The sequence below is a fragment of the Phyllobates terribilis genome, unplaced genomic scaffold (assembly GCF_046119375.1).
Source record: "Phyllobates terribilis strain yellow unplaced genomic scaffold, ASM4611937v1 Scaffold_283__1_contigs__length_2490627, whole genome shotgun sequence".
NCBI lineage: Eukaryota > Metazoa > Chordata > Amphibia > Anura > Dendrobatidae > Phyllobates > Phyllobates terribilis.
The window spans coordinates 2,169,444-2,457,801 of NW_027363043.1; the positions used below are offsets into that span (position 1 = coordinate 2,169,444).

General features: G+C 52.0%; 1 protein-coding gene across 1 annotated transcript; it reads right to left on the minus strand.

Annotated features, from left to right (window-relative positions):
- Positions 1-40,539: 40,539 nt before the first annotated feature.
- Positions 40,540-181,161, minus strand: LOC141220356 (uncharacterized). The gene is made up of 4 exons (XM_073666283.1): positions 181,057-181,161; positions 41,770-41,911; positions 41,525-41,672; positions 40,540-41,444 (listed from the first exon to the last, which is right to left on the minus strand). The coding sequence occupies exons 1-4, from the start codon at positions 181,159-181,161 to the stop codon at positions 40,676-40,678; spliced, it is 1,164 nt and encodes a 387-aa protein (XP_073522384.1). The 3' UTR covers positions 40,540-40,675.
- Between the last annotated feature and the right edge of the window lie 107,197 nt (positions 181,162-288,358).

Consider the following 288,358-nt stretch of genomic DNA (forward strand, 5'->3'; position numbering starts at 1 on the left):
TACACTGCAGCAATTACCCAATACAGGGTCCTGACAGATCCATAATGCTATGAGCAGCACTGATCAGCAGCCATGTCTACACTGCAGCAATTACTCATTACAGGGTCCTGACAGATCCATAGTGCTATGAGCAGCACTGATCAGCCAGCATGTGTACACTGCAGCAATTACCCATTACAGGTTCCTGACAGATCCATAGTGCTATGAGCAGCACTGATCAGCCGCCATGTCTACACTGCAGCAATTACCCATTACAGGGTCCTGACATCCATAGTGCTGTGAGCAGCACTGATCAGCCGCCATGTCTACACTGCAGCAATTACCCATTACAGGTTCCTGACAGATCCATAGTGCTATGAGCAGCACTGATCAGGAGCCATGTCTACACTGCAGCAATTACCCATTACAGGGTCCTGACATCCATAGAGCTATGAGCAGCACTGATCAGCAGCCATGTCTACACTGCAGCAATTACCCATCACAGGGACCTGACAGATCCATAGTGCTATGAGCAGCACTGATCAGCAGCCATGTCTACACTGCAGCAATTACTCATTACAGGGTCCTGACAGATCCATAGTGCTATGAGCAGCACTGATCAGCAGGCATGTCTACACTGCAGCAATTACCCATTACAGGGTCCTGACTGATCCATAGTGTTATGAGCAGCACTAATTTGCAGCCATGTCTACACTGCAGCAATTACCCATTACAGGGTCCTGACATCCATAGTGCTATGAGCAGCACTGATCAGCAGCCATGTCTACACTGCAGCAATTACCCATTACAGGGTCCTGACATCCATAGTGCTATGAGCAGCACTGATCAGCAGCCATGTCTACACTGCAGCAATTACCAATTACAGGGTCCTGACAGATCCATAGTGCTATGAGCAGCAGTCATCAGCAGCCATGTCTACACTGCAGCAATTACCCATTACAGAGTCCTGACATCCATAGTGCTATGAGCAGCACTGATCAGCCGCCATGTCTACACTGCAGCAATTACCCATTACAGGGTCCTGACATCCATAGTGCTATGAGCAGCACTGATCAGCAGCCATGTCTACACTGCAGCAATTACCCATTACAGGGACCCAACAGATCCATAGTGCTATGAGTAGCACTGATCAGCCGCCATGTCTACACTGCAATTACCCATTACAGGGTCCTGACAGATCCATAGAGCAATGAGCAGCACTGATCAGCAGCCATGTCTACACTGCAGCAATTACCCATTACAGGGTCCTGACAGATCCATAGTGCTATGAACAGCACTGATCAGCCAGCATGTGTACACTGCAGCAATTACCCATTACAGGGTCCTGACAGATCCATAGTGCTATGAGCTGCACTGATCAGCCGCCATGTCTACACTGCAGCAATTACCCATTACAGGGTCCTGACATCCATAGAGCTATGAGCAGCACTGATCAGCCGCCATGTCTACACTGCAGAAATTACCCATTACACGGACCTGACAGATCCATAGTGCTATGAGCAGCACTGATCAGCAGCCATGTCTACACTGCAGCAATTACCCATTACAGGGTCCTGACAGATCCATAGTGCTATGAGCAGCAATGATCAGCAGCCATGTCTACACTGCAGCAATTACCCAATACTGGGTCCTGACAGATCCATAATGCTATGAGCAGCACTGATCAGCAGCCATGTCTACACTGCAGCAATTACTCATTACAGGGTCCTGACAGATCCATAGTGCTATGAGCAGCAATAATCAGCCAGCATGTGTACACTGCAGCAATTACCCATTACAGGTTCCTGACAGATCCATAGTGCTATGAGCAGCACTGATCAGCCGCCATGTCTACACTGCAGCAATTACCCATTACAGGGTCCTGACAGATCCATAGTGCTATGAGCAGCACTGATCAGGAGCCATGTCTACACTGCAGCAATTACCCATTACAGGGTCCTGACATCCATAGAGCTATGAGCAGCACTGACCAGCCGCCATGTCTACACTGCAGCAATTACCCATTACAGGGACCTGACAGATCCATAGTGCTATGAGCAGCACTGATCAGCAGCCATGTCTACACTGCAGCAATTACCCATTACAGGGTCCTGACAGATCCATAGAGCAATGAGCAGCACTGATCAGCAGCCATGTCTACACTGCAGCAATTACCCATTACAGGGTCCTGACAGATCCATAGTGCTATGAACAGCACTGATCAGCCGCCATGTATACACTGCAGCAATTACCCATTACAGGGACCTGACAGATCCATAGTGCTATGAGCAGCACTGATCAGCAGCCATGTCTACACTGCAGCAATTACCGATTACAGGGTCCTGACAGATCCATAGTGCTATGAGCAGCACTGATCAGCAGCCATGTCTACACTGCAGCAATTACCCATTACAGGGTCCTGACAGATCCATAGTGCTATGAGCAGCACTGATCAGCACCCATGTCTACAATGTAGCAATTACCCATTACAGGGTCCTGACAGATCCATAACGCTATGAGCAGCACTGATCAGCAGCCATGTCTACACTGCAGCAATAAAACATTACAGAGACCTGACAGATCAATAGTACTGAGCAGCACTGATCAGCAGCCATGTCTACACTGCAGCAATTACCCATTACAGGGCCCTGACAGATCCATAGTGCTATGAGCAGCACTGATCAGCCGCCATGTCTACACTGCAGCAATTACCCATTACAGGAACCTGACAGATCGAAAGTGCTATGAGCAGTATTGATCAGCAGCCACGTCTACACTGTAGCAATTACTCATTACAGGAACCTGACAGATCCATAGTGCTATGAGCAGCACTGATCAGCAGCTATGTCTACACTGCAGCAAATACCCATTACAGGGTCCTGACAGATCCATAGTGCTATGAGCAGCACTGACCAGCTGCCATGTCTACACTGTAGCAATTACCCAATACAGGGTCCTGACAGTTCCATAGTGCTAAAAGCAGCACTGATCAGCAGCCATGTCTACACTGCAGCAATTACCCAATACAGGGTCCTGACAGATCCATAGTGCTATAAGCAGCACTGATGAGCAGCCATGTCTACACTGCAGCAATTACCCAATATAGGGTCCTGACAGATCCATAGTCCTATGAGCAGCACTGATCAGCAGCCATGTCTACACTGCAGCAATTACTCATTACAGGGTCCTGACAAATCCATAGTGCTATGAGCAGCACTGATCAGCCAGCATGTGTACACTGCAGCAATTAACCATTACAGGGTCCTGACAGATCCATAGTGCTATGAGCAGCACTGATCAGCAGCCATGTCTACACTGCAGCAGTTACCCATTACAGGGTCCTGACAGATCCATAGTGCTATGAGTAGCACTGATCAGCCGCCATGTCTACACTGCAGCAATTACCCATTACAGGGTCCTGACAGATACATAGTTCTATGAGCAGCACTGATCAGCCGCCATGTCTACACTGCAGCAATTACCCAATACAGGCTCCTGACAGATCCATAGTGCTATGAGCAGCACTGATCAGCAGCCATGTCTACACAGCACCAATTACCCATTACAGGGTCCTGACAGATCCATAGTGCTATGAGCAGCACAGATCAGCCGCCATGTCTACACTGTAGCAATTACCCAATACAGGGTCCTGACAGATCCATAGTGCTATGAGCAGAACTTATCAGCAGCCATGTCTACAATGCAGCAATTACCCATTACAGCGTCCTGACATCCATAGTGCTATGAGCAGCACTGATCAGCCGCCATGTCTACACTGTAGCAATTACCCAATACAGGGTCCTGACAGATCCATAGTGCTATGAGCAGCACTGATCAGCAGCCATGTCTACACTGCAGCAATTACCCATTACAGGGTCCTGACATCCATAGTGCTATGAGCAGCACTGATCAGCCGCCATGTCTACACTGCAGCAATTACTCATTACAGGGTCCTGACAGATCTATAGTGCTATGAGCAGCACTGATCAGCAGACAGGTGTACACTGCAGCAATTACCCATTACAGGGACCTGACAGATCCATAGTGCTATGAGCAGCACTGATCAGCAGCCATGTCTACACTGCAGCAATTACCCATTACAGGGACCTGACAGATCCATAGTGCTATGAGCAGCACTGATCAGCAGCCATGTCTACACTGCAGCAATTACCCATTACAGGGACCTGACAGATCCACAGTGCTATGAGCAGCACTGATCAGCAGCCATGTCTACACTGCAGCAATTACCCATTACAGGGACCTGACAGATCCATAGTGCTATGAGCAGCACTGATCAGTAGATAGGTCTACACTGCAGCAATTACCCATTACAGGGTCCTGACAGATCCATAGTGTTATGAGCAGCATTGATCAGCAGCCATATCTACACTGTAGCAATTACTCATTACAGGAACCTGACAGATCCATAGTGCTATGAGCAGCACTGATCAGCAGCCATGTCTACACTGCAGCAATTACACATTACAGGGTCCTGACAGATCCATAGTGCTATGAGCAACACTGATCAGCAGCTATGTCTACACTGCAGAAATTACCCATTACAGGGTCCTGACAGATCCATAGTGCTATGAGCAGCACTGATCAGCCGCCATGTCTACACTGCAGCAATTACCCATTACAGGATCCTGACAGATCCATAGTGCTATGAGCAGCACTGATCAGCCGCCATGTCTACACTGTAGCAATTACCCATTACAGGGTCCTGACAGATCCATAGTGCTATGAGCAGCACTGATCAGCAGCCATGTCTACACTGCAGCAAATACCCATTACAGGGTCCTGACAGATCCATAGTGCTATGAGCAGCACTGATCAGCCGCCATGTCTACACTGCAGCAATTACCCATTACAGGATCCTGACAGATCCATAGTGCTATGAGCAGCACTGATCAGCCGCCATGTCTACACTGCAGCAATTACCCAATACAGGGTCCTGACAGATCCATAGTGCTATGAGCAGCACTGATCAGCAGCCATGTCTACACAGCACCAATTACCCATTACAGGGTCCTGACAGATCCATAGTGCTATGAGGAGCACTGATCAGCCGCCATGTCTACACTGCAGCAATTACCCATTACAGGGTCCTGACATCCATAGTGCTGTGAGCAGCACTGATCAGCCGCCATGTCTACACTGCAGCAATTACCCATTACAGGGACCTGACAGATCCATAGTGCTATGAGCAGCACTGATCAGCAGCCATGTCTACACTGCAGCAATTACCCATTACAGGGACCTGACAGATCCACAGTGCTATGAGCAGCACTGATCAGCAGCCATGTCTACACTGCAGCAATTACCCATTACAGGGACCTGACAGATCCATAGTGCTATGAGCAGCACTGATCAGTAGATAGGTCTACACTGCAGCAATTACCCATTACAGGGTCCTGACAGATCCATAGTGTTATGAGCAGCATTGATCAGCAGCCATATCTACACTGTAGCAATTACTCATTACAGGAACCTGACAGATCCATAGTGCTATGAGCAGCACTGATCAGCAGCCATGTCTACACTGCAGCAATTACACATTACAGGGTCCTGACAGATCCATAGTGCTATGAGCAACACTGATCAGCAGCTATGTCTACACTGCAGAAATTACCCATTACAGGGTCCTGACAGATCCATAGTGCTATGAGCAGCACTGATCAGCCGCCATGTCTACACTGCAGCAATTACCCATTACAGGATCCTGACAGATCCATAGTGCTATGAGCAGCACTGATCAGCCGCCATGTCTACACTGTAGCAATTACCCATTACAGGGTCCTGACAGATCCATAGTGCTATGAGCAGCACTGATCAGCAGCCATGTCTACACTGCAGCAAATACCCATTACAGGGTCCTGACAGATCCATAGTGCTATGAGCAGCACTGATCAGCCGCCATGTCTACACTGCAGCAATTACCCATTACAGGATCCTGACAGATCCATAGTGCTATGAGCAGCACTGATCAGCCGCCATGTCTACACTGCAGCAATTACCCAATACAGGGTCCTGACAGATCCATAGTGCTATGAGCAGCACTGATCAGCAGCCATGTCTACACAGCACCAATTACCCATTACAGGGTCCTGACAGATCCATAGTGCTATGAGGAGCACTGATCAGCCGCCATGTCTACACTGCAGCAATTACCCATTACAGGGTCCTGACATCCATAGTGCTGTGAGCAGCACTGATCAGCCGCCATGTCTACACTGCAGCAATTACCCATTACAGGGTCCTGACAGATCCATAGTGCTATGAGCAGCACTGATCAGCCGCCATGTCTACACTGCAGCAGTTACCCATTACAGGGTCCTGACAGATCCATAGTGCTATTAGCAGCACTGATCAGCAGCCACGTCTACACTGCAGCAATTACCCATTACAGGGACCTGACAGATCCATAGTGCTGTGAGCAGCACTGATCAGCAGCCATGTCTACACTGCAGCAATTACCCATTACAGGGTCCTGACAGATCCATAGTGCTATGAGCAGCACTGATCAGCAGCCTTGTCTACACTGCAGCAATTACCCATTACAGGGTCCTGACAGATCCATAGTGCTATGAGCAGCACTGATCAGCAGCCATGTCTACACTGCAGCAATTACCCATTACAGGGTCCTGACATCCATAGTGCTGTGAGCAGCACTGATCAGCCGCCATGTCTACACTGCAGCAATTACCCATTACAGGGTCCTGACAGATCCATAGTGCTATGAGCAGCACTGATCAGCCGCCATGTCTACACTGCAGCAATTACCCATTACAGGGTCCTGACAGATCCATAGTGCTATTAGCAGCACTGATCAGCAGCCATGTCTACACTGCAGCAATTACTCATTACAGGAACCTGACAGATCCATAGTGCTATGAGCAGCACTCATCAGCCGCCATGTCTACACTGCAGAAATTACCCTATACAGGGTCCTGACAGATCCATAGTGCTATGAGCAGCACTGATCAGCAGCCATGTCTACACAGCACCAATTACCCATTACAGGGTCCTGACAGATCCATAGTGCTATGAGGAGCACTGATCAGCCGCCATGTCTACACTGCAGCAGTTACCCATTACAGGGTCCTGACATCCATAGTGCTGTGAGCAGCACTGATCAGCCGCCATGTCTACACTGCAGCAATTACCCATTACAGGGTCCTGACAGATCCATAGTGCTATGAGCAGCACTGATCAGCCACCATGTCTACACTGCAGCAATTACCCATTACTGGGTCCTGACAGATCCATAGTGCTATTAGCAGCAGTGATCAGCAGCCACGTCTACACTGCAGCAATTACCCATTACAGGGACCTGACAGATTCATAGTGCTATGAGCAGCACTGATCAGCAGCCATGTCTACACTGCAGAAATTACCCATTACAGGGTCCTGACAGATCCATAGTGCTATGAGCAGCACTGATCAGCAGCCATGTCTACACTGCAGCAATTACCCATTACAGGGTCCTGACATCCATAGTGCTGTGAGCAGCACTGATCAGCCGCCATGTCTACACTGCAGCAATTACCCATTACAGGGTCCTGACAGATCCATAGTGCTATGAGCAGCACTGATCAGCCGCCATGTCTACACTGCAGCAATTACCCATTACAGGGTCCTGACAGATCCATAGTGCTATTAGCAGCACTGATCAGCAGCCATGTTTACACTGCAGCAATTACCCATTACAGGGACCTGACAGATCCATAGTGCTATGAGCAGCACTGATCAGCAGCCATGTCTACACTGCAGCAATTACCCATTACAGGGTCCTGACAGATCCATAGTGCTATGAGCAGCACTGATCAGCAGCCATGTCTACACTGCAGCAATTACCCATTACAGGATCCTGACAGATCCATAGTGCTATGAGCAGCACTGATCAGCAGCCATGTCTACACTGCAGCAATTACCCATTACAGGGTCCTGACATCCATAGTGCTGTGAGCAGCACTGATCAGCCGCCATGTCTACACTGCAGCAATTACCCATTACAGGGTCCTGACAGATCCATAGTGCTATGAGCAGCACTGATCAGCCGCCATGTCTACACTGCAGCAATTACCCATTACAGGGTCCTGACAGATCCATAGTGCTATTAGCAGCACTGATCAGCAGCCATGTCTACACTGCAGCAATTACCCATTACAGGGTCCTGACAGATCCATTGTGCTATGAGCAGCACTGATCAGCCGCCATGTCTACACTGCAGCAATTACCCATTACAGGATCCTGACAGATCCATAGTGCTATGAGCAGCACTGATCAGCCGCCATATCTACACTGTAGCAATTACCCATTACAGGGTCCTGACAGATCCATAGTGCTATGAGCAGCACTGATCAGCAGCCATGTCTACACTGCAGCAAATACCCATTACAGGGTCCTGACAGATCCATAGTGCTATGAGCAGCACTGATCAGCCGCCATGTCTACACTGCAGAAATTACCCAATACAGGGTCCTGACAGATCCATAGTGCTATGAGCAGCACTGATCAGCAGCCATGTCTACACAGCACCAATTACCCATTACAGGGTCCTGACAGATCCATAGTGCTATGAGGAGCACTGATCAGCCGCCATGTCTACACTGCAGCAGTTATCCATTACAGGGTCCTGACATCCATAGTGCTGTGAGCAGCACTGATCAGCCGCCATGTCTACACTGCAGGAATTACCCATTACAGGGTCCTGACAGATCCATAGTGCTATGAGCAGCACTGATCAGTCACCATGTCTACACTGCAGCAATTACCCATTACTGGGTCCTGACAGATCCATAGTGCTATTAGCAGCACTGATCAGCAGCCACGTCTACACTGCAGCAATTACCCATTACAGGGACCTGACAGATTCATAGTGCTATGAGCAGCACTGATCAGCAGCCATGTCTACACTGCAGCAATTACCAATTACAGGGTCCTGACAGATCCATAGTGCTATGAGCAGCACTGATCAGCAGCCATGTCTACACTGCAGCAATTACCCATTACAGGGTCCTGACAGATCCATAGTGCTATGAGGAGCACTGATCAGCAGCCATGTCTACACTGCAGAAATTACCCATTACAGGGTCCTGACAGATCCATAGTGCTATGAGCAGCACTGATCAGCAGCCATGTCTACACTGCAGCAATTACCCATTACAGGGTCCTGACATCCATAGTGCTGTGAGCAGCACTGATCAGCCGCCATGTCTACACTGCAGCAATTACCCATTACAGGGTCCTGACAGATCCATAGTGCTATGAGCAGCACTGATCAGCCGCCATGGCTACACTGCAGCAATTACCCATTACAGGGTCCTGACAGATCCATAGTGCTATTAGCAGCACTGATCAGCAGCCATGTCTACACTGCAGCAATTACCCATTACAGGGTCCTGACAGATCCATAGTGCTATGAGCAGCACTGATCAGCCGCCATGTCTACACTGCAGCAATTACCCATTACAGGGTCCTGACAGATCCATAGTGCTATTAGCAGCACTGATCAGCAGCCATGTCTACACTGCAGCAATTACCCATTACAGCGTCCTGACAGATCCATAGTGCTATGAGCAGCATTGATCAGCCGCCATGTCTACACTGCAGCAGCTCAAAACCATTTGACAAGGAGCAAGGTGGTGGATGTGACTGGTCTGACACCGGGGCCTACTTCTAGTGACCATGTGATTGGTCTGTAGATCAGGAGAGACCTGCCACATCTGTCATGGGACCAGTCAGGTCTCTTTCTATAGTCCATAAACTACATTTTCTCTGAAGTGTCAGGATAAAACACATCTGGCTCCATTTCATGCTGTCTGTGGTTTGGGCAACATGAACCTAGTGACAGGTTCCCTCTAAATGCCGTAGACATTGTTTGACAGTAGCTTTATCATGATCCGGATGGCAACAGTTTAGAGCACCCATCGGTTCCCCCTGAAATGCAATGTAGGGTACTAACGGGTAGGCATGGGGGAACCATCACAGGCTCTGGCACAGCCATAAAAGACCAATTAAAATGTGTCCCTTCTGGGTAGAAAGTAGAAACCAGCTCTGATTGTTCAGGTCAGTTTTAGTGATGCCAATCAGTGCCAAAAATAGAAAGAAAAAAACAAAAAAAAAACCACAAACCTGGATTAAATTGTGTGCATGGGGGAGGGTGTTTCTTGCCTTTTCACTGCACCTGGAGATTCCCGATTTATGGGGTAAAATGAATGGTGTCATTCAAAATTACTACCCAACTCATGAGAACAAGCCCTTACATGGCTGTGTGCACAGAAAACTAAAGCACAAAGTGGAACAGTTCATGAACACGGTGCGGCCAGAAATGCCACAATAAGTGATCCCCGGATCAGCTTCCCATAGACCAGGAGCAGTGCGTGGCCTCAGCTCCTCCGCCAGGCAGCACAGGGCTGCAGCACAGCTCAGGATAGGAGGCGCCGCAGCAGTGTAAGAAGTTATTGCCCTAGGAAGGCAACAACCAGCACAGGTGAGGCGCACAGAGACTGCAGAGTCCTGGTGTCTGCGCAGCGCAGGGAATGGGTTTAGGATACAGCAGCAAACACCATCACAGCACAAGAGCGACAAATCAGAGCTTTTACTCCAGAAGAGGCATAAGACAGGAATAAGACAAGAAGTCTTTTTTACATAATGCAAATTTGCACAGTGTGACGGCAGCAAGACACAGAAGAAGCTTCATTCAGCGACGTGCGCCTCTTAATGATCATCCTCCAGTAAGATCGGCTCATGCACAACTCCAGTCTTATCAGCCCAAATGATTGCTGTGTGGATACTCCCAATCCAAGTCACTGTCTAGGGGAAGTCCTGCCAAACACATCACCAGACCACTGTACCGGATACAAGAGTCTTCAGTCACCAGACTCCTCAATGGCCCCACATTCATTACTGCAATGAAGTAAAGGAATCTGTCACCAGGCTTTAACCACCTAATCTAAGAGCAGCATATTGTACAAACAGAGCAGGATTCCAGCAATGTGTCACTTACTGGGCTGCTTGCTGTAGTTATAAAGTCAGTTTTATCAGCAGGAGATTATCTAGATATATAAATCTGCACCAGGTAGTGCAACCCCACCACCGATTATAAGATTTCTGTGTACACTGCATACTCTGAAATCTGCCAACCAGCGGTGTTATACAGAGCTCAACAGTCAGAGAAATGCCGCAGGTAGAATTTTTAAATCAAAATCTCAGCAAGTGACATCACTGGAATCAGGGTCTCTGCACCTACATTATGTCACTCTCCGATGGGGTAGCAAAAACCTGCTGAGATTCCCTTTAAGGGTGCAGTTATCAAGGAGGGCTTTAAAGAGAACCTGTCACCAGATTGAGCCCATGAACAAATGCCACCACTTTTACTGCATCCCACAAACGTGTCCATCAGCTCCTGACACCCCCTGTGTACCCCAAATAATACCATTTGATCTGCTCCCACACTATGTAAATGAGAGTGGTCCAGTCTTATGATCGTCCTCGCTGCGGCCTCTGTCCCTCTCTGCTCCTAATCAGCAGTGCACCTAGCAGCATCGGAATTAGCTACTGCACAGGCCAGCGATATCAGCTCGCTGCTCACATGAAACAAAGCTATGCGCGGTGCTGTTGTATGCGCTGCTCACAGTAGGGCAGAGCAGAGTGCGCCAGTGCGGTGCCGTGAAGCTACTGCGCAGGCGCGAGCTCTCGGTTCACTATGTGGATGACACGTCACATCTATCATAGGAGGAGGATGCGTTTAGGAGCGGAGAGAGGGACAGACACCGCAGCGAGGACACCCATCAGACCGGACCACCCTCATTTACATACAGAGCTGATCAAGTGGTATTATTTGGGGTATATAGGGGGAGTCAGGAGCTGACATGTTTGTGAGATGCAGCACAGGAGCAGTAAAGGTGGTGGCATTTGTTCATAGACTCACACTGGTGACAGGTTCCCTTTAACAGCTGGAATCCCACAGATGTAAATGGTATGGGCTGATGCAGCAAAGCTTTCACCAGAAATCTGACAAAAGCTGCAAAGTTTAAGCCCAACTCAGTTGAGCCATCATGTCAGTTTCTCCCAGGGTCAACAAAATGGGCAGAGGTGGCGCAGGGGCATGGTGGCCGCTGCTCATCGTACAGACAAGCAGAGACGTTCACTACAAGTATTACGCCAACATGGGGTGGATTAGAATTATGGGCACAGGTGTACAACATCATCTGACACTCCTGACTCATGAAGAGGTTTGCCTGACGAGCTAGGACTCCAGGACAGCCGCTCATCAAGACCAGCACCAACAACACTGGTCTTCATTAGTGATGGGCGAGCACTAAAATGCTCGGGTCGAGCACATTGGAATACTCGGGTGCTCGACCCGAGCAACAAGCCCAAAGTAAGTCTATGGGAAACTTGAGGATTTTTCAGGCGGCTCCCCCTGGCGGTCTGCAGAGGGCCTAAAAATTGCCCAACTCAATGGGAAATGTGCTCAAATGACATGGGAACAACATGGGGAAGACCCATGGAAGCATCTCTGACTCCCAGGTCACTGCTGTCAACAATGTTGTCAGAGGTATTACGCCACTTTTACGGACTCACAATAAAACATACAAAAACGAAACCATAATGGATTTTCCTGGGAAATATGTTAAGGAACATCCTTTCCAGGGTAATGACTTGTATATAAGGCAAAATAAATAACCAAAAACAAAAATACTCCTCCACACCTTGGGCTATGTTCAAACTTAGCGTTTTTGCATTGCTTTCACCCGTGACAAATGCATTCACCGGGAAATGTCATTTTAACATTTTACAACCTTATCTGGCCATGTGGTGTAGGACACATCAGACACATCCTGTTTTATTTATGATGGAGGGACTCTGAAAGCCGCAAACCTATTTTTAGGGCCATCATGCGGCCTTTACTATTCTTAGAGAGCCATCAGCTGGCTAGGCTTTGTTGTTCCCATTACTAAAGAGTGGGTCTCCTATACTGTTATTGCGTATGCAGTGAGTGGCTGGGCTGCCAAAAATTGGGAGGCACTCCAATGCACCTTGGAAGAGACGTGGAGGAGGGCCTCATAAAAAAAAAAAAAAAGGTTCCCATTAGAAAGGAGCGGGTCTCCTATACTTGTAATGCCCCAGTGTATAGGCTGACAAACATTTACCCCTGGGGGGTATACATGAACATACGGCATAAAAAAAAAATTTTTTAAGGGCATCATAAACACCCTTTAAAAAAATTATGTGGGTGTTGCATCACAGAGCACAGTCACGCTGGTGATATGGTGGTGGAGGATGAGGAGAAGGAGGAGGACAAGAGCAAATAGCCAAAATCAGGAAGCATATACCCATGTGTGGGTGTGAAAAGGTGCATGGGAATACACCTCCCAAGAAAAGACACTGGCTTTGAGTTTATGTTACACTGCTATCATTCGGTGGTGTTGAGAAGTCTGGCCCAATCCAGTCCTTGTTCATTTTTACAAGAGTCAGCCTGTCAGCATTTTCAGTTGACAGGCGGATGCGCTTATCAGTTATAATTCCACCAGCGACACTAAAAACCCGCTCTGACAAAATGCTAGCAGCAGGGCAGGTCAGGACCTCCGAGGCGTAGAGAGCCAGTTCACTCCACGTATCCAGCTTGGATACCCAATAATTATAAGGCACACAGGAATTACAGAGGATGTTGGTACGGTCGGCAAGGTACTCCCTCAGCATCTTCCCAAACTTTGCAGTCCTTTTGAGATTACCCCGAGCCTCAGGACCTGTGCGATGGGAGGGGCTGAGAAAATTCTCCCAGAACCAGAAATTTTGAGAACGCGAGGGTCATGGGAAAGGCAGCGTAACAAACTCAGCCATGCGTTCCAGACTGCTAACAGGCAAGACTTCCGTGTCCTCACCAAGAGGAGTGACCATGCTCTCCGCCTTCTCCTCTCTGTCCTCAGGTCATCCACGCTGAACAGACGGTATGACAGTAGTGCAGGTAGTACCATCTATAGCGCATGAAACTAGCTCCTGTCATTCCTCCTCCTCATTGTCACCCAATCCAAGTTGGGATGAGATGAGGCTGGGCTGTGTGTAATCACCCTGTATGGTTCCTTGCTCCATCTCATCGTGCTCCGCCTGCAATGCACCCTCTTTTATTGTGAGCAGAGAGCGTTTCAGAAGACAGAGAAGCGGGATGGTGACGCTAATTATGGCATCATCGCCACTCACCATCTTGGTTGAGTCCTCAAAGTTTTGGAGGATATGTCTGACATCCATGTCCACTCCTGAGGTCTTATGTGTGGAGTCTGAACTGAATACCGACGGCTTTGTTGATGCTGGTAGTCAACAACTGCTCTCTTCTGCTCACAAATCCTTCCCAACATCTGCAGTGTAGAGTTCCAACACATGGGGACATCACATACCAGTCTGAGCCGGAAGCTGCAAATGCTGCTGAAACACAAGGGTGGCGGAAGCTGTAGGCGATTTTCTAAAATGGGCACACAGGCGGCATACTTTAACAAGCAGATCCGGCAGCTCCGGGTAGGATTTGAGAAACCGCTGAACCACGAGGTTAAGCACAGGGGCCAGGAATGGTACATATGTGAGCTCGCCTCGCCTCAGAGCCGCCACCATGTTCCGGCCATTGTCACACACGACCATGCCTGGCTTTAGGTTCGGCGGTGTGAGCCACAGATCTGCCTGCTCTTTCAGAGCTGTTCACAACTCTTCAGCATTGTGCGCTTTGTCACATAAGCATATTAGCTTCAGCACAGCCTGTTGCCGCTTGGCCGAGGCAGTGCTTTCAGCTTGTGACTGATGTGGTCATTTCGGAGATGGAGGAGGCTGAGGTGCAGGAGCTGTAGACTGTGGGGGCAACCCTGATTGACCTAGGGTCCGCAATCCTTAACCCAGTGTGCCGTGATTGAGATGTACCGTCCCTGCCCACAAGCACTTGTCCACGTGTCCGTAGTTAGGTGGACTTTTCCAGTAACTGCGTTGTTGAAGGCAAGGCTAATGTTTTGGGACACGTGCTTGTGTAATGCGGCACACGGGGAGAAATAGTGGGTGCAGGGGACCGAGTACCGAGGGACGGCGGCCGCCGCCATCAGGTTGCGGAATGCTTCCACCTCCATGAGCCTAAAAGGCAACATTTCAAGTGTAAGCAGTCGTGAAATGTGGGAATTTAGTAGTGTGGCCTGTGGGGCGTTGGCTGCGTATTTGCGCTTGAATTCCAAGGTCTGGGGTATGGACAACTGGACGTTGCGCTGGGACAAGGACGTGCTTCCTGATGCTGCTACTTGATAGAGTGTGCAACGACTGGTGCAGGGAAGGAGGCATCTTCGCATGCATTATGGACAGGGGATTGGCTTGCATGCACAACAGCGGAAGAAGCAGTGGTGCCACCTGCAGACACTGTTCCTGGACCCTGGGGTTTGGCCCACAAAGTCGGGTGCTTTGCTGCCAAGTGCCTGATCATGCTGGTGGTGGTCAGGCTGCTAGTTTTGTCACCACTGCTGATGCTGGCCTGGCAGGTGGTGCAAATGGCCTTTTTGGGGTTATCAGCAGAGTCTTTAAAAAACAACCAGACTCGGTAAGACCTAACAGTTGCACTGGCAACTTCCTTTGTGTTGGTGTTACGAGGAACTGTTGCTTGCCTTCTGTCTGCGGCCACCACACTGCTTTTTCTTGCCTGTTGGGGTGTTCTGCCTCCCTCCCCGTGTGCTGCTCTCTTCTCTCTGCATCTCCTCCTGCCAGGTTGGGTCAGGTACTATATCATCCACCACCTCGTCTTCCACTTCTGCACCCTGGTCCTCCTGACTTTCTGGCAATTGTGTCTCATCATCGTCCACCTCTTGTGACAGTTTCCCACCATTGCCTTCGTGTGACCGTGGCTGCTCAAATATTTGGGCATCGCTACATGCGATCTCCTCTTGCCCCGCTTCAAGTGGACCGGGCGAGAGGCCCGAATCTATAAACTGAAAAGTGAACAACTCTTCAGAGTGTCCAAGTGTGGGATCAGTTGTCTCCGGGCACGCGGCATGGTGGGAGGAAGGAGGTTCAGGGTGAGAAATATGCGGTCCAGACTCACTGGCCACTGAGACTTGACCGTTTGGAAGACAGGGTGGTGGTGGCTAAGTGACTGGAAGCATTATCTGCTATCCAACCAATGACCTTTTCACACTGCTCTGCGTTCAATAATGGTGTTCTGCAGTCCCCTATTAATTGGGAGAGGAAGGTGGAGCGAGAAGATGTGGGTGTTTGTTGCGGCACAATTTCAGCTTGCCCACGGCCTTGGCCTCTGCATGCACCATCACCATCACATCTAGTTGCCCCTTCCCTTGCCCATTTTAGCAAACTGGTGTCAATTGCAACAAAATTTTAATGGAGGCCAGAAATAGCAATATTTTCAGAGCAATTATATGTGATCCGTGTGACGGACAAACAGTTTTAAATAGCTGGATTTTTAGGGCTGTAATATGAAAAGGACCTGGCTGTATTCTGCAGTGCCAACAAGCAAATGGCGCAGATAAATGGTGTTCTCTGACTTGCTTTTTAAGCAAATAATGAGGATTAAGATCCAAAAAAAAATTATTCCTGGCTCCTGAGACCTGGGGCTATGTCTAGAATTGTCTAACAGCAGCAGACAGAACTGGAATGGAGCCTCTTGTGCTATTTGCACTGCAGTCTGCTATATACCCTGCCTGACTGATATCTCTGCAGATGGATTAGTCCTCAGAAGGACTGTTTGTTGAGATGGATATGTGTAACATACTTCTGTTCTCCCTACACTACCTAATAAACAAGCAAATCTCTCCCTAGCTCAGCAGCACCTCTCCCTACACTGTCTGATTCCGGAGTGACTGACGAGCGCAGCGGCCCCAGGTCTGATATAGACCTGATGACTCTGTGCGGCCAGCCAATCACTGTAATGCCACAACCAACATGGCTGCGGCATTACAATGAGTGGCAGGCAATCCCTGCATGTTCATTAGCTTGGTAAAGAGCAACAAACATGCAGGGAGGGGACTCGAGCTCCCGCCGAGCAACCCCGGAAATACTCAGCGAGCACCACCGAGCATGCTCGCTCATCACTAGTCTTCATGCATCAGGTCCATGTATTTAGCAGTACATAATTCATCTGCACTACCACAGACTGTAGAGACAAGGAGAAGAGGAAACCCCAGAGAATTAGTAGGGAGGTTTCTCTCTAACTACAGAAGCCGGGCGAAGAGCAGCTCATCATTCAGCTCCATGCTATACCTGCATCCACCACCAGGGGGAGCCTAGGGAACAGACTTGTGTTATAGAGCCCATATATGAAATCCTATGCACAGGGCTCCCCCTACTGGTGTCTAGCAGCAGCGCAAGACTAGAGTAAGCCACAGGAGCGCCAACATCGCGACATTACAGCTCCCAGCACGACAGCACCATCAGGACATAGGCGGGCATGCTGGGAGTTGTAGTTTCACGGCAGCCGACAAGCCAGCGCTTGTCATGTAACGGAGGTAATAAGACGCCATACGACAAACCGCCCTCCACCAGCAGCGTAACAGCCAGGGAAGCCGGGAACGTATTCACAGACGGTTACTAGACACAGCCTGACAGCCGCTCCTGAGAGCGGACCGGGCACCGATAAAGAGCATGGCCGGGAAGCCGGAACCGCCGATACAGAACGCGGCTGTCATCAGCGCGTCCTGATTGGTCGCTGCCCCGGCACCTCTGTAATCTGATTGGATAATGGACGGGCCATTCTTATTGGCTGGAGACACGTTACCTACTCGCCTGTAATAGCGCTATAATAGTCCTGTTATCACTGTACAGGGGAGGAGCTTGGCTGCGCTTTATAGGGGGTCGGGGGGTTATAGGATTTCATCCCTGGTGGGTCTCATCTGTTTTATCTTATGTAACGTAAATCTGTAGGCTCCAAGATACATAAAAGCACGGGGTTTCCTGTGTCCCTGCTGGGCTCTTGTGGTTATTCTCAGCTGGGGATACCCGTGTTACATTGTGGGGTCCAGCACAGAGTCTCGCAGTGTCTGCCAGTAAGGCTGTGTTCACACTGCGCCTCTCACAGGCGGATTCCGCCACAGAAAGCCCCTGAGGAAGCCGGAGGCCACTGCCAGGAATAGACGGAGTCTCTGTACTCCCTCGCGGGGCCCATGGCGGCTCAGACACGTCTCTTATCAAACCGCAGAGAAGTCTCCGCTCCGTCCTCCGCTCCGTCCTCCCCTCCGCTCCGTCCTCCCCTCTGCTCCGTCCTCAGCTCCGTCCTCTGTTTCGTCCTCCCCTCCGCTCCGTCCTCAGCTCTGTCCTCCGTTTCGTCCTCCCCTCCGCTCCGTCCTCAGCTCCTCTATCCTCCGCTCCGTCCTCCCCTCCGCTCCTCTGTCCACCGCTCCGTCCTCCGCTCCGTCCTCTGCTCGTCCTCAGCTCCGCTCCGTCCTCCGCTCCGTCCTCTGCTCGTCCTCAGCTCCGCTCCGTCCTCCGCTCGTCCTCCGCTTTGTGCTCCGTCCTCCGCTCGTCCTCCGCTCTGTGCTCCGTCCTCCGCTCGTCCTCCGCTCTGTGCTCCGCTCCTCTGTCCTCCGCTCCTCTGTCCTCCGCTCCGTCCTCAGCTCCGTCCTCCGTTTCGTCCTCCGCTCCGTCCTCAGCTCCTCTATCCTCCGCTCCGTCCTCCCCTCCGCTCCGTCCTCCTTTCCTCTGTCCTCTGCTCCAGCCTCCCCTCCGTCCTCTGCTCCGTCCTCTGCTCGTCCTCCGCTCTGTCCTCTGCTCCGTCCTCCGCTCTGTCCTCCGCTCCTCTGCCCTCCGCTCCTCTGTCCTCCGCTCTGTCCTCTGCTCCGTCCTCGGCTCTGTCCTCCGCTCCTCTGTCCTCCGCTCCTCTGTCCTCTGCTCCGTCCTCCGCTCCGTCCTCCGCTCCTCTGTCCTCCGCTCCGTCCTCCGCTCCGTCCTCCGCTCCTCTGTCCTCCGCTCCAGCCTCCCCTCCGTCCTCTGCTCCGTCCTCTGCTCGTCCTCCGCTCTGTCCTCTGCTCCGTCCTCCGCTCTGTCCTCCGCTCCTCTGTCCTCCGCTCCTCTGTCCTCCGCTCCTCTGTCCTCCGCTCCTTTGTCCTCCGCTCCTCTGTCCTCCGCTCTGTCCTCTGCTCCGTCCTCCGCTCTGTCCTCCGCTCCTTCCTCTGCTCCTCTGTCCTCCGCTCCTTCCTCTGCTCCTCTGTCCTCCGCTCCATCCTCCGCTCCGTCCTCTGCTCCGTCCTCTGCTCGTCCTCGGCTCTCTCCTCCGTCCTCCGCTCTGTCCTCCGCTCCGTCCTCTGCTCCTCTGTCCTCCGCTCCGTCCTCTGCTCCTCTGTCCTCCGCTCCGTCCTCTGCTCCGTCCTCCGCTCTGTCCTCCGCTCCTCCGTCCTCCGCTCTGTCCTCCGCTCCTCTGTCCTCCGCTCTGTCCTCTGCTCCTCTGTCCTCCGCTCCGTCCTCCGCTCCGTCCTCTGCTCGTCCTCGGCTCTGTCCTCCGCTCCTCCGTCCTCCGCTCTGTCCTCCGCTCTGTCCTCTGCTCCGTCCTCCGCTCCGTCCTCCGCTCCGTCCTCCGCTCCGTCCTCCGCTCCTCTGTCCTCCGCTCCGTCCTCCGCTCCGTCCTCCGCTCCGTCCTCTGCTCCGTCCTCTGCTCGTCCTCCGCTCTGTCCTCTGCTCCTCCGTCCTCCGCTCTGTCCTCTGCTCCTCTGTCCTCCGCTCCGTCCTCTGCTCTGTCCTCCGCTCCTCCGTCCTCCGCTCCTCTGTCCTCCGCTCCGGCCTATACGGGACAAGGCAGGAGAAGGAGCAGAAGATGTCTGGGGGGTCTGGGCTTTTCCCATTGTTAATAAACCACAAGTGTCTCTTCATTATTTAGTGGAACGAGACCGAAAAACCACAATAAAGAAAACGCCACAAAAACCGTGAGAAAGGCTGTGTGACCACTATGCGTTTTTTAAGCATTTCCACAGCAGCAATTCCGCTGCAGAAACGCTTAAAAAAAACGCTTGGTAGAAGGTCTGCCATGTTCCCCAATGATGATCCGCATGTGCTGTGCACATGTTGTGGAAATTTCCGCTGTGGATTATCATTGCGGAAAAATCCGCAGCACAACCAATTATTTTGCGGAATCGAGGCGTTTTCGCCGCCATTGACTTGCATGGAATCCGCATCACTGCATCTGCACATGCGGATATCATGCGGTTCAATGCGCGGATGGTACCAGGGTTTGGAGAAGAGGAGACTCTCCTCCGGAATCGGCTACCATAGTACCTGTAAAAAAAAAGAATAAAATCAAAAATATACATTATACTTACCTTCTGATGGCCCCCCGGTGTCCTTGTCCTGGCTTGCCGGCAGCTTGTGGTGGACTAAAAGGACCTGCGGTGACATCATTTAGTCATGTGACGGGTCACTCAACCTCTGACGTCGGCGGTCGTGTGACCTGTCACATGAGTAAATGACGTCATGGCAGGTCCTTTTAGTCCATCACAAGCTGCCGGCAAGCCAGGACTAGGACACCGGGGGCCATCAGAAGGTAAGTATAATATTTATTTTTTACCATTCTTTAGGGTCACACTATATAAATCCATGCCGGTTGCATGGATTTATATAGTGTGACCAAGTTGTCAAGCACTTTCTAAGTGATGCTAAAATCTCTTGGAAAGCGCTTGTCAACCCGCATGCGGAAATGCATGTGAAGAACGTTTCACATCCGCATCTCCCTGGCAGGAAAATGCATGTACAATCCGCATGTACAATCCGCATGTACAATCCGCATGTACAATCCGCATGCGGTTTTTCTGCCAAGGAGATGCAGAAACGCTCAGGAAAAAATCCGGAGCATTTCTGCATCGTGGGCACATAGCCAAAAACTATAAAAAAAAGTGCTGGAAAAGCACTAAAGGGAAAATGCTCAGGAGACGACCGAAAAACACCCAAAAGAAGATTCAGGTAACATGTCAGAGAGTCTAAGGAACGTGGTGTGAACATAGACCTGAGGCCGGAGACACTGAGGATTATACTGGGCTCTTCCAGCTAAACTCACTGCAGCAAAATCCACATAAACCTGCACTTCAGCTCTGCTTGTATACAGCTTATATATATCCTGTATACAGCTTGTGTGTATCCTGTATACAGCTTGTGTGTATCCTCTATACAGCTTGTATGTATCCTGTATACAGCTTGTGTGTATCCTGTATACAGCTTGTGTATATCCTGTATACAGCTTGTATGTATCCTGTATACAGCTTGTATGTATCCTATATACAGCTTGTATGTATCCTGTATACAGCTTATATGTGTATTGTATGTATCCTGTATACAGCTTGTGTATATCCTGTATACAGCATGTATGTATCCTGTATACAGCTTGTGTGTATCCTGTATACAGCTTGTATGTATCCTGTATACAGCTTGTGTGTATCCTGTATACAGCTTGTGTATATCCTGTATACAGCTTGTATGTATCCTGTATACAGCTTGTATGTATCCTGTATACAGCTTGTATGTGTCTTTTATGTATCCTGTATACAGCTTGTATGTGTCTTGTATGTATCCTGTATACAGCTTGTGTATATCCTGTATACAGCTTGTGTGTATCCTGTATACAGCTTGTATGTATCCTGTATACAGCTTGTATGTATCCTGTATGCAGCTTGTGTGTATCCTGTATACAGCTTGTATGTATCCTGTATACAGCTTGTGTGTATCCTGTGTACAGCTTGTATGTATCCTGTATACAGCTTGTGTGTATCCTGTGTACAGCTTGTATGTATCCTGTATACAGCTTGTATGTATCCTGTGTACAGCTTGTATGTATCCTGTATACAGCTTGTGTGTATCCTGTATACAGCTTGTATGTATCCTGTATACAGCTTGTATGTATCCTGTATGCAGCTTGTGTGTATCCTGTATACAGCTTGTATGTGTCTTGTATATATCCTGCATACAGCTTGTGTGTATCCTGTATACAGCTTGTGTGTATCCTGTATACAGCTTGTATGTGTCTTGTATGTATCCTGTATACAGCTTGTGTGTATCCTGTATACAGCTTGTGTGTATCCTGTGTACAGCTTGTATATATCCTGTATACAGCTTGTGTGTATCCTGTATATAGCTTGTGTGTATCCTGTATATAGCTTATGTGTATCCTGTATACAGCTTGTGTGTATCCTGTATACAGCTTGTATGTATCCTGTATGCAGCTTGTGTGTATCCTGTATACAGCTTGTATGTGTCTTGTATGTATCCTGTATACAGCTTGTGTGTATCCTGTATACAGCTTGTGTGTATCCTGTGTACAGCTTGTATATATCCTGTATACAGCTTGTGTGTATCCTGTATATAGCTTGTGTGTATCCTGTATATAGCTTATGTGTATCCTGTATACAGCTTGTGTTTATCCTGTATACAGCTTGTATATATCCTGTATACAGCTTGTGTGTATCCTGTATATAGCTTCGGTGTGTCCTGTATACAGCTTGTGTGTATCCTGTATACAGCTTGTATGTATCCTGTATACAGCTTGTATGTGTCTTGTATGTATCCTGTATACAGCTTGTGTGTATCCTGTATACAGCTTGTGTGTATCCTGTATACAGCTTGTATGTATCCTGTATACAGCTTGTATGTGTCTTGTATGTATCCTGTATACAGCTTGTGTGTATCCTGTATACAGCTTGTGTGTATCCTGTATACAGCTTGTATATATCCTGTATACAGCTTGTGTGTATCCTGTATACAGCTTGTGTGTATCCTGTATACAGCTTGTATGTATCCTGTATACAGCTTGTGTATATCCTGTATAAAGCATGTATGTATCCTGTATACAGCTCTTGTGTATCCTGTATACAGCTTGCGTGTATCCTGTATACAGCTCTTGTGTATCCTGTATACAGCTTGTGTGTATCCTGTATACAGCTTGTATGTGTCTTGTGTGTATCCTGTATACAGCTCTTGTGTATCCTGTATACAGCTTGTATGCAGCTTATATGTGAATTGTAGGCAGATTCTGTGCCTCTTATATGTATCTTGTGTGCATCTTGTATGCTGCTTGTATGTAATGTCGTGGGAGCCCTTCCAAGAAGAGCTAATTTGGATTGAGATAACAAATTCTCTCTAAATCTGTCTGCCATTTTTGGTTCAAATTAGAGAAATAGAATCAATACGAAGCATCGGAGATAAGAGAATAACTCACAGCCAGTGTCTGAGTGCACAATTCTTGTCTGAGTCTCAGAAGCCCAGTCACATATATTTATTACAACAACAGAGATATGAAAAGGGGAATGTCTTTACAGGCTTTACATCACCTAATGCTGCAGATATTTTAATTGGGGAAAGAAAGCATTTTAATTGGAAATAACAAAATCGTAAATTATGGAAACATCTGCAGTTGTCCTTGAAACTAAAATTAGCTCTATCCAATTAAATATACTTAAAAAAAAACAGAGCAAAGTGTAACAGAAACACAGCTCTACTGTTATGATCTGCAACATGAGCTAAGGAAAGATAGGGGAAAGCTGTCCCTACAGTAAGACTAAGCTGAATCCCTACGATGTAGCGGGCTGCCTGTTCCTAGCGAACAGACCCGCCTTAGTCCTCGGCTAGTCTGATCGAAGACCTATAGCATTAGGGGAGGGGTCCCTAAAAGAACTAAGTACTGGGACAAAAATTGGACACCTCCTAAACAGAGAAGTTGTTGCAGAACACAAAAGACAAACTGACAAAAAGGTACTAAAGGTCCCAGAAGGACCAAGCGAACTGACAGAGAAAGGCACCGAAGTACCTGGCTAGAGAAACAGTCAAACACTGAAGTCCAGCACAGCCAAAAGGGCGGAGCTGGAATATAAAGGCAGATGGTCATGTCACCGCAAAACACAAGATGGAAAAAACAAACAGGAGGGTTCTAACAGTACCCCCTATTTTATGAGAATCCTCCGGATCCTCCAGGTCCAGGCCTATCCGGAAACCTCCTGTGGAAAGCTCTGACTAGCCTAGGGGCAGAGACATCATCTGCCCTTACCCAGAAGTTATCCTCGGGACCGAAACCTTTCCATGAAACAAGATACTGCAATCTCCCTCTATGCCATCTAGAATTCAAGATATGAGAAATTTCATATTCACCGTCTTCCACCACAGGTGGAACTGTGACAGTGGCATCCCTATCTGATACATCAGCCTTTTTCAACAAGGAAACATGAAACACAGGATTAATCTTCCAGGAAGTAGGGCTATCCAACCTAACAGCAGACGGGTTAACAACCTGAAGCACTTTAAATGGCCCCTCAAACTTAGGACCCAATTTTTTAGAGGGAATCCTCAACCGCAGGTTCTTTGAGGACAACCAAACCATGTCACCCACAGTAAACAAAACCTCCTTACGTTTCCTGTCAAAATACTTCTTGGACTTCTTGTTAGCCTCTTGAAGGTTGCAACGTACATTAGTCCAAACTCTCTCCAAATCACCAGAAAAATTCTCCTCCTCCGGCACCGCCGACCCCAATTTGGAGAACGAACCAAAAGACGGATGTCTCCCAGTACAACAAAAAAAAGGAGAACACCCAGCAGAGGAGGATGTATGATTGTTAAGAGCAAATTCTGCGAGAGGCAGAAACTCAGACCACGCCTATTGATTGTCCACCACAAAACCGCAAAAACTGTTCAACATTCTGGTTCTTTCTTTCAGTCTGTCCATTAGACTCAGGATGATACCCAGATGAAAATGACAAATGGACTCCCAACCTGTCACAAAAAGCACGCCAAAAGCGAGCCACAAACAGAGGCCCTCTATCAGAAACAATATCCGTGGGAACGCCATGGAGCTTGACAATCTTCTTAACAAACGCCTTAGCGAGTGTCTTGGCGCAGGGCAACTTAATGAATGGAACCAAATGACACATCTTGCTAAAATGGTCCACGACAACCCAGATGACAGTAAAACCCTCAGACACAGGAAGGTCAGTAATGAAATCGATTGTGAGATGCGTCCAAGGCGCACTAGGAATCTCCAGAGGGCAAAGCAACCCCGCAGCAGGGGTATGTGAAGCCTTTGACCTAGCACACACAGTTCATTGACGCACCCACTTGATGACTTCCTTCTGCCATCCAGGCCACCAAAAACTGTGACTGATAAGTCTCTTAGTCTCCGAAATTCCTGGATGACCTGCCAACCGAGACTCATGACACTCCACAAACAAATCTCTCCTAAAGGCTTTAGGCACGAACAATCTCCCATGGGGAGTGTTAGATGGAGCATCATCTTGAGCTTTCAGAATCCCATTCTCCAAAACGGAATCCAATGCCGCCACCACAACTCCTTTCTGTAAAATGCTCTCCTGCTCCTCGGCACCAACCATAGGAGAAAAACTGTGAGATAAAGCATCGGCTTTAACATTCTTAGTACCAGGGATATAGGAAACAGAAAAAGAAAAATGAAACAGAGAAAAAAAAAAGCCTACCTAGCTTGACGGGCATTCAAGCGCTTGGCAGCATCCAGATAGATCAAATTCTTATGAACTGTGAAAACCTGAATAGCGCCTTCCAAAAAATGACGCCAATGTTCAAACGCAAGTTTAATAGCCAGCAACTCATAATTCAGTTCAGTTTCCGAAATTTTTTTTGAAAAGAAGGCACATGGATGTACTCCATCCTTGTTCTCCTGAGACAAAACTGCTCCGACCCCCACCGATGAAGCATCGAGCTCGACCAAAAAAGGCTTGGTCTCATCAGGCTGCATAATGATAGGGGCAGAACTGAACCTCTCTTTGAGATACTCAAACACTTCAATGGCCTCAGTAGTCCACTGGACTGTATTCGCACCTTTCCTGGTGAGATCGGTCAGAGGCTTAACAATTATAGAAAAATTCTTAATGAATTTCCTGTAATAATTGGCAAAACCCAAAAATCTCTGTATAGATTTCAAACCAATAGGCCTAGGCCATTCCTGCACAGGCTGAACCTTCACCGGGTCCATCTCAAAGCCCTCGCTGGAGACAATGTAGCCCAAAAAACTAATTCTCTGCACAGCGAACTCACATTTCTCCAGCTTAGCAAAGAGTGAATTATCACTCAACAACTGCAAAACTTCACGTACACTCTGCCAATGGGACTCTAGATCTGGTGAATAAATCAAAATGTCATCCAAATACACAACCACATTCTTACCAATCAAAGGTCTCAGGATGTCATTAATAAGGTTCTGAAAAAATGAAGGTGCATTGGTAAGATCAAAAGGCATCACCAGATTCTCAAAATGACCTACCGGAGTGTTAAAAGCAGTTTTCCATTCATCACCCTCCTTCACTCGTAACAAATTGGATGCCCCCCGGAGATCAATTTTAGAGAACCACTTGGCCCCCACCAACTGGTTAAACAAGTCAGGAATTAACGACAATGGGTAGGAATTGCGTACGGTAATCTTATTAATTTCACGAAAATCCAGACATGGATGTAAACTCCCGTCCTTTTTTTTAACAAAGAAAAATCCAACTGCCAGAGGCGACTTAGAAGGTCTAATGTGACCAGCAGCCAGGCTAGTCTATGTACTCCTCCAAGGCCTTTCTTTCAGGAATAGTCAGATTAAATAAGCGACTCTTGGGAAGAGTAGCTCCAGGAACAAACTCAATGGCGCAATCATAATCCCTATGGGGAGGTAAAACTTGCAACTCCTCCTCTGAAAACACCCTCCAAAAATCCTGAATAGGTACAGGTAATTCCCCTTTTTCCACAGCTGCAATGCGACCATTACAACATCTATTATAGTACTTCGGACTCCCAAGACTTAATAACATTAGTAGACCAGTCCAATAAAGGATTGTGTAGTTTTAACCAAGGCAAAGCTAAAACGACCGGAGAGGGTAAATTATCTAATACAACCAAGTCCAAATTTTCTTGGTGAACTCCATTGATAGTGAGGGGAAATGCAGCAACCTTGTGAGTAATACATTTCAAGGGAGTGTTATCAATTGCAATCACAGAAATAGGTGATGACAAAGGTTTGGATTCCAATTTAAGGTTTTCCAAAAACCCTTTATCAATCACATTAAGTGTTGAACCACAATCCACAAATACCTGAAATTCAATCAAATTTTCCTGCAAAGTAGTACTCCCTGAAAGAAATACTCCTGCGGAGCGTAAACAAGCAATACGGGTGTAACTGACCTTTTTTTTTCTTTACTTAAACAAAGCTTATAATCCTTAATCAAATGGTCAGCTTTATCACAATAAAGACACAATCCCTCCGCGAACCTCCGGTCTCTTTCCTGAGAGTGGAGTGACATCGCCCCAACCTCCATCGGTTCTCCGCCGTCAGAGCAGATTTTCTGGGGACTAGGACCTGACGTTAAAGGAGTTTTTACCTCATTAACCCTGGACCTCAGTCTCCTGTCCACACGAACAGCTAATTGCATGGCATCCTGCAGAGTCTCAGGTGCAGGGAATGCAATTAGCAGATCCTTAACCCTTTCACTCAGACCAGCAAGAAATAAACATTTCAGCGCAGGATCGTTCCATCTGACTTCCAAAGCCCATCTCCTGAAGTGTGTGCAATAATTTTCAACATCACCTGACCCCTGATTCAAACGCCTGAGTTCTGCTTCAGCAGATGAGATTCTATCAGGATCGTCATATAAAAGACCCATAGCAGAAAAAACATTTTCAACAGACCTTAAACATGGATCATTAGGTTGGAGAGAAAAGGCCCACCCCCCCAAGTGACATAATAAAACCAATGCGCTGTGATTCATTCCCAGAGGACCTTGGTCTCAAACAAAAAGATAACAAGCATTTTTAAAGGAAAAAAAAAATCTTGCTGTTTACCATAAAAAAACATCAGGCAGGCCTACCTTCGGTTCCACAAAATGCGCTCCAGGACAGCTACTCACGTGTTGCTGTAGCTCGGTCACCTCCAGAGACAATCCCTGCAAGCGTTGAGCCAAATCCTGGACGGAAACCATACTGATCCCCAAATTTCTTTCCTTTTAGTTTTTTGGGCTGGACTTACTGTTATGATCTGCAACATGAACTAAGGAAAGATAGGGGAAAGCTGTCCCTACAGTAAGACTAAGCTGAATGCCTACGATGTAGCGGGCTGCCTGTTCTTAGCGAACAGACCCGCCTTAGTCCTCGGCTAGTCTGATCGAAGACCTATAGCATTAGGGGAGGGGTCCCTTAAAGAACTAAGTACTGGGACAAAAATGGGACACCTCCTAAACAGAGAAGTTGTCGCAGAACACAAAAGACAAACTGACAAAAAGGTACTAAAGGTCCCAGAAGGACCAAGCGAACTGACAGAGAAAGGCACCGGAAACAGTCAAACACTGAAGTCCAGCACAGCAAAAAGGGTGAAGCTGGAATATAAAGGCAGATGGTCACGTGACTGCAAAACACAAGATGGAAAAAACAAACAGGAGGGTTCTAACATCTACACCCTGTGTTATCGCTTTTATGAGTAAAACTTATAAAGCTAATATTAAGAATATTAAGTTATTTAGATATATAGGTAGATTTAATTGTCTAAAATAATAATCAACGCAAAGTATAAATATTTACCACAATTCCTCCCTTTTTATGATTTACAGACAATTTATCCGTCAGCTACTTCCCCATGCTATGGGAGCATGGAGGGGACAAATCCCATTCACTGACAGATACCTTGTCCGCAAATCTCATCATAACAAATACACCAGTTCTAGCAGTTACATACACTAGTAATACCAACATTCATGTAAAGAAAGGGTAAATGAATATACTTTTATTCCCTATCCCCATTTCCACTATATGAGGTCTACCATTCGGTTGAATTGTCTGCAGCTCATGTATATAGGGAATGTTTGTGGACAGCATTTATACCTAGGTCACCATGCAGAAGTCTGAAGATTGCAGGCGTAAGGCGTGCTAAGGTGCAGGTTCCTTCTGCACCTGGGAGAAGCCATTTAGAGGCTTGGTGACCACATACTAGATATAAATCCTTGGCAATATGCAGGGTATGATGTCAGTGAGTCTCCCAAGACAACGTATATAAGTCAAAAGTCCTTGCATCAGAGGTTTCCTCCGTTGTAACGGGCAGTATCAAATGTCTCTTTGTAGAAACAGCTATAGTTGAAAGCCTCATATGGGGTTAGGGGCACTGCGAGATATGGCATAGTATCAGCGGATATTGGGCTGTGGGTGCATATCCAGCAGTTCTTAGGACAGTCTTTAGAAACTATGTCTCGCAGCAGGACTTGGTGATACTTATCAGTTTGTTGTCCCAGTCCTCTCCTAGTACGTCATTGAGAGTTAGGGTTAGGGATGCAATTGCCATCAGAATGCCCAAAGGGGCAGGGTCAGCTCTGCGGCCGGGAATCAGGACCTTTTCCAGTTGCTGGTGTTGATCTTTGCCTTGGAGCTTGACAGAAATAGCAGTGGTCAGTACTTAAAACGACTCACTGTATCTGGGTCCACTGGTCTCTTCATATGTCTCTTGACCACGACCCAGTCTCCTGGTACCAATGTGTGTGTGCCGCTTATACAGTTGGGGTCTGGAGGAAAGAACACGGTTAAAAGTAACAGTCAGATATTTGTGCAACTCCAAGACATATTCAGTGAGGGAACCATAGGAGGCTGCAGTTGCTGCGGGAAATACAACCGTCTTAGGGACGCCACCAAACAGTATTTCATCGGAGACAGCTTCTGTCTATACCTTGGGGCGGTCCTCATTGAATATAATGCAATGGGCAAGCAATCTACCCAGGACAAGTGTGTTTCCTGCATGCAATTCTGGATTTTTATCTTCAGGGCACTATTAAGGTGTTCCACATTCCCACTACTTTGTGAGTGATAGGGAACATGGAAAACCTGTTCGATCCCCAGAGTCGCCATGATCTGTTCCATCAGTTCTCTAGTGAAGTGTGTCTCTGTCAATCTCTCTATAGTTTGGCCACCCCATATCTGCAAACCACCTCATTTATCAATTTTCCTTTTTTCTTTTTTGTGTTAACTTTGGTCACGGCCCAAGCTTCAGGCAACCAAGGGAAGAGATTGGTGCATACCAGGACTTATTCATAAGTACCCACCTTAGGTAGCTGTATGTAGTCCTCCTGTAGTCTCTGAAACGGGTAATCTGGTTTTGGCGTGCATTTTGTGGGACCTTCGAATAGATCTACCGGGGTTATATTTTGCACAAACGAGACACACTTTGTAGCCGCATTCGGAAACCTTGGGGCGCACCGGTTTTGTAGCACCACTGCACACATAACACCATTTGAGTTGTTCACCGGAGGAATGTGCTAGGGCAGCCATCATGGGGAACACGCAGCGTGGGAGGCAAATCCTGGTGTTTACCTGCCATACCACTGACTCTGACCGTACAGCACCCGCTTTGGCCCATGCGTTCTGTTCGTGTGGGGGAGCCTGGGTCTGGAGACCTGCAGCAGTTCACGATCAACGGCCACTGAGGCTGGTGCGGTGACAGTCTCCTCTGTGAAAAGGTAGCTTCCCGCACTCTCGGTCACTGAGTCCCCTAGCGGGGCCGTGTCTGCTATGGCCAGTATTTCAGTCAGAGGTAGTTGTGCTGCTTCCTTAGCCGCCTGGTCGGCCAAGGCATTCCCTACAGCAAGGGGCGTTTGTTCCCGTGTGTGCGCCGGTAGCTGCCCTTCGGGTAAGGGTGAGTGCTGTGAGTAGCTGCTCTACTGCCTCATAGGATTGCTAGCAGAGGTCAGAAAATTACGACTCCGCCAAATGGCGCCAAAATCGTGTGCAACCCTTTAAAACATATCTGAAGTCTGAAAATACATAAATCTCTTTACCTTTTCCCAGATTACACGTTGCAGCGAGCGCCTTCAGCTCAGCCTCTGGCGCAGAGCAGCTGGAGAAGAGTGGTTCATGCATTACTGCCTTACCATTGTGGACTACTGCATGCCCGGTGATGAACCGGCCTTGTTCACTGTCCCGAGCTCTGGAACCATCTACAAAATACTCAGCAGAGGGGTTAGTGAGGGATACTAACAAGCCCTATGTCTCTGTGTTACACACACGCCGTTAGGTTCAGATAGGGCGAGACGGGTTTCAAAGCCCTATGTCTCTGTGTTACACACACGCCGTTAGGTTCAGATAGGGCGAAACTGGTTTCGTGAATTTGTTGGAATCCTGGGGAGATCGTTACTTTGGGCGACCAGAGGCTGCAGCTTCTCTCAGACACACGATAGATTCAGTTGCTGACCAGACACATCTGACAAGAGTCTTTTTCAACAGTTTAACAGTGGAATTTAATCTGAAGCACGGCCAGTACAATTCAGGAATATTACAACAACAATCTTCATTACATTACAATTTAATAAAGCAGGCACAGTATCATCAGTCTCTTCAGTAGCATAATTCAGCACAGATTAGATCTCTTAGCAGCACACTTCTGTGCATATGACGCGCCCCCTGGGCCTGTGCTGTGAGGGGGATACCCGGAGCCGGATCGCTGGGATGCTGGGGGTTGTAGTCTCCGTGTGACGGTGACCCGGTCCGTGCCCAGGGTGGTCAAACTAGTGGCAGTCTATTTGTATTGTAATAAGTGTCCGACTACACCACCCGTGGATTGCGGTCAGTGGGGACCACCGCTGCGCTGCAGACCGCTGAGGCTGATGTTGTTTGCGCAGCTGAGTATGGGATGACTCCCCACGGGAGAAGTATTGCCTCAGGGCAGCTAATGTGGATGATGATGGGAGTGATGGTGTGAGGGTCCCAGTGCTAATGGTGCTGGAGCGGCAAGGAATCACAGAGACGTGAGGTGCAGTTCAGGGTCTTTACTGATGGTACAAGGCAGACCCTCCCGGGAGTACTGGCTAGTATAAGGGGCCTGGTCAGTCTGCGAGCAAGCAGGAGTTCCCCTGGCCAGGTGGAGTTGTAGGCCTCCCCGTTTATCTGCACTCTTCCTGGCTACCTTGCTGTCAGCGGTTACAAGTAGCCCACGTCCCTGAGTATACCGTGTGGTGCTCACCCGTATGGCTGGTGACTTGGGGCCTTCTGTTAGCCTCCGCTCCTGGATGGCGGCGCTGGTCCCTTCTTTGTGACTGAGCCTCCGGGCTTCTATGGCCAGAGGACCTGGAATCCCCTGCCGGCTGGTTTCTGCTGCTGGGTATATATCGTCCCCACAGCCTCGGACTCCTGTGTCCAGTTTTAGTAACTTCAGCCAGGGCGAGCTATATCTCTGCTCACAGCCCCTGGCCTTCAGCTGCTGCTCCTACAGAGCTCCTGTTCTTGCTTTCCCTGTGTCTGGAACTTCACTCCAGGCTCTGACTGCTCTGCTTGTTCTGCAGGTTCTGTCTCTGTCTGCAGCTTCACTCCCTAATCCCGCCCCAGACCCAGTTTATAAGGGCAGATTCCTCCCCTCCCAGGTCTGGGCGGACCGTGTTGCATGCTTAGGGCTCCTGACCAGAGAAACCTCCCACTTGCTCTCAGACATAATATCTCTATTACTGTGGCAACCAGACCCCTGGGGTGTCACATTCCCCCCTAGTAAATTTTAGTACTCCGGGACTAAACACATTTTTAAAACATAATAACAGGGTATAACAATAACACAATAACATATTTACAAGAAGCTTTAGTTCTTTAAAGGTCACGGCATGTCCGCAACCGGGTGTCCATATCACCCAAGGTATAACTTTAAGCGAAGTAGGGGACCTGTCCAAAGCAAGCCCCTTGCGTTGGCCTTGGGCGGGGCTGCAAGGGTAGACTAACTACTTTGGGCCGCAAGGAGGCCACGCCAGACAGGTTTTCTCTTCCGCGGCCGTCTTCGCAAGAGGCACCAAGGTGCAACTATCTACAAAACTGTTCCGGTTATCCAGCGTCCATAACCTGTTAGTCCATAAAAATCTGCAGGGTAACTGAGAAACATAATTAATAACAGGCAACAAACATAAACAGTTAACAGATAAATTCACAGTGCATTAGTTTAGATTCTCCAGCGAGCGGGCATCTGACCTCTAGTGACTCTAGTGGACCTACGGAGCTCACTAACTGGTTCTGCACTACAGGGTGTACGAGGTGTTATGGGCAAACTGGGCAGCTGTCTGCGCACTCTTTGGCTCACTAGGGGCACGGCAGGCTCACTACTAGCAGAGGGTTGATTCTCCTGTACTGCTGGTGTGGACTCTTCTGCCTCTTGGGCCGGCTGCTCTTCCAGCTCTACCGGTTCCTCTGTAGGCACTTGCGGGGCTGGCTGGAGAAAGGTGAGGACGGGTACCACGACAGCGCCGTTTACTTGTGTCCAAGACCGGGGGAAGTCTCCGAGTACGGTACTGATCATTTCTTCCCTTTCCTCTGCGGGTTGAGGGTTTCCTTGATCTTCTTCAGGGCTTTGCAGCTGCTCGGGACACTTCTTCAGGTGGTCTCTGGAGACAATGGCTGTGGTTTCTCCTCCATCCTTACTGATTACACAGATTTTTGGGTTCTCATGGCTTGATGGCAGTACGGTGTACGGGTCCTTCTCCCACTGGTCGTCCAACTTGTGGAGCCGCCTCTTCCTCTTCAAGACCTGCTCTCCAGGTACCAGGGGAACAGCGGGAGCATACTGGTTATAAGCCTTCTCTTGCCTTTCTCTAGCTTGAGACAGACTTCGCTCGACGCTCTCCTGTACTTTCCGATACTGCTGCTGCCGTTCTGTATCCCAGTCTGCCTCTGGCGAGGTGTCCTCAGGCGTCAGGACTCCCATATCCAGGTCAATAGGCAGCTTACCAGGTCTTGCTCTCATTAGGTAAGCCGGGGTACAGTTGGTGGAACCTACAGGGATGTGGTTATACAGGTCCACCAGATCGGGCAGTTTCTCAGGCCACAGACTGCGTTCTTTCAGGGGCAACGTTTTTAGCAGATCTATCACCACCTGGTTCATCTTCTCGCAGAGTCCATTGGTTTGAGGGTGATAGGGCGTTGTTCTTATCTTCTTGCAGCCATACAGGTTGCAGAACTCCTGGAAGACCTCCGCTTCGAAGGCTGGTCCTTGGTCTGTCAACACTTGGTCCGGGTACCCGTGTGGACGGCAGAAGTGCTGCTGGAAGGCTCTAGCTGCTGTTTGTTAAGTCCTTGACCGGGACCACCACCAGGAACCGGGAGTAATGATCTACGATTGTGAGGGCGTAGACATACCCAGATCTGCTTGAAGCCAGTTTCACATGGTCCAGGGCTACCAGTTCCAGTGGCTGTCTGGTGATGATGGGCTGCAGGGGAGTCTTCTGGCTGGCTCGGTCTTTTCTTCTCAGGTGGCACGGGCCACAGTCTCTGCACCACCTCTCGATGGCTCCTCTCATGCCTACCCAGTAGAACCGTTCACGCAACAAGAACTCCAGCTTCTTCCATCCGAAATGCCCTGCTCCGTTGTGGTATGCCTCCAGAACCATAGCCGCGTCTCGTCTTGGGACCACTACCTGCCAGGTCAACTCATGTGTTCGAGAGTTAACCATTCTCCGGCACAGCTTCTCCCTGTAGAGGAACAGCTTACTTTTCTCCTTCCACAGTTGCTTGGTCTCCTCCGGAGCATCTGGGTCAAGACGGGCATCGGCCTGGGTCAGCATTTCCTTCACCAAATGGACTGCGGGATCACTGTCTTGCGTCTCCGCCCAGTTGTAGTGGGGCAAGGGATTGAACGTCACGGAGCGCCTGTCCTTCACACGGTGGGAGTACAGGGTAATCCCATGATGGTGGAACGCAGGGAGCTCAACTTCTTCCAGATCTTCTGGATCTTCCCCTACGTCCGGTAAGTTCGGCATTCTAGACAGGGCATCCGCGTTGGCATTTGAGCGTCCTGCCCGGTATTTGATGGTGAATTCAAAGTTGGACAGGCGGGCCATCCATCTCTGCTCCAGGGCACCGAGCCTTGCAGTGTCCAGGTGTGTCAACGGGTTGTTATCCGTGTACACGGTGAATTTGGAGGAGGCAAGGTAATGCTCGAAACGTTCGGTCACTGCCCACACTACTGCCAGGAACTCCAGCTTGAATGAGCTATAATTCTCAGGGTTCCTCTCCGTGGGCCGTAGCTTTCGGCTGGCGTAAGCGATTACCCATTCTTTCCCTTGCTGGATCTGGGACAGTACGGCTCCTAGCCCGATGTTGCTTGCGTCCGTGTGGAGGATAAAGGGCTGGCTGTAGTCTGGATATGCCAGGATTTCATCCCCCGTCAGAGCCATCTTCAGCTGGCAGAAGGACTCCTCTTCCAGCTTTTCCCACCTAAAGGGCGGCTTCTGGTTTTTGGCTTTCCGAGATTGACCTATCAGGAGGTCCTGCATAGGGGCTGCCATTTTGGTGAAACCGGGAATGAATCTTCGGTAGTAGCCTACCAACCCGAGGAACTGCCGCACTTCCTTTATGCTGGAGGGTCTTGGCCAGTCCTTAATCACGGTGATCTTATCAGGGTCAGGAGCCACTCCGTCAGCACTCACCACGTGTCCCAGGTATTGCACCTTTGGTATCAGAAGGTGACACTTGGAGGGTTTCACCTTTAGGCCGTAGTTTCCAGAGCTTCGAACACTTCTGCCAGGTGTTTCAGGTGGTCCTCGTAGGTCTTGGAATAGACGATGACATCGTCCAGGTATAACAGGACCGTCTCGAAGTTCCAGTGTCCCAGACAGCATTCCATCAACCGTTGGAAGGTTCCTGGTGCGTTGCAGAGCCCGAACGGCATACAGTTAAATTCGCTGAGACCCATCGGGGTGGTGAATGCGGTCTTCTCCCGGTCCGCCTCTGCTACAGGAACCTGCCAGTACCCGCTAGTGAGATCCAAAGTAGAGAAGAAGTTAGCAGATTTTAATGCAGCTAAGGACTCTTCTATCCTTGGTAACGGGTACGCATCTTTGTGTGTGATACGGTTGACCTTCCTGTAATCTACACACATTCTCATGGTGTTGTCTTTCTTTTTCACTAAGTCTAGTGGAGCTGCCCAGGGGCTACAGCTGTCCCTGATTACCCCAGCCTCCTTCATGTCTCTAAGCATCCCCTTGGCGTGTTGGTAGTGTGCCGGGGGTACGGGTCGGTATCTCTCCTTTATGGGAGGATGGTCTCCCGTGGGGATGTGGTGTTCTACCCCCTTTACTCGCCCGAAGTCTAGCGGGTGTTTACTAAACACTCTCTCGTACTCTCGAACCACCCGATAGACTCCCTGTTTCTGGTGTGAGGGAGTGGAGTCAGTACCCAAATGCAGTTGCTGACACCAGTCCTCCATTGGTTTCTTAGAGCCGTTACCTTCCTCTGGTTGAGATGGAGGCAAGGGTTCCACGGCCTGTACAGAATTCTGGTTTATGGTGAACAATTTGGCTAGCGTGGCATACCGGGGCAGGTATACTTCTCTCTCCCCGATATTTATGATGCGAACGGGCACCCTCCCATGGCGTACATCGACCACCCCCCGTGCTGTCAAAATGGTGGGCCTACTGTCTGAGTAGACGGGTTCTACCATTGCTTGGTAGTCTCTACCTCTTAGACCAATAGCTGCCCGGCACCAAATCATCATCTCACTTTTTGGGGGCATGGCAATAGGGAACGGGTCACACATTCTCACGCTACCTATCTCACCACCAGATAGTTCCACTTGTTGCCGCTTCATCAGTGCCCGGATCTCTTTTTGGAGCACACGCTGCTGGCCGGAACTGGCGTTCTTGGCAACCTGCTGTAAAATGAGAATCACCCCTGCAAGACAATTTTCAATCACATTAGTTCCCAAGGTTATTCTAGGGTGACTCTCATGACGGTCTATGTCCACTATAATCAGTCCTTGTGCCGCCAGTTCGACTTTACCGATCTTAATGGTCACCTCTTTGAATCCCACCTGTGGCACGGGCTGACCATTGCTGGCGATGATACTCAGGTCGTCATCTGGGTAACGGGTTATGTCCGAGTCATTCCAGTACTGTTTAAAGAGCACGTACGGGATGGTGGTCACCTGTGACCCAGTGTCTAGTAGGGCACTCATAGGAATGCCATCCAGTACCACAGGCAAGATTGGACGTCCCCCTATGTATTTATCATGCCAGTTTGATGGGCCTGATGGTCTTATGCCTGGGGGTTGGCCCTCTACCCCAGGTTGTGCCCGTTTAAATGACAGTACCTTGCCACATGTCCGGGTTGATTGCAGCGGCGGCAGATGGGTCGTCCGTCCTCGTTGTATCTGTCGCTGGGTCTTCCTCTGGCCGGTGGGGTCCTCCTCAGTCGGCGCCACGGGACGTCCTCCAGTCCGGATGCCAGCTGGATCTTTCCTGGAGAAGAGACCTGTAAAGACTGCACAGTTCTGGTTAGCGCGGCAACGCTCTTAGTCAGCTCTTGGACCTGATGGTGCAGGTCTGTAGCCGGGTCACTGTTTAAAGCCTGCGCATCAGCTCCCACAGGCCCTGCAGACAAGGACGCCGTCTCCTGGTGGTAAGTGATAGCAGGAGGCCTGTGGGTCACAGCGCCACCTGGTGCCGGTTCTCAGAGCACCCGGATGGCTCTGTCCTTGAACTGTGCAAAGTCCAGGTCAGGGTCCTGTAAGGCCATTGCCCGCAACTGGGTTCGGTGGGCATTGCACAGTAGACCCTCAATAAATTGTTCAGTCAACAGCTTGTCTTCATTTCCCACGCTGTCAGGGTCTGCCTGTTTAATGGCTCTCAGGGCCTCTTGTAGGTTTAGAGCATAGTCTCTCAGGCTATGTGCCCACGTTGCATTTATGAAGCAGAAAATTTCTGCAACATTTCTGCATGTCCCTTGCCAGAAAATCGCGTGCGTTTTTTGGTCGCGTTTTTGACGCGTTTTTGACGCGTTTTTGTATGCGGATTTTACATGCGTTTTTGTAAGCTTATTTCATGCGTTTTTGAGCACAAATAAAGTTATTGAAAAAAAAAAAAAAAAAGATGGAAATCCTGATGTCATTTCCTAGTTCAACCCCTCTTCACCATTTTGTTTTTTGCAAAAGACAGTATGCCACAGGAATTGCAGCCCCTGCGGGTCAGCAGACCATGCCTAAACCTTCTGCTAATGACTTGCTTAAATCTCCTGCACTACAACGTTGAGCAGGTTATATAAACTAAGTTTTTTTGGGGTACATTATTTTTATGTAGTGTGTGTACTAACCTATTATTGTTCTATAGGAGCGTTTAAGGAGGAGAAGACGACCAAAAAAAATTTGGGTGCACCCTATCTTGCAGGAGCGGACGGACAAGGGCCACTTTAATGTTCTCTACCAGGATTTAAGGAGGTAAGATATATGTGAAGAAAGTATAATGTCATCCGTCTATGCTGTTTTTTTAAGGTTTTGTTTGTATACTATGTTACAAAATTATCTTTTAATATTTTTTTTTTCTCTGTTTACTATAGTTTTCCTGAAAAATTTAAACAGTTCTGCCGTCTGAACATTATTGCATTTGATCGGCTGCTAAGCCTTATGTCTCCTGACCTGGACTTCCAAGACACTGTAATGCGAAGGGCCATCTCTGCTGAGGAAAGGCTGCTCATCACCTTGCGGTAAGTTGAATGTTGATTTATATGTACCTGGTTTTGTTCGCCACCCTGCGGTGATGGCTGGTGTACCTGGTTTTGTTACCCTGTGGTGATGGCTCCACTGTGTCTGTCTTTGTGTACATATTTTTGGCTTGACCATGAGATCACCATGCACAGAGATCAGATTGAAAAGGTCACTGATGTGTAAACTCTAGAGCAAACATCGTAGGCAAACACAGACACAAAGTCAAAACACATTATAAATTGATATGTGTGAACTCAAGAGAAAACAAAAGATGACCAAAAAAGATTGAAAATGTGGAGCCCCCCCCCCCAAAAAAAAAAAACGAGCCCATTGTTGGAATAGTTTTTTGTAATAAAGACCTTAATTTTTTAAAAGATGAATTAATAATGGATAATTACTGTTGGCTTGTATTTCTTTTTATGGCTTTTCTAATTATCTATTTTTCCTTTTCAGATTTTTGGCCACAGGAGAGAGCTATACATCACTGCACCTCCAATTTAGGGTTGGTAAATCCACCATTTCCAGAATTGTGAGGTGCACATGTACCGTCATCTGGCAGAAGTTGCAGCCCATCGTGATGCCTTCTCCAACCGAGGAGACTTGGCTGCAGGTCGCAGCAGGCTTTCAAACTGTGGCCAATTTCCCAAACTGCATTGGTGCTGTCGATGGCAAACATGTGAGAGTTCAGCAGCCACCACGATCAGGATCACGCTTCTTTAATTATAAGAAATTTTTTTCTGTGGTCCTGATGGCGGTTGCTGATGCACATTTCAAATTTGTTGCCATTGACGTTGGTGCTTATGGCAGTACTGGGGACTCTCGGGTGTTTAGATCATCACAGATTGGGCTGCAAATTCTTCAAGATGGCGTAACGCTCCCAGCCCCAAGACCTTTGCCGGGTTCCACACATCCAGTTCCTTTTGTGATGGTATCGGATGAGGCATTTCCCTTACAGACCAACCTGCTGCGCCCATACCCACGAAGGGCACTGAATGCCCGGCGGAGGATTTTCAATTATCGGCTGAGTCGTGCACGCAGATATGTGGAATGCACCTTCGGAATCATGTGTAGTCAGTGGAGGATCTTTCACACTGCCATCCAGTTGGATACGGAGACCGTTGACACTGTAATTAAGGCATGCTGTGTACTCCACAACTATGCTCGTGAGTACAGCACCGAGCAAGATGAGGAGTCACAGCTATCTGAATTAATTCCAGTTGTCAACTCCGGTCAGGGAAGGCCATCCAACTCTGGTGCCAGGGTGCGAGAAACCTTCGCTGACTACTTCATGAGTCCTGAAGGTGCCGTGCACTGGCAATACTCCTGTGCTGGTGTTGAGCAGCCTGACCAGCAGAGAAGATCTGATGAACAATAAAAGAAGAACTTCCTCCTTTTTTTTTAAAATAAAAATGTAAAAAAAAATGTTTTTAAAAAAAATAAATTTTGGTTAAACTTAAATTTGTCTAAAATATTTCTTGAATTGCAACCTTCTACATTTTGTTTTTCGACAATACGTCAACGCAAAAGTGAACAACCCACAAAGACCAGAGCCTGTAAATTGGCATTACTACCTAGAGCGCTATTCCCAAGTACTGTCTGCTAAAGTCAACCCTCACCATTGTTATTTGCTTGCGCTAAGAACAGAACTAGCAAATAACAGTGTTGAGAGTAGTATTCATCCAAAAAATAGTTGTGGTCCAAAATATCAAAGTATATTTCTAATTTAAAAACCACTGTATACAGCCGACCACATACGTAGATTAGTTTGAACAAATTTCAAAAATGTAGAGTTCCTCTGACCTGCGCTATGGTGAGCGCAGATCAGGGGAACACTTTTTCATTACAACCCAATCCAACCACATATACACTTGAAAAGAAAAATTAACAGATAGTTTAAATAATTTTTTTAATACGTAATATAGAATAACTGTAAAAAACTTTTTAAAAACACAAAACAACAAACTTCTAGAAAATTTAATCGGACAAACATTGCCCATAACTTGGGAAAAAATTACACACTGTGTACAGCACACCTGTCCTCTAATCAGTTTTGGGCCCTAAAATACGGGCAGCACCTGTAGGTTGTTTAATTATATAAAAAGAAAGACCTTTTCTTACAGTCCCCTACGCCTGATGCCTGGTATAGGTGACCATAAGAAAAGGTCTTTGTTAATTGTCTGATTCTCTAAAACATTGTGTATCTATCGACCTACAGGTGCTGTCTGTATTTGCTAGGGTCCAAAAATGCTGACAGGGAGGGGTAAAATTTTTTAACTACAAGTTTTGAAGGTCTTCTTCAAAGCTGTACCCAGGAAACATTTCTTGAGAAAAAGTAGAGTTGGGGGATGGTCCTCTGATAAATGATGATGCACCATGAGCCATTTGCCGACCATAACTTGGTTGCATATCTTCTGGACGGTATGCTGCAGCAACCTGCCCAAAACGCTGGGTTGCAGCTGCTGGTCGTGGTGGAGGCACACTGGGTTTGAAACAATTAAATATTCCGCATACTACGGCTGGGGGCGAGGGCATAACTGCTGCCTCTTCAATTGCCATGACCATAGCGCCTGCTGCAGTCATGTACATGTTCTGCCTATCTCGTGGCAGAGATCTGATGCGGGCAGCTTGGGCTGAGCAAAATTTATCGATGGCATCTTCCTGGGATGCCCTTTCCACAAGGCTGAGGGTTCGATTTGTGAGTGCTTCAAGCACAATAGTCCCACCCCCGTGGCTTTTGGCCTTTTTTTTGCCCGCCCTTCTCGATGCCACGAGATGAGCAGAACCAGACCCCCTCCCAGTGGGCCTCAACACATCACCAGCAGAGCTTCCAGCGTCACTTGGAGCAGGAGCAGGAGAATCAGTCACCAAACCCGTCCCGATGTCCGCTGGATTGGACAAAGAATGTGAGGGACAACCAGATGCTGAAGATGCCGAAGCAGATGGATCCGGTGAGGAAAGCTGGAAAAAGTCCTCGGATTCCTCCTCTGCTTGCTCTGTGTTTGTGTCCTCTTCTGCTGTTGGGGCCATGATGTTTCCTTCAGTTCTGTATATAATAAAAGGTAAATCCCAATGTAAATACAACATTTTTGGAAACATTTCAATTAATATGTTTTGGGAATTTACCTCCGCAAACTCCTACTGGTTAGTATGAAGGCCAGCTCGTCCGCAAAAGGAAATTTTCTTTTTTTGGGTGATGAGCCACTTTGCACCGACTGGTGATACTTCACCAGCCGGTCGGTGACCGATCTCCACCGATTTTTAATATCATACACTGCAATGACACAACCAAAACAATTTATGAACTGCTTTCACACCAAAAAGTGCAATTATAAATAGATATAAAAATAAGTGTAAAAATCAAAACTTACTAATTTCCTCTTGGGCATCACGTTCAGCATTCACCCACTGGGGATACATTTGGCTCAACACAGAGGCCCAGGCGTCTTTTTTCTTCTGCTTGTCTTTGTAGTCAGGACTAGCTCGGTCCCATATTTCGGGATATTTTTCAATCTACAGTGAATAATAACGTGTGTGAATATTATTTTAAAAACAAAATGGAGCAATAAAAGATTAACCCCAAAAAAAAAATTAAATAAACATATGGAGATATGTACGCACACACACCAACACTAACCCCTCACCTATATTGTACGGTTCTTTCACACGTCAATCTCCGGGACGAGTGTTGATGCCATTTTCCACACACAGCGGAGACCCACACACAGACCCATTGCAAAGCATGCTCGGTCACACTTATCTGTACTAACGTGGATATGTGGACGTGAGAAATCAACCTTACAGCGTATGCAGGAGCTTTCAGTGAATGAACCTACATACACTGTACAATAATCTTTCACTTTAATAAAATCTTTTAACCAAAAAAAATAAGTGGGCTCACGCATAGCTTTAATAAATAGCAAAGGGAAAGCAGACGGTTGTTGGCTGATGTTATAGTCTGTGAAGTAGCCAATAACCATGGACCCTTCCTTTGCTATTAATACCAGGCCGCAGCAGTTAGCTTAGCCTTTACTGGCTACTATATAGGAAGCCCCCCCCCCAAAAAAAAGTGACATGGGGTCCCCCTATAAATTGTAGCCAGCAAAGCCTAGCCACTTTGCCTTTTCTGGCTACTATTTATGAAGACCCCCCCCAAAAAAAAGTGACATGGGGTCCCCCTATAAATTGTAGCCAGCAAAGGCTAGCCGCTTTGCCTTTTCTGGCCACTATATAAGAAGACCCCCCCAAAAAAAGTGACATGGGGTCCCCCTATAAATTGTAGCCAGCAAAGGCTAGCCGCTTTGCCTTTTCTGGCCACTATATAAGAAGACCCCCCCAAAAAAAGTGACATGGGGTCCCCCTATAAATTGTAGCCAGCAAAGGCTAGCCGCTTTGCCTTTTCTGGCCACTATATAAGAAGACCCCCCCCAAAAAAATGACATGGGGTCCCCCTATAAATTGTAGCCAGCAAAGGCTAGCCACTTTGCCTTTTCTGGCTACTATTTATGAAGACCCCCCCCAAAAAAATGACATGGGGTCCCCCTATAAATTGTAGCCAGCAAAGGCTAGCCGCTTTGCCTTTTCTGGCCACTATATAAGAAGACCCCCCCAAAAAAAATTACATGGGGTCCCCCTATAAATTGTAGCCAGCAAAGGCTAGCCGCTTTGCCTTTTCTGGCCACTATATAAGAAGACCCCCCCCCAAAAAATGACATGGGGTCCCCCTATAAATTGTAGCCAGCAAAGGCTAGCCACTTTGCCTTTTCTGGCTACTATTTATGAAGACCCCCCCAAAAAAAATGACATGGGGTCCCCCTATAAATTGTAGCCAGCAAAGGCTAGCCGCTTTGCCTTTTCTGGCCACTATATAAGAAGACCCCCCCCAAAAAATGACATGGGGTCCCCCTATAAATTGTAGCCAGCAAAGGCTAGCCACTTTGCCTTTTCTGGCTACTATTTATGAAGACCCCCCCCAAAAAAAATGACATGGGGTCCCCCTATAAATTGTAGCCAGCAAAGGCTAGCCGCTTTGCCTTTTCTGGCCACTATATAAGAAGACCCCCCCAAAAAAAATTACATGGGGTCCCCCTATAAATTGTAGCCAGCAAAGGCTAGCCACTTTGCCTTTTCTGGCTACTATTTATGAAGACCCCCCCAAAAAAAATGACATGGGGTCCCCCTATAAATTGTAGCCAGCAAAGGCTAGGCGGACAGCTGCGACCTGATATTAATAGCCTAGAAAGGGGCCATGGTTATAGGCCCCCTCCCAGGCTATAATATCAGCCCTCAGCTGCCCCAGATTTGGCGCATCATATTTGTGCGCCAAATCTGGCACTTAGCCTCGCTCTTCCACGCTGCCCTGGTGCGGTGGCAGGGGGTAATAGTGGTGGGGTTCATGTCAGCGCCAGCTGACATGAAGCCCAGGTTAGTAATGATGGGCGTCAATAAGACACCCCCATTACTAACCTACAAAGTGTTAAAAAGAAAAAAGACAAACACCCAGAAAAAAATAATTTATTTGAAATAAAACACAATTTTATTTAATTCTAATTTTACTAAAAAAAAAAAAAATAGTTACCTGTCCACGTTCCTGCGCTGATCTCCCATGCACAGCTGTCACATCTGGAGATGTGACAGCTGTCATGGCTGCTGTAAGCTCACACTGCCGGGAACACGTCCGCTCCCAGCAGCATGAGCCCCTGACTGAGGTCACCGGAGTGCATTCAGTCAGCGCTGCTCCGGTGACCTCCTTTACAGCCCTGTTGTACCGTGGGAATTTCTCACGATACAGCGGGGCCGTAAAGCAGATCACCGGAGCAGCGCTGCCTGAACTCCGGCGAACCCGTTCATTCTAGCGGCGGCAGCGGTTCAGAGCGGTCACATTCTATGTGGCTGCTCTGAACTGGAGATCTTCGTGGGACACTCGTGGACTGCTATGGAGGGGTAAGGATAAGGTTGTGGTTTATTATTTTATATTTTATTACAGGAGATCGATGGCTTCGGGGAATTAGGTGTCTAGGTGAGTATAGGTGTATTTTTTTATTTTTTACTTTATTTTAGGGGCGATCGGCGGGGACAGGTAATGTATGAACTAATTTATTTTAGGTAACCACTGGCCACCAATGAAAAAAAAGGGGGCAGTAGATTACATATTATTGGGGCCAATAAAAAAAAAACTTTAATAATGATAGCACCCCCCCCCAAAAAAAAAAAAATAGGGGGGGGGGGATAGGGTCAATAATATATGGAGGCACATATGGGGGCTATTAAATTTAATTTTGGGGCACATTTTACAGCAGGATCAGTCTGATGGGAACTACTGCTCCCATCGAGCTGATCCTGCTGGCAGGAGTGGACGGGGGACAGACATAGGCCGATGGGAGTAGTAGTGTCACATCGGCCTATGTCTGCCTGCTGACACCCGCGCACACAGACCCCACACAGACCCCACACAGACACATACAGACCCCACACAGACACATACAGACCACATACACACCACACAGACACATACAGACACTTACCACACTAATCATGAATCCCACGTTGACATTCATCCGCTTGTACCATCCCACGTTAGCAGCCATGATCCTGAGAGACGGGAATATTATGGGATTCTCGTCTTCCTGGATTATGGGATGCTCATGGGATGGATGGATGGAACGCCCAATTGTGACGTCACTTCCTATTTGCTGCGGTTTTGAGGTACAAGACCGCAGCAAATGCGCTTCACTTCCGCAATTATTTTTACATATTTGCGGATTTGAAGCGGCCCAATGCAAGTCAATGGCGGCGATTACGCCGCGCTTCCGCAAAATTAAATGACATGCTGCGGATTTTTCCGCGGAGCATAAACGCAGCGGAAAAAACCGCAGCGTGGGCATTGACAGTGCGGCTTCTCATTGAGGACCATGGGGGGCGGATTACCAAGCATTTTTTGAGCGTTTATGCTGCGGAAATTCCGCAGCATATACGCTTGAAAAATGCTACGTGGGCACACAGCCTCATACTCTCATGTGCCCGCTGTTTACACCCGTAAAATCTGAGCTTTATTTCGGCTGAGGTGCGGGTATCAAATGTGTCTTTCAGCCGGGCTAGTATTTCTCTGACAGTCCTCTTCCTCCCAGGTGGCCAGGACTTTACCTCCCTTTGGGCTGCCCCGATTAATTGGGCCACCAGGATGCTCACTTTTTGCTCTTCTGTGAGGGGGTACACCTGGAAGAGGCTATCCAGTCTTTCTCTAAAGTCATTTAGAGTATGTGACTCCCCTGAGTACTGGGGTAGCCAGGTTGCCCCCGGGATATAGGGCATGGTGAATGGCATGACTGCTGCAGCGGTTGCGCTGGCGGTGGCTGTGGCAGTGGAGCTCCCCTCGGTATCCGGCATCCTCCTCCCCCCTAGTGGACCGTGGCCTACCTTGCGATGCTCTTCTTCCGTAGGCCGCGGCTCCGCAGTCGATCGTCGGGGTTGAGGACCTGGCGTCGCGCTCCGATGACGTCAGCGTCGCTCTTCCTCCCTTCCAGGACCTTGCGCAGCTCAGAGCGTGGGGCGGAGCTTCGGATCTCGCGCGCTTTCGGCGTCCACGCCCTTCTTCTTCCCCTGCGGCATCCCGAAGATGGCGTCCGAAGGCGGGAAGCAGCTGCGGATGGCGGGAAGAAGGCAGAAGACGGCGGGAAATGGTCCAAGATGGCGTCTGATGGCGGGAATCGGCTCCGGATGGCGGGAAACGACTCCGGACGGCGGGAAACTTCACCACAGGTAAGTATAAAAGTCTCTTTTTCAGGCACGCAGTAGCCGGTGGTTGCGGGCACGAAATCCTGCCGACTACGCCAAAGTTGACGCGCCCTCTGGGCCTGTGCTGTGAGGGGGATACCCGGAGCCGGATCGCTGGGATGCTGGGGGTTGTAGTCTCCGTGTGGCGGTGACCCGGTCCGTGCCCAGGGTGGTCAAACCAGTGGCAGTCTATTTGTATTGTAATAAGTGTCCGACTACGCCACCCGTGGATTGCGGTCAGTGGGGACCGCCGCTGCGCTGCAGACCGCTGAGGCTGATGTTGTTTGCGCAGCTGAGTATGGGATGACTCCCCACGGGAGAAGTATTGCCTCAGGGCAGCTAATGTGGATGATGATGGGAGTGATGGTGTGAGGGTCCCAGTGCTAATGGTGCTGGAGCGGCAAGGAATCACAGAGACGTGAGGTGAGGTTCAGGGTCTTTACTGATGGTACAAGGCAGACCCTCCCGGGAGTACTGGTTAGTATAAGGGGCCTGGTCAGTCTGCGAGCAAGCAGGAGTTCCCCTGGCCAGGTGGAGTTGTAGGCCTCCCCGTTTATCTGCACTCTTCCTGGCTACCTTGCTGTCAGCGGTTACAAGTAGCCCACGTCCCTGAGTATACCGTGTGGTGCTCACCCGTATGGCTGGTGACTTGGGGCCTTCTGTTAGCCTCCGCTCCTGGATGGCGGCGCTGGTCCCTTCTTTGTGACTGAGCCTCCGGGCTTCTATGGCCAGAGGACCTGGAATCCCCTGCCGGCTGGTTTCTGCTGCTGGGTATATTTCAGTCCCCACAGCCTCGGACTCCTGTGTCCAGTTTTAGTAACTTCAGCCAGGGCGAGCTATATCTCTGCTCACAGCCCCTGGCCTTCAGCTGCTGCTCCTACAGAGCTCCTGTTCTTGCTTTCCCTGTGTATGGAACTTCACTCCAGGCTCTGACTGCTCTGCTTGTTCTGCAGGCTCTGTCTCTGTCTGCAGCTTCACTCCCTAATCCCGCCCCAGACCCAGTTTATAAGGGCAGATTCCTCCCCTCCCAGGTCTGGGCGGACCGTGTTGCATGCTTAGGGCTCCTGACCAGAGAAACCTCCCACTTGCTCTCAGACATAATATCTCTATTACTGTGGCAACCAGACCCCTGGGATGTCACACATACATAACCACAGTCTTTTCCTTCACAAGGACTCAAAAGTACACAGCATCCTTTATCCTGCATGGAGATGGAGGGGGGGAGGGTTTGATGAGGGACATTATCCTTGTGACATGATTCCTTTCAGTCTTATCTTTCTGCCCGATAATACTCTGCACTGTTAGTTCATGGCGTCTATCTGACTTGTGTTTAGCTTCCCTCCTGACCTGAATTCTATTTACTTGCCTTCTGTGAGATACAGATTTCACACCACCTTTCTCTTCCACTCCAGCCAGAAAGTAAACAACTTCCCCACAATCCCCCTGGGGCACTGCTAAACACTCCCTGTCTCTTATGACTCTGTTAACCCCTATAGTTGCTGAATGCTTCTGGAGCACAACACTTACTGTCTCCTGTGCTTGTGTTACTTCTAATAGTTGCTGGATGCTTTTGAAGCAACAGCACTACTTCTGCATGTCACACTCTTCCCTCCTTTTTGAATGTCGTCCTCGACATTAGTCTTAATTGGTCAATCTGACCAATTCTGAGACAGTGGTGAAAGTTGAATAACTTTATATACAAATTGGCATTGTCCAATTGGTATAACATTCATAAACATTGATAACAACCTATTCTTACGACCTTTTTCTTGTAGGATGCCTGTAAGAAATAAACAATTAATACAATTAAAACAATCAGCATCTCTTCAGCTGGAGCTTTTCAAACGTCATCAACCAGCTCTCTCTAACTAGGCTTTAACAGTTCTTTATTTCTACTAAGTCTTTTAAGGAAAATCAAAGCATGAAAACAAGTCTTTCCACTACTACAGTATCTTCCATACTGCTTCTCGGTGGTGAATACCACTCAAGTGGGCTTACCTGGTCCGCAGCCAGAGATACTTGTTTCTAGTTGACAGTCCTTGGCACTTGACTTGGTTCACCAAGTGTCTCATACGTCAGCATCACGGGCCTCCTCACTTCTCGAGTCGACATCCTCCTTGTGAGTTGTTCCTCAGACACCCGGGGTTCTTAGGTCACAGGAATTTCTTCCTCCGCACTCCTTTCCCATGCTTCCTCAGATGCTCTTGGACCTGCCTATGTAAGTTCCTGTACTTCTCCTAAATCGCTTGTTTCCGCACGATCTGGTAATTCCACTCCTCATGAGTGTCGATCGTTCTCTTCAGGGGCCGGTGTTCGATCATCAGATCTGAATTGGACTTCATCTGTACTCCTTGGAACGAACTCTGGAACCTCAGGACTTAATTCACTTTCCTGAGGACGGTACATCCCTCTCCTTGCCGGTCCGAGAAATACAACGGTGTGTTCTTCTCCATCGAAACTTTCAAGGTCACTATCCACCTCCGGAGCTTCAGTCTGTGGTGGTCCCTTAGTTGATCGCGGACCATGTCAGTCTACTTCTGGGAAGTCTTGTTGTGGTGGGAGATAATCACAGGGTAATAGTAAATTCCAGTGGACTATTCTGTTTTTCTTTTCTCCCGTTTCCAATCGGATTTCATACACTGAGCTGTCATCAGCTTTCCTCCTTACGACCACATACACCTTGTCTTCCCAGTACGAACTAAGTTTTTCTGGACCACCTTTCTCACGTACGTTCTTGACCAGCACCCGGCTTCCCGGTGCCAATTCTGCTCCATAACATTTTTGATCATAGTACTCCTTACAAAAGGCTCTGTCCTTGCGTAACCACTTTGGACGCTATGTTGTATGCCTCTGCCATCCGTTCCTTCCATTTCCGAACGTACTCCGGATATGTTCTGTAAGTCTCTTACACCGGAGTTTCGAACATGATGTCGATTGGCAGTCTTGGCGATCGTCCATACAATATGAAAAAGGGTGAGTAACCCGTTGCATCGCTCTTTGTACAGTTATAGGCATGTACCACTTTTGACAGAGAACTCTTCCAGTTTTTCTTCTCATCAGCTGCTAAAGTGCGCAACATCGACAATAATGTCCGGTTAAAACATTCCACTTGTCCATTACCCTCTGGGTGATAGGGCGTTGTGTGGGATCTCTGAATTCTACAGTACTTTCCTAGCTTGTCAAAGAGCTGGTTCTCAAATTCTCTTCCTTGGTCGTGGTATAACCTCGTAAGGAACCCAAACCTCAAAACAAAATCATTGAAGATCTTCTCTGCCGCTGTTCGACCCGATTTATTGGTGGTGGCATATGCTTGAGCAAATCGAGTGAAATGGTCCATCACCACCAAGATGTATTCGTAACCACCCTTGCACATCTCGAGATGTAGAAAGTCTATTGAGACCATCTCAAACAGGTATGTAGTTTGGATGTTGCCATTAGGTGCCCGGGTTGATGTGTTGGGACGTTTATCTTCCAGACACCAACACTCCCTGGTCACGTACGTCTCAATATCTCTCTGCATGTACGGCGAGAAGAAATGTTCACGGATCAAATTTGTTGTCCTTTCCACTCCCAGGTGTCCCATGTTTTCATGGAGCTCTTTGAAGACCAACCTACGGAATACTCTGGGTAGTACCAACTGCCGGTTTTGTCCTCCTTTACGATACAGGATACCATCTTCACTGAGGTAGAGCTTCGTCCATTCTGTAATTAAAACAGATACTGCTGGTGACTCATTGTCGCTTTCCTGTTTACTTGCAAATCGATTTTGATCCACATAAAGTAGTATTCTACCAATTATCTGATCTTCCCGTTGTGCTCTACGGATTTTCCCTTTTGGTAGTTGTTGAATAGACAAGGGGTGATCTTGTTCTCTCGCTTTTATGGTGGTCAACGGACACCACAATGGTGTATCTTCCTCCTGATAAGCTTGTATAGTAGTGCTCTGAATTGCTTCTGTCATGGTTCCACTCCTCACTGTGTGTGGGACGCAGCTGCTCACAGCTCAGCCGTCCAATCTTGTACAGGGGCGTGCTGGAGCTGTCAGTACTGTGATTGACAGCTCGACCGTCAAATGTGGTACAGGGGCATGCAATAGCTCAGTGTGGTGATTGACAGCTCGGCTGTCCAATCTTAGAGTGGGAAGCACTGGCCATCTTCAGGTGTTCATTATCCCAGGTTAATGTCTAGCTACTTAACTGAGCTGTTTGTCACAGATCTCTGCCAGACGTACATTCAGCTAGTGTGTGGTTTGTTCTCTGTGCCTTCTTCTGTTTATTGATCTTCTACTGCCTGACCTTGGACCTTGTTCTGACCATCTGTCTGTTTAACCCCTTCTGCTCTGATCTGCTGTCCTCGTGGAATTCTGACCAATGGTATGTTACCTGACTAAGCCTTTGCCTCTTCCCTCTGTTTATGACGTACTGTCCTGGCTTTGACTCCAGTCTCCTTGACTATCCCGTCTCACGGCCTGGCCGTGAAAAGTGACTCAGCGTCACATTATGTCTGGCCCATACGTTTTTCTTTTTCGCCAGTATGGAGACTGTCCACACTTTCTGTGATCAGGTGGCGAATCTGAAGCAGATGACTCAGGATCTGGCTAAGGAATGCCACAGTCTGGAGTTATCACAATGTCAGTTGCAGGGTCAGATAACTAATTTAATGAAGACCTCCCATAGCCCTCCACTGCCGGCAGTGGCTGTGACGTCAGTATCCTCTGATGTACAGTTGGTCTCTCCCGAACCTGTAATAGCCCTCCCTGATAAATTTTCTGGAGAGAAAGGCCAGTTTAGACTTTTTAGAGAGAGCTGTAGGTTATTTTTTACCCTGCTCCCCCGATCATCAGGGGAGGAGTTCCAGCGGTTGGGAATAATCATGTCCGTACTGTGAGGGGGCCCTCAGACCTGGGCATTTTCCTTGTCCCCACAAGCCCAGAACGGTTTTCTGTTGACGCCTTCTTTGACATTTTAGGACTAATATATGACGAACCCAACAGGATCCAGGTCGCTGAGGCTAAGATCACGAACCTGTCACAAGGGGGTCGCACAGCTGAGGACTACTGTACTGAGTTACGGCAGTGGTCCACTGCAGTTCTGTGGAATGATGCAGCTCTCAGGTGCCTGTTCCACAAAGGCCTTTCCGAAACCCTTAAGGACGGCCTGGTCCTGCATGATGCCCCTTGTTCTCTGGCGGAGGCCATGACCCAGGCCATACTAATGGACCATAGAATCCGTGAGAGACGGGATGAAGAGCAGGCTGCCCATTATTTTTCCCCGGAGCAGGTCCATTTACCGGAGGTGGAGCCATCAGAGATTAGAGTCGCCACTCTTCGTGTGGTAGAGAAAAAACATGGACAAGATCTTGGACGCTGTACTCTGTACTGTGGTCTCTCTGGACATTTTGTCAAGAATTGCCCTACTCCTCCTCAGGCTGGCAAACCAGCAGGAGAACGTTTGAGTCTGGGTGATGGAAAAGGAGGTCACCCAGACTCCCAGGTACCTTTTTCTTTCTCTACTAAAGTACTGATAAGTACTGTGTTATCCTTCGAGAACCAGGTGTTATCAACATTGGCGTTCATTGACTATGGGTCTGCTGCTAACTTTATTGATTCGGGACTGGTTCGGAAGTTAGGGTTAGGGACAGTTAGTTTAGAAAGACCCATGCAAATCTTCGCCCTTGACAAGACACCATTATCCCGGAATTTGGTCAAGAAGGCAACGGTGGATTTCACGCTTCAAGTAGGCGCTCTCCACTCTGAATGCATCTCATGTTTTGTATTGGATAATTTGCCTGCTGGGTTGGTACTGGGGCTTCCATGGCTGCAGATTCACAATCCTGTGATTGATTGGTGTCAGAGGGAGATTGTTAAATGGAGCTCCAATTGTTGCAAGAAATGTCTAAAAACTGTACAAATATGTTCCGCCAGTCTGAAGGGTCTGCCGGGGTACCTGAAGGACTTCGGAGATGTGTTCTCGGAGAAAGAGGCGGAGATACTACCTCCCCATCGTCCTTATGATTGTGCTATTGATCTTATGCCTTGTGCCAAATTGCCTAAAGCTCGCCTTTACAATTTGTCTGGGCCTGAACGGACCGCCATGAAAGAATATTATATTGAAAGATTACGGAAGGGTCATATCTGTCCTTCCTCCTCTCTGGTAGCTGCCGGATTTTTCTTCGTAAAATAGAAAGGTGGGGTCTCCGTCCTTGCCTCGATTTCCGAGAACTAAAGAAAATCACGGTTAAAAATACTTACCCACTTACACTCATTCTCGACCTATATAATCATCTTCTAGGGGCCAGGGTGTTTTCTAAACTTGATCTTAGAGGGGCTTACAATTCAATACGCGTCCGGGAGGGTGATGAGTGGAAAACGGCTGTTACGGATCCGGGTGGTGGAACCTCTGTGCTTTGATGCAAGGAGGGACCAGAGGGGCGTAACTAAGTGCCTACTCGAACCGACCCAGGTCACATGGCGGCTTAGTCAACTCCGTGAACCAAGGAGAGACTGGGCAGGTGAACCAGGTGACACTCTGGGACCGACCTTGTGTGAGAGCAGGTGACTCCCACGGGTCAGATGACAGGAGCTGACCGGTACAGCGGATGAGCACGGCAGGTAGCAGGCGGGTACGGCGGATAGCTAGTCAGGTACTCTGGGCAAATGAGCAGGTGGGTAAGGCAGATAGCCAGACAGGTACTCCGGGTAAACGAGCAGGCGGGTACAGCAGGTAACTTGGCAGGTGCTCCGGGTAGTCAGGCGGGCATGGCAGGTAATCTGGCAGGTGCTCCGGGTAGGCAGGCTGGCGGGCATGGCAGGTAACTGGCAGACTAGCGGGCACGGCTGATAGACAGACTGGCGGGCAGGACTGTAGACAGACTGGCGGGCAGGACTGTTAGACAGACTGGCTGGCAGGACTGTTAGACAGGCTGGCGGGCAGGGAACCTGAGGGCCGAGGAGAGTGTTAGCACACAATCAACAACCTTGCACAGGCACCTCCATTTTGGAGGAGGTGCTTAATATAGGGGCAGTCCTCCGGCCATTGGCCAGGGACTCTTTAGGATGCCGCACGGCCCCTTTAAAAGGGAGCGCGCGTGCGCACCCTAAGCACACGGCCTGGGAAGCTGCGTGCAGTGCGCGCCTTAGCAGTGGGAGAGCAGGAAGACACTGGGATCGCGACGGCGAGGGGAACGGCGTCTCTGCCCGGCAGGAGGCAGATACGCCGGTGCTACGACAGCGTTTCTAACGTCGTAGGGTCTGTTTGAAAACCTTGTCATACCATTTGGGTTGTCCAATGCATCTGCTATGTTTAAAAATCTTATGAATGATATTTTCTCTGTTTGCATTGGAAGATATGTTATGATTTACCTGGATGATGTTCTAATTTTCTGTCCAGACTTGGATTCTCATCAGGAACATGTCCGGGTTGTGTTACAAAGGTTAAGGGACAACTCCTTGTTTGCTAAATCAGAGAAATATGTTTTTTCTGTTCAGGAAATTTCATTCTTGGGGTTCATCTTGTCAACAGAAAGGTTTAAGATTGACCCTGGGGAGGTACAGGCCATAATTGACTGGGTTCAGCCTCGTGATCTTAAGGCTTTGCAACGAGTTCTGGGATTCGCCAACTATTATAGGAAATTTATCAAGGGTTTCTCTCAGATTGCTAAACCTCTTACTGACCTGACATGTAAGGGGACTAATCTCAAGGTATGCTCACTGAGTGCTATCAGGGGTTTTGAAAATTTACAAGAGTGTTTCATGTCTGCCCCCATTCTGATCCAACCAGATCTCCAAGAACCATTCATTGTAGAGGTGGATGCTTCGGAGGTCGGAGTACTGGTGGTTTTGTCGCAGGGGCCTAAAACTCTGACTAACTTGCGTCCATGTGCTTTTTTGTCTAAGAAATTTTCGCCGGCGGAAAGAAATTATGATGTTGGGAATCGTGAGTTACTTGCTATAAAATTAGCCTTTGAGGAATGGAGGCATTTTTTTGAGGTAGCGGTTCATCCAGTTACTGTGGTCACTGATCACAAGAATCTAGCCTATATTGAGTCAGCTAAAAGGTTAACTCCCAGACAGGCCAGATGGTCCTTGTTTTTCTCAACGTTTAATTTTTCGATTACATTCAGACCGGGGTCTAAGAATGTGAAAGCTGACATATTGTCTCGTAGCTTCGATCCAGTTTCTCCTCCAGAACCTCCATCCTCCATTAATTATTCCTCAGGGTATTGTGGTTTCTATGGTAACCTCAAAATTGGAGGAGGAGATCCGTAATGCCCAGTCATTAGCTCCCCCTGCTACTCCAGGGTCTAAATTATTTGTGCCTTTGTATCTAAAATTACATGTGTTACAGGAATTTTATGATTCCGTTTTCAGTGGTCATCCTGGGGTTACTGCTACACGGAAAGCCATTGCCAGACTTTTTGGTGGCTGTCCATGCATAATGATATCAAAGTTTTGTATCTGCTTGTGAGGTCTGTGCACACTCTAAAGTCAGTCAAAGCCGGCCGGGGAATTGGCTCAATTGCCAATTCCAGAAAGACCATGGACTCATTTGTCCATGGATTTCATCACAGATTTGCCTCTGTCTGATGGGAAAACTGCTATCTGGGCGGTAGTGTAGCATCGGCGTCTCTGCCTCCTGCCCGGCAGAGACGCCGTCACCTTTGCCGCCGCGGTCCTGCTCCGGTGTCTTCTGGCCTCCCTGCAGCTGCTGCTGGTGCACGCAGCCTCCCTGGCTCTGTGCTTAGGTCGTGCGTGCGCGCTCCCTCCCTCTTAAAGGGGCCGCGCGCGCTTTCCTAAAAAGTCCCCGGCCAATGGCCGGAGGACTTCCCCTATATAAGGCACCTCCTCCAATTTGGAGGTGCCCGTGCAAGGTTGTAGCTTTGTGTTTGATACTCTGCTTCAGCCCTCAGGTCCCGCTGCTAGCCTGACTACAAGTCCAGCCCGACAGCCAGACTACAAGTCCAGCCCGCCAGCCTGACTACAAGTCCAGCCCGCCAGCCTGACTACAAGTCCAGTCCGCCAACCTGACTTTAAGTCCAGTCCGTCTGCTTGTCTACTCTCCAGCCCGACAGTCTGTCTACAGTCCCGTCCGCCAGTCTGTCTATGGGCTCTGTCCGCCTGCTTACCTGGAAGCACCTGCCCGTTACCTGCCGTGCCTACCAGCCAGCCTACCTGGAGGCTCCTGCCTGTTACCTGCCGTGCCTGCCAGCTCGCTTACCTAGAAGCACCTGCCTGTTACCTGCCGTGCCTACCAGCCCGCTTACCTAGAAGCACCTACCTGTTATCAGCCGAGCCTACCGTCCCGCCTACCTGGAGGCTCCTGCTTGTTACCTGCCGTGCCTGCCCGTCCGTTTGCCCGGGTCACCCGTAAGCCTGCCTGCCGTGCTCATCTGCTGTACCGATCAGTCCCTGCCTTCTGACCCGTGAGAGTCACCTGCTCTCATTCAAGGTCAGTCCCCAGAGTAGCACCTGGTCCCTCTGCTCGGTCCTTCCCTGGTCACGGAGTCAATTGAGCCGCCGTACGGCCTTGGTCGGTCCGAGTTGATACCTAGTTACGCCTCTCTGGTCCCTCCTTGCACTGCAGCACAGAGGTGCCACCACCCGGATCCGTAACAGTTTGCACGGGCCATGGAACCCGGTGGCCCCCAGGCCCCTTCGCTTGCTGACCTGTACCAGGAGGTTTCTCGTCAGAGATCCCAACAGGAAACCATCCTGACCTACCTGCGGTCTGTCAACACTCGCCTGGACACGCTGCCTGTCCCACCTGTGTCCGCCTCAAGTCGAGCGTCACCCACTCTGGCAGCGCCGCAACCTACCAATACCACGGCATCCAGCTTAGGACCCCGGCTTTCTGCGCCTCCTCATTTTGGAGGTGACCCCGTCCTATGTCGGGGCTTTCTGAACCAGTGCACACTGCACTTTGAACTTCTGCCACATCAGTTTCCCTCCGACCGGGCCAAGGTGGCGTTCATCATGTCTCACCTCACCAGGGAAGCATTGGCATGGCTAAACCCTCTATGGGAGAGAGGGGATTCCCTGGTGTCCGATCTTCCGGCCTTCCTAACTGCCTTCCAGAAGGTCTTCGATGAACCCGGACGAAGGATCTCTACTGCCTCCTCATTGCTACCTCTCCGCCAAGGGAGTCTCACCGTGGCCCAGTATGCCATACGGTTCCATACCCTCACTTCTGAGCTTGCCTGGGACAACGAGGCCCTGGTGTCCACCTTCTGGGAGGGCTTTTCCGGTCGGATTAAGGACGAGTTAGCCGGCCGGGACGTTCCTACCACCCTGGATGACCTGGTGTCGCTAGAAACCCGAATTGATCGCCGTTTCCTAGAACATGCTAAGGAGACTACCCGGGAGAGAAGATTTCCTTGTCTTGCTCCTGCTTTCCAGAAACCGGTCTCTCAATCAACAGCTCCCCGGGCACGCTCGCCCAAACCTATGCAGATCGACCAGACCAAGGTGGTCAAATCTCGCCAAGAGACACGCCGAGCCGAGGGGAGCTGTTTCTACTGTGGTAGTAAGGAGCACCTGATCCGTTCCTGCCCGGTGAAGCCGGGAAACTCCAGTGTCTAGGACCACTCGAAGAGGTCGTCCTAGGCAAAAGTAAATCCTCTCCGTTCTTGACTTTATCCGTCTCTATCTCCTGTGGAGAGAACCGCTTCTTCGAAACCGCACATCTGGATTCCGGAGCCGCTGGGAATCTCGTATCCCAGTCCCTTGTAGAGAAGTATCAGATTCCTACCAAACCTCTGGCCGAACCATTGGCAGTCACTTCCGTGGATGGAAGACTCCTTCCGGTGACCATCTTGCTCATCACTGAGCCTGTAACCCTGCAGGTGGGAATGCTGCACTCAGAGAGGATTTCCTTCCATGTGCTTTCCGGACTCTCTCACCCCCTTTTGCTAGGTCTACCCTGGCTACAGAAACATGAACCCGTTCTGAATTGGCAATCCGGTGAGGTGCTCCAATGGGGGCAGGATTGCCATGAGATCTGTCTGATTCCGGTTTGGCCGGCTCGACCCCAATTGACTCCGATTAATTTACCCGGTCTTCCGGCACCCTACTGGTCCTATGCTGATGTCTTCGACAAGAAGGAGGTAGAGACTCTGCCACCCCATAGGCCATATGATTGCCCTATCGACCTGATACCCGGTGCCACTCCACCCCGTGGGCGTATCTACCTGTTGTCGTTGGCCGAAACTCGGGCCATGTCGGAGTACATCGAAGAAAATCTGGCTAGGGGTTTCATCCGGAAATCTTCCTCCCCGGCTGGAGCCGGATTCTTCTTCGTTAAAAAGAAAGACGGTTCGCTACGTCCATTTATCGATTATAGAGGACTCAACCAAATCACTGTCAAAAACAAATACCCCCTGCCGCTCATCTTTGAGCTGTTCGACCGCCTTAAAGGCGCGAAGATCTTCACCAAGCTCGATCTTCATGGGGCGTATAACCTGGTCCGGATCCACCAAGGAGACGAGTGGAAGATGGAAGTCAATACCCAGGACGGTCACTATGAATTCGGTGTGATGCCCTTCGGTCTCTGTAATGCTCCCGCCGTCTTCCAAGAATTAGTTAATGACATCTTCCGTGACCTCTTATATTCTTGCGTGGTGGTGTACCTGGACGACATCTTGGTCTTCTCTCCGGATCTTCCCTCACATCGTCAGGTCCTGCTTAGGCTCAGGCAGAATCACCTATATGCAAAATTTGAGAAGTGCCTCTTCGAGCAGTCCTCTCTTCCGTTCCTGGGCTATATTATCTCTAAGACAGGTCTACGGATGGACCCCGAGGAGGTCTCTGCCATCTTAAAGTGGCCCCGTCCGGAGGGGTTGAAGGCGATTCAATGATTCCTAGGCTTCTCCAACTACTACCATCACTTCATCCCACATTTCTCTTCCCTGACTGCTCCCATCTCTGTGCTCACCCGAAAGGTAGCAAATCCTAAGGAATGGCCGTCCGAAGCGGAGGAGGCCTTCCTCTCCTTAAAACAAGCCTTCTCTTCTGCCCCTGTGCTGCACCGTCCGGATAGCAACTCCGGATAGCAACAAACAGTTCTTTCTGGAGGTTGATGCTTCCTCTTCCGGAGTCAGAGCGGTGCTCACCCAGAAATCTCCATCCGGGAGAATGGTAACCTGCGGCTTCTTCTCCAAGCTCTTCTCCTCGTTTGAGCGCAACTACTCCATAGGAGACCGAGAACTGCTAGCCATCAAATTGGCGCTGGAGGAGTGGCGTTACCTGCTCGAGGGGACTCTGCACCCGGTGGTCATCTATACTGACCACAAAAACTTGGCTTATCTTCAGAATGCCCAAAGACTCAATCCTCGTCAGGCCCAGTGGTCTTTGTTCTTCGCCCGCTTTAACTTTACCCTACATTACCGCCCGGCGGACAAGAACGTTAAAGCAGATGCCTTGTCCCGATCCTGTCTGTCTTCTGATCAAGAGGAGGAGCCTATGCATATCATCGATCCCTCCAAAGTGATGAATGTGGCCCCCTTGGATCTGTCTCGCCTCCCACCCGGTAAGACGTTTGTAGCGGTCCCGGATCGTAAGAAGGTTCTTCACTGGGGTCATTCATCCAAATTAGCCGGCCATGCTGGCCAGAAGAAGACCTTCCTGCTTATTACCCGGCATTACTGGTGGCCTACCCTGCGCCAGGATGTGGTAGACTTTGTCACGGCCTGTTCGTCCTGTGCCCGCAACAAGGTTCCCAGACATCTTCCTGCCGGCCGTCTCCTGCCTCTTCCCATACCTGCTGCCCCGTGGCAACACATTGCTATGGACTTTATTACGGATCTCCCTGTTTCTGCCGGTTGTAAAGACATTTGGGTGGTCGCTGACCTCTTTTATAAAATGGCCCACTTCATCCCTCTGCCTGGTCTCCCGTCTGCATCTGTGCTGGCTAAGGACTTCATCCATCACATCTTTCGTCTCCACGGCCTACCCCTCCACATTGTGTCTGATCGAGGGTTCCAGTTCACTTCGTGCTTCTGGAGAGCTACGTGTAAGCTGCTGGATGTCACCCTGGATTTCTCCTCCGCTTATCATCCACAGTCCATTGGCCAAGTGGAGCATATCAACCAGATCCTTACCAGCTACCTCCGGCACTTTGTCAACGCTCACCATACCGATTGGGTGGAGCTCCTACCATGGGCCGAGTTCTCCTACAACAACCATGAGAGCGAATCTTCTTCCAAGTCCCCGTTCTTTGTGGTCTACGGTCAACATCCCCGGATTCCGTTTCCCGTCTCCGCTTCAGTGGACAACCCGGCAGCGGAGTGTCTGGTGAGCGAATTTTCCACTATTTGGGAGGACACTAGATCCACACTTCTTCAATCCTCCGAGCGGATGAAGAAGCATGCTGATAAGAGATGTCTGGATCCACCTCAATTCCATCCGGGTCTCCTCCAAACATGTTCGTCTCAAAATACCCTCCTATAAGTTGGGTCCACGGTTCATCGGTCCGTTTGAAGTCCTCAAGCAAATCAACCCAGTAGCCTACAAGTTAAAACTCCCGGCCACCTTACGGATTCCCAACTCCTTCCACGTATCTCTCCTCAAACCAGTTTTGCTTAATTCTTTTTCCGACAATCCTGGTACCTCCCCAGCTTCGGTCTCCGCTGAGGACGTCTATGAGGTAGAGAACATTCTGGCCACCAAGAGGGTAAGAGGAAAAACCTTTTTTCTGGTGGATTGGAAGGGGTTTGGCCCAGAGGAGAGAACTTGGGAACCCAGTGAGAACATCCACGCCCCGCTTCTCCTTAAAAAATTTCTTGCTGGCCTGAAAAAGAGGGGGCGTAAAGGGGGGGTACTGTAGCATCGGCGTCTCTGCCTCCTACCCGGCAGAGACGCCGTCCCCCTTACCGCCGCGGTCCTGCTCCGCCATATTCTGGCCTCCCTGCAGCTGCTGCTGGTGCACGCAGCCTCCCTCGCTCTGTGAAGTGAAAACCATTTCCGGTGACTACTTCTTGAAGCTCATCAAGAGAATGCCAAGAGTGTGCAAAGCAGTCATCAAAGCAAAAGGTGGCTACTTTGAAGAACCTAAAATATAAGACATATTTTCAGTTGTTTCACACTTTTTTGTTAAGTATTTAATTCCACATGTGTTAATTCATAGTTTTGATGCCTTCAGTGTGAATGTACAATTTTCATAGTCATGAAAATACAGAAAAATCTTTAAATGAAAAGGTGTGTCCAAACTTTTGGTCTGTACTGTACATTCAGCTAGTGTGTGGTTTGTTCTCTGTGCCTTGTTCTGTTTATTGATCTTCTGCTGCCTGACCTTGGACCTTATTCTGACCATCCCCTTCTTCTCTGATCTGCTGTCCTCGTAGAATTCTGACCAATGGTATGTTAGCTTGTATGTATCCTGTATACAGCTTGTGTGTATCCTATATACAGCTTGTATATATCCTGTATACAGCTTGTGTGTATCCTGTATACAGCTTGTATGTGTCTTGTATACAGCTTGTATGTAACCTGTATACAGCTTGTTATGTCTTGTATGCATCCTGTATACAGCTTGTGTGTATCCTGTATACAGCTTGTGTGCATCCTGTATACTGCTTGTATATATCGTGTATATGTAAGGTGCCCCAGCGAGGTAGTCGTGGGCGAGCTGTAGCCCCCTCTCGCTATGGCACCCTACAGACAATACGTGTCCTCCCTCTGAAGTGTGGCTGTGTATATAGTGCTCTACACTTACTTCAAGCCATCCGATCGCGGCTGTGTCCAGGCATTTCTCTACTGGGACCAGGGCAGCAATAAATTCAGAGGACACGAGGTTCTTAACCAGAACTTGGACTTTACTTGGGTAAGAGGAATATATACAATATTTACAGGCAGATATAATGGATAAGGCCCGACAGGTTATCATCTCTCTCACAGGCGCTGGTAACTCCTTCAGCCCCAGTGGTTCCCTCTTTAAGTGAAGCATCTCTGTGACTCTAATCTCTGGCCCAAGAGACTCTTCTGTAATACTGACAGTGACCTGGATCCGATATCTCTCCCCCACGTCTTAGCCTGAAGTCCTATTTATCTTCCTCTGCTTCCTGCACACTAGAAGTGCCCCGGGTCCTCACTACCTTTGATGAGTTTCCCCGGCCGGCTGACAGGACTCATGCTCTTGTGTGGGGAGACTTGCACAATGGTGATCCCACTGTCTGAGGGTATGGAGCTCCCGTCTACCCTAGCAGCCACTATAGTCAGGCTGCCTGAACGATTTGCTGTCCAATCTCTTACTGAAGAATCACTTCCTGATTCTGGAAACTAAACAGAGATTTTCCTAATGTGCCCACCCTCAGTGAGCTGTCATCACACAGCATTAACTCATCCTTGTCTGTAACACTGCTAGCAGACTCAACCTGACATCTGCACCCAGGACAGTGGCATCTTGTGGCTTTTTACAGGTACTGCAGCCCACAATGAATTATGCCAGGAACAAGCTCTATATCACTCAAGGCTTGATCCGGGCACTAAGTTCCCCCTCTACTCTACTGACTGGACCACTGAAGCTAACCCCTTAGCTTGGCCTACCACAGTTCAGAGAGGATTAACTAAGGGACCATTTTCCTTAACTACTTCAGCGCCTAGGGAAGGCTACATCCTTCCCCACTATTACATATACAGCTTGTGTGTATCCTGTATACAGCTTGTGTGTATCCTGTATACAGCTTGTGTGTATCCTGTATACAGCTTGTATGTATCCTGTATACAGCTTGTATGTATCCTGTATACAGCTTGTGTGTATCCTGTATACTGCTTGTATGTATCCTGTATACAGCTTGTATGTATCCTGTATACAGCTTGTGTGTATCCTGTATACAGCTTGTATATATCGTGTATACAACTTGTATGTATCCTGCATACAGCGTGTATGTATCCTGTATACAGCTTGTATGTGCCTTGTATGTATCCTGTATACAGTGTGTATGTATCCTGTATACAACTTGTATGTATCCTGTATACAGCTTGTGTGTGTCCTGTATACAGCTTGTGTATATCCTGTATACAGCTTGTGTGTATCCTGTATACAGCTTGTGTATATCCTGTATACAGCTTGTATGTATCCTATATACAGCTTGTATGTATCCTGTATACAGCTTGTATATATCGTGTATACAACTTGTATGTATCCTGCATACAGTGTGTATGTATCCTGTATACAGCTTGTATGTGCCTTGTATGTATCATGTATACAGCGTGTATGTATCCTGTATACAGCTTGTATGTGCCTTGCATGTATCCTGCTGTAAGGTGGCTGCCGGACAGGTCGTGGACGGGAGGTATGTGTCCCCGAAGTGCCAAGCTTCGGTGATGTAGGACCCGGAGAAGCAGGCTCCAGCACACATAGTGCTGAGAGGAGTTTAATGGGCCCGGATTACAGGGCTGGGTTTTACGAGCAGCTGAAAGAGCTGGGGGGGGGGGACAGCTGCTCACTTACCTCCAGTCCAGGTCTTGGAAGGCTGATTTAAGACAGCTGCGCCTGTCTCAGTCTGTCTGTGTGTGTTGGGCAAGGTGAGTAGACCTTGCATGTGCTGCTTAGACTCTGCAGGAGGCAGAGGAAGGCACTTTGTTTAAACGGCTGAGGCCGTGCTGCATGGACTTGTTATTTTGAGCTTTGTTCTGTTATTCCTTTTTTGTGCCAGGAAAAGGCTGTTACTTTGGTTTCCGCATTGGTGTATGGACACTAAATAAACCAGTAGCGGTAGAAGCACGGGCACAGATCCCAGGTGGCAGTGTGACTGCTACAAGCAGACGTATATGTCCTGGGTGAAGTCGGCAATAAGCCAGCAAGTGTCGCCGGACAAAATGGAGGAACTGCTTAAACATCTGTTACAGGCACAGCAGGCGCAACAAGTACAGCACCAGCAGCAAATTCAGCAACAGCAGGCGCAGTTCCAGCAGCAGTACCTGCAGAGCAGGCAGCAGCAACGGGAGGAGCAGCAGGAAACAAATAAACTTCTGATGCAGCAGATCCAACATTAGCAAAGACAAATGGAAATCTTGGCAGAGCAGATCCGTGGCAGGACGACCGCCACATCATCAGATCCAGGTGATGACTCACACGTCAGGAAGACGGTAAGAAGAGCATAACTAAAGATGACCCTGGGTGATGACGTTGAGGCGTTCTTGATGATCTTTGAGAGGGTGGCAGAGCGGGAGAAATTGCCTCCAGAGCAGTGGATGGAGGTGCTGGCGCCCATATTTGATAGGCGATCCGCAGAAGGCCTATTATGACTTGGCCTTTCAGGACGCGAAAGAGTACGCTAAGTTGAAAACTGAGATTTTGGCATGCTTGGGAGTGAATCTTACTGTCAGGGCGCAACGGGTGCACCACTGGGCCTATTGCAGTGACAAACATGCCCGGTCCCAGATGTTCGACCTCCTACACCTGGTCCAAAAGTGGTTGCAACCTGAATCTTCCTCCCCAGCACAGATGGTGGAGAAGGTCATTATACACAGGTTTATACACTCTCTCCCGAAGTCGGTGAAATCCTGGGTTGCCCAGGGAGATCCCCCATAATGCCGATGACTTGGTGGGGTTGGTGGAAAGATATCAGGCGGTTGAGAGTTCGTTGGGAAAACAAGGGGTCATAGCCTCCCAATACTGGGGTTCCCAAAAGGTTCCCAAAAGGAGGCGGACACCCAAAAGAATGGAGCTAGCGCCACACCTGAGGGGCGTCCTAGAGTTCAGGAGGGGTCTGAGTTGCTGCCCAAGGTCACACCCCATAATATAGTGTGTTGGAGATGTCATACCCCTGGCCATATTGCCGCCCGGTGTCCCATAAACTCTGAGCCAATGGACTGCAACATGGGCCGGCGTTGCTCCTATTTTGCTTATTTTCGCCTGCAGCACGGTTCCTCAACATGGCGAGCGCCCTCAGGCATGCTCAGTGTCAGTAAACGGGGTACAAGTCTCTGGACTATTGGACTCAGGAAGTTTGGTGACCCTGATAAGGGCCACACTCCCTCATCGACTGGTTCCTGGGAAGGTGGTGGGTGTCTGGTGTATCCATGGGGATGCTAAAACTATCCTGTGGCCCAGGTGGATGTAAACACAGACTGTGGCACATCTCATGAATGGCGGTCGTTAAGGACCTATTGCATCCCATAATAATTGGACGTGACTTTACATTATTCTGGGGAATGTGGGGGAAAGCGGGGACACCTGGTTGCTCGGTCAACAGCCAGATCGCCCCTAAGGAAATTTACCCGCAGAACATGGTAGATGAGTTTCCCATGTGTGTGTTTGTGGGCGATGAGGATGAGGCAACACCCCCTGAGGCCAATATCCCTGAGCTGGAGGTGTCCGAGGGAAACTTTGGAACTGCCCAACTCAGGGATTTAACTCTGAAAGAGGCCTTTGAAAATGTTACTGTGTTAAATGGGGTGCCTCAGGAACCGGGGGCTGACACTCGGTTCCCTCATTTTGCTGTGAATGCGGATTTGCTGTACAGAGTAACCAAGCCCAGGGGTGAGGTAATAGAACAGTTGCTGGTGCCAGAGCCCTATAGACTCAGGGTGTTAGACATGGCTCATTCTCATGTGTTGAGTGGTCACCAGGGTGCAGACAAGACTCAGGAACGGATCCTCCAGAGATTCTACTGGCCAGGTTGCTATGGAGAAATAAAGAGTTATTGTCATTCCTGCCCCACATGCCAGATAACCTCCCCAGTGGCAAACTTCCGCAGTCCCCTAGTGCCCCTACCCATCATCGAGGTTCCATTCGAATGCATAGCAATGGATCTAGTGGGGCCTCTGGTCAAGTCCGCCTGAGGACATCAGTATATCCTGATGGTGTTAGATTATGCTACACGGTATCCAGAGGCCGTACCACTACGAAACTCCTCCGCCAGGTGTACCGCCCGGGAGTTAGTCCTCATGTTTTCAAGAATGGGGTTGCCTAAGGAGATCCTAACAGACCAAGGAACTCCATTTATGTCGAAGGTCATGAGGGAATTGTGAAAGACATTGCAGATAGCACAACTGAGAACCTCCGTGTACCATCCCCAGACAGACGGACTGGTCGAGAGGTTTTACAAAACCTTGAAAGCAATGTTGAGGAAAGCAGTGGAAAAGGATGGCCGAGACTGGGACTGTCTGCTTCCCTATCTGTTGTTCGCCATCAGGGAAGTTCCCCAAGCTTCTACAGGTTTCTCCCCGTTTGAACTACTCTATGGACGACACCCTCGAGGACTCCTGGATGTGGCGAAAGAGTCCTGGGGAGCTGAAACCACGCCCTATAGGAGCGTGGTGGAGCACGTTGCCCAGATGCAAGAGAGGATTGCCCACGTGTTGCCCATCGTGATGGAGCACCTCCTCAAGGCATAAGAGACACAGTCCAGGGTGTACAATAGGTCAGTCAGGGTGAGATCGTTCAACCCAGGAGATCGAGTGCTTTTGCTAGTGCCGACAGTGGAGAGCAAGTTCATGGCCAAGTGGCAGGGCCCCTATGAGGTGGTAAAGAAAGTGGGGGAAGTCAACTATAAAATCCACCAACCGGGGAAGAGGAAGCCCTACCAAATTTACCATGTTAACTTGATTAAGCCATGGCAAGATAGAGGGCCAATGGAAACTCCCTGTTTAGTGGCTGAGGCCGATGTGAAAGAGGTCAAGGTGGCAGAGTCACTGTCACGTGCCCAAAAGTAACAGTGCAAAAAGTTGCTACAGCGAAATAAAGGCCTGTTTTCGGAGTTGCCAGGACTCACTCAGGTCATAGAGCATGAGGTTCTCACAGAGCCTCATGTTCGCATCAATCTAAAACCATACCAGATCCCCGAGGCCCGCAGAGAGGTGACCTCAAAAGAAGTGAGGCGGATGCTTAACCTGGGAGTCATTGAAGAGTCCAAAAGTGGATGATCCAGTCCTATAGTCTTAGTGCCGAAAGCAGATGGGGAATGGTGGTTTTGCAATGACTATAGGAAGCTGAACAAGATCTCGAAGTTCGACAAATACCCAATGCCTAGAGTAGATGAGCTTATCGAAAGGCTAGGACTTGCTAGGTACATCACCACTCTGGACCTCACCGAAGGATATTGGCAAATTACCCTGTCCAAAGAGGCCAAGGAGAAGAGAGCCTTCTCGATGCCAGACGGATGTTATCAATACGTCAGGATGCCGTTTGGGTTGCAGGGAGCTCCAGCCACCTTCCAGGGAGCCATGGCCCGGATCTTAGCACCCCACAAAAAGTATGCAGCGGCCTACCTAGATGACATCGTCATATTCACCCAGGACTGGGAAAGTCATCTGGACAAAGTTCAAGCCATACTTGATGCCCTAAGGAAGGCGGGCTTTACTATCAACCCAAAGAAATGTGCCATGGAGATGGAGGAAGCCAAGTACCTAGGGTACGTGGTTGGTAGAGGGGAAATAAAATCACAAATAAATAAGGTCGAGGCGATCTTGAACTGTCCACAGCCCCTCTCGAAGAAGTAGGTCAGGGCGTTTCTAGGCATTGTGGGCTACTATCGAAGATTTGTCCCTAACTTTGCCCTGATAGCAGCCCCGCTGACGGATCTTCTGAAAGGGACGAAGTCATCTATGGCCAAGTGGTCCCCGGAAGCAGAAGCGGCCTTCCAGGAATTGAAACTGGTCCTCTGTAAACAGCCAGTCTTGGTGGCGCCCAACTTCTCCAAGGAGTTTGTGGTCCAGACGGATGCATCGGATGTTGGGCTGGGAGCAGTCTTGTCCCAGGAGATTAACGGAGAAGAACACCCTGAAATATACCTCAGTCAGAAGCTCTCCACTTGTGAGAAGAACTACTCCATTGTAGAAAAAGAATGTTTGGCCATTAAGTGGGCGTTAGACAGTCTGAGGTATTACCTGTTAGGTAGAAGGTTCAGGCTAGTGTCAGACCATGCCCCACTGAGGTTGATGCGTATAAAAGAAGGGGAACAATGCCAGAGTGACTAGGTGGTTCCTGGCTCTACAAGATTTTTGTTTCCGGGTAGAACATAGGCCTGGGAAATAACATGGGTATGCTGATGCCTTGTCAAGGGTTTATTGTATGGTGACGGAAGGTGCCAAGCCCCCCGGCTTTGGGCAGAGGGGGGGGGGGATATATAAGGTGGCTGCTGGACAGGTCGTGGACGGGAGGTATGTGTCCCTGAAGTGCCAAGCTTCGGTGATGTAGGACCCGGAGAAGCAGGCTCCAGCACACATAGTGCTGAGAGGAGTTTAATGGGCCCAGATTACAGAGCCGGGTTTTGAGCAGCTGAAAGAGCTGAGGGGGAACAGCTGCTCACTTACAGTACCTCCAGTCCAGGTCTTGGAAGGCTGATTTAAGACAGCTGCGCCTGTCTCACAGTCTGTCTGTGTTGGATAAGGTGAGCAGACCTTGCATGTGCTGCTTAGACTCTGCAGGAGGCAGAGGAAGGCACTTTGTTTAAATGGCTGAGGCCGTGCTGCATGGACTTGTTATTTTGAGCTTTGTTCTGTTATTCCTTTTTTGTGCCAGGAAAAGGCTGTTACTTTTGTTTCCTCACTGGTGTATGGGCACTAAATAAACCACCAGTTTGTTTGAACCCGCGGACTGCATCACTATGTGAACCTGTGCCTACCTACAACGCGGCTCAGTGAGTACAAATCCCTACGCTGTATACAGCTTGTATGTGCCATGTATGTATCCTGTATACAGCTTGTATGTGCCGTGTTTGTATCCTGTATGCAACGTATATGCGGCTTGTATGCAGCTTGTATGTGCCTTTTATGTATCCTGCATGCAACATGGATGTATCCTTTATACAGCTGCTTGTATGTGTCTTATATGTGCGGTTTTTATGCAGGTTGTATGTATCCTGTATACAGTTTGTAGGTGCCTTGTATGCAACTTTTATGTATCCTGTATACATCTTATATGTGGCTTGAATGCATCTTGTATGTACCATTGTATGCTGCTTGTATGCAGATTGTATGCTGCTTCTATGCAGATTGTATGTGCCTTGTATGCTGCTTGTGTGCAGCTTATATGCATCATGTATGTTGCTTGTGTGCAGATGGTATGCGGCTTGTATGCAGATTGTATGTGCCTTGTTTGCAGCTTGTATGCGGATTGTATGTGCCTTGAATGCAGCTTGAATGATGCTTGTATGCAGATTGTATGTGTCTTGTATGGAGCTTGTATGCAACTTGTGTGCTACCTGTATGCAATTTATATGCTGCTTGTATGCATCCTGTATGCTGCTTATGTGCAGATTGTATGTGCTTTGTGTGCAGCTTGTATGCATCCTGTATGCTGCTTGTGTGCAGATTGTATGTGCCTTGTGTGCATCTTGTATGCTGCTTGTATGCAGCTTGTGTACATCTTGTATGCGGCTTTGTTTGCTGCTTGTATGCAGCTTATATTCAACTTGTATGCGGCTTTTATGCATCTTGGATACAGATTGTGTGTAGCTTGAATGCATCTTGTATACAGCTTGTATGCTGCTTTTATGGAGTTTGTATGTGGCTTGTATGCAGCTTGTATGTTTTCGATGTGCAGCTTGTGTGCTGCTTGTATGCATCTTCAACATTATACTCATAAGGTAACAATGTCATGTTTTTTAAACTGCAAAACAACACATAATTAACATGAAGAGTGGGCCTAAAAAAGAAAGTCCAGATGACCAGAGTTCTTTTTAAACCAAAAAAATATCTTTATTAAACACATCTAACAAATTTAAAATAACACAGTGCTACACAGAGGAGACACAGATCATTTCATAACTCCTTTTGTCCTTATAAGGTGCTAACTCAACCTCTCAAAAACTGAACTTCTTCTGTTCCCGCCGTCCACTCACCTCTCTAAATCTGACATCTCTCTCTCAGTGTGTGGCACCACAATAAGGCCGAGCAAGCAGGCGCGTTGCTTGGGCGTTGTGTTTGACACCAATCTCTCCTTCACCCTCCACATACAATCTCTTGCCCGCTCTTGTCACTTGCACCTGAAGAACATCTCTAGAATCCGCCCCTTTCTCACCTTGGAAACAACAAAAACCCTCACTGTTGCCCTGATCCACTCCCGCCTTGACTACTGTAACTCTCTCTTAATTGGCCTCCCCCTCACTCGACTTTCCCCCCTCCAGTCCATCCTTAATGCTGCAGCCAGGGTCATCTATCTGGCTAATCGTTACTCAGACGCTTCCGCTCTGTGCCAGTCATTGCACTGGCTGCCCATGAATTATAGGATCCGATTTAAATTGCTTGTTCTCACCCACAAAGCTCTCCACAGTGTGGCACCCCCCTACATCTCTTCCCTCATCTCTGTCTATCGGCCTACCCGTTTTCTACGCTCTGCAAGCGACTTTCGACTAACATCTTCACTAATCCGTACCTCCCACTCCCGGCTTCAAGACTTCTCCCGAGCTGCACCTATTCTTTGGAATGCTCTACCCCAAGAAATTAGGATGAACCACAATTTACACAGTTTTAGGCGCTCCCTAAAAACACATCTGTTTAGGGTGGCCTATCACTTTCCCTAATCAAAGTCCTTTTATACTCTTATAGCCCATTCCTTATTTCTCCAAACATAAGTCTCCACCCAACCAAAAAGCACTAGATACTGGCTGGTGATAAGCTCATGCAGCCTCTATCTATCCCTCATCCCCTCAAGATGGCTGGACCATCCTTGTAAATAAGCCATTGTACTTTGTGTCACCCCCACCTCATTGTAGATTGTAAGCTCTTAGGAGCAGGGTCGTCATTATTTTTGCTGTAATTATTGTATTATCTTTAGCTATGTTACTTATGACTGTTGTACATGAACCTGTGAATTGTTAAGCGCTGCGGAATATGTTGGCGCTATATAAATAAAGATTATTATTATTATTATTAATAGGGTACTGTGAAGAAACAGCAGCAGAGGGACACTGCAGAATCCCACCGCTGCCACCACTTGTGATGAATGGCACTAAATGACCGCGCAGAATCCCACCGCTGCCACCAATGTGAAGAAATGGCACCAGAGGGACCCCGCAGAATCCCACCACTGCCACCACTTGTGATAGATCCACACCTCGTCACCCACCTGACGTCACAATTACGTCCGACAGATCACGTGATAAGGATCTGCCCCTTGCACCAACCCCTAAACCCCCTCGAGGATGCGTAAGTTCAGATTGGTACAGTTCTACACAGACACCCCCTGTCCACACGGGTACAAGAAGGCACCGGGAGTGAGAAGAGGTGGCCCACTCAGTCACTGACATGGCATCACACTCGCTCACACCCGTGACAGGCTGAGAGGCCCATTCACTAGCCCCAGTGAAGCAGAACCTTGTTGGCCTGGTAGAGCTGCCACAGTTTCTATTAGATATAAATCCCCGGTCCGTTAACGGGAATTATATGGGGCCAGAAACCTGCCCCGGTAGCATGAGGATTAAGCCAAACAACGGACATATGAGTTCATGGATCAAGATAACAGAGCAGCCCAAGGTTAAATCATATATTTAATCGCCGTAAGGGCACACTAGACATTACTCTATATACATAAGGGTTACATTTACATAATGGTCAGAGAAACAAACATAATAGTAGGAGTACAAAAGATATAAAGCAGTTATTAAGAATCAGTCACCAGTCAATTGGAAGAGCTGGCTTGTGAGGGAGGGGCTGCCACATGGGAGGCTTGTGGTCCCCTTTGTTGCAGGACTTCTCCCACACATGATGTGTCATCATGACCTCCCAGGGAAAAAGACAATGGATCTAGGGCTGCTGGAGCTCTTAACCCCTCTTGGTCACTCCCCCTTCTGCCCCCTGGCTGGACCTGAATCTCCACCCCTGGCCTCTCTCAGCTAAAAACTCTAAAACTAAAACAGCTATACTTCCTTAATGGACGGACCTAGGGAGCCGGTTCTGGTGTCATCGGATCCGGTCGGGCTCCTGCTATGCGTGGAAACCAAGCACCGGGGCCCTAGGGGCTCTCGCAAGGCTGTGTCGTGTATCTCCCTTTCCCTACACGCTGGACTGTGCTGAAAGGAAGGGTGAGATTCATCCAATTTGTGCTTTTCCAAAAATCTATTTGGTGTATCACTGGGATGTATTGTATTCCCATAAATCGGTGTTGAATTATAATGGTCAGACATAAAAGACCGCATGGCTGGGGTCCACAGGAGGTCTTTCTATGGCAGCTTCTGGGCTGAGAGCTGCTGTGAGACATTTGTCACTCCCTGCCTCTCGGCCCCCTCCCTTGCAGAAGTGTTGGATTACACTGTACATTAGAAGAGCTCTATAAGCCCGCCAACAGGGCACAATGATTGATAAGGGATCATCTTGAATATTTTTTACAGTTACAAATCAAGTAAAAAAGTTTTTATCAAACCACAATTAAATATCCCCAATACCTTTATAAAGTGACATGTGCTTTGTGCAAAACTGGATCAAAATGTTTTAATTAGTCCTAATAGTAATACACCTAAAAGGGCTAAATGGGGAATGTATATGGTCCTACATACCAATAGATATGCCTGAATCCTAAATAGGATGACCCTAGAGATAAATGTAAGCAAAAATTGCGCACCTCACCACTGACTTAATATATTCATGTATAAGATATCATCCTAATATACTTATAGTGAAGGGTGAATATGAGCTGTGTGTCCTCGCGCCCCTACGTGCGTTTCACCCACATAAACCCTGCTGTTCTGGAAAGTCAATTTATATTAGACAGTGTATGACTTTCCCGAACGGGTTCACCTTGTCGCAGTGGGAAATCTTTTATACTATTTTTGATCAAAAACAGTGTTACTAAGAACCCTATTTTATTTAAATGCACTTGCTTTTTATTTATTTACAGCAGGGTTTATGTTCATTTTGCATCTTGTAGGTTTTTCTCATTGTGTTTGCAGTGTGGTGTTAATACCTCCCCTGGCTCCAGAGGTAAGGCTAAGTACGGCATAGTCTTTGCAGATACTGGGCTGTGTGTGCAAATCCAACAGTCCTTCGGCTTTTCTCCTTCCATATCTTTTATAAGAAAAGCTTGATGTTGAATAAATTTGTTGTCCTAGTCCATACAACCCCTGGCAAAAATTATGGAATCACCGGGCTCGGAGGATTTTCATTCAGTTGTTTAATGTTGTTGAAAAAAAGCAGATCACAGACATGGCACAAAACTAAAGTCATTTCAAATGGCAACTTTAGGGCTTTAAGAAACACTAAAAGAAATCAAGATAAAAAATATGGTACTCAGTAAGGATAATTTTTTTCAGACCAAGCAGAGGGAAAAAATTATGGAATCACTCAATTCTGAGGAAAAAAATATGGAATCACCCTGTAAATTTTCATTTCCAAAACTAACACCTGCATCAAATTAGATCTGCTCATTAGTCTGCATCTAAAAAGGAGTGATCACACCTTGGAGAGCTGTTGCACCAAGTGGACTGACATGAATCATGGCTCCAACACGAGAGATGTCAGTTGAAACAAAGGAGAGGATTATCAAACTCTTAACAGAAGGTAAATCATCACGCAATTTTGCAAAATATGTTGGTTGTTCACAGTCAGCTGTGTCTAAACTCTGGACCAAATACAAACAACATGGGAAGTGTAACATCCCTGGCGGCGTGCTTGCATAGTGAACCACCTCCCACTATGCAAGACCGCAATCTTACCAGTCAGTCCAGCCTGCAAATCTTGCTCCAGTTCATGCTGTGTATGCGCATGTCTCTTGACTGACTGCTTAGGGCGGCGGCCCGGTTACTTCCTGATTCTTATAGCTGCTGTGGGTGCACCCCTAATGCGTCTCCAGCCTATTGCTGTGAGTCACTGGATATTTAAACCCCCTCCACACAGTAGGAGGTGCCTGAGCAACACTAACATTCAGTGTGCTCCTTGACTCTGAAGTTGCCAGGTCCAGTTCTGCTTCTTGTCTGTTCCCGCCATCTCTGGGGGCTAGTTGCATATCCAGACCTGTTATCTGTCATAGGAAGTACCTTGTGTGTATCTGGTTCTGCTTGTCCCTTTTCCCTTCCTCCGTATCTTCCTGTATTTTCCAGTCTGTTCCATGTGAACAGAGCCCTGTCCTCTCTGCCTTGTCCACCGCACCTGCGGTTTCGCTCTGCTCTGTCTTGCCCACCGCTCCGGCGGATTCTCTCTGCTCTGCCTTGCCCACCGCACCAGCGGTTTCTCTTTGCTCTTACTTACCCACCGCTTCGGTGGTTTCTCTCTGCTCTGACTTGCCCACCGCTCCGGCGTTTTCCCTCTTCTCTGCCTTACCCACCGGTCCGGCGGTTTCTCTCTGCTCTGACTTGCCCACCGCTCCGGCGGCTTCTCTCTGCTCTGCCTTGCTCACCGCTCCGGCGGCTTCTCTCTGCTCTGCCTTGCTCACCTCACCAGCAGTTCCTCTCTGCTCTGCCTTGTCTTCCGCTCTGGCGGTTTCGCTTTACTCTGCTTTTCTACCGCATCTGCGGCTCCGTAGCTGTCTCACAGTCTGTACTGGACCCTATCCAGCCTGCGCTCCAACCTGCTAGTACCTCCCGGTCTGCACTCCAGCCGTGCTTGCCAGTATCTCCCTATCTGCATACCAGCCGTGCTTGCCAGTGCCCACCTGTCTGCATACCAGCCGTGCTTGCCAGTGCCCACCTGTCTGCATACCAGCCGTGTTTGCCCGTACCCACCTGTCTGCATACCAGCCGTACTTGCCAATACCCACCTGTCTGCATACCAGCCGTGCTTGCCAGTGCCCACCTGTCTGCATACCAGCCGTACTTGCCAGTACCCACCTGTCTGCATACCAGCCGTACTTGCCAATACCCACCTGCCTGTATGCCAATCTAACCTGCCTGTTCCTGCATTGCCCAGTGTGGGTCAACAACTGTGACCGGGGTCTGACCTGGAGTCGCATCTGGTCCCTCTGCCCGGTTCCTCCTTGGTCCACGGAGTCGACTAGCTGCCATGCGACCTTGGTTGGATCGGGTTGATACTTAGTTACGCCCCTCCAGGCACTCCTCGGTTCATGGTACAGTGGGATCACTAATCACGCTCACGCTAGTCAGTCCGGGCGCGAGCGTAACAGGAAGGTTGTTAAAGGCAAACATATTGGTAGACCAATGAAGACATCAAAGCGTCAAGACCGGAAACTTAAAGCAATATGTCTCCAAAACAGGAAATGCACAACAAAACAAATGAGGAATGAATGGGAGGAAGCTGGAGTCAATGCCTGTGACCGAGCTGTAAGAAACCGCCTAAAGGAAATGGGATTTACATACAGAAAAGCTAAACATAAGCCATCATTAACACCTAAACAGAAAAAAACAAGGTTGCAATGGGCTAAGGAAATCAATCGTGGACTGTGGATGTCTGGATGAAAGTCATATTCAGTGATGAATCGCAAATCTGCACTGGGCAAGGTGATGATGCTGGAACTTTTGTTTGGTGCCGTTCCAATGAGAATTATAAAGATGACTGCATGAAGAGAACATGCAAATTTCCACAGTCATTGATGATATGGGGCTGCATGACAGGTAAAGGCACTGGGGAGATGGCTGTCATTAAATCTTCAATAAATGCCCAAGTTTACATTGATATTTTGGACAGTTTTCTTATCCCATCAATTGAATGGATGTGATGATGACATCATTTTTCAAGATGGTAATGCATCCTGCCATAGAGCAAAAACTGTGAAAACATTCCTTGAAAGAAGACACATAAGGTCAATGTCATGGCCTGCAAATAGTCCGGATCTCAATCCAACTGAAAATCTTTGGTGGAAGTTGAAGAAAATGGTCCATGACAAGGCTCCAACCTGCAAAGCTGATCTGGCAACAGCAATCAGAGAAAGTTGGAGCCAGATTGATGAAGAGTACTGTTTGTCACTCATTAAGTCCATGCCTCAGAGACTGCAAGCTGTTATTAAAGACAGAGGTGGTGCAACAAAATACTAGTGATGTATTAGAGTGTGTTTGTTTTTCTCTGCAGTCTCTGAAGTGGGTAGAGAGGCCTTGGTGTCGTTTTCTAAGGGACTTTTACTGTCTTACCTGGGTTGTGCTGTGCGCAGATGAGGCAGGACTGCACGTCTCGCAGCTGTAACTGAAACCAGGAGCGATACAGATGGCATTTACGATGGTACACATGTGACTTTTGAGGCGTGAGTGGGGCCATGTGATCGCATAAGTTCGCAAGTGATACCATATTTTTTATTATCAATTTAACTTTCTTTAGAGAGTAGACATGACATATCTGCGGTTGGTTATTCCTGCCCTTTCCCTGGGGGATAACCACCTTTTCCTAGTGGTCTGACGAGATATGGACCCAGCTCGCCCACCACCCTGACCGACTGGGGATACAGCCTTCCGATCACCCTGAGCGGTTCGGGGTATCTTTCTCCCATTTCAAACACACTCACAATAACCAGGACAATTCCTAGCTGCAAACTGCAGGATTTTCGTCACCGACACAAAATATGGAATAACTGAAGTGCTATACTTCTGATAATAATGGGATCCATATTTTTAGTTGCAGGGTCAGCTAAGGAGTGATATGGATATTTTTCCATAGCTGTAAGCCCCTCCGGGAAGCTGTGATGGAAAAGTAACAAAATAACAGACCGCAACTAAGTCATCTGTGGTCTCTAAAGAGAGTTAAATTCATAATGGAAAATATGGTATCACTTTGGGCCTTCTGCGATCAACCAGCGATAAGTTATGCCAGAAATGAGAGATTCTAATAAAAATATGAAGGCTGGAGCCCAGCATACGTGAGGTCATCACGTGGGGTGTGTGGGCCGGTCTCCACCTTCGGCATAAAAGACACAGTCAAAGGGGGGTCAGTATTCATTGCCGGGGGATATAGGTTCTATAAGCAACGGATCCTGTTCGAGAACGGTCAAATCAATAATTGGGGCACCTCCCCTCCACCTATACCGAATCATCTCAGCGATCTTTATAGTAAGTCTTCTGTAATCCTGTTTATTTTGTGTAACTGTTGTGGTAAGACGACTCACTTGTCCGCTTTCGGAAGTAAACTCAGGAACCGGGTTTTCTCTGCAGGCTTTATTATATGGCATAAAGCCCCGCAGCTCCATTAAAAATAAACAAGACATTACTGGCAAAATGACAAACCAAAAGATAAACGACAGCACAGTGTGTGGTTTGCCCACACAGGTTGTAGCACAGCCTTCAGCTCCTTCCTGAGCTATGGCTTCTCAGTCTGGAGAACTTGCCTCTCCAAACACAACAACAGAAAAAAAAACAGTGACTGTGTATTTAAGCTTGCTCAGCCACACCCTGAGGCGAGGTAGTGTGAATGGCGTCCCACCCTCTTTGCCATTCACAAAAAACACACCCTTTAGTGAGTTAGCCCCCAGCATATAATATGCTGGCAGAAAGTATGTAGGTTTCCGTTCACACAGGCTAGCAACCTAAGTGACACATACATCCCCTCATATATAACACCAGTGACGCTGTATATTCTGTACTGTAAATGTCCCCTTTTATAAAACCTTTTGTATATTTTTCATAAGCACTGCCTCTCTTTTGGATTAAATATAAAATGTAATAGTCCTGTTTCTTTTGCTCTGTAATCGTTCCCTCCCCTGAAGCCATATACGCTACCAGAAAGCAGTCGTCCGACCAGGCAGGGTATTTGTGTATTGTGTTTCTATATTTGTTTTTTTCCGTTTAGTGACCATGTGTGAACATCCTCTTACTTGTAGCATGCACACCAATTTACATTCCAGTTCAGTCCTTCAGCTTTTTTCAGTCTAATGTGCACAAGTGCATATAAGGGTGTGGCCACCTTTTGCCTGAGCTGGAAAGTCTATTTCATCTTGCTTCCCATGTTTCTGTGTCTTGACAAACAGTAAGGTTTTTGTCCGGTGGGTAGAAGGGCCTCGATCTGATAACCTGTTGTCCGGTGGGCAAACGGTCCTGGATCCGATGACCTGTTGTCCTGTGGGCAGATGCGCCCCGATCAGATGACCTGTTGTCCTGTGGACAGACGGGCCCCAATCCGATGACCTGTTGTCCGGTGGGTGGCCACCTTTTGCCTGAGCTGGAAAGTCTATTTCATCTTGCTTCCCATGTTTCTGTGTCTATTAGTGGTTCAGTCTCTCACCCCTTATCCACATGTATGTCATTGACAAACAGTTAGGTTTTTGTCCGGTGGGTATAAGGGCCTCGATCCGATGACCTGTTGTCCGGTGGGCAGATGGGCCCTGATCCGATAACCTGTTGTCCGGTGGGCATAAGGGCCCCGATCCGATGACGTGTTGTCCGGTGGGCATAAGGGCCCGGATCCGATGACTTGTTGTCCGGTGGGCATAAGGGCCCCGATCCGATGAGCTATTGTCCGGTGGACAAACAGGCCTGGATCCGATGACCAGTTGTCCGGTGGGCAGATGGGCCTGGATCCGATGACCTGTTGCCCGGTGGGCAGACGGGCCTGGATCCGATGACCTGTTGTCCGGTGGGCAGATGGGCCTGGATCCGATGACCTGTTGTCCGGTGGGCAGACGGGCTCTGATCCGATGACCTGTTGTCTGGTGGGCAGATGGGCATCGATCCAATGACCTATTGTCCGGTGGGCAGACGGGCCCCGATCCGATGACCTGTTGTCCGGTGGGCAGACGAGCAACGATCCAATGACCTGTTGTCCGGTGGGCAGACGGGCCCCGATCCAATGACCTGTTATCCGGTTGGCAGACCGGCCCCGATCCAATGACCTGTTGTCCGGAGGGCATAAGGGCCCCGATCCGATGAGCTATTGTCCGGTGGGTATAAGGGCCTTGATCTAATGAGCTGTTGTCCGTTGGGAAAATGGGCCTGGATCCGATGACCTGTTGTCTGGTGGGCAAATGGGCCTGGATCCGATGACCTGTTGTCCGGTGGGCAAATGGGCCTGGATCCGATGACCTCTTGTCCGGACAACAGGTCATGGGATCAGGGCCCGTCTGCCCACCGGACAACAGGTCATCGGACCTGCCCGTCTGCCCACTGGACAACAGGTCATCGGATCGGGGCCCGTTTGCCCACTGGACAACAGGTCATCGGATCGGGGCCCATCTGCCCACCGGACAACAGGTCATCAGATCCGGCCCATCTGCCCATCGGACAACAGGTCATCGGATCCAGGCCCGTTTGCCCACCGAAGAACAGGTCTTTGGATCGGGGCCCATCTGCCCACCGGATAACAGGTCATCGGATCCAAGCCCATTTGTCCACCAGACAACAGGTCATCGGATCGGGGCTCATCTGTCCACTGGACAACAGGTCATCGAATCCAGGTCTGATTGCCCACCGGATAACAGGTCATCGGATCCAGGCCCCTTTGACCTGTTGTCCGGTGGGCAGATGGGCCCCGATCCGTTGACCAGTTGTCCAGTGGGCAAACAGGCCTGCATCCGATGGACTGTTCTCCGGTGGACAGATTTACCCCGATCCGATGACCTGTTGTCCGGTAGGAAAACTGGTTTGGATCCGATGACCTATTGTCCGGTGGGCAGACGGGCCCTGATCCGATGACCTGTTGTCTGGTGGGCAGACGGGCCTCGATCTGATGACCTATTGTCCGGTGGGCAAACGGGCCTGGATTCGATGACCTGTTGTCTATGGGGCATATTGGCCCCGATCCAAAGACCTGTTCTCCGGTGGGCAAACGGGCCTGGATCCGATGACCAGTTGTCCGGTGGGAAGATGGGCCCCGATCCAATGACCTGTTGTCCGGTGGGCAAACGGGCCTGGATCTGATGTGTTGTCTAAGGGGCAGATGGGATCCGATCCAAAGACCCGTTCTCCGGTGGGTAAACGGGCCTGGATCCGATGACCAACATGTTGTCCAGTGGGCAGATGGGCCCCGATCCGATGACCTGTTGTCTGGTGGGCAAACGGGCCTGGATCAGATGACCTGTTGTCCGGTGGGCAGATGGGCCCGGATCCGATGACCTCTTGTCCGGTGGGCAGATAGGCCCGGATCCGATGACCTGTTGTCCGGTGGGCAGATGGGCCCCGATCCGATGACCTGTTGTCCGGTGGGCAGGTGGGCCCCGATCCGATGACCTGTTGTCCAGTGGGCAAACATGCCTGGATCCGATGACCTGTTGTCCGGTGGGTAGACGGGCCCCGATCTGATGACCAACAGTGTTGTCCAGTGGGCAAACAGACCTGGATCCGATGACCTGTTGTCTGGTGGGCAGGTGGGCCCCGATCCAAAGACCTGTTCTCAGGTGGGCAAACGGGCCTGGATCCGATGACCTGTTGTCCGGTGGGCATCTAGATGGGCCCCGATCCAATGACCTGTTGTCCGGTGGGAAAACGGGCCTAGATCTGGACAACAGGTCATCGGATCCAGGCCCGTTTGCCCACCGGACAACAGGTCATCGGATCCAGGCCCATTTTCCCACTGGACAACAGGTCATTGGATCCAGGCCCGTCTGTCCACCGGACAACATATCATCGGATCGAGGCCTCTATACACACCGGACAATAGCTCATCGGATCGGGGCCCTTATGCCCACCGGACAATAGCTCAACGGATCAGGGACCGTCTGCCCACCGGACAACAGGCCATCGGTTCGTGGTCGGTCTGTCCACCGGACACCAGGTCATGGGATCAGGGACCGTCTGCCCACCGGACAACAGGTCATTGGACCCGCCCGTCTGCCCACTGGACAACAGGTCATCGGATCGGGGCCCGTTTGCCCACTGGACAACAGGTCATCGGATCGGGGCCCATCTGCCCACCGGACAACAGGTCATCAGATCCGGCCCATCGGACAAGAGGTCATCGGATCCAGGCCCGTTTGCCCACCGGAGAACAGGTCTTTGGATCGGGGCCCATCTGCCCACCGGATAACAGGTCATCGGATCCAAGCCCATTTGTCCACCGGACAACAGGTCATCGGATCGGGGCTCATCTGTCCACTGGACAACAGGTCATCGAATCCAGGTCCGATTGCCCACCGGATAACAGGTCATCGGATCCAGGCCCCTTTGACCTGTTGTCCGGTGGGCAGATGGGCCCCTATCCTTTGACCTGTTGTCCAGTGGGCAAACAGGCCTGCATCCGATGGACTGTTGTCCGGTGGACAGATGGACCCCGATCCGATGACCTGTTGTCCGGTAGGAAAACTGGTTTGGATCCAATGACCTATTGTCTGTTGGGGCAGACGGGCCCCGATCGGATGATCTGTTGTCCGGTGGGCAGACAGACCCCGATCCGATGACCTGCTGTCCGGTGGGCAGACGGGCCCCGATCCGATGACCTGTTGTCCGGTGGGCAGACGGGTCCCGATCCGATGACCTGTTGTCTGGTGGGCAGACCGGCCCCGATCCGACGACCTGTTGTCTGGTGAGCATAAGGGCCCCGATCCGATGAGCTGTTGTCCGGTGGGCAGATGGGCCCCGATCCGATGAGCTGTTGTCCGGAGGGCATAAGGGCCCCGATCCGATGACGTGTTGTCCGGTGGGCATAAGGGCCCGGATCCGATGACTTGTTGTCCGGTGGGCATAAGGGCCCCGATCCGATGAGCTATTGTCCGGTGGGCAAACAGGCCTGGATCCGATGACCTGTTGTCCGGTGGGCAGATGGGCCTGGATCCGATGACCTGTTGCCCGGTGGGCAGACGGGCCCGGATCCGATGACCTGTTGTCCGGTGGGCAGATGGGCCTGGATCCGATGACCTGTTGTCCGGTGGGCAGACGGGCTCCGATCCGATGACCTGTTGTCTGGTGGGCAGATGGGCATCGATCCAATGACCTATTGTCCGGTGGGCAGACCGGCCCCGATCCAATGACCTGTTGTCCGGAGGGCATAAGGGCCCCGATCCGATGACGTGTTGTCCGGTGGGCATAAGGGCCCGGATCCGATGACTTGTTGTCCGGTGGGCATAAGGGCCCCGATCCGATGAGCTATTGTCCGGTGGACAAACAGGCCTGGATCCGATGACCTGTTGTCCGGTGGGCAGATGGGCCTGGATCCGATGACCTGTTGCCCGGTGGGCAGACGGGCCCGGATCCGATGACCTGTTGTCCGGTGGGCAGATGGGCCTGGATCCGATGACCTGTTGTCCGGTGGGCAGACGGGCTCTGATCCGATGACCTGTTGTCTGGTGGGCAGATGGGCATCGATCCAATGACCTATTGTCCGGTGGGCAGACGGGCCCCGATCCAATGACCTGTTGTCCGGTGGGCAGTCGAGCAACGATCCAATGACCTGTTGTCCGGTGGGCAGACGGGCCCCGATCCAATGACCTGTTATCCGGTTGGCAGACCGGCCCCGATCCAATGACCTGTTGTCCGGAGGGCATAAGGGCCCCGATCCGATGAGCTATTGTCCGGTGGGTATAAGGGCCTTGATCTAATGAGCTGTTGTCCGTTGGGAAAATGGGCCTGGATCCGATGACCTGTTGTCTGGTGGGCAAATGGGTCTGGATCCGATGACCTGTTGTCCGGTGGGCAAATGGGCCTGGATCCGATGACCTCTTGTCTGGACAACAGGTCATGGGATCAGGGCCCGTCTGCCCACCGGACAACAGGTCATCGGACCTGCCCGTCTGCCCACTGGACAACAGGTCATCGGATCGGGGCCCGTTTGCCCACTGGACAACAGGTCATCGGATCGGGGCCCATCTGCCCACCGGACAACAGGTCATCAGATCCGGCCCATCTGCCCATCGGACAACAGGTCATCGGATCCAGGCCCGTTTGCCCACCGGAGAACAGGTCTTTGGATCGGGGCCCATCTGCCCACCGGATAACAGGTCATCGGATCCAAGCCCATTTGTCCACCAGACAACAGGTCATCGGATCGGGGCTCATCTGTCCACTGGACAACAGGTCATCGAATCCAGGTCTGATTGCCCACCTTTTGCCCGGTGGACAGATGGGCCCTGATCCGATGACCTGTTGTCTGTTGGGCAGACGGGCCTGGATCCGATGACCTGTTGTCCAGTGGGAAGATGGGCCCCGATCCGATGACCTGTTCTCAGGTGGGCAAACGGGCCTGGATCCGATGACCTGTTGTCCGGTGGGCATCTAGATGGGCCCCGATCCAATGACCTGTTGTCCGGTGGGAAAACGGGCCTAGATCCGGACAACAGGTCATCGGATCCAGGCCCTTTTGCCCACCGGACAACAGGTCATCGGATCCAGGCCCATTTTCCCACTGGACAACAGGTCATCGGATCCAGGCCCGTCTGTCCACCGGACAACATATCATCGGATCGAGGCCTCTATACACACCGGACAATAGCTCATCGGATCGGGGCCCTTATGCCCACCGGACAATAGCTCAACGGATCAGGGACCGTCTGCCCATCGGACAACAGGCCATCGGTTCGTGGTCGGTCTCTCCACCGGACAACAGGTCATGGGATCAGGGCCCGTCTGCCCACCTTACAACAGGTCATCGGACCCGCCCGTCTGCCCACTGGACAACAGGTCATTGGATCGGGGCCCTTATGCCCACCGGACAACAGGTTATCGGATCCGGGTCTTTATGCCCACTGGACAACACGTCATCAGATCCGGCCCATCTGCCCATCGGACAACAGGTCATCGGATCCAGGCCCGTTTGCCCACCGGAGAACAGGTCTTTGGATCGGGGCCCATCTGCCCACCGGATAACAGGTCATCGGATCCAAGCCCATTTATCCACCAGACAACAGGTCATCGGATCGGGGCTCATCTGTCCACTGGACAACAGGTCATCGAATCCAGGTCTGATTGCCCACCTTTTGCCCGGTGGACAGATGGGCCCTGATCCGATGACCTGTTGTCTGTTGGGCAGACGGGCCTGGATCCGATGACCTGTTGTCCAGTGGGAAGATGGGCCCCGATCCGATGACCTGTTGTCCGGTGGGGAAACGGGCCTGGATCAGATGACCTGCTGTCGAGTGGGCTAACGGGCCTGGATCTGATGACCTGTTGTCCGGTGGGAAGACGGACCCCGATCCGATGACCTGTTGTCCGGTTGGCAAACGGGCCCAGATCCGATGATCTGTTGTCCGGTGGGCAGACAGGCGCCGATCATCGCGATGACCTGTTGTCCGGTGGGCAAATGGGCCCCAATCCAATGACCTGTTGTCCGGTGGGCAGATGGGCCCCAATCCAATGACCTGTTGTCTGGTGGGCAGATGGGCCCCAATCCAATGACCTGTTGTCTGGTGGGCTGATGGGCCCCGATCCCATGACCTGTTGTCCGGAGGTCAGGCGGGCCCGGATCCGATGACCTGTTGTCCGGAGGTCAGACAGTCCCTGATCCGATGACCTGTTTGTTGTCCAGTGGGCATGAGGACCCCGATCCGATGAGCTATTGTCCGGTGGGTATAAGGGCCTCGATCCGATGACCTGCTGTTCGGTTGGCAAACGGGCCTGAATCCGATGACCTTTTGTCCGGTCGGCAGATGGGCCCCCATCCGATGACCTGTTTTCCGGTGGGCAAACGGACCTGGATCCGATGACCAGTTGTCCGGTTTACAGATGGGCCCCGATCCATTGACAAACTGTTGTCCGGTGGGCAAACTGGCCTGGATCCGATGACCTGTTGTCCGGTGGACAATCGGGCCTGGATCCGATGACCAACATGTTGTCCGGTGGGCAGATGGGCCCCGATCCGATGACCTGTTGTCCGGTGGGAAAACCGGACTGGATCCGATGACCTATTGTCTGGTGAGCAAACGAGCCTGGATCCCATGACCTGTGTGACATCACTGTGCTCATTCCTCCTGTACTGACATCGCTGTGTTCATTACTCCTGTACTGTGACATCACTGTGCTCATTACTCCTGTACTGTGACATCACTGTGCTCATTACTCCTGTACTCACATCATTGTGCTCATTACTCCTGTACTGTGACATGACTGTGCTCATTATTCTGTGACATCACTGTGCTCATTATGTTGTCTGGTAGGCAGATGGGCCCCGGGATCTGATGACCTGTTTTCCGGTGGGCAAACGGGCCTGGATCCGATGACCTATTGTCCGGTGGGCAGACGGGCTTTAATCCGATGGCCTGTTGTAAGGTGGGCAGACGGGCCTTGATCCGATGACCTTTTGTCCGGACAGTGGGCAAACGGGTCTGGATCCGATGACCTGTCCTCCAGAGAGAGACTCTTTTTATAGCTCCCCTGCCAGCCAATAGATGATGGGACCTGAATGGGGAGACCCCTCTATTAACTCAGAATTGCCCAAGAGGGTATTTGAAAACATTTTTTCCAAACCAGACAAGAAATTGTACTAGAGGAACTTGGGGTAAAAATCTGTCACTTTGGTATTTGTAGATCATGTATGAGACCAAATGATTTATTTTCACTGGAAAATATAATCTTCAGGGTCATGTTCTAAAGATGACCTCCTAATTGTACTTTTGTACTTTTTTTCAAATGTTGTTGTAGCTATCCATGTAATGAATGACATGAAAGGACTGCAATGGCTTTACGAGCCATTCTATAAAAGCCCCCTGCCCATTTTCCCACTAGACAACAGGTCATCGGATCCAGGCCCGTCTGTCCACCGGACAACAGATCATCGGATCGAGGCCTCTATACACACCGGACAATAGCTCATCGGATCGGGGCCCTTATGCCCACCGGACAATAATTGCTCATCGGATCAGGGACCATCTGCCCACCGGACAACAGGCCATCGGATCGTGGTCGGTCTGTCCACTGGACAACAGGTCATCGGATCAGGGCCCGTCTGCCCACCGGACAACAGGTCATCGGACCCGCCCGTCTGCCCACTGGACAACAGGTCATCGGATCAGGGCCCGTTTGCCCACAGTGGGACAACAGGTCATCAGATCGGGGCCCGTCAGCCCACCGGACAACAGGTCATCAGATCGGGGCCCATCTGCCCACCGGACTACAGGTCATCGGATCCAGGCCCGTTTGCCCACCAGATATCAGGTCATCGGATCGGGACCCATCTGCCCACCGGACAACAGGTCATCGGATCCAGGCCCCTTTGACCTGTTGTCCGGTGGGCAGATGGGCCCATTGTCCAGTGGGCAAACAGGCCTGCATCGATGGCCTGTTGTCTGGTGGACAGATGGACCCCGATCCGATGACCTGTTGTCCGGTAGGAAAACTGGTTTGGATCCGATAACCTATTGTCTGTTGGGGCAGACAGGCCCCGATCGGATGATCTGTTGTCCGGTGGGCAGACAGACCCCAATCCGATGACCTGCTGTCCGGTGGGCAGACGGGCCCTGATCCGATGACCTGTTGTCCGGTGGGCAGACGGGCCCCGATCCGATGACCTGTTTGTTGTCTGGTGGGCAGACCGGCCCCGATCCGACGACCTGTTGTCCGGTGGGCATAAGGGCCCCGATCCGATCAGCTGTTGTCCGGAGGGCATAAGGGCCCGGATCCGATGAACTGTTGTCTGGTGGGCATAAGGGCCCCAATCCGATGAGCTATTGTCTGGTGGGTATCAGCATGACTATTCCGGTGATTTACATGCTGGAGCACATGTTAAACAGAATTCGGAGTCAGGTGGTGGCACAAGAGGAGGTGGAGGAAGTAGAGGAGGAGGAGTTGTATGCGGAAGGGCTAACATCTGCAAGGTCCAGACGATCAGCAGCACCAAGGCGGCAGGCATGTGAGGGTGGGGGAGATGGTTTTACCAGGGCGCATGGTAGCAGCCAAACTGTTGAGGAAGGTGCAGGAGCCCAGGAAGAAGTGGATATAAGGGCCTTGATCCGATGAGCATGTTGTCCGGTGGGCAAATGGGCCTGGATCTGATTACCTCTTGTCCGGTGGGCAAATGGGCCTGGATCCGAAGACCTGTTCTCCGGTGGGTAGATAGGCCCTGATCCAATGACTTGTCCAGTGGGCAAACAGGCCTGGATCGGATGACCTGTTGTCCGTGGGCTGACGGGCCCCGATCCTTTGACCTGTTGTCCGGTTGGCAAATGGGCCTGTATCCGAAGACCTGCTGTCCGGGGGACAGACGGGCCCCGATCCGATGAACTGTTGTCCGGTGGGCAAATAGGCCTGGATCTAATGACCTGTTCTCCAGTGGGCAAACGGGCCTGGATCCGATGACCTATTGTCCAGTAGGCAGATGGGGCCCCATCCGATGACCTGTTGTCCGGTTTGCAAACAGGCCTGGATCCAATGACCTGTTGTCCGGTGGGAAGATGGGCCCCGATCCAATGACCTGTTCTCTGGTGGGTAAACGGGCCTGGTTCCGATGGCCAACATGTTGTCCAGTGGGCAGATGGGCCCGATCAGATGACCTGTTGTACGGTGGGCAAACGGGCCTGGATCAGATGACCTGCTGTCGAGTGGGCTAACTAACGGGCTTCGATCCGATGACCTGTTGTCCGGTGGGAAGACGGACCCCGATCCGATGACCTGTTGTCTTGTGGGCAGACGGGCCTGGATCCGATGACCTGTTGTCCAGAGGGCAGATGGGCCCCGATCCGATGACCTGTTGTCCGGGGGGCAGATGGGCCCGATACGATGACCTGTTGTCTGTCCGGAGGGCAGACAGGCCCGGATCCGATTTTTTGTTGTCTGTCCGGTGCACAGATGGGCCCCGGGATCCAATGACCTGTTGTTTGGTGGGCAGACAGGCCCCGATCTGTTTGGTGGGCAGACGGGCCCCGATCCGCAGACCTGTTGTCCGGTGGGCAGACGGGCCCCGATCCGATGACCTGTTGTCCGGTGGGTAGACCGGCCCCGATCCGATGACGTGTTTTCCGGTGGACAGACCGGCCTCACTGTATGTAGTGCTCATCAGTCACTGTATATAGTGCTCTGCACTCACTGTATATAGTGCTCATCTGGTATATAGTGCTCTGCACTCACTGTATATAGTTAGTGCTCAATCTGTCACTGTATATAGAGAGTGCTCAGCAGTCACTAGCTCATCAGTCACTATGTACAGCACGATCCGATGACCGACTAGTCGTCCGGTGGACAGACCGGCCATGATCCGAACAACAGCATCGGATCGGGGCCCATCTGCCCACCGGACAACAGGTCATCGGATCGGGGCCCATCTGCCCACCGGACAACAGGTCATCGGATCGGGGCCCATCTGCCCACCGGCAACAGTTCATCGGATCCAGGCCCATCTGCCCACCGGACAACAGGTCATCGGATCCAGAACCGTTTGCCCACCGGACAACATTTGGTCATCGGATCCAGGCCCGTTAGTTAGCCCACTCAACAGCAGTGCATCTGATCCAGGCCCGTTTGCCCACCCTTGACCACAAAACAGCTAAAGACGGCCTACACATACTGTGTAAAAGTGATAATTTCACACTGACAATCCCTAGTGCAGGTTGTAAAGCTGGGGCTGTCAATACTTATGAGGGGGCTGCTGTAAGGGGCCCATCTGTCCACCGGACAACAGGTCATCGGATCCGGGCCCGTCTGCCCACCGGACAACAGGTCATCGGATCGGGGCCCATCAGACCACCGGACAACAGGTCATCGGACCGGGGCCCGTCTGCCCACCGGACTATAGGCCATCGGATCCAGTCCCGTTTTCCCATAGGAAAACAGGTCATCGGATCGGGGTCCATCTGTCCACCAGATAACAGGTTGTCGGATTGAAGCCCATCTGCCCACCACCCAGTATACTGGACAGGAGAAGTGGTACTGTGTAGTGTATATCTACAGAATAATACAAATACTGAGAATCACACCCAGTATACAGGACAGGAGAAGTGGTACTGTGCAGTGTATATACAGAATAATACAGGTACTGAGGATTACACCCAGTATACTGGACAGGAGAAGTGGTACTGTGCAATGTATATACAGAATAATACAGATACTGAGAATCACATCCAGTATACAGGACAAGAGAAGTGGTACTGTGCAGTGTGTATATACAGAATAATACAGATACTGAGAATTACACCCAGTGTACAGGACAGGAGAAGTGGTACTGTGCAGTGTATATATACAGAATAATATAGGTACTGAGAATTACACCCAGTATACAGGACAGGCAGGAGAAGTGGTGCTGTGCAGTGTATATATACAGAATAATACAGGTACTGAGAATTACACCCAGTATACAGGGGGGCCCAATATATAGTGTATGCAGCATAATATCAGGCCCATTATAGACTGCATAGAGAATTATATATGGCCACTATATACTGTATACAGCATTATATATAGCCATTATATACTATATACAGCATTAAATGGGGGCTGGGGCACATTATACACTGTATACAACATTATATATGGCCATTATACACTGTATGCAGCACAATATGGGGCCCATTATATACTGTATACAGCATTATATTGGGCCCATTATACACTGTATACAGCATTATATGGGCCCATTATACACTGTATACACATTATATGGGGCCCATTATTCATTGTATGCAGCATTATATGGGGCCCATTATATACTGAATACAGCACTATATGTGGCCTATCATATACTATATGCAGCATTATATTGGGCCCATTATATACTGAATACCGCACTATATGGGGCCCTTTATAAACTGTATACAGCATTATATGGGGCCCATTATTCACTGTATACAACATTATATCACCGGATAACAGGTCATCGGATCAGGGCTCATCTGCTCACCGGACAACAGGTCATCGGATCGGGGCCCGTCTGCCCACCGGACAATAGGTCATCGGATACAGTCCCGTTTTCCCATCTGAAAACAGGTCATCAGATCGGGGCCCATCTGTCCACCGGACAACAGGTCATCGGATCGGGGCCCGTCTGCCCACCGGACAATAGGTCATCGGATCCAGTCCCGTTTTCCCACCGGAAAACAGGTCATCGGATCGGTGCCCATATGTCCACCGGACGGACAACAGGTCATCGAATCCGGGCTCGTTTGCCCACCTGACAATAGGTCATCGGATCGGGGCTCATACGCCCACTGGACAACAGGTCATCGGATCCAGTCCCGTTTTCCCACCTGAAAACAGGTCATCGGATCGGGGCCCATCTGTCCACCGGACAACAGGTCATCGGATCGGGGCCCATCTGCCCACCGGACAACAGGTCATCGGACCGGGGCCCGTCTGCCCACCGGACAATAGGCCATCGGATCCAGTCCCATTTTCCCATAGGAAAACAGGTCATCGGATCGGGGCCCATCTGTCCACGGGACAACAGGTCATCGGATCCAGTCCCGTTTTCCCACTGGAAAACAGGTCATCGGATCGGGGCCCATCTGTCCACCGGACAACAGGTTGTTGGATTGAAGCCCATCTGCCCACCGGACAATAGGTCATCGGATCCAGTCCCGTTTTCCAACCGGACAACAGGTCATCGGATCGGGGCCCATCTGTCCACCAGACAACAATCGGATCCGGGCCCGTCTGCCCACCGGACAACAGGTCATCGGATCAGGGCCCATCTGCTCACCGAACAACAGGTCATCGGATCGGGGCCCGTCTGCCCACCGGACAATAGAACATCGGATCCAGTCCCGTTTTCCCACCTGAAAACAGGTCATCGGATCGGGGCCCATCTGTCCACCGGACAACAGGTCATCGGATCCGATCCCGTCTGCCCACTGGACAACAGGTCATCGGATCGGGGCCCGTCTGCCCACTGGACAACAGGTCATCGGATCGGGGCCCGTCTGCCCACCGGACAATAGGCCATCCGGATCCAGTCCCGTTTTCCCACCGGACAACAGGTCATCGGATCCGTGCCCGTTTTCCCACCTGACAATAGGTCATCGGATCGGGGTGCATATGCCCACTGGACAACAGGTCATCGGATCCAGTCCCGTTTTCCCACCTGAAAACAGGTCATCAGATCGAGGCCCATCTGTCCACCGCCAGACAACAGGTCATCGGAACCGGGCCCGTCTGCCCACCGGACAACAGGTCATCGGATCGGGGCCCATCTGCCCACCGGACAACAGGTCATCGGATCGGGGCCCTTCTGCCCACCGGACGGACAATAGGCCATCGGAACCAGTCCCGTTTACCCACCGGAAAACAGGTCATCGGATCGGGGCCCGCCCATCTGTCCACGGGACAACAGGTTATCGGATCTGGGCCCGTTTGCCCCCCTGACAATAGGTCATCGGATCGGATCGCATATGCCCACTGAACAACAGGTCATCGGATCCAGTCCCGTTTTCCCACCTGAAAACAGGTCATCGGATCGGGGCCCATCTGTCCACCGGACAACAGGTCATCGGATCCGGGCCCGTCTGCCCACCGGACAACAGGTCATCGGATCGGGGCCCATCTGCCCACCGGACAACAGGTCATCGGACCGGGGCCCGTCTGCCCACCGGACAATAGGCCATCGGATCCAGTCCCGTTTTCCCATAGGAAAACAGGTCATCGGATCGGGGCCCATCTGTCCACGGGACAACAGGTCATCGGATCCAGTCCCGTTTTCCCACCGGAAAATAGGTCATCGGATCGGGGCCCATCTGTCCACCGGACAACAGGTTGTTGGATTGAAGCCCATCTGCCCACCAGACAATAGGTCATCGGATCCAGTCCCGTTTTCCAACCGGACAACAGGTCATCGGATCGGGGCCCATCTGACCACCAGACAACAATCGGATCCGGGCCCGTCTGCCCACCAGACAACAGGTCATCGGATCAGGGCCCATCTGCTCACCGGACAACAGGTCATCGGATCGGGGCCCGTCTGCCCACCGGACAATAGAACATCGGATCCAGTCCCGTTTTCCCACCTGAAAACAGGTCATCGGATCGGGGCCCATCTGTCCACCGGACAACAGGTCATCGGATCCGATCCCGTCTGCCCACTGGACAACAGGTCATCGGATCCAGAACCGTTTGCCCACCGGACAACATTTGGTCATCGGATCCAGGCCCGTTAGTTAGCCCACTCAACAGCAGTGCATCTGATCCAGGCCCGTTTGCCCACCCTTGACCACAAAACAGCTAAAGACGGCCTACACATACTGTGTAAAAGTGATAATTTCACACTGACAATCCCTAGTGCAGGTTGTAAAGCTGGGGCTGTCAATACTTATGAGGGGGCTGCTGTAAGGGGCCCATCTGTCCACCGGACAACAGGTCATCGGATCCGGGCCCGTCTGCCCACCGGACAACAGGTCATCGGATCGGGGCCCATCAGACCACCGGACAACAGGTCATCGGACCGGGGCCCGTCTGCCCACCGGACTATAGGCCATCGGATCCAGTCCCGTTTTCCCATAGGAAAACAGGTCATCGGATCGGGGTCCATCTGTCCACCAGATAACAGGTTGTCAGATTGAAGCCCATCTGCCCACCACCCAGTATACTGGACAGGAGAAGTGGTACTGTGTAGTGTATATCTACAGAATAATACAAATACTGAGAATCACACCCAGTATACAGGACAGGAGAAGTGGTACTGTGCAGTGTATATACAGAATAATACAGGTACTGAGGATTACACCCAGTATACTGGACAGGAGAAGTGGTACTGTGCAATGTATATACAGAATAATACAGATACTGAGAATCACACCCAGTATACAGGACAAGAGAAGTGGTACTGTGCAGTGTGTATATACAGAATAATACAGATACTGAGAATTACACCCAGTGTACAGGACAGGAGAAGTGGTACTGTGCAGTGTATATATACAGAATAATATAGGTACTGAGAATTACACCCAGTATACAGGACAGGCAGGAGAAGTGGTGCTGTGCAGTGTATATATACAGAATAATACAGGTACTGAGAATTACACCCAGTATACAGGGGGGCCCAATATATAGTGTATGCAGCATAATATCAGGCCCATTATAGACTGCATAGAGAATTATATATGGCCACTATATACTGTATACAGCATTATATATAGCCATTATATACTATATACAGCATTAAATGGGGGCTGGGGCACATTATACACTGTATACAACATTATATATGGCCATTATACACTGTATGCAGCACAATATGGGGCCCATTATATACTGTATACAGCATTATATTGGGCCCATTATACACTGTATACAGCATTATATGGGCCCATTATACACTGTATACACATTATATGGGGCCCATTATTCATTGTATGCAGCATTATATGGGGCCCATTATATACTGAATACAGCACTATATGGGGCCTATCATATACTATATGCAGCATTATATTGGGCCCATTATATACTGAATACCGCACTATATGGGGCCCTTTATAAACTGTATACAGCATTATATGGGGCCCATTATTCACTGTATACAACATTATATCACCGGATAACAGGTCATCGGATCAGGGCCCATCTGCTCACCGGACAACAGGTCATCGGATCGGGGCCCGTCTGCCCACCGGACAATAGGTCATCGGATACAGTCCCGTTTTCCCATCTGAAAACAGGTCATCAGATCGGGGCCCATCTGTCCACCGGACAACAGGTCATCGGATCTGGGCTCGTCTGCCCACTGGACAACAGGTCATTGGATTGGGACCCATCTGCCCACCGGACAATAATCGGATCCAGTCCCGTTTTCCCACCGGAAAACAGGTCATCGGATCGGTGCCCATATGTCCACCGGACGGACAACAGGTCATCGAATCCGGGCTCGTTTGCCCACCTGACAATAGGTCATCGGATCGGGGCTTATACGCCCACTGGACAACAGGTCATCGGATCCAGTCCCGTTTTCCCACCTGAAAACAGGTCATCGGATCGGGGCCCATCTGTCCACCGGACAACAGGTCATCGGATCGGGGCCCATGTGCCCACCGGACAACAGGTCATCGTACCGGGGCCCGTCTGCCCACCGGACAATAGGCCATCGGATCCAGTCCCGTTTTCCCATAGGAAAACAGGTCATCGGATCGGGGCCCATCTGTCCACGGGACAACAGGTCATCGGATCCAGTCCCGTTTTCCCACTGGAAAACAGGTCATCGGATCGGGGCCCATCTGTCCACCGGACAACAGGTTGTTGGATTGAAGCCCATCTGCCCACCGGACAATAGGTCATCGGATCCAGTCCCGTTTTCCAACCGGACAACAGGTCATCGGATCGGGGCCCATCTGTCCACCAGACAACAATCGGATCCGGGCCCGTCTGCCCACCGGACAACAGGTCATCGGATCAGGGCCCATCTGCTCACCGGACAACAGGTCATCGGATCGGGGCCCGTCTGCCCACCGGACAATAGAACATCGGATCCAGTCCCGTTTTCCCACCTGAAAACAGGTCATCGGATCGGGGCCCATCTGTCCACCGGACAACAGGTCATCGGATCCGATCCCGTCTGCCCACTGGACAACAGGTCATCGGATCGGGGCCCGTCTGCCCACTGGACAACAGGTCATCGGATCGGGGCCCGTCTGCCCACCGGACAATAGGCCATCCGGATCCAGTCCCGTTTTCCCACCGGAAAACAGTTCATCGGATCGGGGCCCATCTGTCCACCGGACAACAGGTCATCGGATCCGTGCCCGTTTTCCCACCTGACAATAGGTCATCGGATCGGGGTGCATATGCCCACTGGACAACAGGTCATCGGATCCAGTCCCGTTTTCCCACCTGAAAACAGGTCATCAGATCGAGGCCCATCTGTCCACCGCCAGACAACAGGTCATCGGAACCGGGCCCGTCTGCCCACCGGACAACAGGTCATCGGATCGGGGCCCATCTGCCCACCGGACAACAGGTCATCGGATCGGGGCCCTTCTGCCCACCGGACGGACAATAGGCCATCGGAACCAGTCCCGTTTACCCACCGGAAAACAGGTCATCGGATCGGGGCCCGCCCATCTGTCCACGGGACAACAGGTTATCGGATCTGGGCCCGTTTGCCCCCCTGACAATAGGTCATCGGATCGGATCGCATATGCCCACTGAACAACAGGTCATCGGATCCAGTCCCGTTTTCCCACCTGAAAACAGGTCATCGGATCGGGGCCCATCTGTCCACCGGACAACAGGTCATCGGATCCGGGCCCGTCTGCCCACCGGACAACAGGTCATCGGATCGGGGCCCATCTGCCCACCGGACAACAGGTCATCGGACCGGGGCCCGTCTGCCCACCGGACAATAGGCCATCGGATCCAGTCCCGTTTTCCCATAGGAAAACAGGTCATCGGATCGGGGCCCATCTGTCCACGGGACAACAGGTCATCGGATCCAGTCCCGTTTTCCCACCGGAAAATAGGTCATCGGATCGGGGCCCATCTGTCCACCGGACAACAGGTTGTTGGATTGAAGCCCATCTGCCCACCGGACAATAGGTCATCGGATCCAGTCCCGTTTTCCAACCGGACAACAGGTCATCGGATCGGGGCCCATCTGTCCACCAGACAACAATCGGATCCGGGCCCGTCTGCCCACCAGACAACAGGTCATCGGATCAGGGCCCATCTGCTCACCGGACAACAGGTCATCGGATCGGGGCCCGTCTGCCCACCGGACAATAGAACATCGGATCCAGTCCCGTTTTCCCACCTGAAAACAGGTCATCGGATCGGGGCCCATCTGTCCACCGGACAACAGGTCATCGGATCCGATCCCGTCTGCCCACTGGACAACAGGTCATCGGATCGGGGCCCGTCTGCCCACTGGACAACAGGTCATCGGATCGGGGCCCGTCTGCCCACCGGACAATAGGCCATCCGGTTCCAGTCCCGTTTTCCCACCTGAAAACAGGTCATCGGATCGGGGCCCGTCTGCCCACCGGACAATAGAACATCGGATCCTGTCCCATTTTCCCACCTGAAAACAGGTCATCGGATCGGGGCCCATCTGTCCACCGGACAACAGGTCATCGGATCCGATCCCGTCTGCCCACTGGACAACAGGTCATCGGATCGGGGCCCGTCTGCCCACTGGACAACAGGTCATCGGATCGGGGCCCATCTGTCCACCGGACAACAGGTCATCGGATCCGTGCCCGTTTGCCCACCTGACAATAGGTCATCGGATCGGGGTGCATATGCCCACTGGACAACAGGTCATCGGATCCAGTCCCGTTTTCCCACCTGAAAACAGGTCATCGGATCGGGGCCCATCTGTCCTCCGCCAGACAACAGGTCATCGGAACCGGGCCCGTCTGCCCACCGGACAACAGGTCATCGGATCGGGGCCCATCTGCCCACCGGACAACAGGTCATCGGATCGGGGCCCTTCTGCCCACCGGACGGACAATAGGCCATCGGAACCAGTCCCGTTTACCCACCGGAAAACAGGTCATCGGATCGGGGCCCGCCCATCTGTCCACGGGACAACAGGTTATCGGATCTGGGCCCGTTTGCCCCCCTGACAATAGGTCATCGGATCGGATCGCATATGCCCACTGAACAACAGGTCATCGGATTCAGTCCGGCTTTCCCACCGGAAAACAGGTCATCGGATTGGGGCCCATCTGCCCACCAGACAACAGGTCATCGGATCGTGGCCCGTCTGCCCACCGGACAATAGGCCATCGGATCCAGTCCCGTTTTCCCACCGGAAAAGAGGTCATCGGATAGGGGCCCATCTGTCCACTGGACAACAGGTCATCGGATCCGGGCCCGTTTGCCCACCTGACAATACATCGAATCTGGGCGCATATGCCCACTGGAAACAGGTCATCGTATCCAGTCCCGTTTTCCCACCTGAAAACAGGTCATCGGATCGGGGCCCACCTCTCCATCGGACAACAGGTCATTGGATCCAGTCCCGTTTTCCCACCGGACAACAGGTCATCGGATCGAGACCCATCTGCCCACCGGACAACAGGTCTTTGGATCGCGGCCCGTCTGACCGCGAGACTATAGGCCATCGGATCCAGTCCCTTTTTCCCATCGGAAAACAGGTCATCGGATTGGGGCCCATCTGTCCACGGGACAACAGGTCATCTGATCCGGGCCCGTTTGCCCACCTGACAATAGGTCATCGGATCGGGGCGCATATGCCCACTGGACAACAGTTCATCGGATCCAGTCCCGTTTTTCCCCCGGAAAACAGGTCATCGGATCGGGGCCCATCTCTCCACCGGATAACAGGTTATCGGATCAGGGCCCGTCTGCCCACCGGACAACAGGTCATTGAATCAGGGCCCATCTGCTCACCGGACAACAGGTAATCGGATTAGGGCCCGTCTGCCCACCCACCGGACAATAGGTCATCGGATCCAGTCCCGTTTTCCCATCTGAAAACACAGGTCATCGGATCGGGGCCCATCTATCCACCGGAAAACAGGTCATCGGATCGGGGCCCATATGTCCACCGGACAACAGGTCATCGGACCCGGGCCCGTTTGCCCACCTGACAATAGGTCATCGGATCGGGGCTCATATGCCCACTGGACAACAGGTCTTCAGATCCAGTCCCGTTTTCCCACCTGAAAACAGGTCATCGGATCGGGGCCCATCTGTCCACCCGGCCAGGTCATCGGAACCGGGCCCATCTGCCCACCGGACAACAGGTCATCGGATCGGGACCCATCTGCCCACCGGACAACAGGTTATCGGATCGGGGCCCGTCTGCCCACCGGACAATAGGCCATCGGATCCAGTCCCGTTTACTCACCGGAAAACAGGTCATCGGATCGGGGCCCATCTGTCCACGTGACAACAGGTCATCGGATCCAGGCCCGTAGGTCATCGGATCGGGGCGCATATGCCCACTGGACAACAGGTCATCGGATCTGAGCCCGTCTGCCCACAGGACAACAGGTCATCGGATCGGGGCCCATCTGTCCACCGGACAACAGGTCATCGGATCCAGGCCCGTTTGACCACCGGACAAAAGGTCATTGGATCCGGGCCCATTTGCCCACCGGACAACAGGTAATCGGATCGGGGGCCATCTGCCAATCAGACAACAGGTCATCGGATCCAGGCTCGTTTGCACACCGGAAAACAGGTCATCAGATCAGGGCGCATCTGCCCACCGGACATCAGGTCATCGGATCCAGGCACGTTTGCCCACTGGAGAACAGGTCTTTGGATCGGGGGCCCATTTGCCCACCGAACAACAGGTCATCGGATCCAGGCCGGTTTGCCCACCGGACAACAAACAGGTCATCGGATCGGGGCCCATCTGCCCACCGGACAACAGGTCATCGGATCCAGGCTCGTTTGCCCACCGGACAACAGGTCATTGTCTGTGCATCGGATAACAGGTCATCGGAACGGGGCAGTTTGCTCACCGGAAAACAGGTCATTTGATCTGTGCCCATTTGCCCACCGGACAACAAATCATCGAATCCAGGCTTGTTTGCCCACCTGACAATCGGATCGGGGCCCATCTGCCCACCGGACAACAGCTCATCGGAACCGAGGCCCTTATAGCCACCGGACAATAGCTCATCGGATCGGGGCCCTTATGCCCACAGGACAACAGGTCATCGGATCGGGGCCGGACTGCCCACCAGACAAACAGGTCATCGGATCGGGGCCCATCTGCCCACCTGACAATAGCTCATCGGATCGAGGCCCTTATACCCACCGGACAATAGCTCATCGGATCGGGGCCCCTATGCCCACTGGACAACAGGTGCCAATGTGCCCATCGGACAATAGGTCATCGGATCCGGGCCCGTCTCCTCACCGGACAACAGGTCATCGGATCGGGGCCATCTGCCCACCGGACAACAGGTCATCGAATCCGGGCGCGTCTCCTCACCGGACAACAGGTCATTGGATCGGGGCCCGTCTGCTCACCGGACAACAGGTCATTGGTTCGGGGCCCGGCCCACCGGACAACAGGCCATCGAATCGGGGCTCGTCTGCCCACCGTCCGGGGCCCGTCTGCTCCCTGAAAGCATGTCATCTGATTTGATCGGGGCCTTTCTGCCCACCGGACAAGAGGTCATCAGATCCAGGCTCGTTTGCCCATCGGACAAAAGGTCACCGGATCGGGCCATCTGCCCACCGGACAACAGGTCATCGGATCCAGAACCTTATGCCCACTTGACAACAGGTCATCGGATACGGGCCTATCTGTTAACCGGACAACAGGTCATGGGATCGGGGCCGGTCTGCCCACCGGACAACAGGTCATCGGATCTGAGCCCGTCTGCACACTGGACAACAGGTCATCGGATCGGGGCCCGTCTGCCCCAACAGACATTAGGTCATCAGATCCAGTCCAGTGTTTCCACCGGACAACAGGTCATCGGATCCAGGCCTGTTTGACCACCAGACAAAAGGTCATCGGATCCGGGCCCATTTGCCCACCGGACAACAGGTCATCGGATCGGGGCCCATCTATCTGCCCATCAGACGACAAACAGGTCATCGGATCCAGGCTCGTTTGCACACCGGAAAACAGGTCATGGGATCAGGGCGCATCTGCCCACCGTCCGGACATCAGGTCATCGGATCCAGGCACGTTTGCCCACTGGAGAACAGGTCTTTGGATCGGGGCCCATTTGCCCACCGAACGAACAACAGGTCATCGTATCCAGGCCCGTTTGCCCACCGGACAACAAACAGGTCATCGGATCGGGGCCCATCTGCCCACCGGACAACAGGTCATCGGATCCAGGCATTTTTGCCCACCGGATAACAGGTCATCGGATCCAGGCCCGTTTGCCCACCGGATAACAGGTCATCCGATCCAGGCCCGTTTGCCCACTGGACAAAAGATGTGATCTGGGCCCATTTGCCCACCGGACAACAGGTCATCGGATCTCGGGGCCCATCTGCCCACCAGACTGTTCCGATGACCTGTTTTCCGGTGTGCAAACGAGCCTGGATCCGATGACCTGTTGTCTGATGGGCAGCTTATCAAGACGCTTTTAATGCCCCTCGGAAAAGTGGTGGAGGTCGCAGTAGCTTAACAAGACGCATCTGGGCCTGGATCCGATGACCTGTTGTCCGGTGGACAGATGGGCCCCGATCCGATGACCTGTTGTCCGGTGGAAAAACTGGACTGGATCCGATGACCTATATACAATCTCCGCATTGCAAGGTGCAATTCTGAATTTTTTTGCTTTTTCATGCTCCTCTTAGCATGCTAAAGAAGATTCAGAGAGAGTGAGATGCCAGCTCCTTTCATTCAGTCAGTAGCTTCAAACATTTCTGGACGTTTTTCAATGGCAAAAATCAATGAATAATGTGAATGCACAAACATTGATTTCTCCGCATTGCAAGGTGCAATTCTGAAATTTTTTGCTTTTTCCTGCTCCTCTTAGCATGATAAAGAAGATTCAAAGAGAGTGAGATGCCAGCTCCTTTCTTTCAGCCATTACCTTCAAACATTTGTTATATGAATAACATGATGTTTTTCAATGGCAAAAATCAATGAATAGTGTCAATGTACAAACAGTAATTTCTCCGCATTGCAAGGTGCAATTCTGAAATTTTTTTCCTTTTTCATGCTCCTCTTAGCATGTATAGTCTGTTGGGGCAGACGGGCCCCGATCCGATGATCTGTTGTCCGGTGGGCAGACGGGCTCAGATCCGATGACCTGTTGTCCGGTGGGCGGACCGGCCCCGATCCCATGACCTGTTGTCCGGTTGACAGACGGGCCCGGATCCGATGACCTGTTGTCAGGAGGGCATAAGGTCCTGGATCCGATGACCTGTTGTTGTTCGTTGGGCAGATGGCCCGATCTGGTGACCTTTTGTCCGATGGGCAAACGAGCCTGGATCTGATGACCTCTTGTCCGGTGGGCAGAAAGGCCACGATCAGATCAGATGACCAGTTGTCCAGGGAGCAGACGGGCCCCAATCCGATGACCTGTTGTCCGGTGGGCAGACGAGCCCCGATTCGATGACCTGTTGTCCGGTGGGCAGACGGGCCCCGATCCAATGACCTGTTGTCCGGTGAGCAGACGGGCCCCGATCCAATGACCTGTTGTCCGGTGGGCAGATGGCCCCGATCCGATGACCTGTTGTCCGGTGAGGAGACGGGCCCGGATTCGATGTCCTGTGGGCAGATGGGCCGGGATCCAATGACCTGTTGTCCGGTGAGCAGACGGGCCCCAATCCAATGACCTGTTGTCCGGTGGGCAGATGGCCCCGATCCGATGACCTGTTGTCTGGTGAGAAGACGGGCCCGGATCTGATGACCTGTTGTCCGGTGGGCACATCGGCACCTGTTGTCCGGTGGGCATAGGGGCCCCGATCCAATGAGCTATTGTCCGGTGGGTATAAGGGCCTCGATCCGATGAGCTAAGTCAGGTGGGCAGATGGGCCCCGATCCGATGTGTTGTCTGGTGGGCAGTCCGGCCCCGATCCGATGACCTGTTGTCCTGTGGGCAAACAATTCGATGATCTGTTGTCCAGTGGGCAGACGGTCCCCGATCCGATGACCTTTTGTCCGGTGGGCAGATGGGCCCCGATCCCATGACCTGTTGTCCGGTGGGCAGACGGGCCCCGATCCGATGACCTGTTGTCCGGTGAGCAGACCGGCCACAATCCTATGACCTGTTGTCCTGTGGGCAAACGGGCCTCGATCCGATTACCTTTTGTCGTCCGGTGGGCAGTTGGATGGGCCCCGATCCGATGACCTGTTGTTCGGTGGGCAAACAGACCTGGCCAGATCAATGACTTGTTCTCCGGTGGACAGATGGGCCCCGATCCTATGATCTGTTGGCCGGTGGGCAAACGAGCCTGGATCCGATGACCTGTGTCGGAGTGGGCAGATGGGCCCCGATCTGATGACCTGTTGATCCAATGACCTGTTGTCCGGTGGGCAGACAGGCCCCAATCCGATGGATGACCTGTTTTCCGGTGGGCAAACGAGCCTGGATCCGAGATCAGTGATGTTCAGCTCCTCCACACTGTTTACATCTGACCTCTGCCGAAGCTGCAAACAGCTTGATTAGTGGAGGTGCTGTGTGCTGGACCCCCACAAATCTGATATTAATGACCTAACCAGGGGATAGGCCATCAATATGTTTGTCCTGGAAAATCCCTTTAAGGCCCACCTACCCATACTATGTATATAATATATATATATATGGCAGATGGGCCCCGATTCGATGACCTGTTGTAAGGTGGGCAAATGGGCCCGGATCCGATGACCTGTTGTCCGGTGAGCAAACATGCCTGGATCCAGCTGTTGTCCAGTGGGCAGATGGGCCCCGGATCCAATGACCTGTTATCCGGTGGGCAAACGGGCCTGGATCCGATGACCTGTTGTTCGGTGAAATGGGCCCCAATCCAAAGAACTGTTCTCCGGTGGGCAAACGTGCCTGGATTCGATGACCTGTGTCTGGTGGGCAGATGGGCCCCGATCCGATGACCTGTTTTCCGGTGGGCAAACGAGCCTGGATCCAATGACCTGTTGTCTGGTGGGCAGATGGGCCCTAGGATCCGATGACCTGTTGTACGGTGGGCAAATGGGCCCGGATCACATCTTTTATCCGGTGGACAAACGGGCCTGGATCCGATGACCCGTTATCCGGTGGACAAATGGGCCCAGATCCAATGACCTGTTGTCCGGTGGGCAAATGAGCCTGGATCCGATGACCTGTTGTCTGGTGGGCAGATGGGCCCCGATTCATTGACCTGTTTTCCGGTGGGCAAATGGGCCCGGATCCGATGACCTGGTGGGCAAACATGCCTGGATCCAATGACCTGTTATCCGGTGGGCAGATGGGCCCCGATCCGATGACCTGTTGTCCGGTGTGCAAACGGGCCTGGATCCGATGACCTGTTTGTTGTTTGGTGGGCAAATGGGCCCTGATCCAAAGACCTGTTCTCAGGTGGGCAAACGTGCCTGGATCCGATGACTTGATGTCCGGTGGGCAGATGGGCCCCGATCCGATGACCTGTTTTCCGGTGGGCAAACGAGCCTGGATCCGATGATCTGTTCTCTGGTGGGCAGAAGGGCCCCGATCCGATGACCTTGTTGTCCAGTGGGTAAATGGGCCCGGATCCGATGACCGTTTGTCCGGTGGGCAGACGGGCTTGAATCCAATGGCCTGTTGTCCGGTGGGCAGATGGGCCCCAATCCAATGACCTGTTGTCCGGTAGGCAAACGAGCCTGGATCCCATGACCTGTGTGACATCACTGTGCTCATTCCTCCTGTACTGACATCGCTGTGTTCATTACTCCTGTACTGTGACATCACTGTGCTCATTACTCCTGTACTGTGACATCACTGTGCGTGCTCATTACTCCTCCTGTACCACGTGACATCACAGTGCTCATTACTCCTGTACTGTGACATCACTGTGCTCATTCCTCCTGTACTGACATCATTGTGCTCATTACTCCTGTACTGTGACATGACTGTGCTCATCTGTGACATCACAGTGCTCATTATGTTGTCTGGTAGGCAGATGGGCCCCGGGATCTGATGACCTGTTTTCCAGTAGGCAAACGGGCCTGGATCCGATGACCTATTGTCCGGTGGGCAGAAGACGGGCTTTAATCCGATGGCCTGTTGTAAGGTGGGCAGACGGGCCCAGATCCGATGACCTTTTGTCCGGATGGTGGGCAAACGGGTCTGGATCGGATGACCTGTTGTCCGGTGGGCAGATGGTCCCCGATCCAATGACCTGTTGTCCGGTGGGCAAACGTGCCTGGATCCGATGACCTGTCCCCCAGAGAGAGACTCTTTTTATAGCTCCCCATTGATGATGGGACCTGAATGGGGAGACCCCTCTATTAACTCAGAATTGCCAAAGAGGGTATTTGAAAAAAATTTTTCCAAACCAGACAAGAAATTGTACTAGAGGAACTTGGGGTAAAAATCTGTCACTTTGGTATTTGTGGATCATGTATGAGACCAAATGATTTATTTTCACTGGAAAATATAATCTTCAGGGTCATGTTCTAAAGATGACCTCCTAATTGTACTTTTGTACTTTTTTTCATATGTTGTTGTAGCTATCCATGTAATGAATGACATGAAAGGACTGCACTGGCTTTACGAGCCATTGTATAAAAGCCCCCTGCCCATGTTACAGCAGCCCCGTCATAAGTATTGACAGCCCCAGCTTTACAACCTGCACTAGGGATTGTCAGTGTGAAATTATCACTTTTACACAGTATGTGTGGGCCGTCTTTAGCTGTTTTGTGGTCAAGGGTGGGCAAACGGGCCTGGATCAGATGCACTGCTGTTGAGTGGGCTAACTAACGGGCCTATCCGATGACCAAATGTTGTCCGGTGGGCAGATGGGCCCGGATCCGATGACCTGTCGTCCGGTGGGCAGATGGGCCCCGATCCGATGACCTGTTGTCCGGTGGGTAGATGGGCCCCGATCCGATGACCTGTTGTCCGGTGGGCAAACATGCCTGGATCCGATGACCTGTTGTCCGGTGGGCAAACGGACCTGGATCCGATGACCTGTTGTCTGGTGGGCAGGTGGGCCCCGATCCAAAGACCTGTTCTCAGGTGGGCAAACGGGCCTGGATCCGATGATCTGTTGTCTGGTGGGCAGATGGGCCCCGATCCAATGACCTGTTGTCCAGTGGGAAAATGGGCCTAGATCCGGACACATCGGATCCAGGCATGTTTGCCAACCGGACAACAGGTCATCAGATCCAGGCCCTTTTGCCCACCGGACAACAGGTCATCGGATCAAGGCCCATTTTCCCACTAGACAACAGGTCATCGGATCCAGGCCCGTCTGTCCACCGGACAACAGATCATCGGATCGAGGCCTCTATACACACCGGACAATAGCTCATTGGATCGGGGCCCTTATGCCCACCGGACAATAGCTCATCGGATCAGGGACCATCTGCCCACCGGACAACAGGCCATCGGATCGTGGTCGGTCTGTCCACTGGACAACAGGTCATCGGATCAGGGCCCGTCTGCCCACCGGACAACAGGTCATTGGACCCGCCAGTCTGCCCACTGGACAACAGGTCATCGAATCAGGGCCCGTTTGCCCACTGGACAACAGGTCATCGGATCGGGGCCCGTCAGCCCACCGGACAACAGGTCATCAGATCGGGGCCCATCTGCCCACCGGACTACAGGTCATCGGATCCAGGCCCGTTTGCCCACCGGATAACATGGTCATCGGATCGGGACCCATCTGCCCACCGGACAACAGGTCATCGGATCCAGGCCCCTTTGACCTGTTGTCCGGTGGGCAGATGGGCCCATTGTCCAGTGGGCAAACAGGCCTGCATCTGATGGCCTGTTGACTAGTGGACAGATGGACCCCGATCCGATGACCTGTTGTCCGGTAGGAAAACTGGTTTGGATCCGATAACCTATTGTCTGTTGGGGCAGACATGCCGCGATCGGATGATCTGCTGTCCGGTGGGCAGACAGACGCCGATCCGACGACCTGTTGTCCGGTGGGCATAAGGGCCCCGATCCGATGAGCTGTTGTCCGGTGGCCAGATGGGCCCCGATCCGATCAGCTGTTGTCCGGAGGGCATAAGGGCCCGGATCCGATGACCTGTTGTCTGGTGGGCATAAGGGCCCCAATCCAATGAGCTATTGTCCGGTGGGTATCAGCATGACTATTCATTCCGGTGATTTACATGCTGGAGCACATGTTAAACAGAATTTGGAGTCAGGTGGTGGCACAAGAGGAGGTGGAGGAAGTAGAGGAGGAGAAGTTGTATGCGGAAGGGCTAACATCTGCAAGGTCCAGACGGTCGGCAGCACCAAGGCGGCAGGCATGTGAGGGTGGGGGAGATGGTTTTACCAGGGCGTATGGTAGCAGCCAAACTGTTGAGGAAGGTGCAGGAGCCCAGGAAGAAGTGGATATAAGGGCCTTGATCCGATGAGCATGTTGTCCGGTGGGCAAATGGGCCTGGATCTGATTACCTCTTGTCCGGTGGGCAAATGGGCCTGGATCCGAAGACCTGTTCTCTGGTGGGTAGATAGGCCCTGATCCAATGACTTGTCCAGTGGGCAAACAGGCCTGGATCGGATGACCTGTTGTCCGTGGGCTGACGGGCCCCGATCCTTTGACCTGTTGTCCGGTTGGGAAATGGGTCTGTATCCGAAGACCTGTTGGCCAGGGGACAGACGGGCCCCGATCCGATGACCTGTTGTCCGGTGGGCAAATGGGCCTGGATCTAATGACCTGTTGTCTGGTGGGCAGACGGGCCCTGATCCGATCGATGACCTGTTGTCCTTTGGGCAGATGGGCCCCGATCCGATGACCTGCTGTCCGGTGGGCATAAGGGCCCCGATCTGATGACCTGTTGTCTGGTGGGCATAAGGGCCCCGATCCGATGAGCTATTGTCCAGTGGGTATAAGGGACTCGATCCGATAACCTGTTGTCCAGTGGGCAAACGGGCCTGGATCCGATGGCCTTTTGCCCCGGTGGACAGATGGGCCCTGATCCGATGACCTGTTGTCCGGTGAGCAAAAGGACCTGGATCCGATGACCTATTGGGTCTGGTGGGCAGATGGGCCCCGATACGATGACCTGTTGTCCGGTGGGCAAACGGGCCTGGATCCGATGACCTGTTGTCCAGTAGGCAGATGGGGCCCCATCCGATGACCTGTTGTCCGGTTTGCAAACAGGCCTGGATCCGATGACCTGTTGTCCGGTGGGAAGATGGGCCCCGATCCAATGAACTGTTCTCTGGTGGGTAAACGGGCCTGGTTCCGATGACCAACATGTTGTCCAGTGGGCAGATGGGCCCCGATCAGATGACCTGTTGTCCGGTGGGCAAACGGGCCTGGATCAGATGACCTGCTATCGAGTGGGCTAACTAACGGGCCTCGATCCGATGACCTGTTGTCCGGTGGGAAGACGGACCCCGATCCGATGACCTGTTGTCTTGTGGGCAGACGGGCCTGGATCTGATGACCTGTTGTCCAGTGGGCAGATGGGCCCCGATCCGATGACCTGTTGTCCGGTGGGCAAACGGGCCTGGATCAGATGACCTGCTGTCGAGTGGGCTAACGGGCCTGGATCCGATGACCTGTTGTCCGGTGGGAAGACGGACCATGATCCGATGACCTGTTGTCTGGTGGGCAGACGGGCCTGGATCCGATGACCTGTTGTCCGGTGGGCAGACGGGCACGGATTTAATGATCTGTTGTTCGGTGGGCAGACAGGCGCCGATCATCGCGATGACCTGTTGTCCGGTGGGCAAATGGGCCCCAATCCGATGACCTGTTGTCCGGAGGGCGGAGGGACCCCGATCCGATGACCTGTTGTCCGGAGGGCACACGGGCCCAGATCCGATGACCTGTTGTCCGGAGGGCAGACTGGCCCTGATCCGATGACCTGTTGTCAGGTGAGCAGACCGGCCACGATCCGATGACCTGTTGTCCAGTGGGCAGACAGGCCCCGATCCGATGACCTGTTTGTTGTCCATTGGGCATAAGGACCCCGATCCGATGAGCTATTGTCCGGTGGGTATAAGGGCCTCGATCCGATGACCTGCTGTTCGGTTGGCAAACGGACCTGGATCCGATGACCTGTTGTCCGGTGTACAGATGGGCCCCGATCCAATGACCAACTGTTGTCCGGTGGGCAAACTGGCCTGGATCCGATGACCTGTTGTCCGGTGGGCAGATGGGCCCCGATCCCTTAAAGACCTGTTCTCCGGTGGACAATCGGGCCTGGATCCGATGACCAACATATTGTCCGGTGGGCAGATGGGCCCCGATCCGATGACCTTTTGTCACATGTGTGGGCTTGTCCTTATCTGTTTTGTGGACTGATACAATCCATGGTGATTAACCCAATCTGGGGCTCCCAAGCTAATGTTGTAAAACTGCCAGTGACAATGTGACCAGACCAACAGTCACTGAGTAGATAATCTTCACTATGAATTCAGCATTATCCCTGTACTGTGACATCACTGTGTGTATTATCCCTGTAGTGTGACATCACTGTGGGCCTGGCCCGTGCCCATACTGTGGGTGCCGCCCTCCTCGGCCCTGGCACCGTATCCGGACTGTGGGGGCCTGGCCCCTTGTCCGGACTGTGGGGGCCGCCCGACTTAGGCCTGGCCCCGTGTCCGGACTGTGGAGGCCGCCAACCTCGTGCCTGGCCCCTTTTCCGGACTGTAGGGGCCGCCATCCTCGGGCTTGGCTCCGTGTCTGAACTCTTGGGGCCGCCTGCCTCTATTGTCACGTAGGCAGATGGGCCCCGATCTGATGACCTGTTTTCCAGTGGGCAAACGGGCCTGGATCCGATGACCGTTTGTCCGGTGGGCAGACGGGCTTGAATCAGATGGCCTGTTGTCCGGTGGACAGATGGGCCCCGATCCGATGACCTGTTGTCCGGTGGGAAAACGGGACTGGATCCGATGACCTATTGTCCAGTGGGCAGATGGGCCCCGGGATCCAATAACCTGTTGTCCGGTGAGCAAACGGACCTGGATCCGATGACCTGTTGTCCAGTGGGCAGACGGGCCCCGATCCGATTACCTGTTGTCCGGTGGGCAAACGGGCCTAGATCCGATGACCTGTTGTCCGGTGGGCAGGCAGGCCCCGATCTGATGACCAACTGTTGTCCAGTGGGCGCCGGGCATAAGGGCCCCGATCCGATGAGCTATTGTCCGGTGGGTATAAGGGCCTCGATCCAATGACCTATTTATTGCAACGACACATGAGGGGCTGAGCTCCATCATCATCATCATCACTATGATCACTGACACAATGTAACGACACATGAGAGGCTGAGCTCCATCATCATCATCATCACTATGATCACTGACACAATGTAACGACACATGAGGGGCTGAGCTCCATCATCATCATCATCACTATGATCACTGACACAATGTAACGACACATGAGAGGCTGAGCTCCATCATCATCATCATCACTATGATCACTGACACAATGTAACGACACATGAGGGGCTGAGCTCCATCATCATCATCACTATGATCACTGACACAATGTAATGACACATGAGACGCAAACGGGCCTGGATCCGAGATGACCTGTTGTCCGGTTGGCAAACTGGCCTGGATCCGATGGCCTGTTCTCCGGTGGACAGATGGGCCCCGATCCGATGACCTGTTGTCCGATGGGAAAACGGGACTGGATCCGATGACCTATTGTCCGGTGAGCCGACGGGCCCCGATCCGATGACCTGTTGTCCGATGGGAAAACGGGACTGGATCCGATCTATTGTCCGGTGAGCAGACGGGCCCCGATCCGATGTGTTGTCCGGTGGGCAGATGGGACACGATGCGATGACCTGTTGTCCGGTGGGCAGAGGGGACCGGATCTGATGACATGTTGTCCGGTGGATAGATGGGCCCCGATCCGATGACCTGTTGTCCGGTGGGTAAACGGGACTGGATCCGATGACCTTTTGTTTGGTGGGCAGATGGGCCCCGATCCGATGACCTGTTGTCCGGTGGGCAGATGGACCCGATCCGATGACCTGTTGTCGGGTGGGCAAACGGGCCTGGATCCGATGACCTGTTGTCCGGAGGGCAGACAGGCCCGGATCCGATTGTTTGTTGTCTGTCCGGTGCACAGATGGGCCCCGGGATCTCCGATGACCTGTTGTTTGGTGGGCAGACAGGCCCCGATCCGATGACCTGTTGTTTGGTGGGCAGACGGGCCCCAATCCGCAGACCTGTTGTCCGGTGGGTAGACGGGCCCCGATCCGATGACCTGTTGTCCGGTGGGTAGACGGGGCCCCGATCCGATGACGTGTTTTCCGGTGGACAGACCGGCCTCACTGTATGTAGTGCTCACCAGTCACTGTATATAGTGCTCATCAGTCACTGTATATAGTGCTCTGCACTCACTGTATATAGTGCTCATCTGGTATATAGTGCTCAGCATCTGTCACTGTATATAGTGCTCAGCAGTCACTAGCTCATCAGTCACTATGTACAGCACAATTCGATGACCGACTAGTCGTCCGGTGGACAGACCGGCCACGATCCGAACAACAGGTCATCGGATTGGGGCCCATCTGCCCACCGGACAACAGGTCATCGGATCGGGGCCCATCTGCCCACCGGATAACAGGTCATCGGATCCGGGCCCATCTGCCCACCAGACAACAGGTCATCGGATCCAGAACCGTTAGTTAGCCCACTCAACAGCAGTGCATCTGATCCAGGCCCGTTTGCACACCCTTGACCACAAAACAGTTAAGGACGGCCCACACATACTGTGTAAAAGTGATAATTTCACACTGACAATCCCTAGTGCAGGTTGTAAAGCTGGGGCTGTCAATACTTATGAGGGGGCTGCTGTAACATGGGCAGGGGGCTTTTATACAATGGCTCGTAAAGCCAGTGCAGTCCTTTCATGTCATTTATTACATGGATAGCTATAACAACATATGAAAAAAAGTACAAAAGTACAATTAGGAGGTCATCTTTAGAACATGACCCTGAAGATTATATTTTCCAGTGAAAATAAATCATTTGGTCTCATACAGTACAAACCAAAAGTTTGGACACACTTTCTCATTTAAAGATTTATTTGTATTTTCATGACTTTGAAAATTGTACATTCACACTGAAGGCATCAAAACTATGAATTAAGACATGTGGAATTATATACTTAACAAAAAAGTGTGAAACAACTGAAAATATGTCTTATATTCTAGGTTCTTCAAAGTAGCCACCTTTTGCTTTGATGACTGCTTTGCACACTCTTGGCATTCTCTTGATGAGCTTCAAGAGGTAGTCACCGGAAATGGTTTTCACTTCACAGGTGTGCCCTGTCAGGTTTAATAAGTGGGATTTCTTGCCTTATAAATGGGGTTGGGACCATCAGTTGTGTTGTGCAGAAGTCAGATGGATACACAGATGATAGTCCTACTGAATAGACTGTTAGAATTTGTATTATGGTAAGAAAAAATCAGCTAAGTAAAGAAAATAGAGTGGCCATCATTACTTTAAGAAATGAACGTCAGTCAGTCCGAAAAATTGGGAAAACTTTGAAAGTGTCCCCAAGTGCAGTTGCAAAAACCATCAAGCGCTACAAAGAAACTGGCTCACATGAGGACCACCCCAGGAAAGGAAGACCAAGAGTCACCTCTGCTTCTGAGGATAAGTTTATCCGAGTTACCAGCCTCAGAAATCGCAGGTTAACAGCAGCTCAGATTAGAGACCAGGTCAATTCCACACAGAGTTCTAGCAGCAGACACATCTCTACAACAACTGTTAAGAGGAGACTTTGTGCAGCAGGCCTTCATGGTAAAATAGCTGCTAGGAAACCACTGCTAAGGACAGGCAACAAGCAGAAGAGACTTGTTTGGGCTAAAGAACACAAGGAATGGACATTAGACCAGTGGAAATCTGTGCTTTGGTCTGAGGAGTCCAAATTTGAGATCTTTGGTTCCAACCACCGTGTCTTTGTGCGACGCAGAAAAGGTGAACGGATGGACTCTACATGCTTGGTTCCCACCGTGAAGCATGGAGGAGGAGGTTGATGGTGTGGGGGTGCTTTGCTGGTGACACTGTTGGGGATTTATTCAAAATTGAAGGCATACTGAACCAGCATGGCTACCACAGCATCTTGCAGCGGCATGCTATTCCATCCGGTTTGCGTTTAGTTGGACCATCATTTATTTTTCAACAGGACAATGACCCCAAACACACCTCCAGGCTGTGTAAGGGCTATTTGACCAAGGAGGAGAGTGATGGGGTGCTACGCTAGATGACCTGGCCTCCACAGTGTAGCGCTGGCGTCCCTGCCCTCTGCTAGGCAGGGACGCTGCTCCCCTCACCGCTCTGCTCCGTGCCCGGCGTCCTCTCCCCGCTCTGCTGTCAGCGCGCGCTCCTTCCCGGCGTCCTCCTCCCGCTCTGCTCTCAGCGCGCGCTCCTTCCCGGCCCCTGTGCTTAGGGCGCGCGCGCGCGCGCTCCCCTCCTCTTAAAGGGGCCGCGCGCGCCGTCCTAAGGAGTCCCCGGCCAATGGCCGGAGGACTTCATCATATATAAGGCACCTCCTCCAAAATGGAGGTGCCCGAGCAATGTTGTTTGCACCTGTGTCTCACCTGTGCTTCAGCCCTCAGGTCCCGTTGCCAGTTTCCTGCCAGTTTCCTGCTAGTTACCTGCCAGTTACCTGCCTGATTCCTGCCTGAATACTTGTTACCTGTCTGCCAGTCTGAGGTCCGACGGTCTGCCTTACTACTCCTGTCAGTCTGTCTAAAGGACCAGCCTGCCCGCTCACCTGGGAGCGCATATCAGCTACCTGCCTGCTTGCCTGAGGTCCGACGGTCTGCCTTAATACTCCGGTCAGTCTGTCTATGGACCAGCTTGCCCGCTCACCTGGGAGCGCTTCTCCGTTATCTGCCTGCTTGCCAGCCCGGAGGCTCCGTTGTCACGTGCTGTGACCACCAGCTATCTCAGAGACTCTTGCCCGCTCACCTGGGAGCGCATCTCCGTTACCTGCCTGCTTGCCAGCCCGGAGGTCCCGTTGTCACGTGCGGTGACCACCAGCTATTCCAGAGACTCTTGCCCACTCACCTGGGAGCGCTTCTCCGTTACCTACCTGCCTGCCAGCCCGGAGGTTCCGCCGTCACGTGCCGTGACCACCTGCTATTCCAGAGACTCTCGCTTGCTCACCTGGGAGCACACATCTTCCATCTGCCTGCTAGCCTACCCGGAAGCTCTGCCATCACAGGTCGTACCTACCCCTTACCCAGAGACTGCCCTGATCACTTGCCGTAACTCCCTGTCCGTTCACCCAGAGACTGCCACCCGCTCCCTTACAAGGGCCGCCCCCTTGTATAGTAGCTCAGAGGTTCCGCCTCCCGGACCCGTTACACACAGTCACCAGACCTGAACCCAATCGAGATGGTTTGGGGTGAGCTGGAACACAGAGTGAAGGCAAAAGGGCCAACAAGTGCTAAGCATATCTGGGAACTCCTTCAAGATAGTTGGAAGACCATTTCCGGTGACTACCTCTTGAAGCTCATCAAGAGAATGCCAAGAGTGTGCAAAGCAGTCATCAAAGCAAAAGGTGGCTACTTTGAAGAACCTAGAATATAAGACATATTTTCAGTTGTTTCACACTTTTTTGTTAAGTATATAATTCCGCATGTGTTAATTCATAGTTTAGATGCCTTCAGTGTGAAGGTACAATTTTCAAAGTCATGAAAATACAGAAAAATCTTTAAATGAGACGGTGTGTCCAAACTTTTGGTCTGTACTGTACATGATCTACAAATACCAAAGTGACAGATTTTTACCCCAAGTTCCTCTAGTACAATTTCTTGTCTGGTTTGGAAAAAATGTTTTCAAATACCCTCTTGGGCAATTCTGAGTTAATAGAGGGGTCTCCCCATTCAGGTCCCATCATCTATTGGCTGGCAAGGGAGCTATAAAAAGAGTCTCTCTCTGGAGCACAGGTCATCGGATCCAGACCCGTTTGCCCACCGTCCGGACAAAAGGTCATCGGATCAGGCCCGTCTGCCCACCTTACAACAAACAGGCCATCGGATTAAAGCCCGTCTGCCCACCGGACAATAGGTCATCGGATCCAGGCCCGTTTGCCCACCGGAAAACAGGTCATCAGATCCCGGGGCCCATCTGCCTACCAGACAACATTAATGAGCACAGTGATGTCACAGAGTAATGAGCACAGTCATGTCACAGTACAGGAGTAATGAGCACAATGATGTGAGTACAGGAGGAATGAGCACAGTGATGTCACAGTACAGGAGTAATGAGCACAGTGATGTCACAGTACAGGAGTAATGAGCACAGTGATGTCACAGTACAGGAGTAATGAACACAGCGATGTCAGTACAGGAGGAATGAGCACAGTGATGTCACACAGGTCATGGGATCCAGGCTCGTTTGCTCACCAGACAATAGGTCATCGGATCCAGGTCCGTTTTCCCACCGGACAACAGGTCATCGGATCGGGGCCCATCTGCCCACCGGACAACATGTTGGTCATCGGATCCAGGCCCGATTGTCCACCGGAGTCTCAGGTCTTTGGATCGGGGCCCATCTGCCCACCGGACAACAGGTCATCGGATCCAGGCCAGTTTGCCCACCGGACAACAGTTGGTCATTGGATCGGGGCCCATCTGTACACCGGACAACTGGTCATCGGATCCAGGTCCGTTTGCCCACCGGAAAACAGGTCATCAGATGGGGGCCCATCTGCCGTCCGGACAAAAGGTCATCGGATTCAGGCCCGTTTGCCAACCGACAGCAGGTCATCGGATCGAGGCCCTTATACCCACCGGACAATAGCTCATCGGATCGGGGTCCTCATGCCCACTGGACAACAAACAGGTCATCGGATCAGGGCCTGTCTGACCTCCGGACAACAGGTCATCGGATCGGGGCCCGTCTGCTCACCGGACAACAGGTCATCGGATCCGGGCCCGTCTGACCTTCGGACAACAGGTCATGGGATCGGGGCCCACCTGCCCACCAGACAACAGGTCATTTGATAGGGGCCCATTTGCCCACCGGACAACAGGTCATCACGATGATCGGCGCCTGTCTGCCCACCGGACAACAGATCATCGGATCCGGGCCCGTTTGTCCACCGGACAACAGGTCATCGGATCGGGGTCCGTCTTCCCACCGGACAACAGGTCATCGGATCCAGGCCCGTTAGCCCACTCGACAGCAGGTCATCTGATCGAAGCCCGTTTGCCCACCGGACAACAGGTCATCGGATCGGGGCCCATCTGCCCACTGGACAACAGGTCATCGGATCCAGGCCCGTCTGCCCAACAGACAACAGGTCATCGGATCAGGGCCCATCTGTCCACCGGGCAAAAGGTCATCGGATCCAGGCCCGTTTGACCACCGGACAACAGGTCAAAGGATCGGGGCCCATCAGCCCACGGACAACAGGTCATCCGATCCAGGCCTATTTGCCCACTGGACAAGTCATCGGATCAGGGCCTATCTGCCCACAGGACAACAGGTCATCGGATCCAGGCCCATTTGCCCACCAGAGAAGAGGTCATCAGATCCAGGCCCATTTGCCCACCGGACAACATGCTCATCGTATCAAGGCCCTTATATCCACCGGACAATAGCTCATCGGATTGGGGCCCTTATGCCCACCAGACAACAGGTCATCGGATCTGGGCCCTTATGCCCTCCGGACAATAGCTCATCGGATCGGGGCCCATCTGCCCACCGGACAACAGCTCATCGTATCGGGGCCCTTATGCCCACAAGACAACAGGTCATCGGATCGGGGCCCGTCTGCCAACCGGACAACAGGTCATCGGATCAGGGCCCGTCTGCCCACCGGACAGCAGGTCATTGGATCAGGGTCTGTCTGCCCACCGGACAACAGATCATCCGATCGGGGCCCGTCTGCCCCAACAGACAATAGGTCATCGGATCCAAACCAGTTTTCCTACCGGACAACAGGTCATCGGATCGGGGTCCATCTGTCCACCGGACAACAGTCCATCGGATGCAGGCATGTTTGCCCACTGGACAACAGGTCAACGGATCGGGGCCCATCTGCCCACCGGACAACAGGTCAAAGGGGCCTGGATCCGATGACCTGTTATCCGGTGGGCAATCAGACCTGGATTCGATGACCTGTTGTCCAGTGGACAGATGAGCCCCGATAAGATGACCTGTTGTCCGGTGGGCAAATGGGCTTGGATCCGATGACCTGTTATCCGGTGGGTAGATGGGCCCGGATCCAAAGACCTGTTCTCCGGTGGGCAAACGGGCCTGGATCCGATGACCTGTTGTCCGGCGGGCAGATGGGCCGGATCTGATGACCTGTTGTCCGGTGGGCAGATGGGCCCCGATCCGATGACCTGTTGTCCAGTGGGCAAACGGGCCCCGATCCGATGACCTGTTGTCCAGTGGGCAGACGGGCGGGTCCGATGACCTGTTGTCCGGTGGGCAGACGGGCCCTGATCCCATGACCTGTTCGGGGCCCGTCTACCCACCGGACAACAGGTCATCGGATCCAGGCATGTTTGCCCACCGGACAACTGGTCACCGGATCGGGGCCCATCTGCCCACCGGACAACAGGTCATCTGATCCAGGCCTCTATACACACCGGACAATAGCTCATCGGATCGGGGCCCATCTGCCCACCGGACAACTGGTCATCGGATCCAGGCCCATTTGCCCACCGGAGAACAGGTCTTTGGATCGGGGCCAATATGCCCCATAGACAACAGGTCATCGAATTCAGGCCCGTTTGCCCACCGGACCAGTTGTCATTGGATCAGGGTCCATCTGCCCACCGGACAACAGGTCATCGGATCCAGGCCCATTTACCCACCGGACAACAGGTCATCGGATCCAGGCCCATTTGCCCACCAGACAACAGGTCATCGGATCCAGGCCCATTTGCCCAATGGACAACAGCTCATTAGATCAAGGCCCTTATACCCACTGGACAATAGCTCATCGGATCGGGGCCCTTATGCCCTCCGGACAACAGGTCATTGGATCGGGGCCGGTCTGCCAACCGGATAACAGGTCATTGGATTGGGGCCCGTCTGCCCACCGGACCACAGGTCATCAGATCGGGGCCCGTCTGCCCTCCAAACAGGTCATCAGATCGGGGCCCATTTGCCCACCGGACAACAGGTCATTAGAACCAGGTCCATTTGTCCACCAGACAACAGGTCATCGGATCCAGGCCCGTTTGCCCACCGTCTCAACAGGTCATCGGATCGAGGCCCTTATACCCACCGGACAAAAACCTAACTGTTTGTCAATGACATACATGTGGATAAGGGCTGAGAGACTGAACCACTGATAGACAGAAACATGGGAAGCAAGATGAAATAGACTTTCCAGCTCAGGCAAAAGGTGGCCACCCACCGGACAACAGGTCATCGGATTGGGGCCCGTCTGTCCACAGGACAACAGGTCATATGTGGGATTGAGGCCCGTCTGCCCAACGGACAACAGGTCATCTGATCGGGGCGCATCTGCCCACAGGACAACAGGTCATCGGATCCAGGAAAGTTTGCCCACCGGACAACAGGTTATCAGATCGAGGCCCTTCTACCCACCGGACAAAAACCTTACTGTTTGTCAAGTGATATACTGTGGATAAGGGCTGAGAGACTGAACCACTAATAGACACAGAAACATGGGAAGCAAGATGAAATAGACTTTCCAGCTCAGGCAAAAGGTGGCCACACCCTTATATGCACTTGTGCACATTAGACTGAAAAAAGCTGAAGGACTGAACTGGAATGTAAATTGGTGTGCATGCTACAAGTAAGAGCATGTTCACACATGGTCACTAAACGGAAAAAAAACAAATATAGAAACACAATACACAAATACCCTGCCTGGTCGGACGACTGCTTTCTGGTAGCGTATATGGCTTCAGGGGAGGGAACGATTACAGAGCAAAAGAAACAGGACTATTACATTTTATATTTAATCCAAAAGAGAGGCAGTGCTTATGAAAAATATACAAAAGGTTTTATAAAAGGGGACATTTACAGTACAGAATATACAGCGTCACTGGTGTTATATATGAGGGGATGTATGTGTCACTTAGGTTGCTAGCCTGTGTGAACGGAAACCTACATACTTTCTGCCAGCATATTATATGCTGGGGGCTAACTCACTAAAGGGTGTGTTTTTTTGTGAATGGCAAAGAGGGTGGGACGCCATTCACACTACCTCGCCTCAGGGTGTGGCTGAGCAAGCTTAAATACACAGTCACTGTTTTTTTTTCTGTTGTTGTGTTTGGAGAGGCAAGGTCTCCAGACTGAGAAGCCATAGCTCAGGAAGGAGCTGAAGGCTGTGCTACAACCTGTGTGGGCAAACCACACACTCCTATGGACTGTACTGTCGTTTATCTTTTGCTTTGTCATTTTGCCAGTAAGGTCGTGTTTATTTTTAATGGAGCTGCGGGGCTTTATGCCATATAATAAAGCCGGCAGAGAAAACCCGGTTCCTGAGTCTACTTCCGAAAGCGGACAAGTGAGTCGTCTTACCACAACAGTTACACAAAATAAACAGGATTACAGAAGACTTACTATAAAGATCGCTGAGATGATTCGGTATAGGTGGAGGGGAGGTGCCCCAATTATTGATTTGACCGTTCTCGAACAGGATCCGTTGCTTATAGAACCTATACCCCCCGCAATGAATACTGACCCCCCTTTGACTGTGTCTTTTATGCCGAAGGTGGAGACCTGCCCACACACCCCACGTGATGACCTCACGTATGCTGGGCTCCAGCCTTCATATTTTTATTAGAATCTCTAATTTCTGGCATAACTTATCGCTGGTTGATCGCAGAAGCCCCAAAGTAACGTAGGAAATTTAGGAAAAAACTGAACATCTCAGCAGTAATAACATGCTGATTGTGATGTCATGAAGATGACTTGAATTTCCACCAATCAGAGATCAGCATGTTTCAGGTCACCCAGATAGAACAGTCCATGAAACATGAGTCACGGCCACTGTGAGGTCATAATGCTGATTAGAATTTCCACCAGTCAGAAAACAGAACCGCCCAGAAGAACCACCCAGGAGGTATGAGTCATCGCATATTTTCCATTATGAATGTAACTCTCTTTAGAGACCACAGATGACTTAGTTGCGGTCTGTTATTTTGTTACTTTTCTATCACAGCTTCCCGGAGGGGCTTACAGCTATGGAAAAATATCTATATTACTCCTTAGCTGACCCTGCAACTAAAAATATGGGTCCCATTATTATCAGAAGTATAGCACTTCAGTTATTCCATATTTTGTGTCGGTGACGAAAATCCTGCAGTTTGCAGCTGGGAATTGTCCTGGTTATTGTGAGTGTGTTTGAAATGGGAGAAAGATACCCCGAACCGTTCAGGGTGATCGGAAGGCTGTATCCCCAGTCGGTCAGGGTGGTGGGCGAGCTGGGTCCATATCTCATCAGACCACTAGGAAAAGGTGGTTATCCCCCAGGGAAAGGGCAGGAATAACTAACCGCAGATATGTCATGTCTACTCTCTAAAGAAAGTTAAATTGATAATAAAAATATGGTATCACTTGCGAACTTATGCGATCACATGGCCCCAGTCACGCCTCAAAAGTCACATGTGTACCATCGTAAATGCCATCTGTATCGCTCCTGGTTTCAGTTACAGCTGCGAGACGTGCAGTCCTGCCTCATCTGCGTACAGCACAACCCAGGTAAGATAGTAAAAGTCCCTTAGAAAGCGACACCAAGGCCTCTCTACCCACTTCAGAGACTGCAGAGAAAAACAAACACACTCTAATACATCACTAGTATTTTGTTGCACCACCTCTGTCTTTAATAACAGCTTGCAGTCTCTGAGGCATGGACTTAATGAGTGACAAACAGTACTCTTCACCAGCCTTGCTCCAACTTTTTCTGATTGCTGTTGCCAGATCAGCTTTGCAGGTTGGAGCCTTGTCATGGACCATTTTCTTCAACTTCCACCAAAGATTTTCAGTTGGATTGAGATCCGGACTATTTGCAGGCCATGACATTGACCTTATGTGTCTTCTTTCAAGGAATGTTTTCACAGTTTTTGCTCTATGGCAGGATGCATTACCATCTTGAAAAACGATGTCATCATCCCCAAACATCCATTCAATTGATGGGATAAGAAAACTGTCCAAAATATCAATGTAAACTTGGGCATTTCATAGAATCATAGAATCATAGAATCATAGAATGGTAGAGTTGGAAGGGACCTCCTGGGTCATCTGGTCCAACCCCCTGCTCAAAGCAGGATTCACTAAATCATCTCAGACAGATGTCTGTCCAGCCTCTGTTTGAAGACGTCCATTGAAGGGGAACTCACCACCTCTCGTGGCAGCCTGTTCCACTCATTAATCACCCTAACTGTCAAAAAGTTTTTTCTAATATCTAATCTGTGTCTCCTTCCATTTAGTTTCATCCCGTTGCTTCTAGTCTTTCCCTGTGCAAATGAGAATAAAGATGATCCTTCTACAATGTGACAGCCCTTGACATATTTGTAGACAGCTATTAAGTCTCCTCTCAGTCTTCTTTTTTGCAAGCTAAACATTCCCAAATCCTGCAACCGTTCCTCATAGGACATGGTTTGCAGACCAGTCACCATTCTGGTCGCTGTTCTCTGAACTTGCTCCAGTTTGTCTATGTCTTTTTTAAAATGTGGTGCCCAAAACTGTACACAGTATTCCAGATGAGGTCTGACCAAAGAGGAGTAAAGACCGATAATGACTTCACGTGATCTAGACTGTATGCTTCTGTTAATACATCCCAGAATTGTATTTGCCTTTTTTGCTGCTGCATCACACTGTTGACACATGTTCAGTCTATGATCTATTAGTCTTTTTCACATGTACTGTTGCTTAGCTCTATTCCTCCCATTCTGTATATGCTTTTTTCATTTTTATTGCCCAGATGTAGTACTTTGCATTTTTCCCTGTTAAAAACCATTCTGTTGGTTGCTGCCCACTGCTCCAGTTTATTTAGGTCTTTTTGAATCCTCTCTCTCTCTTCTCTAGTATTAGCTATCCCTCCTAGCTTTGTGTCATCAGCAAATTTAATCAGTTTACCCTCAATTCTTTCATCTAAATCATTGATGAAGATGTTGAACAATACAGGTCCTAGGACAGAGCCCTGTGGTATCCCACTTGAGACATTCATCCAGCTGGATGTGAAGCCATTTACAACCACCCTTTGAGTCCGATCACTAAGCCAGTTATGAATCCACCTAACAGTTGCCTGGTCCATTTTTTCAATAAGGATGGTGTGAGATACTTTGTCAAATGCTTTGCTGAAGTCAAGATATACTATATCTACAGCATTTCCCTGATCCACCCAGTCAGTGATTCTGTCATAGAAGGAAATTAAGTTAGTCTGACATGACTTGTTAGTTACAAACCCATGCTGACTCTGGTTAATCACTTCATTCTTATCCAGGTACTTACATACATGATGTTTAATAATTTGTTCAAAGATCTTTCCTGGTATAGAAGTCAGACTCACCGGCCTATAGTTCCCTGGGTCCACCTTCTTCCCCTTTTTGAAGATAGGAACAACATTTGCTCTTCTCCAGTCTTCTGGGACTTCTCCTGTTCTCCAAGAATTTTCAAAGATTATGGAGAGTGGTTCTAAAATTTCTTCTACGATCTCCTTCAGTACTCTGGGGTGTAATTCATCTGGACCTGGAGACTTGAACTCATTTATGTTAGCTAAATATTCCCTCACAATCTTTCTGTTTACAGATAACTTGGATTCTTCTATTCCTTTAAAAGGACAGTGAAAATCAGTTGATGTTACATTTTCTTTCTGAGAGAAAACAGATGCAAAATAGGAATTAAAAAGTTCGGCCTTCTCAACATCCTCTCTTACCATTTCTCCATTTTCATCCTGTAAAAATCCTTTAGCATCTTTGACTTTTCTTTTACTTTTGACATACCCCCAAAATCCTTTTTTATTGCTTTTGACATCTCTTGCAAGCCTTAATTCATTTTCAGCTTTAGCTAACCTGATAGAAGATGAAAATTTAATGACAGCCATCTCCCCAGTGCCTTTACCTGACATGCAGCCCCATATCATCAATGACTGTGGAAATTTGCATGTTCTCTTCATGCAGTAATCTTTATAAATCTCATTGGAACGGCACCAAACAAAAGTTCCAGCATCATCACCTTGCCCAGTGCAGATTCGCGATTCATCACTGAATATGACTTTCATCCAGACATCCACAGTCCATGATTGATTTCCTTAGCCCATTGTAACCTTGTTTTTTTTCTGTTTAGGTGTTAATGATGGCTTATGTTTAGCTTTTCTGTATGTAAATCCCATTTCCTTTAGGCGGTTTCTTACAGCTCGGTCACAGGCATTGACTCCAGCTTCCTCCCATTCATTCCTCATTTGTTTTGTTGTGCATTTCCTGTTTTGGAGACATATTGCTTTAAGTTTCCGGTCTTGACGCTTTGAGGTCTTCATTGGTCTACCAATATGTTTGCCTTTAACAACCTTCCTGTTACGCTCGCGCCCGGACTGACTAGCGTGAGCGTGATTAGTGATCCCACTGTACTATGAACCGAGGAGTGCCTAGAGGGGCGTAACTAAGTATCAACCCGATCCAACCAAGCTCGCATGGCGGCTAGTCGACTCCGTGGACCAAGGAGGAACCGAGCAGAGGGACCAGGTGCGACTCCAGGTCAGACCCCGGTCACAGTTGTTGACCCACACCGGGGAATGCAGGAACAGGCAGGTTAGATTGGCATACAGGCAGGTGGGTATTGGCAAGTACGGCTGGTATGCAGACAGGTGGGTACTGGCAAGTACGGCTGGTATGCAGACAGGTGGGCACTGGCAAGCACGGCTGGTATGCAGACAGGTGGGTATTGGCAAGTACGGCTGGTATGCAGACAGGTGGGTACGGGCAAGCACGTCTGGTATGCAGACAGGTGGGCACTGGCAAGCACGGCTGGTATGCAGACAGGTGGGCACTGGCAGGTTGGAGCGCAGGCTGGATAGGGTCCAATACAGACTGGGAGACATCTACAGAGCCGCAGATGCGGTAGAAAGCAGAGTAAAGCGAAACCGCCAGAGCGGAGGACAAGGCAGAGCAGAGAGGAACTGCTGGTGCGGTGAGCAAGGCAGAGCAGAGAGAAGCCGCCGGAGCGGTGAGCAAGGCAGAGCAGAGAGAAGCCGCCGGAGCGGTGGGCAAGTCAGAGCAGAGAGAAACCGCAGGAACGGTGGGTAAGGCAGAGCAGAGGGAAAACGCCGGAGCGGTGGGCAAGTCAGAGCAGAGAGAAACCACCGGAGCGGTGGGTAAGTAAGAGCAAAGAGAAACCGCTGGTGCGGTGGGCAAGGCAGAGCAGAGAGAATCCGCCGGAGCGGTGGGGAAGTCAGAGCAGAGAGAAGCCGCCAGAGTGGTGGGTAAGGCAGAGCAGAGGGAAGCCGCAGGAGCGGTGGGCAAGTCAGAGCAGAGAGAAACCGCCGGAGCGGTGGGTAAGGCAGAGCAGAGGGAAACTGCCGGAGCGGTGGGCAAGTCAGAGCAGAGAGAAACCGCCGGAGCGGTGGGCAAGACAGAGCAGAGCGAAACCGCAGGTGCGGTGGACAAGGCAGAGAGAACAGGGCTCTGTTCACATGGAACAGACTGGAAAATACAGGAAGATGCGGAGGAAGGGAAAAGGGACAAGCAGAACCAGATACACACAAGGTACTTCCTATGACAGATAACAGGTCTGAGTATGCAACCAGCCCCCAGAGATGGCGGGAACAGACAAGAAGCAGAACTGGACCTGGCAACTTCAGAGTCAAGGAGCACACTGAATGTTAGTGTTGCTCAGGCACCTCCTACTGGGTGGAGGGGGTTTAAATATCCAGTGACTCACAGCAATAGGCTGGAGACACATTAGGGGTGCGCCCACAGCAGCTATAAGAATCAGGAAGTAACCGGGCCACCGCCCTAAGCAGTCAGTCAAGAGACATGCACACAGCATGAACTGGAGCAAGATTTTGCAGGCTGGACTGAATGGTAAGATTGCGGTCTTGCATAGTGGGAGGTGGTTCACTATGCAAGCACGCCGCCAGGGATGTTACACTTCCCATGTTGTTTGTATTTGGTCCAGATTTTAGACACAGCTGACTGTGAACAACCAACATATTTTGCAAAATTGCGTGATGATTTACCTTCTGTTAAGAGTTTGATAATCCTCTCCTTTGTTTCAATTGACATCTCTCGTGTTGGAGCCATGATTCATGTCAGTCCACTTGGTGCAACAGCTCTCCAAGGTGTGATCACTCCTTTTTAGATGCAGACTAATGAGCAGATCTAATTTGATGCAGGTGTTAGTTTTGGAAATGAAAATTTACAGGGTGATTCCATATTTTTTTCCTCAGAATTGAGTGATTCCATAATTTTTTCCCTCTGCTTGGTCTGAAAAAAATTATCCTTACTGAGTACCATATTTTTTATCTTGATTTCTTTTAGTGTTTCTTAAAGCCCTAAAGTTGCCATTTGAAATGACTTTAGTTTTGTGCCATGCCTGTGATCTGCTTTTTTTCAACAACATTAAACAACTGAATGAACATCCTCCGAGCCCGGTGATTCCATAATTTTTGGGTTGTATGGACTAGGACAACAAATTTATTCAACATCATGCTTTTCTTTTAAAAGAAACGGAAGGAGAAAAGCCGAAGGACTGTTGGATTTGCACACACAGCCCAGTATCTGCAAAGACTATGCAGTACTTAGCCTTACCTCTGGAGCCAGGGGAGGTATTAACACCACACTGCAAACACAATGAGAAAAACCTACAAGATTCAAAATTAACATAAACCCTGCTGTAAATAAATAAAAAGCAAGTGCATTTAAATAAAATAGGGTTCTTTGTAACACTGTTTTTGATCAAAAATAGTATAAAAGATTTCCCACTGCGACAAGGTGAACCCGTTCGAGAAAGTCATACACTGTCTAATATAAAATGACTTTCCAGAACAGCAGGGTTTATGTGGGTGAAACGCACGTAGGGGCGCGAGGACACACAGCTCATATTCACCCTTCACTATAAGTATATGTAACTACCTATTAGGATGATATCTTATACATGAATATATTAAGTCAGTGCACTGTGAGGTGCGCAATTTTAACTTACATTTATCTCTAGGGTCATCCTATTTAGGATTCAGGCATATCTATTGGTATGTAGGACCATATACATTCCCCATTTAGCCCTTTTAGGTGTATTACTATTAGGACTAATTAAATCATTTTGATCCAGTTTTGCACAAAGCACATGTCACTTTATAAAGGTATTGGGGATATTTAATTGTGGTTTGATAAAAACTTTTTTACTTGATTTGTAACTGTAAAAAATATTCAAGATGATCCCTTGTCAATCATTGTGCCCTGTTGGTGGGCTTATAGAGCTCTTCTAATGTACAGTGTAATCCAACACTTCTGCAAGGGAGGGGGCCGAGAGGCAGGGAGTGACAAATGTCTCACAGCAGCTCTCAGCCCAGAAGCTGCCATAGAAAGACCTCCTGTGGACCCCAGCCATGCGGTCTTTTATGTCTGACCATTATAATTCAACACCGAGTTATGGGAATACAATACATCCCAGTGATACACCAAATAGATTTTTGGAAACACACAAATTGGATGAATCTCACCCTTCCTTTCAGCACAGTCCAGCGCGTAGGGAAAGGGAGATACACGACACAGCCTTGCGAGAGCCCCTAGGGCCCCGGTGCTTGGTTTCCACGCATAGCAGGAGCCCGGCCGGATCCGATGACACCAGAACCGGCTCCCTAGGTCCGTCCATTAAGGAAGTATAGCTGTTTTAGTTTTAGAGTTTTTAGCTGAGAGAGGCCAGGGGTGGAGATTCAGGTCCAGCCAGGGGGCAGAAGGGGGAGTGACCAAGAGGGGTTAAGAGCTCCAGCAGCCCTAGATCCATTGTCTTTTTCCCTGGGAGGTCGTGATGACACATCGTGTGTGGGAGAAGTCCTGCAACAAAGGGGACCACAAGCCTCCCATGTGGCAGCCCCTCCCTCACAAGCCAGCTCTTCCAATTGACTGGTGACTGATTCTTAATAACTGCTTTATATCTTTTGTACTCCTACTATTGTGTTTGTTTCTCTGACCATTATGTTTAATGTAACCCTTATGTATATAGTGTAATGTCTAGTGTGCCCTTACGGAGATTAAATATATGATTTAACCTTGGGCTGCTCTGTTATCTTGATCCATGAACTCATATGTCCGTTGTTTGGCTTAATCCTCATGCTACCGGGGCAGGTTTCTGGCCCCATATAATTCCCGTTAACGGACCGGGGATTTATATCTAATAGAAACTGGTGGCAGCTCTACCAGGCCAACAAGGTTCTGCTTCACTGGGGCTAGTGAATGGGCCTGTCAGGGGTGTGAGCGAGTGTGATGCCATGTCAGTGACTGAGTGGGCCACCTCTTCTCACTCCCGGTGCCTTCTTGTACCCGTGTGGACAGGGGGTGTCTGTGTAGAACTGTACCAATCTGAACTTACGCATCCTCGAGGGGGTTCAGAACGTAATGTTGGTGCAAGGGGCAGATCCTTATCACGTGATCTGTCGGACGTAATTGTGACGACAGGTGGGTGACGAGGTGTGGATCTATCACAAGTGGTGGCAGTGGTGGGATTCTGCGGGGTCCCTCTGGTGCCATTTCTTCACATTGGTGGCAGCGGTGGGATTCTTTCGCGGTCATTTAGTGCCATTCATCACAAGTGGTGGCAGCGGTGGGATTCTGCAGTGTCCCTCTGCTGCTGTTTCTTCACAGTACCCTATTAGCACCTTATAAGGACAAAAGGACTTATGAAATGATCTGTGTCTCCTCTGTGTAGCACTGTGTTATTTTAAATTTGTTAGATGTGTTTAATAAAGATATTTTTTGGTTTAAAAAGAACTCTGGTCATCTGGGCTTTCTTTTTTAGGCCCACTCTTCATGTTAATTATGTGTTGTTTTGGAGTTTAAAAAACATGACATTGTTACCTTATGAGTATAATGTTGAAGATGCATACAAGCTGCATACAAGCCACATACAAACTCCATAAAAGCAGCATACAAGCTGTATACAAGATGCATTCAAGCTGCACACAATCTGTATCCAAGATGCATAAAAGCCGCATACAAGTTGAATATAAGCTGCATACAAGCAGCAAACAAAGCCGCATACAAGATGTACACAAGCTGCATACAAGCAGCATACAAGATGCACACAAGGCACATACAATCTGCACACAAGCAGCATACAGGATGCATACAAGCTGCACACAAGGCACATACAATCTGCACACAAGCAGCATACAGGATGCATACAAGCAGCATACAATGGTACATACAAGATGCATTCAAGCCACATATAAGATGTATACAGGATACATAAAAGTTGCATACAAGGCACCTACAAACTGTATACAAGCCGCATATACGTTGCATACAGGATACAAACACGGCACATACAAGCTGTATACAGGATACATACATGGCACATACAAGCTGCATACAAGCCGCATATACGTTGCATACAGGATACAAACACGGCACATTCAAGCTGTATACAGGATACATACATGGCACATACAAGCTGTATACAAGCCGCATACCATCTGCACACAAGCAACATACATGATGCATATAAGCTGCACACAAGCAGCATACAAGGCACATACAATCTGCATAGAAGCAGCATACAATCTGCATACAAGCAGCATACAATGGTACATACAAGATGCATTCAAGCCACATATAAGATGTATACAGGATACATAAAAGTTGCATACAAGGCACCTACAAACTGTATACAGGATACATACAACCTGCATAAAAACCGCACATATAAGGCACATACAAGCAGCTGTATAAAGGATACATCCATGTTGCATGCAGGATACATAAAAGGCACATACAAGCTGCATACAAGCCGCATATACGTTGCATACAGGATACAAACACGGCACATACAAGCTGTATACAGGATACATACATGGCACATACAAGCTGTATACAGCGTAGGGATTTGTACTCACTGAGCCGCGTTGTAGGTAGGCACAGGTTCACATAGTGATTGTAACGGGTCTGGGAGGCGGAACCTCTGAGCTACTATACAAGGGGGCGGTCCTTGTAAGGGAGCGGGTGGCGACCAGGCAGGCAGTCACAGCAGGTGACCGGGACAGTCTCTGGAAGAACGGGCAGGAAGTCACGGCAAGTGACCAGGGCAGTCTCTGGATGAACGGGCAGATGGTCACGGCAAGTGACCGGGGCAGTCTCTGGATGAACGGACAGATGGTCACGGCAAGTGACCGGGGCAGTCTCTGGATGAACGGGCAGATGGTCACGGCAAGTGACCGGGGCAGTCTCTGGATGAACGGGCAGATGGTCACGGCAAGTGACCGGGGCAGTCTCTGGATGAACGGGCAGATGGTCACGGCAAGTGACCGGGGCAGTCTCTGGGTAAAGGGTTGGTACGACCTGTGGCGGCTGATGGTAGACGTGAGCTCCCAGGTGAGTAGGCGAGAGTCTCTGGATAAACGGGTGGTCACGCCATGTGACGGCGGAGCCTCCAGGAAGACCAACAGACAGGCGGCAGATGAGCGCTCCCAGGTGAGCGGGCAGGAGTCACTGGACAGGCAGGTGGTCACAGCATGTGACGGCGGAGCCTCCAGGTAGGCTAGCAGGCAGGTAGCAGATGTGCGCTCCCAGGTGAGCGGGCAAGCTGGTCCATAGACAGACTGACAGGAGTTGGAAGGCAGACCATCGGACCTCAGGCAAGCAGGCAGGTAGCTGATGTGCGCTCCCAGGTGAGCGGGCAAGCTGGTCCTTAGACAGACTGACAGGAGTTGTAAGGCAGACCGTCGGACCTCAGGCTAGCAGGCAGGTAGCAGAATATCAGGCAGGAATAAGACAGCAAGCTGGCAGGAATCTGGCAGGTATCTGGCAGGTAACTGGCAACGGGACCTGAGGGCTGAAGCAGAGTAGTGAACAGTGCAACAACATTGCTCGGGCACCTCCATTTTGGAGGAGGTGCCTTATATATGGTGAAGTCCTCCGGCCATTGGCCGGGGACTCCTTAGGACGGCGCGCGCGCGCTCTCCCTCCCTCTTAAAGGGGCCGCGCGCGCCGTAAGCACAGTGGCCGGGAAGGAGCGCGCGCTGCCAGAAGAGCGGGAGGAGGACGCCGGGCACGGAGCAGAGAGGTGAGGGGAACAGCGTCCCTGCCTAGCAGAGGGCAGGGACGCCGGCGCTACAGTACCCCCCCCTTTAGGCCCCCCCTTTTTTAGGCCAGACAGAAATTTAGCAAGGATAAGAGGGGCATGGATGTTCTCCCGGGGCTCCCACGTTCTCTCCTCAGGACCAAACCCCTTCCAATCTACTAGAAAAAAGGTCTTTCCTCTTACCCTTTTGGTGGCAAGAATGTTCTCTACCTCAAACTCGTCCTCAGCAGAAACCGGAGCAGGAGGCGTACCTGTAGACTTGGAAAAAGAGTTAAGTACCACAGGTTTGAGGAGAGATACATGGAAGGAGTTAGGGATCCGTAAGTTGGCCGGGAGTTTCAATTTATAGGCCACCGGGTTGATCTGACTGATGACCTCCAGAGGACCGATGAACCGAGGCCCTAACTTGTAAGAAGGTATCTTGAGTCGGACATATTTAGATGAGAGCCAGACTTTATCTCCAGGACGAAATTGTGGAGGATCCAGGCGTTTTTTGTCAGCGTGTCTTTTCATCCGTTCGGACGACTGAAGGAGTGCGGATCGGGTACTCTCCCAAATGGAGGAAAATTTGCTAACGAGAGATTCCGCAGCCGGGTTGTCCACAGAGGTGGAGACAGGAAAAGGAATCTGAGGATGCTGACCGAAGACTACAAAAAACGGGGATTTGGAGGAGGATTCGCTCTCGTGATTGTTATAAGAGAACTCGGCCCATGGTAGGAGATCCACCCAGTCTGAATGATGGGCATTAACGAAGTGCCGGAGGTAACTGGTCAGGTTCTGATTGATCCGCTCCACTTGACCATTGGACTGTGGGTGGTAAGCGGAAGAGAAGTCCAGGGTGACGTCTAGCAGTTTACAAGTGGCTCTCCAGAAGCGTGAGGTGAACTGTACCCCACGATCCGACACGATGTGGCGGGGCAGGCCATGAAGACGAAAGATGTGACGAATAAAGTCTTTAGCTAGCTCAGGTGCAGACGGGAGGCCTGGCAGGGGAACGAAATGAGCCATCTTGGAGAAGCGGTCAGCGACCACCCAAATGACCGTACAACCGGCAGAGACTGGGAGGTCAGTTATAAAGTCCATTGCTATATGCTGCCAGGGGGCAGCAGGTACAGAAAGCGGAAGGAGGCGACCGGCTGGCAGATGTCTCGGAACCTTGTTGCGGGCGCAGGACACACAGGCAGAAACAAAGTCTATTACATCCTTGTGCAGGGTAGGCCACCAGTAGTGCCGGGTAATAAGCTGGAGGGTCTTTTTCTGACCGGCATGGCCAGCCAGTTTAGACGAGTGACCCCAGTGAAGGATCTTCTCCCGATCAGGTACTGATACGAACGTCTTTCCGGCAGGGAGACGATTTAGACTCACGGGAGCCACCTGCATTACTCTGGCGGGATCGATGATGTGTTTCGGATCTTCCTCGAGATCAGACACCAGAAAGGATCGAGACAAGGCGTCCGCCTTGACGTTTTTGTCAGCCGGGCGAAAATGAAGAACAAAATCAAAGCGAGCAAAAAACAAGGACCACCGGGCTTGGCGCGGGTTAAGTCTCTGGGCATGCTGGAGGTAAGCCAAGTTCTTGTGGTCAGAGTAAATTATTACCGGGTGAAGAGCCCCCTCGAGCAGGTAACGCCAATCCTCCAATGCCAGTTTGATGGCCAATAACTCTCGGTCTACTATGGAATAATTGCGCTCTGAGGAGGAGAAGAGTTTAGAGAAGAAGCCGCAAGTTACCATCCTCCCGGAAGATGATTTTTGAGTAAGTACCGCTCCGGCTCCAGAGGAGGAGGCGTCAACTTCCAGGAAGAACTGCTTGTTGCCGTCCGGGCGATGCAGCACCGGGGCGGAAGAGAAGGCCTGTTTTAAGGAAAGAAAGGCCTCCTCTGCTTCGGGCGGCCACTCTTTGGGATTAGTACCCTTACGGGTGAGCGCGGAAATTGGGGCAGTCCGGGAAGAGAAGTGTGGTATGAAGAGGCGGTAGTAGTTGGCGAAGCCCAGGAACCGCTGAATGGCCTTCAACCCCTCCGGTCGAGGCCATTTCTCGATGGCAGACAGTTTCTCTGGATCCATTCGTAGGCCGGTCTGAGAAATAATGTAGCCCAAAAACGGAAGCGAGGTCTGCTCAAAGAGGCACTTCTCGTATTTAGCGAAGAGGTGATTCTGCCTGAGCCTGAGCAGGACCTGACGAACGTCCCTCCGGTGAGTCTGGAGATCCGGAGAGAAGACCAAGATGTCGTCCAGGTACACCACTACGCAGGAGTAGAGAAGGTCCCGGAAGATGTCATTGACCAACTCTTGAAAGACGGCAGGAGCGTTACAGAGACCAAAGGGCATTACCAGATATTCATAGTGGCCGTCCCGGGTGTTGAATGCCGTCTTCCATTCATCCCCCTGACGGATACGAACCAGGTTGTACGCCCCACAGAGGTCCAGTTTGGTGAAGATTCTAGCCCCCCTCAGACGATCAAATAACTCCGGAATGAGCGGAAGGGGGTACTTATTCTTCACCGTGATCTGGTTAAGGCCTCTATAGTCTATACAGGGACGGAGAGAGCTGTCCTTCTTTTTGACGAAAAAGAAGCCTGCTCCCGCCGGGGAGGTAGATTTCCGGATGAATCCCCTGGCCAGATTCTCCTCAATATATTCGGACATCGACCGGGTCTCAGCAGCGGATAATGGATAAATACGCCCACGGGGAGGAGTAGTACCGGGTAACAGGTCGATAGGGCAGTCATATGGTCTATGAGGGGGTAGTGTCTCTGCCTCCTTTTTATTAAAGACATCAGCATAAGACCAATAAGGAATCGGAAGTCCAGGTAGATTAGCTGGGGTAGGAGAAGGACGGACGGGATGGACGGGAACCAGACAGGTCTTATGGCAGTCCTGTCCCCAGCGAAGGACCTCTCCGGTCTGCCAGTCAAGCACGGGTGCATGTCTCTGGAGCCAAGGTAGACCTAGCAAGAGGGCGTGAGAGAGTCCAGGCAGAACATGAAAGGAGATACTCTCAGAATGCAGCATTCCCACCTGCAGAGTAATGGATTCGGTGATGAGTTGGATGGGGCGTGGTAAGAGACCCCCATCCACGGCAGCAACAGACAAGGGTACAGCCAGAGGTTTGGTGGGGATGCGGTATTTCTCTACCAGGGACTGTGAAATAAGATTCCCGGCTGCTCCAGAGTCAAGTTGGGCTAGTTCGAAATAACGGTTCTCCCCGCAGACGATTGAGACTGACAGCAGCAGAGATGGAGAGGATTTATTCTTGTCTAGGTCGACCTCTCTGAGCGAACCTAGACACAGGCGTTTCCCGACCTCTCCGGGCAGGCACGGATCCGGTGCTCCTTACTGCCACAGTAGAAGCAGCTCCCCTCGGCACGGCGTAAGTCCTGACGGGTTTTGACCATCTTGGTCTGGTCGACCTGCATAGGCTCAGGAGAGTGTACCTGGGGAGAGACGGAGGGAGTGACGGGTTTCTGAAAAGTAGGAGCTAGACGTGGAAACCTCCTCTCACGGGTGACCTCTTTGGCACGCTCCTGGAACCGTAGGTCAATCCGGGTGGCACGAGTTATTAGGTCATCGAGAGTGGTAGGAATGTCCCGACCGGCAAGTTCATCTTTAATACGGCCGGACAGACCCTCCCAGAAGACGGATACCAGAGCGTCGTTATCCCAGGCCAGCTCCGAGGCAAGGGTACGGAACCGTATGGCATATTGGCCCACGGTGAGACTTCCCTGACGGAGGCGTAGCAGTGATGATGCGGATGAGGTCTTCCGTCCGGGTTCGTCGAAGACTTTCCGGAAAGCCGTGAGAAAGGCAGGCAAGTCGGACACCAGGGGGTCTCCTCTCTCCCATAGAGGATTTAGCCAGGCCAGGGCCTCCCCGGTGAGATGGGACATGATGAAGGCAATTTTGGCCCGGTCGGAGTTAAACTGGTGGGACAATAGTTCAAAGTGCAGGGTGCACTGATTTATGAAGCCCCGAGCCTGGGCGGAGTCGCCTCCGAAGCGAGGAGGTGCAGAAAGCCGGGGTCCGGGGTAGGATACCATGGTATTAGTGGGCAGCGGAGCTGCCGGATTGCGAGTCATGGCACTGGCGGAGGTTGCTGGTGGAGCAGTCAGAGTGTCCAGGCGAGAATTGACATTCCGCAGGTGACCCAGGATGGACTCCTGTTGGGACCTCTGACGGGACAGTTCATGACACAGGTCCGAGAGCGAGGGAGCTTGGGTGCCACCGGGTTCCATGGCCCGAGCAAACTGTAACGGGTCTGGGAGGCGGAACCTCTGAGCTACTATACAAGGGGGCGGTCCTTGTAAGGGAGCGGGTGGCGACCAAGCAGGCAGTCACAGCAGGTGACCGGGACAGTCTCTGGAAGAACGGGCAGGAAGTCACGGCAAGTGACCAGGGCAGTCTCTGGATGAACGGGCAGATGGTCACGGCAAGTGACCGGGGCAGTCTCTGGATGAACGGGCAGATGGTCACGGCAAGTGACCGGGGCAGTCTCTGGATGAACGGGCAGATGGTCACGGCAAGTGACCGGGGCAGTCTCTGGGTAAAGGGTTGGTACGACCTGTGGCGGCTGATGGTAGACGTGAGCTCCCAGGTGAGCAGGCGAGAGTCTCTGGATAAACGGGTGGCCACGGCATGTGACGGCGGAGCCTCCAGGAAGACCAACAGACAGGCGGCAGATGAGCGCTCCCAGGTGAGCGGGCAGGAGTCACTGGACAGGCAGGTGGTCACAGCATGTGACGGCGGAGCCTCCAGGTAGGCTAGCAGGCAGGTAGCAGATGTGCGCTCCCAGGTGAGCGGGCAAGCTGGTCCATAGACAGACTGACAGGAGTTGGAAGGCAGACCATCGGACCTCAGGCAAGCAGGCAGGTAGCTGATGTGCGCTCCCAGGTGAGCGGGCAAGCTGGTCCTTAGACAGACTGACAGGAGTTGTAAGGCAGACCGTCGGACCTCAGGCTAGCAGGCAGGTAGCAGAATATCAGGCAGGAATAAGACAGCAAGCTGGCAGGAATCTGTCAGGTATCTGGCAGGTAACTGGCAACGGGACCTGAGGGCTGAAGCAGAGTAGTGAACAGTGCAACAACATTGCTCGGGCACCTCCATTTTGGAGGAGGTGCCTTATATATGGTGAAGTCCTCTGGCCATTGGCCGGGGACTCCTTAGGACGGCGCGCGCGGCCCCTTTAAGAGGGAGGGAGAGCGCGCGCGCCCTAAGCACAGTGGCCGGGAAGGAGCGCGCGCTGCCAGCAGAGCGGGAGGAGGACGCCGGGCACGGAGCAGAGAGGTGAGGGGAACAGCGTCCCTGCCTAGCAGAGGGCAGGGACGCCGGCGCTACAGTGATGCAGTCCGCGGGTTCAAACAAACTGGTGGTTTATTTAGTGCCCATACACCAGTGAGGAAACAAAAGTAACAGCCTTTTCCTGGCACAAAAAAGGAATAACAGAACAAAGCTCAAAATAACAAGTCCATGCAGCACGGCCTCAGTCGTTTAAACAAAGTGCCTTCCTCTGCCTCCTGCAGAGTCTAAGCAGCACATGCAAGGTCTGCTCACCTTATCCAACACAGACAGACTGTGAGACAGGCGCAGCTGTCTTAAATCAGCCTTCCAAGACCTGGACTGTAGGTACTGTAAGTGAGCAGCTGTTCCCACCTCAGCTCTTTCAGCTGCTCGTAAAACCCGGCTCTGTAATCTGGGCCCATTAAACTCCTCTCAGCACTATGTGTGCTGGAGCCTGCTTCTCCGGGTCCTACATCGCCGAAGCTTGGCACTTCAGGGACACATACCTCCCGTCCACGACCTGTCCAGCAGCAACCTTATATACCCCCCCCTCTGCCCAAAGCCGGGGGGCTTGGCACCTTCTGTCACCATACAATAAACCCTTGACAAGGCATCAGCATACCCATGTTGTTTCCCAGGCCTATGTTCTACCCGGAAACAAAAATCTTGTAGAGCCAGGAACCACCTAGTCACTCTGGCATTGTTCCCCTTCTTTTCACGCATCCACCTCAGTGGGGCATGGTCTGACACTAACCTGAACCTTCTACCTAACAGGTTATACCTCAGACTGTCTAACGCCCACTTAATGGCCAAACATTCTTTTTCTACAATGGAGTAGTTCTTCTCACAAGTGGAGAGCTTCTGACTGAGGTATATTACAGGGTGTTCTTCTCCGTTAATCTCCTGGGACAAGACTGCTCCCAGCCCAACATCCGATGCATCCGTCTGGACCACAAACTCCTTGGAGAAGTTGGGCGCCACCAAGACTGGCTGTTTACAGAGGACCAGTTTCAATTCCTGGAAGGCCGCTTCTGCTTCCGGGGACCACTTGGCCATAGCCGACTTCGTCCCTTTCAGAAGATCCGTCAGCGGGGCTGCTATCAGGGCAAAGTTAGGGACAAATCTTCGATAGTAGCCCACAATGCCTAGAAACGCCCTGACCTACTTCTTCGAGAGGGGCTGTGGCCAGTTCAAGATCGCCTCGACCTTATTTATTTGTGATTTTATTTCCACTCTACCAACCACATACCCTAGGTACTTGGCTTCCTCCATCTCCATGGCACATTTCTTTGGGTTGATAGTAAAGCCCGCCTTCCTTAGGGCATCAAGTATGGCTTGAACTTTGTCCAGATGACTTTCCCAGTCCTGGGTGAATATGACGATGTCATCTAGGTAGGCCGCTGCATACTTTTTGTGGGGTGCTAAGATCCGGTCCATGGCTCCCTGGAAGGTGGCCGGAGCTCCCTGCAACCCAAACGGCATCCTGACGTATTGATAACATCCGTCTGGCATCGAGAAGGCTCTCTTCTCCTTGGCCTCTTTGGACAGGGTAATTTGCCAATATCCTTTGGTGAGGTCCAGAGTGGTGATGTAGCTAGCAAGTCCTAGCCTTTCGATAAGCATTGGGTATTTGTCGAACTTCGAGATCTTGTTCAGCTTCCTATAGTCATTGCAAAACCACCATTCCCCATCTGCTTTCGTCACTAAGACTATAGGACTGGATCATCACTTTTGGACTCTTCAATGACTCCCAGGTTTAGCATCCGCCTCACTTCTTTTGAGATCACCTCTCTGCGGGCCTCGGGGATCTGGTATGGTTTTAGATTGACGCGAACATGAGGCTCTGTGAGAACCTCATGCTCTATGACCTGAGTGAGTCCTGGCAACTCCGAAAACAGGTCTTTATTTCGCTGTAGCAACTCTTTGCACTGTTACTTTTGGGCACGTGACAGTGACTCTGCCACCTTGACCTCTTTCACATCGGCCTCAGCCACTAAACAGGGAGCTTCCATGGGCTCTCTATCTTGCCATGGCTTAATCAAGTTAACATGGTAAATTTGGTAGGGCTTCCTCTTCCCCGGTTGGTGGATTTTATAGTTCACTTCCCCCACTTTCTCTACCACCTCATAGGGGCCCTGCCACTTGGCCATGAACTTGCTCTCCACTGTCGGCACTAGCACAAGCACTCGATCTCCTGGGTTGAACGATCTCACCCTGGCTGACCTATTGTACACCCTGGACTGTGTCTCTTATGCCTTGAGGAGGTGCTCCCTCACGATGGGCATCACGTGGGCAATCCTCTCTTGCATCTGGGCAACGTGCTCCACCACGCTCCTATAGGGCGTGGTTTCAGCTCCCCTGGACTCTTTCGCCACATCCAGGAGTCCTCGAGGGTGTCGTCCATAGAGTAGTTCAAACGGGGAGAAACCTGTAGAAGCTTGGGGAACTTCCCTGATGGCGAACAACAGATAGGGAAGCAGACAGTCCCAGTCTCGGCCATCCTTTTCCACTGCTTTCCTCAACATTGCTTTCAAGGTTTTGTTAAACCTCTTGACCAGTCCGTCCGTCTGGGGATGGTACACGGAGGTTCTCAGTTGTACTATCTGCAATGTCTTGCACAATTCCCTCATGACCTTCGACATAAATGGAGTTCCTTGGTCTGTTAGGATCTCCTTAGGCAACCCCATTCTTGAAAACATGAGGACTAACTCACGGGCGATACACCTGGCGGAGGAGTTTCGTAGTGGTACGGCCTCCGGATACCGTGTAGCATAATCTAATACCATCAGGATATACTGATGCCCTCAGGCGGACTTGACCAGAGGCCCCACTAGATCCATTGCTATGCATTCGAATGGAACCTCGATGATGGGTAGGGGCACTAGGGAACTGCGGAAGTGGGCCACTGGGGAGGTTATCTGGCATGTGGGGCAGGAACGACAATAACTCTTTATTTCTCTATAGCAACCTGACCAGTAGAATCTCTGGAAGATCCGTTCCTGAGTCTTGTCTGCACCCAGGTGACCACTCAACACATGAGAATGAGCCATGTCTAACACCCTTAGTCTATAGGGCTCTGGCACCAGCAACTGTTCTATTACCTCACCCCTGGGCTTGGTTACTCTGTACAGCAAATCCGCATTCACAGCAAAATGAGGGAACCGAGTGTCAGCCCCCGGTTCCTGAGGCACCCCATTTAACACAGTAACATTTTCAAAGGCCTCTTTCAGAGTTGGGCAGTTCCAAAGTTTCCCTCGGACACCTCCAGCTCAGGGATATTGGCCTCAGGGGATGTTGCCTCATCCTCATCGCCCACAAACACACACATGGGAAACTCATCTACCATGTTCTGCGGGTAAATTTCCTTAGGGGCGATCTGGCTGTCGACCGAGCAACTAGGTGTCCCCGCTTTCCCCCACATTTCCCAGAATAATGTAAAGTCACGTCCAATTATTATGGGATGCAATAGGTCCTTAACGACCGCCACTTCATGAGATGTGCCTCAGTCTGTGTTTACATCCACCTGGGCCACAGGATAGTTTTAGCATCCCCATGGATACACCAGACAACCACCTTCCCAGGAACCAGTCGATGAGGGACTGTGGCCCTTATCAGGGTCACCAAACTTCCTGAGTCCAATAGTCCAGAGACTTGTACCCCGTTTACTGACACTGAGCATGCCTGAGGGCCCTCGCAATGTTGAGGAACCGCGCTGCAGGCGGGGTAAGCAAAATAGGAGCAACGCCGGCCCATGTTGCAGTCCATTGGCTCAGAGTTTATGGGACACCATGCGGCAATATGGCCAGGGGTATGACATCTCCAACACACTATATTATGGGGTGTGACCTTGGGCAGCAACTCAGTCCCCTCCTGAACTGTAGGACGCCCCTCAGGTGTGGCGGTAGCTCCATTCTTTTGGGTGTCCGCCTCCTTTTGGGAACCTTTTGGGAACCCCAGTATTGAGAAGCTATGACCCCTTGTTTTCCCAACGAACTCTCAACCGCCTGGTATCTTTCCACCAACCCCACCAAGCCATCGGCATTATGGGGATCTCCCTGGGCAACCCAGGATTTCACCGACTTCGGGAGAGAGTGTATAAACCTGTGTATAATGACCTTCTCCACCATCTGTGCTGGGGAGGAAGATTCAGGTTGCAACCACTTTTGGACCAGGTGTAGGAGGTCGAACATCTGGGACCGGGCATGTTTGTCACTGCAATAGGCCCAGTGGTGCACCCGTTGCGCCCTGACAGTAAGATTCACTCCCAAGCATGCCAAAATCTCAGTTTTCAACTTAGCGTACTCTTTCGCGTCCTGAAAGGCCAAGTCATAATAGGCCTTCTGCGGATCGCCTATCAAATATGGCGCCAGCACCTCCATCCACTGCTCTGGAGGCAATTTGTCCCGCTCTGCCACCCTCTCAAAGATCGTCAAGAACGCCTCAACGTCATCACCCAGGGTCATCTTTAGTTATGCTCTTCTTACCGTCTTCCTGACGTGTGAGTCATCACCTGGATCTGATGATGTGGCGGTCGTCCTGCCACGGATCTGCTCTGCCAAGATTTCCATTTGTCTTTGCTAATGTTGGATCTGCTGCATCAGAAGTTTATTTGTTTCCTGCTGCTGCTCCCGTTGCTGCTGCTTGCTCTGCAGGTACTGCTGCTGGAACTGCGCCTGCTGTTGCTGAATTTGCTGCTGGTGCTGCACTTGTTGCGCCTGCTGTGCCTGTAACAGATGTTTAAGCAGTTCCTCCATTTTGTCCGGCGACACTTGCTGGCTTATTGCTGACTTCACCCAGGACATATACGTCTGCTTGTAGCAGTCACACTGCCACTTGGGATCTGTGCCCGTGCTTCTACCACTACTGGTTTATTTAGTGTACATACACCAATGGGGAAACAAAAGTAACAGCCTTTTCCTGGCACAAAAAAGGAATAACAGAACAAAGCTCAAAATAACAAGTCCATGCAGCACGGCCTCAGCCGTTTAAACAAAGTGCCTTCCTCTGCCTCCTGCAGAGTCTAAGCAGCACATGCAAGGTCTGCTCACCTTGCCCAACACACACAGACAGACTGAGACAGGCGCAGCTGTCTTAAATCAGCCTTCCAAGACCTGGACTGGAGGTAAGTGAGCAGCTGTCCCCCCACCCCCAGCTCTTTCAGCTGCTCGTAAAACCCGGCCCTGTAATCCGGGCCCATTAAACTCCTCTCAGCACTATGTGTGCTGGAGCCTGCTTCTCCGGGTCCTACATCACCGAAGCTTGGCACTTCGGGGACACATACCTCCCGTCCACGACCTGTCCGGCAGCCACCTTACAGCAGGATACATGCAAGGCACATACAAGCTGTATACAGGATACATACACGCTGTATACATGATACATACAAGGCACATACAAGCTGTATACAGGATACACGCTGTATGCAGGATACATACAAGTTGTATACACGATATATACAAGCTGTATACAGGATATACACAAGCTGTATACAGGATACACACAAGCTGTATACAGGATATACACAAGCTGTATATAGGACACACACAAGCTGTATACAGGATACATACAAGTTGTATACAGGATACATGCACACTGTATACAGGATACATACAAGGCACATACAAGCTGTATACAGGATACATACACGCTGTATGCAGGATACATACAAGTTGTATACACGATATATAAAAGCTGTATACAGGATACACACAAGCTGTATACAGGATACATACAAGCTGTATACAGGATACATACAAGCTGTATACAGGATACACACAAGCTGTATACAGGATACATACAAGCTGTATACAGGATACATACAAGCTGTATACAGGATACACAGAAGCTGTATACAGGATACACACAAGCTATATATGTAATAGTGAGGAAGGATGTAGCCTTCCCTAGGCACTGAAGTAGTTAAGGAAAATGGTCCCTTAGTTAATCCTCTCTGAACTGTCGTAGGCCAAGCTAAGGGGTTAGCTTCAGTGGTCCAGTCAGTAGAGTAGAGGGGGTACTTAGTGCCCGGATCAAGCCTTGAGTGATATAGAGCTTGTTCCTGGCATAATTCATTGTGGGCTGCAGTACCTGTAAACAGCCACAAGATGCCACTGTCCTGGGTGCAGATGTCAGGTTGAGTCTGCTAGCAGTGTTACAGACAAGGATGAGTTAATGCTGTGTGATGACAGCTCACTGAGGGTGGGCACATTAGGAAAATCTCTGTTTAGTTTCCAGAATCAGGAAGTGATTCTTCAGTAAGAGATTGGACAGCAAATCGTTCAGGCAGCCTGACTATAGTGGCTGCTAGGGTAGACGGGAGCTCCATACCCTCAGACAGTGGGATCACCATTGTGCAAGTCTCCCCACACAAGAGCACGAGTCCTGTCAGCCGGCCGGGGAAACTCATCAAAGGTAGTGAGGACCCGGGGCACTTCTAGTCTGCAGGAAGCAGAGGAAGATAAATAGGACTCCAGGCTAAGACGTGGGGGAGAGATATCGGATCCAGGTCACTGTCAGTATTACAGAAGAGTCTCTTGGGCCAGAGATTAGAGTCACAGAGATGCTTCACTTAAAGAGGGAACCAGGGCTGAAGGAGTTACCAGCGCCTGTGAGAGAGATGATAACCTGTCGGGCCTTATCCATTATATCTGCCTGTAAATATTGTATATATTCCTCTTCCCCAAGTAAAGTCCAAGTTCTGGTTAAGAACCTCGTGTCCTCTGAATTTATTGCTGCCCTGGTCCCAGAAGAGAAATGCCTGGAGACAGCCGCGATCGGATGGCTTGAAGTAAGTGAAGAGCACTACATACACAGCCACACTTCAGAGGGAGGACACGTATTGTCTGTAGGGTGCCATAGCGAGAGGGGGCTACAGCTCGCCCACGACTACCTCGCTGGGGCACCTTACATATACACGATATATACAAGCTGTATACAGGATACACACAAGCTGTATACAGGATACACACAAGCTGTATACAGGATGCATACAAGACATAACAAGCTGTATACAGGTTACATACAAGCTGTATACAAGACACATACAAGCTGTATACAGGATACACACAAGCTGTATACAGGATACACACAAGCTGTATACAGGATATATACAAGCTGTATATAGGATACACACAAGCTGTATACAGGATTCATACAAGACACATACAAGCTAACATACCATTGGTCAGAATTCCACGAGGACAGCAGATCAGAGAAGAAGGGGATGGTCAGAATAAGGTCCAAGGTCAGGCAGCAGAAGATCAATAAACAGAACAAGGCACAGAGAACAAACCACACACTAGCTGAATGTACAGTACAGACGAAAAGTTTGGACACACCTTCTCATTTAAAGATTTTTCTGTATTTTCATGACTATGAAAATTGTACATTCACACTGAAGGCATCAAAACTATGAATTAACACATGTGGAATTAAATACTTAACAAAAAAGTGTGAAACAACTGAAAATATGTCTTATATTTTAGGTTCTTCAAAGTAGGCACCTTTTGCTTTGATGACTGCTTTGCACACTCTTGGCAATCTCTTGATGAGCTTCAAGAAGTAGTCACCGGAAATGGTTTTCACTTCACAGAGCCAGGGAGGCTGCGTGCACCAGCAGCAGCTGCAGGGAGGCCAGAAGACGGCGGAGCAGGACCGCGGCGGTAAGGGGGACGGCGTCTCTGCCGGGTAGGAGGCAGAGACACCGATGCTACAGTACCCCCCCTTTACGCCCCCTCTTTTTCAGGCCAGCAAGAAATTTTTTAAGGAGAAGCGGGGCGTGCATGTTCTCACTGAGTTCCCAAGTTCTCTCCTCTGCGCCAAACCCCTTCCAATCCACCAGAAAAAAGGTTTTTCCTCTTACCCTCCTGGTGGCCAGAATGTTCTCTACCTCATAGACGTCCTCAGCGGAGACCGAAGCTGGGGAGGTACCAGGATTGTCGGAAAAAGAATTAAGCACAACTGGTTTGAGGAGAGATACGTGGAAGGAGTTGGGAATCCGTAAGGTGGCCGGGAGTTTTAACTTGTAGGCTACTGGGTTGATTTGCTTGAGGACTTCAAACGGACCGATGAACCGTGGACCCAACTTATAGGAGGGTATTTTGAGACGAACATGTTTGGAGGAGACCCGGACGGAATTGAGGTGGATCCAGACGTCTCTTATCAGCATGCTTCTTCATCCGCTCGGAGGATTGAAGAAGTGTGGATCTAGTGTCCTCCCAAATAGTGGAAAATTCGCTGACCAGAGACTCCGCGGCCGGGTTGTCCACTGAAGCGGAGACAGGAAACGGAATCCGGGGATGTTGACCGTAGACCACAAAGAACGGGAACTTGGAAGAAGATTCGCTCTCATGGTTGTTGTAGGAGAACTCGGCCCATGGTAGGAGCTCCACCCAATCGGTATGGTGAGCGTTGACAAAGTGACGGAGGTAGCTGGTAAGGATCTGGTTGATATGCTCCACTTGGCCAATGGACTGTGGATGATAAGCGGAGGAGAAATCCAGGGTGACATCCAGCAGGTTACACGTAGCTCTCCAGAAGCGCGAAGTGAACTGGACCCCTCGATCAGACACAATGTGGAGGGGTAGGCCGTGGAGACGAAAGATGTGATGGATGAAGTCCTTAGCCAGCACAGATGCAGACGGGAGACCAGGCAGAGGGATGAAGTGGGCCATTTTAGAAAAGCGGTCAGCGACCACCCAAATGTCTTTACAACCGGCAGAAACAGGGAGATCCCTAATAAAGTCCATAGCAATGTGTTGCCACGGGGCAGCAGATATGGGAAGAGGCAGGAGACGGCCGGCAGGAAGATGTCTGGGAACCTTGTTGCGGGCACAGGACAAACAGGCCGTGACAAAGTCTACCACATCCTGGCGCAGGGTAGGCCACCAGTAATGCCGGGTAATAAGCAGGAAGGTCTCCTTCTGGCCAGCATGGCCGGCTAATTTGGATGAATGACCCCAGTGAAGAATCTTCTTACGATCCGGGACCGCTACAAACGTCTTACCGGGTGGGAAACGAGACAGATCCAAGGGGGCCACATTCATCACTTTGGAGGGATCAATGATATACATAGGCTCCTCCTCTTGATCAGAAGACAGACAGGATCGGGACAAGGCATCTGCTTTAACGTTCTTGTCCGCCGGGCGGTAATGTAGGGTAAAGTTAAAGCGGGCGAAGAACAAAGACCACTGGGCCTGACGAGGATTGAGTCTTTGGGCATTCTGAAGATAAGCCAAGTTTTTGTGGTCAGTATAGATGACCACCGGGTGCAGAGTCCCCTCGAGCAGGTAACGCCACTCCTCCAGCGCCAATTTGATGGCTAGCAGTTCTCGGTCTCCTATGGAGTAGTTGCGCTCAGACGAGGAGAAGAGCTTGGAGAAGAAGCCGCAGGTTACCATTCTCCCGGATGGAGATTTCTGGGTGAGCACCGCTCTGACTCTGGAAGAGGAAGCATCAACCTCCAGAAAGAACTGTTTGTTGCTATCCGGAGTTGCTATCCGAACGGTGCAGCACAGGGGCAGAAGAGAAGGCTTGTTTTAAGGAGAGGAAGGCCTCCTCCGCTTCGGACGGCCATTCCTTAGGATTTGCTCCCTTTCGGGTGAGCGCAGAGATGAGAGCAGTCAGGGAAGAGAAATGTGGGATGAAGTGATGGTAGTAGTTGGCGAAGCCCAGGAATCGCTGAATCGCCTTCAACCCCTCCGGACGGGGCCACTTTAAGATGGCAGAGACCTCCTCGGGGTCCATCCGTAGACCTGTCTTAGAGATAATATAGCCCAGGAACGGAAGAGAGGACTGCTCGAAGAGGCACTTCTCAAATTTTGCATATAGGTGATTCTGCCTGAGCCTAAGCAGGACCTGACGATGTGAGGGAAGATCCGGAGAGAAGACCAATATGTCGTCCAGGTACACCACCACGCAAGAATATAAGAGGTCACGGAAGATGTCATTAACTAATTCTTGGAAGACGGCGGGAGCATTACAGAGACCGAAGGGCATCACACCGTATTCATAGTGACCGTCCCGGGTATTGACTTCCGTCTTCCACTCGTCTCCTTGGTGGATCCGGACCAGGTTATACGCCCCATGAAGATCGAGCTTGGTGAAGATCTTCGCGCCTTTAAGGCGGTCGAACAGCTCAGAGATGAGCGGCAGGGGGTATTTGTTTTTGACAGTGATTTGGTTGAGTCCTCTATAATCGACACATGGACGTAGTGAACCGTCTTTCTTTTTAACGAAGAAGAATCCGGCTCCAGCCGGGGAGGAAGATTTCCGGATGAAACCCCTAGTCAGATTTTCTTCGATGTACTCCGACATGGCCCGAGTTTCGGCCAACGACAACAGGTAGATACGCCCACGGGGTGAAGTGGCACCGGGTATGAGGTCGATAGGGCAATCATATGGCCTATGGGGTGGCAGAGTCTCTACCTCCTTCTTGTCGAAGACATCAGCATAGGACCAGTAGGGTGCCAGAAGACCGGGTAAATTAGTCGGAGTCAATTGGGGTCGAGCCGGGCAAACCGGAATCAGACAGATCTCATGGCAATCCTGCCCCCATTGGAGCACCTCACCAGATTGCCAATTCAGAACGGGTTCATGTTTCTGTAGCCAGGGTAGACCTAGCAAAAGGGGGTGAGAGAGTCCGGAAAGCACATGGAAGGAAATCCTCTCTGAGTGCAGCATTCCCACCTGCAGGGTTACGGGCTCAGTGATGAGCAAGATGGTCACCGGAAGGAGTCTTCCATCCACGGAAGTGACTGCCAATGGTTCGGCCAGAGGTTTGGTAGGAATCTGATACTTCTCTACAAGGGACTGGGATACGAGATTCCCAGCGGCTCCGGAATCCAGATGTGCGGTTTCGAAGAAGCGGTTCTCTCCACAGGAGATAGAGACGGATAAAGTCAAGAAAGGAGAGGATTTACTTTTGCCTAGGACGACCTCTTCGAGTGGTCCTAGACACTGGAGTTTCCCGGCTTCACCGGGCAGGAACGGATCAGGTGCTCCTTACTACCACAGTAGAAACAGCTCCCCTCGGCTCGGCATGTCTCTTGGCGAGATTTGACCACCTTGGTCTGGTCGATCTGCATAGGTTTGGGCGAGCGTGCCCGGGGAGCTGTTGATTGAGAGACCGGTTTCTGGAAAGCAGGAGCAAGACGAGGAAATCTTCTCTCCTGGGTAGTCTCCTTAGCATGTTCTAGGAAACGGCGATCAATTCGGGTTTCTAGCGACACCAGGTCATCCAGGGTGGTAGGAACGTCCCGGCCGGCTAACTCGTCCTTAATCCGACCGGAAAAGCCCTCCCAGAAGGTGGACACCAGGGCCTCGTTGTCCCAGGCAAGCTCAGAAGCGAGGGTATGGAACCGTATGGCATACTGGGCCACGGTGAGACTCCCTTGGCGGAGAGGTAGCAATGAGGAGGTAGTAGAGATCCTTCGTCCGGGTTCATCGAAGACCTTCCGGAAGGCAGTGAGGAAGGCTGGAAGATCAGACACCAGGGAATTCCCTCTCTCCCATAGAGGGTTTAGCCATGCCAATGCTTCCCTGGTGAGGTGAGAGATGATGAACGCCACCTTGGCCCGGTCGGAGGGAAACTGATGTGGCAGAAGTTCAAAGTGTAGTGTGCACTGGTTCAGAAAGCCCCGATATAGGACGGGGTCACTTCCAAAATGAGGAGGCGCAGAAAGCCGGGGTCCTAAGCTGGATGCCGTGGTATTGGTAGGTTGCGGAGCTGCCAGAGCGGGTGACACTCGACTTGAGGCGGACACAGGTGGGACAGGCAGCGTGTACAGGCGAGTGTTGACAGACCGCAGGTAGGTCAGGATGGTTTCCTGTTGGGATCTCTGACGAGAAACCTCCTGGTACAGGTCAGCAAGCGAAGGGGCCTGGGGGCCACCGGGTTCCATGGCCCGTGCAAACTGTTACGGATCCGGGTGGTGGAACCTCTGTGCTGCAGTGCAAGGAGGGACCAGTGGGGCGTAACTAGGTATCAACTCGGACCGACCAAGGCCGTACGGCGGCTCAATTGACTTCGTGACCAGGGAAGGACCGAGCAGAGGGACCAGGTGCTACTCTGGGGACCGACCTTGAATGAGAGCAGGTGACTCTCACGGGTCAGAAGGCAGGGACTGATCGGTACAGCAGATGAGCACGGCAGGCAGGCTTACGGGTGACCCGGGCAGACGGACTGGCAGGCACGGCAGGTAGCAAGCAGGAGCCTCCAGGTAGGCGGGCCGGTAGGCTCGGCTGGTAACAGGTAGGTGCTTCTAGGTAAGCGGGCTGGTAGGCACGGCAGGTAACAGGCAGGTGCTTCTAGGTAAGCGAGCTGGCAGGCACGGCAGGTAACAGGCAGGAGCCTCCAGGTAGGCTGGCTGGTAGGCAAGGCAGGTAAAAGGCAGGTGCTTTTAGGTAAGCGAGCTGGCAGGCACGGCAGGTAACAGGCAGGAGCCTCCAGGTAGGCTGGCTGGTAGGCAAGGCAGGTAAAAGGCAGGTGCTTTTAGGTAAGCAAGCTGGCAGGCACGGCAGGTAACAGGCAGGAGCCTCCAGGTAAGCTGGCTGGTAGGCACGGCAGGTAACGGGCAGGTGCTTCCAGGTAAGCAGGCGGACAGAGCCCATAGACAGACTGGCGGACTGGACTGTAGACAGACTGTCGGGCTGGAGAGTAGACAAGCAGACGGACTGGACTTAAAGTCAGGTTGGCGGACTGGACTTGTAGTCAGGCTGGCGGGCTGGACTTGTAGTCAGGCTGGCGGGCTGGACTTGTAGTCTGGCTGGCGGACTGAACTTGTAGTCAGGCTAACAGTGTGACCTGAGGGCTGAAGCAGAGTATCAAACACAAAGCTACAACCTTGCACGGGCACCTCCAAATTGGAGGAGGTGCCTTATATAGGGGAAGTCCTCCGGCCATTGGCCGGGGACTTTTTAGGAAGGCGCGCGCGGCCCCTTTAAGAGGGAGGGAGCGCGCACGCACGCCCTAAGCACAGAGCCAGGGAGGCTGCGTGCACCAGCAGCAGCTGCAGATAGGCCAGAAGACACCGGAGCAGGACCGCTGCGGTAAAGGAGACGGCGTCTCTGCCGGGCAGGAGGCAGAGACGCCGATGCTACACTACCGCCCAGATAGCAGTTTTCCCATCAGACAGAGGCAAATCTGTGATGAAATCCATGGACAAATGAGTCCATGGTCTTTCTGGAATTGGCAATGGAGCCAATTCCCCGGCTGGCTTTGACTGACTTTGGAGCGTGCGCAGACCTCACAAGCAGATACAAAACTTTGATATCATTATGCATGGACAGCCACCAAAAAGTCTGGCAATGGCTTTCCGTGTAGCAGTAACCCCAGGATGACCACTCAAAACGGAATCATAAAATTCCTGTAACACATGTAATTTTAGATACAAAGGCACAAATAATTTAGACCCTGGAGTAGCAGGAGGAGCTAATGACTGGGCATTACGGATCTCCTCCTCCAATTTTGAGGTTACCATAGAAACCACAATACCCTGAGGAATAATTAATGGAGGATGGAGGTTCTGGAGGAGAAACTGGATCGAAACTACGAGACAATATGTCAGATTTCACATTCTTAGACCCCGGTCTGAATGTAATCGAAAAATTAAACCTTGAGAAAAACAAGGACCATCTGGCCTATCTGGGAGTTAACCTTTTAGCTGACTCAATGTAACGGGTCTGGGAGGCGGAACCTCTGAGCAACTTATGCAAGGGGGCAGTCCTTGTAAGGAAGCGGGTGGCGACCAGGGAAGACAGGCAGGTAGTCACAGCAGGTGACCGGGACAGTCTCTGGGTAAACGGGCAGGAGGTCACAGCAAGTGACCGGGACAGTCTCTGGGTGAACGGGCAGGAGGTCACGGCAAGTGACCGGGACAGTCTCTGGGTGAACGGACTGGAGGTCACGGCAAGTGACCGGGGCAGTCTCTGGGTAAAGGGTAGGTACGACCTGTGACGGCTGAGCCTCCAGGTAGGCTAGCAGGCAGATGGCAGATGTGTGCTCCCAGGTGAGCAGGCGAGAGTCTCTGGATAAGCAGGTGGTCACAGCATGTGACGGCGGAGCCTCCAGGTAGGCTAGCAGGCAGATGGCAGATGTGTGCTCCCAGGTGAGCAGGCTAGAGTCTCTGGATAAGCAGGTGGTCACAGCATGTGACGGCGGAGCCTCCAGGTAGGCTAGCAGGCAGGTAGCAGATGAGCGCTCCCAGGTGAGCGGGCAAGAGTCTCTGGACTGGCAGGTGGTCACTGCATGTGACGGCGGAGCCTCCAGGTAGGCTAGCAGACAGGTAGCAGATGAGCGCTCCCAGGTGAGCGGGCAAGCTGGTCCATAGACAGACTGACAGGTGTCGGAAGGCAGACCGTCGGACCTCAGGCTAGCAAGCAGGTAAGCGGATAACAGGCAGGAATCAGACAGCAATCTGGCAGGAAACTGGCAGGTAACTGGCAGGTAACTGGAAACGGGACCTGAGGGCTGAAGCAGAGTAGTGAACAGTGCAACAACATTGCTCGGGCACCTCCATTTTGGAGGAAGTGCCTTATATATGGTGAAGTCCTCCGGCCATTGGCCGGGGACTCCTTAGGACGGCGCGCGCGGCCCTTTTAAGAGGGGGGAGCGCGCGCGCACCCTAAGCACCGTGGCCGGGAAGGAGCGCGCGCTGCCAGCAGAGCGGGAGGAGGACGCCGGGCTCGGGGCGGAGAGGTGAGGGGAACAGCGTCCCTGCCTAGCAGAGGGCAGGGACGCCGACGCTACAGTACCCCCCCCCTTTAGGCCCCCCCTTTTTTAGGCCAGACAGAAATTTAGCAAGGATGAGAGGGGCATGGATGTTCTCCCGGGGCTCCCACGTTCTCTCTTCAGGACCAAACCCCTTCTAATCTACTAGAAAAAAGGTCCTTCCTCTTACCCTTTTTGTGGCCAGAATGTTCTCTACCTCAAACTCGTTTTCAGCGGAAACCAGAGCAGGAGGCGTACCTGTAGACTTGGAAAAAGAGTTAAGTACCACGGGTTTGAGGAGAGATACATGGAAGGAGTTAGGGATCCGCAAGTTGGCCGGGAGTTTCAATTTATAGGCCACCGGGTTGATCTGACTGATGACCTCCAGAGGACCGATGAACCGAGGCCCTAACTTATAGGAAGGAATCTTGAGCCGGACATACTTGGACGAGAGCCAGACCTTATCCCCTGGACGGAATTGAGGAGGATCCAAACGTTTTTTGTCAGCATGTCTTTTCATACGCTCGGACGACTGAAGGAGTGCGGACCGGGTACTCTCCCACAAGGAGGAAAATTTGTTAACAAGAGATTCCGCAGCCGGATTATCCACCGAGGTGGAGACGGGAAATGGGATCCGAGGATGCTGACCGAAGACTACAAAAAACGGGGATTTGGAGGAAGATTCGCTCTCGTGATTGTTGTAAGAGAATTCGGTCAGTCAGAATGGTGGGCACGAAGTGCCGGAGGTAACTGGTCAGGATCTGATTGATCCGCTCCACTTGACCATTAGACTGTGGGTGGTAAGCGGAGGAGAAGTCCAGGGTGACGTCTAGCAATTTACAAGTGGCTCTCCAGAAACGTGAGGTGAACTGTACCCCACGATCCGACACGATGTGGAGGGGCAGGCCATGAAGACGGAAGATGTGGCGGATAAAGTCTTTAGCCAGCTCGGGTGCAGACGGGAGGCCTGGCAGGGGAATAAAGTGAGCCATCTTGGAAAAGCGGTCAGCGACCACCCAAATGACCGTACAACCGGCAGAGATGGGGAGATCAGTTATGAAGTCCATAGCAATATGCTGCCAGGGGGCAGCAGGCACAGGAAGCGGAAGGAGGCGACCGGCTGGCAGGTGTCTCGGGACTTTGTTGCGGGCGCAGGACACACAGGCAGAAACAAAGTCTATTACGTCCTTGTGCAGGGTAGGCCACCAGTAGTGCCGGGTAATAAGCTGGAGGGTCTTTTTCTGACCGGCGTGACCAGCTAGTTTAGATGAATGGCCCCAGTGTAGGATCTTCTCCCGATCAGGTACTGAAACGAACGTCTTACCGGGAGGGAGACGATTTAGACTCACGGGAGCCACTTGCATTACTCTGGCGGGATCGATGATATGTTTGGGTTCTTCCTCGAGATCGGACACCAGAAAGGATCGGGACAAGGCGTCTGCTTTGATGTTTATGTCAGCCGGGCGAAAATGAAGAACAAAATCAAAGAGAGCAAAAAACAAGGACCACCGGGCTTGGCGCGGGTTAAGTCTCTGGGCATGCTGGAGGTAAGCCAAGTTCTTGTGGTCAGTGTAGATTATTACCGGGTGAAGAGCCCCCTCGAGTAGGTAACGCCACTCCTCCAATGCCAGCTTGATGGCCAATAACTCTCGGTGTCCTATGGAATAGTTGCGCTCAGAAGAGGAGAAGAGTTTGGAGAAGAAGCCACAAGTTACTATTCTCCCGGAAGACGATTTTTGGGTAAGTACCGCTCCGGCCCCAGAGGAGGAGGCGTCAACTTCCAGGAAGAACTGCTTGTTGCCGTCCGAGCGATGCAGCACCAGGGCGGAAGAGAAGGCCTGTTTTAAGGAAAGAAAGGCCTCCTCTGCTTCGGGCGGCCAGTCTCTGGGATTAGTGCCCTTACGGGTGAGCGCGGAAATTGGGGCAGTCCGAGAAGAGAAATGCGGTATGAAGAGGCGGTAGTAGTTGGCGAAGCCCAGGAACCGCTGAATAGCCTTCAACCCCTCCGGTCGAGGCCATTTCTCGATGGCAGACAGTTTCTCTGCATCCATTCGGAGGCCGGTCTGAGAAATAATGTAGCCCAAAAATGGAAGCGAGGTCTGCTCAAAGAGGCACTTCTCATATTTAGCGAAGAGGTGATTCTGCCTGAGCCTGAGCAGGACCTGACGAACATCCCTCCGGTGAGTCTGGAGATCCGGAGAGAAGACCAAGATGTCGTCCAGGTACACCACTACGCAGGAGTAGAGAAGGTCCCGGAAGATGTCATTGACCAACTCTTGAAAGACGGCAGGAGCATTACAGAGACCAAAGGGCATTACCAGATATTCATAGTGGCCGTCCCGGGTGTTGAATGCAGTCTCCCATTCATCCCCCTGACGGATACGGACCAGGTTGTACGCCCCACGGAGGTCCAGTTTGGTGAAGATTCTAGCCCCCCTCAGACGATCAAATAACTCCGGAATGAGCGGAAGGGGGTAGTTATTCTTCACCGTGATCTGGTTAAGGCCTCTATAGTCTATACAGGGACGGAGAGAGACGTCCTTCTTTTTAACGAAAAAGAAGCCTGCTCCCGCCGGGGAGGTAAATTTCCGGATGAATCCCCGGGCCAGATTCTCCTCAATATATTCGGACGTCGACCGGGTCTCAGCAGCGGACAATGGGTAAATACGCCCACGGGGAGGCGTAGTACCGGGTAACAGGTCGATAGGACAGTTGTATGGTCTATGAGGGGGTAATGTCTCTGCCTCCTTTTTATTAAAGACATCAGCAAATGACCAATAAGGAATCGGAAGTCCAGGTAGATTAGTTGGGGTAGGAGAAGGACTGACGGGATGAACGGGAACCAAAGAAGTCTTATGACAGTCCTGTCCCAAACGAAGGACTTTTCCGGTCTTCCAGTCAAGCACGGGTGCATGTCTCTGGAGCCAAGGTAGGCCTAGTAAGAGGGCGTGAGAGAGTCCAGGCAGAACATGAAAAGAGATGCTCTCAGAATGCAGCATTCCCACCTGCAGAGTAATGGATTCGGTGATGAGTTGGATGGAACGTGGTAAGAGGCCCCCATCCACGGCAGCGACAGATAAGGGTACAGCCAGAGGTTTGGTGGGAATGCGGTGTTTTTCTACCAGGGACTGTGAAATAAGATTCCCGGCTGCTCCAGAGTCAAGTTGGGCTAGTTCGAAAAAACGGTTCTCCCTGCAGATAATTGAGACTGACAGCAGCAGAGATGGAGAGGATTTATTCTTGTCTAGGTCGACCTCTCTGAGCGAACCTAGACACAGGCGTTTCCCGACCTCTCCGGGCAGGTACAGATCCGGTGCTCCTTGCTGCCACAGTAGAAGCAGCTCCCCTCGGCACGGCGTAAGTCCTGACGGGTTTTGACCATCTTGGTCTGGTCGACCTGCATAGGCTCAGGAGAGTGTACCTGGGGAGAAACGGAGGGAGTGACGGGTTTCTGGAAGGTAGGAGCTAGACGTGGAAACCTCCTCTCACGGGTGACCTCTTTGGCACGCTCCTGGAACCGTAGGTCAATCCGGGTGGCAAGAGTTATTAAGTCATCGAGAGTGGTAGGAATGTCCCAACCGGCGAGTTCATCTTTAATACGGCCGGACAGACCCTCCCAGAAGACAGACACCAGAGCGTCGTTATCCCAGGCCAGCTCCGAGGCAAGGGTACGGAACCGTATGGCATATTGGCCCACGGTGAGACTTCCCTGACGGAGGCGTAGCAGAGACGATGCGGATGAGGTCTTCCGTCCGGGTTTGTCGAAGACTTTCCGGAAAGCCGTGAGAAAGGCAGGCAAGTCGGACACCAGGGGGTCTCCTTTCTCCCATAGAGGATTTAGCCAAGCCAGTGCCTCCCCCGTGAGATGGGACATGATGAAGGCTACTTTGGCCCAGTCGGAGTTAAACTGGTGGGACAGGAGTTCAAAGTGCAGGGTGCACTGGTTTATGAAGCCCCGAGCCAGAGCAGAGTTGCCTCCGAAGCGAGGAGGTGCAGAAAGCCGGGGTCCGGAGCAGGATGCCATGGTATTGGTGGGCAGCGGAGCTGCTGGGTTGCGAGTCAAAACACTAGCGGTGGTTGCTGGTGGAGCAGTCAGAGTGTCCAGGCGAGAATTGACATTCCGCAGGTGACTCAGGATGGACTCCTGTTGGGACCTCTGACAGGACAGTTCATGACAAAGGTCCGAGAGTGAGGGAGCTTGGGTGCCACCGGGTTCCATGGCCCGAGCAAACTGTAACGGGTCTGGGAGGCGGAACCTCTGAGCAACTTATGCAAGGGGGTGGTCCTTGTAAGGAAGCGGGTGGCGACCAGGGAAGACAGGCAGGTAGTCACAGCAGGTGACCGGGACAGTCTCTGTTTAAACGGGCAGGAGGTCACAGCAAGTGACCGGGGCAGTCTCTGGGTGAACGGTCAGGAGGTCACAGCAAGTGACCGGGACAGTCTCTGGGTGAACGGGCAGGAGGTCACGGCAAGTGACCGGGACAGTCTCTGGGTAAAGGGTAGGTACGACCTGTGACGGCTGAGCCTCCAGGTAGGCTAGCAGGCAGATGGCAGATGTGTGCTCCCAGGTGAGCAGGCGAGAGTCTCTGGATAAGCAGGTGGTCACAGCATGTGACGGCGGAGCCTCCAGGTAGGCTAGCAGGCAGATTTGTGCTCCCAGGTGAGCAGGTGAGAGTCTCTGGATAAGCAGGTGGTCACAGCATGTGACGGCGGAGCCTCCAGGTAGGCTAACAGGCAGGTAGCAGATGAGCGCTCCCAGGTGAGCGGGCAAGAGTCTCTGGACTGGCAGGTGGTCACTGCACGTGACGGCGGAGCCTCCAGGTAGGCTAGCAGACAGGTAGCAGATGAGTGCTCCCAGGTGAGCGGGCAAGCTGGTCCATAGACAGACTGACAGGTGTCGGAAGGCAGACCGTCGGACCTCAGGCTAGCAAGCAGGTAAGCGGATAACAGGCAGGAATCAGACAGCAATCTGGCAGGAAACTGGCAGGTAACTGGCAGGTAACTGGAAACGGGACCTGAGGGCTGAAGCAGAGTAGTGAACAGTGCAACAACATTGCTCGGGCACCTCCATTTTGGAGGAGGTGCCTTATACATGGTGAAGTCCTCCGGCCATTGGCGGGGGACTCCTTAGGACGGCGCGTGCGGCCCCTTTAAGAGGGGGGGAGCGCGCGCGCGCCCTAAGCACCGTGGCCGGGAAGGAGCGCGCGCTGCCAGCAGAGCGGGAGGAGGACGCCGGGCTCGGAGCGGAGAGGTGAGGGGAACAGCGTCCCTGCCTCCATTCCTCAAAGGCTAATTTTACAGCAAGTAACTCACGATTCCCAACATCATAATTTCTTTCCGCCGGCGAAAATTTCTTAGACAAAAAAGCACATGGACGCAAGTTAGTCAGAGTTTTAGGCCCCTGCGACAAAACCACCAGTACTCCGACCTCCGAAGCATCCACCTCTACAATGAATGGTTCTTGGAGATCTGGTTGGATCAGAATGGGGGCAGACATGAAACACTCTTGTAAATTTTCAAAAGCCCTGATAGCACTCAGCGAGCATACCTTGAGATTAGTCCCCTTACATGTCAGGTAAGGAAGAGGTTTAGCAATCTGAGAGAAACCCTTGATAAATTTCCTATAATAGTTAGCGAATCCCAGAACTCGTTGCAAAGCTTTAAGATCACGAGGCTGAACCCAGTCAATTATGGCCTGTACCTCCCCAGGGTCCATCTTAAACCTTTCTGTTGACAAGATGAACCCCAAGAATGAAATTTCCTGAACAGAAAAAACATATTTCTCTGATTTAGCAAACAAGGAGTTGTCCCTTAACCTTTGTAACACAACCCGGACATGTTCCTGATGAGAATCCAAGTCTGGACAGAAAATTAGAATATCATCCAGGTAAATCATAACATATCTTCCAATGCAAACAAAGAAAATATCATTCATAAGATTTTGAAACATAGCAGATGCATTGGACGACCCAAATGGTATGACAAGGTTTTCAAACAGACCCTACGACGTTAGAAACGCTGTCGTAGCACCGGCGTCTCTGCCTCCTGCCGGGCGGAGATGCCGTTCCCCTCACCGTCGCGGTCCCAGTGTCTTCCTGCTCTCCCACTGCTAAGGCGCTCACTGCAAGCAGCTTCCCAGGCCGTGTGCTTAGGGTGCGCACGCGCGCTCCCTTTTAAAGGGGCCGTGCGGTATCCTAAAGAGTCCCTGGCCAATGGCCGGAGGACTGCCCCTATATTAAGCACCTCCTCTAAAATGGAGGTGCCTGTGCAAGGTTGTTGATTGTGTGCTAACACTCTCCTTGGCCCTCAGGTTCCTTGCCCGCCAGCCTGTCTTAACAGTCCTGCCAGCCAGTCTGTCTAACAGTCCTGCCCGCCAGTCTGTCTACAGTCCTGCCCGCCAGTCTGTCTATCAGCCATGCCCGCTAGTCTGCCAGTTACCTGCCATGCCCGCCAGCCTACCCGGAGCACCTGCCAAGTTACCTGCTGTACCCGCCTACTCCTTTACCCGGAGTACCTGTCTGGCTATCTGCCTTACCCACCTGCTCATTTGCCCAGAGTAACTGTCTGGCTATCCACCGTACCCGCCTGCTACCTGCCGTGCTCATCCGCTGTACCGGTCAGCTCCTGTCATCTGACCCGTGGGAGTCACCTGCTCTCACACAAGGTCGGTCCCAGACTATCACCTGGTTCACCTGCCCAGTCTCTCCTTGGTTCACGGAGTTGACTAAGCCGCCGTGTGACCTGGGTCGGTTCGAGTAGGCACTTAGTTACGCCCCTCTGGTCCCTCCTTGCATCAAAGCACAGAGGTTCCACCACCCGGATCCGTAACAGCCGTTTTCCACTCATCACCCTCCCGGACGCGTATCGAATTGTAAGCCCCTCTAAGATCAAGTTTAGAAAACACCCTGGCCCCTAGAAGATGATTATATAGGTCGAGAATGAGTGTAAGTGGGTAAGTATTTTTAACCGTGATTTTCTTTAGTTCTCGGAAATCGAGGCAAGGATGGAGACCCCACCTTTCTTTTTTACGAAGAAAAATCCGGCAGCTACCAGAGAGGAGAAAGGACAGATATGACCCTTCCGTAATCTTTCAATATAATATTCTTTCATGGCGGTCCGTTCAGGCCCAGACAAATTGTAAAGGCGAGCTTTAGGCAATTTGGCACTAGGAATAAGATCAATAGCACAATCATAAGGACGATGGGGAGGTAGTATCTCCGCCTCTTTCTCCGAGTACACATCTCCGAAGTCCTTCAGGTACCCCGGCAGACCCTTCAGACTGGCAGAACATATTTGTACAGTTTTTAGACATTTCTTGCAACAATTGGAGCTCCATTTAACAATCTCCCTCTGACACCAATCAATCACAGGATTGTGAATCTGCAGCCATGGAAGCCCCAGTACCAACCCAGCAGGCAAATTATCCAATACAAAACATGAGATGCATTCAGAGTGGAGAGCGCCTACTTGAAGCGTGAAATCCACCGTTGCCTTCTTGACCAAATTCCGGGATAATGGTGTCTTGTCAAGGGCGAAGATTTGCATGGGTCTTTCTAAACTAACTGTCCCTAACCCTAACTTCCGAACCAGTCCAGAATCAATAAAGTTAGCAGCAGACCCATAGTCAATGAACGCCAATTTTGATAGCACCTGGTTCTCGAAGGATAACACAGTATTTATCAGTACTTTAGTAGAGAAAGAAAAAGGTACCTGGGAGTCTGGGTGACCTCCTTTTCCATCACCCAGACTCAAACGTTCTCCTGCTGGTTTGCCAGCCTGAGGAGGAGTAGGGCAATTCTTGACAAAATGTCCAGAGAGACCACAGTACAGAGTACAGCGTCCAAGATCTTGTCCATGTTTTTTCTCTACCACACGAAGAGTGGCGACTCTAATCTCTGATGGCTCCACCTCCGGTAAATGGACCTGCTCCGGGAAAGAATAATGGGCAGCCTGCTCTTCATCCCGTCTCTCACGGATTCTATGGTCCATTAGTATGGCCTGGGTCATGGCCTCCGCCAGAGAACAAGGGGCATCATGCAGGACCAGGCCGTCCTTAAGGGTTTCGGAAAGGCCTTTGTGGAACAGGCACCTGAGAGCTGCATCATTCCACAGAACTGCAGTGGACCACTGCCGTAACTCAGTACAGTAGTCCTCAGCTGTGCGACACCCTTGTGCCAGGTTCGTGATCTTAGCCTCAGCGACCTGGATCCTGTTGTGTTCGTCATATATTAGTCCTAAAATGCCAAAGAAGGCGTCAACAGAAAACCGTTCTGGGCTTGTGGGGACAATGAAAATACCCAGGTCTGAGGGCCCCCCCCCAGTACGGACATGATTATTCCCAACCGCTGGAACTCCTCCCCTGATGATCGGGGGAGCAGGGTAAAAAATAACCTACAGCTCTCTCTAAAAAGTCTAAACTGGCCTTTCTCTCCAGAAAATTTATCAGGGAGGGCTATTACAGGTTCGGGAGAGACCAACTGTACATCAGAGGATACTGACGTCACAGCCACTGCCGGCAGTGGAGGGCTATGGGAGGTCTTCATTAAATTAGTTATCTGACCCTGCAACTGACATTGTGATGACTCCAGACTCTGGCATTCCTTAGCCAGATCCTGAGTCATCTGCTTCAGATTCGCCACCTGATCACAGAAAGTGTGGACAGTCTCCATACTGGCGAAAAAGAAAAACGTATGGGCCAGACATAATGTGACGCTGAGTCACTTTTCACGGCCAGGCCGTGAGACGGGATAGTCAAGGAGACTGGAGTCAAAGCCAGGACAGTACGTCATAAACAGAGGGAAGAGGCAAAGGCTTAGGTAACATACCATTGGTCAGAATTCCACGAGGACAGCAGATCAGAGCAGAAGGGGTTAAACAGACGGATGGTCAGAACAAGGTCCAAGGTCAGGCAGTAGAAGATCAATAAACAGAACAAGGCACAGAGAACAAACCACACTCTAGCTGAATGTACGTCTGGCAGAGATCTGTGACAAACAGCTCAGTTAAGTAGCTAGACATTAACCTGGGATAATGAACACCTGAAGATAGCCAGTGCTTCCCAGTCTAAGATTGGACAGCCGAGCTGTCAATCACCACACTGAGGTATTGTATGCCCCTGTACCACATTTGACGGTCGAGCTGTCAATCACAGTACTGACAGCTCCAGCACACCCCTGTACAAGATTGGACGGCTGAGCTGTGAGCAGCTGTGTCCCACACACAGTGAGGAGTGGAACCATGACAGAAGCAATTCAGAGCACTACTATACAAGCTTATCAGGAGGAAGATACACCATTGTGGTGTCCGTTGACCACCATAAAAGCGAGAGAACAAGATCACCCCTTGTCTATTCAACAACTACCAAAAGGGAAAATCCGTAGAGCACAACAGGAAGATCAGATAATTGGTAGAATACTACTTTATGTGGATCAAAATCGATTTGCAAGTAAACAGGAAAGCGACAATGAGTCACCAGCAGTATCTGTTTTAATTACAGAATGGACGAAGCTCTACCTCAGTGAAGATGGTATCCTGTATCGTAAAGGAGGACAAAACCGGCAGTTGGTACTACCCAGAGTATTCCGTAGGTTGGTCTTCAAAGAGCTCCATGAAAACATGGGACACCTGGGAGTGGAAAGGACAACAAATTTGATCCGTGAACATTTCTTCTGGCCGTACATGCAGAGAGATATTGAGACGTACGTGACCAGGGAGTGTTGGTGTCTGAAAGATAAACGTCCCAACACATCAACCCGGGCACCTATGGGCAATATCCAAACTACATACCTGTTTGAGATGGTCTCAATAGACTTTCTACATCTCGAGATGTGCAAGGGTGGTTACGAATACATCTTGGTGGTGATGGACCATTTCACTCGATTTGCTCAAGCATATGCCACCACCAATAAATCGGGTCGAACAGCGGCAGAGAAGATCTTCAATGATTTTGTTTTGAGGTTTGGGTTCCTTACAAGGTTATACCATGACCAAGGAAGAGAATTTGAGAACCAGCTCTTTGACAAGCTAGGAAAGTACTGTAGAATTCAGAGATCCCACACAACGCCCTATCACCCAGAGGGTAATGGACAAGTGGAATGTTTTAACCGGACATTATTGTCGATGTTGCGCACTTTAGCAACTGATGAGAAGAAAAATTGGAAGAGTTCTCTGTCAAAAGTGGTACATGCCTATAACTGTACAAAGAGCGATGCAACGGGTTACTCACCCTTTTTCATATTGTATGGACGATCGCTAAGACTGCCAATCGACATCATGTTCGAAACTCCGGTGTAAGAGACTTACAGAACATATCCGGAGTACGTTCGGAAATGGAAGGAACGGATGGCAGAGGGATACAACATAGCGTCCAAAGTGGTTACGCAAGGACAGAGCAAGAGTAAGGAGTACTATGATCAAAAATGTTATGGAGCAGAATTGGCACCGGGAAGCCGGGTGCTAGTCAAGAACGTACGTGAGAAAGGTGGTCCAGAAAAACTTCGTTCGTACTGGGAAGACAAGGTGTATGTGGTCGTAAGGAGGAAAGCTGATGACAGCCCAGTGTATGAAATGCGATTGGAAACGGGAGAAAAGAAAAACAGAATAGTCCACTGGAATTTACTATTACCCTGTGATTATGTCCCACCACAACAAGACTTCCCAGAAGTAGACTGACATGGTCCGCGATCAACTAAGGGACCACCACAGACTGAAGCTCCGGAGGTGGATAGTGACTGTGATGAACCTGTAGCCGCCATCTTGGTAATGATAAATCATATCCAGGGATGGCCACACTTCAGCAGCCCCCACCCTTGGGACCTTCTGTTAAAACGTCAACTAGATAGTTTCCCCCCATCCAGGCTCCTGTAAGATAAGAAGCCTACTTAACACTTGAATGCTAGGAGCTTCAAAGACTTCGAGAGGAAACACAGCCAGCAGGGGGGGGTGCTTCGTCTATCTGTACCTGACCATTTGTCCCATAGGACTAGTTTCTTTGTCTGTCACAAGCATGGAGGCATAAGATATAGAAACATGAATAGTACACGCATGTTGCGTGGGATGGGCCAATAAAAAAATATCACGGCGTCCCGGAGCCATTGCGTCCGGTAGACGTTTGTACGTGCTCTGGAAGCCAAGATATAGCGCGGAGCCATTCCTGAGGACCGTATGGTATCATAATTGATATCAAAAGGTCGGTTACGGCGGCCCGAATCCATGGGAACCCCTGGGGGTATCATGAGACCATCCCAGAAGAAGTTATTGGGTTCCATAGAATTTGGGCTTCTGATCGAAGTTAGACCTGAGGGTGGAGACTGAGCCAGCTGACCTCACCAGCAGTGGGCGGGACGGGGCAGGTAAGATAGCAGGACAGACAAGAGACAAGTCAGTCTTGACCCAAGAGTGGGGTGCTGAACATCTGAGCACCAGCTGAGGCCACCAAGGGGAGGAGCAGTTTGACCATGCGGTGGTAGGCCTCAGCCTGTAACAAAGAACCGTGCCTGCGACCGCAGAATCCTCTCCCTGCGTCACAAGAAAATCAAGAAACCGGTAACTGATATGCTGTGGTGATTCTGTGTGTTGTATTCCATTGTTGTATAGTTTAGCCTGACCTTATACCTGTGTATATTTAGTTGTATATCGTGTATCTAGTGTATTATTATAATCAATTACCTCAAGTAATTGTGGGCCTGCCTTTTATTCTGCATAACGAACGCACGTCCGTGTGAGCTCGGCTCAAGCCAAAAACGCTACCCAGGGTTGGTTCCTGACCCGATATAGGCCCATTCACGGACTGGGCGTATATCTAAAATAGGGACTGGTGGCAGCATACCAACTGGGGATTGGGGAAGGCTGGTAGTGACGGTCGGAGGTTCAGATATATATATTCCTGGCGCGGCCAAGGAAGATATATATACCGCCCTCACTACAGAGGGCCCCGATACCCAGTAGGTTACAGGACAGTCTCCCTGGCGACCGCTTATCCTAGGTGCAGTTCCTTGACTGACCTGAGGCTAAGAGGGCGCTAGCGAGTTGTGCTGTGTAGTGACGTTACGGTTTAGTGACGTTGAAGGGATAACACACTACCGTGTTCCCTGCGCTGGTTGCAGCTTCCTGGCACTACTTTCTCTAGGTGCAGTACCTTGACTGACCTGAGAGGTAAGGGGGCGCCAGAGAGCTGCACCCACCGGCCGGCTTTCATCACAGTGACCTTGAAAGTTTCGATGGAGAAGAACACACTGTTGTATTTCTCGGACCGGCAAGGAGAGGGATGTACCATTCTCAGGAAAGTGAATTAAGTCCTGAGGTTCCAGAGTTCGTTCCAAGGAGTACAGATGAAGTCCAATTCAGATCTGATGATCGAACACCGGCCCCTGAAGAGAACGATCGACACTCATGAGGAGTGGAATTACCAGATCGTGTGGAAACAAGCGATTTAGGAGAAGTACAGGAACTTACATAGGCAGGTCCAAGAGCATCTGAGGAAGCATGGGAAAGGAGTGCGGAGGAAGAAATTCCTGTGACCTAAGAACCCCGGGTGTCTGAGGAACAACTCACAAGGAGGATGTCGACTCGAGAAGTGAGGAGGCCCGTGATGCTGACGTATGAGACACTTGGTGAACCAAGTCAAGTGCCAAGGACTGTCAACTAGAAACAAGTATCTCTGGCTGCGGACCAGGTAAGCCCACTTGAGTGGTATTCACCACCGAGAAGCAGTATGAAAGATACTGTAGTAGTGGAAAGACTTGTTTTCATGCTTTGATTTTCCTTAAAAGACTTTGTAGAAACAAAGAACTGTTAAAGCCTAGTTAGAGAGAGCTGGTTGAAGACGTTTGAAAAGCTCCAGCTGAAGAGATGCTGATTGCTTTAATTGTATTGTTTATTTCTTACAGGCATCCTACAAGAAAAAGGTCGTAAGAATAGGTTGTTATCAATGTTTATGAATGTTATACCAATTGGACAATGCCAATTTGTATATAAAGTTATTCAACTTTCACCACTGTCTCAGAATTGGTCAGATTGACCAATTAAGACTAATGTCGAGGACGACATTCAAAAAGGAGGGAAGAGTGTGACATGCAGAAGTAGTGCTGTTGCTTCAAAAGCATCCAGCAACTATTAGAAGTAACACAAACACAGGAGACAGTAAGTGTTGTGCTCCAGAAGCATTCAGCAACTACAGGGGTTAACAGAGTCACAAGAGACAGGGAGTGTTTAGCAGTGCCCCAGGGGGATTGTGGGGAAGTTGTTTACTTTCTGGCTGGAGTGGAAGAGAAAGGTGGTGTGTAATCTGTATCTCACATAAGGCAAGTAAATAGAATTCAGGTCAGGAGGGAAGCTAAACACAGGTCAGATAGACGACATGAACTAACAGTGCACAGTATTATCGGGCAGAAAGATAAGACTGAAAGGAATCATGTCACAAGGATAATGTCCCTCATCAAACCCTCCCCCCTCCATCTCCATGCAGGATAAAGGATGCTGTGTACTTTTGAGTCCTTGTGAAGGAAAAGACTGTGGTTATGTATGCACAGAAGTGTGCTGCTAAGAGATCTAATCTGTGCTGAATTATGCTACTGAAGAGACTGATGATACTGTGCCTGCTTTATTAAATTGTACTGTAATGAAGATTGTTGTTGTAATATTCCTGAATTGTACTGGCCGTGCTTCAGATTAAATTCCACTGTTAAACTGTTGAAAAAGACTCTTGTCAGATGTGTCTTGTCAGCAACTGAATCTATCGTGTGTCTGAGAGAAGCTGCAGCCTCTGGTCGCCCAAAGTAACGATCTCCCCAGGATTCCAACAAATTCACGAAACCAGTCTCGCCCTATCTGAACCTAACGGCGTGTGTGTAACACAGAGACATAGGGCTTTGAAACCCGTCTCGCCCTATCTGAACCTAACGGCGTGTGTGTAACACAGAGACATAGGGCTTGTTAGTATCCCTCACTAACCCCTCTGCTGAGTATTTTGTAGATGGTTACAGAGCTCGGGACAGTGAACAAGGATGGTTCATCACCGGGCATGCAGTAGTCCACAATGGTAAGGCAGTAATGCATGAACCACTCTTCTCCAGCTGCTCTGCGCCAGAGGCTGAGCTGAAGGCGCTCGCTGCAACGTGTAATCTGGGAAAAGGTGAAGAGATTTATGTATTTTCGGACTTCAGATATGTTTTAAAGGGTCGCACATGATTTTGGCGCCATTTGGCGGAGTCGTAATTTTCTGACCTCTGCTAGCAATCCTATGAGGCAGTAGAGCAGCTACTCACAGTACTCACCCTTACCCGAAGGGCAGCTACCGGCGCACACACGGGAACAAACGCCCCTTGCTGTAGGGAATGCCTTGGCCGACCAGGCGGCTAAGGAAGCAGCACAACTACCTCTGACTGAAATACTGGCCATAGCAGACACGGCCCCGCTAGGGGACTCAGTGACCGAGAGTGCGGGAAGCTACCTTTTCACAGAGGGGACTGTCACCGCATCGGCCTCAGTGGCCGTTGATCGTGAACTGCTGCAGGTCTTCCAGACCCAGGCTCCCCCACATGAACAGAACGCATGTGCCAAAGCGGGTGCTGTACGGTCAGAGTCAGTGGTATGGCAGGTAAACACCAGGATTTGCCTCCCATGCTGCGTGTTCCCCATGATGGCTGCCCTAGCACATTCCTCCGGTGCACAACTCAAATGGTGTTATGTGTGCAGTGGTGCTACAAAACCGGTGCGCTCCAGGGTTTCTGAATGCGGCTACAAAGTGTGTCTCGTTTGTGCAAAATATAACCCCGGTAGATCTATTCGAAGGTCCCACAAAATGCACGCCAAAACCAGATTACCCGTTTCAGAGACTACAGGAGGACTACATACAGCTACCTAAGGTGGGTACTTATGAATAAGTCCTGGTATGCACCAATCTCTTCCCTTGGTTGCCTGAAGCTTGGGCTGTGACCAAAGTTAACACAAAAAAGAAAAAAGGAAAATTGATAAATGAGGTGGTTTGCAGATATGGGGTGGCCAAACTATAGAGAGTGACAGAGACACACTTCACTAGAGAACTGATGGAACAGATCATGGCCACTCTGGGGATCGAACAGGTTTTCCATGTTCCCTATCTCTCACAAAGTAGTGGGAATGTGGAACACCTTAATAGTGCCCTGAAGATAAAAATCCAGAATTGCATGCAGGAAACACACTAGTCCTGGGTAGATTGCTTGCCCATTGCATTATATTCAGTGAGGACCGCCCCAAGGTATAGACAGAAGCTGTCTCCGATGAAATACTGTTTGGTGGCGTCCCTAAGACGGTTGTATTTCCCGCAGCAACTGCAGCCTCCTATGGTTCCCTCACTGAATATGTCTTGGAGTTGCACAGATATCTGACTGTTACTTTTAACCATGTTCTTTCCTCCAGACCCCAACTGCATAAGCGGCACACACACATTGGTACCAGGAGACTGGGTCGTGGTCAAGAGACATATGAAGAGACCAGTGGACCCAGATACAGTGAGTCGTTTTAAGTACTGACCACTGCTATTTCTGTCAAGCTCCAAGGCAAAGATCAACACCAGCAACTGGAAAAGGTCCTGATTCCCGGCCGCAGAGCTGACCCTGCCCCTTTGGACCATACTGATGGCAATTGCATCCCTAACCCTAACTCTCAATGACGTACTAGGAGAGCACTGGGACAACAAACTGATAAGTATCACCAAGTCCTGCTGCGAGACATAGTTTCTAAAGACTGTCCTAAGAACAGCTGGATATGCACCCACAGCCCAATATCCTCTGATACTATGCCATATCTCGCAGTGCCCCTAACCCCATATGAGGCTTTCAACTATAGCTGTTTCTACAAAGAGACATTTGATACTGCCCGTTACGACGGAGGAAACCTCTGATGCAAGGACTTTTGACTTATATACGTTGTCTTGGGAGACTCACTGACATCATACCCTGCATATTGCCAAGGATTTATATCTAGTATGTGGTCACCAAGCCTCTAAATGGCTTCTCCCAGGTGCAGAAGGAACCTGCACCTTAGCACGCCTTACGCCTGCAATCTTCAGACTTCTGCATGGTGACCTAGGTATAAATGCTGTCCACAAACATTCCCTATATACATGAGTTGCAGACAATTCAACCGAATGGTAGACCTCATATAGTGGAAATGGGGATAGGGAATAAAAGTATATTCATTTACCCTTTCTTTACATGAATGTTGGTATTACTAGTGTATGTAACTGCTAGAACTGGTGTATTTGTTATGATGAGATTTGCGGACAAGTTATCTGTCAGTGAATGGGATTTGTCCCCTCCATGCTCCCATAGCATCGGGAAGTAGCTGACGGATAAATTGTCTGTAAATCATAAAAAGGAAGGAATTGTTGTGGTAAATATTTATACTTTGCGTTGATTATTATTTTAGACAATTAAATCTACCTATATATCTAAATAACTTAATATTCTTAATATTAGCTTTATAAGTTTTACTCATAAAAGCGATAACAAAGGGTGTAGATGTTAGAACCCTCCTGTTTGTTTTTTCCATCTTGTGTTTTGCAGTCACATGACCATCTGCCTTTATATTCCAGCTCCGCCCTTTTGGCTGTGCTGGACTTCAGTGTTTGACTGTTTCTCTAGCCAGGTACTTCGGTGCCTTTCTCTGTCAGTTCGCTTGGTCCTTCTGGGACCTTTAGTACCTTTTTGTCAGTTTGTCTTTTGTGTTCTGCAACAACTTCTCTGTTTAGGAGGTGTCCCATTTTTGTCCCAGTACTTAGTTCTTTAAGGGACCCCTCCCCTAATGCTATAGGTCTTCGATCAGACTAGCCGAGGACTAAGGCGGGTCTGTTCGCTAAGAACAGGCAGTCCGCTACATCGTAGGCATTCAGCTTAGTCTTACTGTAGGGACAGCTTTCCCCTATCTTTCCTTAGTTCATGTTGCAGATCATAACAGTAAGTCCAGCCCAAAAAACTAAAAGGAAAGAAATTTGGGGATCAGTATGGTTTCCGTCCAGGATTTGGCTCAACGCTTGCAGGGATTGTCTCTGGAGGTGACCGAGCTACAGCAACACGTGAGTAGCTGTCCTGGAGCGCATTTTGTGGAACCGAAGGTAGGCCTGCCTGATGTTTTTTTATGGTAAACAGCAAGATTTTTTTTTTCCTTTAAAAATGCTTGTTATCTTTTTGTTTGAGACCAAGGTCCTCTGGGAATGAATCACAGCGCATTGGTTTTATTATGTCACTTGGGGGGGTGGGCCTTTTCTCTCCAACCTAATGATCCATGTTTAAGGTCTGTTGAAAATGTTTTTTCTGCTATGGGTCTTTTATATGACGATCCTGATAGAATCTCATCTGCTGAAGCAGAACTCAGGCGTTTGAATCAGGGGTCAGGTGATGTTGAAAATTATTGCACACACTTCAGGAGATGGGCTTTAGAAGTCAGATGGAATGATCCTGCGTTGAAATGTTTATTTCTTGCTGGTCTGAGTGAAAGGGTTAAGGATCTGCTAATTGCATTCCCTGCACCTGAGACTCTGCAGGATGCCATGCAATTAGCTGTTCGTGTGGACAGGAGACTGAGGTCCAGGGTTAATGAGGTAAAAACTCCTTTAACGTCAGGTCCTAGTCCCCAGAAAATCTGCTCTGACGGCGGAGAACCGATGGAGGTTGGGGCGATGTCACTCCGCTCTCAGGAAAGAGACCGGAGGTTGCGGAGGGATTGTGTCTTTATTGTGATAAAGCTGACCATTTGATTAAGGATTATAAGCTTTGTTTAAGTAAAGAAAAAAAAAAGGTCAGTTACACCCGTATTGCTTGTTTACGCTCCGCAGGAGTATTTCTTTCAGGGAGTACTACTTTGCAGGAAAATTTGATTGAATTTCAGGTATTTGTGGATTGTAGTTCAACACTTAATGTGATTGATAAAGGGTTTTTGGAAAACCTTAAATTGGAATCCAAACCTTTGTCATCACCTATTTCTGTGATTGCAATTGATAACACTCCCTTGAAATGTATTACTCACAAGGTTGCTGCATTTCCCCTCACTATCAATGGAGTTCACCAAGAAAATTTGGACTTGGTTGTATTAGATAATTTACCCTCTCCGGTCGTTTTAGCTTTGCCTTGGTTAAAACTACACAATCCTTTACTGGACTGGTCTACTAATGTTATTAAGTCTTGGGAGTCCGAAGTACTATGATAGATGTTGTAATGGTCGCATTGCGGCTGTGGAAAAAGGGGAATTACCTGTACCTATTCAGGATTTTTGGAGGGTGTTTTCAGAGGAGGAGTCGCAAGTTTTACCTCCCCATAGGGATTATGATTGCGCCATTGAGTTTGTTCCTGGAGCTACTCTTCCCAAGAGTCGCTTATTTAATCTGACTATTCCTGAAAGAAAGGCCTTGGAGGAGTACATAGACTAGCCTGGCTGCTGGTCACATTAGACCTTCTAAGTCGCCTCTGGCAGTTGGATTTTTCTTTGTTAAAAAAAAAGGACAGGAGTTTACGTCCATGTCTGGATTTTTGTGAAATTAATAAGATTACCGTACGCAACTCCTACCCATTGTCGTTAATTCCTGACTTGTTTAACCAGTTGGTGGGGGCCAAGTGGTTCTCTAAAATTGATCTCCGGGGGGCATACAATTTGTTACGAGTGAAGGAGGGTGATGAATGGAAAACTGCTTTTAACACTCCGGTAGGTCATTTTGAGAATCTGGTGATGCCTTTTGATCTTACCAATGCACCTTCATTTTTTCAGAACCTTATTAATGACATCCTGAGACCTTTGATTGGTAAGAATGTGGTTGTGTATTTGGATGACATTTTGATTTATTCACCAGATCTAGAGTCCCATTGGCAGAGTGTACGTGAAGTTTTGCAGTTGTTGAGTGATAATTCACTCTTTGCTAAGCTGGAGAAATGTGAGTTCGCTGTGCAGAGAATTAGTTTTTTGGGCTACATTGTCTCCAGCGAGGGCTTTGAGATGGACCCGGTGACGGTTCAGGCTGTGCATGAATGGCCTAGGCCTATTGGTTTGAAATCTATACAGAGATTTTTGGGTTTTGCCAATTATTACAGGAAATTCATTAAGAATTTTTCTATAATTGTTAAGCCTCTGACCGATCTCACCAGGAAAGGTGCGAATACGGTCCAGTGGACTACTGAGGCCATTGAAGCGTTTGAGTATCTCAAAGAGAGGTTCAGTTCTGCCCCTATCCTTATGCAGCCTGATGAGACCAAGCCTTTTTTGGTCGAGGTCGATGCTTCATCGGTGGGGGTCGGAGCAGTTTAGTCTCAGGAGAACAAGGATGGAGTACATCCATGTGCCTTCTTTTCGAAAAAATTTTCGGAAACTGAACTGAATTATGAGTTGCAGGCTATTAAACTCGCGTTTGAACATTGGCGTCATTTTTTGGAAGGCGCTATTCAGGTTTTCACAGTTCATAAGAATTTGATCTATCTGGATGCTGCCAAGCGCTTGAATGCCCGTCAAGCTAGGTGGGCTTTTTTTTTTCTCTGTTTCATTTTTCTGTTTCCTATATCCCTGGTACTAAGAATGTTAAAGCCGATGCTTTATCTCGCAGTTTTTCTCCTATGGTTGGTGCCGAGGAGCAGGAGAGCATTTTACAGAAAGGAGTTGTGGTGGCGGCATTGGACTCCGTTTTGGAGAATGGGATTCTGAAAGCTCAAGATGATGCTCCATCTAACACTCCCCATGGGAGATTGTTCGTGCCTAAAGCCTTTAGGAGAGATTTGTTTGTGGAGTGTCATGAGTCTCGGTTGGCAGGTCATCCAGGAATTTCGGTGACTAAGAGACTTATGAGTCACAGTTTTTGGTGGCCTGGATGGCAGAAGGAAGTCATCAAGTGGGTGCGTCAATGAACTGTGTGTGCTAGGTCAAAGGCTTCACATACCCCTGCTGCGGGGTTGCTTTGCCCTCTGGAGGTTCCTAGTGCGCCTTGGACGCATCTCACAATTGATTTCATTACTGATCTTCCTGTGTCTGAGGGTTTTACTGTCATCTGGGTGGTCGTGGACCATTTTAGTAAGATGTGTCATTTGGTTCCATTCATTAAGTTGCCCTGCGCCAAGACACTCGCTAAGGCGTTTGTTAAGGAGATTGTCAAGCTCCATGGCATTCCCACGGATATTGTTTCTGATAGAGGGCCTCAGTTTGTGGCTCGCTTTTGGCGTGCTTTTTGTGACAGGTTGGGAGTCCATTTGTCATTTTCATCTGGGTATCATCCTGAGTCTAATGGACAGACTGAAAGAAAGAACCAGAATGTTGAACAGTTTTTGCGTTGTTTTGTGGCGGACAATCAATAGGCGTGGTCTGAGTTTCTGCCTCTCGCAGAATTTGCTCTTAACAATCATACATCCTCCTCTGCTGGGTGTTCTCCTTTTTTTTGTTGTACTGGGAGACATCCGTCTTTTGGTTCGTTCTCCAAATTGGGGTCGGCGGTGCCGGAGGGGGAGAATTTTTCTGGTGATTTGGAGAGAGTTTGGACTAATGTACGTTGCAACCTTCAAGAGGCTAACAAGAAGTCCAAGAAGTATTTTGACAGGAAACGTAAGGAGGTTTTGTTTACTGTGGGTGACATGGTTTGGTTGTCCTCAAAGAACCTGCGGTTGAGGATTCCCTCTAAAAAATTGGGTCCTAAGTTTGAGGGGCCATTTAAAGTGCTTCAGGTTGTTAACCCCTCTGCTGTTAGGTTGGATATCCCTACTTCCTGGAAGATTAATCCTGTGTTTCATGTTTCCTTGTTGAAAAAGGCTGATGTATCAGATAGGGATGCCACTGTCACAGTTCCACCTGTGGTGGAAGACGGTGAATATGAAATTTCTCATATCTTGAATTCTAGATGGCATAGAGGGAGATTGCAGTATCTTGTCTCATGGAAAGGTTTCGGTCCCGAGGATAACTTCTGGGTAAGGGCAGATGATGTCTCTGCCTCTAGGCTAGTCAGAGCTTTCCACAAGAGGTTTCCGGATAGGCCTGGACCTGGAGGATCCGGAGGATTCTCATAAAATAGGGGGTACTGTTAGAACCTTCCTGTTTGTTTTTTCCATCTTGTGTTTTGCAGTGACATGACCATCTGCCTTTATATTCCAGCTCCGCCCTTTTGGCTGTGCTGGACTTCAGTGTTTGACTGTTTCTCTAGCCAGGTACTTCGGTGCCTTTCTCTGTCAGTTCGCTTGGTCCTTCTGGGACCTTTAGTACCTTTTTGTCAGTTTGTCTTTTGTGTTCTGCAACAACTTCTCTGTTTAGGAGGTGTCTCATTTTTGTCCCAGTACTTAGTTCTTTTAGGGACCCCTCCCCTAATGCTATAGGTCTTCGATCAGACTAGCCGAGGACTAAGGCGGGTCTGTTCGCTAGGAACAGGCAGCCCGCTACATCGTAGGGATTCAGCTTAGTCTTACTGTAGGGACAGCTTTCCCCTATCTTTCCTTAGCTCATGTTGCAGATCATAACAGTAGAGCTGTGTTTCTGTTACACTTTCCTCTGTTTTTTTTAAGTATAGTTAATTGGATAGAGCTAATTTTAGTTTCAAGGACAACTGCAGATGTTTCCATAATTTACGATGCTGTTATTTCCAATTAAAATGCTTTCTTTCCCCAATTAAAATATCTGCAGCATTAGGTGATGTAAAGCCTGTAAAGACATTCCCCTTTTCATATCTCTGTTGTTGTAATAAATATATGTGACTGGGCTTCTGAGACTCAGACAAGAATTGTGCACTCAGACACTGGCTGTGAGTTATTCTCTTATCTCCGATGCTTCGTATTGATTCTATTTCTCTAATTTGAACCAAAAATGGCAGACAGATTTAGAGAGAATTTGTTATCTCAATCCAAATTAGCTCTTCTTGGAAGGGCTCCCACGACATTACATACAAGCAGCATACAAGATGCACACAAGATACATATAAGAGGCACAGAATCTGCCTACAATTCACATATAAGCTGCATACAAGCTGTATACAGGATACACACAAGCTGTATACAGGATACACACAAGCTGTATACAGGATACACACAAGACACATACAAGCTGTATACAGGATACACACAAGCTGTATACAGGATACACACAAGCTGTATACAGGATACACATAAGCTGTATACAGAACACACACAAGCTATATACAGGATACACACAAGCTGTATACAGGATATATACAAGCTGTATACAGGATAAACACAAGCTGTATACAGGATACACACAAGCTGTATACAGGATACACACAAGCTGTATACAGGATACACACAAGCTGCATACAGGATACATACAAGCTGTATACAGGATACACACAAGCTGTATACAGGATATACACAAGCTGTATACAGGATACACACAAGCTGTATACAGGATACACACAAGCTGTATACAGGATACATACAAGACACATACAGGATACACACAAGCTGTATACAGGATACACAGAATCTGTATACATGATACACACAAGCTGTATACAGGATACATACAAGCTGTATACAGGATATACACAAGCTGTATACAGGATACATACATGACACATACAAGCTGTATACAGGATACATAAAAGACACATACAAGCCGTATACAGGATACATACAAGCTGTATACAGGATACATACAAGCTGTATACAGGACACACACAAGCTGTATACAGGATACATTCAAGCTGTATACAGGACACACACAAGCTGTATACAGGATACATACAAGCTGTATACAGGATACACACAAGCTGTATACAGGATACACACAAGCTGTATACAGGATATACACAAGCTGTATACAGGATACATTCAAGCTGTATACAGGACACACACAAGCTGTATACAGGATACATACAATCTGTATACAGGATACACACAAGCTGTATACAGGATACACACAAGTTGTATACAGGATACATACATGCTTTATACAGGATATACACAAGCTGTATACAGGATACATACAAGCTGTATACAGGATATATATAAGCTGTATACAAGCAGAGCTGAAGTGCAGGTTTATGTGGATTTTGCTGCAGTGAGTTTAGCTGGAAGAGCCCAGTATAATCCTCAGTGTCTCCGGCCTCAGGTCTGTGTTCACACCACGTTCCTTAGACTCTCTGACATGTTACCTGAATCTTCTTTTGGGTGTTTTTCGGTCGTCTCCTGAGCATTTTCCCTTTAGTGTTTTTCCAGGACTTTTTTTTATAGTTTTTGGCTATGTGCCCACGATGCAGAAATGCTCCGGATTTTTTCCTGAGCGTTTCTGCATCTCCTTGGCAGAAAAACCGCATGCGGATTGTACATGCGGATTGTACATGCGGATTGTACATGCGGATTGTACATGCATTTTCCTGCCAGGGAGATGTGGATGTGAAACGTTCTTCACATGCATTTCCGCATGCGGGTTGACAAGCGCTTTCCAAGCGATTTTAGCATCACTTAGAAAGTGCTTGACAACTTGGTCACACTATATAAATCCATGCAACCGGCATGGATTTATATAGTGTGACCCTAAAGAATGGTAAAAAATAAATATTATACTTACCTTCTGATGGCCCCCGGTGTCCTTGTCCTGGCTTGCCGGCAGCTCGCGGTGGACTAAAAGGACCTGCCATGCCATCATTTACTCATGTGACGGGTCACGCGACCGCCGACGTCAGAGGTTGAGTGACCCGTCACATGACTAAATGATGTCACCGCAGGTCCTTTTAGTCCACCACAAGCTGCCGGCAAGCCAGGACAAGGACACCGGGGGGCCATCAGAAGGTAAGTATAATGTATATTTTTGATTTTATTCTTTTTTTTACAGGTGCTATGGTACCCGATTCCGGAGCAGAGTCTCCTCTTCTCCAAACCCTGGTACCATCCGCGCATTGAACCGCATGATATCCGCATGTGCAGATGCAGTGATGCGGATTCCATGCAAGTCAATGGCGGCGAAAACGCCTCGATTCCGCAAAATAATTGGTTGTGCTGCGGATTTTTCCGCAATGATAATCCACAGCGGAAATTTCCACAACATGTGCACAGCACATGCGGATCATCATTGGGGAACATGGCAGACCTTCTACCAAGCGTTTTTTTTAAGCGTTTCTGCAGCGGAATTGCCGCTGTGGAAATGCTTAAAAAACGCATAGTGGTCACACAGCCTTTCTCACGGTTTTTGCGGCGTTTTCTTTATTGTGGTTTTTCGGTCTCGTTCCACTAAATAATGAAGAGACACTTGTGGTTTATTAACAATGGGAAAAGCCCAGACCCCCCCGACATCTTCTGCTCCTTCTCCTGCCTTGTCCCGTATAGGCCGGAGCGGAGGACAGAGGAGACGAGGACAGAGCGGAGGACGGAGGAGCAGAGGACAGAGCGGAGGACGAGCAGAGGACGGAGCGGAGGACAGAGGAGCGGAGGACAGAGCGGAGGACGGAGGAGCGGAGGACAGAGCGGAGGACGAGCAGAGGACGGAGCAGAGGACGGAGAGGAGGACAGAGGAGCAGAGGACGGAGCGGAGGACAGAGGAGCAGAGGACGGAGCGGAGGACAGAGGAGCGGAGGACAGAGGAGCAGAGGACAGAGAGGAGGACGGAGGAGAGGAGGACAGAGAGGAGGATGGAGGAGAGGAGGACAGAGCGGAGGACGAGCAGAGGACGGAGCAGAGGACGGAGCGGAGGACAGAGGAGCGGAGGACAGAGAGGAGGACGGAGGAGAGGAGGACAGAGAGGAGGACGGAGGAGAGGAGGACAGAGAGGAGGACGGAGGAGCGGAGGACAGAGCGGAGGACGAGCAGAGGACGGAGCAGAGGACGGAGGAGTGGAGGACAGAGGAGCGGAGTACAGAGGAGCGGAGGACAGAGGAGCGGAGGACAGAGCGGAGGACGGAGCAGAGGACAGAGGAGCAGAGGACAGAGGAGCGGAGGACAGAGGAGCGGAGGACAGAGGAGCGGAGGACAGAGCGGAGGAAGGAGGAGCAGAGGACGAGCAGAGGACGGAGGAGCGGAGGACAGAGCGGAGGACGGAGGAGCAGAGGACGGAGCAGAGGACGGAGCGGAGGACAGAGGAGCAGAGGACGGAGCGGAGGACAGAGGAGCGGAGGACAGAGCGGAGGACGGAGCAGAGGGGAGGACGGAGCGAAGGACAGAGGAGCGGAGGACGGAGCGGAGGACGGAGCGGAGGACAGAGCGGAGGACAGAGGAGCGGAGGACAGAGGAGCGGAGGACAGAGCGGAGGACGGAGCAGAGGACAGAGCGGAGGACGAGCAGAGGACGGAGCAGAGGACGGAGGGGAGGCTGGAGCGGAGGACAGAGGAAAGGAGGACAGAGCGGAGGGGAGGACGGAGCGGAGGATAGAGGAGCTGAGGACGGAGAGGAGGGGAGGACGAAACGGAGGACGGAGCTGAGGACGGAGCGGAGGACGGAGCGGAGGACGGAGCGGAGGACAGAGGAGCGGAGGACAGAGGAGCGGAGGACAGAGGAGCGGAGCACAGAGCGGAGGACGAGAGGAGGACGGAGAGGAGCTGAGGACGAGCAGAGGACTGAGCGGAGGACGGAGGGGAGGACGGAGCGGAGGACGGAGCGGAGCTGAGGACGAGCAGAGGACGGAGCGGAGGACGGAGCGGAGGACAGAGGAGCGGAGGACGGAGCGGAGGGGAGGACGGAGCGGAGGATAGAGGAGCTGAGGACGGAGCGGAGGGGAGGACGAAACTGAGGACGGAGCGGAGGGGAGGACGGAGCGGAGGACGGAGCGGAGGGGAGGAAGAAACTGAGGACGGAGCGGAGGGGAGGACGGAGCGGAGGACGGAGGGGACACTTCTCTGTGGTTTGATAAGAGACGTGTCTGAGCCGCCATGGGCCCCGCGAGGGAGTACAGAGACTCCGTCTATTCCTGGCAGCGGCCTCCGGCTTCCTCAGGGGCTTTCTGTGGCGGAATCCGCCTGTGAGAGGCGCAGTGTGAACACAGCCTTACTGGCAGACACTGCGAGACTCTGTGCTGGACCCCACAATGTAACACGGGTATCCCCAGCTGAGAATAACAAGAGCCCAGCAGGGACACAGGAAACCCCGTGCTTTTATGTATCTTGGAGCCTACAGATTTACGTTACATAAGATAAAACAGATGAGACCCACCAGGGATGAAATCCTATAACCCCCCCTATAAAGCGCAGCCAAGCTCCTCCCCTGTACAGTGATAACAGGACTATTATAGCGCTATTACAGGCGAGTAGGTAACGTGTCTCCAGCCAATAAGAGCGGCCCGTCCATTATCCAATCAGATTACAGAGGTGCCGGGGCAGCGACCAATCAGGACGCGCTGATGACAGCCGCGTTCTGTATCGGCGGTTCCGGCTTCCCGGCCATGCTCTTTATCGGTGCCCGGTCCGCTCTCAGGAGCGGCTGTCAGGCTGTGTCTAGTAACCGTCTGTGAATACGTTCCCGGCTTCCCTGCCTGTTACGCTGCTGGTGGAGGGCGGTTTGTGGTATGGCGTCTTATTACCTCCGTTACATGACAAGCGCTGCCGTGAAACTACAACTCCCAGCATGCCCGCCTATGTCCTGATGGTGCTGGGAGCTGTAATGTCGCGATGTTGGCGCTCCTGTGGCTTACTCTAGTCTTGCGCTGCTGCTAGACACCAGTAGGGGGAGCTCTGTGCATAGGATTTCATATATGGATTCTATAACCCAAGTCTGTTCCCTAGGCTCCCCCTGGTGGTGGATACAGGTATAGCATGGGGCTGAATGATGAGCTGCTCTTCGCCCGGCTTCTGTAGTTAGAGAGAAACCTCCCTACTAATTCTCTGGGGTTTCCTCTTCTCCTTGTCTCTACAGTCTGTGGTAGTGCAGATGAATCATGTACTGCTAAATACATGGACCTGATGCATGAAGACTAGTGATGAGCGAGCATGCTCGGTGGTGCTCGCTGAGTATTTCCGGGGTTGCTCGGCGGGAGCTCGAGTCCCCTCCCTGCATGTTTGTTGCTCTTTACCGAGCTAATGAACATGCAGGGATTGCCTGCCACTCATTGTAATGCCGCAGCCATGTTGGTTGTGGCATTACAGTGATTGGCTGGCCGCACAGAGTCATCAGGTCTATATCAGACCTGGGGCCGCTGCGCTCGTCAGTCACTCCGGAATCAGACAGTGTAGGGAGAGGTGCTGCTGAGCTAGGGAGAGATTTGCTTGTTTATTAGGTAGTGTAGGGAGAACAGAAGTATGTTACACATATCCATCTCAACAAACAGTCCTTCTGAGGACTAATCCATCTGCAGAGATATCAGTCAGGCAGGGTATATAGCAGACTGCAGTGCAAATAGCACAAGAGGCTCCATTCCAGTTCTGTCTGCTGCTGTTAGACAATTCTAGACATAGTCTCAGGTCTCAGGGGCCAGGAATAATTTTTTTTTGGATCTTAATCCTCATTATTTGCTTAAAAAGCAAGTCTGAGAACACCATTTATCTGCGCCATTTGCTTGTTGGCACTGCAGAATACAGCCAGGTCCTTTTCATATTACAGCGCTAAAAGTCCAGCTATTTAAAACTGTTTGTCCGTCACACGGATCACATATAATTGCTCTGAAAATATTGCCATTTCTGGCCTCCATTAAAATTTTGTTGCAATTGACACCAGTTTGCTAAAATGGGCAAGGGAAGGGGCAACTGAATGTGATGGTGATGGTGCATGCAGAGGCCAAGGCCGTGGGCAAGCTGAAATTGTGCCGCAACAAACACCCACATCTTCTCGCTCCACCTTCCTCTCCCAATTAATAGGGGACTGCAGAACACCACTATTGAACGCAGAGCAGTGTGAAAAGATCATTGGTTGGATAGCAGATAATGCTTCCAGTCACTTAGCCACCACCAACCTGTCTTCCAAACGGTCAAGTCTCAGTGGCCAGTGAGTCTGGACCGCATATTCCTCACCCTGAACCTCCTTCCTCCCACCATGCCGCGTGCCCGGAGACAACTGATCCCACACTTGGACACTCTGAAGAGTTGTTCACTTTTCAATTTATAGATTCGGGCCTCTTGCCCGGTCCACTTGAAGCGGGGCAAGAGGAGATTGCATGTAGCGATGCCCAAATATTTGAGCAGCCACGGCCACACGAAGGCGACGGTGGGAAACTGTCACAAGAGGTGGACGATGATGAGACACAATTGCCAGAAAGTCAGGAGAACCAGGGTGCAGAAGTGGAAGACGAGGTGGTGGATGATATAGTACCTGACCCAACCTGGCAGGAGGAGATGCAGAGAGAAGAGAGCAGCACACGGGGAGGGAGGCAGAACACCCCAACAGGCAAGAAAAAGCAGTGTGGTGGCCGCAGACAGAAGGCAGGCAACCGTTCCCCGTAACACCAACACAAAGGAAGTTGCCAGTGCAACTGTTCGGTCTTCCCGAGTCTGGTTGTTTTTTAAAGACTCTGCTGATAACCCCAAAAAGGCCATTTGCACCACCTGCCAGGCCAGCATCAGCAGTGGTGACAAAACTAGCAGCCTGACCACCACCAGCATGATCAGGCACTTGGCAGCAAAGCACCCGACTTTGTGGGCCAAACCCCAGGGTCCAGGAACAGTGTCTGCAGGTGGCACCACTGCTTCTTCCGCTGTTGTGCATGCAAGCCAATCCCCTGTCCATAATGCATGCGAAGATGCCTCCTTCCCTGCACCAGTCGTTGCACACTCTATCAAGTAGCAGCATCAGGAAGCACGTCCTTGTCCCAGCGCAGCGTCCAGTTGTCCATACCCCAGACCTTGGAACGCAAGCGCAAATACGCAGCCAACGCCCCACAGGCCACACTACTAAATTCCCACATTTCACGACTGCTTACACTTGAAATGTTGCCTTTTAGGCTCATGGAGGTGGAAGCATTCCGCAACCTGATGGCGGCGGCCACCGTCCCTCGGTACTCGGTCCCCTGCACCCACTATTTCTCCCCGTGTGCCGCATTACACAAGCACGTGTCCCAAAACATTAGCCGTGCCTTGAACAACGCAGTTATTGGGAAAGTCCACCTAACCACGGACACGTGGACAAGTGCTTGTGGGCAGGGACAGTACATCTCAATCACGGCACACTGGGTTAAGGATTGCGGACCCTAGGTCAATCGGGGTTGCCCCCACAGTCTACAGCTCCTGCACCTCAGCCTCCTCCATCTCCGAAATGACCACATCAGTCACAAGCTGAAAGCACTGCCTCGGCCAAGCGGCAACAGGCTGTGCTGAAGCTAATATGCTTATGTGACAAAGCGCACAATGCTGAAGAGTTGTGAACAGCTCTGAAAGAGCAGGCAGATCTGTGGCTCACACCGCCGAACCTAAAGCCAGGCATGGTCGTGTGTGACAATGGCCGGAACATGGTGGTGGCTCTGAGGCGAGGCGAGCTCACATATGTACCATTCCTGGCCCCTGTGCTTAACCTCGTGGTTCAGCGGTTTCTCAAATCCTACCCGGAGCTGCCGGATCTGCTTGTTAAAGTTCGCCGCCTGTGTGCCCATTTTAGAAAATCGCCTACAGCTTCCGCCACCCTTGTGTTTCAGCAGCATTTGCAGCTTCCGGCTCAGACTGGTATGTGATGTCCCCATGTGTTGGAACTCTACACTGCAGATGTTGGGAAGGATTTGTGAGCAGAAGAGAGCAGTTGTTGACTACCAGCATCAACAAAGCCGTCGGTATTCAGTTCAGACTCCACACATAAGACCTCAGGAGTGGACATGGATGTCAGACATATCCTCCAAAACTTTGAGGACTCAACCAAGATGGTGAGTGGCGATGATGCCATAATTAGCGTCACCATCCCGCTTCTCTGTCTTCTGAAACGCTCTCTGCTCACAATAAAAGAGGGTGCATTGCAGGCGGAGCACGATGAGATGGAGCAAGGAACCATACAGGGTGATTACACACAGCCCAGCCTCATCTCATCCCAACTTGGATTGGGTGACAATGAGGAGGAGGAATGACAGGAGCTAGGTTCATGCGCTATAGATGGTACTACCTGCACTACTGTCATACCGTCTGTTCAGCGTGGATGACCTGAGGACAGAGAGGAGAAGGAGGAGAGCATGGTCAGTCCTCTTGGTGAGGACACGGAAGTCTTGCCTGTTAGCAGTCTGGCACGCATGGCTAAGTTTGTTACGCTGCCTTTCCCATGACCCTCGCGTTCTCAAAATTTCTGGTTCTGGGAGAATTTTCTCAGCCCCTCCCATCGCACAGGTCCTGAGGCTCGGGGTAATCTCAAAAGGACTGCAAAGTTTGGGAAGATGCTGAGGGAGTACCTTGCCGACCGTACCAACATCCTCTGTAATTCCTGTGTGCCTTATAATTATTGGGTATCCAAGCTGGATACGTGGAGTGAACTGGCTCTCTACGCCTCGGAGGTCCTGACCTGCCCTGCCGCTAGCATTTTGTCAGAGCGGGTTTTTAGTGTCGCTGGTGGAATTATAACTGATAAGCGCATCCGCCTGTCAACTGAAAATGCTGACAGGCTGACTCTTATAAAAATGAACAAGGACTGGATTGGGCCAGACTTCTCAACACCACCGAATGATAGCAGTGTAACATAAACTCAAAGCCAGTGTCTTTTCTTGGAAGGTGTATTCCCATGCACCTTTTCACACCCACACATGGGTATATGCTTCCTAATTTTGGCTATTTGCTCTTGTCCTCCTCCTTCTCCTCATCCTCCACCACCATATCACCAGCGTGACCGTGCTCCGTGATGCAACACCCACATAATTTTTTTAAAGGGTGTTTATGATGCCCTTAAAAATTTTTTTTTTTATGCCGTATGTTCATGTATACCCCCCAGGGGTAAATGTTTGTCAGCCTATACACTTAGTGCATGGGCATTACAAGTATAGGAGACCCGCTCCTTTCTAATGGGAACCTTTTTTTTTTTATGAGGCCCTCCTCCACGTCTCTTCCAAGGGGCATTGGAGTGCCTCCCAATTTTTGGCAGCCCAGCCACTCACTGCATACGCAATAACAGTATAGGAGACCCACTCTTTAGTAATGGGAACAGCAAAGCCTAGCCAGCTGATGGCTCTCTAAGAATAGTAAAGGCCGCATGATGGCCCTAAAAATAGGTTTGCGGCTTTCAGAGTCCCTCCATCATAAATAAAACAGGATGTGTCTGATGTGTCCTACACCACATGGCCAGATAAGGTTGTAAAATGTTAAAATGACATTTCCCGGTGAATGCATTTGTCACAGGTGAAAGCAATGCAAAAACGCTAAGTTTGAACATAGCCCAAGGTGTGGAGGAGTATTTTTGTTTTTGGTTATTTATTTTGCCTTATATACAAGTCATTACCCTGGAATGTTCCTTAACATATTTCCCAGGAAAATCCATTATGGTTTCGTTTTTGTATGTTTTATTGTGAGTCCGTAAAAGTGGCGTAATACCTCTGACAACATTGTTGACAGCAGTGACCTGGGAGTCAGAGATGCTTCCAGGGGTCTTCCCCATGTTGTTCCCATGTCATTTGAGCACATTTCCCATTGATTTGGGCAATTTTTAGGCCCTCTGCAGACCGCCAAGGGGAGCCGCCTGAAAAATCCTCAAGTTTCCCATAGACTTACTTTGGGCTTGTTGCTCGGGTCGAGCACCCGAGTATTCCAATGTGCTCGACCCGAGCATTTTAGTGCTCGCCCATCACTAATGAAGAGCAGTGTTGTTGGTGCTGGTCTTGATGAGCGGCTGTCCTGGAGTCCTAGCTCGTCAGGCAAACCTCTTCATGAGTCAGGAGTGTCAGATGATGTTGTACACCTGTGCCCATAATCCTAATCCAGCCCATGTTGGCCTAATACTTGTAGTGAACGTCTCTACTTGTCTGTACGATGAGCAGCGGCCACCATGCCCCTGCGCCACCTCTGCCCATTTTGTTGACCCTGGGAGAAACTGACATGATGGCTCAACTGAGTTGGGCTTAAACTTTGCAGCTTTTGTCAGATTTCTGGTGAAAGCTTTGCTGCATCAGCCCGTACCATTTACATCTGTGGGATTCCAGCTATTAAAGGGAACCTGTCACCAGTGTGAGTCTATGAACAAATGCCACCACCTTTACTGCTCCTGTGCTGCATCTCACAAACATGTCAGCTCCTGACTCCCCCTATATACCCCAAATAATACCACTTGATCTGCTCTGTATGTAAATGAGGGTGGTCCGGTCTGATGGGTTTCCTCGCTGCGGTGTCTGTCCCTCTCTCCGTTCCTAAACGCATCCTCCTATGATAGATGTGACGTGTCATCCACATAGTGAACAGAGAGTTCGCGCCTGCGCAGTAGCTTCATGGCACCGCACTGGCGCACTCTGCTCTGCCCTACTGTGAGCAGCGCATACAACAGCACCGCGCATAGCTTTGTTTCATGTGAGCAGCGAGCTGATATCGCTGGCCTGTGCAGTAGCTTATTCCGATGCTGCTAGGCGCACTGCTGATTAGGAGCAGAGAGGGACAGAGGCCGCAGCGAGGACGATCATAAGACTGGACCACCCTCATTTACATAGTGGGAGCAGATCAAATGGTATTATTTGGGGTACACAGGGGGAGTCAGGAGCTGATGGACACGTTTGTGGGATGCAGTAAAAGTGGTGGCATTTGTTCATGGGCTCAATCTGGTGACAGGTTCTCTTTAAAGCCCTCCTTGATAACTGCACCCTTAAAGGGAATCTCAGCAGGTTTTTGCTACCTCATCGGAGAGTGACATAATGTAGGTGCAGAGACCCTGATTCCAGTGATGTCACTTGCTGCGATTTTGATTAAAAAATTCTACCTGCGGCATTTCTCTGACTGCTGAGCTCTGTATAACACCGCTGGTTGGCAGATTTCAGAGTATGCAGTGTACACAGAAATCTTATAATCGGTGGTGGGGTTGGACTACCTGGTGCAGATTTATATATCTAGATAATCTCCTGCTGATAAAACTGACTTTATAACTACAGCAAGCAGCCCAGTAAGTGACACATTGCTGGAATCCTGCTCTGTTTGTACATTATGCTGCTCTTAGATTAGGTGTTAAAAGCCTGGTGACAGATTCCTTTACTTCATTGCAGTAATGGATGTGGGGCCATTGAGGAGTCTGGTGACTGAAGACTCTTGTATCCGGTACAGTGGTCTGGTGATGTGTTTGGCAGGACGTCCCCTAGACAGTGACTTGGATTGGGAGTATCCACACAGCAATCATTTGGGCTGATAAGACTGGAGTTGTGCATGAGCCGATCTTACTGGAGGATGATCATTAAGAGGCGCACGTCGCTGAATGAAGCTTCTTCTGTGTCTTGCTGCCGTCACACTGTGCAAATTTGCATTATGTAAAAAAGACTTCTTGTCTTATTCCTGTCTTATGCCTCTTCTGGAGTAAAAGCTCTGATTTGTCGCTCTTGTGCTGTGATGGTGTTTGCTGCTGTATCCTAAACCCATTCACTGCGCTGCGCAGACACCAGGACTCTGCAGTCTCTGTGCGCCTCACCTGTGCTGGTTGTTGCCTTCCTAGGGCAATAACTTCTTACACTGCTGCGGCGCCTCCTATCCTGAGCTGTGCTGCAGCCCTGTGCTGCCTGGCGGAGGAGCTGAGGCCACGCACTGCTCCTGGTCTATGGGCCGCTGATCCGGGGATCACTTATTGTGGCATTTCTGGCCGCACCGTGTTCATGAACTGTTCCACTTTGTGCTTTAGTTTTCTGTGCACACAGCCATGTAAGGCCTTGTTCTCATGAGTTGGGTAGTAATTTTGAATGACACCATTCATTTTACCCCATAAATCGGGAATCTCCAGGTGCAGTGAAAAGGCAAGAAACACCCTCCCCCATGCACACAATTTAATCCAGGTTTGTGGTTTTTTTTTTGTTGTTTTCTTTCTATTTTTGGCACTGATTGGCATCACTAAAGCTGACCTGAACAATCAAAGCTGGTTTCTACTTTCTACCCAGAAGGGTCACATTTTAATTGGTCTTTTATGGCTGTGCCAGAGCCTGTGATGGTTCCCCCATGCCTACCCGTTAGTACCCTACATTGCATTTCAGGGGGAACCGATGGGTGCTCTAAACTGTTGCCATCCGGATCATGATAAAGCTGCTGTCAAACAATGTCTACGGCATTTAGAGGGAACCTGTCACTAGGTTCATGTTGCCCAAACCACAGACAACATGAAATGGAGCCAGATGTGTTTTATCCTGACACTTCAGAGAAAATGTAGTTTATGGACTATAGAAAGAGACCTGACTGGTCCCATGACAGATGTGGCAGGTCTCTCCTGATGTAAAGACCAATCACATCGTGACTAGAAGTAGGCCCCGGTGTCAGACCAGTCACATCCACCACCTTGCTCCTTGTCAAATGGTTTTGAGCTGCTGCAGTGTAGACATGGCTGCTGATCAGTGCTGCTCATAGCACTATGGATCTGTCAGGACCCTGTAATGGGTAATTGCTGCAGTGTAGACATGGCTGCTGATCAGTGCTGCTCATAGCACTATGGATCTGTCAGGACCCTGTAATGGGTAATTGCTGCAGTGTAGACATGGCTGCTGATCAGTGCTGCTCATAGCACTATGGATCTTTCAGGTCCCTGTAATGGGTAATTGCTGCAGTGTAGATATGGCTGCTGATCAGTGCTACTCATAGCACTATGGATCTGTCAGGATCCTGTAATGGGTAATTGCTGCAGTGTAGACATGGCGGCAGATCAGTGCTGCTCATAGCTCTATGGATGTCAAGACCCTGTAATGGGTAATTGCTGCAGTGTAGACATGGCTGCTGATCAGTGCTGCTCATAGCACTATGGATCTGTCAGGTTCCATGTAATGGGTAATTGCTGCAGTGTAGACATGGCTGCTGATCAGTGCTGCTCATAGAACTATGGATCTGTCAGGTCCCTCTAATGGGTAATTGCTGCAGTGTAGACATGGCTGCTGATCAGTGCTGCTCATAGCACTATGGATGTCAGGACCCTGTAATGGGTAATTGCTGCAGTGTAGACATGGCGGCTGATCAGTGCTGCTCATAGCACTATGGATGTCAGGACTCTGTAATGGGTAATTGCTGCAGTGTAGACATGGCTGCTGCTCATAGTACTATGGATCTGTCAGGTTCCTGTAATGAGTAATTGCTACAGTGTAGACATGGCTGCTGATCAATGCTGCTCATAGCACTATGGATCTGTCAGGACCCTGTAATGGGTAATTGCTGCAGTGTAGACCTGTCTGCTGATCAGTGCTGCTCATAGCAGTATGGATCTGTCAGGTCCCTGTACTGGGTAATTGCTGCAGTGTAGACATGGCTGCTGATCAGTGCTGCTCATAGCACTATGGATCTGTCAGGTCCCTGTAATGGGTAATTGCTGCAGTGTAGACATGGCTGCTGATCAGTGCTGCTCATAGCACTATGGATGTCAGGACCCTGTAATGGTTAATTGCTGCAGTGTAGACATGGCGGCTGATCAGTGCTGCTCATAGCACTATGGATGTCAGGACTCTGTAATGGGTAATTGCTGCAGTGTAGACATGGCAGCTGATCAGTGCTGCTCATAGCACTATGGATGTCAGGACCCTGTAATGGGTAATTGCTGCAGTGTAGACATGGCTGCTGATTAGTGCTGCTCATAACACTATGGATCAGTCAGGACCCTGTAATGGGTAATTGCTGCAGTGTAGACATGGCGGCTGATCAGTGCTGCTCATAGCACTATGGATCTGTCAGGTCCCTGTAATGGGTAATTGCTGCAGTGTAGACATGGCGGCTGATCAGTGCTGCTCATAGCACTATGGATCTGTCAGGACCCTGTAATGGGTAATTGCTGCAGTGTAGACATGGCGGCTGATCAGTGCTGCTCATAGCACTATGGATCTGTTAGGTCCCTGTAATGGGTAATTGCTGCAGTGTAGACATGGCTGCTGATCAGTGCTGCTCATAGCACTATGGATCTGTCAGGACCCTGTAATGGGTAATTGCTGCAGTGTAGACATGGCTGCTGATCATTGTTGCTCATAGCACTATGGATCTGTCAGGACCCTGTAATGGCTAATTGCTGCAGTGTAGACATGGCTGCTGATCAGTGCTGCTCATAGCACTATGGATGTCAGGGCCCTGTAATGGGTAATTGCTGCAGTGTAGACATGGCGGCTGATCAGTGCTGCTCATAGCACTATGGATCTGTCAGGTTCCTGTAATGGGTAATTGCTGCAATGTAGACATGGCTGCTGATCAGTGCTGCTCATAGCTCTATGGATCTGTCAGGTCACTGTAATGGGTAATTGCTGCAGTGTAGACATGGCTGCTGATCAGTGCTGCTCATAGCACTATGGATCTGTCAGGACCTTGTAATGGGTAATTGCTGCAGTGTAGACATGGCGGCTGATCAGTACTGCTCATAGCACTATGGATCTGTCAGGACCCTGTAATGGGTAATTGCTGCAGTGTAAACATGGCGGCTGATCACTGCTGCTCATAGCACTATGGATCTGTCAGGTCCCTGTAATGGGTAATTGCTGCAGTGCAGACATGGCTGCTGATCAGTGCTGCTCATAGCACTATGGATCTCTCAGGACCCTGTAATGGGTGATTGCTGCAGTGTAGACATGGCTACTGATCAGTGCTGCTCTTAACACTATGGATCTGTCAGGACCCTGTAATGGTAATTGCTGCAGTGTAGACATGGCTGCTGATCAGTGCTGCTCATAGGGATCTGTCAGGTCCCTGTAATGGGTAATTGCTGCAGTGTAGACATGGCTGCTGATCAGTGCTGCTCATAGCACTATGGATCTGTCAGGACCCTGTAATGGGTAATTCCTGCAGTGTAGACATGGCTACTGATCAGTGCTGCTCGTAACACTATGGATCTGTCAGGACCCTGTAATGGGTAATTGCTGCAGTGTAGACATGGCTGCTGATCAGTGCTGCTCATAGGGATCTGTCAGGTCCCTGTAATGGGTAATTGCTGCAGTGTAGACATGGCTGCTGATCAGTGCTGCTCATAGCACTATGGATCTGTCAGGTTCCTGTAATGGGTAATTGCTGCAGTGTAGACATGGCTGCTGATCAGTGCTGCTCATAGCACTATGGATCTGTCAGGACCCTGTAATGGGTAATTGTTGCAGTGTAGACATGGCTGCTGATCAGTGCTGCTCCTAGCACTATGGATCTGTCAGGACCCTGTAATGGGTAATTGCTGCAGTGTAGACATGGCTGCTGATCAGTGCTGCTCATAGCATTATGGATCTGTCAGGTCCCTGTAATGGGTAATTACTGCAGTGTAGACATGGCTGCTGATCATTGTTGCTCATAGCACTATGGATCTGTCCGGTCCCTGTAATGGGTAATTGCTGCATTGTGGACATGGCTGCTCATCAGTGCTGCTCATAGCACTATGGATCTGTCAGGACCCTGTAATGGGTAATTGCTGCAGTGTGGACATGGCGGCTGATCAGTGCTGCTCATAGCTCTATGGATCTGTCCGGTCCCTGTAATGGGTAATTGCTGCAGTGTAGACATGGCTGCTGATCAGTGCTGCTCATAGCTCTATGGATCTGTCAGGACCCTGTAATGGGTAATTGCTGCATTGTGGACATGGCGGCTGATCAGTGCTGCTCATAGCTCTATGGATCTGTCAGGACCCTGTAATGGGTAATTGCTGCAGTGTAGACATGGCGGCTGATCAGTGCTGCTCATAGCTCTATGGATCTGTCCGGTCCCTGTAATGGGTAATTGCTGCAGTGTAGACATGGCTGCTGATCATTGCTGCTCATAGCACTATGGATCTGTGAGGTCCCTGTAATGGGTATTTGCTGCAGTGTAGACATGGCTGCTCATCAGTGCTGCTCATAGCACTATGAATCTGTCAGGACCCTGTAAAGGGTAATTGCTGCAGTGCAGACATGGCGGCTGATCAGTGCTGCTCATAGCACTATGCATCTGTCAGGACCCTCTAATGGGTAATTGCTGCAGTGTAGACATGGCTGCTGATCAGTGCTGCTCATAGCAGAGTGGATCTGTCAGGACCCTGTAATGGGTAATTGCTACAGTGTAGACATGGCTGCTGATCAGTGCAGCTCATAGCACTACGGATCTGTCAGGACCCTGTAATGGGTAATTGCTGTAGTGTAGACATGGCTGCTCATAGCACTATGGATCTGTCAGGTCCCTGTAATGGGTAATTGCTGCATTGTGGACATGACTGCTGATCAGTGCTGCTCATAGCACTATGGATCTGTCAGGACCCTGTAATGGGTAATTGCTGCAGTGTAGACATGGCGGCTGATCAGTGCTGCTCATAGCACTATGGATCTGTCAGGACCCTGTAATGGGTAATTGCTGCAGTGTAGACATGGCTGCTGATCAGTGCTGCTCATAGCACTATGGATCTGTCAGGACCCTGTAATGCGTAATTGCTGCATTGTGGACATGGCGGCTGATCAGTGCTGCTCATAGCACTATGGATCTGTCCGGTCCCTGTAATGGGTTGTTGCTGTGGTTGGAGGCACAGGCCTCTATTCTCTGGTCCTGGCATCTGTAGGAGGATCATCGCTATAACACTGGGCACCTGCTTACCAGGAATGGCTTCCTCTTCTGAGCTTACGCTATACTCCTCCTGACAAGGACCAGCATAATGAAGGGCTCCTCTAATATTCCTGAGTTGTGGTGTGAGGAGATTGTCCAGGGGTTGGTGAGGAGGACACTACTTGTTTGTGTGTTGTACAATGAAACGTGGCTCATTCTTATATTTTGCCTGCAGAATCTGACTATAATGGCGACCGTGATCTGCACTGACCAGGAGAACGGTGATGTTAATGCTGCGCTGTTGTCCAGAGGTCGTGCACAACTATCAGCTGCCGGTAAATGGTTTCTAAAGGTAACGGCCGATCTGGCCCCAATTAATCAAGGGGTTTAATAGATTTCTAGCAGAACTCTGACAGGTCAAAACTTATATGCAACTTAATGATTAAAAATTGTGACCTTTTTTAGCACTTTCATGCCAGGGTCAGCCAGCTCTGCCAAGTGGGTGGAGCATGGACAGGGCATGGTGGAGCCGCCTGATACTCATGGAAAGTTGGGACTTACAGCACCACTCCAGCTTTTTTTGTTTGGTTTTCAGCGCTGGGATGGCTCTTTTAAATGTAGGGCCTCTGGACATATACTCGCCCTCCGGCGTCTTCACTGTTTTTCGGCACTGTTCTGTTCCTATGGCACTATCTTGTGAGCGCAGCTGACTGGGCATAAGTCAGAAGCTACGACACAAGATCTCAATGCAATTCTATGGAAGCCAGAACAAGGCTCTCATAGACTTGTATGGGAAAGTGACCTCCGCAGCTCCATGAAACACTGGAGCAGCCAACAGGTCACTCTTCACCGGCCAACGATGGGAGCAACTCTGGAAAACAAAGGCGGCAGCAAGTGAGTATGAGGCCGGGCAATTGTATATAAAGTGCCACTCAAGCAATGCAGTAAAAAAAAGCACCACTCCAGTGTTTTGGTTTTTTACAAATTAATTGCGCCTCCCCACAAGTGTTAATTTGGGGTCCACCTCATAATGAACTTGGTTTCTTCTGCCCACCCATCTTTAAAGAAGCAATAATCAAAGTTTTTATTCTCAATATATTGCAATCATCATATTGTATAGCACTTAAAATTTTAGAAGGCAGAAGCCGAAATGTACGTCTGGGTTGGGTTTTTTTTTCCTGGGTTTGGCACTGCAATCCTACACAGGTATTATGTCTCACTGTTGTACTTCAATACATCTACATTTGGCTGTTGGGATCTATGAATGATTATTTCATTCTTAGAAGGACCCTGAGTCAGGTAACCTAATGACTAGTAGATTCACAGCCATCTGGATCAAAAATCCTGTTATGTGAGGTTGTGCTGCCGCCTAGTGGCTTCCCATTCTTTTACATAACCCTCTACACCAGGGGTCCTCAAACTTTTTAAACAGGGGGCCAGTTCACGGTCCCTCAGACCATTGGAGGGCCGGAATATAGTTTTTTAAAAAAAACTATGAACAAATTACTATGCACACTGCACATATCTTATTTTGTAGTTAAAAAAAACCATACAGGAACAAATATAATATTTAAAATGAAGAACAAGTAAAGTTAAATCAACCGGTATTTCATTAGGTAGGTAACTGTACCCAATAGGCAGCATAGGTCCCCAATAGGCAGCATCGGTCCTCAGTAGGCAGGTAAATGTCCCCAATAGGCAGCATAGGTCCTCAATAGGCAGGTAAATGTCCCCAATAGGCAGCATCGGTCCTCAATAGGCAGGTAAATGTCCCCAATAGGTAGGTAAATGTCCCCAATAGGCAGGTAAATATCCCCAATAGGCAGCATAGGTCCTCAATGGGCAGGTAAATGTTCCCAATAGGCAGGCTGTTTCCCCCTTCTAATGCCATATGCAGGCTGTTCCACCCCTTATAATGCCCCATGCAGGCTGTTCCCCCTTATAATGCCCCATGCTGGATGCCACCCCCATATAATGCCCTATGCAGCATGTCACCCCCCCCCCCCATATAATGCCCCATGCAGCATGTCACCCGCCATATAATGCCCCATGCAGCATGTCACCCCCCATATAATGCCCCATGCAGCATGTCACCCCCCATATAATGCCCCATGCAGCATGTCACCCCCCCCCATATTATGCCCCATGCAGGATGTCCCTTTACCCCCATATAATGCCCCATGCAGGATGTCCCCCCCCCATATAATGCCCCATGCAGGATGTCACCCCCCCATATAATGCCCCATGCAGGATGTCACCCCCCATATCATTCCCCATGCAGGATGTCACCCCCCCATATAATGCCCCATGCAGGATGTCACCCCCCATATCATACCCCATGCAGGATGTCACCCCCCATATAATGACCTATGCCTCCATACATAAAAAAAAAAAAAAATCCAATACTCACCTCACTCCTCCTCACCTGCTGCCGCTGCTCTGGTCTGGTCTGGACTCCAGCGTCGCGGCGGCGGCGTCCCGCTCTGCGCTCCCTGTGACAGCACTCGGGAGGGCGCGGTGTAAAGACGTCACCGCACCCTCTGACCTGAGACGTCACAGGAAGCGCACAGCAGGAAGACAGCGGATCTGCGGAGGCACGGGAAGAGGTAAGTATCCGCCTGCCGGGGCCCTGAGCAAGCGGGCGGAAGGGCGGGCAATGGCACCGCTCTCCTCTCCTCTGCCCATAGCCCGGCGGGCCGGATAAAAGTCCTCCGCGGGCCGCATGTGGCCCGCGGGCCGTAGTTTGAGGACCCCTGCTCTACACTGTCCATGTGTCCATTGCGACACACCCATTTTTGGATGTCGTTATATTTACAATGTGATTGGACATTTTTGATAATATTTATAAGCTGTATGTAGAAACAGGAGGTCAGTTTTCCTTGTATGAGTCATAAGTCACTGCAAAAGTCCCTGGCAGGGGGATGAGAGCAGCTGGGTCAGGAGGGGAATGATTTTTGCAGGGAAGAGTCTTCCTAATTCTACATAGAGCAGAGAAAAGAGAATAATTAGCCCAGTAGAAAGGTATAATAAGTACAGTGCTGTATAATCTGATTACAATATACTAAGAGGATAAGCTCTGATGGGAAAGGGTCTTTAAGCCTGTCATGTATTGGGTAATGAGTTGGGGTGTCAGTCTCCATCAGTGCTGGCTGAACACTGACTATCCTGCTCAGATTACTACACATGGCGCTGCTCCTCCTCCCTGTAGTATGGGCTACGCAGGACGGTGCCGAGGCTCCAGATTCTACCTGCACAGCAACAAGGTCCCAACACTTCTACCTCTATAACTTGCCTAATGCAGACGCAAACCTGCAGCCTTTCCACTGAGATCTTGTCGGCCTTCTACACTGCCATGGCTTTGTCTGCACAATGTAGCTTAAAGGGAATGTCCACTTCTTAAGCATCCTAGAAGTCTACAAGACCACCCCTGATCTCTACAATATAAGGTCGGTGTTCCTCTAACCCCCTGCCTTATTTGGCTGCCATTGAAGGCAGTCAGCGAAATGGGTTCAATTTTCTATAGAAGTGGCAGAATTTAACCCCTTCCTGACCATGTTATTTCCCGTCTCTGCATTTTTCTTACTCTTCTAAGAGCAGTAACTTTATTTTTCTGTCAGTACAGCCATATGAGGGTTTTTGTTTTTATGCCGTTCACTGATCAGGTAAATTATTTTTATATTTTGATTGGACTTTTACAGAAGTAACGCCCATATGTTTTATTTTAAAATGGGTCATAGAGGGGCAGGGGTGATTTGAATGTTCAGATTCTACTTTTTCTTTTTTGTCCCCTTAGGGGACTTGAACATGCAATCATCTGATTTCTTGTGTTATGTACAGCAATACTGCAGTATATAGCCAGCATTCACAGATCTGTCATGACAGGCATGGGTCTTTTCAGCAGACTCCTTCCTGGCAGTGATGGCATCCCATGATCGTGTTACAGGGGCACAGATGGGCACATGGCATGACTCCCTTCTCAGTTCGCTGGTAATGCCGCTGTCCATCTCTAACAGGTGGAGCTCTGGCCTACATGTGGCTATTAAAGGCAGATGATGGCTAAATATCACAGCCATCATCTTCCAGGCGTGAAGTCACATCTGGCATATGATGTAACTGCAAATCATGTTGGTAAGGGGTTAAAGTGCCACTCCAGTGGGGTTTTGTCACGTGAAATCCTTTTAGTGCAGAAATGACGTAGTCCTTTTGGGCATGAGGGCTGGGTGCTGGGATTACTAGTACACCTGACATCCAGGTGGGCATAATTCTGTTCCTTGTGTATTGGAAGACTTTTGCCTCTGCCGCTTTGGTGTTGGCAATCTTTCACTTTCATGCCCATTGATGGTCCACATGGTTGGCTCAGGAACCGTCCTCACATGATCTAGATTTCCCTAAAGGAAAGTCGCTGTGTGGGGGGAAAATGGGGGAGTCTGTGATGCACCTTATGCCACGGCGCCTCGTGTGCTAAGGCGTGTTAGGTTGCATGAGGCTAAATATCCGGCTCTTCATGTTACGGCTGTTGGTATTCATTTAATTAAGGGGGGAGGGGATGTTAAATGAGGGAGTGATGGGCGGTAAAAGAACAAAATCTACTTTGATTAATACAGACTGTGTATTAGTACAATGTTATAATGTTGATGGTCAGACGCAGGAGTGGGTACAGAGGGGGGCATGTGACAGTTCATTTTCAATCGTTAAAATATGGTTAAGCAGGTTAATGTAGTATCCTGGAATATTAGAGGTATGGGAGATCACAACTAAAGATTTACAGGAGACGGATTGCGATACGGGGGCCGCTGCGGCACTGAGCAAGCTTTGGAGGGGGCCGGCCTATCATTCTACACATAGTACTTATTCTAGGGGGGTTAGTAGATTGATTCATCCGAATTTACCCTTTGAATGTGAAGGAAGTATTTGTGACAGGGAGGGAAGGTATGTATGTCTAGTGTGCAGAGTGGCTGGGCTTAGAACTTGTCTAATTGCTCTGTATGTTCCTCCACCTTTCTCTATACGGACTGTGCGCCAGCTATTCCCGTGGATAACGGAATTTGCTACCATACCCCTGTTAGTCATCAGTGATTTTAATATGTACCTACACGCGGAGCTTGATAAGTATAGGGGTAATATGGGGGGAGGGGCTCATCAAGAGACGTCGTTGGCAAGGGTCTTGCAGGAAATTAGCTTGGTAGATGTGTGGCGGGCTCGATTCCCAAATGTTAAGCAGTATTCGTGTTACTCGCCATCCTATTCCTCTGTCCAGAATTGACCTGGCTCTGGGAAATAGTCATCTAGTCCCTCTCGTTACTAAAGTAGAATACTGCACGAGATTGTTATCTGATCATTCACCATTATTGGTTGTTTTGGGGGTCGATCCTGGCACCATAAACAGAAGGGCACTGTGGAGGTTTAACCCCTACTGGCTGGATGTATTTGGGGAACAGATGGACTTAGCAGGTAAATTGGATCGTTTCTTTAAAGACAACATAGGCTCTGCCCCTTTAAATACGGTATGGGAAGCCATGAAGGCATTTTTACGGGGGATCCTGATTAAGGAAATTTCCATGATCAAATCCAAAAACAGGGCCCGTCTTCAGGAGCTGCGGAGGGAAGTAGACATATTGGAACAGAGGTATGTTGGGTCCCCAAGCATAGAGAATAGGGAACACTGGACACGGGCACAGGCTACACTAAATGATCATATATTGAAACAAGCGGAGCATAAACGGTTCTTTCTTAAACAGCAATTTTATGTGGAGGGAGAGAGTACAGGGCACTTGCTGGCCACCATAGCCAAGGCCCAGACTGGGGCTCCTATGATTGCACCTATCAGGGATACTAAGGGTGCGGTAACTACTGATTCAATGGAAGTTTTACAGACAATTATACTCCTCCAAACTGACTAAGGCGCAAAGGGACATAGATCTCTATCTTCATGATATGCAAATACCATGTCTGACAGATGGCCAGAGAGAGCAACTAGAGAGGAGATGCAGGAAGCTTTAAAAGATTTTCAAAATAACAAGGCCCCTGGTACTGATGGGATCCTCGCGGAAATTTATAAGGAAGCTGGGGGGGTTTTGCTTCCCAGGTTACTGGAAGGGCTTAAGGGGGCGAGGGAGGGGGGGGGCTTTGCCGACTTCAATGAGGGAGACTAGCATAGTTCTTTTGACAAAACCTGGAAAGGATGCATTAAACCCTGAATCATATAGGCCAATATCCTTACTCTCGGTAGATGTAAAAATTTTAGCTAAGGTCTTGGCTACCAGACTGGTGGCGGTTATCACACATTTGGTTGCAGAAGGCCAGACTGGGTTTATACTGGCCAAGTCGACGGCAATTAATTCTTAATCTGCAAATGCAGTCACAAAATGCGGGTGGTAGGGCAGTGCTATCACTTGACGCCGCTAAGGCTTTTGATCGTGTCGAATGGGAGTATTTATGGGCTGTTTTGAGAAAGATGGGGTTTGGCACTGGATTTCGGGCATGGTCGCGGCTTCTGTATAACAATCCGGTAGCTCAGATTCGAATTAATGGCAATCTTTCTGGTAGCATTGAAATGGGCAGAGGCACGCGTCAGGGCTGCCCGTTGTCTCCCTTACTGTTCGCCCTGGCTATGGAGCCTTTGGCTGTTAAGCTTTGCTCCAGCAGCGAAATACAGGGGTTCCGCTATAAAACACTGGAGGAGCGGGTGGCCCTATATGCCAACGACCTTCTGTTGTTTTTGGGCGACATGGAGCAATCTCTGACGACGGCTATGAATTTAATAAGGGAGTTTGGAGATCATTCTGGCCTACGGATTGATTGGGATAAATCAGTTCTTATGCCGGTGGATGGTTTGTCTCTGAATACTAGGGCAGGGAATACTTGATTGAAGATTGTGCGAGAATTTAAATATCTCGGAGTTAGAGGGACCACATCTATCGGAGATTACATTCCTTTAAACTTACTTGAACTGCTTACCAGATTTCAACAAAAGGCCAATACTTGGAGCAAACTCCCCCTATCAGTAGTAGGTCGAACTAACTTCATTAAAATGGTGTTAATGCCCCAATTATTATATATCCTTCATAATTCACCTGTCTGGGTCCCCATGAGAAAATTTTATAAATTTCAAGTACTATTTCGGGAATTGATCTGGAAAAAAAGGGGTTGGATACACTTCAAAGGCCCAAAGATCAGGGGGGACTAGCCGCACCTAATCCATGGATATATTTTCTAGCCTCTCAGACTCAACAACTCTGGTTAATTCAGGGGAACCTAGATAAACTGATACGTCTACTCAAACACAATTTGCCAATTACCTCCTTTCTAGAAACGGGAATCTCGGGGTGGGATGCTAGGCGGCATCTTCCGACCCTAGCACTTATGGGGAAAACGTGGCAGAAAATCAAACTGTTGTTGGGAATAGAGGGTTTTACCCCATTGTGGCATAATGCGGGCCTTCCAGAGATCCAGAAATTGAAAGGATTCGGAATATGGGAAAAATTGGGAATAACTAATGTGGCACAAATATTAGAGGGGGAAATATTTAAATCGTTCCATCAGCTGAAAGAAGAATACTGTATTCCACAAACTAGTTTCTACTTTTATCTCCAAATAAGGCATGCATGGTTTGTACAGCTGCGACATATGCAGAGTAAAATCCAACATCATCTACTGTTTAACACATTATTATGCCATAGAGGTGGGAAGGGATTGATTTCCAGAATCTACGGGATACTTATGCAGCAATTTCAGTGGGACAGACCCTTAAATGTTAAGGAGAGGTGGGAGCATGACATTGGTACTATAACCTCGGAAGAATGGGAAGATGTGGTGGGGAGCGTTCCGATACTATCTACATGTGCGGCACATAGACTCTCACAGTTGTACTTATTGCATAGGGTATATAGAACTCCCAAATTTCTACAGCGCATTGGAGCAAGGAATGACAGTGTGTGTCCAAAATGTGGAGAGGAAGGAGCAGATCTTATGCATATGATGTGGACGTGTAGGAGGGTCGCGGTATTCTGGAATGTGTGTGTAGTACATTAATAATGTGTTTGAGTGTAATCTACCCTTATATCCTAAAGTGTGTGTTGGGCCATGTAGAAATAATAGGATGTAACGAGGATGAAATAATAGCCGTTAAGAGGACTCTATATCAGATCAGAAAGCTTATAGCTGCACATTGGTTGGATCCCTCTCAGGTTCCAGGAATTCTTGGATAGATTGCGTCTTTTATTAAGATTAGAAGAGGGAGTGTACAAAAAGTGGAAGGCTATACGGAAATTTGATCAAATCTGGGGTAGATGGAGCACGTTTCATGGTTATCATATTATGTCCATTTTAAATATCAATTGAGTCTGAAATGTTGTGGTCTCTCAGGTTCTACTTAACTAATCACTGACTATTAGATATTATGCTCTGTATCCATGGATCAAATTATCAATGCTTTAACAGTTAGATAAGCTATATGATAATATGCCGTCTGTAATTAAATTTGTCTTTGCCATATGGTTTTTGGGGGTGTAATGGGCGGGGGGAGGGGGAACGGGTGGGTTTTGAAGGGCATTGCCAGTTGGGTGATTTCTCAATGTTTATGTGCAATGTTAAAAAAGTCCTTTTAATAAAAGGTATCTGATTTTTATTTTAAAAAAGGAAAGTCGCTTGTGAAAACCTACCAGGACAAAGTGCACGGTTCTGTATCATGTGGGAAAACATCAAGAAAAGCTCTAGGAAATATCAACAAGCAAGTAATGACCCAGAAGAACGGGCAGCCTCTGAAAGGAGACCGGAAAGTGCCAAAGCCTGCGCCAGCTGTTATACAGGTATAATGTACTACCGCAGCTCTGATCATACACCGCTCTTGTGTTCTGCCCTGTACTGATGTACAGACTTGTATCTACATAATCCTAAAATGCCACAGGAACCTCTGCAAGAAGATCACATGGCATTTTCTACTATTACAGGTCCCATTATTATCTGTTGGATTAAAGTGGGCTAATATCTGGCTAATCTAGCTGTGTAACGTGTATGGGGGTCTCCTGGCTGCCCTAACAAATGTTCAGTTCAAATACCCGCTCCTTGTTCTCTAGGCACACATTGCTTAGAGGCAGCAGATTACCCTCCTCCCCACAGAACACATGAGAGCTCATCTGTATGTTGGGAGAGATGGCTGCTAGCCAAACAGTGTATGGCCAGGCCACAGCTAGGCCACAAGGGCTTGGCTGACTCCTTTTCAGATCATATATGGAGAACCTAATGGTAAATACTGGATAAATGAAGCTTGTGACCTGGTTCCCGTTCCCCACTAGGTTTCTGACACTTCTGATAAGACAGACGAGCAGCAGTACCCCGACATTGAGAAGTTTGTTCCCTACAATCCTGCAGGTAACTCTTCCACACCTTGCTGTACCTATTGCCTGCCATTAGCCACTTGCCTTTACATTTAATTTTGAGCATCAGAATCAATTATAATATTTGCACCTCAAGCTGGATGGGGTTAGTGAATTTGTCACCAGGATTTTGCTGCCCCATCTGAGAGCAGCATGATTTAGGGGCAGAGACCCTGATTACAGTGATGGGTCACTTGGTGCAGTTTAGAGTAACTGTGTCTGCTGCAGATCTACAAATGCTCTGAATGCTGGGCTCTGTATAACCCCACCCACACCACTGATTAGTAGCTTTCTGCCTATGCACAGTGTACAGAGCTATCCATCAGTTGTGGGGACAGGGTTGGACTACATGGCAGCAGCTTTACTAGTCCTCTGGTGGCAGTCTCCTGCTGGGGGAGGATCACTTATCAAAACTACAGCAGTCAGCCCAGAAAGCAACACGTCTCTGGAATTGGGGATCTTTGTCCCCACGTTGTGCTGCTCTCACATCAGGTGGCAATAAACCTGGTGACAGATTCCCTTTAAATGCAGTTTAGGGCCATCTCTGTTACACTCTTACTCTCTATTAGCTGCAATGTCCCATCTGCCTAATGCAGCCACAGATCTCATGGCTGCAGTATCCGGATCTTCAGAAACTCGCTGACATCGTGTCAGTTAATCCAATGAGTGTTTGCAGTGACAGCAATGTCTGTTAGCTGGGCTTCTGCTGCTGCTCAGTTGTGGAGGAGAGCAGACAGATGTCAGTGTGGTGTTCGGAGGCTCCTGGGGCCCCTGCACGTGACATCAGGAGTGCCAGAGATCCAGAGTGTGGTCTTGGGCTCCACTATACAGGTGGGACTCTGCAGCTATTTGGGGGTGGGGAGAGGAGGGCACAACACTGACGTGTGCAGTGAAGGTGGTTCAAGCTCATTGATGCTAGATGACCCATTTTGATGCATTGAGCCCAAAGGTAAACTAGGAATGCCAAAGAACCAATCAAAAACAACCGAACAAAATAGTCAAATTCTGCATAAATAGGAAATCTACTTAACCGTGTATTCATTAAAGGTTTTTTAGAGTGACACCATAGAGACAGGCGCTCACACCAGTGTACATACAATAGTTAAAATACAAAAATATAGACTAGATCTCACAGACACAGGGCAAAGTGTGTGGTATGGAATCCAATATATAATGTATCAGAGCAAAGATTATAGATCTAACCATGCAATAGCTCTGTCCAAGAGTAATTGAATAAATCTACTCTATGACAATATAAGAGTTCTTGTGCATAGACCAAATAGGGATTCCCAACACAGGAAGTATGTAAAGGTGCTTAGTGCATATCAAGGTCGGTAGTAAATAAAGCATTAGTACCTGTGTGGTCCAGAGACTTGTGTGGAGCCCACCCAAGTGTTGGGAATCCCTATTCAGATTATGCACAAGCACTCTTATCTCGTCATATAGTAGATTTATTCAATTACTCTTGGACAGAGCTATTGCATGGTTAGATCTATAATCTTTGCTCTGATACATTATATATTGGATTCCATACCACACACTTTGCCTTGTGTCTGTGAGATCTATTCTATATTTTTGTATTTTAACTATTGTATGTACATTGGTGTGAGCGCCGGTCTCTAGTGTCACTCTCTTACCTAACCGTGTATTCATTAAAGGTTTTTTCCTATTTATGCATACATTTTCTATATTCGGTTCTTGATTGGTTCTTTGTAATTTCTTCCAAACTGTCCTGTCCACATGTCTGGTGAATGTGTGAATTTCTAACTAGCACACATGTTGGTGTAGTATTTACAGAGATTTTAGTGCCGTATCTTACTACAATCTAGGAATGCCTCCTAATCTTAAGCACCACATTAAAGCCCTTTTAAACCATAAGATATGAGTGGACTTGCAGCCAGATTGCTGGTTATCTTTGAGCAGCCAGTTGCTTATTCCTTTTCCAAAGATCAACCTATGCTAAAACTATATTATATATTTTTTTGCCTTGTAGATTTTGAGACCTTTGATGTCCCAGAAGAACATAAACTGAGTCACCTCTCCCTGGCTGGTGTCGGTCTTATAGCTAATGTGAATGATGCTAAAAGGTTTGCGTCTCTACTAAGCCTAGAGCCGGCCCTCATGGACATCCCTGCACTTAGTTGGGTGTCAGGTAGGTGATTATAATTGAAATGGCAGATAAGATGGTGAAAGCCAGCCTTACTCTGCAGAGATCACTACACATCATGGTACTGTCATCAATACGGGTGACTGCAGTTCTGACACCTTCATACCAAGCACTGTAAAAGCCTAAAACCATTTGGTGAAAACAGTGACTGCCAGCAGTTAGATATGACGCCAGAATTATGGTGCAAATACTTTAATAACACCAGTCTGGATGAATCAGAGCCCCGTTGTTTTGCCATGCAGGGTTTACAGCTCGCTCCCTTTCCCCTGCACTGTCACTGCTGCAGCCTATAACTAGCAGCAGGGGAAGGAGTACAGCTGATGGGGTTAAAATTGTCACCAGGTGATTGCCCCTACATTATGCTGCACTCAGATGGGGTAGCAGAGACCCTGATTCCTGTGGTCATAAAAATGACAGTAAGCGACATCACTTTTCTCTGTCTAGCAGTTCTCTGAATGCTGAGCTCTGTGTAACCCCACCATTAATTGTACCCATGGTCAAAGCTGCTAATCAGTGATGAGGATGAGCTCTGTAGGACTACATGGCACCAGGTTTACTAGTCCTCTAGTGGTGGTCTCCTACTGATAATTATTGATATTTATCAGCACTACACTAAGCAGTCCGATAAGTGTCACACCGCTGGAATCGGTCGCTCAGATTATGTCCCAAAATCCTGATGGCAGATTCCATTTAAGTAGTGATCTCGGCCATGTTGGTAACAGGCTACAATCCTCATCCATGTCTAGACTGGTGGGCTGGGTTTTGAGTGACTTGACCATTAGCTTCCTTGTTCTCCTCACTCTCCCCATATAACTGTTATCCAGTGTCACTAGCCTCAGTCCCTACAGCAGGGGTCCGCATTCTGGGGCTCAGACCCCCCGTGTGCCTTACAGCTGGGTGCATTTACATCAGGTCTAGTGAACAGCCATAAAGAGCAGGTCTCCAGATGGTGACTTGTGAATAACCCTGCAAAGAACAGCAGATCTGGATGTGTAGATGGGTGGGAAGCTTGAGAGAAAATGATACTGCCGGTTAGAGGGCGCTTGAAGCTAGAGGTGATGGGAGAATACCTGATGGGGTCACATCCAGGGGTACTCATTAAGTATACCTCCTATAACGGTGGGGGCACCGGATCTTTAACTGCCGTTATATGCTTAATGTGGGTCATTGGACACCACTGAATTGCTATATAGCAGGTCAAATAGGTTTTCTACACTAGTCAAAATAACTTTGTATTCCAGATGCTGCTGACAGTCTTCCATCTTTCCTTGCCATGCTGGAAGAGATCGCTGTGGAGATGCCCCTGACTGACTGAACAGATTAAACAGTGAAACGTCACTTATTTATTTGTCCTCCATTTTGTTAGTGCGCTTGTTCTTAAATAATAAAAAAAAATGTTTTAATGAATGTATTGCTTGTTACATATATTGAAGGATGGCATTACAGTTGGGAATTTCTACTCTACTTCTGCTAAAGTGTAAATTCACCATGTGTTGGAGGAATGTAGCTTTTCCGGAGCCGTGTATACAGTGCTGGCCAAAAGTATTGGCACCCCTGCAATTCTGTCAGATAATACTCCGTTTCTTCCTGAAAATGATTGCAATCACAAATTCTTTGGTATTATTCTCTTCATTTAATTTGTCTTCAATGAAAAAAACACAAAAAGAATTGTCCTAAAGCCAAATTGGATATAATTCCACACCAAACCTAAAAAAGGGGGTGGACAAAAGTATTGGCACCGTTTGAAAAATCATGTGATGCTTCTCTAATTCGTGTAATTAACAGCACCTGTAACTTACCTGTGGCACCTAACAGGTGTTGGCAATAACTAAATCACACTTGCAGCCAGTTAACATGGATTAAAGTTGACTCAACCTCTGTCCTGTGTCCTTGTGTGTACCACATTGAGCATGGAGAAAAGAAAGAAGACCAAAGAACTGTCTGAGGACTTGAGAAACCAAATTGTGAGGAAGCATGAGCAATCTCAAGGCTACAAGTCCATCTCCAAAGACCTGAATTTTCCTGTGTCTTCCGTGCGCAGTGTCATCAAGAAGTTTAAAGCCCATGGCACTGTGGCTAACCTCCCTAGATGTGGACGGAAAAGAAAAATTGACGAGAGATTTCAACGCAAGATTGTGCGGATGATGGATAAAGAACCTCGACTAACATCCAAACAAGTTCAAGCTGCCCTGCAGTCCAAGGATACAACAGTGTCAACCCGTACTATCCATCGACGTCTGAATGAAAAGGAACTGTATGGTAGGATACACAGGAAGACCCCACTTCTTACCTCGAGACATAAAAAAGCCAGGCTGGAGTTTGCCAAAACTTACCTGAGAAAGCCTAAAACGTTTTGGAAGAATGTTCTCTGGTCAGATGAGACAAAAGTAGAGCTTTTGGGAAAAAGCATCAACATAGAGTGTACAGGAAAAAAAAGAGGCATTCAAAGAAAAGAACACGGTCCCTGCAGTCAAACATGGCAGAGGTTCCCTGATGTTTTGGGGTTGCTTTGCTGCCTCTGGCACTGGACTGCTTGACCGTGTGCATGGCGTTATGAAGTCTGAAGACTACCAACAAATTTTGCAGCATAATGTAGGGCCCAGTGTGAGAAAGCTGGGTCTCCCTCAGAGGTCATGGGTCTTCCAGCAGGACAATGACCCAAAACACACTTCCAAAAGCACTATAAAATGGTTTGAGAGAAAGCACTGGAGACTTCTAAGGTGGCCAGCAATGAGTCCAGACCTAAATCCCATAGAACACCTGTGGAGAGATCTCAAAATGGCAGTTTGGAGAAGGCACCCTTCAAATATCAGGGACCTGGAGCAGTTTGCCAAAGAAGAATGGTCTACAATTCCAGCAGAGCATTGTAAGAAACTCATTGATGGTTACCGGAAGCGGTTGTTCACCGTTATTTTGGCTAAAGGTTGTGCAACCAAGTATTAGGCTGAGGGTGCCAATACTTTTGTCCGGCCCATTGTTGGAGTTTTGTGTGAAATGATCAATGATTTGATTTTTGCTTCATTCTCTTTTGTGTTTTTTCCTTGCAAGCAAATTAAATGAAGATAATAAGAACAAAGAATTTGTGATTGCAATCATTTTCAGGAAGAAACTGAGTATTATCTGACAGAATTGCAGGGGTGCCAATACTTTTGGCCAGCACTGTATATCTCTAATTTAGAACGATGACTGCACTTCACTACAAGCTAATTGTGCTTGAGCATTGTTAAAGGTGATCTCTGAGAAATGTAGATGAATACACATTTAACACCTTCCTCTCTTGCAGTATATTTTAATCACAGGTAAAGTTCCCTGCCTTTAACCCCTTTCTGACATGGTAATACATTCCTGTGCCCTTGGCTTTATTGACCAGGGAGGTATTACGACATGGCGATCGCACACAGGTTGTGCGGGTGTGATAGCCGCCAGGTGTCAGCTGATTCTGACAGCTGGCACTCTGTGCCAGGAGCAGTGCCTGCACCGCTCTCCGCACTTTAACCCCCTAAATGCTGTGAAGACCTTGAGTCTTCCATGGGCATAACACTATTCAGACAACGCAGGGTGAGGGTAAAACAGTGTGGCAATACTTTATTGAACCACCAAACATAGAACAGTCCCAGCAAACACCCAAGATGCCACAACATTGCACAGTCTCACCCGGCCGCTGGCCCGCCCAGAATAGATCAGCTGCAACTTCGGGACTTCCAGGGCCAGCTACCTCACTAGTGGCTTCCCACTTTTGGCGGGCTGCCACAGAGAGGAGGTAGCAGCAAGCTTAGGAAGCTGACAGTCCACCGAGGTACAGGGCAGGAGACCCGATGGTCCCACCTGGGCTTCTCCAAGAGCTTCAATGGGGTCAGATGACCGGCTGGTCCCAATCTGGCTTCTCCGAACGTCTCCATGGGTTCCAGGTGACCAGAGGGTCCCACCTGGCAACTCCAAACAACATATCCATGGGACTAGATGACTTCATCGTCCCAACCTGGTTCCCCCAAATGTATCCATGGGTTCTCTGATGGTCAATGGAGCAGATCTATATCCTTCCAGTCATGGTCGTATACCCTTAGGCCGGAATCATGTAGAATGCAAATCTGGATTGAGCCATGCTATCCATCTGCTGTCCTGAAGAATGTCTATCTGATTCTCCATGATTCCCTTTTCAGCAGGATAGAAAACCCCTTTTTATATTTATATATGTGGCTAAGGTCATCAGTCACGTGGGGAGGGGGGGTACAGTGCTCAGGTCTCATTGTTTGAGCTAAATCCCCTGCTCTTGTAAATAAACTAGCTGACTTTAGTACAATTGATAATCAGCATATTAACAAACATTGTTTCCAAACCAAGAGTAGTCAATATTGTCAACACAACGATAATAGTGTATTTCTCTTGGCTTAACAAATTTAGAAGTCTGGCTAATTAAGATTAGAAGCTGTGTGGTCACAAAAGCCATAAAAAGTCATGTGCCCAATAATGGTACCAATAAAAATGTCAACTTGTCCAGCAAAAAAACAAGTCCTTACATGACTGTCAGCCAAAATATGGAAAAAAGTTATAGCTCTCAAAATATGGCGATGCAAAAACTAGTCTCTGCAGGAAAAAAAAAAGCCTCCCAAAGATCGCAGTATAGCTGGGCTCACATTATCCTGCTCTGAACGCTTATGCCGGGGTATCAGTGTAAATCTCTGAAATACGTGCTTCAGATGGAACCCTCGGCGGAAGATTCCCTGTAAGGAGGCAAATGGAGACGCCCTCTGGCCTGTGATCCCACGGTGTCCGTCTTTTCATTAGGTATGCATAAAAGTGCCTTCGGCCACAGTTTTGTGAACCTCCTTTATTTAAAAAAAAAGAATAAAAAAAAAAAATGCTCGCTACTTCAGTTTGCATCGGGTGCTTGGGTATGCACTGAGTATCAGGGGTGCTCGAGTCTCCGCCCCGCAAGTTTTGCGTCTGTTATACAGCCAAAAAAAACAAAACACGGGGTTTGCCTGCCATACACGAGCAGTCCCCCACACGTTTATTTTTGGGGGGTGTCTAACAGTGAAAATGCGTGGATTCGAGCATCTCACTCGAGCACCCGCGATACTTGGTGCATATCCGAGTACCCGATGCAAACTCAAGTAACGAGCACTTGCGCGCAAAACTAATGACAACTTATTCAACTTGATGACCTAATGTTATTGTCAGGAAAATATTAGTATCAGGAAAATGTTCTTCCATATCTGCCTGACATAGATGTTCACCCCCCTCCCTTATTCCCCTTCTGCTCAGCAAAACTTAGCACACGCCTGAGAAATAGCTAATGCAAACGATGCCAGGCAAGGAGTGTTATAACTTTGTTAGGAAGCAAGCATCTTGTCTCTGAAAGACGCAGGAGGTAATTAAAACACAGACCTGAGATAGATTGACACCTTCTCCCAGGCCAGAGTTTGGAGGAAAGAGGAAATGGTTCGTTAAGTTCAAAGGCACTCACAAACAATTCCCGGCCACCAGCCATAGCCAGATCGACTCCGATATGAAATATTATGAGTTCCATACGTCCGACAGTAACAAGACCCATATGTGTAGTGACCAAATCAGCCCAGGAATGTATAGGTAGTTTTCCAGGGCTGTAACCAAAATCAGGGAGCTGTAGCGCAAAAACACCAGAATAGCAGACTGCAGCTATGTGATGTGTGATATCTAAATAAAGATAAAATCATAAGGGAAAAAATGGCGTAGTTTGCAAGCTTCTGCGATCAACGAGCGATGAGTTATCACAGAAGTTAGCGTTTTTAATAAAAATGTACAGGCTGGAGACCGGCCCACATGATGTCACCACAAGGAGCGTGTGGGCAGATCTCCCCTTAGGTATAAGAAAATCCACGGAGAAGACAGGAGCACTCATTGCCAGGGGGGGAATAAGAATTATAAGCAACGGGTCCTTTTCAATAACAGCATAATCTAACTGGAGAGCCCCTCCTCCACCTATATTGAATCGTCTCAGCGATCGTATAGTGTAAGTTTTCTTCTTTCCTCCTGTTTATTTTATGTAACTGCATATGTATTTTAATGTCCCCTTTGTAACATCCTTGTATATATTTTTCCTAAACACTGCCTCCCTTTTGGATGAAATATAAAATTTAATAGTCCTGTTCCTTTTGTTCTGTAATAGTTCCCTTCCCCGAAGGCATATACGCTACCAAAATGCAGGCGTCCGGCCTGTATGATATTTCAAACTCGGCCGGTGGTGGCAGAGAGAATTAATAATTGGGCTATCTTGAAGCTGACAATGACCGTACGGAGGGCGTTAAACACGAATTCAAGGCTGTGGAACCCAGGGTGTTGTGCCATACACTCACTGGTTGCTTACCGATACCAACGTAAAGAGTAGTCTGGATCGCGTGCTCACGACTCCGAACAAAATACGGACAGCATGACCGCACGGTGAGATATTGCGTGATCTCCCCGGTGTCGTCCCTCTGTGTGTGTTGGAATTCCTGACAGTTATCAAATTCTGTGTCGTACCTCTGGGTTCAAAATGTTCACTGTACCCCTTGATAAAATCCTTGAGGGGTGTAGTTTCCAATATTGTGTCACTGGTGGGCGGTTTCCACTGTTTGGGAAGCCTCTGATGCACCTAAATGCGACACAGCGTCCACTAATTATTCAACCAAATTTTACATTCAAAAAGTCAAATAGTGCTCCTTCCCTTCTGTGCCCAAACAGTGTTTTTCCCACTCATATGGGGTATCGGCGTGCTCAGGAGAAATTGCACAACAAATTTTGGGGTCTATTTTTTTTCCTGTTATCCTTGCGAAAAAAAAAAAAAATTAAAAATGTGTACAATTTTTGTGAAAAAAAGTTAAATGTTAATTGTTCCATATTCCAAAAATTCCTATGAAGCACCTGAAGGGTTAATAAACTTCTTGAATGTGGTGTTAAGCACCTTGAGGGGTGCATTTTTTAGAATGGTGTCACTTTTGGGCATTTTCTGTCATAAAGGCCCCTTAAAGTCACTTCAAATGTGATGTGGTCTCGAAAAAAAAAAAAAATGGTTTTGTAAATTTTGTTAGAAAAATGAGAAATCGCTGGTCACCTTTTAACCCTTATAACTTCCTAACCAGCACAATTTCAGAACCAAAATATTTTTGATGTAAAGTAGACATGTGAGAAATGTTATTTATTAACTACTTTTGTGTGACATATCTCTCTGATTTAAGGGCATGAAAATTCAAAGTTTGAAAATTGCAAAATTTTCGCCAAATTTCTGATTTTTTTTTCTCTTTTTTTCACAAAAAAAGCCAGTCATATCAAATTTTACCAGTATCATGAAGTACAAGATGTCACGAAAAAACAATTTCAATCAGTGGGATCCGTTGAAGCGTTCTAGAGGTATTACCTTAAAGTGGCCTGGTCATTAATGTGCAAACAACCTTGGGGGTAAAGGTGTTAATGTGGACTTGCACACTGAGCCCACACCTTTCCTTGCACATGATGGCTGATCTAATCAGTCATCATGTGCCTTAACAGCCATGAGTGGAGCAGTTTATCCACTTGCAGCTATTAACTGGTTAAATGTCTGTCAATCACTGATGGCAGGATTTAACACGTGCTGGCAGAAATTGCATCATTGGTCTCCCTGTCACGTGATTATGGGGTGCTGATGGTTTGTTATGACAACTGAGGGTCTGCAAACCCGCCCCCCCCCCCTCCATGCCAGTCATTACAATCCTCCTGTGAACACCAGCCCGTAGCCGGCGTACAGTATATAGCAGATCGTGACTTCTGCTATACATGGCACAGGCGATCAGACGATCCCAGCTTCAAGTCCCCTAAGGGGACTATTAAGTCGATGTGTTCTATTTTTCATACTTTTAAAACCTACGTTTAAACCCTCTTCCTTTTGCTCCATTAAAAACCATTTGAAAAAGTGCACATTTGGTATCAGCGTTCAGAAATGTCCTATTTATCTAAATATAAAAACAAGTAATCTGAGGGAAAAACTAACAAACCCTATGCATGTTTGGTATCTGTGTACTCATACTGACCTGGAGAATAATATAACAAGGTCAGTTTTACCATATAGTGAACATGGGGTAAAAAAAAGCCCTCATATGACTATGGGGACAGAAAAATTAAAGGGTTATGGCTCTTGTAATAAGGGGAGGGAAAAACAAAAGCAGAAAATCACAAGGTCATGAAGGGGTTACATAGTAAACACTTTTCTAAATACCTTTTTGCTTGGTCTACTGCACTCAGGATTCCAAGATGGCGGCTACCATCAATTACAACCTGTCCTAGATCTGAGGACACACGCTCTGAGTAGGAAAGGCTGTCAGGCACAAGACCAAGGGCAGAGCAACGGCATTATGATCGCACATGCCCCCGTTCAGTCAGCCTGACCGTTTTACTGGGTCAGTCCTACTTCGTGTCCTGGCAGTTGCCATGTTTAAAATCCTGAGTGTGCAGTAGATAAAGCAAACCTCTGCTAAATGAAGGTATTCAGAAATAGGAATAGTTTGTAAATGTTTTATTACATTTCTTGGAGAACCCTTTTAAGCTTTTCACACACAATCTTGCAGACTAGTCCTGCAAACAGGCTGCCAAGCAAGGAGCAAAACGCTCAATGGGGTGAAATGATCTGAGCAGCACAAAAGTCATTTTCAGCAGTGCGTCATCCTGTGTAATCAGTAAGTATCCCAACACAAATGATGCCGTCCACTATAATACGCCCTTCCGAATAGATATACCCGAAAGAAAGAAAGGGGAGCAGAGAGATGCGTCTAAGGATTAATCCAAATAAAATCTGATTCTTTATTGAAACATTAGCAATATAAAATTGATATAAAGGAGAAGTGACAGAGTGCCACACCACCACAGGTATACAGGTTCCCACAAGCAGCAAACAATAATTATAGGACAGCGATCCAATGGTAGAACAGCCCCAAATTCATGCACTCCTCACTCAGTAATCAGGGCATAAACCGCTCCAACGAATAGAGAAAATACAGAGGTATAAAAGGCAGGCCAATCAGTATCAGACGGTATGAACTATGCTTCAAGTTAGCAAAAGGTAATTTTTATATATAGACCATCAGATATACGATTAGACCTATCACCTAAATGTAAACATATATAACCTGATGAAACGGCTATAGTATCAAGAGGGACAAAAGGAATGATTTCATAAATCCAGTAAAGATGACAAGTAATTCTCAGGGGAAACAAAATACATACATAGTGTGTAATCATATACAACCTGGTGGCGGGATGTAGGTACCCCCTGAGGAAGCCGACGCAAAACGCGCGTTGGGGTAACGTACATCCCACCACCAGGTTGCACAATAATTCTGCTATGTTTAACTGTTCAAGCAAAGTGGATGTGATTTCATGAGACGTGCGCCCGCTATTAGAATTCAACAAATAGTATTTTATGTTATTTATAAGTTAGTATTTATCTATATTCCTGTCTCTTCACCTATTTTTGCAAGTGTTCTTCCTTTCCCTTTTCTTTCTTTGCTTTTCCCATACCTTTTCTTCCCCTCCTACCTTTTTAAATGTTTTATATATAAGGTATCTTATATGTATATCGTAACTCCTTTCTCTTGCTTATCTTGTCCATACCAATCTTTTCCATTTTCCCTCTATCCCTTTAATTTTTTCTTTTTCCTTAATTTTCTTTAATAAACTATATTTTTCCTTCCCCCTTCTCATCCTTAACCCTTTATTTTGCCTATATCTTTCATCCCTTTAAATTTTGCTTTTATTTTGTTCTTGTTTGCTTCTATATAACTGTGTATTTATAATATGTATCCCCTCCTTTTTCTTTACCCCATTTATGTAAAAAATCCTTACTAAAAACTACTTTACCAAAAAAGGCGCTCACTGTGCGCCCAAGGACGCTGCTGCGGTTTTGGTGCTTTTTTTTCTCTAGATGCTTCTATGTGAAGCCTAAAAAAAAAGGCAGATACTATATTAAGTGCAGAATCAGTTTTTCTATACTATTAAAAGCACATTAAAAAAAGCGGCTTCACACCTGCACCAAAAATGCATCAAATAAGGGGGAGAAGATTGTTATTGCGTAGTTTGCTGCGGACATCTGCTGAAAACAAAAAACACAGTATTTCTGCAACGTGTGAACTCGCCCTTACAGAAACAAAAAAAGTCATATGTCATGTAGTGAAGCTACATAAAGATGAGAAAGTTCTGGCGGCTCCGACTGTGAATGAAGGAACAAAAAATAATTCACAGGTCCCAACTAGAGAGGAGCAGGACGCACAGATGACGTTGCGCTGCCCCGGGTGATCAAAAGCCGCCGGGGACACCGGAAGATAAGAGACTCGCGGCCTCCTGTCCAGCCGCCCAGTACCACTCATCTGGACGCTGGACCAGAGACCCGTGAATTGATCCGCTCATCTCTAGTCCCAACCATCCCGGACACAGCAGCCAGTCCCAGATTTGGGTCTTCGCCCTGCAGTCTCAAGCGTCTGCTGAGTCCCTCACTGCCAGAGCCCCTCTGACAACTCTTCCTGCCGGGGGATAAAGATAATGGTAAATGGCTGTGGATTGGGGTGTGGCCAGGGGCCAAAAATTACCGTGGCGTGCCACATGAGGTGTCCCTCTTTCGGTTATTCAAAAGTTGGGAGGTATGGTAACGTCATCTCTTAACCATCTAACATAATGTAAGTGTTGTATCTAATCTACGGTGGTGTACCGACTATTATAACAATGTAGCAAACCCTATTCCTAGTGTCAGAAAACCTGGATAACGTGTTACTTATTCAGTGTAACAGGCTCTAAGTGAAGATGGTCTTTAATGTGCCTTTTTGGCTTGCACCACCCATGGTATCACCACTGTGTGTGTAATGTATACTTCGCAGATACAGAGGATTATAATGTAAAAGTCAGTTTATTTGAGATAAACTTGAGTCAAACTGGCGTTCAGCAGATTAATCTGAATAATCTGTAATTGTTTTTGCTATGTATACACCTTTCACATCATGGAATAAATGGCGCTATAATAAATAAGAATAATTAATGTGCTGTAATATATTTCTGGGATAGTTTCACAGAAACCAGCCTGAGGGGTCTGGTGGCTTTTGGGCAGCTGATCTGCTCTCAGGATGTCCCCAGGGCAGGCTGTGGAGTCTACGGAAGCTGCAGCAACAAGCGGCTGACCAGAGGTTCCTTTTGAAATAACATGAAGGGGATGATTAATGGAAATCAATGAGTCTACAGTCATATTCTGTTCCTCTAAGATCTAGATATTAACATGTAGTTTAATAATAGGTGGCATTGTGGAGAAATCCAGGTCTTTGTACCGCTGCCTGCAGGTAGTAATGGTTTAAGGGGCTGGAGCGATTGCCATTTGATGAGAGAATCCTAGGAAATTCTGTAGTCACCGTGCCTTCATGGCACTGCACCAGAGCACAGCTTGGCATACTAAGTGGTGACGAGCCGCCTGAGGCCTGTGCCTAGTTTCCTTTGGTGGCCCCTGTAATATCAGCACTTAGTATCTGATTCATCAGGACTTAAGCCTGGTTTAGAAGTTATTCCAAAATGTTGCAACACTTGGAATTTCCTTGCTAATTCTGGCCAGATATGCCAAAGTGAGCAGAGGAAGGGCGGGACGGGGCATGTGGAAGCCCACGCGACAGATTCTTTAAAAATTCACTTTTGTGGCATAACCTTACACCAGAAATGTCCTCCAGCCCCACACACCAGTAAGATGTTCCATCATTATGTGGCATGCATCTCTTAACGAATTATAGGTGCATTTACTCCTGCTCACCCATCATTAAGACTTGTGAACACAACGCCAGGCTTAATGAATGGGGCCCTTAATGTACTGGGGGTGGGGGGTTAATGGGAAGAATACTGTTAGAGTAGAATGGAGCAGCACTGGAACAAGAAAAATGTGCATTATTATCTTGTAAAATGTTTCCTTTAATTGTACATCATAGGATCGATGGCTGGTATAATGGGGCATTATGACTTAGGGCAATGTGGCTGCAATGAAACAATATGGCTGTGGGCACTATAAGCGTTATTTTGAGGCACTATTAGGTCTATTCTTCAAACAGTTTCTAGAGTAAAAATACTTGAACTGTCATAAGATTTTTGTGCACTTTTGATGTTATTGCGCCAGTCCAGCCCAGCCCAGCTTCGCCAACTTATTGATATGTATGGGAAATAACGACCGTGACATACAGTTGCACCAAATTCATTCACCCCTGAGCCTGTTTTCACCTTGCTGACCAGTGTCACTTTATGTTTTAATAATTCTGGAACTCTTCAACCAATCCCAGTTATTCTGAAATTGTTTCTCCGTGACACATTATAATTTATGTTAGTCATAAATTTAGGTCCAAAGTTTTTTTGCATTTATTAGTGAAAATATCAGAATTTTGTCAAAAATTTAGAAAATTTTGCAATTTTCACACTTTCAATTTTTATATCCTTAAAGCAGTTAGTCATGCTGTACAAAATAATTTCTAAATAACATTTCCCATGTATCTACTTTACATCTGCATCATGTTTTATTTTTTTTTTTAAGAAGTTAGAAGGGTTAAAAGTTTATCAGCAATTTCTAATTTTTCCAACAAAATTTACAAAACTTTTTTTTAGGGACCACATCAGGTTTGATGTGACCTTAAAGGGCCTCTAACACAGAAAATGCCCAAAAGTGACATCTTTTTAAAAAATGCATCACTCAAAGCGCTCAAAACCACATTCAAAAAGTTTATTAACCCTTCAGATGCTTCAGAGGAATTGAAGAAACGTGGAAGTAAAAAATGAACATTTTAATTTTTCCCACAAAAAAATGTTCATTTATCCCCAAATTTTACATTTTTACAAGGGTAATAGGAGAAAATAAACCGTTCATTTTTTCTGTAATTTCTCATGAGTACGCCGACAACCCATATGTGGTGGACAACTACTGTTTGGGTGCATTGCAGTGCTCGGAAAAGAAGGCGCGCCATTTGACTTTTGTAGTGCAAAATTGGCTGGAATAGATAGTTCACACCATGTCGCGAGTGCAGAGCCCCTGATGTGTCTAAACAGTCGAAACCCCCCCACAAGTGACCCTATTTTGGAAACTACACCCCTCAAAGAATTTATCTAGAGGTGTGGTGAGCAGCTTGAACCCACAGGTACTTCCAGGTACTTCACAGAATTTTATAACGATCCGTGTAAATGAAAAATTACATTTTTCCAACAAACATGTTCCTTTTGCCCCAAATTTTTCATTTTCAAAAGATTAACAAGAGAAAATGGACCATACAATTTGTTGTGCAATTTTTCCTGAGTACCCCATGTGTGGTGGAAAAATACTGTTTGCGTGCATGGCAGAGCTTGGAAGGGAAGGAGCGCCAATTCAATTTTGGCTGGAACAGATTGCGGATGCCATGTCACATTTAAAAGCCACTGACATGCCAAAACAGCAGAAACCCCATTTTGGAAACTACACCTCTTGAGGAATTCATCTAGTGGTCTCGTGTGCATTTTTAACCCTCGAGCCTCAGAATTGTATAACTTTGGGCTGAGTCAATGGAAAATTACCATTTTTTCCTCTAAAATGTTACTTTGGCCTCAAGTTTTCAATTTTCAAAAGGCATAATAGGAGAAAATGGACCATCAGGGTATCCATCTAAATCTCCAAATGACGATTCAGATGAAACCCCGAGTGATCCATTCACTATAATGAGGCAGCAGAGATATTCTGGACTCCATCTGGTCTCTGTTCAGTGTTGTTCTTCTTTTCAGAAGTGCACAAAACTGTTGTCAATCGCACTTTTATGCACGCCTAAAAAGACAGACACCGCCGGATCATAGGCCAGACAGAGTCCACAGTGCCTCCATCTGCCTCATTATAGGGAATCTTCCCCCCGGGGGTTCTGTCTGAATCGTGTATTTCAGAGATTTACACGTAAACCCCATTGTAAGCGCTCAGTGCAGAATAAATGTGCGCCGAGCATTTCTGCGATTTTTGGGAGGCTAAATGAACAAATCAACAGCAGGTGAAGAATTTGTTTTATTTATTTTTTACGCCGTTCCTCATGTGGTATAAGTGATTAGACAACTTTACTCTCTGGGTCGGTGCGTTTGCAGCGATTACAGCGATCGCTTCATGTTTGGCAGCTGTCACACACTAAAAGATGCTTTTTTTTTTTTGAGAACTATAATTTTTCTACATTTCTGCCAACAGTCATGTGAGGGCTTATTTTTTGCGGGATGAGTTGGCGTTTTCATTGGTACCATTTTCGGACACATGACAATTTTTGATTGATTTCTTTTCCAATTTTTGGGAGGTAGAATGAACAAAAACAGAAATTGTTAACTATTGTGACAGAATAGATGTGGTTGTTCCAGACGCGGCAATATGTTAACTTTTTTGATTATTTTTGTTTTTACATAAAAATATGTATTTATGGGTATAATTTTTTTTATTCCTTTTTCATTATTTTGTGATTTTTAAATAAAATATTTTTACTATTTTTTTATTCTTTTTTTTTTCTTAGTTCCTCTATGGGACTTTAACTTTTAGCAGTCTGATCACTGGTATAATGCATTGCAATGCACTACCATTGCAATGCTTTATACCTGTTTGAGAAAAACATGCGTATGTGTCTTTTTATATAATGTATGTAAACTTCTGGTTTCAACTGTATGTCCGTAGGAGAGGAAAGTGAAGCCAGTGCTGACTGTCACGTCAAAGATGGCTGCCCTCCTATTATATAAATCTCACTATAACTCCACCACCAGCCTATCACATTCCTAGTTCCACATCCAACCTCCATATCAAACCCAGTAATAAATCCTTGTCATGACCTCAATAAACCCAGCCTTTTTGAGGCCTAGTTCTGTACGGCCATTAATAATGCACTGGTGTAAATAATATGTGTGAGGTAAATTGTGTGGAAAACCGGATTGTCATCAAGCTATGATTTCTTCAATTGGACTGCAATGTCCTGGACCATACGACTTGTACCAGTCATGTGACTTATGCTGCCCCAGGACTACAGCCATATTGGCCAAAGCTGTGATATCACAGAGGCACATACCAGCATGTGGAAGCATGGCGACATAGCGATGACATCACAATGGCAGGTGCCGGAATGTGGAATCTATGACATAGCAATGACATCACAATGGCAGGTGCCGGAATGTGGAATCTATGACATAGCAATGACATCACAATGGCAGGTGCCGGAATGTGGAATCTATGACAGCGATGACATCACAATAGATGCCAGCTTGTGGAATCTTCATGACATAGTGATGACATCACAATGGCAGGTGGCTACATAAACAGGAGCGCAGCTCAGGTGCTTTGCACTCGCTCACTGCAGGTGAGAGGAGACACACGGGAGCTCACAAACGACAAGGAAGGCAAGAAGAATCGACTGGAGAATAGGGACAGGAGAAGCCAAGAAGAACAGAATAACCCGCTTCTTAGGCTTCACTGAGCCATGACAAGACTGACAGGATGGAAGCGGAGGAGGAGACCCAGGACCCAGTCACATCCACCTGAATGATGAGAAAGGTGAGAAATTATGTAGATTATGTAGCAGCATTACAACTATTCTCGTTACCCATAGCAACCAGTCAGAGCTCAGCTTTTATTAAAGGGGTATTCCCATCTCCAAAATCCTCTCCCAATATGGAGTAGGTGTAATAATATTAGCAAATACATCCGATTAGAAATGTAGAATAGTTTTTCTGATTCGCTATGTCTCTTCCCTCATGTGCAGGCATTGCAGGACTTTAGCTATCCATGGTTACGACCAATGATATAGCGATAGTTAATTAGCTAGTTGCTAGTGGTCGTAACCATGGATACCTAAGGTCCTGCAATGCCTGCACACGAGGAAAGAGACATAGTGAATCAGAAAAACTATTCTACATTTCTAATTGGAGGCATTTGCTAATATTATTATTATTACTACACCTACTACATATTGGGATAGGATCTTGGAGATGGGAATACCCTTTTAATCTCTGATTGCTATGGGTAACTAGGAGAGTTTTTTGTTGCTCAGCTTTGATAAGGGGTGACAGTTTTTACTAGACTAAGTGGATATCATTGGTGCAACCAGTGCAGCTGCACAGGGGGCTAATAGGTTAGGGGGCCACTCACCTTCATTTTGTTAATTCTGTGTATTGCTGTAGCAGTGCTGTCCACGTATATATTGATGCCGTGAGGCAGGGGCGTACGTAGAAATCATGATGCCCCATAGCAGAAGTTATAGTTGGGGCCTCCCCCTTCAAAGAAAAAAAAATGATATATGTCGGGGTCACAGAAGAGCATATCTCAATTTTCTAGCCTTTACATAGTAATTTTCCTCCTGCTGAAGTCCTCAATTCCTCTCTCATTGCCACCATAAAGTATGATGCCAACAGAAGTGCCCCCCAAATACAGTATGATACCCCCATGGTGAATTCCTCCACCTTAGCCTCCACATGTACAGTAGGGTCATCAAACTGTGCCCCCCCCCCCTCAACTCCCAAGGAAAAGTAATGTGACCACAACACAGTGTGATCCCCCAACTGTGCCCCCCACACAGCCCTCTATGCAGTGTAATGGGCCTACATACAGTATAATGGCCCCACACTGTATAATAGTCCGCACTAGCCCTCCAAACAGTATAATGGACCCCACATAGGTCAAAGAGTAATATTCAGCTCACCCTTGAAGGATTCCCAGCGGGTTCCATATAACGAAGCACAGGATCCAGTCTCTGGCAGATGTAGAAGCAAGGTGAACGAATTGAAGTGAAGATCCAAATCCAGTATAAAAAAAAGTCTTTATTAGAACGATTGAAACAATGACATTGTTGTGACACACCATTAACGTGTAGTTGATTGAAAATATTGTTTCCCCGTCATTTTCTGTGGCCAAATATTTTCTTATTGATAAAGCTATATGATGAATTATTTTGTGTGAGTTAAACTTATGTTTTTATTGACAACAATTTGGAGAACACAAAAGATTTTGATTGTTTTTTAACTCATTGTTTAGGAGGAGGTATGGCAACTAAAATACGATCATTAAAGGGGTAAATGCTTCTTGTGGCGCTTATATTATGGGTTCAATAATTTAACATTTTTATATAGAGAATTGTTTAAATGCTACTTCTGCGTCTTAAATTTTTATACCATTAAAAACTGACAGGTCATCGGATCCGGGCCCGTTTGCCCACCTGACAATAGGTCATCGGATCGGGGCGCATATGCCCACTGGTCAACAGGTCATCGGATCCAGTCCCGTTTTCCATCCGGAAAATAGGTCATCAGATCGGGGCCCATCTGTCCACCGGACAACAGGTCATCGAATCCGGGCCCGTCTGCCCACCGGACAACAGGTCATCGGATCGGGACCCATCTGCCCACCGGACAACAGGTCATCGGACCGGGGCCCTTCTGCCCACCGGACAATAGGCCATCGGATCCAGTCCCGTTTTCCCATAGGAAAACAGGTCATCGGATCGGGGCCCATCTGTCCACGGGACAACAGGTCATCGGATCCGGGCCCGTTTGCCCACCTGACAATAGGTCATCGGATCGGGGCACATATGCCCACTGGACAACAGGTCATCGGATCCAGTCCCTTTTTCCCACCGGAAAACAGGTCATCAGATCGGGGCCCATCTGTCCACCGGACAACAGGTTGTCGGATTGAAGGCCATCTGCCCACCGGACAATAGGTCATCGGATCCAGTCCCGTTTTCCAACCGGACAACAGGTCATCGGATCGGGGCCCATCTGTCCACCGGACAACAGGTCATCGGATCCGGGCCCGTCTGCCCACCGGACAACAGGTCATCGGATCGGGGCCCATCTGCCCACCGGACAACAGGTCATCAGACCGGGGCCCTTATGCCCACCGGACAATAGGCCATCGGATCCAGTCCCGTTTTCACATAGGAAAACAGGTCATCGGATCGGGGCCAATCTGTCCACGGGACAACAGGTCATTGGATCCGGGCCCGTTTGCCCACCTGACAATAGGTCATCGGATCGGGGCGCATATGCCCACTGGACAACAGGTCATCGGATCCAGTCCCTTTTTCCCACCGGAAAACAGTTCATCGGATGGGGGCCCATCTGTCCACCGGACAACAGGTTGTCGGATTGAAGGCCATCTGCCCACCGGACAATAGGTCATCGGATCGGGGCCCGTCTGCCCACCGGACAATAGGTCATCGGATCCAGTTCCGTTTTCCCACCTGAAAACAGGTCATCGGATCGGGGCCCATCTGTCTACCGGACAACAGGTCATCGGATCCGGTCCCGTCTGCCCACTGAACAACAGGTCATCGGATCGGGGCCCGTCTGCCCACCGGACAATAGGCCATCGGATCCAGTCCCGTTTTCCCACCGGAAAACAGTTCATCGGATCGGGGCCCATCTGTCCACCGGACAACAGGTCATCGGATCCGGGCCCGTTTGCCCACCGGACAATAGGTCATCGGATTGGGGTGTATATGCCCACTGGACAACAGGTCATCGGATCCAGTCCCGTTTTCCCACCGGAAAACAGTTCATCGGATCGGGGCCCATCTGTCCACCGGACAACAGGTCATCGGATCCGGGCCCGTTTGCCCACCGGACAATAGGTCATCGGATTGGGGTGTATATGCCCACTGGACAACAGGTCATCGGATCCAGTCCCGTTTTCCCACCGGAAAACAGTTCATCGGATTGGGGCCCATCTGTCCACCGGACAACAGGTCATCGGATCCGGGCCCATCTGCCCACCAGACAACAGGTCATCGGATCGGGGCCCGTCTGCCCACCGGACAATAGGCCATCGGATCCAGTCCCGTTTACCCACCAGAAAACAGGTCATCGGATCGGGGCCCATCTGTCCACCGGACAACAGGTTGTCGGATCGGGGCCCATCTGCCCACCGGACAACAGGTCATCGGATCGGTGCCCATCTGTCCATGGGACAACAGGTTGCCTGATCGGGACCCATCTGCCCACCGGACAACAGGTCATCGGATCGGGGCCTATCTGTCCACTGGACAACAGGTCATCGGATCCAGTCCCGTTTTCCCACTTGAAAACAGGTCATCGGATCGGGGCCCATCTGTCCACCGGACAACAGGTCATCGGAACCGGGCCCGTCTGCCCACCGGACAACAGGTCATCGGATCGGGGCCCATCTGCCCACCGGACAACAGGTCATCGGATCGGGGCCCATCTGCCCACCGGACAACAGGTCATCGGACCGGGGCCCTTCTGCCCACCGGACAATAGGCCATCGGATCCAGTCCCGTTTTCCCATAGGAAAACAGGTCATCGGATAGGGGCCCATCTGTGCACAGGACAACAGGTCATCGGATCCGTTTGACCACCTGACAATAGGTCATCGGATCGGGGCGCATATGCCCACTGGACAACAGGTCATCGGATCCAGTCCCGTTTTCCCACCGGAAAACAGGTCATCGGATCGGGGCCCATCTTTCCACCGGACAACAGGTTGTCGGATCGGGGCCCATCTGCCCACCGGACAACAGGTCATCGGATCGGTGCCCGTCTGTCCACCGGACAACAGGTTGTCGGATCGGGACCCATCTGCCCACCGGACAACAGGTCATAGGCCCCGATCCGATCTGTCCACTGGACAACAGGTTGTCGGATTGGGACCCATCTGCCCACCGGAAAACAGGTCATCGGATTGGGGCCCATCTGCCCACCGGACAACAGGTCATCGGATCCGGGCCCTTCTGCCCACCGGACAACAGGTCATCGGATCGGGACCCATCTGCCCACCGGACAACAGGTCATCGGATCGGGGCCCGTCTGCCCACCGGACAATAGGCTATCGGATCCAGTCCCGTTTTCCCATGGGAAAACAGATCATAGAATTGGAGCCCATCTGTCCACGGGACAACAGGTCATCGGATCCGGGCCCGTTTGCCCACCTGACAATAGGTCATCGGATCGGGGCGCATATGCCCACTGGACCACAGGTCATCGGATCCTGTCCCGTTTTCCCACCGGAAAAGAGGTCATCGGATCGGGGCCCATCTGCCCACCGGACTACAGGTTATCGGATCCGGGCCCGTCTGCCCACCGGACAGGTCATTGGATCAGGGCCCATCTGCTCACCGGACAACAGGTCATCGGATCAGGGCCCGTCTGCCCACCGGACACTAGGCCATCGGTTCCAGTCCCGTTTACCCACCGGAAAACAGGTCATCGGATCCGGGCCCATCCGTCCACCGGACAACAGGTTGTCGGAGCGGGGCCCATCTGCACACCGGACAACAGGTCATCGGATCGGTGCCCAACTGTCCACCGGACAACAGGTTGCCTGATCGGGACCCATCTGCCCACCGGACAACAGGTCATCGGATCGGGGCCTATCTGTCCACTGGACAATAGGTCATCGGATCCAGTCCCGTTTTCCCACTTAAAAACAGGTCATCGGATCGGGGCACATCTGCCCACCGGACAACAGGTCATCGGATCGGGGCCCGTCTGCCCACCGGACAACAGGTCATCAGATCGGGGCCCATCTGCCCACCGGACAACAGGTCATCGGATCGGGGCCCGTCTGCCCACCGGACAACAGGTCATCGGATCGGGGCCCATCTGCCCACCGGACAACAGGTCATCGGACCGGGGCCCTTCTGCCCACCGGACAATAGGCCATCGGATCCAGTCCCGTTTTCCCATAGGAAAACAGGTCATCGGATCGGGGCCCTTCTGACCACGGGACAACAGGTCATCGGATCCGGGCCCGTTTGCCCACCTAACAATAGGTCATCGGATCGGGGCGCATATGCCCACTGGACAACAGGTCATCGGATCCAGTCCCTTTTTCCCACCGGAAAACAGGTCATCGGATCGGGGCCCATCTGTCCACCGGACAACAGGTTGTCGGAGTGAAGCCCATCTGCCCACCGGACAATAGGTCATCGGATCCAGTCCCGTTTTCCAACCGGACAACAGGTCATCGGATCGGGGCCCATCTGTCCACAGGACAACAGGTTATCGGATCCGGGCCCGTCTGCACACCGGACAACAGGTCATCGGATCAGGGCCCATCTGCTCACCGGACAACAGGTCATCGGATCGGGGCCCGTCTGCCCACCGGACAATAGGTCATCGGATCCAGTCCCGTTTTCCCACCTGAAAACAGGTCATCGGATCGGGGCCCATCTGTCAACTGGACAACAGGTCATCAGATCCGTGCCCGTCTGCCCACTGGACAAAAGGTCATCGGATCAGGGCCCATCTGCCCACCGGACAACAGGTCATCGGATCGGGGCCCGTCTGTCCACCGGACAATAGGCCATCAAATCCAGTCCCGTTTTCCCACCGGAAAACAGTTCATCGGATCGGGGCCCATCTGTCCACCGGACAACAGGTCATCGGATCCAGGCCCGTTTGCCCACCTGACAATAGGTCATCAGATCGGGGTGCATATGCCCACTGGACAACAGGTCAAAGGATCCAGTCCCGTTTTCCCACTTGAAAACAGGTCATCGGATCGGGGCCCATCTGTCCACCGGACAACAGGTCATCGGAACCGGGCCCGTCTGCCCACCGGACAACAGGTCATCGGATCGGGGCCAATCTGCCCACCGGACAACAGGTCATCGGAATCGGGCCCGTCTGCCCACCGGACAACAGGTCATCGGATCCAGTCCCGTTTTCCCACTGGAAAACCGGTCATCAGATCGGGGCCCATCTGCCCACCGGACAACAGGTCATCGGATCCGGGCCCGTCTGCCCACCGGACAACAGGTCATCGGATCGGGGCCCATCTGTCCACCGGACAACAGGTCATCGGACCGGGGCCCGTGTGCTCACCGGACAATAGGCCATCGGATCCAGTCCCGTTTTCCCATAGGAAAACAGGTCATCGGATCGGGGCCCATCTGTCCACGGGACAACAGGTCATCGGATCCGGGCCCGTTTGCCCACCTGACAATAGGTCATCGGATCGGGGCGAATATGCCCACTGGACAACAGGTCATCGCATCCAGTCCCGTTTTCCCAGCGGAAAACAGGTTATCGGATCGGGGCCCATCTGTCCACCGGACAACAGCTTGTCGGATTGAAGCCCATCCGCCCACCGGACAATAGGTCATCGGATCCAGTCCCGTTTTCCAACCGGACAACAGGTCATCAGATCGGGGCCCATCTGTCCACCAGACAACAGGTTATCGGATCCGGGCACGTCTGCCCACCGGACAACAGGTCATCGGATCAGGGCCCATCTGCTCACCGGACAACAGGTCATCGGATCGGGGCCCGTCTGCCCACCGGACAATAGGTCATCGGATCCAGTCCCATTTTCCCACCTGAAAACAGGTCATCGGATCGGGGCCCATCTGTCCTCCGGACAACAGGTCATCGGATCTGGTCCCGTCTGCCCACTGGACAACAGGGCATCGGATCGGGGCCCGTCTGCCCACCGGACAATAGGCCATCGGATCCAGTCCCGTTTTCCCACCGGAAAACAGTTCATCGGATCGGGGCCCATCTGTCCACCGGACAACAGGTCATCGGATCCGGGCCCGTTTGCCCACCGGACAATAGGTCATCGGATCGGGGTGCATATGCCCACTGGACAACAGGTCATCGGATCCAGTCCCGTTTTCCCACCGGAAAACAGTTCATCGGATCGGGGCCCATCTGTCCACCGGACAACTGGTCATCGGATCCGGGCCCATCTGCCCACCGGACAACAAGTCATCGGATCGGGGCCCGTCTGCCCACCGGACAATAGGCCATCGGATCCAGTCCCGTTTACCCAGCGGAAAACAGGTCATCGGATCGGGGCCCATCTGTCCACGGGACAACAGGTCATCGGATCTGGGCCCGTTTGCCCGCCTGACAATAGGTCAACGGATCGTGGTGCATATGCCCACTGAACAACAGGTCATCGGATCCAGTCCCGCTTTCCCACCGGACAACAGGTCATCGGATTGGGGCCTATCTGCCCACCGGACAATAGGCCATTGGATCCAGTCGCGTTTTCCCATCGGAAAACAGGTCATCGGATTGGGGCCCATCTGTCCACGGGACAACAGGTCATCGGATCCGTTTGCCCACCTGACAATAGGTCATCGGATCGGGGGGCATATGCCCACTGGACAACAGGTCATGGGATCCAGTCCCTTTCTCCCACCGGAAAACAGGTCATCGGATCGGGGCCCATCTGTCCACCGGACAACAGGTTGTCGGATCGGGGCCCATCTGCCCACCGGACAACAGGTCATCGGATCGGTGCCCGTCTGTCCACCGGACAACAGGTTGTCGGATCGGGACCCATCTGCCCACCGGACAACAGGTCATCGGATCGGGGCCTATCTGTCCACTGGACAACAGGTTGTCGGATTGGGACCCATCTGCCCACCGGAAAACAGGTCATCGGATTGGGGCCCATCTGCCCACCGGACAACAGATCATCGGATCCGGGCCCTTCTGCCCACCGGACAACAGGTCATCGGATCGGGACCCATCTGCCCACCGGACAACAGGTCATCGGATCGGGGCCCGTCTGCCCACCGGACAATAGGCCATCGGATCCAGTCCCGTTTTCCCATGGGAAAACAGGTCATCGAATTGGAGCCCATCTGTCCACGGGACAACAGGTCATCGGATCCGGGCCCGTTTGCCCACCTGACAATAGGTCATCGGATCGGGGCGCATATGCCCACTGGACCACAGGTCATCGGATCCAGTCCCGTTTTCCAACTGGACAACAGGTCATCGGATCGGGGCCCATCTGTCCACCGGACTACAGGTTATCGGATATGGGCCCATCTGCTCACCGGACAACAGGTTATCGGATATGGGCCCGTCTGCCCACCGGACAATAGGTCATCGGATCCAGTCCCGTTTTCCCATCTGAAAACAGGTCATCGGATCGGGGCCGATCTGTCCACCGGACAACAGGTCGTCGGATCCGGGCCCGTCTGCCCACTGGACAACAGGTCATCGGATCGGGACCCATCTGCCCACTGGACAACAGGTCATCGGATCGGGGCCCGTCTGCCCACCGGACAATAGGCCATCGGATCCGGGCCCATCTGCCCACCGGACAACAGGTCATCGGATCGGGGCCCGTCTGCCCACCGGACAATAGGCCATCGGATCCAGTCCCGTTTACCCAGCGGAAAACAGGTCATCGGATCGGGACCCATATGTCCACTGGACAACAGGTCATCAGATCCGGGCCCGTTTGCCCACCTGACAATAGGTCATCGGATCGGGGCTCATATGCCCACTGGACAACAGGTCATCGGCTCCAGTCCCGTTTTCCCACCTGAAAACAGGTCATCGGATCGGGGCCCATCTGTCCACCGGACAACAGGTCATCGGAACGGGCCCGTCTGCCCACCGAACAACAGGTCATCGGATCCAGTCCCGTTTTCCCACCGGAAAACAGGTCATCGGATCGGGGCCCATCTGTCCACCGGACAACAGGTTGTCGGATTGAAGCCCATCTGCCCACCGGACAATAGGTCATCGGATCCAGTCCCGTTTTCCAACCGGACAACAAGTCATCGGATCGGGGCCTCTCTCTCCATCGGACAACAGGTCATCGGATTCAGTCCCGTTTTCCCACCGGACAACAGGTCATCGGATCGGGAACCATCTGCCCACCGGACAACAGGTCATCAGATCGGGGCCCGTCTGCCCACGAGACAATAGGCCATCGGATCCAGTCCCTTTTTCCCATCGGAAAACAGGTCATCGGATTGGGGCCCATCTGTCCCCGGGACAACAGGTCATCGGATCCGGGCCCGTTTGCTCACTTGACATTAGGTCATCGGATCGGGGCGCATATGCCCACTGGACAACAGTTCATCGGATCCAGTCCCGTTTTCCCAATGGAAAACAGGTCATCGGATCGGGGCCCATCTGTCCACTGGACAACAGGTTATCGGATTAGGACCCGTCTGCCCACCGGACAACAGGTCATTGGATCAGGGCCCATCTGCTCACCGGACAACAGGTCATCGGATCGGGGCCCGTCTGCCCACCGAACAAAATAGGTCATCGGATCCAGTCCCGTTTTCCCATCTGAAAACAGGTCATCGGATCGGGGCTCATCTGTCCACCGGACAACAGGTCATCGGATCCGGGCCCGTTTGCCCACCTGACAATAGGTCATCGGATGGCGGCTCATATGCCCACTGGACAACAGGTCTTCGGATCCAGTCCCGTTTTCCTACCTGAAAACAGGTCATCGGATCAGGGCCCATCTGTCCACCGGACAACAGGTCATCGGAACCGGGCCCTTCTGACCACCGGACAACAGGTCATCGGATCGGGGCCCATCTGCCCACCGGACAACAGGTTATCGGATCAGGGCCCGTCTGCCCACCGGACAATAGGCCATCGGATCCAGTCCTGTTTACTCACCGGAAAACAGGTCATCGGATCGGGGCCCATCTGTCCACGTGACAACAGGTCATCGGATGCCCGTTTGCCCACCTGACAATAGGTCATCGGATCGGGGAGCATATGCCCACTGTACAACAGGTCATTGGATTCAGTCCCGTTTTCCCACCGGACAACAGGTCATCGAATCGGGACCCATCTGCCCTCCGGACAACAGGTCATCGGATCGGGGCCCGTCTACCCGCCAGACAATAGGCCATCGGATCCAGACCCGTTTTCCCATCGGAAAACAGGTCATCGGATCGGGGCCCATCTGTCCATGGGACAATAGGTCATCGGATCCGGGCCCGTTTGCCCACCTAAAAACAGGTAATTGGATCGGGGCCCATCTCTCCACCGGACAACAGGTCACCGGATCGGGGTGCATATGCCCACTGGACAACAGGTCATCGGATCCAGTCCCGTTTTCCCACCTAAAAACAGGTAATTGGATCGGGGCCCATCTCTCCACCGGACAACAGGTCATCGGATCCGGGCCCGTCTGCCCACCGGACAACAGGTCTTCGGATCGGGACCCATCTGCCCACCGGACAACAGGTCATTGGATCCAGTCCCGTTTTCCCACCGGAAAACAGGTCATCAGATCGGGGCCCATCTGTCCACCGGACAGCAGGTCATCGGATCCGGGCCCGTCTGCCCACCGGACAACAGGTCATCGGATCGGTGCCCATCTGCCCACCGGACAACAGGTCATCGGACCGGGGCCCGTCTGCCCACCGGACAATAGGCCATCGGATCCAGTCCCGTTTTCCCATAGGAAAACAGGTCATCGAATCGGGGCCCATCTGTCCACGGGACAACAGGTCATCGGATCCAGTCCCGTTTTCCCACAGGAAAACAGGTCATCGGATCGGGGCCCATCTGTCCATGGGATAACTGGTTGTCGGATTGAAGCCCATCTGCCCACCGGACAATAGGTCATCGGATCCAGTCCCGTTTTCCAACCGGACAACAGGTCATCGGATCGGGGCCCATCTGTCCACCAGACAACAGGTTATCGGATCCGGGCCCGTCTGCCCAATGGACAACAGGTCATCGGATCAGGGCCCATCTGCTCAGCGGACAACAGGTCATCGAATCGGGGCCCATCTGTCCACGGGACAACAGGTCATCGGATCCAGTCCCGTTTTCCCACCGGAAAACAGGTCATCGGATCGGGGCCCATCTGTCCACCGGACAACTGGTTGTCGGATTGAAGCCCATCTGCCCACCGGACAATAGGTCATCGGATCCAGTCCCGTTTTCCAACCGGACAACAGGTCATCGGATCGGGGCCCATCTGTCCACCAGACAACAGGTTATCGGATCCGGGCCCGTCTGCCCTCCGGACAACATGTCATCGGATCGGGGCCCATCTGTCCACCGGACAACAGTTAATCGGATCCGGTCCCGTCTACCCACTGGAGAACAGGTCATCCGATCGGGGCCCGTCTGCCCACCGGACAAAAGGCCATCGGATCCAGTCCCGTTTTACCACCGGAAAACAGTTCATCGGATCGGGGCCCATCTGCCCACCGGACAACCGATCATCGGAACCGGGCCCGTCTGCCCACCGGACAGTAGATCATCGGATCCAGTCCCGTTTTCCCACCGGAAAACAGGTCATCAGATCGGGCCCATCTGTCCACCGGACAACAGGTCATCGGACCGGGGCCCGTCTGTCCACGGGACAACAGGTCATCGGATCCAGTCCAGTTTTCCCACCGGAAAACAGGTCATCGGATCGGGGCCCATCTGTCCACCGGACAACAGGTTGTCGGATTGAAGCCCATCTGCCCACCGGACAACAGGTCATCGGATCGGGGCCCGTCTGCCCACCGGACAATAGGTCATCGGATCCAGTCCCGTTTTCCCACCGGAAAACAGGTCATCGGATCGGGGCCCATCTGTCCACCGGACAATAGCTTGTCGGATTGAAGCCCATCCGCCCACCGGACAATAGGTCATCGGATCCAGTCCCGTTTTCCAACCGGACAACAGGTCATCAGATCGGGGCCCATCTGTCCACCAGACAACAGGTTATCGGATCCGGGCACGTCTGCCCACCGGACAACAGGTCATCGGATCAGGGCCCGTCTGCTCACCGGACAACAGGTCATCGGATCGGGGCCCGTCTGCCCACCGGACAATAGGTCATCGGATCCAGTCCCGTTTTCCCACCTGAAAACAGGTCATCGGATCGGGGCCCATCTGTCCTCCGGACAACAGGTCATCGGATCTGGTCCCGTCTGCCCACTGGACAACAGGGCATCGGATCGGGGCCCGTCTGCCCACCGCACAATAGGCCATCGGATCCAGTCCCGTTTTCCCACCGGAAAACAGTTCATCGGATCGGGGCCCATCTGTCCACCGGACAACAGGTCATCGGATCCGGGCCCGTTTGCCCACCGGACAATAGGTCATCGGATCGGGGTGCATATGCCCACTGGACAACAGGTCATCGGATCCAGTCCCGTTTTCCCACCGGAAAACAGTTCATCGGATCGGGGCCCATCTGTCCACCGGACAACAGGTCATCGGATCCGGGCCCATCTGCCCACCGGACAACAAGTCATCGGATCGGGGCCCGTCTGCCCACCGGACAATAGGCCATCGGATCCAGTCCCGTTTACCCAGCGGAAAACAGGTCATCGGATCGGGGCCCATCTGTCCACGGGACAACAGGTCATCGGATCTGGGCCCGTTTGCCCGCCTGACAATAGGTCAACGGATCGTGGTGCATATGCCCACTGAACAACAGGTCATGGGATCCAGTCCCTTTCTCCCACCGGAAAACAGGTCATCGGATCGGGGCCCATCTGTCCACCGGACAACAGGTTGTCGGATCGGGGCCCATCTGCCCACCGGACAACAGGTCATCGGATCGGTGCCCGTCTGTCCACCGGACAACAGGTTGTCGGATCGGGACCCATCTGCCCACCGGACAACAGGTCATCGGATCGGGGCCTATCTGTCCACTGGACAACAGGTTGTCGGATTGGGACCCATCTGCCCACCGGAAAACAGGTCATCGGATTGGGGCCCATCTGCCCACCGGACAACAGGTCATCGGATCCGGGCCCTTCTGCCCACCGGACAACAGGTCATCGGATCGGGACCCATCTGCCCACCGGACAACAGGTCATCGGATCGGGGCCCGTCTGCCCACCGGACAATAGGCCATCGGATCCAGTCCCGTTTTCCCATGGGAAAACAGGTCATCGAATTGGAGCCCATCTGTCCACGGGACAACAGGTCATCGGATCCGGGCCCGTTTGCCCACCTGACAATAGGTCATCGGATCGGGGCGCATATGCCCACTGGACCACAGGTCATCGGATCCAGTCCCGTTTTCCAACTGGACAACAGGTCATCGGATCGGGGCCCATCTGTCCACCGGACTACAGGTTATCGGATATGGGCCCATCTGCTCACCGGACAACAGGTCATCGGATATGGGCCCGTCTGCCCACCGGACAATAGGTCATCGGATCCAGTCCCGTTTTCCCATCTGAAAACAGGTCATCGGATCGGGGCCGATCTGTCCACCGGACAACAGGTCGTCAGATCCGGGCCCGTCTGCCCACTGGACAACAGGTCATCGGATCGGGACCCATCTGCCCACTGGACAACAGGTCATCGGATCGGGGCCCGTCTGCCCACCGGACAATAGGCCATCGGATCCGGGCCCATCTGCCCACCGGACAACAGGTCATCGGATCGGGGCCCGTCTGCCCACCGGACAATAGGCCATCGGATCCAGTCCCGTTTACCCAGCGGAAAACAGGTCATCGGATCGGGGCCCATATGTCCACCGGACAACAGGTCATCGGATCCGGGCCCGTTTGCCCACCTGACAATAGGTCATCGGATCGGGGCTCATATGCCCACTGGACAACAGGTCATCGGCTCCAGTCCCGTTTTCCCACCTGAAAACAGGTCATCGGATCGGGGCCCATCTGTCCACCGGACAACAGGTCATCGGAACCGGGCCCGTCTGCCCACCGAACAACAGGTCATCGGATCCAGTCCCGTTTTCCCACCGGAAAACAGGTCATCGGATCGGGGCCCATCTGTCCACCGGACAACAGGTTGTCGGATTGAAGCCCATCTGCCCACCGGACAATAGGTCATCGGATCCAGTCCCGTTTTTCAACCGGACAACAAGTCATCGGATCGGGGCCTATCTCTCCATCGGACAACAGGTCATCGGATTCAGTCCCGTTTTCCCACCGGACAACAGGTCATTGGATCAGGGCCCATCTGCTCACCGGACAACAGGTCATCGGATCGGGGCCCGACTGCCCACCGAACAAAATAGGTCATCGGATCCAGTCCCGTTTTCCCATCTGAAAACAGGTCATCGGATCGGGGCTCATCTGTCCACCGGACAACAGGTCATCGGATCCGGGCCCGTTTGCCCACCTGACAATAGGTCATCGGATGGCGGCTCATATGCCCACTGGACAACAGGTCTTCGGATCCAGTCCCGTTTTCCTACCTGAAAACAGGTCATCGGATCAGGGCCCATCTGTCCACCGGACAACAGGTCATCGGATCGGGGCCCATCTGCCCACCGGACAACAGGTTATCGGATCGGGGCCCGTCTGCCCACCGGACAATAGGCCATCGGATCCAGTCCTGTTTACTCACCGGAAAACAGGTCATCGGATCGGGGCCCATCTGTCCACGTGACAACAGGTCATCGGATCCGGGCCCGTTTGCCCACCTGACAATAGGTCATCGGATCGGGGAGCATATGCCCACTGTACAACAGGTCATCGGATCCAGTCCCGTTTTCCCACCGGACAACAGGTCATCGAATCGGGACCCATCTGCCCTCCGGACAACAGGTCATCGGATCGGGGCCCGTCTACCCGCCAGACAATAGGCCATCGGATCCAGACCCGTTTTCCCATCGGAAAACAGGTCATCGGATCGGGGCCCATCTGTCCATGGGACAATAGGTCATCGGATCCGGGCCCGTTTGCCCACCTAAAAACAGGTAATTGGATCGGGGCCCATCTCTCCACCGGACAACAGGTCACCGGATCGGGGTGCATATGCCCACTGGACAACAGGTCATCGGATCCAGTCCCGTTTTCCCACCTAAAAACAGGTAATTGGATCGGGGCCCATCTCTCCACCGGACAACAGGTCATCGGATCCGGGCCCGTCTGCCCACCGGACAACAGGTCTTCGGATCGGGACCCATCTGCCCACCGGACAACAGGTCATTGGATCCAGTCCCGTTTTCCCACCGGAAAACAGGTCATCAGATCGGGGCCCATCTGTCCACCGGACAGCAGGTCATCGGATCCGGGCCCGTCTGCCCACCGGACAACAGGTCATCGGATCGGGGCCCATCTGCCCACCGGACAAGAGGTCATCGGACCGGGGCCCGTCTGCCCACCGGACAATAGGCCATCGGATCCAGTCCCGTTTTCCCATAGGAAAACAGGTCATCGAATCGGGGCCCATCTGTCCACGGGACAACAGGTCATCGGATCCAGTCCCGTTTTCCCACAGGAAAACAGGTCATCGGATCGGGGCCCATCTGTCCATGGGATAACTGGTTGTCGGATTGAAGCCCATCTGCCCACCGGACAATAGGTCATCGGATCCAGTCCCGTTTTCCAACCGGACAACAGGTCATCGGATCGGGGCCCATCTGTCCACCAGACAACAGGTTATCGGATCCGGGCCCGTCTGCCCAATGGACAACAGGTCATCGGATCAGGGCCCATCTGCTCAGCGGACAACAGGTCATCGAATCGGGGCCCATCTGTCCACGGGACAACAGGTCATCGGATCCAGTCCCGTTTTCCCACCGGAAAACAGGTCATCGGAACGGGGCCCATCTGTCCACCGGACAACTGGTTGTCGGATTGAAGCCCATCTGCCCACCGGACAATAGGTCATCGGATCCAGTCCCGTTTTCCAACCGGACAACAGGTCATCGGATCGGGGCCCATCTGTCCACCAGACAACAGGTTATCGGATCCGGTCCCGTCTACCCACTGGAGAACAGGTCATCCGATCGGGGCCCGTCTGCCCACCGGACAAAAGGCCATCGGATCCAGTCCCGTTTTACCACCGGAAAACAGTTCATCGGATCGGGGCCCATCTGCCCACCGGACAACCGGTCATCGGAACCGGGCCCGTCTGCCCACCGGACAGCAGATCATCGGATCCAGTCCCGTTTTCCCACCGGAAAACAGGTCATCAGATCGGGCCCATCTGCCCACTGTACAACAGGTCATCGGACCGGGGCCCGTCTGCCCACCGGACAATAGGCCATCGGATCCAGTCCCGTGTTCCCATAGGAAAACAGGTCATCGGATCGGGGCCCATCTGTCCACGGGACAACAGGTCATGGGATCCAGTCCCGTTTTCCCACCGGAAAACAGGTCATCGTCCCGTTTTCCCACCGGAAAACAGGTCACCAGATCGGGACCATCTGTCCACCGGACAACAGGTCATCGGACCGGGGCCCATCTGTCCACGGGACAACAGGTCATCGGATCCAGTCCAGTTTTCCCACCGGAAAACAGGTCATCGGATCGGGGCCCATCTGTCCACCGGACAACAGGTTGTCGGATTGAAGCCCATCTGCCCACCGGACAACAGGTCATCGGATCGGGGCTCGTCTGCCCACCGGACAATAGGTCATCGGATCCAGTCCCGTTTTCCCACCGGAAAACAGGTCATCGGATCGGGGCCCATCTGTCCACCGGACAACAGGTCATCGGATCCGGTCCCGTCTACCCACTGGACAACAGGTCATCGGATCCGGTCCCGTCTGCCACTGGACAACAGGGCATCGGATCGGGGCCAGTCTGCCCACCGGACAATAGGCCATCGGATCCAGTCCCGTTTTCCCACCGGAAAACAGTTCATCGGATCGGGGCCCATCTGTCCACCGGACAACAGGTCATCGGATCCGGGCCCGTTTGCCCACCTGACAATAGGTCATCGGATCGGGGTGCATATGCCCACTGGACAACAGGTCTTCGGATCCAGTCCCGTTTTCCCACCAGAAAACAGGTCATCGGATCGGGGCCCATCTGTCCACCGGACAACAGGTCATCAGAACCGGGCCTGTCTGTCCACCGGACAACAGGTCATCGGATCGGGGCCCATCTGCCCACCGGACAATAGGCCATCGGATCCAGTCCCGTTTTCCCACTGGAAAACAGGCAATCGGATCGGGGCCCATCTGTCCACGGTCCGACAGGTCATCGGATCTGGGCCCGTTTGTCCGCCTGACAATAGGTCATCAGATCAGGGCACATATGCCTACTGAACAACAGGTCATCGGATCCAGTCCCGCTTTTCCACCGGAAAACAGGTCATCGGATTGGGGCCCATCTGCCCACCGGACAACAGGTCATCGGATCGGGGCCCGTCTGCCCACCGGACAATAGGCCATCGGATCCAGTCCCGTTTTCCCACCGTACAACAGGTCATCGGATCGGGACCCATCTGCCCACCGGACAACAGGTCATCGGATCGGGGCCCGTCTGCCCGCGAGACAATAGGCCATCGGTTCCAGTTCCGCTTTCCCATCGGAAAACAGGTCATCGGATTGGGGCCCATCTGTCCACGGGATAACAGGTCATCGGATCCGGGCCCGTTTGCCCACCTGACAATAGGTCATCGGATCGGGGTGCATATGCCCACTGGACAACAGTTCATCGGATCCAGTAACGTTTTCCCACCGGAAAATAGCTCATCGGATCTGGGCCCATCTATCCACCGGACAACAGGTTGTCGGATTGAAGCCCATCTGCCCACCGGACAATAGGTCATCGGATCCAGTCCCGTTTTACAACCGGGCAACAGGTCATCGGATCGGGGCACATCTGTCCACCGGACAACAGGTTAGCGGATCAGAGCCCGTCTGCCCACCGGACAACAGGTCATTGGATATTTGATCAGGGCCCATCTGCTCACCGGACAACAGGTCATTGGTTCGGGGCCCGTCTGCCCACCGGACAATAGGTCATCGGATCCAGTCCCGTTTTCCCATCTGAAAATAGGTCATCGGATCGGGGCCCATATGTCCACCAGACAACAGGTCATCGGATCCGGGCCCGTCTGCCCACTGGACAACAGGTCATCGAGTCGGGACACATCTGCCCACTGGACAACAGGTCATCGGATCGGGGCCCGTCTGCCCACCGGACAATAGGCCATCAGATCCAGTCCCGTTTTCCCATCGGAAAACAGGTCATCGGATCGGGGCCAATATGTCCACTGGACAACAGGTTGTCGGACTGAAGCCCATCTGCCCACCGGACAAGAGGTCATCGGATCCAGTCCCGTTTTCCAACCGGACAACAGGTCATCGGATAGGGGCCCATCTGTCCACCGGACAACAGGTTATCGGATCAGGGCCCGTCTGCCCACCGGACAACAGGTCATTGGATCAGGGCCCATCTGCTCACCGGACAACAGGTCATCGGATCGGGGCCTGTCTGCCCACCGGACAATAGGTCATCGGATCCAGTCCCGTTTTCCCATCTGAAAACAGGTCATCGGATCGGGGACCATCTGTCCACTGGACAACAGGTCATCAGATCTGGGCCCATCTGCCCACTGGACTACATACAGGTCATCGGGTCGGGACCCAGCGGCCCACTGGACAACAGGTCATCGTATCGGGGCCCGTCTGCCCACCGGACAATAGGCCATCAGATCCAGTCCCGTTTTCCCATCGGAAAACAGGTCATCGGATCGGGACCCATCTGCCCACTGGACAACATGTCATCGGATCGGGGCCCGTCTGCCCGCCAGACAATGGGCCATCGGATCCAGTCCCGTTTTCCCATCAGAAAACAGGTCATCGGATCGGGGTCCATCTGTCCACGGGCCAACAGGTCATCGGATCCGGGCCCGTTTGCCCACCTGACAATAGGTCATCGGATCGGGGTGCATATGCCCACTGGACAACAGGTCATCGGATCCAGTCCCGTTTTCCCACCTGAAAACAGGTTATCGAATCGGAGCCCATCTCTCCACCGGACAACAGGTCATCGGATCCGGGCCCGTCTTCCCACCGGACAACAGGTCATCGGATCGGGACCCATCTGCCCACTGGACAACAGGTCATCGGATCGGGGCCCATCTGTCCATGGGACAACAGGTCATCGGATCCGGGCTCGATTGCCCACCTGAAAATAGGTCATCGGATCGGGGCGCATATGCCGACTGGACAACAGGAACAGGTCATCGGATCCAGTCCCGTTTTCCCACCGGAAAACAGGTCATCGGATCGGGGAAAATCTGTCCACCGGACAACAGGTCATCGGATTTGGGCCCATCTGCCCACTGGACAACAGGTCATCGGGTCGGGACCCATCGGCCCACTGGACAACAGGTCATCGGATCGGGGCCCATCTGCCCACCGGACAACAGGTCATCGGATCGGGGCCCATCTGCTCACCGGACAACAATCGGATCGGGGCCCGTCTGCCCACCGGACAATAGGTCATCGGATCCAGTCCCGTTTTCCCATCTGAAAACAGGTCATCGGATCGGGCCCATCTGTCCACCGGACAATAGGTCATCGGATCTGGGCCCATCTGCCCACTGGACAACAGGTCATCGGGTTGGGACCCATCGGCCCACTGGACAATAGGTCATCGGATCGGGGCCCGTCTGCCCACCGGACAATAGGCCATGAGATCCAGTCCCGTTTTCCCATCGGAAAACAGGTCATCGGATCGGGGCCCATATGTCCACCGGACAACAGGTCATCGGATTTGGGCCCGTTTGCCCACCTGACAATAGGTCATCGGATCGGGGCTCATATGCCCACCGGACAACAGATCATCGGATCGGGGGCCCGTCTGCCTGCCAGACAATGGGCCATCGGATCCAGTCCCGTTTTCCCATCGGAAAACAGGTCATCGGATCGGGACCCATCTGTCCACGGGCCAACAGGTCATCGGATCCGGGCCCGTTTGCCCACCTGACAATAGGTCATCGGATCCAGTCCCGTTTTCCAACCGGACAACAGGTCATCGGATCGGGGCCCATCTGTCCACCGGACAACAGGATATCGGATCCGGGCCCGTCTGCCCACCGGACAACAGGTCATTGGATTCAGGGTCCATCTGCTCACCTGACAATAGGTCATCGGATCGGGGCGCATATGCCCACTGGACAACAGGTCATCGGATCCAGTCCCGTTTTCCCACCTGAAAACAGGTCATCGGATCGGGGCTAATCTCTCCACCGGACAACAGGTCATCGGATTCGGGCCCGTCTTCCCACCGGACAACAGGTCATCGGATCGGGACCCATCTGCCCACCGGACAACAGGTCATCCGATCGGGGCCCGTCTGCCCACCGGACAATAGGCCATCGGATCCAGTCCTGTTTTCCCATTGGAAAACAGGTCATCGGATTGGGTCCCATCTGTCCACGGGACAACAGGTCATCGGATCCGGGCCCGTTTGCCCACCTGAAAATAGGTCATCGGATCGGGGTGCATATGCCCACTGGACAGGTCATCGGATCCAGTCCCGTTTTCCCACTGGAAAACAGGTCATCGGATCGGGGCCCATCTGTCCACCGGACAACAGGTTGTCGGATTGAAGCCCATCTGCCCACCGGACAATAGGTCATCGGATCCAGTCCCGTTTTCCAACTGGACAACAGGTCATCGGATCGGGGCCCATCTGTCCACCGGACAACAGGATATCGGATCCGGGCCCGTCTGCCCACCGGACAACAGGTCATTGGATCAGGGCCCATCTGCTCACCGGACAACAGGTCATCGGATCCGGGCCCGTTTGCCCACCTGAAAATAGGTCATCGGATCGGGGTGCATATGCCCACCGGACAACAGGTCATCCGATCGGGGCCCGTCTGCCCACCGGACAATAGGCCATCGGATCCAGTCCTGTTTTCCCATCGGAAAACAGGTCATCGGATTGGGTCCCATCTGTCCACGGGACAACAGGTCATCGGATCCGGGCCCGTTTGCCCACCTGAAAATAGGTCATCGGATCGGGGTGCATATGCCCACTGGACAACAGGTCATCGGATCCAGTCCCGTTTTCCCACTGGAAAACAGGTCATCGGATCGGGGCCCATCTGTCCACCGGACAACAGGTTGTCGGATTGAAGCCCATCTGCCCACCGGACAATAGGTCATCGGATCCAGTCCCGTTTTCCAACTGGACAACAGGTCATCGGATCGGGGCCCATCTGTCCACCGGACAACAGGATATCGGATCCGGGCCCGTCTGCCCACCGGACAACAGGTCATTGGATCAGGGCCCATCTGCTCACCGGACAACAGGTCATCGGATCGGGGCTCGTCTGCCCACCGGACAATAGGCCATCGGATCCAGTCCCGTTTTCCCACTGGAAAACAGGTCATCGGATCGGGGCCCATATGTCCACCGGACAACAGGTCATCGGATCCGGGCCCGTTTGCCCACCTGACAATAGGTGATCGGATCGGGGCTCATATGCCCACTGGACAACAGGTCATCGGATCCAGTCCTGTTTTCCCACCTGAAAGCAGGTCATCGGATCGGGGCCCATCTGTCCACCGGACAACAGGTCATCGGAACCGGGCCCGTCTGCCCACCGGACTACAGGTCATCGGATCGGGGCCCATCTGCCCCCCAGACAACAGGTCATCGGATCGGTGCCCGTCTGCCCACCGGACAATAGGCCATTGGATCCAGTCCCGTTTACCCACTGGAAAACAGGTCATCGGATCGGGGCCCATCTGTCCACGTGACAACAGGTCATCGGATGCGGGACCGTTTGCCCACCTGACAATAGGTCATCGGATCGGGGCGCATATGCCCACTGGACAACAGGTCATCGGATCCAGTCCCGTTTTCCCACTGGACAACAGGTCATCGGATCGGGACCCATCTGCCCAACGGATAACAGGTCATCGGATCGGGGCCCGTCTGCCCGCCAGACAATAGGCCATCGGATCCAGTCCCGTTTTCCCATCGAAAAACAGGTCATTGGATCGGGGCCCATCTGTCCACGGGACAACAGGTCATCGGATCTGGGCCCGTTTACCCACCTGACAATAGGTCATCGGATCGGGGCGCATATGCCCACTGGACAACAGGTTGTCGGATTGAAGCCCATCTGCCCACCGGACAATAGGTCATCGGATCCAGTCCCGTTTTCCAACCGGACAACAGGTCATCGGATCGGGGCGCATATGCCCACTGGACAACAGGCCATCGGATCCAGTCCCGTTTTCCCACTGGAAAACAGGTCATCGGATCGGGGCCCATATGTCCACCGGACAACAGGTCATCGGATCCGGGCCCGTTTGCCCACCTGACAATAGGTGATCGGATCGGGGCTCATATGCCCACTGGACAACAGGTCATCGGATCCAGTCCCGTTTTCCCACCTGAAAGCAGGTCATCGGATCGGGGCCCATCTGTCCACCGGACAACAGGTCATCGGAACCGTGCCCGTCTGCCCACCGGACTACAGGTCATCGGATCGGGGCCCATCTGTCCACGTGACAACAGGTCATCGGATGCGGGACCGTTTGCCCACCTGACAATAGGTCATCGGATCGGGGCGCATATGCCCACTGGACAACAGGTCATCGGATCCAGTCCCGTTTTCCCACTGGACAACAGGTCATCGGATCGGGACCCATCTGCCCAACGGATAACAGGTCATCGGATCGGGGCCCGTCTGCCCGCCAGACAATAGGCCATCGGATCCAGTCCCGTTTTCCCATCGGAAAACAGGTCATTGGATCGGGGCCCATCTGTCCACGGGACAACAGGTCATCGGATCTGGGCCCGTTTACCCACCTGACAATAGGTCATCGGATCGGGGCGCATATGCCCACTGGACAACAAACAGGTCATCGGATCCAGTCCCGTTTTCCCACCGGAAAACAGGTCATCGGATCGGGGCCCATCTGTCCACCGGACAACAGGTTGTCGGATTGAAGCCCATCTGCCCACTGGACAATAGGTCATCGGATCCAGTCCCGTTTTCCAACCGGACAACAGGTCATCGGATCGGGACCCATCTGCCCACCGGACAACAGGTCATCGGATCGGGGCCCGTCTGCCCGCCAGACAATAGGCCATCGGATCCAGTCCCGTTTTCCCATCGGAAAATAGGTCATCGGATCGGGGCCCATCTGTCCACGGGACAACAGGTCATCGGATCTGGGCCCGTTTACCCACCTGACAATAGGTCATCGGATCGGGGCGCATATGCCCACTGGACAACAGGTCATCGGATCCAGTACCGTTTTCCCACCGGAAAACAGCTCATCGGATCGGGGCCCATCTGTCCACCGGACAACAGGTTGTCGGATTGAAGCCGATCTGCCCACCGGACAATAGGTCATCGGATCCAGTCCCGTTTTCCAACCGGACAACAGGTCATCGGATCCAGTCCCGTCTGCCCACCGGACAAAAGAACATCGGATCAGGGCCCATCTGCTCACCGGACAACAGGTCATCGGATCGGGGCCCGTCTGCTCACCGGACAATAAGTCATCGGATCCAGTCCCGTTTTCTCATCTGAAAACAGGTCATCGGATCGGGGCCCATCTGTCCACCGGACAAGAGGTCATCGGATCCGGGCCCATCTGCTCACTGGACAACAGGTCATCGGATCGGGGCCCATCTGCCCACCGGACAACAGGTCATCGGATCCAGTCCCGTTTTCCCACCGGAAAACAGGTCATCAGATCGGGGCCCATCTGTCCACCGGACAACAGGTCATCGAATCTGGGCCCGTCTGCCCACCGGACAACAGGTCATCGGATCGGGGCCCATCTGCCCACCGGACAACAGGTCATCGGACCGGGGCCCGTCTGCCCACCGGACAATAGGCCATCGGATCCAGTCCCGTTTTCCCATAGGAAAACAGGTCATCGGATCGGTGCCCATCTGTCCACGGGACAACAGGTCATCGGATCCAGTCCCGTTTTCCAATCGGGAAAACAGGTCATCGGATTGGGGCCCATCTGTCCACCGGATAACAGGTTGTCGGATTGAAGCCCATCTGCCCACCGGACAATAGGTAATCGGATCCAGTACCGTTTTCCAACCGGACAACAGGTCATCGGATCGGGGCCCATCTGTCCACCAGACAACAGGTTATCGGATCCGGGCCCGTCTGCCCACCGGACAACAGGTCATCGGATCAGGGCCCATCTGCTCACCGGACAAAAGGTCATTGTATCGGGGCCCGTCTACTGTCATCGGATCGGGGCCCGTCTACGGTCATCGGATCCAGTCCCGTTTTCCCACCTGAAAACAGGTCATCGCATCGGGGCCCGTCTGCCCACCGGACAATAGGCCATCGGATCCAGTCCCTTTTTCCAACCGGAAAACAGTTCATCGGATCGGCGCCCATCTGCCCACCGGACAACAGGTCATCGGAACCGGGCCCGTCTGCCCACCGGACAACAGGTCATCGGATCCAGTCCCGTTTTCCCACCGGAAAACAGGTCATCAGATCGGGGCCCATCTGTCCACCGGACAACAGGTTGTCGGATTGAAGCCCATCTGCCCACCGGACAATAGGTCATCGGATCCAGTCCCGTTTTCCAACCGGACAACAGGTCATCGGATCGGGGCCCATCTGTCCACCAGACAACAGGTTATTGGATACGGGCCCGTCTGCCCACCGGACAACAGGTCATCGGATCAGGGCCCATCTGCTCACCGGACAACAGGTCATCGGATCGGGGGCCGTCTGCCCACCGGACAATAGGTCATCGGATCCAGTCCCATTTTAACACCTGAAAACAGGTCATCGGATCCGGTCCCGTCTGCCCACTGGACAACAGGTCATCGCACAATAGGCCATCGGATCCAGTCCCGTTTTCCCACCTGACAATAGGTCATCGGATCGGGGCGCATATGCACACTGTACAACAGGTCATCGGATCCAGTCCCGTTTTCCCACCGGACAGCAGGTCATCGAATCGGGACCCATCTGCCCACCGGACAACAGGTCATCGGATCGGGGCCCATCTGCCCACCGGACAACAGGTCATCGGACCGGGGCCCGTCTGCCCACCGGACAATAGGCCATCGGATCCAGTCCCGTTTTCCCACAGGAAAACAGGTCATCGAATCGGGGCCCATCTGTCCACGGGACAACAGGTCATCGGATCCAGTCCCGTTTTCCCACAGGAAAACAGGTCATCGAATCGGGGCCCATCTGTCCACGGGATAACTGGTTGTCGGATTGAAGCCCATCTGCCCACCGGACAATAGGTCATCGGATCCAGTCCCGTTTTCCAACCGGACAACAGGTCATCGGATCGGGGCCCATCTGTCCACGGGATAACTGGTTGTCGGATTGAAGCCCATCTGCCCACCGGACAATAGGTCATCGGATCCAGTCCCGTTTTCCAACCGGACAACAGGTCATCGGATCGGGGCCCATCTGTCCACCAGACAACAGGTTATTGGATCCGGGCCCGTCTGCCCAACGGACAACAGGTCATCGGATCAGGGCCCATCTGCTCAGCGGACAATAGGTCATCGAATCAAGGCCCATCTGTCCACAGGACAACAGGTCATCGGATCCAGTCCCGTTTTCCCACCGGAAAACAGGTCATCGGATCGGGGCCCATCTGTCCACCGGACAATAGGTCATCGGATCCAGTCCCGTTTTCCAACCGGACAACAGGTCATCGGATCGGGGCCCATCTGTCCACGGGATAACTGGTTGTCGGATTGAAGCCCATCTGCCCACCGGACAATAGGTCATCGGATCCAGTCCCGTTTTCCAACCGGACAACAGGTCATCGGATCGGGGCCCATCTGTCCACCGGACAACAGGATATCGGATCCGGGCCCGTCTGCCCACCGGACAACAGGTCATTGGATCAGGGCCCATCTGCTCACCGGACAACAGGTCATCGGATCGGGGCTCGTCTGCCCACCGGACAATAGGCCATCGGATCCAGTCCCGTTTTCCCACTGGAAAACAGGTCATCGGATCGGGGCCCATATGTCCACCGGACAACAGGTCATCGGATCCGGGCCCGTTTGCCCACCTGACAATAGGTGATCGGATCGGGGCTCATATGCCCACTGGACAACAGGTCATCGGATCCAGTCCCGTTTTCCCACCTGAAAGCAGGTCATCGGATCGGGGCCCATCTGTCCACCGGACAACAGGTCATCGGAACCGGGCCCGTCTGCCCACCGGACTACAGGTCATCGGATCGGGGCCCATCTGCCCCCCAGACAACAGGTCATCGGATCGGTGCCCGTCTGCCCACCGGACAATAGGCCATTGGATCCAGTCCCGTTTACCCACTGGAAAACAGGTCATCGGATCGGGGCCCATCTGTCCACGTGACAACAGGTCATCGGATGCGGGACCGTTTGCCCACCTGACAATAGGTCATCGGATCGGGGCGCATATGCCCACTGGACAACAGGTCATCGGATCCAGTCCCGTTTTCCCACTGGACAACAGGTCATCGGATCGGGACCCATCTGCCCAACGGATAACAGGTCATCGGATCGGGGCCCGTCTGCCCGCCAGACAATAGGCCATCGGATCCAGTCCCGTTTTCCCATCGGAAAACAGGTCATTGGATCGGGGCCCATCTGTCCACGGGACAACAGGTCATCGGATCTGGGCCCGTTTACCCACCTGACAATAGGTCATCGGATCGGGGCGCATATGCCCACTGGACAACAGGTCATCGGATCCAGTCCCGTTTTCCCACCGGAAAACAGGTCATCGGATCGGGGCCCATCTGTCCACCGGACAACAGGTTGTCGGATTGAAGCCCATCTGCCCACCGGACAATAGGTCATCGGATCCAGTCCCGTTTTCCAACCGGACAACAGGTCATCGGATCGGGACCCATCTGCCCACCGGACAACAGGTCATCGGATCGGGGCCCGTCTGCCGCCAGACAATAGGCCATCGGATCCAGTCCCGTTTTCCCATCGGAAAATAGGTCATCGGATCGGGGCCCATCTGTCCACGGGACAACAGGTCATCGGATCTGGGCCCGTTTACCCACCTGACAATAGGTCATCGGATCGGGGCGCATATGCCCACTGGACAACAGGTCATCGGATCCAGTACCGTTTTCCCACCGGAAAACAGCTCATCGGATCGGGGCCCATCTGTCCACCGGACAACAGGTTGTCGGATTGAAGCCCATCTACCCACCGGACAATAAGTCATCGGATCCAGTCCCGTTTTCCAACCGGACAACAGGTCATCGGATCCAGTCCCGTCTGCCCACCGGACAAAAGAACATCGGATCAGGGCCCATCTGCTCACCGGACAACAAGTCATCGGATCGGGGCCCGTCTGCCCACCGGACAATAGGTCATCGGATCCAGTCCCGTTTTCTCATCTGAAAACAGGTCATCGGATCGGGGCCCATCTGTCCACCGGACAAGAGGTCATCGGATCCGGGCCCATCTGCTCACTGGACAACAGGTCATCGGATCGGGGCCCATCTGCCCACCGGACAACAGGTCATCGGATCCAGTCCCGTTTTCCCACCGGAAAACAGGTCATCAGATCGGGGCCCATCTGTCCACCGGACAACAGGTCATCGAATCTGGGCCCGTCTGCCCATCGGACAACAGGTCATCGGATCGGGGCCCATCTGCCCACCGGACAACAGGTCATCGGACCGGGGCCAGTCTGCCCACCGGACAATAGGCCATCGGATCCAGTCCCGTTTTCCCATAGGAAAACAGGTCATCGGATCGGGGCCCATCTGTCCACGGGACAACAGGTCATCGGATCTGGGCCCGTTTACCCACCTGACAATAGGTCATCGGATCGGGGCGCATATGCCCACTGGACAACAGGTCATCGGATCCAGTCCCGTTTTCCCACCGGAAAACAGGTCATCGGATCGGGGCCCATCTGTTCACCGGACAACAGGTTGTCGGATTGAAGCCCATCTGCCCACCGGACATTAGGTCATCGGATCCAGTCCCGTTTTCCAACCGGACAACAGGTCATCGGATCGGGGCGCATATGCCCACTGGACAACAGGCCATCGGATCCAGTCCCGTTTTCCCACTGGAAAACAGGTCATCGGATCGGGGCCCATATGTCCACCGGACAACAGGTCATCGGATCCGGGCCCGTTTGCCCACCTGACAATAGGTGATCGGATCGGGGCTCATATGCCCACTGGACAACAGGTCATCGGATCCAGTCCCGTTTTCCCACCTGAAAGCAGGTCATCGGATCGGGGCCCATCTGTCCACCGGACAACAGGTCATCGGAACCGGGCCCGTCTGCCCACCGGACTACAGGTCATCGGATCGGGGCCCATCTGTCCACGTGACAACAGGTCATCGGATGCGGGACCGTTTGCCCACCTGACAATAGGTCATCGGATCGGGGCGCATATGCCCACTGGACAACAGGTCATCGGATCCAGTCCCGTTTTCCCACTGGACAACAGGTCATCGGATCGGGACCCATCTGCCCAACGGATAACAGGTCATCGGATCGGGGCCCGTCTGCCCGCCAGACAATAGGCCATCGGATCCAGTCCCGTTTTCCCATCGGAAAACAGGTCATTGGATCGGGGCCCATCTGTCCACGGGACAACAGGTCCTCGGATCTGGGCCCGTTTACCCACCTGACAATAGGTCATCGGATCGGGGCGCATATGCCCACTGGACAACAAACAGGTCATCGGATCCAGTCCCGTTTTCCCACCGGAAAACAGGTCATCGGATCGGGGCCCATCTGTCCACCGGACAACAGGTTGTCGGATTGAAGCCCATCTGCCCACTGGACAATAGGTCATCGGATCCAGTCCCGTTTTCCAACCGGACAACAGGTCATCGGATCGGGACCCATCTGCCCACCGGACAACAGGTCATCGGATCGGGGCCCGTCTGCCCGCCAGACAATAGGCCATCGGATCCAGTCCCGTTTTCCCATCGGAAAATAGGTCATCGGATCGGGGCCCATCTGTCCACGGGACAACAGGTCATCGGATCTGGGCCCGTTTACCCACCTGACAATAGGTCATCGGATCGGGGCGCATATGCCCACTGGACAACAGGTCATCGGATCCAGTACCGTTTTCCCACCGGAAAACAGCTCATCGGATCGGGGCCCATCTGTCCACCGGACAACAGGTTGTCGGATTGAAGCCCATCTGCCCACCGGACAATAGGTCATCGGATCCAGTCCCGTTTTCCAACCGGACAACAGGTCATCGGATCCAGTCCCGTCTGCCCACCGGACAAAAGAACATCGGATCAGGGCCCATCTGCTCACCGGACAACAGGTCATCGGATCGGGGCCCGTCTGCCCACCGGACAATAGGTCATCGGATCCAGTCCCGTTTTCTCATCTGAAAACAGGTCATCGGATCGGGGCCCATCTGTCCACCGGACAAGAGGTCATCGGATCCGGGCCCATCTGCTCACTGGACAACAGGTCATCGGATCGGGGCCCATCTGCCCACCGGACAACAGGTCATCGGATCCAGTCCCGTTTTCCCACCGGAAAACAGGTCATCAGATCGGGGCCCATCTGTCCACCGGACAACAGGTCATCGAATCTGGGCCCGTCTGCCCACCGGACAACAGGTCATCGGATCGGGGCCCATCTGCCCACCGGACAACAGGTCATCGGACCGGGGCCCGTCTGCCCACCGGACAATAGGCCATCGGATCCAGTCCCGTTTTCCCATAGGAAAACAGGTCATCGGATCGGTGCCCATCTGTCCACGGGACAACAGGTCATCGGATCCAGTCCCGTTTTCCAATCGGGAAAACAGGTCATCGGATTGGGGCCCATCTGTCCACCGGATAACAGGTTGTCGGATTGAAGCCCATCTGCCCACCGGACAATAGGTAATCGGATCTAGTACCGTTTTCCAACCGGACAACAGGTCATCGGATCGGGGCCCATCTGTCCACCAGACAACAGGTTATCGGATCCGGGCCCGTCTGCCCACCGGACAACAGGTCATCGGATCAGGGCCCATCTGCTCACCGGACAAAAGGTCATCGTATCGGGGCCCGTCTACTGTCATCGGATCGGGGCCCGTCTACGGTCATCGGATCCAGTCCCGTTTTCCCACCTGAAAACAGGTCATCGCATCGGGGCCCGTCTGCCCACCGGACAATAGGCCATCGGATCCAGTCCCTTTTTCCAACCGGAAAACAGTTCATCGGATCGGCGCCCATCTGCCCACCGGACAACAGGTCATCGGAACCGGGCCCGTCTGCCCACCGGACAACAGGTCATCGGATCCAGTCCCGTTTTCCCACCGGAAAACAGGTCATCAGATCGGGGCCCATCTGTCCACCGGACAACAGGTTGTCGGATTGAAGCCCATCTGCCCACCGGACAATAGGTCATCGGATCCAGTCCCGTTTTCCAACCGGACAACAGGTCATCGGATCGGGGCCCATCTGTCCACCAGACAACAGGTTATTGGATACGGGCCCGTCTGCCCACCGGACAACAGGTCATCGGATCAGGGCCCATCTGCTCACCGGACAACAGGTCATCGGATCGGGGGCCGTCTGCCCACCGGACAATAGGTCATCGGATCCAGTCCCATTTTAACACCTGAAAACAGGTCATCGGATCCGGTCCCGTCTGCCCACTGGACAACAGGTCATCGCACAATAGGCCATCGGATCCAGTCCCGTTTTCCCACCTGACAATAGGTCATCGGATCGGGGCGCATATGCACACTGTACAACAGGTCATCGGATCCAGTCCCGTTTTCCCACCGGACAACAGGTCATCGAATCGGGACCCATCTGCCCACCGGACAACAGGTCATCGGATCGGGGCCCATCTGCCCACCGGACAACAGGTCATCGGACCGGGGCCCGTCTGCCACCGGACAATAGGCCATCGGATCCAGTCCCGTTTTCCCACAGGAAAACAGGTCATCGAATCGGGGCCCATCTGTCCACGAGACAACAGGTCATCGGATCCAGTCCCGTTTTCCCACAGGAAAACAGGTCATCGAATCGGGGCCCATCTGTCCACGGGATAACTGGTTGTCGGATTGAAGCCCATCTGCCCACCGGACAATAGGTCATCGGATCCAGTCCCGTTTTCCAACCGGACAACAGGTCATCGGATCGGGGCCCATCTGTCCACCAGACAACAGGTTATTGGATCCGGGCCCGTCTGCCCAACGGACAACAGGTCATCGGATCAGGGCCCATCTGCTCAGCGGACAATAGGTCATCGAATCAAGGCCCATCTGTCCACAGGACAACAGGTCATCGGATCCAGTCCCGTTTTCCCACCGGAAAACAGGTCATCGGATCGGGGCCCATCTGTCCACCGGACAATAGGTCATCGGATCCAGTCCCGTTTTCCAACCGGACAACAGGTCATCGGATCGGGGCCCATCTGTCCACGGGATAACTGGTTGTCGGATTGAAGCCCATCTGCCCACCGGACAATAGGTCATCGGATCCAGTCCCGTTTTCCAACCGGACAACAGGTCATCGGATCGGGGCCCATCTGTCCACCGGACAACAGGTTATCGGATCCGGGCCCATCTGCCCAACGGACAACAGGTCATCGGATCAGGGCCCATCTGCTCAGCGGACAACAGGTCATCGAATCGGGGCCCATCTGTCCACGGGACAACAGGTCATCGGATCCAGTCCCGTTTTCCCATCGGAAAACAGGTCATCGGATCGGGGCCCATCTGTCCACCGGACAACTGGTTGTCGGATTGAAGCCCATCTGCCCACCAGACAATAGGTCATCGGATCCAGTCCCGTTTTCCAACCGGACAACAGGTCATCGGATCGGGGCCCGTCTGCCCTCCGGACAACAGGTCATCGGATCAGGGCCCATCTGCTCACCGGACAACAGGTCATCGGATCGGGGCCCATCTGTCCACCGGACAACAGTTCATCGGATCCGGTCCCGTCTGCCCACTGGAGAATAGGTCATCGGATCGGGGCCCGTCTGCCCACTGGACAAAAGGCCATCGGATCCAGTCCCGTTTTCCCACTGGAAAACAGTTCATCGGATCGGGGCCCATCTGCCCACCGGACAACCGGTCATCGGAACCGGGCCCGTCTGCTCACCGGACAGCAGGTCATTGGATCCAATCCCGTTTTCCCACCGGAAAACAGGTCATCAGATCGGGTCCATCTGTCCACCGGACAACAGGTCATCGGACCGGGGCCCGTCTGCCCACCGGACAATAGGCCATCGGATCCAGTCCCGTGTTCCCATAGGAAAACAGGTCATCGGATCGGGGCCCATCTGTCCACGGGACAACAGGTCATCGTATCCAGTCCCGTTTTCCCACCGGAAAACAGGTCATCGGATCGGGGCCCATCTGTCCACCGGACAACAGGTTGTCGGATTGAAGCCCATCTGCCCACTGGACAATAGGTAATCGGATCCAGTCCCGTTTTCCAACCGGACAACAAGTCATCGGATCGGGGCCCATCTGTCCACCAGACAACAGGTTATCGGATCCGGGCCCGTCTGCCCAACGGACAACAGGTCATCGGATCAGGGCCCATCTGCTCAGCGGACAATAGGTCATCGAATCAAGGCCCATCTGTCCACGGGACAACAGGTCATCGGATCCAGTCCCGTTTTCCCACCGGAAAACAGGTCATCGGATCGGGGCCCATCTGTCCACCGGACAACTGGTTGTCGGATTGAAGCCCATCTGCCCACCGGACAATAGGTCATCGGATCCAGTCCCGTTTTCCAACCGGACAACAGGTCATCGGATCGGGGCCCATCTGTCCACCGGACAACAGGTTATCGGATCCGGGCCCGTCTGCCCAACGGACAACAGGTCATCGGATCAGGGCCCATCTGCTCAGCGCACAATAGGTCATCGAATCAAGGCCCATCTGTCCACGGGACAACAGGTCATCGGATCCAGTCCCGTTTTCCCACCGGAAAACAGGTCATCGGATCGGGGCCCATCTGTCCACCGGACAACTGGTTGTCGGATTGAAGCCCATCTGCCCACCGGACAATAGGTCATCGGATCCAGTCCCGTTTTCCAACCGAACAACAGGTCATCGGATCGGGGCCCATCTGTCCACCGGACAACAGGTTATCGGATCCGGGCCCGTCTGCCCAACGGACAACAGGTCATCGGATCAGGGCCCATCTGCTCAGCGGACAACAGGTCATCGAATCGGGGCCCATCTGTCCTCGGGACAACAGGTCATCGGATCCAGTCCCGTTTTCCCACCGGAAAACAGGTCATCGGATCGGGGCCCATCTGTCCACCGGACAACTGGTTGTCGGATTGAAGCCCATCTGCCCACCAGACAATAGGTCATCGGATCCAGTCCCGTTTTCCAACCGGACAACAGGTCATCGGATCGGGGCCCGTCTGCCCTCCGGACAACAGGTCATCGGATCGGGGCCCATCTGTCCACCGGACAACAGTTCATCGGATCCGGTCCCGTCTGCCCACTGGAGAATAGTTCATCGGATCGGGGCCCGTCTGCCCACAGGACAAAAGGCCATCGGATCCAGTCCCGTTTTCCCACTGGAAGACAGTTCATCGGATCGGGGCCCATCTGCCCACTGGACAACCGGTCATCGGAACCGGGCCCGTCTGCTCACCGGACAGCAGGTCATCGGATCCAGTCCCGTTTTCCCACCGAAAAACAGGTCATCAGATCGGGTCCATCTGTCCACCGGACAACAGATCATCGGACCGGGGCCCGTCTGCCCACCGGACAATAGGCCATCGGATCCAGTCCCGTGTTCCCATAGGAAAACAGGTCATCGGATCGGGGCCCATCTGTCCACGGGACAACAGGTCATCGGATCCAGTCCCGTTTTCCCACCGGAAAACAGGTCATCGGATCGGGGCCCATCTGTCCACCGGACAACAGGTTGTCGGATTGAAGCCCATCTGCCCACCGGACAATAGGCCATCGGATCCAGTCCCGTGTTCCCATAGGAAAACAGGTCATCGGATCGGGGCCCATCTGCCCACCGGACAACAGGTCATCGGATCGGGGCCCTTCTGCCCACCGGACAATAGGCCATCGGATCCAGTCCCGTTTTCCCACCGGAAAACAGGTCATCGGATCGGGGCCCATCTGTCCACCGGACAACAGGTCATCGGATCAGGGCCCATGTGCTCACCGGACAACAGGTCATCAGATCGGGGCCCGTCTACCCACCGGACAATAGGTCATCGGATCCAGTCCCGTTTTCCCACCGGAAAACAGGTCATCGGATCGGGGCCCATCTGTCCACCGGACAGCAGGTCATCGGATCCGGTCCCGTCCACCCACTATACAACAGGTCATCGGATCCGGTCCCGTCTGCCCACTGGACAACAGGGCATCGGATCGGGGACAGTCTGCCCACCGGACAATAGGCCATCGGATCCAGTCCCGTTTTCCCACCGGAAAACAGTTCATCGGATCGGGGCCCATCTGTCCACCGGACAACAGGTCATCGGATCCGGGCCCGTTTGCCCACCTGACAATAGGTCATCGGATCGGGGTGCATATGCCCACTGGACAACAGGTCTTCGGATCCAGTCCCGTTTTCCGACCAGAAAACAGATCATCGGATCGGGGCCAATCTGTCCACCGGACAACAGGTCATCAGAACCGGGCCTGTCTGTCCACCGGACAACAGGTCATCGGATCGGGGCCCATCTGCCCACCGGACAACAGGTCATCGGATCGGGGCCCTTCTGCCCACCGGACAATAGGCCATCGGATCTAGTCCCGTTTACCCACTGGAAAACAGGTCATCGGATCGGGGCCCATCTGTCCACGGTCCAACACGTCATCGGATCTGGGCCCGTTTGCCCGCCTGACAATAGGTCATCAGATCGGGGCACATATGCCTACTGAACAACAGGTCATCGGATCCAGTCCCGCTTTTCCACCGGAAAACAGGTCATCGGATTGGGGCCCATCTGCCCACTGGACAACAGGTCATCGAATCGGGGCCCGTCTAACCGCCAGACAATAGGCCATCGGATCCAGACCCGTTTTCCCATCGGAAAACAGGTCATCGGATCGGGGCCCATCTGTCCATGGGACAATAGGTCATCGGATCCGGGCCCGTTTGCCCACCTGACAATAGGTCACCGGATCGGGGTGCATATGCCCACTGGACAACAGGTCATCGGATCCAGTCCCGTTTTCCCACCGGAAAACAGCTCATCGGATCTGGGCCCATCTGTCCACCGGACAACAGGTTGTCGGATTGAAGCCCATCTGCCCACCGGACAATAGGTCATCGGATCCAGTCCCGTTTTACAACCGGGCAACAGGTCATTGGATTGGGGCACATCTGTCCACCGGACAACAGTTTAGCGGATCAGGGCCCGTCTGCCCAACGGACAACAGGTCATTGGATATTTGATCAGGGCCCATCTGCTCACCGGACAACAGGTCATTGGATCGGGCCCGTCTCCCCACCGGACAATAGGTCATCGGATCCAGTCCCGTTTTCCCATCTGAAAACATGTCATCGGATCGGGGCCCATATGTCCACCGGACAACAGGTCATCGGATCCGGGCCCGTCTGCCCACTGGACAACAGGTCATCGAGTCGGGACACATCTGCCCACTGGACAACAGGTCATCGGATCGGGGCCCGTCTGCCCACCGGACAATAGGCCATCAGATCCAGTCCCGTTTTCCCATCGGAAAACAGATCATCGGATCGGGGCCCATATGTCCACTGGACAACAGGTTGTCGGATTGAAGCCCATCTGCCCACCGGACAATAGGTCATCGGATCCAGTCCCGTTTTCCAACCGGACAACAGGTCATCGGATAGGGGCCCATCTGTCCACCGGACAACAGGTTATCGGATAAGGGCCCGTCTGCCCACCGGACAACAGGTCATTGGATCAGGGCCCATCTGCTCACCGGACAACAGGTCATCGGATCGGGGCCCGTCTGCCCACCGGACAATAGGTCAACGGATCGAGTCCCGTTTTCCCATCTGAAAACAGGTCATCGGATCGGGGCCCATCTGTCCACCGGACAACAGGTCATCGGATCTGGACCCATCGGCCCACTGGACAACAGGTCATCGGATCGGGGCCCGTCTGCCCACCGGACAAGAGGCCATCAGACCCAGTCCCGTTTTCCCATCGGAAAACAGGTCATCGGATCGGGGCCCATATGTCCACCGGACAACAGGTCATCGGATTTGGGCCCGTTTGCCCACCTGACAATAGGTCATCGGATCGGGGCTCATATGCCCACCGGACAACAGGTCATCGGATCGGGGGCCCGTCTGCCCGAAAGACAATGGGCCATCGGATCCAGTCCCGTTTTCCCATCTGAAAACAGGTCATCGGATCGGGACCCATCTCTCCACCGGACAACAGGTCATCGGATCCGGGCCCGTCTTCCCACCGGACAACAGGTCATCGGATCGGGACCCATCTGCTCAACGGACAACAGGTCATCGGATCGGGGCCCGTCTGCCCACCGGACAATAGCCCATCGGATCCAGTCCCGTTTTCCCATCGGAAAACAGGTCATCGGATTGGGTCCCATCTGTACACGGGACAACAGGTCATCGGATCCGGGCCCGTTTGCCCACCTGAAAATAGGTCATGGGATTGGGGCGCATATGCCCACTGGACAACAGGAACAGGTCATCGGATCCAGTCCAGTTTTCCCACCGGAAAACAGGTCATCGGCTCGGGGACCATCTGTCCACCGGACAACAGGTTGTCGGATTGAAGCCCATCTGCCCACCGGACAATAGGTCATCGGATCCAGTCCCGTTTTCCAACAGGACAACAGGTCATCGGATCGGGGCCCATCTGTCCACCGGACAACAGGTCATTGGATCAGGGCCCATCTGCTCACCTGACAATAGGTCATCGGATCGGGGCGCATATGCCCACTGGACAACAGGTCATCGGATCCAGTCCCGTTTTCCCACCTGAAAACAGGTCATCGGATCGTGGCCCATCTCTCCACCGGACAACAGGTCATCGGATCGGGACCCATCTGCCCACCAGACAACAGGTCATCCGATCGGGGCCCGTCTGCCCACCGGACAATAGGCCATCAGATCCAGTCCTGTTTTCCCATCGGAAAACAGGTCATCGGATTGGGTCTCATCTGTCCACGGGACAACAGGTCATCGGATCCGGGCCCGTTTGCCCACCTGAAAATAGGTCATCGGATCGGGGTGCATATGCCCACCGGACAACAGGTTGTCGGATTGAAGCCCATCTGCCCACCGGACAATAGGTCATCGGATCCAGTCCCGTTTTCCAACTGGACAACAGGTCATCGGATCGGGGCCCATCTGTCCACCGGACAACAGGATATCGGATCCGGGCCCGTCTGCCCACCGGACAACAGGTCATTGGATCAGGGCCCATCTGCCCACTGGACAACAGGTCATCGGATCCAGTCCCGTTTTCCCACCGGAAAACAGCTCATCGGATCGGGGCCCATCTGTCCACCGGACAACAGGTTGTCGGATTGAAGCCCATCTGCCCACCGGACAATAGGTCATCGGATCCAGTCCCGTTTTCTAACCGGACAACAGGTCATCGGATCGGGGCCCATCTGTCCACCAGACAACAGGTTATCGGATCCGGGCCTGTCTGCCCACCGGACAACAGGTCATCGGATCAGGGACCATCTGCTCACCAGACAAAAGGTCATCGGATCGGGGCCCGTCTACGGTCATCGGATCCAGTCCCGTTTTCCCACCTGAAAACAGGTCATCGCATCGGGGCCCGTTTGCCCACCGGACAATAGGCCATTGGATCCAGTCCCTTTTTCCAACCGGAAAACAGTTCATCGGATCGGCGCCCATCTGCCCACCGGACAACAGGTCATCTGAACCGGGCCCGTCTGCCCACCGGACAACAGGTTATCGGATCCAGTCCCGTTTTCCCACCGGAAAACAGGTCATCAGATCGGGGCCCATCTGTCCACCAGACAACAGGTCATCGGATCCGGGCCCGTCTGCCCACCGGACAACAGGTCATCGGATCGGGGCCCATCTGCCCACCGGACAGCAGGTCATCGGACAGGGGCCCATCTGCCCACCGGACAATAGGCCATCGGATCCAGTCCCGTTTTCCCATAGGAAAACAGGTCATCGGATCGGGGCCCATTTGTCCACGGGACAACAGGTCATCGGATCCAGTCCCTTTTTCCCACCGGAAAACAGGTCATCGGATCGGGGCCCATCTGTCCACCGGACAACAGGTGGTCGGATTGAAGCCCATCTGCCCACCGGACAATAGGTTGTGGGATTGAAGCCCCTATGCCCACCGGACAATAGGTCATCGGATCCAGTCCCTTTTTCCAACCTGAAAACAGGTCATCGGATCGGGGTCCATCAGTTCACCGGACAACAGGTCATTGGATCCGGGCCTGTGTGCCCACTGGACAACAGGTCATTGGATCGGAGCCCATCTGCCCACCGGACAACAGGTCATCGGATCGGGGCCCGTCTGCTCACCGGACAATAGGCCATCAGTTCCAGTCCCGTTTTCCCATTGGAAAACAGGTCATCGGATCGGGGCCCATCTGTCCACCGGACAACAGGTCATCGGATCCGGGCCCGTTTGCCCACTGGACAACAGGTCATCGGATGGGGGCCCGTCTGCCCACCGGACAATAGGCCATCGGATCCAGTCCCGTTTTCCCACCTGAAAACAGGTCATCGGATTGGGGTCCATCTGTCCACCGGACGAGCCCCGGTGGGCAGATGGCCCCGATCCGATGACATGTTGTCCGGTGAGGAGACTGGCCCCGATCCGATGACCTGTTGTCCGGTGGGCACATCACCACCTGTTGTCCGGTTGGCATAGGGGCCCCGATCCGATGAGCTATTGTCCGGTGGGTATAAGGGCCTCGATCCGATGAGCTATTGTCCGGTGGGCAGATGGGCCCCGATCCGATGACCTCTTGTCTGGTGGGTCGTCCGGCCCCGATCCGATGACCTGTTGTCCTGTGCGGGCATAAGGGCCCCGATCCGATGAGCTATTGTCCGGTGGGTATAAGGGCCTCGGTCCGATGAGCTGTTGTCCGGTGGGCAAACGGGCCTGGATCCGATGATCTGTTGTCCGGTGGGCAGGCGGGCCCCGACCCATGACCTTTTGTCCGGTGGGCAGACGGGCCCCGATCCCATGACCTGTTGTCCGGTGGGCAGACGGGCCCCGATCCGATGACCTGTTGTCCGGTGAGCAGACCGGCCAGAATCCTATGACCTGTTGTCCTGTGAGCAAACGGGCCTCAATCCGATGACCTTTTGTCCGGTGGGCAGATGGGCCCCGATCCGATGACCTGTTGTTCGGTGGGCAAACAGACCTGGCCAGATCTGATGACTTGTTGTCCGGTGGGCAAACGAGCCTGGATCCAATGACCTGTTGTTCGGTAGGCAAATGGGCCCCGATCCACAGACCTGTTCTCTGGTGGGCAAACGTGCCTGGATCCGATGACCTGATGTCCGGTGGCAGATGCGCCCTGATCCGATGACCTGTTTTCCGGTGTGCAAACGAGCCTGGATCCGATGACCTGTTGTCTGATGGGCAGATGGGCCCCGATCCAATGACCTGTTGACCGGTGGGCAAATGGGCCCGGATCCGATGACCTTTTGTCCGGTGGTCAAACGGGCCTGGATCCGATGACCTGTTGTCCGGTGGACAGATGGGTCCCGATCCGATGACCTGTTGTCCGGTGGACAAACGAGCCTGGATCCGATGACCTGTGTTCCGGTGGGCAGATGGGCCCCGATCCAATGACCTGTTGATCCGATGACCTGTTGTCCGGTGGGCAAACGAGCATGGATCCGATGACCTGTTGTTCTGTGGGCAGATGGGCCCGGATCCGATGACCTGTTGTCCGGTGGGCAAACATGCCTGGATCCACCTGTTGTCCGGTGGGCAGATGGGCCCCGGATCCAATCCGGTGGGCAAACGGGCCTGGATCCGATGACCTGTTGTTAGATGAAATGGGCCCCAATCCAAAGACCTGTTCTCCGGTGGGCAAACGTGCCTGGATTCGATGACCTGTGTCCGGTGGGCAGATGGGCCCCAATCCGATGACCTGTTTTCCGGTGGGCAAATGAGCCTGGATCCAATGACCAACTGTTGTCTGGTGGGCAGATGGGCCCCGGGATCCGATGACCTGTTGTCCGGTGGGCAAATGGGCCCGGATCACATCTTTTATCCGGTGGGCAAACGGGCCTGGATCCGATGACCTGATATCCGGTGGGCAATTGGGCCCAGATCCAATGACCTGTTTGTTGTCCGGTGGGCCAAAATACCTGGATCCGATGACCTGTTGTCCGGTGGGCAGATGGGCCCGATCCGATGACCTGTTTGTTGTCCGGTGGGCAAACGGGCCTGGATCCGATGACTTGTTGTTCGTTCGGTGGGCAAATGGGCCCCATTCCACAGACCTGTTCTCCAGTGGGCAAACGTGCCTGGATCCGATGACCTGATGTCCGGTGGGCAGATGCGCCCTGATCCCATGACCTGTTTTTCGGTGTGCAAACGAGCCTGGTTCCGATGACCTGTTTGTTGTCTGATGGGCAGATGGGCCCCGATCCGATGACCTTTTGTCTGATGGTCAAATGGGCCTGGATCCGATGACCTTTTGTCCGGTGGTCAAACGGGCCTGGATCTGATGACCTGTTGTCCGGTGGACAGATGGGCCCCGATTCGATGACCTGTTGTCCGGTGGAAACACTGGACTGGATCTGATGACTTATTGTCTGTTGGGGCAGACGGGCCCCGATCCGATGACCTGTTGTCCGGTGGGCAAACGAGCCTGGATCCGAGATCAGTGATGTTCAGCTCCTCCACACTGTTTACATCTGACCTCTGCCGAAGCTGCAAACAGCTGATTAGTGGAGGTGCCGTGTGCTGGACCCCCACAAATCTGATATTAATGACCTAACCAGGGGATAGGCCATCAATATGTTTGTCCTGGAAAATCCCTTTAAGGCCCACCTGCCCATACTATGTATGGGCCCCGATTCGATGACCTGTTGTCCGGTGGGCAAATGGGCCCGGATCCGATGACCTGTTGTCCGGTGGGCAAACATGCCTGGATCCAGCTGATGTCCGGTGGGCAGATGGGCCCCGGATCCAATGACCTGTTTGTTATCCAGTGGGCAAAAGGGCCTGGATCCGATGACCTGTTGTTCGGTGAAATGGGCCCCGATCCAAAGACCTGTTCTCCGGTGGGCAAACGTGCCTGGATTCGATGACCTGTGTCCAGTGGGCAGATGGGCCCCGATCCGTTGACCTGTTTTCCGGTGGGCAAACGAGCCTGGATCCAATGACCTGTTGTCTGGTGGGCAGATGGGCCCTGGGATTCGATGACCTGTTGTCCGGTGGGCAAATGGGCCCGGCCGGATCACATCTTTTATCCGGTGGGCAAACGGGCCTGGATCCGATGACCTGTTATCCGGTGGGCAAATGGGCCCAGATTCAATGACCTGTTGTCCGGTGGGCAAACGAGCCTGGATCCGATGACCTGTTGTCCGGTGGATCCAATGACCTGTTTTCCGGTGGGCAAACGGGCCTGGATCCGATGACCAACATGTTGTCCGGTGGGCAGACGGGCACCGATCCGATGACCTGTTGTCCGGTGGGCAAATGAGCCTGGATCTGATGACCTGTTGTCCGGTGGGCAGATGGGCCCCGATTCAATGACCTGTTTTCCGGTGGGCAAATGGGCCCGGATCCGATGACCTGGTGGGCAAACATGCCTGGAGGTCCGATGACCTGTTGTCCGGTGGGCAGATGGGCCCCGATCCGATGACCTGTTTGTTGTCCGGTGTGCAAAAGGGCCTGGATCCGATGACCTGTTTGTTGTTCGGTGGGCAAATGGGCCCTGATCCAAAGAACTGTTCTCAGGTGGGCAAACGTGCCTGGATCCGATGACCTGATTTCCGGTGGGCAGATGGGCCCCGATCCGATGACCTGTTTTCCGGTGGGCAAACAAGCATGGATCCGATGATCTGTTGTCTGGTGGGCAGATGGGCCCCGATCCGATGACCTTGTTGTCCGGTGGGCAAATGGGCCCGGATCCGATGACCGTTTGTCCGGTGGGCAGACGGGCTTGAATCTGATGGCCTGTTGTCCGGTGGGCAGATGGGCCCCGATCCAATGACCTGTTGTCCGGTAGGCAAACGAGCCTGGATCCCATGACCTGTGTGACATCACTGTGCTCATTCCTCCTGTACTGACATCGCTGTGGTCATTACTCCTGTACTGTGACATCACTGTGCTCATTACTCCTGTACTGTGACATCACTGTGCGTGCTCATTACTCCTGTACTGACATCATTGTGCTCATTACTCCTCCTGTACCACATGTGACATCACTGTGCTCATTACTCCTGTACTGTGACATCACTGTGCTCATTCCTCCTGTACTGACATCATTGTGCTCATTACTCCTGTACTGTGACATCACTGTGCTCATCTGTGACATCACGGTGCTCATTATGTTGTCTGGTAGGCAGATGGGCCCCGGGATCTGATGACCTGTTTTCCAGTGGGCAAACGGGCCTGGATCCGATGACCTATTTATTGTCCGGTGGGAAAACGGGCCTAGATCCGGACAACAGGTCATCGGATCCAGGCATGTTTGCCAACCGGACAACAGGTCATCAGATCCAGGCCCGTTTGCCCACCGGACAACACGTCATCGGATCCAGGCCCATTTTCCCACTAGACAACAGATCATCGGATCCAGGCCCGTCTGTCCACCGGACAACAGATCATCGGATCGAGGCCTCTATACACACCGGACAACAGGTCATCGGATCAGGGCCCGTTTGCCCACTGGACAACAGGTCATCGGATCGGGGCCCGTCAGCCCACCGGACAACAGGTCATCAGATCGGGGCCCATCTGCCCACCGGACTACAGGTCATCGGATCCAGGCCCGTTTGCCCACCGGATAACAGGTCATCGGATCGGGACCCATCTGCCCACCGGACAACAGGTCATCGGATCCAGGCCCCTTTGACCTGTTGTCCGGTGGGCAGATGGGCCCATTGTCCAGTGGGCAAACAGGCCTGCATCCGATGGCCTGTTGTCTGGTGGACAGATGGACCCCGATCCGATGACCTGTTGTCCGGTAGGAAAACTGGTTTGGATCCGATAACATATTGTCTGTTGGGGCAGACAGGCCCCGATCGGATGATCTGTTGTCCGGTGGGCAGACAGACCCCGATCCGATGACCTGCTGTCCGGTGGGCAGACGGGCCCCGATCCGATGACCTGTTGTCCTGTGGGCAGACGGGCCCCGATCCAATGACCTGTTGTCTGGTGGGCAGACCGGCCCCGATCCGACGACCTGTTGTCCGGTGGGCATAAGGGCCCCGATCCGATGAGCTGTTGTCCGGTGGCCAGATGGGCCCCGAATCCGATCAGCTGTTGTCCGGAGGGCATAAGGGCCTGGATCCGATGACCTGTTGTCTGGTGGGCGGCATAAGGGCCCCAATCCGATGAGCTATTGTCCGGTGGGTATCAGCATGACTATTCCGGTGATTTACATGCTGGAGCACATGTTAAACAGAATTCGGAGTCAGGTGGTGGCACAAGAGGAGGTGGAGGAAGTAGAGGAGGAGGAGTTGTATGCGGAAGGGTTAACATCTGCAAGGTCCAGACGATCGGCAGCACCAAGGCGGCAGGCATGTGAGGGTGGGGGAGATGGTTTTACCAGGGCGCATGGTAGCAGCCAAACTGTTGAGGAAGGTGCAGGAGCCCAGGAAGAAGTGGATACAAGGGCCTTGATCCGATGAGCATGTTGTCCGGTGGGCAAATGGGCCTGGATCTGATTACCTCTTATCCGGTGGGCAAATGGGCCTGGATCCAAAGACCTGTTCTCCGGGGGACAGACGGGCCCCGATCCGATGACCTGTTTTCCGTGGGCTGGCGGGCCCCGATCCTTTGACCTGTTGTCCGGTTGGCAAATGGGCCTGTATCCGAAGACCTGTTGTCCGGGGGACAGACGGGCCCCGATCCGATGACATGTTGTCCGGTGGGCAAATGGGCCTGGATCTAATGATCTGTTGTCTGGTGGGCAGATGGGCCCCGATCCGATGACCTGCTGTCCGGTGGGCATAAGGGCCCTGATCTGATGACCTGTTGTCCGGTGGGCATAAGGGCCCCGATCCGATGAGCTATTGTCTGGTAGGTATAAGGGACTCGATCCGATAACCTGTTGTCCAGTGGGCAAAAGGACCTGGATCCGATGACCTATTGGGTCTGGTGGGCAGATGGGCCCCGATACGATGACCAACTGTTGTCCGGTGGGCAAACGGGCCTGGATCCGATGACCTGTTGTCTAAGGGGCAGATGGGCCCCGATCCAAAGACCTGTTCTCCGGTGGGCAAACGGGCCTGGATCCGATGACCTATTGTCCAGTAGGCAGATGGGGCCCCATCCGATGACCTGTTGTCCGGTTTGCAAACAGGCCTGGATCCGATGACCTGTTGTCCGGTGGGAAGATGGGCCCCGATCCAATGACCTGTTCTCTGGTGGGTAAACAGACCTGGTTCCGATGGCCAACATGTTGTCCAGTGGGCAGATGGGACCCGATCAGATGACCTGTTGTCCGGTGGGCAAACGGGCCTGGATCAGATGACCTGCTGTCGAGTGGGCTAACTAACGGGCCTCGATCCGATGACCTGTTGTCCGGTGGGAAGATGGACCCCGATCCGATGACCTGTTGTCTTGTGGGCAGACGGGCCTGGATCCGATGACCTGTTGTCCAGTGGGCAGATGGGCCCCGATCCGATGACCTGTTGTCCGGTGGGCAAACGGGCCTGGATCAGATGACCTGCTGTCGAGTGGGGTAACGGGCCTGGATCCGATGACCTGTTGTCCGGTGGGAAGACGGACCCTGATCCGATGACCTGTTGTCTGGTGGGCAGACTGGCCTGGATCCGATGACCTGTTGTCCGGTGGGCAGACGGGCCCGGATTTAATGATCTGTTGTTCGGTGGGCAGACAGGCGCCGATCTTCGCGATGACCTGTTGTCCGGTGGCCAAATGGGCCCCAATCCCACCTGTTGTCTGGTGGGCAGACGGGCCCCGATCCGATGACCTGTTGTCTGTTGGGCAGACGGGCCCCGATCCGATGACCTGTTGTCTGTTGTCTGTTGGGCAGACGGACCCTGATCCGATGACCTGTTGTCCGGAGGGCAGACGGGCCCAGATTCGATGACCTGTTGTCCGGAGGGCAGACGGGCCCCGATCCGATGACCTGTTGTCCGGTGGGCAGACAGGCTCCGATCCGATGACCTGTTTGTTGTCCATTGGGCGGGCATAAGGACCCCGATCCGATGAGCTATTGTCCGGTGGGTATAAGGGCCTCGATCCGATGACCGGCTGTTCGGTTGGCAAACAGGCCTGAATCCGATGACCTTTTGTCCGGTGGGCAGATGGGCCCCGATCCGATGACCTGTTGTCCGGTGGGCAAACGGACCTGGATCCGATGACCTGTTGTCCGGTGTACAGATGGGCCCCGATCCAATGACCAACTGTGGTCCGGTGGGCAAACTGGCCTGGATCCGATGACCTGTTGTCCGGTGGGCAGATGGGCCCCGATCCCTTAAAGACCTGTTCTCCGGTGGACAATCGGGCCTGGATCCGATGACCAACATATTGTCCGGTGGGCAGATGGGCCCCGATCCGATGACCTTTTGTCACATGTGTGGGCTTGTCCTTAGCTGTTTTGTGGACTGATACAATCCATGGTGATTAACCCAATCTGGGGCTCCCAAGCTAATGTTGTAAAACTGCCAGTGACAATGTGACCAGACCAACAGTCACTGAGTAGATAGATAATCTGCACTATGAATTCAGCATTATCCTGTACTGTGACATCACTGTGTGTATTATCCCTGTGGTAGTGTGACATCACTGTGGGCCTGGCCCGTGTCCATACTGTGGGTGCCGCCCTCCTCGGCCCTGGCACCGTATCCGGACTGTGGGGGCCTGGCCCCTTGTCCGGACTGAGAGGGCCGCCCGACTTAGGCCTGGCCCCGTGTCCGGACTGTGGAGGCCGCCAACCTCGTGCCTGGCCCCTTGTCCGGGACTGTAGGGGCCGCCATCCTCGGGCTTGGCTCCAGGTGTCTGAACTCTTGGGGCCGCCCGCCTCTATTGTCAGGTAGGCAGATGGGCCCCGATCTGATGACCTGTTTTCCAGTGGGCAAACGGGCCTGGATCCGATGACCGTTTGTCCGGTGGGCAGACGGGCTTGAATCCGATGGCCTGTTGTCCGGTGGACAGATGGGCCCCGATCCGATGACCTGTTGTCCGGTGGGAAAACGGGACTGGATCCGATGACCTATTGTCCAGTGGGCAGATGGGCCCCGATCCAATGACCTGTTGTCCGGTGAGCAAACGGACCTGGATCCGATGACCTGTTGTCCGGTGGGCAGACGGGCCCCGATCCGATGACCTGTTGTCCGGTGGGCAAACGGGCCTAGATCCGATGACCTGTTGTCCGGCGGGCAGGCAGGCCCTGCCTGATCTGATGACCAACTGTTGTCCAGTGGGCGGGCATAAGGGCCCCGATCCGATGAGCTATTGTCCGGAGGGATCCAATGACCTATTTATTGTCAGGTGGGCAAACGGGCCTGGATCCGAGATGACCTGTTGTCCGGTTGGCAAACTGGCCTGGATCCGATGGCCTGTTGTCCGGTGGACAGATGGGCCCCGATCCGATGACCTGTTGTCTGATGGGAAAACGGGACTGGATCCGATGACCTATTGTCCGGTGAGCAGACGGGCCCCGATCCGATGACCTGTTGTCCGATGGGAAAACGGGACTGGATCCGATCTATTGTCCGGTGAGCAGACGGGCCCCGATCCGATGACCTGTTGTCCGGTGGGCAGATGGGCCACGATGCGATGACTTGTTGTCCGGTGGGCAGAGGGGACCGGATCTGATGACATGCTGTCCGGTGGATAGATGGGCCCCGATCTGATGACCTGTTGTCCGGTGGGTAAACGGGACTGGATCCGATGACCTTTTGTTTGGTGGGTAGATGGGCCCCGATCCGATGACCTGTTGTCTGGTGGGCAGATGGCCCCGATCCGATGACCTGTTGTCGGGTGGGCAAACGGGCCTGGATCCGATGTCCTCCTGTTGTCCAGTGGACAGATGGGCCCCGATCCGATGGCTTGTTGTCCGGGGGGCAGATGGGCCCCGATACGATGGATGACCTGTTGTCCGGAGGGAGGGCAGACAGGCCCGGATCCGATTGTTTGTTGTCTGTCCGGTGCACAGATGGGCCCCGGGATCCGATGACCTGTTGTTTGGTGGGCAGACAGGCCCCGATCCGATGACCTGTTGTTTGGTGGGCAGACGGGCCCCAATCCGCAGACCTGTTGTCCGGTGGGCAGACGGGCCCCGATCCGATGACCTGTTGTCCGGTGGGTAGACGGGCCCCGATCCGATGACTTGTTTTCCGGTGGACAGACCGGCCTCACTGTATGTAGTGCTCATCAGTCACTGTATATAGTGCTCATCTGGTATATAGTGCTCTGCACTCACTGTATATAGTTAGTGCTCATCCACTGTATATAGTGCTCAGCAGTCACTAGCTCATCAGTCACTATGTACAGCACGATCCGATGACCGACTAGTCGTCCGGTGGACAGACCGGCCATGATGCGAACAACAGGTCATCGGATCGGGGCCCATCTGCCCACCGGACAACAGGTCATCGGATCGGGGCCCATCTGCCCACCGGACAACAGGTCATCGGATCCGGGCCCATCTGCCCACCGGACAACAGTTCATTGGATCCAGGCCCATCTGCCCACCGGACAACAGGTCATCGGATCCAGAACCGTTTGCCCACCGGACAACATTTGGTCATCGGATCCAGGCCCGTTAGTTAGCCCACTCAACAGCAGTGCATCTGATCCAGGCCCATTTGCCCACCCTTGACCACAAAACAGCTAAGGGCGGCCCACACATACTGTGTAAAAGTGATAATTTCACACTGACAATCCCTAGTGCAGGTTGTAAAGCTGGGGCTGTCAATACTTATGAGGGGGCTGCTGTAACATGGGCAGGGGGCTTTTATACAATGGCTCGTAAAGCCAGTGCAGTCCTTTCATGTCATTCATTACATGGATAGCTACAACAACATATGAAAAAAAGTACAAAAGTACAATTAGGAGGTCATCTTTAGAACATGACCCTGAAGATTATATTTTCCAGTGAAAATAAATCATTTGGTCTCATACATGATCTACAAATACCAAAGTGACAGATTTTTACCCCAAGTTCCTCTAGCACAATTTCTTGTCTGGTTTGGAAAAAATGTTTTCAAATACCCTCTTGGGCAATTCTGAGTTAATAGAGGGGTCTCCCCATTCAGGTCCCATCATCTATTGGCTGGCTTGGGAGCTATAAAAAGAGTCTCTCTCTGGAGGACAGGTCATCGGATCGAGACCCGTTTGCCCACTGTCCGGACATCCGATCAGGGGCACGTCTGCCCACCTTACAACAGGCCATCGGATTAAAGCCCGTCTGCCCACCGGACAATAGGTCATCGGATCCAGGCCCGTTTGCCCACCGGAAAACAGGTCATCAGATCCCGGGGCCCATCTGCCTACCAGACAACATAATGAGCACAGTGATGTCACAGAGTAATGAGCACAGTCATGTCACAGTACAGGAGCATGCACAATGATGTGAGTACAGGAGGAATGAGCACAGTGATGCCACAGTACAAGCGTAATGAGCACAGTGATGTCACAGTACAGGAGTAATGAACACAGCGATCGATGTCAGTACAGGAGGAATGAGCACAGTGATGTCACACAGGTCATGGGATCCAGGCTCGTTTGCTCACCAGACAATAGGTCATCGGATCCAGTCCCGTTTTTCCACCGGACAACAGGTCATCGGATCGGGGCCCATCTGCCCACCGGACAACATGTTGGTCATCGGATCCAGGCCCGATTGTCCACCGGAGTCTCAGGTCTTTGGATCGGGGCCCATCTGTCCACCGGAAAACAGGTCATCGGATCCAGGCCAGTTTGCCCACCGGACAACAGTTGGTCATTGGATCGGGGCCCATCTGTACACCGGCCAACTGGTCATCGGATCCAGGTCCGTTTGCCCACCGGAAAACAGGTCATCGGATGGGGGCCCATCTGCCGACCGGACAAAAGGTCATCGGATTCAGGCCAGTTTGCCAACCGAACGGCAGGTCATCGGATCGAGGTCCTTATACCCACCGGACAATAGCTCATCGGATCGGGGTCCTCATGCCCACTGGACAACAAACAGGTCATCGGATCAGGGCCTGTCTGACCTCCGGACAACAGGTCATCGGATCGGGGCCCTTCTGCTCACCGGACAACAGGTCATCGGATCCGGGCCCGTCTGACCTCCGGACAACAGGTCATGGGATCGGGGCCCATCTGCCCACCAGACAACAGGTCATTGGATTGGGGCCCATCTGCCCACCAGACAATAGGTCATTGGATTGGGGCCCATTTGCCCACCGGACAACAGGTCATCGCGATGATCGGCGCCTGTCTGCCCCCCGGACAACAGATCATCCGATCCGGGCCCGTTTGCCCACCGGACAACAGGTCATCGGATCGGGGTCCGTCTTCCCACCGGACAACAGGTCATCGGATCCAGGCCCGTTAGCCCACTCGACAGCAGGTCATCTGATCCAGGCCCGTTTGCCCACCAGACAATAGGTCATCGGATCGGGGCCCATCTGCCCTCTGGACAACAGGTCATCGGATCCAGGCCCGTCTGCCCAACAGACAACAGGTCATCGGATCAGGGCCCATCTGTCCACCGGGCAAAAGTTCATCGGATCCAGGCCCGTTTGACCACCGGACAACAGGTCAAAGGATCGGGGCCCATCAGCCCACGGACAACAGGTCATCCAATCCAGGCCTATTTGCCCACTTGACAAGTCATCGGATCAGGGCCTATCTGTCCACCGGACAACAGGTCATCGGATCCAGGCCCATTTGCCCACCGGAGAAGAGGTCATCAGATCCAGGCCCATTTGCCCACCGTACAACATGCTCATCGTATCAAGGCCCTTATATCATCCACCGGACAATAGCTCATCGGATTGGGGCCCTTATGCACACCAGACAACAGGTCCGTTGGGCTGGGAGCAGTCTTGTCCCAGGAGATTAACGGAGAAGAACACCCTGTAATATACCTCAGTCAGAAGCTCTCCACTTGTGAGAAGAACTACTCCATTGTAGAAAAAGAATGTTTGGCCATTAAGTGGGCGTTAGACAGTCTGAGGTATTACCTGTTAGGTAGAAGGTTCAGGTTAGTGTCAGACCATGCCCCACTGAGGTGGATGCGTGAAAAGATGGGGAACAATGCCAGAGTGACTAGGTGGTTCCTGGCTCTACAAGATTTTTGTTTCCGGGTAGAACATAGGCCTGGGAAACAACATGGGTATGCTGATGCCTTGTTAAGGGTTTATTGTATGGTGACAGAACAGGCCATCGGATCCAGTCCCTTTTTCCAACCGGAAAACAGTTCATCGGATCGGCGCCCATCTGCCCACCGGACAACAGGTCATCGGAACCGGGCCCCTCTGCCCACCGGACAACAGGTCATCGGATCCAGTCCCGTTTTCCCACCGGAAAACAGGTCATCAGATCGGGGCCCATCTGTCCACCGGACAACAGGTCATAGGATCCGGGCCCGTCTGCCCATCGGACAACAGGTCATTGGATCGGGGCCCATCTGCCCACCGGACAGCAGGTCATCGGACCGGGGCCCATCTGCCCACCGGACAATAGTCCATCGGATCCAGTCCCGTTTTCCCATAGGAAAACAGGTCATTGGATCGGGGCCCATTTGTCCATGGGACAACAGGTCATCGGATCCAGTCCCTTTTTCCCACCGGAAAACAGGTCATCGGATCGGGGCCCATCTGTCCACCGGACAACAGGTTGTCGGATTGAAGCCCATCTGCCCACCGGACAATAGGTCATCGGATCCAGTCCCGTTTTCCAACCGGACAACAGGTCATCGGATCGGGGCTCATCTGTCCACCAGACAACAGGTCATCGGATCGGGGCCCATCTGCCCACAGGACAACAGGTCATCGGATCAGGGCCCATCTGCTCACCGGACAACAGGTCATCGGATCGGGGCCCGTCTGCCCACCGGACAATAGGTCATCGGATCCAGTCCCATTTTCCCACCTGAAAACAGGTCATCGGATCGGGGCCCATCTGTCCACCGGACAACAGGTCATCGGATCCGGTCCCGTCTGCCCACTGGACAACAGGTCACATCGGATGGGGGCCCGTTTGCCCACCGGACAATAGGCCATCGGATCCAGTCCCGTTTTCCCACCTGAGAATAGGTCATCGGATCGGGGCGCATATGCCCACTGTACAACAGGTCATCGGATCCAGTCCCGTTTTCCCACCGGACAACAGGTCATCGAATCGGGACCCATCTGCCCACCGGACAACAGGTCATCGGATCGGGGCCCATCTGCCCACCGGACAACAGGTCATCGGACCGGGGCCCGTCTGCCCACCGGACAATAGTCCATCGGATCCAGTCCCGTTTTCCCACAGGAAAACAAGTCATCGAATCGGGGCCCATCTGTCCACGGGACAACAGGTCATCGGATCCAGTCCCGTTTTCCCACAGGAAAACATGTCATCGGATCGGGGCCCATCTGTCCACGGGATAACTGGTTGTCGGATTTAAGCCCATCTGCCCACCGGACAATAGGTCATCGGATCCAGTCCCGTTTTCCAACCGGACAACAGGTCATCGGATCGGGGCCCATCTGTCCACCAGACAACAGGTTATCGGATCCGGGCCCGTCTGCCCAACGGACAACAGGTCATCGGATCAGGGCCCATCTGCTCAGCGGACAACAGGTCATCGAATCAAGGCCCATCTGTCCACGGGACAACAGGTCATCGGATCCAGTCCCGTTTTCCCACCGGAAAACAGGTCATCGGATCGGGGCCCATCTGTCCACCGGACAACTGGTTGTCGGATTGAAGCCCATCTGCCCACCGGACAATAGGTCATCGGATCCAGTCCCGTTTTCCAAACGGACAACAGGTCATCGGATCGGGGCCCATCTGTCCACCGGACAACAGGTTATCGGATCCGGGCCCGTCTGCCCAATGGACAAAAACAGGTCATCGGATCAGGGCCCATCTGCTCAGCGGACAACAGGTCATCGAATCGGGGCCCATCTGTCCACGGGACAACAGGTCATCGGATCCAGTCCCGTTTTCCCACCGGAAAACAGGTCATCGGATCGGGGCCCATCTGTCCACCGGACAACTGGTTGTCGGATTGAAGCCCATCTGCCCACCAGACAATAGGTCATCGGATCCAGTCCCGTTTTCCAACCGGACAACAGGTCATCGGATCGGGGCCCATCTGTCCACCAGACAACAGGTTATCGGATCCGGGCCCGTCTGCCCTCCGGACAACAGGTCATCGGATCAGGGCCCATCTGCTCACCGGACAACAGGTCATCGGATCGGGGCCCATCTGTCCACCGGACAACAGTTCATCGGATCCGGTCCCGTCTGCCCACTGGAGAATAGGTCATCGGATCGGGGCCCGTCTGCCCACTGGACAAAAGGCCATCGGATCCAGTCCCGTTTTCCCACTGGAAAACAGTTCATCGGATCGGGGCCCATCTGCCCACCGGACAACCGGTCATCGGAACCGGGCCCGTCTGCCCACCGGACAGCAGGTCATCGGATCCAGTCCCGTTTTCCCACCGGAAAACAGGTCATCAGACCGGACAACAGGTCATCGGATCAGGGCCCATGTGCTCACCGGACAACAGGTCATCGGATCGGGGCCCGTCTGCCCACCAGACAATAGGTCATCGGATCCAGTCCCGTTTTCCCACCGGAAAACAGGTCATCGGATCGGGGCCCATCTGTCCACCGGACAACAGGTCATCGGATCCGGCCCGTTTGCCCACCTGACAATAGGTCATCGGATCGGGGTGCATATGCCCACTGGACAACAGGTCTTCGGATCCAGTCCCGTTTTCCAACCAGAAAACAGATCATCGGATCGGGGCCCATCTGTCCACCGGACAACAGGTCATCAGAACCGGGCCTGTCTGTCCACCGGACAACAGGTCATCGGATCGGGGCCCATCTGCCCACCGGACAACAGGTCATCGGATCGGGGCCCTTCTGCCCACCGGACAATAGGCCATCGGATCTAGTCCCGTTTACCCACTGGAAAACAGGTCATCGGATCGGGGCCCATCTGTCCACGGTCCAACAGGTCATCGGATCTGGGCCCGTTTGCCCGCCTGACAATAGGTCATCAGATCGGGGCACATATGCCTACTGAACAACAGGTCATCGGATCCAGTCCCGCTTTTCCACCGGAAAACAGGTCATTGGATTGGGGCCCATCTGCCCACCGGACAACAGGTCATCGGATCGGGGCCCGTCTGCCCGCCAGACAATAGGCCATCGGTTCCAGTTCCGCTTTCCCATCGGAAAACAGGTCATCGGATTGGGGCCCATCTGTCCACGGGACAACAGGTCATCGGATCCGGGCCCGTTTGCCCACCTGACAATAGGTCATCGGATCGGGGTGCATATGCCCACTGGACAACAGTTCATCGGATCCAGTAACGTTTTCCCACCGGAAAACAGCTCATCGGATCTGGGCCCATCTGTCCACCGGACAACAGGTTGTCGGATTGAAGCCCATCTGCCCACCGGACAATAGGTCATCGGATCCAGTCCCGTTTTACAACCGGGCAACAGGTCATTGGATCGGGGCACATCTGTCCACCGGACAACAGGTTAGCGGATCAGGGCCCGTCTGCCCAACGGACAACAGGTCATTGGATATTTGATCAGGGCCCATCTGCTCACCGGACAACAGGTCATTGGATCGGGGCCCGTCTGCCCACCGGACAATAGGTCATCGGATCCAGTCCCGTTTTCCCATCTGAAAACAGGTCATCGGATCGGGGCCCATATGTCCACCGGACAACAGGTCATCGGATCCGGGCCCGTCTGCCCACTGGACAACAGGTCATCGAGTCGGGACCCATCTGCCCACTGGACAACAGGTCATCGGATCGGGGCCCGTCTGCCCACCAGACAATAGGCCATCAGATCCAGTCCAGTTTTCCCATCGGAAAACAGGTCATCGGATCGGGGCCCATATGTCCACCGGACAACAGGTCATCGGATTTGGGCCCGTTTGCCCACCTGACAATAGGTCATCGGATCGGGGCTCATATGCCCACCGGACAACAGGTCATCGGATCGGGGGCCCGTCTGCCCGCCAGACAATGGGCCATCGGATCCAGTCTCGTTTTCCCATCGGAAAACAGGTCATCGGATCGGGACCCATCTGCCCACTGGAAAACATGTCATCGGATCGGGGCCCGTCTGCCCGCCAGACAATGGGCCATCGGATCCAGTTCCGTTTTCCCATCAGAAAACAGGTCATCGGATCGGGGTCCATCTGTCCACAGGCCAACAGGTCATCGGATCCGGGCCCGTTTGCCCACCTGACAATAGGTCATCGGATCGGGGCGCATATGCCCACTGGACAACAGGTCTTCGGATCCAGTCCCGTTTTCCCACCTGAAAACAGGTCATCGGATCGGAGCCCATCTCTCCACCGGACAACAGGTCATCGGATCCGGGCCCGTCTTCCCACCGGACAACAGGTCATCGGATCGGGACCCATCTGCTCACCGGACAACAGGTCATCGGATCGGGGCCCGTCTGCCCACCGGACAATAGCCCATCGGATCCAGTCCCGTTTTCCCATCGGAAAACAGGTCATCGGATTGGGTCCCATCTGTCCACGGGACAACAGGTCATCGGATCCGGGCCCGTTTGCCCACCTGAAAATAGGTCATCGGATTGGGGCGCATATGCCCACTGGACAACAGGAACAGGTCATCGGATCCAGTCCAGTTTTCCCACCGGAAAACAGGTCATCGGATCGGGGACCATCTGTCCACCGGACAACAGGTTGTCGGATTGAAGCCCATCTGCCCACCGGACAATAGGTCATCGGATCCAGTCCCGTTTTCCAACCGGACAACAGGTCATCGGATCGGGGCCCATCTGTCCACGGGACAACAGGATATCGGATCCGGGCCCGTCTGCCCACCGGACAACAGGTCATTGGATCAGGGCCCATCTGCTCACCTGACAATAGGTCATCGGATCGGGGCGCATATGCCCACTGGACAACAGGTCATCGGATCCAGTCCCGTTTTCCCACCTGAAAACAGGTCATCGGATCGTGGCCCATCTCTCCACCGGACAACAGATCATCGGATCCGGGCCCGTCTTCCCACCGGACAACAGGTCATCGGATCGGGACCCATCTGCCCACCGGACAACAGGTCACCCGATCGGGGCCCGTCTGCCCACCGGACAATAGGCCATCAGATCCAGTCCTGTTTTCCCATCGGAAAACAGGTCATCGGATTGGGTCTCATCTGTCCACGGGACAACAGGTCATCGGATCCGGGCCCGTTTGCCCACCTGAAAATAGGTCATCGGATCGGTGTGCATTTGCCCACCGGACAACAGGTTGTCGGATTGAAGCCCATCTGCCCACCGGACAATAGGTCATCGGATCCAGTCCCGTTTTCCAACTGGACAACAGATCATCGGATCGGGGCCCATCTGTCCACCGGACAACAGGATATCGGATCCGGGCCCGTCTGCCCACCGGACAACAGGTCATTGGATCAGGGCCCATCTGCTCACCGGACAACAGGTCATCGGATCGGGGCTCGTCTGCCCACCGGACAATAGGCCATCGGATCCAGTCCCGTTTTCCCATCGGAAAACAGGTCATCGGATCGGGGCCCATATGTCCACCGGACAACAGGTCATCGGATCCGGGCCCGTTTGCCCACCTGACAATAGGTGATCGGATCGGGGCTCATATGCCCACTGGACAACAGGTCATTGGATCCAGTCCCGTTTTCCCACCTGAAAGCAGGTCATCGGATCGGGGCCCATCTGTCCACGTGACAACAGGTCATCGGATGCGGGACTGTTTGCCCACCTGACAATAGGTCATCGGATCGGGGCGCATATGCCCACTGGACAACAGGTCATCGGATCCAGTCCCGTTTTCCCACTGGACAACAGGTCATCGGATCGGGACCCATCTGCCCACCGGACAACAGGTCATCGGATCGGGGCCCGTCTGCCCGCCGGACAATAGGCCATCAGATCCAGTCCCGTTTTCCCATCGGAAAACAGGTCATCGGATCGGGGCCCATATGTCCACTGGACAACAGGTTGTCGGATTGAAGCCCATCTGCCCACCGGACAATAGGTCATCGGATCCAGTCCCGTTTTCCAACCGGACAACAGGTCATCGGATAGGGGCCCATCTGTCCACCAGACAACAGGTTATCGGATAAGGGCCCGCAGGGCCCATCTGCTCACCGGACAACAGGTCATCGGATCGGGGCCCGTCTGCCACCGGACAATAGGTCATCGGATCCAGTCCCGTTTTCCCATCTGAAAACAGGTCATCGGATCGGGGCCCATCTGTCCACCGGACAACAGGTCATCGGATCTGGGCCCATCTGCCCACTGGACAACAGGTCATCGGGTCGGGACCCATCGGCCCACTGGACAACAGGTCATCGGATAGGGGCCCGTCTGCCCACTGGACAATAGGCCATCAGATCCAGTCCAGTTTTCCCATCGGAAAACAGGTCATCGGATCGGGGCCCATATGTCCACCGGACAACAGGTCATCGGATTTGGGCCCGTTTGCCCACCTGACAATAGGTCATCGGATCGGGGCTCATATGCCCACCGGACAACAGGTCATCGGATCGGGGGCCCGTCTGCCCGCCAGACAATGGGCCATCGGATCCAGTCTCGTTTTCCCATCGGAAAACAGGTCATCGGATCGGGACCCATCTGCCCACTGGAAAACATGTCATCGGATCGGGGCCCGTCTGCCCGCCAGACAATGGGCCATCGGATCCAGTTCCGTTTTCCCATCAGAAAACAGGTCATCGGATCGGGGTCCATCTGTCCACAGGCCAACAGGTCATCGGATCTGGGCCCGTTTGCCCACCTGACAATAGGTCATCGGATCGGGGTGCATATGCCCACTGGACAACAGGTCATCGGATCCAGTCCCGTTTTCCCACCTGAAAACAGGTCATCGGATCGGAGCCCATCTCTCCACCGGACAACAGGTCATCGGATCCGGGCCCGTCTTCCCACCGGACAACAGGTCATCGGATCGGGACCCATCTGCTCACCGGACAACAGGTCATCGGATCGGGGCCCGTCTGCCCACCGGACAATAGCCCATCGGATCCAGTCCCGTTTTCCCATCGGAAAACAGGTCATCGGATTGGGTCCCATCTGTCCACGGGACAACAGGTCATCGGATCCGGGCCCGTTTGCCCACCTGAAAATAGGTCATCGGATTGGGGCGCATATGCCCACTGGACAACAGGAACAGGTCATCGGATCCAGTCCAGTTTTCCCACCGGAAAACAGGTCATCGGATCGGGGACCATCTGTCCACCGGACAACAGGTTGTCGGATTGAAGCCCATCTGCCCACCGGACAATAGGTCATCGGATCCAGTCCCGTTTTCCAACCGGACAACAGGTCATCGGATCGGGGCCCATCTGTCCACCGGACAACAGGATATCGGATCCGGGCCCGTCTGCCCACCGGACAACAGGTCATTGGATCAGGGCCCATCTGCTCACCTGACAATAGGTCATCGGATCGGGGCGCATATGCCCACTGGACAACAGGTCATCGGATCCAGTCCCGTTTTCCCACCTGAAAACAGGTCATCGGATCGTGGCCCATCTCTCCACCGGACAACAGGTCATCGGATCCGGGCCCGTCTTCCCACCGGACAACAGGTCATCGGATCGGGACCCATCTGCCCACCGGACAACAGGTCATCCGATCGGGGCCCGTCTGCCCACCGGACAATAGGCCATCAGATCCAGTCCTGTTTTCCCATCGGAAAACAGGTCATCGGATTGGGTCTCATCTGTCCACGGGACAACAGGTCATCGGATCCGGGCCCGTTTGCCCACCTGAAAATAGGTCATCGGATCGGGGTGCATATGCCCACTGGACAACAGGTCATCGGATCCAGTCCCGTTTTCCCACCGGAAAACAGGTCATCGGATCGGGGCCCATCTGTCCACCGGACAACAGGTTGTCGGATTGAAGCCCATCTGCCCACCGGACAATAGGTCATCGGATCCAGTCCCGTTTTCCAACTGGACAACAGATCATCGGATCGGGGCCCATCTGTCCACCGGACAACAGGATATCGGATCCGGGCCCGTCTGCCCACCGGACAACAGGTCATTGGATCAGGGCCCATCTGCTCACCGGACAACAGGTCATCGGATCGGGGCTCGTCTGCCCACCGGACAATAGGCCATCGGATCCAGTCCCATTTTCCCATCGGAAAACAGGTCATCGGATCGGGGCCCATATGTCCACCGGACAACAGGTCATCGGATCCGGGCCCGTTTGCCCACCTGACAATAGGTGATCGGATCGGGGCTCATATGCCCACTGGACAACAGGTCATTGGAGTCCCGTTTTCCCACCTGAAAGCAGGTCATCGGATCGGGGCCCATCTGTCCACGTGACAACAGGTCATCGGATGCGGGACCGTTTGCCCACCTGACAATAGGTCATCGGATCGGGGCGCATATGCCCACTGGACAACAGGTCATCGGATCCAGTCCCGTTTTCCCACTGGACAACAGGTCATCGGATCGGGACCCATCTGCCCGCCAGACAATAGGCCATCGGATCCAGTCCCGTTTTCCCATCGGAAAACAGGTCATTGGATCGGGGCCCATCTGTCCACGGGACAACAGGTCATCGGATCCGGGCCGTTTACCCACCTGATAATAGGTCATCGGATCGGGGCGCATATGCCCACTGGACAACAGGTCATCGGATCCAGTCCCGTTTTCCCACCGGAAAACAGGTCATCGGATCGGGGCCCATCTGTCCACCGGACAACAGGTTGTCGGATTGAAGCCCATCTGCCCACCGGACAATAGGTCATGGATCCAGTCCCGTTTTCCAACCGGACAACAGGTCATCGGATCGGGGCCCATCTGTCCACCAGACAACAGGTTATCGGATCCGGGCCCGTCTGCCCACCGGACAACAGGTCATCGGATCAGGGCCCATCTGCTCACCAGACAAAAGGTCATCGGATCAGGGCCCGTCTACGGTCATCGGATCCAGTCCCGTTTTCCCACCTGAAAACAGGTCATCGCATCGGGGCCCGTCTGCCCACCGGACAATAGGCCATCGGATCCAGTCCCTTTTTCCAACCGGAAAACAGTTCATCGGATCGGCGCCCATCTGCCCACCGGACAACAGGTCATCGGAACCGGGCCCGTCTGCCCACCGGACAACAGGTCATCGGATCCAGTCCCGTTTTCCCACCGGAAAACAGGTCATCAGATCGGGGCCCATCTGTCCACCAGACAACAGGTCATCGGATCCGGGCCCGTCTGCCCACCGGACAACAGGTCATCGGATCCGGGCCCGTCTGCCCACCGGACAGCAGGTCATCGGACAGGGGCCCATCTGCCCACCGGACAATAGGCCATCGGATCCAGTCCCGTTTTCCCATAGGAAAACAGGTCATCGGATCGGGGCCCATTTGTCCACGGGACAACAGGTCATCGGATCCAGTCCCTTTTTCCCACCGGAAAACAGGTCATCGGATCGGGGCCCATCTGTCCACCGGACAACAGGTTGTCGGATTGAAGCCCATCTGCCCACCGGACAATAGGTTGTGGGATTGAAGCCCCTATGCCCACCGGACAATAGGTCATCGGATCCAGTCCCTTTTTCCAACCTGAAAACAGGTCATCGGATCGGGGCCCATCAGTCCACCGGACAACAGGTCATCGGATCCGGGCCTGTGTGCCCACTGGACAACAGGTCATTGGATCGGGGCCCATCTGCCCACCGGACAACAGGTCATCGGATCGGGGCCCGTCTGCTCACCGGACAATAGGCCATCAGATACAGTGCCGTTTTCCCACCGGAAAACAGGTCATCGGATCGGGGCCCATCTGTCCACCGGACAACAGGTCATCGGATCCGGGCCCGTTTGCCCACTGGACAACAGGTCATCGGATGGGGGCCCGTCTGCCCACCGGACAATAGGCCATCGGATCCAGTCCCGTTTTCCCACCTGAAAACAGGTCATCGGATTGGGGTCCATCTGTCCACCGGACGAGCCCCGATTCGATGACCTGTTGTCCGGTGGGCAGATGGCCCCGATCCGATGACATGTTGTCCGGTGAGGAGACTGGCCCCGATCCGATGACCTGTTGTCCGGTGGGCACATCAGCACCTGTTGTCCGGTGGGCATAGGGGCCCCGATCCGATGAGCTATTGTCCGGTGGGTATAAGGGCCTCGATCCGATGAGCTATTGTCCGGTGGGCAAACGGGCCTGGATCCGATGATCTGTTGTCCGGTGGGCAGATGGGCCCCGATCCGATGACCTGTTGTCTGGTGGGTAGTCCGGCCCCGATCCGATGACCTGTTGTCCTGTGGGCATAAGGGCCCCGATCCGATGAGCTATTGTCCGGTGGGCAAACGGGCCTGGATCCGATGATCTGTTGTCCGGTGGGCAGATAGGCCCCGATTCGATGATCTGTTGTCCAGTGGGCAGGCGGGCCCCGATCCCATGACCTTTTGTCCGGTGGGCAGACGGGCCCCGATCCCATGACCTGTTGTCCGGTGGGCAGACGGGCCCCGATCCGATGACCTGTTGTCCGGTGAGCAGACCGGCCAGAATCCTATGACCTGTTGTCCTGTGAGCAAACGGGCCTCAATCCGATGACCTTTTGTCCGGTGGGCAGATGGGCCCCGATCCGATGACCTGTTGTTCGGTGGGCAAACAGACCTGGCCAGATCTGATGACTTGTTGTCCGGTGGGCAAACGAGCCTGGATCCGATGACCTGATGTTCGGTAGGCAAATGGGCCCCGATCCACAGACCTGTTCTCTGGTGGGCAAACGTGCCTGGATCCGATGACCTGATGTCCGGTGGCAGATGCGTCCTGATCCGATGAACTGTTTTCCGGTGTGCAAACGAGCCTGGATCCGATGACCTGTTGTCTGATGGGCAGATGGGCCCCGATCCGATGACCTGTTGACCGGTGGGCAAATGGGCCCGGATCCGATGACCTTTTGTCCGTTCGTCAAACGGGCCTGGATCCGATGACCTGCTGTCCGGTGGACAGATGGGCCCCGATCCGATGACCTGTTGTCCGGTGGACAAACGAGCCTGGATCCAATGACCTGTGTTCCGGTGGGCAGATGGGCCCCGATCCAATGACCTGTTGATCCGATGACCTGTTGTCCGGTGGGCAAACGAGCATGGATCCGATGACCTGTTGTTCTGTGGGCAGATGGGCCCGGATCCGATGACCTGTTGTCCGGTGGGCAAACATGCCTGGATCCACCTGTTGTCCGGTGGGCAGATGGGCCCCGGATCCAATGACCTGTTATCCGGTGGGCAAACGGGCCTGGATCCGATGACCTGTTGTTAGGTGAAATGGGCCCCGATCCAAAGACCTGTTCTCCGGTGGGCAAACGTGCCTGGATTCGATGACCTGTGTCCGGTGGGCAGATGGGCCCCAATCCAATGACCTGTTTTCCGGTGGGCAAATGAGCCTGGATCCAATGACCAACTGTTGTCTGGTGGGCAGATGGGCCCCGGGATCCGATGACCTGTTGTCCGGTGGGCAAATGGGTCCGGATCACATCTTTTATCCGGTGGGCAAACGGGCCTGGATCATCGATGACCTGATATCCGGTGGGCAATTGGGCCCAGATCCAATGACCTGTTTGTTGTCCGGTGGGCCAAAATACCTGGATCCGATGACCTGTTGTCCGGTGGGCAGATGGACCCCGATCCGATGACCTGTTTGTTGTCCGGTGGGCAAACGGACCTGGATCCGATGACCTGTTGTTCGTTCGGTGGGCAAATGGGCCCCGTTCCACAGACCTGTTCTCCAGTGGGCAAACGTGCCTGGATCCGATGACCTGATGTCCGGTGGGCAGATGCGCCCTGATCCCATGACCTGTTTTTCGGTGTGCAAACGAGCCTGGTTCCGATGACCTGTTTGTTGCCTGATGGGCAGATGGGCCCCGATCCGATGACCTTTTGTCTGATGGTCAAATGGGCCTGGATCCGATGACCTTTTGTCCGGTGGTCAAACGGGCCTGGATCTGATGACCTGTTGTCCGGTGGACAGATGGGCCCCGATTCAATGACCTGTTGTCCGGTGGAAACACTGGACTGGATCTGATGACCTATTGTCTGTTGGGGCAGACGGGCCCCGATCCGATGACCTGTTGTCCGGTGGGCAGACGGGCTCAGATCCGATGACCTTTTGTCCGGTGGGCAGACCGGCCCCGATCCCATGACCTGTTGTTCGGTTGACAGACGGGCCCAGATCCGATGACTTGTTGTCAGGTGGGCATAAGGTCCTGGATCCGATGACCTGTTGTCCGGTGGGCAGATGGCCCGATCCGGTGACCTTTTGTCCGATGGGCAAACGAGCCTGGATCTGATGACCTCTTGTCCGGTGGGCAGAAAGGCCCCGATCAGATCAGATGACCTGTTTCCAGGGAGCAGACGGGCCCCGGACGGTGGGCAGACGAGGCCCGATTCGATGGCCTGTTGTCCGGTGGGCAGACGGGCCCCGATCCAATGACCTTTTGTCCGGTGAGCAGACGGGCCCCGATCCAATGACCTGTTGTCCGGTGGGCAGATGGCCCCGATCCAATGACCTGTTTTCCGGTGAGTAGACGGGCCCGGATTCGATGACCTGTTGTCCGGTGGGCAGACGGGCCCCGATCCAATGACCTGTTGTCCGGTGGGCAGATGGCCCCGATCCGATGACCTGTTGTCCGGTGAGCAGATGGCCCCGATCCAATGACCTGTTGTCCGGTGAGGAGACGGGCCCGGATTCGATGACCTGTTGTCCGGTGGGCAGATGGGCCCCGATCCAATGACCTGTTGTCCGGTGAGCAGACGGGCCCCGATCCAATGACCTGTTGTCCGGTGGGCAGATGGCCCCGATCCGATGACCTGTTGTCCCTTGAGCAGACGGCCCCGATCCGATGACCTGTTGTCCGGTGAGGAGACGGGCCCGGATCCGATGACCTGTTGTCCGGTGGGCACATCGGCACCTGTAGTCTGGTGGGCATAGGGGCCCCGATCCGATGAGCTATCGTCCGGTGGGTATAAGGGCCTCGATCCGATGAGCATATTGTCAGGTGGGCAGATGGGCCCCGATCCGATGACCTGTTGTCTGGTGGGCAGTCCGGCCCCGATCCGATGACCTGTTGTCCTGTGGGCATAAGGGCCCCGATCCGATGAGCTGTTGTCCGGTGGGCAGATGGGCCCCGATCCGATTGTCAGGTGGGCAAACAAGCCTGGATTCGATGATCTGTTGTCCGGTGGGCAAATGGGCACAGATCAAATGACCTGTTGTCCTGTGGGCAAACAAGCCTGGATTCGATGACCTGTTCTCCGGTGGGCAGATGGACCCTGTCCAATGACCTGTTTTCCGGTGAGCAAACTGCCCCGTTCCGATGACCTGTTGTCCGGTGGTCAGACAATGACCTGTTGTCCGGTGGGCAAACGAGCCTGGTTCCGATGACCTGTTTGTTGCCTGATGGGCAGATGGGCCCCGATCCGATGACCTTTTGTCTGATGGTCAAATGGGCCTGGATCCGATGACCTTTTGTCCGGTGGTCAAACGGGCCTGGATCTGATGACCTGTTGTCCGGTGGACAGATGGGCCCCGATTCAATGACCTGTTGTCCGGTGGAAACACTGGACTGGATCTGATGACCTATTGTCTGTTGGGGCAGACGGGCCCCGATCCGATGACCTGTTGTCCGGTGGGCAGACGGGCTCAGATCCGATGACTTTTGTCCGGTGGGCAGACCGGCCCCGATCCCATGACCTGTTGTTCGGTTGACAGACGGGCCCAGATCCGATGACTTGTTGTCAGGTGGGCATAAGGTCCTGGATCCGATGACCTGTTGTCCGGTGGGCAGATGGCCCGATCCGGTGACCTTTTGTCCGATGGGCAAACGAGCCTGGATCTGATGACCTCTTGTCCGGTGGGCAGAAAGGCCCCGATCAGATCAGATGACCTGTTTCCAGGGAGCAGACGGGCCCCGGACGGTGGGCAGACGAGCCCCGATTCGATGGCCTGTTGTCCGGTGGGCAGACGGGCCCAACAGAATGCCACAGACTAATCAACCAAACTTTTTGGGTTGGGTTCTCTTTTATAGTCTGCAGGCATTAAATGAAAGAAGTCAGTGTTCCAGCAGAAGGAGACAACGTTTCAGAAAAGGCATTGTAGCAAACCAAAAAAGAAATTTTAAGCGCAGCAGAGTAACCAGCGCACATACCTGTTAGCTCAGGTGAGTTTAAACGGGCCCCGATCCAATGACCTGTTGTCCGGTGGGCAGATGGCCCCGATCCAATGACCTGTTTTCCGGTGAGTAGACGGGCCCGGATTCGATGACCTGTTGTCCGGTGGGCAGACGGGCCCCGATCCAATGACCTGTTGTCCGGTGGGCAGATGGCCCCGATCCGATGACCTGTTGTCCGGTGAGCAGATGGCCCCGATCCAATGACCTGTTGTCCGGTGAGGAGACGGGCCCGGATTCGATGACCTGTTGTCCGGTGGGCAGATGGGCCCCGATCCAATGACCTGTTGTCCGGTGAGCAGATGGGCCCCGATCCAATGACCTGTTGTCCGGTGAGCAGACGGGCCCCGATCCAATGACCTGTTGTCCGGTGGGCAGATGGCCCCGATCCGATGACCTGTTGTCCCTTGAGCAGACGGCCCCGATCCGATGACCTGTTGTCCGGTGAGGAGACGGGCCCGGATCCGATGACCTGTTGTCCGGTGGGCACATCGGCACCTGTAGTCTGGTGGGCATAGGGGCCCCGATCCGATGAGCTATCGTCCGGTGGGTATAAGGGCCTCGATCCGATGAGCTATTGTCAGGTGGGCAGATGGGCCCCGATCCGATGACCTGTTGTCTGGTGGGCAGTCCGGCCCCGATCCGATGACCTGTTGTCCTGTGGGCATAAGGACCCCGATCCGATGAGCTGTTGTCCGGTGGGCAGATGGGCCCCGATCCGATTGTCAGGTGGGCAAACAAGCCTGGATTCGATGATCTGTTGTCCGGTGGGCAAATGGGCACAGATCAAATGACCTGTTGTCCTGTGGGCAAACAAGCCTGGATTCGATGACCTGTTCTCCGGTGGGCAGATGGGCCCTGTCCAATGACCTGTTTTCCGGTGAGCAAACTGACCTGTTGTCCGGTGGTCAGACAATGACCTGTTGTCCGGTGGGCAAATGAGCCTGGATCCGATGACCTGTTGTCCTTTGGGCAGATGGGCCTGTTGTCCGGTGGGCAAAAATGCCTGGATCTGATGACCTGTTGTCCGGTGGGCAGATGGGCCCCGATCCTATGATCTGTTGTCCGGTGGGAAAACGAGCCTGGATCCGATGACCTGTGTCGGAGTGGGCAGATGGGCCCCGATCTGATGACCTGTTGATCCAATGACCTGTTGTCCGGTGGGCGGATTGGGGCCCATCTGCCCATCGGACAATAGGTCATAGGATCGGGGCCCGTCTGCCCATCGGACAATATCATCGGTTCCAGTGCCTTTTTCCCACCAGACAACAAGTCATCGGATCGTGGCCCATCTGCCCACCGGACTACATGTCATCGGATCCGGGCTCGTCTGCTCACCGGACAATAGGTCATCGGATCCACTCCCGTTTTCCCACTGGATAACAGGTCATCAGATCGGGGCCATTCTGTCCACCGGACAACAGGTCATAAGAGCCGGGCCCGTTTGCCCACCGGACAACAGGTCAACGGATCGGGGCCCATCTGCCCACCGGACAACAGTTCATTGGATCGGGGCCCATCTGCCGACCAGACAACAGGTCATCAGACCGGTACCCACCGGACAATAAATAGGTCATCGGATCGGGGGGCCCATCTGCCCATCGGACAATAGGTCATAGGACCGGGGCCTGTCTGCCCACCGGACAATAGGTCATCGGTTCCAGTCCCTTTTTCCCACCGGTCAACAAGTCATCAGATCGTGACCCATCTGCCCACCGGACTACATGTCATCGGATCCGGGCTCGTCTGCCCAGCAGACAATAGGTCATAGGATCCAGTCCCGTTTTTCCACCGAACAACAGGTCATCGGATCGGGGCCCATCTGTCCATCGGACAACAGGCCATCGGATCCAGGCCTGTTTTCCCACCGAACAATGGGTCATCGGATCCGGGCCCATCTGCCTACTTAGGACAACAGGTCATCGGATCGGGACCCGTCTGCCCACTGCACAATAAATAGGTAATCGGATCCGGTCTCGTTTTCCCACCGGACAACAGGTCATCGGATCAGGGCCCATCTGTCCATCCGACAACAGGCCATCGGATCCACGCCCGTTTGCCCATCGGACAACAGGTCATCGGATCGTGGCCCGTTTGCCAACCAGACAATTGGTCATCGTATTGGGGCCAGTCTGCCCAACGGACAACAGCTCATCGGAACGAGGCCCTTATACCCACCGGACAATAGCTCATCGGATCGGGGCCCTTATGCCCGCCCATCGGACAACAGGTCATCGGATCGGGACCCGTCTGCCCACTGCACAATAGGTCATCGGATCCGGTCTCGTTTTCCCACCCAACAACAGGTCATCGGATAAGGACCAGTCTGCCCACCGGGCAACAGGTCATCGGATCGGGGCCAGTCTGCTCACCGGACAACAGGCCATCGGATCCAGGCCTGTTTGCCCACCGGACAACAGGTCATCGGATAGGGGCCCTTTTGCCCACCTGACAATAGGTCATCGGATCGGGCGGGGCCCGTCTGCCCACCGGACAACAGCTCATTGGATCCAGGCACTTATACCAACCGGACAATAGCTCATCAGATCGTGGCCCTTATGCCCACCGGACAACAGGTCATCGGTTCCGGGCCCGTCTGCCCACCGGACAACAGGTCATGGGATTGAGGCCGGTCTGCCCACCGGACAACAGGTCATCGGATCGGTGCCCGTCTTCCCACCGGACAATAGGTCATCGGATCCAGTACCATTTTCCCACCGGACAACAGGTCATCGGATCGGGGCCCAACTGTCCACTGGACAACAGGCCATCGGGTCCAGGCCCATTTGCCCACCAGACTACAGGTCATCGGATTGGGGCCCGTCTGCCCACCGGAAAATAGGTCATCGGATCTACTCCCGTTTTCCCACTGAATAACAGGTCATCGGATCGGGGCCCATCTGTCCAACGGACAACAGGTCATAAGAGCCGGGCCCGTCTGCCCACCGGACAACAGGTCATTGGATCGGGGCCCATCTGCCCACCGGACAACACGTCATCGGATAGGGGCCCGTCTAACCACCGGGCAATAGGTAATTGGATCCAGTCCCGTTTTTTCACCGGACAACAGGTCATCGGATCGGGGCCCATCTGTCCACCGGACATCAGGCCATCGGATCCAGGCCTGTTTTCCCACCGAACAACAGGTCATGGGATCAGGGCCTGTTTGCCCTTCTGACAATAGGTCATCGGATCGGGGCCCGTCTGCCCACCGGACAACAGCTCATCGGATCGGGACCCTTATTCCCACCTGACAATAGCTCATTGGATCGGGGCCCTTATGCACACCGGACAACAGGTCATCGGATCGGGGCCGGTCTGCCCACCGGACAACAGGTCATCGGATCCAGGCCCTTTATCCCACCGGACAACAGGTCATCGGATCGGGGCCCATCTGCCCACCGGACAACAGTTCATCGGATCGGGGCCCATCTGCCAACTGGACAACAGGTCATCAGACCGGTGCCCAACGGACAATAGGTCATCGGATCGGGGCCCATCTGCCCACCGGACAACAAGTCATCGGATCGTTACCCATCTGCCCACCGGACTACATGTCATCGGATCCGGGCTCGTCTGCCCACCGGACAATAGGTCATCGGATCCACTCCCATTTTCCCACTGGATAACAGGTCATCAGATGGGGGCCCATCTGTCCACCGGACAACAGGTCATAAGAGCCGGGCCCGTCTGCCCAGCGGACAACAGGTCATCGGATCGGGGCCCATCTGCCCACCGGACTACATGTCATCGGATCAGGGCCCGTCTAACCACTAGACAATAGGTCATCGGATCCAGTCCCGTTTTTCCACCGAACAACAGGTCATCGGATCGGGGCCCATCTGTCCATCGGACAACAGGCCATCGGATCCAGGCCTGTTTTCCCACCGAACAACAGGTCATTGGATCAGGGCCTGTTTGCCCTTCTGACAACAAGCCATCGGATCGTGGCCCATCTGCCCACCGGACTACATGTCATTGGATCCGGGCCCGTCTGCCCACCGGACAATAGGTCATCGGATCCGGGCCCATCTGCCTACTGGACAACAGGTCATCGGATCGGGACCCGTCTGCCCACTGCACTAGGTCATCGGATCCGGTCTCGTTTTCCCACCGGACAACAGGTCATCGGATCAGGGCCCATCTGTCCATCCGACAACAGGCCATCGGATCCACGCCCGTTTGCCCATCGGACAACAGGTCATCGGATCGGGGCCCGTTTGCCAACCAGACAATTGGTCATCTTATTGGGGCCAGTCTGCCCAACGGACAACAGCTCATCGGAACCAGGCCCTTATACCCACCGGACAATAGCTCATCGGATCGGGGACCTTATGCCCACCGGACAACAGGTCATCGGTTCCGGGCCTGTCTGCCCACCGGACAATAGGTCATCGGATCCAGCCCCGTTTTCCCACCGGACAACAGGTCATCGGAACAGGGCCCATCTGTCCACCGGACAACAGGTCATCGGAACAGGGCCCATCTGTCCACCGGACAACAGGCCATCGGATCCAGGCCCATCTGTCCAGCGGACAACAGGTCATTGGTTCGGGGCCCTTTTGCCCACATGACAATAGGTCATCGGATCCTGGCCCGTCTGCCTACCGGACAACAGCTCATTGGATTGAGGCCCTTATACCCACGGGACAACAGCTCATCGGATCGGGGCCCTTATGCCCATCGGACAACAGGTCATCGGATCCGGGCCCGTCTGCCCACGGACAACACGTCATGGGATCGGGGCCGGTCTGCCCACCGGACACTCGGTCATCGGATCTTGTCCCGTTTTCCCAGAGGACCACAGGTCATCGGATCAGGGCCCATCAGTACACCGGGAACAGGCCATCGGATCTAGGCCCGTTTGCCCACCGGACAACAGGTCATAGGATCAGGGCCCATCTGCCCACCGAAACAGAGGTCATCGGAGTGGGCCCTGTCTGCCCACCGGACAATAGGTCTTCGGATCCAGTCCCGTTATTCCAGCAGACAACAGGTCATCGGCCCGGTGCCCGTCTGCCCACCGGACAATAGGTTATCGGATCCAGTCCCGTTTTCCCACCGGACAACAGGTTATCGGATCGGGGCCCATCTGTCCACCGGACAACAGGCTGTGGGATCCAGGCCCATCTGTCCACCGGACAACAGGCTGTGGGATCCAGGCCCGTTTGCCCACCGGACAACAGGTCATCGGATCGGGGCTGGTCTGCCCACCGGACAACAGGTCATGGGAGAGGGGCCGGTCTGCCCACCGGACAACAGGTCATCGGATCGGGGACCGTCTGCTCCCTGGAAAACAGGTCATCTGATCTAATCGGGGCCTTTCTGCCCACCGGACAAGAGGTCATCAGATCCAGGCTCGTTTGCCTATCGGACAAAAGGTCATCGGATTGGGGTCCATCTACCCACCGGCAACAGGTCATCGGATCCAGCAGCTTATGCCCACCTGACAAAATGTCATTGGATCCGGGCTCATCTGTCAACCGGACAACAGGTCATGGGAAAGGGGCCGGTCTGCCCACCGGACAACAGGTCAACGGATCTGGGCCCGTCTTCCCACCGGACAACAGGTCATGGGATCGGGGCCCATCTGCCCCAACAGACAACAGGTCATCGGATCCAGTCCAGTTTTTCCACCGGACAACAGGTCATCGGATCGGGGCCCATTCGCCCACGAGACAACAGGTCATCGGATCCAGGCCCGTTTGCCCACCTGACAATAGGTCATTGGATCGGGACCCATCTGCCCACTGTTCAACAGCTCATCGGATCGAGGCCCTTATACCCACCGGACATTAGCTCATCGGGGGCCTTATTCCCACCGGACAACAGGTCAAAGGATCGGGGACGGTCTGCCCACCGGACAACAGGTCATCGGATCCAGGCCCGTTTTCCCACTGGACAACAGGTCATCGGATCGGGGCCCATCTGCCCACCGGACAACAGGTCATCGGATCGGGGCCCACCAGCCCACCGGACAACAAGTCAAAGGGGCCAGGATCCGATGGATGACCTGTTGTCCGGTGGGCAGATGGACCCCGATCCGATGACCTGTTATCAGGTGGGCAAACGGAGCTGGATCCAATGACCTGTTGTCCGGTGGACAGATGGGCCCTGATCCGATGACCTGTTGTCCAGTGGGCAAATGGGCCTGGATCCGATGACCTGTTGTCCTGTGGGCAGATGGGCCCCGATACAAAGACCTGTTCTCCGGTGGGCAAACGGACCTGGATCCGATAACCTGTTGTCCGGTGGGCAGATGGGCCCCGATCTGGTGACCTGTTGTCCTGTGAGCTGATGGGCCCCGTTCCGATGACCTGTTGTTTGGTGGGCAGACGGGCCCCGATCCGATGACCTCTTGTTTGGTGGGCAGATGGGCCCCGATCCGATGACCTGTTGTCCGGTGGGCAGACGGGCCTCGATCCGATGACCTGTTGTCCGGTGGGCAGACGGGCCCCGATTCAAAGACCTGTTCTCCGGTGGGAAAACGGGACTGGATCCGATGACCCATTGTCCGGTGGGCAGACGTCCCCGATCCGATGACCTGTTGTCCGGTGGGCAGACCGGCCCCGATCCCATGACCTGTTGTCCGGTGGACAGACCGGCCCCTCTCCCGTGATCTGTTGTCCGATGGGCAGACCGGCCCATCTCCCGTGACCTGTTGTTCGGTGAGCAGATGGGCCCCGATCCCATGACCTTTTGTCCGGTGGGCAGATGGGCCCCGATCTGATGACCTGTTGTCCGCTGAGCAGACCGGCCACAATCCGGTGACCTGTTGTCTGGTGGGCAAACGTGCCTCAATCCGATGACCTGTTGTCCGGTGGGCAGATGGGCCCCGATCCGATGACCTGTTGTTCAGTGGGCAAACAGGTTTGGATCCGATGACCTGTTTTCCGGTGGACAGACGGGCCCCGATCCTATGACCTGTTTTCCGGTGGGCAAACGAGCCTGGATCCTATGACCTGTTGTCTGGTGGGCAAAGGGCCCGGATCCGATGACCTGTTCTCCGGTGGGCAAACATGCCTGGATACGATGACCTGTTTTCCGGTGGGCAGATGGGCCCGGATCCGATGACCTGTTGTCCGGTGGGCAAACGGGCCCCGGGATCCGATGATCTGTTCGGTGGGCAGATGGGCCCCGATCCGATGACCTGTTTTCCGGTGGGCAAACAGGCCTGGATCCGATGACCTGTTGTCTGGTGGGCAGATGGGCACCGATCCGATGACCTGTTGCCCGGTGGGCAAACGAGCCTGGATCCGATGACCTGTTGTCCAGTGGGCAAAGGGCCCGGATCCGATGATCTGTTGTTTGGTGGGCAAATGGGCCCCGATCCAAAGACCTGTTCTCCGGTGGGCAAACGTGCCTGGATCCGATGACCTGTTGTCCGGTGGGCAGAGGGGCCCCGATCTGATGACCTGTTTTCCGGTGGGCAAACGAGCCTGGATCCGATGACCTGTTCTCTGGTGGGCAGATGGGCCCCGATCCGATGACCTGTTGTCCGTTGGGCAAACTGGCATGGATCCGATGACCTGTTGTCCGGTGGGCAAATGGGCACAGATCAAATGACCTGTTGTCCTGTGGGCAAACGAGCCTGGATCCGATCACCTGTTCTACGGTGGGCAGATGGGCCCCGATGCAATGACCTGTTTCCGGTGAGCAAACTGCCCCGTTCCGATGACCTGTTGTCCGGTGGGCAGATGGGCCCCGATCCAATGACCTTTTGTCCGGTGGGCAAACGAGCCTGGATCCGATGACCTGTTGTCCATTGGGCAGATGGGCCGCTATTCGATGACCTGTTGTCCGGTGGGCAAAAATGCCTGGATCCGATGACCTGTTGTCCGGAGGGCAGATGGGCCCCGATCCGATGACCTGTTTGTTGTCCGGTGGGCAAACGGGCCTGGATACGATGACCTGTTGTTCGGTGGGCAAATGGGCCCCGATCCAAAGACCTGTTCTCCAGTGGGCAAACGTGCCTGGATCCGATGACCTGATGTCCGGTGGGCAGATGCGCCCTGATCCGATGACCTGTTTTCCGGTGTGCAAACGAGCCTGGATCCGATGACCTGTTGTCTGATGGGCAGATGGGCCCCGATCCGATGACCTTTTGTCCGGTGGGCAAATGGGCTCGGATCCGATGACCTTTTGTCCGGTGGTCAAACGGGCCTGGATCCGATGACCTGTTGTCCGGTGAACAGATGGGCCCCGATCCGATGACCTGTTGTCCGGTGGAAAAACTGGACTGGATCCGATGACCTATTTATTGTCTGTTGTGGCAGACGGGCCCCGATCCGATGACGTGTTGTCCGGTGAGGAGACGGGCCCCGATCTGGTGACCTGTTGTCCTGTGAGCTGATGGGCCCCGTTCCGATGACCTGTTGTTTGGTGGGCAGACGGGCCCCGATCCGATGACCTCTTGTTTGGTGGGCAGATGGGCCCCGATCCGATGACCTGTTGTCCGGTGGGCAGACGGGCCTCGATCCGATGACCTGTTGTCCGGTGGGCAGACGGGCCCCGATTCGATGACCTGTTGTCCGGTAGACAGACCGGCCACGATCCGATGACCTGTTGTCCGGTGTACAGAACGGCCACGATCCGAAGAGCTATTGTTCGGTGGGTATAAAGGCCTCAATCCGATGATCTGTTGTCAGGTGGGCAAACGGACCTGGATCCGATGACCTGTTGTACGGTGGACAGATGGGCCTGGATCCGATGACCTGTTGTCCGGTGGGCAGATGGGCCCCGATCCAAAGACCTGTTCTCCGGTGGGAAAACGGGACTGGATCCGATGACCCATTGTCCGATGGGCAGACGTCCCCGATCCGATGACCTGTTGTCCGGTGGGCAGACCGGCCCCGATTCCATGACCTGTTGTCCGGTGGGCAGACCGGCCCCTCTCCCGTGATCTGTTGTCCGGTGGGCAGACCGGCCCATCTCCCGTGACCTGTTGTTCGGTGAGCAGATAGGCCCCGATCCCATGACCTTTTGTCCGGTGGGCAGATGGGCCCCGATCTGATGACCTGTTGTCCGCTGAGCAGACCGGCCACAATCCGGTGACCTGTTGTCTGGTGGGCAAACGTGCCTCAATCCGATGACCTGTTGTCCGGTGGGCAGATGGGCCCGATTCGATGACCTGTTGTTCAGTGGGAAAACAGGTTTGGATCCGATGACCTGTTTTCCGGTGGGCAAACGAGCCTGGATCCTATGACCTGTTGTCTGGTGGGCAAAGGGCCCGGATCCGATGACCTGTTGTCCGGTGGGCAGATGGTCCCGGATCCGATGACCTGTTGTCCGGTGGGCAGATGGTCCCGGATCCGATGACCTGTTGTCCAGTGGGCAAACGGTCCCCGGGATCCGATGACCTGTTCGGTGGGCAGATGGGCCCCGATCCGATGACCTGTTTTCCGGTGGGCAAACGGGCCTGGATCCGATGACCTGTTGTTCGGTGGGCAAATGGGCCCCGATCCAAAGACCTGTTCTCCGGTGGGCAAACGTTCCTGGATCCGATGACCTGTTGTCCGGTGGGCAAATGGGCACAGATCAAATGACCTGATGTCCTGTGGGCAAATGAGCCTGGATCCGATGACCTGTTCTACGGTGGGCAGATGGGCCCCGATGCAATGACCTGTTTTCCGGTGAGCAAACTGCCCAGTTCCGATGACCTGTTGTCCGGTGGGCAGACGTCTGGGCCCTGATCCAATGACCTTTTGTCCGGTGGGCAAACGAGCCTGGATCCGATGACCTGTTGTCCGTTGGGCAGATGGGCCCCTATTCGATGACCTGTTGTCCGGTGGGCAAATGGGCCCGGATCCGATGACCTGTTGTCCGGTGGGCAAAAATGCCTGGATCCGATGACCTGTTGTCCGGAGGGCAGATGGACCCCGATCCGATGACCTGTTTGTTGTCCGGTGGGCAAACGGGCCTGGATACGATGACCTGTTGTTCGGTGGGCAAATGGGCCCCGATCCAAAGACCTGTTCTCCAGTGGGCAAACGTGCCTGGATCCGATGACCTGATGTCCGGTGGGCAGATGCGCCCTGATCCGATGACCTGTTTTCCGGTGTGCAAACGAGCCTGGATCCGATGACCTGTTGTCTGATGGGCAGATGGGCCCCGATCCGATGACCTTTTGTCCGGTGGTCAAACGGGCCTGGATCCGATGACCTGTTGTCCGGTGAACAGATGGGCCCCGATCCGATGACCTGTTGTCCGGTGGAAAATCTGGACTGGATCCGATGACCTATTGTCAGTTGGGGCAGACGGGCCCCGATCCGATGACGTGTTGTCCAGTGTGCAGACGGGCTCAGATCCGATGACCTGTTGTCCGGTGGGCAGACCGGCCCCGATCCCGTGACCTGTTGTCCGGTTGACAGACGGGCCCGGATCCGATGACCTGTTGTCAGGTGGGCATAAGGTCCTGGATCCGATGACCTCTTGTCCGGTGGGCAGAAAGGCCCCGATCAGATCAGATGACCTGTTGTCCAGGGAGCAGACGGGCTCCGATCCGATGACCTGTTGTCCGGTGGGCAGACGAGCCCCGATTCGATGACCTGTTGTCCGGTGGGCAGATGGGCCCCGATCCAATGACCTGTTCTCCGGTGAGCAGACGGGCCCCGATCCAATAACCTGTTGTCCGGTGGGCAGATGGCCCCGATCCAATGACCTGTTGTCCGGTGAGGAGACGGGCCCGGATTCGATGACCTGTTGTCCAGTGGGCAGACGGGCCCCGATCCAATAACCTGTTGTCCGGTGAGCAGACGAGCCCCGATTCGATGTGTTGTCCGGTGGGCAGACGAGCCCCGATCCAATGACCTGTTGTCCGGTGAGCAGACGGGCCCCGATCCAATAACCTGTTGTCCGGTGAGCAGATGACCCCGATCCGTTGACCTGTTGTCCGGTGAGGAGACGGGCCCGGATCCGATGACCTGTTGTCCGGTGGGCACATCGGCACCTGTTGTCCGGTGGGCATAGGGGCCCCGATCCGATGAGCTGAATGAGCACAGTGATGTCACACAGG

Bases quoted from the DNA above. Each gene is read 5' to 3' on its own strand.
- LOC141220356 (XM_073666283.1), bottom strand. From the start codon at position 181,161: ATGAATGGTGTCATTCAAAATTACTACCCAACTCATGAGAACAAGGCC. The intron at 41,673-41,769 runs GTAAGTTTTGAT...GTGTCATTGCAG, and splicing joins TGATGCCCAAGAGGAAATTA to TGTATGATATTAAAAATCGG. The intron at 41,445-41,524 runs GTAAATTCCCAA...TATTATATACAG, and splicing joins ACCAGTAGGAGTTTGCGGAG to AACTGAAGGAAACATCATGG.